Below are 288,358 nucleotides of genomic sequence, written 5' to 3' on the forward strand. Positions count from 1 at the left end.
TTTCAAAAGCACAGCCCAAACACTGTTCTCTGGAAAACAAATAAAATGGAAATCACACTTAAAAAAAAAAAACATGTAAGGAGCTAAGTCCATATGGACTGAAGAAAAATTATTCTCTGGGAAAAAAAAAAAAGGAAATTATACTTAAAAAAAAAGAAAACAGGAGGCGGAGCCAAGATGGCTGCGTGAGTAGAGCAGCAGAAATCTCCTCGCAAAACCACATTTATCTATGAAAATATAACAAAGACAACTCTTCCTAAAATAGAGACCAGAGGACACAGGACAACATCCAGACCACATCCACACCTGCGAGAACCCAGCACCTCGCGAAGGGGATAAGATACAAGCCCCGGCCCGGCGGGACCGAGCGCCCCTCCCCCTGGCTCCCAGCGGGTGGAGAGGAATCAGCAGGGAGGGAGAGGGAGCCCAGGACTGCTGAACACCCAGCCCCAGCCAGCCGGACCAGAGCACAGACACAGTGCATGCACGGGGCCCTGGATACTAGAGAAACAGGGCGGCAGGACTGGTGAGCGGGTGCCTGAGGCCAAGGCTGGAGAACAAAGAAATGGGAATGGCCTTTTTTTCCTTTTTTCTTTTTTTTGGCGAGTGCGCTTTTTGGAAGTCTTAATGGGACAGGGACCCTAATACTAGGGAAACAGGGAAGCAAACAGGGTGCCTGAGACCAGCGCCTGAGGACAAAGAAAATCGTGCGTTTTTCTTTTTTTTTAAATTATTTATTAAATTTTTGTTGTTGTTGTTGTTATTGCTGTTGTTGTTTTGGTTTGCAGAATGCTTTTTGGAAGTCTTAAAAGGGCAGGGCAGGACACTTAGTCCAGAGTCCAGAGGCAGGGAATCTGGGAATCTCTGGGTACTCTAACCCTGTGGGCAGCAGGGAGCACAGAGGCCCCTTACGGAGATAAATAGCCTCCCGGCCGCTCACCCTCCAACGGGGCTCCACCATTTTGGAGCAGCAGCCCGAGCCAGGCCACGCTCAGAGCAACAGCGGAGATAAACTCCATAGCAACCGGGCAGGAAGCAGAAGCCCTGTCTGTGCACAGCTGCCCAGCACAAGCCACTAGAGGTCGCTATTATCCCAGGAGAGGAAGGCCACAAACCAACAAGAAGGAAAGCTCTTCCAGCTGTCACTCGTACCAGCTCTGCAAACTGTCTCTATCACCATGAAAAGGCAAAACTACAGGCAGACAAAAATGACAGAGACAACACCTGAGAAGGAGACAGACCTAACCAGTCTTCCTGAAAAAGAATTCAAAATAAAAATCATGAACATGCTGACAGAGATGCAGAGAAAAATGCAAGAGCAATGGGATGAGATGCAGAGAAAAATGCAAGAGCAATGGGATGAAGTCCGGAAGGAGATCACAGATGTCAGGAAGGAGATCACAGAAGTGAAACAAACCCTGGAAGGATTTATAAGCAGAATGGATAAGATGCAAGAGGCCATTGAAGAAATAGAAACCAGAGAACAGGAACGTATAGAAGCTGACAGAGAGAGAGATAAAAAGATCTCCAGGAACAAAACAATACTAAGAGAACTATGTGACCAATCCAAAAGGAACAATATCCGTATTATAGGGGTACCAGAAGAAGAAGAAAGAGGAAAAGGGATAGAAAGTCTCTTTGAAGAAATAATTGCTGAAAACTTCCCCAAACTGGGGGAGGAAATACTCGAACAAACCATGGAAATACACACAACCCCCAGCAGAAAGGATCCAAGGAGGACAACACCAAGACACATAATAATTAAAATGGCAAGAATCAAGGACAAGGAAAGAGTTTTAAAGGCAGCTAGAGAGAAAAAGGTCACCTATAAAGGAAAACCCATTGGCTAACATCAGACTTCTCGACAGAAACCTATAAGGCCAGAAGAGAATGGCATGATATATTTAATGCAATGAAACAGAAGGGCCTTGAACCAAGGATACTGTACCCAGCACGACTATCATTTAAATATGATGGTGGAATTAAACAATTCCCAGACAAGCAAAAGCTGAAGGAATTTGCTTCCCAGAAACCACCTCTACAGGGCATCTTACAGGGACTGCTCTAGATGGGAGCTCTCCTAAAAAGAGCACAGAACAAAACACACAACATATGAAGAATGGAGGAGGAGGAATAAGAAGGGAGAGAAGAAAAGAATCTCCAGACAGTGTATATAACAGCTTAATAAGCGACCTAAGTTAGGCAGTAAGATACTAAAGAGGCTAACCTTGAACCTTTGGTAACCACGAATCTAAAGCCTGCAATGGCAATAAGTACATATCTTTCAATAGTCACCCTAAATGTAAATGGACTGAATGCACCAATCAAAAGACACAGAGTAATAGAATGGATAAAAAAGCAAGGCCCATCTATATGCTGCTTACAAGAAATTCACCTCAAACCCAAAGATATGTACAGACTCAAAGTCAAGGTATGGAAAAACATATTTCAGGCAAACAACAGCGAGAAGAAAGCAGGGGTTGCAGTACTAATATCAGACAAAATAGACTTCAAAACAAAGAAAGTAACAAGAGATAAAGAAGGACACTACATAATGATAAAGGGCTCAGTCCAACAAGAGGATATAACCATTCTAAATATATATGCACCCAACACAGGAGCACCAGCATATGTGAAAAAAATACTAACAGAACTAAAGAGGGAAATAGACTGCAATGCATTCATTTTAGGAGACTTCAACACACCGCTCACCCCAAAGGATAGATCCACTGGGCAGAAAATAAGTAAGGACACACAGGCACTGAACAACACACTAGAACAAATGGACCTAATAGACATCTATAGAACTCTACATCCAAAAGCAACAGGATATACATTCTTCTCAAGTGCACATGAAACATTCTCCAGAATAGACCACATACTAGCTCACAAAAAGAGCCTCAGTAAATTCCAAAATATTGAAATTCTACCAACCAATTTTTCAGACCACAAAGGTATAAAACTAGAAATAAATTCTACAAAGAAAACAAAAAGGCTCACAAACACATGGAGGCTTAACAACATGCTTCTAAATAATCAATGGATCAATGAACAAATCAAAATAGAGATCAAGGAATATATAGAAACAAATGACAACAACAACACAAAGCCCCAACTTCTGTGGGACGCAGCGAAAGCAGTCTTAAGAGGAAAATATATAGCGATCCAGGCACACTTGAAGAAGGAAGAACAATCCCAAATGAATAGTCTAACATCACAATTCTCGAAACTGGAAAAAGAAAAATAGATAAGCCTCTAGCCAAACTTATTAAGAGAAAAAGAGAATCAACACAAATCAACAGAATGAGAAATGAGAATGGAAAAATCATGACAGACTCCACAGAAATACAAAGAATTATTAAAGACTACTATGAAAACCTATATGCCAACAAGCTGGAAAACCTAGAAGAAATGGACAACTTCCTAGAAAAATACAACCTCCCAAGACTGACCAAGGAAGAAACACAAAAGTTAAACAAACCAATTACGAGCAAAGAAATTGAAACAGTAATCAAAAAACTACCCAAGAACAAAACCCCGGGGCCGGACGGATTTACCTCGGAATTTTATCAGACACACAGAGAAGACATAATACCCATTCTCCTTAAAGTGTTCCAAAAAATAGAAGAGGAAGGGATACTCCCAAACTCATTCTATGAAGCCAACATCACCCTAATACCAAAACCAAGCAAAGACCCCACCAAAAAAGAAAATTACAGACCAATATCCCTGATGAATGTAGATGCAAAAATACTCAATAAAATATTAGCAAACAGAATTCAACAGTATATCAAAAGGATCATACACCATGACCAAGTGGGATTCATCCCAGGGATGCAAGGATGGTACAACATTCGAAAATCCATCAACATCATCCACCACATCAACAAAAAGAAAGACAAAAACCACATGATCATCTCCATAGATGCTGAAAAAGCATTTGACAAAATTCAACATCCATTCATGATAAAAACTCTCAGCAAAATGGGAATAGAGGGCAAGTACCTCAACATAATAATGGCCATATATGATAAACCCACAGCCAACATTATACTGAACAGCGAGAAGCTCAAAGCATTTCCTCTGAGATCGGGAACCAGACAGGGATGCCCACTCTCCCCACTGTTATTTAACATAGTACTGGAGGTCCTAGCCACGGCAATCAGACAAAACAAAGAAATACAAGGAATCCAGATTGGTAAACAAGAAGTTAAACTGTCACTATTTGCAGATGATATGATATTGTACATAAAAAACCCTAAAGACTCCACCCCAAAACTACTAGAACTGATATCGGAATATAGCAAAGTAGCAGGATACAAAATTAACACACAGAAATCTGTAGCTTTCCTATACACTAACAATGAACCAATAGAAAGAGAAATCAGGAAAACAATTCCATTCACCATTGCATCAAAAAGAATAAAATACCTAGGAATAAACCTAACCAAAGAAGTGAAAGACCTATACCCTGAAAACTACATGTCACTCTTAAGAGAAATTAAAGGGGGCACTAACAAATGGAAACTCATCCCATGCTCCTGGCTAGGAAGAATTAATATCGTCAAAATGGCCATCCTGCCCAAAGCAATATACAGATTTGATGCAATCCCTCTCAAATTACCAGCAACATTCTTCAATGAAACTGGAGCAAATAATTCAAAAATTCATATGGAAACACCAAAGACCCCGAATAGCCAAAGCAATCCTGAAAAAGAAGAATAAAGTAGAGGGGATCTCACTCCCCAACTTCAAGCTCTACTACAAAGCCATAGTAATCAAGACAATTTGGTACTGTCACAAGAACAGAGCCACAGACCAGTGGAACAGATTAGAGACTTCAGAAATTAACCCAAACATATATGGTCAATTAATATTTGATAAAGGAGCCATGGACATACAATGGTGAAATGACAGTCTCTTCAACAGATGGTGCTGGCAGAACTGGACAGCTACATGTAGTAGAATGAAATTGGACCATTGTCTAACCCCATACACAAAAGTAAATTCAAAATGGATCAAAGACCTGAATGTAAGTCATGAAACCATAAAACTTGTGGAAAAAAACATAGGCAAAAACCTTTTAGACATAAACATGAGTGACCTCTTCTTGAACATATCTCCCTGGGCAAGGAAAACAATAGCAAAAATGAACAAGTGGGACTATATTAAGCTGAAAAGCTTCTGTACAGCAAAAGACACCATCAATAGAACAAAAAGGAACCCTACAGTATGGGAGAATATATTTGTAAATGACAGATCTGATAAAGGCTTGACGTCCAAAATATATAATGAGCTCACACACCTCAACAAACAAAAAACAAATAATCCAATTTAAAAATGGGCAGAGAAACTGGACAGACAGTTCTCCAAAAAAGAAATACAGATGGCCAACAGACACATGAAAAGATGCTCCACATCACTAATTATCAGAGAAATGCAAATTAAAACTACAATGAGATATCACCTCACACCAGTAAGGATGGCTGCCATCCAAAAGACAAACAACAACAAATGTTGGCGAGGCTGTGGAGAAAGAGTAACCCTCCTGCACTGCTGGTGGGAATGTAAATTAGTTCAACCATTGTGGAAAGCAGTATGGAGGTTCATCAAAATGCTCAAAACAGACCTACCATTTGACCCAGGAATTCCACTCCTAGGAATTTACCCTAAGAATGCAGCAATCAAGTTTGAGAAAGACAGATGCACCCCTATGTTTATCGCAGCACTATTTACAATAGCCAAGAATTGGAAACAACCTAAATGTCCATCAGTAGATGAATGGATAAAGATGTGGTACATATATACAATGGAATACTACTCAGCCATAAGAAGAGGGAAAATCCTACCATTTGCAGCAACATGGATGGAGCTGGAGGGTATTATGCTCAGTGAAATAAGCCAAGCAGAGAAAGAGAAATACCAAATGATTTCACTCATCTGTGGAATATAAGAACAAAGGAAAAACTGAAGGAACAAAACAGTAGCAGAATTACAGAACCCAAACATGGACTAACAGGTACCTAAGGGAAAGGGACTGGGGAGGATGCGTGGGTAGGGAGGGATAAGGGGGGGGAAGAAGAAAGGGGGTATTAAGATTAGCATCCATAGTCGGTGGAGGGAGAAAGGGGAGGGCTGTACAACACAGAGAAAACAAGTAGTGATTCTACAACATTTTGCTATGCTGATGGACAGTGACTGTAAAGTGGTTTATAGGGGGGACCTGGTATAGGGGAGACCCTAGTAAACATAATATTCTTCATGTAAGTGTAGATTAAAGATTAAAAAAAGAAAAAAAAGAAAGAAAAGGGGGATTACTCCTTGATAGGATAAAACTAATGGTAAATCAACGATTAACGCATGCTTTAAATATCCTTAATTTTGATCACTTAAAGGGTGTCAGATGATCGGCTATGGAGGTACACTTTTCTGATAATATTCCTTTCTCTTACAAAAAGAAAAAGCAGTTCCTGTGTGGTGACCTCCAATGAGTTCTACACAATGGTATAAAGGGCATATCAAAGTGTGGGCAAAGGGTCTGTTTGTGTTTATACAGAGGATCAAAGCCTAATTTGGCTACCCAGAAAATGAACTAAGATACGATATGAAGAAGAACTTCCAACATCAGCACTCTCTGGAAGACTCATACCAGAAGATGATCATCAAAAAACCTCAACAAAGATCCAGGCAATGCTGCAGTTGTAGCTGCATCCATCCCACCGTTTCCCTGGACTTGCCATTGGAATGAAGAAGGATATATCTAATCTGGCCTGGGCATACAATAAAACAACAAATTTGACTGGGTCTCTACTGTTGGAACTCAACCAAGAATTAGGAGAAGTGCAAGTTGTAGCGCTCCAAAATCTTACGACTACAGACTATCTACGGTTAAAAGAACATATCGGATGTGAACAGTTCCCAGGAATGGGTTGTTTTAATTTGTCTGATTTCTCTCAGACTGTTCAAGTACAGTTGGACAATATCCATTATATCATAGACAAATTTTCACAAATGCCTAGGGTGCCTAACTGGTTTTCTTGGTTTCACTGGAGATGGCTGGTAATTATAAATCTGCATTGGTTATGTAACTGTATTCCTATTATGGTAATGTGTATACACAATTTAATTAGTAGTTTAAAACCTATACATGCTTAAGTTACTCTACAAGAAGATATGTCAAAGAAATAATCAATCCTCCCATGTTTTCTTCCATCTGCTACCTCTATAGCTTTTCTTCTTCCTTCCTAATTACAACCCTTAAGTAGAATTCGTGCCTCATATCGAATTTACTGAGTATCATAATTCCTCCAAGTGGTAAAGATACCTCAAGACAAATGCTGGGCATAGAAGCCACAGGGCATAAATCTGCAAAGAAGTAAAAAGCTAACCTTTTCAAACAATATGGCTTCTCTCTCACTTACCAACTTTACATCTCCCTGTATGGCCCCGGAAGATGACTGGTTAGCCAGAGACGGGTAAGATTCCTCAAGGGAGGAACAACCTAAGACAGGCACAGTCGCAGGGGGGCCATCAGGTAAGAAATTGGGGATCAACAGTGGTGAAGCTTAGAACCTCACCCCCCCTGTTTTGAGAGAAATCTTCTGCATCCATGGATGTTTTAATGCCCTTGTCTAGCTTGGATTAACACATAGTCTACAGGCACACACCTGATCATCTACAATTGCTCTCTTTCAACACTAAACTATGTTTTCTACCTTTATCTTGCATCTACCTACCATTTCAGCATTTTATTAAAAATAAAAATAATAATAATAATAAAGGGAGAAATGTGGTATCCACATATAAATCAAGTATAAAAATCAAATGAATATTCATATTTGACCTGATTGTTTATAGTTCATAATGCGTGATCAAAACCGAAAGTTTCTGTGATGACTGCCCTTGCACTGTTCACCATGTAAGAACTTATTCACTATGTAAGAATTTGTTCACCATGTAAGAACTTGTTCGTTATGCTTCAGAAGATTGGAGACTGATGAGAATTAGGCTTGAGATGGATTAATGATTGTGCATTGAGCATTGACTCCCGTATAGAGAATTTTATTGTTGTTAACAACCATTTGATCAATAAATATGAGAGATGCCCTCTCAAAAAAAAAAAAAAGAAAACAAAGCCCAGAAAGAACTACAGGCTATTCCCACTTAAAGGTAGAAAGAGGGAAAAATACAATGAGAAAAAAAAGTAATTAATTAATATTCACAATATCAGAGTCAGTAGCCAGGTGAGTTCTCCCAGTGCTGTCTTGCCTGCTTTGATCAGGTCTCTGGGCTCCTCATCAATCTGGCTATTGCTTCCTGCAAAGCCTGTCACTATTTGCTTAGGTCTCAGGGAGAAAGCTACTTAGAGGCCAGATGCTCTCTCAAAACTTCATGGTCTTCCCACAACTCATAGTGAAGATGTTCTGAGGTTAACAAAACTCTATGCAAATATGATATCTCCATTTTCTGAATTCTTGCAACATGTATTGCCTACATCAGTCATTTCTCAATAATCACTGCTGTCTTACGTGGTTTTTCTTTTTATACTCTTGTAAAGCTGCAATTTTACTTTCCTTGTGTCTATGTGTCTATGTCTCCTCTTCCCTAAAAGTCCACAGGCTTCTTAAGGTCAGAATTTGGTCTCATTTCCCCACATGTACAGTGTATAATAAGCACAGGAATTTGTCCATTGAGTACCATACTCACCATAATTGATGAGATGGTCATTCTTTGAGGACTAACTTTTCTGCCTCTGTCCTACCCAGAATCCTTTTCCAGTCAAACCTTTGTTAGTTCCTTCTTGATGAATGCCTTTGGTCTTTCCTCTGCCCCATCTGGGTGTGATGAAAAGACTGAAAGACCACTAAATTCTGGCCAAGCCTCAGTTAAACTCATTTCTAAAATGGGGAAATAATTCTAAGTCACCTTAGGGTTAATGAGATATTATAGCGAGCTCTTCCCTTGGAAAGTGTGTACAGGCAAAATCAATGAAAATCATTCCATTTTCCCATTAGATTAAGGTGATTAAAAGGCTAATAGGTCACTGGGCTTATGGTATTAAGAAGAATGGGGCTCTATTTATTCATATTTAAAAAGTTATTAGACTTTGTGGAATTTCTGCTACATACAAAGCAATAGACGATAAACCCTGTTTCCTAGGAGCACCGAAAATTTTTACTCTAATATAAAAACTTAACCTCTTTAAGTTGTTTCCCCATCTGTGAAATGAAAGTATTTATACCTTTTACGTAAGGTTATATGAAGATAAAATGAGATCGTGCTCGAAAAGTACATAGTATACTGCAAGTGCTCAGTAATGCCAACTGTTATTCCTAGAGCTTGTTGACGATAAAGAAATAAGTTTGCTCTGGGAATCTTGAAGTGATGTGATTTCCCTCATAATGACTTGTAAAATGCAAGGCTTTACAATAGTTCGGACTTAAGGAGGATTATGAATTTGTTCTATGTGCAGAAAACGCTGGAGTCTTACCTGTGAATGAAAAGCCAAGAGATTGTTCTTTCAAAGTCCAATAGGTGGCACAAGGAGCCACTTGTCATGCAGGACAATGTCCAGCAGAGAGCTTTTTATCTTCCCACTTCCAGAGGGCCTTTGTCCTGGAGATGTCTTCCTACTCTGTCACTTGGTCACTGCATAAGCAGCTGGGCATAGTAGACTCTCTAAATATAGATCATGGTTCCATGGTTATTTTGAGTTTTCCTAAAGGAAGAAGAGATACAGCCTTGAAGGCAGTTGAAAGTGAGTCTAGTCTTCCCTAAATATTTTCCCCTAAATATCTCACTCATCTGAAACTAGCTAGTATTAAACTACTTAGATTCCAAATTGGCCTTACATTAAAGTTCAATACCATTGGCTCTAAACACATTTTTATAGAGATACATAGTCCAAAAATCTAGCAGCAGGTCTGCCCTCATGATTGATCGTGGCAGCTCTGTCGTCATCGTGTAACGCGTGTACTCTGGAGCAGCAGGGCACAGGTCAATGAGCTGGGGGAGAGCTGGGTTCCCGATCTGTAGCCATGGCTGATTTCCATTGTTTCCACCGCAGCCAATTTCAAGTACTAAAATGAAGTCACTTTATGCCCAGTGGAGAAGAGATGAGCACTAACTCCTAATCAGGTAATGCCAAAGTGTTATTTTAAAAATAGTTCCATTATCATCAGAACTGCTAGCAAAATATCCATACTGACATTTTGGGACTTCCATTTCTCTTTCCTCTGATTAAAAGGCAGAAATGCAAAATGAGAGAAAGAATGGACTGCTAGGCTAACCCACATACTGGATGATTGGCCTTATAAAGAGGAATTAGCCTACTGGCTCATTTTACCCACCTGAGCACGACACATTACACAGAGTAAGAGCTGTATAGACGTTGCTGTCTGACTTGCTAATAATGTGGTAATATATTAAAAGTAGAATTTCAGGTTGGGAAAGGACAATCCACTCCAACTTTAGACAGTTCTGATTGTTCCTTATGTCATGTCAAAATCTGGTTGCCTTTAACTTAAATTCAACAATTGAGGTTCTGGCCTAGGAAAGGAACACAGAAAATATATGCCATTCACTTCCCTAATGACAGCCCTAGAGCTAATCGTGAGAGGTTTCATCTCCTCTTTGGTTTATTTCTCCGGTATGAATATCACGGGCACCTACAAACTATACTTGCAGTTTCTCATCACTCTTCTTCATGTTCCTCTGGACATGCTCCCGTTTGCCCATATCCCTCTTGAAATAGGCCCGATGAGTGAACACATTGCCAGCTCAGAATAACAGGAAACCGTAACTTGTCTTGTTCTGACCGTCATATGTGTGGCAGTATCGCCCAATATCACACAAGCTTTTTTGGCAGTGTAGTGCCATCCCACTTTTGATGTACATAAATATATAACTGACTAAAATCCTATATCTTTTTAATTGTTATTAAACCTCATATCTCTTATGCTATAATTGCATTTTAAGAAATCCAAGTCCAGAGACTTTACTAAAAACCGTTAAATTGGACTCTTGAAGTCAGTGGGCTGTATGATATGTGAATTGTATCTCAATAAAGCTGTTGAAAAATATCAGTGCAGGGTCACAATATGGGTAGGTCATGGGGAAGGCAGTACAGCATGGAGAATACAAGTAATGAATCTACAGCATCTTACTACCCTGATAGACAGTGACTGCAATGGAGTCTTTCTTCCCTATGGCACAAGGAAGTGTGTCAGGAAGTGGCTAAGAGAGAACATTGTTCAGGAATAATTATGAAGCTATTTCATTCAATTTTATGATCAGCAAAAATGACTTGTATGCACATCTGATTTGGGCAGGCCAGTGTCATGGGACCACCTGGTAGGCATCACCAGGCGGGCCCTGCTTGTGCAGCCAGAATCCCTGACAGCCTCGCTCTCTGCCAGCCCACTCACTTAGCCCAGGCTCCTTGGGTTTCACGGAACAGATACGTCTCAGGCTTGCCTGGGCTAACATGGAGAGTGTACTGGAAATGGGCCAGGACAGGAAGGGCAGCTGGGCCTCAAGGGGTTGGAGCAGAACCCTGAGAGGCCACTGGAACGGTGACAGCTCTTCTCCTGCTGCCTGTTTTTCCCTCAGGAGTGACCTGGTTTCTCATCTCTATTCCCTGACACTGTTTCAGTCTTCTCTCCCTACATCCCAGTTTTTTCTGCCTCCCAGAGCACAGAGTGGAAATGGCCATGCCAGCCCCTGTTATATGCTGTCCTCATTCCAGCTCCAGTAGTGACTGACCAGAGGCCTGTGTCCCAACTCCACATGCCCTGGAGAGAGAATCTGGTGGTCTCAGCTTGGGTCACAAGTGCGTGCTCGTCACTGTGGGCACTTGGGGTGATAGAGACTCCTGGGGCCCACCCCTGGGGAAGGGGTTGGGGGCAGTGCTTAGGAAAAGATGTGTAAGGTGCCTACTTCCTCCAAATGTTGTCACTGCTGCCTTTGGCAAGGCAGCGGGTGGTCGGAGTCCTCCCCTTCAGCCTGCCTCACTGAAACAATAACTGGACGTCATTTGTTAACTGAAAACACCTTCTCCATGAACTTCAGCAAATCGTTGATGAATGGTTACAACAAAAGCATTTTTTTTCATGTAGGATAATCAAATATAGGGACCACATGTTGAGGAGAGAAACCGTTTTAAATTAAAGACATACTTGTACAATGGAATTGAGCCCATTTTTGCAAGGATTCACATTTTCTAACAATGCATGTCAGGCGAATCATGGGAGAGACAGAAATCCTTTAGCCAAAGTGTTCAATAATTCCAGGTGTGTCTTAGCTGGACCAGTGTGACTTCTGGTGAGTCACGCAGAGGAGTCTTTAAGGGAACCATGGAATGTGCACCCTGTGAATAAGAGCACAGCTTTCAAGGAAGGACTGGTTCCTAGACAGGCTTGATCCTTGCTGTATGTCCTTAACGAATGAAGCCTACCCCTTGAAGAAAACACCTCTAACCTGAGCTGTCAGCCAGAAAACCGAGACAGGGACAGTAGGAAGAAGAGCATGGTAGCTATTTGGAAAGGGGTCTCCCCTCAGTGTGACACTTCAGATCTCAAGGATCTTTTCAGAACAGTCCCAGGAATAAATGGATACATCTGTTCGTTGTATTTCGGTTGCAGAAACCAGCCCATCATCTGCCAGTAGCTGGACCCAGTGGATCTTGGTGCTGCCTGCCATCCCGAAATTGGGTATGTGCCCTGATTATTGCTCTGTGCTTCACTCCCATTACTAAACCCTGCTTTCAGTTCAGGTAACACGAGCCCAGCTGTGCCTTTCTGCGCCCCTGAAGTCTGTGGCAGTCTGTGATCAGTGTTTAGAGGCTCAAGCAGCGGAAAGCAGGATGCACTCCAAACTTTGGATGAAATAAGTCTATTGCTCCTTTTCATTTATATATGACTTTACATTACAAAGCCCATCACAGTCATCTTTAATTAAATCTGCCACTTGTTGCCCTCTGAGGTAGGACTGAATTAGTCTGCTTATTTTACAGCTGACAAAACAGATAGAAAGGCTTAGGGATTTTCTGAAGTGAAGTGGTGTTCCATCGAGTAAGCTTGGCCCAAGTCCCTTTCTAGATCATCTTTCTTGCCTGGAAGAGGCCTTCGTAGTGCCTGGCTCTTAACTCCAAGCAGCTTAAGGAAATCAGCTGGAAAGTGGTGCTTGGCAGTGAAACAGCAGCAATCTAGACCACAGCAGTAGTGCGGGGCTTGAATTATTTGAAAACAGCTAAGTCATATTCTTCTGTTTCTTGGTGGATGTTAAACACACACACACACACACACACACACACACACACACACACACACACACACACACACACACACACACACACACACACAGGATTTCTGTCAAGCTAGGGAGCAGGACATTGGGACATAGTTGTAACATTGCTTGGGAGCACTGCTACAGTTGATCTGGTGTCAAAGTGGCCCCCCCACTACTCACACTTCAACCCTCTGTTACCAGGTCCTTTACATTAAAATTTTAAATAAACTCAAAATCAAGCCTATTCCAAAAGCATGCCTCATCCCATAATGGGTGGGGCCTGAGGCAAGAGTAAAAATTGAGGCCCACATATCTTGTGTCTAAATATTTTGAATTATTGCTGCAGACAACAAGCTTCCTGCCTTGACAGACATGTTTATAATGACCTAGAAAATGATTTGGATTTAGACTATTCTGGCTCCACAGAGCTCCACTCCAGAATGTGGTGGTTTGGGTAGAGCAGTCCTGGCCTGAACCAATCCCTTCTTTCCCACTCCCAGGCCTGGCCTGCATCATGATGGGCCTCACACACACACACATGATAAGGATTCCAGCCCATACGTCTGAGCTCTGAACATGTCACCACCCACTTTGGCCATTGCTTGGACCTGTAGTGTCACAACAGTGTCACAGTGTACCCTTGGAAGAACAGATCAGGAGAAGAGGCCCATACTGGTCTTGGAAGCAGGGCCTCTGGCAGGAAATTCTGGGGCCTGGCTATCTGACTATAGACTAAAAGAGGGGCATGGTTCTGAATAAATAAATCTACCTAGCCTGTACATTTCTTGTCCAGTGGGGAGGAGGGAAAAGAAGAGGGCAAGAGTAGGGCCCCCTAAAGAGTGGGCCCCAGGGGAGGGACCCCTCTTGTCAAGACTTCAGAGCAAAGGATATCTGGCTAAACAATAAGCCAGAAGCGAGTTAATACTAGAGTGCACAAAACTGGGTACATAAATAATTGCTACCTCAACTATAAAACATGCACACAGTCATGAGCTATTGCAAGTGTTTTGTCTGCTGCCTGCCACAAATAACTTACTGTGGGCAGTAGACATGGTCTCCAGTAGGCCTATGGGCCAGAAACCAAACAAATAATTTCTGTAATTAAATATTTTACTGGAAAGTTTGACCTCCCATAAAAAGCCAGATTCCAAAGCCCTACATAGTGATCCTAGCATGGGTGACCTTGGTGTTGCCTCCCTGAAGTGGACCAGGTAGGAGGGAGAAGAGAAGCATGACTCCCAGGGCCACCAGGTGTGCACTGCCTCGCCTGTTGCGGAGGGCTCCTTGGGTCAGCCACGGTCGGGAGGAGCTGCAGGATAAAACAGGTCCCTCTGGTCCACATCATCGTTTCCCTCCAGGTCAGGGTCATAATCCAGTCCTGGCTTGACATGCAGAGAAGTTAAAATTACAAGGTTCCTTATTAATTCATACTCAATTTTTAAAAGTCAAATTCATAATTTACAACATTTAATTTTATAGGAGCTATGTCCACAGACTAAGAAGTATTTTATCACCAGTTCTCAAGGCAAAGGTGTAAATAAGGACATGTATAAGATACATACTTTGATGTTAATTTGTTGTGTGTTTCAGTGCTAACAGCACTGAATTCTGGATTGTGGGCTCAGACAAAAGCTTTAGTACAACCTTCTCTGACAGTATTGTTCCTAATAAATGAAGGACATATTTCCTTCATGATCTTTGGATATTGATTATATAAATTAATTCCTTAAAACTTTTTTGCTTTTAAAATAGAGATTAAAAATATAGCCTGGATCAGAATAAAAGAGTCAATTCACACCATCAGGTAGTGATCACTTCTGGGATGTGGCAGACAGTGACCTCCTTCTGCCCCCAAACCTTCTCATCAGGTCCACTATTCATTCAGACAGAGCCCCTCTGCAGAGCCAGGGGACAGTTTGCGTGCCTATCTTTACTGACCCCATTTCTGGTTGTCACTTGACAACTTCGTCTGTTTACTGCTGCGTTGCCTCCCACACAAGTATCCAACTTCCTGAATTGCCCTCAGCCTCCCCACCGCAGTTCAGGTTCCTGCATCATGATTCAGCCTCCTCGCCTGTCCACTCCAAGTGAATTGTATGTCAAAGTGACTTAGTGCTGGTCAGTGACACTTTGCTGGGGTGGGCCTGTCCTACCACCTAATGAGAAGCATGGCTCTCAGACGATGCTGATGACTGCCAGTAAAACCTGATGTGACTGATACTGAGTGATGAAACATACACATACCATTTATCCACAATGGTTAGGGAACAGGGTGTTCTAATACACGGGGTAATCTGCTTAACTATAGGCTACCAGTTTTGAAAGAAAAGTAAACTGATTTTGAAATAACTATAAACCAACATAGTTGCACATTACTGACATATCATTGGCATATCCAATTTATCTAGCATTATAATTATTTATGTGTATGTTCCACCTCTCCTGCAAGACCATAGGCTTCTTAAGGGATGTTCTGTATCAGTTTGTTTGTATTCCCCTTATAGTACCTGGCAAGTTGCTTTATATATTGCAGGTGCTAAAAAAAGTGTTTTGTTATTAAATGAATGAAAATATAGAACACAAACTATAATTTACCAACATCACTTAATTCTTCTTTGACGACTCAAAAGGCCCTCCAGGATCACACATTTTTTCAGGCTCATTATTATGTGTGTTATCTCTGGGGATGTTTAATACAGGCCAATGGGCTGAAAGGGGAATTTTACACTAACTGGAAGATAGGACTTGCTGTCTACTGAAGATAGGACTGTCTCCTGACTCATTACAATCCTAAGTCTATGTGCACGTGTTCAAAAGTAAAATATAGAAGTGATCCCATTTATTATTACCTAAAAGAAACACCATATCACAGTGCAATTGTTTATGACAAAAGAAGATTACAAATAAGAAGTGTTAACTTAGCTTTTGTTTATAAACCCTAACCCAGGTCAAGGAATTTATCTTTGATTTTTCAAAAGGAATGATACTATTAGTATCATTAATACATTATACATAATTTTATTAATATCCAATCATCAGGTAATAATTTACTAATTAATGCAAACATTTGTCACTCTGTGCCTAATATATGTCAAGCCCTGTGTTAGTCATTAGAGATACAATGTGAATATAATTCATGCCTTCAAGAAATTTAAATAATCTTTAAAAACATTTTATTGTGCAGATCATTATACAAAACTTTAGATGTCACTGTAGTAAATTAGCCTGCATGTGATGTGATCTTCTAACACGTACCCTAGAACTCCCTCAAAATACAGAATAATACAAAAGCAAAAACATGAATGTTGGGTTAGTTATTTGACACTAGTTTTTTTTTTTCTGAAAAATGCAGCATCCAGAATATTCATTTAAGAAACTAGCTTTTTTCACTATGAGAATTCTTGGATATATTTGCTTCTGCACATAAGGTGATGATTTTATTGCAGTGTAGTACAATTTCTGCCAGTTCCCCAGGACTTGGAGGCAAAGCAGCACCCCCACCCCTTGGCAGATCTTTCTGTGGTTGTGATGGTGACAGAGGCGGCCTGAGGGAGGCCTCCCCTGGAACCCAGATAAACCTGGGGGCAGGGTCAGGTGTTCTCTGTCCGGTTTGTCAGGAATTCTGGTAATGGATGCTTCCTCCTGTCCAGACAGTTTCCTGTAAACGTGCTGATTTTCATCATGACAGTATTCATAATTTAGATTTTCATATCTAAAACTAAGGTTTTAGATTAAATCAAAATTTCCCAAAATATATTCTGCAGAACGTAGGTCCCATAAAATGCTGCATCAGAAAGGGGCATCTAGGCAGGAGTCTGGGGAAGCGGCACACTGCACCCAGTTGTGGAGCCACCAGGCACTTCAGCCGTAGTGAGGGTTCTGAGAAGGTATAGCACCAAATACTATAGGAGCAGTATTTCCCAAAAGGTTTTGACCATGAAACCCTTTCTTCTAGTTTCATCTACTAATATTTGCTGATTCACTTAGTGTTTTCAGGTATGAACTTTGATAACAAAATAAATGACCTCTGTACTCAGTGGTTTTACAGCATCTTAAAACAGAATCTTAGAAATCAGAGGTCCATGAGGTTAGGATCTCACAGCTAGTCTGTGGCCAACCCAGGTCTCTTTCGCCTGTCAATTTCTTACATTCTATATTATATACCATAACCCCAGTGAATGAAAATTTTACTGTGAGGAGAGCTAGAAAAAGCCTCAGTAATTGAAATCTCCAGATAAATCTCTAAGCTCCAGGTTTTCCACTTTGGTTAAGTTCTTGGTTGGAGTTACTCCTGATTAATCACAACTAATGATGCATACCCATAGGCTAGTGGAGATAGTACTGAGCAGAGAATTGGGCCACAATTCAAGAAGCTAAAGAGGCGGGTGGGCGGGATGGGGAGGAAGGAGAAACAAATGGCATTGATCCAAAGCCCAGGTAATTAGCTCCTGGGTGACTAAGAATAAATTACCCTTTTTTGATACCAAGCTCAAGGAGATCTTTACTTTTTCTTTTTTTTAAGTACTGAGTCACATATTCCTTTGGTGTCAGGATGAAGAAAAGAGAACTGATGTTGCTACACTGACCTTAAGGTCCAGTATTCTGGACAGTGTCTCCTTAATGCCAACTTGAAAAAGTCTCACACATCACTTTACAATGGTCTTTGCTGTGAGTTCAAAGGACAGAGATGATTTTAGGTTTCAGTTTCTTGTCACGCTATTTGTAAAGAAGTCCTTAAGTTGGTGGTTAAGTAAACAATATTCTCCGAGCAGTGAATTGGCAGTCCCACAGTCTAACCCCAAAGTAATTAAAGAACCAAGCAATTTGCATTCTTTTCCTACAAAACTGCTTTTGAGTAGCAGATGGCTAACACAAATGTTTTGCTCTAGAGACATATGGACACCTCTCTATTTCATAAAAGCCTCAATGAATATTAAATGCCAAATGATGCCATTCATTGCAGAAATAAGATGTTTGATAATCCCCCAAACAGGCCTAATTAGTCCATATAGTACTTGAGGTTTAGAAAGTGATATGTGGGAAATTACTCTGTGATTGGGATTTCCTTAGCAGTTTTTTTCTTAATCTGAATATTCATTCAGGCCCAAAGAATCACCTATTCAGTCTTATTTCTTCAGCAGTCCATTAGTTTGTCACCATCATTTATCATTGTAAATCTTAAAAATAAGTAATCAAAGAGTTCTGCTTGATTTCATATCAATTCTTCAGTTCTGTCTGAACAATGAGAACAAGGAATTTCAAGAGAGAGGGTGTTTGATCAGAAGTTCTGGTGCATTTGACATGCTCCCTGATTGATTCTGTTTATAAGCCCTTGCTGCTGTTCAATTAGGGATAAAAAAGTCTATGTTTAAGCTTATTCAGGAATGATTATCCATACTAAGTAGGAATTGGAGGCAGAAATATGATTGGATATGGCTCAAAATACAAAGCAAAAGTTCATTTTTCTCTAAACTATAGATTAGCAGATCATTAAATTGCTGTCAACCCAATAAAATTGCTGTTGCCATCACAGAGAGGATTGACCGAAACTTTGCACTTCTTGGAAAGAGAGAAGTGCTGATAACTGAGTCATAGGGTGAATTGAACACTCTTTAGAACAAGGAACTAGGTGTCTTGGGCTCCTTTCCCAGCACCACGCCCTGCCTGGCAGCCTCCATGGGACCCACTAGGCCTTGCGGCTGTTTATAAATGCCCTTGATTCCTCAGGCTGTTTGGTTGGCCTGGTAGACCAGTTTCTATAAAACCAGAATCCCCAGAGCAGATCCCAGGCAATCTGTTAAGGGAGTTTGAATTTGTCTAAGTTTGTCTCAAACTTTTGAGAAAGTTTGTTGTCCTTATTTAAGGTTACAGAGCAAGTTAGTGGGAGAACTAGGAACAGAACTCAGGTCACCTGATACTTAGTCCTGTTCTCTTTCGGTTACAAAAAAAACAGGACAGACTTGTCAGAAACTGATAGGGAACTTAGAAAGCTCAAGGCTACCAGAAGTGTCTAACCTTAGCTGGTTGCTGAAGTAGGGTAGAAAAGGGACCAGGTGTCTAAGAGCCTTTGTTAATTCTAACTTTGGACCACCTGTCCCCTCCTAAAGGAAACAGTATTTCCTTTGCGTCTTCTTCCTAGTTCAACATCAGTCCATTTGTTTAAGAGAACGACAAGTCAGAATTTTCCTGGATTCAGCTCCAGGACTGCTCCAGAAGTCCCAACATAACCAATCATTTAGCAGTACTCAAATATCAATATACATTTGACCCTGAAACAGGTGGTAGTATTCATTTGTTGTTTCCATAGCCTTATCTGTTCCTGTCTTCTCTTTTTCTAATAGAACCCTGTGATTTAGGGTGAGTTTGAGCCCTCCAATGGCTTAACCTGGTTGGCCTAGGCCATTCCCTTGGACCCTATGATTGGTTCATGTAAGGGCAGTCAGGGCCTATGGAACTCAATTGTAATACATTTATTTGAACTTTTGAGGAAGATGATTCTCTATTTGTTCTTCTGTTTGAATCTGGAAGCAGAGTCCCAGGAGTTTCAGGAAGACATTTTGTAACCACTTAGGTTGGCCTGTTGAAATAAGTGTTACTTTGAGGAAGCATTGCTAGGAAAACACTAGAAACCAGATCCTAGGTATGTCATTTGAGATACTGGATTACTCACCTTTATAGAGATTTGTTAATCAAGCAGACATAGTACTTTGATGTAACAATTTTTTTGTGTTATCATGTCATATTTACTTAACTTTTGCATCCAGTGGTAATATGCAAAATATTAAATAATCAATTTGGCACAAGCATTTGATCAATCACATTGGAAACCTGACCAATTAGACTGTGTGCCCAGTCAAAATGGACACCTAGCCAGTCGGAATGGACACCTGACCCATCAGAAAAACGAAGTGTCTATCAGCCAAATATCTCTTCCCATTCATCATGGGACGTTTCACTTGTGGGTTCTCCCCATCAGTTAGCTGCCAAGCATAAGGAGGGCAGGGATCACATGACAGATCTCTTTGTATCTTCCAGGTGGCCTTGCTGAGTTGGTTTCAGAGTGTGAGCTTAATGGATATTTGTTGGAGTGGACCTTATTCACCCAGGGATTGCTCAGGAAACAACAGTAGGGGGGAAGAGTACAGTCTGTCCCGCTTTGATGAGGATAATTATAGAATTATCCCACTAGAATATCACTAAACAAAAAGCATGTGTTTGGATGACACACAGGTGATAAGAAAAATTGGTATTTTTAAGGGATTATCATTCAATATGATCTTGATAAGCTAGAGAAATAATATGTAATCACACTGGTTTCTTAAACACAATAATGAATAGTATACTTACAGAATGAATAACATAAATACAAGGTAAAATGCCACAAGAAAGATATTTGGTGAGACTAAAAATACCCAGGTCTTATAGCAAATAATAAATGGAAGATGTCCCAGATGTTTTTAAACTACCTAGACAGCTGGCATGATAGTCAGATGTTCATTCACTCATTTGACAACTTCACTGAGTACCTACTAATGTAAGGCATCTTGCTAGGCATGCTGGGGTCACAGTGAGAAATTAGTAATGTCCCTTTCCTCAAAGAGCTCAAGTTTTAAGAGAGAAGACAAAGAGGTACACAAACTACTAGATAACAGAGAGAGAACTTATTCGATGGCTGAGTCATCAGTCAGTGAAAATAATCACCATGAAGGACATCTTTGTAGCCCACCAGGACAGCTGTACTCAATAGATGGCAGAGGACCAGAACCCAAGGGTGTTTGGACAGAAGCAGCAATACTGACAGGTGCAGACTGATAGCCAGAGGCTGCTTTTCTCCTAATTTTTTAGGACCATGTAAGGTGTCTGGATTCTTATAGGATATAATTAAGGGGAAGAAGAGTCCCCAGAATGATTGATACCAGTTTTGCCAGCCCTTGATAAGTTGGGGTCTCAACCAAATTTAATGTCATTTAAGCAGTTAAGAAAGGTGCACTCAAGTGTCATGGAGCAATTTAAACCAGTTAAAGAATGCTTGAATTAATTTGAAAATTTGCCTAGAGAACATATAGATCCTCAAGAATATGTTTGTAGACTCTTGGGGGTCTTTGACCTCCAAGCTGAAAAAACTGTAAGAAGTGAATATGCCCTTGGAATTGTGCAACGTGGCGGTCCTGTTTGCTACCATGAGGAAGGCCAGCCTGAGGACACGGTAAGCATATGAAGGGCAGCAGCAAGAGAACACAGGAAAATGAGCTAGAGCTCTGATGAAACCAGCTCAACTCACAAACCTCACACCAGACAGACCTTATTTCACCATCAACTCCCCAGCTCAGAAAATTCACAAAGAACTCAGATTGATCCAGCTTGATCATATGACCAACTCTGTGGTTGGAGGAGTAAAGTACCGTGATTCATTGCCACAATGTGGGGAGAAGCAGCTTCCCAAAAGCAGGAAGCACAAGTCCTGACCTGACAAGGACCACAGAGGGGAAACGCCCTGGACACCTAGATTTCTGTAAGTCAGGCTGCTACAAACATAACCTTATCAAAAACTTCAGTATGTATTTACAGGACCAAATTGAATGTGCAGCTTTGCATAGTGCACTTAAGTGATATAACATTCAAGGGTGGGTTTGGGCAACCAGCAAAAATATTGATGTGGTCTCTTCAGAGCACAGTAACATGGGTTTTTAGAAAGGGGTTCACCCATCTTGGATAAAGAAAGGCAACCTGTTACCTGTGATACTCCAGTTCTACAAATATACTACTTATTGTCCAGTCCTTTGAGCAAAGTGCCTTGATTCAATAGTACTGTTCCTACCACCAAAATCTGATCTCCAAGTAACATATTGTTGTATAAAATATGAAAATTAATAATGCATAACAAGAAAATATCAGATTCTTTTTGAAGTAGTGCTGACCTGTCACAATGCTCAAATGGTGCTTCAACAGTGGTGCACAGATGTACCAGCTAGAAAGTCCCAATCTTATATATACTTGGTAGTAGAGAAAAACCAGGGAAGTGAAAATAGGAAAGATTATTTTTTAAAATTCCCATTAATTAACAAAATTCCCCTAAGGAAATCTAGGGACTTTAAAATTCCTAACTCTAGCTTCTCTTCTGAACTTAAGTTCTTTACTACATCAGTATGTTCTTATTCATACAGAAAGAGAATGCCAACAGTTGCATGCAGATGGTAGGACTAAAATTTATTTTAATCAGTATACATTTAAAAAAAAAAGATTCTACTGGTCTTTGAAGATTTCTTTTTCTCTTCTCCAGAATGAAGATGAAGGTATAGAATTGAGCTCCCCATACTTGTTCAGTCCTGGCTGAGGCCAAGTGTACAAAATTGTCCAAGAACTGTCTGGAGCGAGGAGGCTCAGCCGTGCCAGACGGCAGACTCCCTCCTCATTAGGGGCAGAAACTGTGACATAGGCCTTCTTAGAGCTTTGTTCCCATCAGGTAGGCTCTAAGAATTAGACATTAGATTAGCAGCAACCATCTGGGTACAGTATGATCAGTAAATGTGAGTTAATGACTTATTTCATCTTCTTTCCACATAGAAGGGAAAAGCCAATACTCAGGCCAAATAAATCTTCTGCCACGAAAGACTAAGAATGGAATATCACTGGCATTGTACATGAAGTCACATGGTACTTGATGTGTTTTAGAAAAGCCTGCTGTTTTGCTCTACTAACTGTCCAAGATTTTTCCTTATTCCACTAATGGTTGAGTCCACTGGTTCCCTTAATAATCTCTAACGTTCCAGAAGGTGTTTCCTCAGATATAAGGTTAATACCTAAGCCAGTAGTTCTCAAATATTTTGGCCTCGGGACCCCTTTATCCTCTTAAAAATTATTGAGGACTCTGAAGAACTTTTGTTTGTGTGGGTCTTTTCTTAGGTATTTGACATATTAGAAATTAAAACTGAGAAAGGAGAAGAGATAAAAGATGGAGAGGCTTGACTGGATAGCGTTTTTAGTCCTACACCTCCTTGAGCTATTTGCTTGCCCTTTGGCTTAACCTGAGCCAGTAAATTCCCCTTTCAGGAGAGCTTGATCTGGTTGGGTTTCTGCCACTAGCAAATGAAAGAGGCCTGAACAATACATGCACAAAACAATTAAAGAATAGTCTGAAACAGTAAACAAAGGTTCAAATTGAGTCTAACGGAATGCTGTTTTCCCCCTTCACTTGTCATCCATTGAGTCTACTAAGGGTTGAAGAAGGTAACCATCACCATTAACATTTCTAAAATGCCTTATGAATTTCAGTGTGTTCACATTCAGTATCTCAGTTTTCCCTACAACCGTATGAAACAGCTGGTTTTATACTCCATTTTGCAGATGAGAAAACTGAGGTGTAGAGAGCCTGTGTGTGTGTGGTTGAGTGGTTGAACCCAGACAAAACCCAAATCTTACTCTCTAGATTCCCACGGTCAGTTCCTGCCACATACGATGCTTGCAGTTTTATAGGGCACAGACCTCTAGCACAAGCCTTCATATTTTGTCCCAAGATTTTTTTATCCATCCTCCTGCGAGGTGGGGGAGGAGGTCTGCATCGCAGATCCTCTGAAAACTCGTCGTATTTGGCTCTTGTGTTGAGTGAAGAAGGGAACATGATTGGGGTTCAAGTTAGAAAAGCAGTCATTCTTTTCGAGCTCTGTAAGAGGGTTTGGAGGTAGTGCTGGACAGGAATTGAAGGAGAAGCCAGGTATTACTCTGGCAGATAATCCACAAGCTGCGCCATCGCAGCGTGAAGAAAAGAAAGTATCTCCGCTCCAGGTCCTGGCGGAAGAGATGTGGGAACCGCGGGACTCAGATTCCGAGGTCCTGGATTTGAAAGGAGCCTGCACACAAAGAAAAGACGAAATTAAGTTGCCTCGGCTCGACGCGTAGATTTGGAACCACGCCTCCCTTCCCAACTCGGGTGGAAACGCCTAGTCCACCCCGTCACCCCGCCCAGAGTGTGTCTTCTTTTATCCGCTGGGGTCGCTCGGACAGCCCGCGCCAGGCACGCCCGAGCCTCATCGACGAAACTACAAGTCCCATGAAGCCCTGGGCCGCGAGTGGTGATGACGAGGCTCGTGAGGATTGGCCTCGCGGGGCGGGGCGCGCAGGGAAGGGGGCGGGGATTGGGGCGGGGCGAGCGGCGGCGGCTCGGCGGGTACGCCCCCTCGCCCGAGGCCCCCTCCTCTTCTCTCTTTGCTGCTGCTCTAGCTCCCTGGTCAGAGGGCCGGAGCGAGAAGATGGCGAAGACGTACGATTATCTGTTCAAGCTGCTACTGATCGGCGACTCGGGAGTGGGCAAGACCTGCCTCCTATTCCGCTTCTCCGAGGACGCCTTCAACACCACCTTCATCTCCACCATCGGTGAGAAAGGGACCGCGGCCAGGGACTGGGAGTGAGAGATGGGGGGCGGCTGTGAGGGGGCCTGGGAGAGGGCGGGGGGCGGACCCCCCGGGGAGGGGACGCCGGGGACTGCACGGAGGCGAGGGCAGTGGGAGAGGGTGAAGGCGTGAGGTAGGGGGGCGGGGGGGGACGTGAGGTTGGGGGGTGAAGGGGGGACTTGGGGGCAGAAGGGGAACCGGAGGAACCTAGGCCAGGGGTAGTGGGGGGAAATGAGAGGGTTGGGGGCGTGACAGGAAAGGTCTTAGAGAGACAAAGTGGGGGGCACAGGAAATCTCATGGTGAGAGAAGGGAACAGTGGGTGTGAAATGGATCAAAAGGCAGGAAGGAGGAAGGAAATGTTAAGGGCGAAATGAAGGGTTGGGGGAATGGGAGGGACGTGAAGGGTCAGAGGACACAAGGGACAGAGGGGCGAGAACCCGGCAGCAGGGAGGGAATTCAGGGGAATGAGTGGTCAGGAGGTGAAGGATGAGGGGCACCGGCCGCATGAGGTCTGGACATCTCTTCACAGGAGGGGGCAGAAGAAAATGACTAGATGGGGAGAAGAGTTCAGGGACCGAAAGGAAGGAATGAGGGTACTTAGTGGAGAAAGTAAAGGATTTCTGGATAAGATAGGAAAAGGGGAAGCAGACTATACCGTAGAGTGGTTGAGCAGAAAAGATGGGAAACGGAGGGGAAATGGAAAGCACTAGGAGCACAGGACTTTCTCCAGGAACTGGGAGTCCGGTTACCATTTTCCCTCTAATTCCTTTGGATCAAGTTCAGGATCAAGAGCAAAAAGTGACTAATGATGGAGTGTCTGTGGAGCATTAAATTGTTCTGTGAGTTTTAAGAGGTGTTAGAGAACCGGTGACTTCGGGGATGGTGTGGTCAGGAAAAAAAATTGTTCACTCTTTCACTACCATCTCCTGAGACGCAACACTTGTCAACTTTTTAACTTCTTGGACTTGTATGTGTAACAGCTTCTCAGCCGGAAACTGATCTTACATTCTGCATGCCTCTCTGTATATTTTGCTTCGGTTCTAATTATTACTTGATAAATGAATCACAACATGCAAAATACCTCCCTAATTACCTTTATTTGATTCAGTTTTTTCCTGATCTTGGCTGGGAGCTGTCTTTCCTTTTGTAGTGGGAGACTTTGTGTTCAGATAACAAGATCTTTTACCATAAACTGAAGAGCAAATCAAAGCTGGTTTTAAGATGCCTGTACAAGTGACCTTAACATCATTTCCCTTGTTTAATAGCTGCACTTAATTAACGCCTTCAAGAATCTTAGCTTTTGGTTGTCTGGGTGATGTTCGTGGATTGTTATAGTAGCTCACTTAAGCATCCTCCAAATGGTTCTTAACAGCATATTCCACCATGAACTTCTGGGATACCAGGGGCCAGTGCTATGGTAATAAGTGCATTTGAATATTTGTATGTTTCAAGAATAATGCATTTAAAAAGAGAATGTTTGGTGATACAATGTTCTTCAAATCAAGTACTAGGAAAGGCTGTGGCTTGTTGGCCTCTTTCATATGAATCGAGTGGTCCGAAACTTCCTTGGTGTCAAAATATCTGGGTTTAGGGAAGTTTGAGTTGCAAGTTCTTGGCAGTCATTCTTGAGTGGGACTTTTTCTTTTCTGAGGAAGCAGATTTTAAATGTCACATCTCAAGTATATTCCTAAGAGATTTGGTGGGAGCTGTTACAGCAACTAAAGGGCGTTAATTTTTGATGTAACTAAAGGGAGTTAATTTTTGATGCTGGTACTACTTTCAAAATCCCAAATAACTCGTTTTCATTGTTAAATGCATCCTGCAATCCAGATGGTAAAGGACAATTTCTAACAAGTTGAGTGGGTAGCCTTTTGTTCAGTCTGTTTGTGACCCTCCCAGAAACATTCTGTGTTGAAAGTAAGTGAATCTCTTTGATGCTCTTTCTGCTAAGTTCCTTGGATGACTGTAATTCATTTATAATAGTTTTATTAGTTTTCTCTTTTTTTGCCTTAATTTTTTCCCCTTACATGGGTATCTGTTTCCTTTTACAATAGTAGCTTCTAACAATTACTTTCATCCTAAAGGATTAAATCTTTCTTGCTTAGATTTTTTTTTAATAATTGAAATTTGGTTCTGTGGAGAGTTGCAGTGTCCTAAAACTGTCTTGAATAGGAGGTAGATGTTAAATGGGGTGAATCTCATGTGTGATCTTGGTCTTTATATATTCTGTGGGGTGGATGTGGTAAAAAGAGGCTCTCAACTGTGTCTTCAGTTGGCATGGAGGAGGGGAAATCCATATCTCTTATTTAGCCTCAGTGCCCTGACAGGAAGTGATATCACACGACCTTCAAACACCAGAATTTATATACCTGAAACCTAAAGCTTTGTAGTTGAAATTAAGCTAGGAAAATAAGGTGAATGTCGACCACCATTTTAGTGAAAAGTTCCACACACTCTTCACTGACTACAACCGTAGAATCGGAGTGTCTGCGTCTCTAGCATCAGTGTTCACCCTCTGAAACCTTCATCCCTGTCCCCTGTGATCTGAAATTGTTGAGGTAAGAGCATGGTTCATCTCCTCCTAATCGTAGCTATTTCTTGAGGTCCCTAGGTGGTTTAAGTTCCTGGGCTTTTCTGACTGAGTTTTGACATGGTCTGTCTCAGCATAGCTGACAAAACTTGATAAGGTCTACTTCACAGGAAAGGTCCATTTCTTAATGTCTGGGGTTTGTGTGTATGTTTTGGTAGATAAGTATGTGTAGCTGTTTCTTCCCACGAAGACACATTTTAAGTCTTAATTTTGCTTTGTCAAAGTTTAAGTAGTTTTAAAAAAAAGGGCCTTTGCTGTCTAGATGCTGTTTCCGTAGCTGCTCTGCCATCATGGAAGGAAGGAGACAATTAGTCACTTGGATTACAGATACAGTTGTCTCACAGATATTTTTTTTTTTTTACTTCTCTAAGGTTCTGCCATTTTCTCAGATACCTCAGTTTCCCTCATTTCCTTTCTGCTTTTTCAGTTGGCTTATTTGGAATCTTCCAGAAAATCAGTCAGATAATATTTATTAACAATTGAATAGGGATATTTTATTCATTTGAAATTACAGCCCAGTGCCTAGGACCAACTAGCCTTCCAGTTCAAGTGTTTGAGAACTAAGAAGAGGTTTTTGATCGGCTCTCCCAAACCCCTTACATGATCATAATTAACATTTAATTAAATGTCTGCAAAATGGAACATCAAGACAACAAGCAAAAGGCAATTATAGGAAATATAATACAGCTAGATATGTATTGTGAATCCAGTGGGATATGGGTTCATTTTAATTTTGATACGAAGGCACGCTGACTTCTTAGGAGGACCTGGACTGAGCCTGGCCATGTCCTCGAACAGGACCATCTAGCTTCTTCCCTTTACTGTCTGCCCTTCTGCCCCACCCCCTCCTTCCTGTTAGGGTATTTCCTGAGTGGTTTTATTATTTTGTGTAGTCATAGTTTGACAGCAGAAAACTTTATCCTTCTGTCCGTTTTGTAAATGAGAAAACTAAGGTTGATAGTGTCAAGATCACACAGCTGGTTGTAGCAGAGTCTAGTGAAACCCCAAATCCAAGTCTGTATCACTTCTCAAACCTGAGCTGCTGCTCTTTCTGATCACTCTGATCAGCTCCCTAAATTCAAGTCACCACCTCTTCCAGGGAAAAATTCGTTTTTGCACGTATGCTTTTATGTAAGGGAAAGTTAAGATGTTCCCGCTTTGATTAGCCAGATCTGTTCAGGGAAATAGTAAATGCTAATACAATGCCTCTGAGTCCTATAGGAATTCATACTTGGATAGCGCAGCATATTCTAGCTCTCCTTTGCCCTTTCTTTCAATGTCTGTAGTTTCAGGGTAGGAGATCAAAGTGCATGCAGCCTGTCATTAAAATTCCTTCCATGTGCAAAACAATTAAGGAAATTATATTAATATCGGTATGCTGGTAATTGTTGCAGCCTAGTCTGATGAGAGCACTTTTAGATGTTTTATTCTATAACATTGCATTTTTTTTTCTTGGATTCACTTTCCTTAAAATCAGGGTTGGCAAGCTAAGGCCCACAGGCCAGATGTGGCCTGCAGTCTGTTTTTTGTGCGGTCCACAGCGAAGAACGGTTTCTAACATTTTTAAAGGGTTTAAAAAAAATAAAACAATACAAAGAACAATATACAACAGAGACCCTATGTGTCCCACAAAACTTAAAAATATTTACTAACTGTTCTTTTATAGATAAAGTTTGCTGACCCCAGTTTAACATTAAAACTGTTCTTGGTTGGTAGAAATTCAAAGCTTTTATCAAGACTTACTGACTGCAAAACAAACTTTGTCATATTTACATTTTTATCCAAGTTGTTAGCAACATTTGGCTGAGTGTGATCCAGATACATAGAGCAAGTTGCTTTTAATTTTCATAGTTGTTTTCCTTGGTTGCAGCTTCTCAAACAAAAATGTGCAAGGAACATGCAACTTTGTATTGAACATTTTGTACATCAACCCTTATTTTAATGTCATTGTGTTCTTCCACAGCTGTCAGTAGGCTTCCCATCTAAGTGATAGCTTTTAGAAAAAGTAAAATTTAAAACTTGATGGTAAAGAGTTCAGCTGTTGTCCTCAGTGTTCTAGTGAATGAGAAAAGCCATTCAAATTAAAGATGGGTGCGGGGAGACTGAGTCTTGGATACAGATATAGACAAGTCTTAAGAATAAGTGCACTTTAACAAAGAACTTCACCAGCTGTTCTTCGTGGCAGCAAGTCAGCAAGGAGGTTCTCTCGGCAACAGCACCACGATTGGATCCACTGAGAAAAGCTAGAGGGAAGTAGGTTTGGATGCTGTGTTAGAGGGAAATAAGTGTAGTCTTTGAGGACAAGGAAAAATTTAGCAGTTGGTTTTTGAAATGAATCCAATAACCAAATCTGAAAAGAACCGCAGAACCAGAAGTGGAAGACCAAGAAGCTGCTGGCATGGTGTGAAGCTGGCTCTGGATTAGGTCTGCTTGCCCTGCACACGCAGCCGTTCTGGGGATCAGCTCTCGTGTGTGTGTTAGATTTGCTACTTGGGGAAGTCTTGTGGGGAAGAGTTCTCATAGCGGGACTGAGAAGAGGGTTGGAGCAGGGATGAGGAAGTGGGTGTTAGTTGGTGAGTAATGTGGAATATAACATACTACAGAGCTTCTGAAATGAGCAGGTGAAGCAGACTGTTTCATGTTTGGAGTTACGGAGGTAGCATGGTGAATTAAGAAGAGCAGTGGGTCTGGGGTCAGATCTGGGGTCATGTTCTGGCATCTGCCGTTCCTAGTTTTCTGGCCTTTAGTGAGTCAATTGTCTTTCTATAGTTCTTTCATCTATGATAGAGTATAATAATACTGTACTAACTTTACAGGGTTGCTATTGCAGTCCCCAGGGCAGGAATCAAGTCTTACTCACCTTTTAAATCTCCAAAGCCTGTATTAAATAACTAACCAACTGGATGAATGAGTGGCTGGATGGATGAATTGTGAAAGCACACCATGGAGCTGTAAAGCATTGCGTGAATTGTAGTTTTTGTTAACTTTCATAATATTATAGATGGATGATGTCTGAGATTAAAAGTGCTGCATTTGACTTCTTAACGCAAGAGTGTATATCCCCCAATATAAAATGCTGTAGATCTTTCTATAATCAATCTTAAAGGGATGTTTAGACTGTGAAAGATATTTCACTTATCTTTCAGCCTCCATAATAAGCTGTTTAACACCCGCTTCCAACACCCCCCCAAATACCAAAGAGAAAATGAATGAAATCAGTGGGTTTGCTTTAGAAGAGCCATTTCAGCTTTGTCTCTGCCCATTAGCTTCAAACAATGCAACAGATGCCTGTTAACAGTTTCATGCCCAGTTTTAATTAGCAGATGGAGCTGTGTTTGTGTCGGTGTTCTGCCCAGCACTTGTTTGAGGGAAGGGTAGTGAGTGGTTTGGAACTGACATTTGAGTTGAATAAAGCCATATTCTATTTTTAAAAAGATGAATATAAACATTTATTACATCGAAATGCTTGTATATCTCACTGGAACTGCATAGTGTCTAGAGTAAAACTAATGCTTTACAATCATGTTTTCTGCTATTAACACCACTTAAAAATTACAAACTGGGGAAATGACCATTTTATGGCTTAAACGGAGGTCCTACTATATAGTCTTGAAACAATCATGAAGTGGTTTCCTCCGAAGATCATTTCAATATTTTGGCATATTTGAAGAATATACAAAGTCGGGATGAAATAGGCTTCAGCATGAATGCCAATACTGAGGGATTGGTAGTGGCCACCTGGAATGCTCTGTTGTGCAGAGTTCTGTGGTGTCTGAGCTCTGTAAGACTGAGGGCTGTATGTATTTCTGCTGTCTGCCATGGCAATGGAGGGAGAGAGTGGGTGGCATTATCCTTCACATTTGCTATTTCCTAAAATGAATAGATAGCTATTTGCTATCCAACATGTTATAGCTAAATTTCAGTATTAAAAATATTATCTGTGAATGATTATTGGGTATTATTGTATCTGGAGATGTGTCCTTTTCCTATGTTCAGTTTTGTGTCTGTGGATTTTTCTTATTTTGAGTTGAACTAAGGAATCTTAAAGGAAGTAGTGCATGATGGTCTTTAGAGGAAGAAATACCTCTGCTTTTTTTTTTTAGTTACTGAGTTATTCATGACTTCCTTGGGAAGCCACATCAAGCAGTGGAAACAGTTTGAAACAGTTCTCAGCAGCAGCCCTGTTATTGGGCTGTGCTCTTTCTGTCTTACCTGAAGCCTTCAGTATCAGTTTAATTAGGCATTTCGGTATTTACCTGTTGCTGAACCTTTGAACATTTTCCAAGGAGCTCTCATCTTCTCAGCCCAGACTTCTAATTTTTGGCTTCCAGGAGAAAGTGCTAAAGCTCTCTGCATGTCCCCACGTTCATCAGATTTAGGTTTGTTAGCATAGGAGAGGCTGATGACAGTGCTACTTGCAGTCCTGTGATAGCCTTGTAGGATTTCAAAGCACTTTGCAAAAGTGGGTTATGTATGGAATCCCAGCCCATTATGTTAACAACCAACCACAAAACTGTTAAGCAATGTGTAGTGTTGCTCAGCTTTCTGCAGGCAGAGCTGAGGCTGACGTGACTTCCCCACAACACATTATAATTTTGCATATTTTGGCAAAGAACTTGGCAGTCTTTATTTTAATAACTTACAGATTTTTTCCTAATGTATGAAGTAGAAGGACAATCTCTAAAATACATGGTCAAGTTTTGACATGGAATACAGGGTGATCTATTAGAAGTTGAATTATAAGAATTTGATCCTTATGACTCTATGCGATATTTATCTGGAATAGGCATTGCAAAATGTTCTAATCTCATACAAATACACAAAGCCCACTACAAAGAAAAAGTTTGCATTATGAGATGTCAGTGACTAACCCCACTGTAATTTGTTTGTTGCTTGTGAATTTGGATGGAGCAGCTGTTTATGGTTTTCAACAAGTAATTTTTTACTTTTTCTCTTCTGAAGTTCTCTGAATAAAATCTGGACTAATGTATTGAGAATTATTATGAGAACTATTCCATTTTTGGAATGATTTGGGCCACTTTGTCATTCCACTCTCCACTGACACCTCACCCCTACCAGGGTTTGGGGAGAGGGAGTTGGATTGGGAAGAGGACAAGAATGAAAACAACATTCTATGCTCCTCCTCTCTTAGTTTCTTTGGCCGCTTCTTCAATCTCTTCTGCTTTTGTTAGCAGTTGGAGTAAATTATTGAGTAAGGAGTTAGAAAGTTCTGCCTGAGATAGTGTGAGAAGTAATGCTGACTTTCGACTACATTGCTCTCTTACACTGTTTAGAACTGGATAATAAAAAATAGGTGCTTGTCTCTGTCCCAGCCAGTAATGAACAGCGACACAGACTGAGGAGGGTATGGTTCACAATGTCAGTGCATTTCCTGTTTTTCCTAAGTATTATTGTTTTGAAAATACCCAGTCTTATATAGCATGAAAAATTGATGGGACAAGCAAAGTAATTTCTTTCACTTCCATTATAATTAAATTTTAAAACACGCATACATAGTATCAGAGGTGTGCCTCTATCTTGGCCCTCCAGCCTTCAACTTTGATAAATACCATTACATGTTAAATTTATGTTGTGATTTCATTATATGATTTACCTCTTCTTTGTTGTTCAAATCATCTAATCATTGCAAAACATACAGTACTCTGAAAAACAATTGGTGTGGGTTTCCAATCAGTCCTTCCACGGAACGTTTAGATTAGGCCTGTTGTCTTATCGTGAAAGGCAAGTGCAGGCTTCCCTGGTCTTCACAGTCTTCTGGCTGCAGTGTTCTGTGAGTCTGTGAAATCAAGAAGTGTCTGTAAAGAAAAAAGGGTTTGTCCTTTTCGTTCTTTAGTTAATGATTGTGGGTGATAGTGTTTTGATGGCTTGGAGACAGGAGGAAGAAGTAGTGACATTAGTTAATTCAAGCAAAGGCTGTGTCGATCTTGTAAATCTTCTTTCATTAGTACAAAGAAATTGCTTCATGAATTTAAATCCTGCCCTTAAAAATGCCTTAGTTTGAATAATAAACCTAATGTCACGAGAGAAATAGGTACGTGAAAGTTGTAAAATATTTCTTTGAGAAGAGGTGTATGAAGTATTTTCGGATCAGTTCATTTTCTTCACATAAAATGTGGTGAGGTAGGTGAAAAATAATCTAGATAATAGGAGCCTTTTGCTGCTTTGGTATGCTGGTGCTAAATTTCCATTTGACAGATGAGGGACTTGAGGCCTAGAGGCCTGGAGATTGCCCTGCGTCACACAGAGCCAGGCTGTGAGCATTAGTTTTCTGATTTCAAGCCTCCTTGCTCTTAAATCTCATCTGCCTTTTCAGTTCTCTTGCTATGAAAAGACACTGATGTTATAGCATACAGTCTGGACGTAGTCTGGAGAAAATTCAGGGATTGAGTTAGGAGATGTAGGGTCCCAGCACATCTCTGCCATTGATTAGCCATTTGATTTTAGCCAAGTCTTTTAGCATCTCATGGCCTTTGTTTTCTTATCAGTAGAAAGGAGAGGCTGGGGTAGGGTGAGTTTGCTTATGAAGTTCAGGGTGGGGGAAACTGCAGAGATCTGTTAGTCAGACACTAAGGCATTTTCATTTTCACTGAATTCACCCATTCAGTCAACAACATTGTTCAGTCCACAACATTTTGAGAGGGGAAAGAGTAACAAGTATCCAGGCAATTTAACACAGTAGATGGACAGGGCTACAAAGGGATAGATATAAGATGTTAGGAAAGCATAGAGAAGTAGAGGGAAGCTTCTGGGAGGAAAATGACACCTGAGCTAAAATCAGAGAAGTTAGCTGGGAAGAACGGTAGTATGAGGAGGCAGGCTCCCCGCTGCAGGTGTGACAGACAGACAGCACAGCCCTCTAGAGAAACTCACGGTATCCTGTTTAGCTGAAGACTGAAATGAAGTCAGGCGTATGACAGGTAAAGATGAAGGGCGATTAGAGAGCAGGTTGTGAAGGGCTTTTAAACCTGTTCGAGAGTCTGAACTTAACCTGAGAGCAGTGGGAAGTCACTGAGGATTTTATGCAGAGACCAATTAGATGAGCAGACGGTATCAGTTCCCCCTCACCTTCACTTGGACCTCTTAGTTTATAAAATACTTTTACCTACATCACAGTTTAAGCTCCTCAAGAATCATATCCATGGGTAGAGATGACTATCTTCTTGTTCTAGACAGGGAAGCTAAGGTTCTGTGGGGGTAATTGACTTGATTGATCAAGACCACACTCAGTCCGCAACAACCCGCTCCTTTCAGAATGGGTCCTAGTGTTTTCCGCGGACTCAGTGTTTTGGGCCTGCAGTAGCGGGCCCTTCCAGTGGTCTCTAAAAACTGTGTAAAATGACCAGCAAACTCTTGTAAGTGTGTTGAGTAGAATGATGAAATCCACCTCTCCCTGGACAAGCCCCAGTAACAGTTTGTGCAGACATGCATCACACTGCCTGCTGGCCATGACCTTACGGTTTTGGGTTGTCTCCTGGCCTCTAACTCAGTGCTGTAAGAAGCGGTCAAATATGCATATAGCAGAATGGGGGCAGGAGGGGACAGAGTTTAATTACGAGTCCACCTCTTTTGTGGAAAGGAAACAAATTATATGGGAAATCTCAGCGCTGCCTCTGTATGGGGCCATGGGTTAGGCTCAGATGTCCTTGGCCTTGGAGAGACTGTGACATGCTAGGAACAGCTACATTGTGAGCTTCCTTCCTTTGACACATTAAGTTTAAACTTCATGCTAGCCCGTCCGTTCTTTTTATTTCCGAGTGAAGTTTTCTACCCTGGGTATTTTTTGTCAATCCCTATCTGGCAGTTTTCCTCAGAATCACAGTGATATTACAGACTAGACTAACACCTCGTTTTTTTGCCAGCCCTGAGTCCAGAATGCTGCTGTAAACCAGGAAGCAGACAGGCCCAAGCAACTAAGCTTGATGAAACAAAGCCCATATGCCTCCTAGGGAAGCCCCTGCCTGGAGTCCTCACTTAGCCTTTGCATTCTTGATTTGTATAGTGGTCATTGGTTTCTGTGAGCCCATAAAAGATCTGGAGCAGGGCTGAGGGCCTCCTAGAGGCAGGGCCATCAGTATTCAAGAGGGCAAGTGGCAGTGTGGTTCTGTGACAGTGGCATTCATTATATGACTTTGGGCAAATCAATAGTAAACTCCCTGGACTTCCATTTCTTCATAAGCAGAAAGGGAAATTTAGTCTAGATACACTCTAGTCCCTTCCAAAACTCTGATCCTAAATGATAACCAAAGGATTTGCTGTCAACATGGAAAAAGTAGACATATGAACTCAAAATAACATGGTATGAATAAAAGAACTTGGGCTGCTGCTCAAGTTTGAATCATGATTCTGTTAATTTCTCTTTGAGAACCTTTGATTATTTAACCATTTTCTTTATTGATAAAGGAAGGATGGCAACTCCCTTGCACGATTTTCATTTCATTTTGAGAATGAAATACATTATTGTATGTATATCTCTGGCACATGGGGGACACACACAGAAAAGTGTGTGTTTGTGAATGTGTGTGAGTGCACGCAGTCTGAATTCACTGAGGGTAGGTCCAGACAGCTATCATAGCCTAGGTAATCCTTGCAGGTTTCACTGTTATTACACCTGCTTTTAATGATAAAAACTAACATTTATTGAATGCTTTTTACATTAGTTAACATTTTTCATGGATTGACTCATTTAAATCTCAGAACAACATCTTAGGTTATTCCCATTTTCCAAGTGGGGTGATTGAGGCACAGAATGGATGAATAACTTCTCAAGGTCACACAACTAGTTAAGGGGTAAAACCAGTCCAGTTCTGAATCAGGCAAGTCTGCTTCCAGAGTCTTTTTTGAACTACTATGCCTTACTATGCCAAGAGTGATTCAGAAATATATTTTCTAAAAAAAGATCAGTTATCTTCAAGGAGGTGATATGGTACCAGGTGAATGTGGCATCACCCCTTTACCAGCCGGGTAATGTCACCAAGTCCTTTAACTTCCTGGGTCTAAGTTTCTTCTGTAGAGGATTGTTGCAAGGTGGTTTAATGGTAGTACTGCAGTAAAACATTTAGCACAGGGTCAAGCATGCAGTCGAGCTCAGAAAATGGTGGGGGGTTTTGTTTTTTTCCACGTAATTTAAGAAGCACTTATATTAGAATAAATTCCATAAAAATTATGAGTGGGAACATTTTGGTTACTTAATGGGGTGTGCTTCCGTTTTCTAGAAAATTAGCTCTTTAAAGTCATGGACCACACGCATTTTACAAAGCTAGAATTAGAAATGTTTTCCTTTAAACTTATTCCCAGAGTGAAGGTGATTATCACTGGCCTCAGTTGGCATTCAGGGGGTGTCCAAGAGCAGCCGTTGACCTTGGGTCCAGCATAGCAGTGTAATGGCAGCAGCAAGTTCTTTGCAGCCTTCTGGCTGCTGCACATTCTCAGGGTAACTTTAATTCTTCCTTTGGGTGAAAACAAAACAAAAAACAGTGTGGAGTGCCCCGTCTAGGAGGGACAAATGTTTCACTTTAAATATTCCAGCTCAATGTCTTCTGTTAGGGCCCTGAATTTTAAGTGCGGCGAGTTTCTGAGTGAAGTCTCCTGAATTTTAATGAGTTTGTTTGCATACATGAATTTGAACAATACATTAAATCTTGAAACACCATAGCTGATTTTAATGAGTAAGTTACCCAACTTGAAAATTAGTTAATAGGTTCTTCTTTACCTAATACTCAAGACGATGATACTTTAATCCCAGAAAAGTAATTAATAACATTTTTACAATATCGATACATGCTATTAATTTCTTTTTAATCATTAAACTGTCATCAAGAGAATTAGGGAAATAAATGTGTCAGTATGAGCATAAAACTTGATATTTCCCCCTTTTAGCACTTTTGCCTTGTGGTGTAATGAATGATTACATGAACCTGGAGGGCGTAGAGCCAAAATTGGGTTTCGTTTTGCACAGTACTTGTTTTGGGCAGGAAGGTGAGATGAGACGCTGTTCCCTAGCTTAAAGTGTTTTTAAACATTAGAACTATATACACAAGGATGGTACAACAGGTGGTATGGACCAGGTCATCAAGAGCCTCAAGAGCCAGTGTAGATTTTGCTCTGACTGTAATTGAAGAGACATATGTGGGGAAGTAACACATTTCATTTACAATTTTTAAAAGGTCCAGTGGTTTTAAGAGTTTATTTTGGGATATTCTGGCACTGAAAAACCATGCTATGGAACTCTCTGGTCCTGTCCATTCCCTAAGTTATGCTGCATCCAGAAAAGTATCTTCCTGTGTTCGGATGGCCAGAGTCTTAAATTCGAATGAAGTATAAAGATTGTGATGGTGGGTTCAGTTAATGCTTCAAACAATGAAATGTGTCAAAATGGTGGAAAGAGCAGAAGTTTTCAGGACATCACATCTTGACTGTGGCCTTCTTGAGGACAGGAACCATACGTTTCAGAGCTCATTTGTCTGGTGCTCAGGCACACAGTATTTGTGGGATAAATTAACAAACACCATACATTTTCTTCTGAGGAATGGCTCTTGGGCTCTTGCAATAGTGGTAACTCATTCGTTAGCACATACATAAGCTTCAAAGGATATGTAATTATCACCTGGTATTGTTTATGGTCTTTTTCTAGATGTGAGAACCATAAAATCAACCTGTTTCTCTTTTACCCAGTTTTCATCTGTAGTAAATGCCTGCTAACTTCATTTATGCCCATGCATAAATACACAGTCTCTGGTGCATGGAAGGCCCTCAGTAAATGTTTGTTGAGTGAATGTACACTTGATAGCTGATAGCAATCTCAAGTCCAACTGTTGATGTCACTCAAATGTCAGCAAATGACTCCCCTCTTCCACTGTTTTCCAGAAAAGACCGCATGACCCCCTAACAAGAGCGTCCTTAGCAATCCTTTTTGCACCATGTCTGCGTATTTTCACCTTCCCTCCTCCCTTTTGCCTTCTCTCCTAGAGCAAGTGCTGACCTATTGGTTGATGTAATACCCACCCACTCTCCTGGGAAGGGCTCTGGCAGTCATAGTTCTCCTCTCTTACATCATCTGTCTTCTCTTTCTCTGCTGGCCCTTTCTTCTCTGCTTTCAGTCCTGTTGAAATCATTCTCACTGTAAAACCCCTTAAATTCACTGATTCTTTTAAGTCACCCATTTCCCATCTCCTTTCCTTTGTTGTTTAACTCCTTGAAAATCTTGTCACCAGCACTTTCCAATGTCTCCTCACTCATTAACCCCTTAAAATCCTGCTCAGCCTGCTTCAGCACTGTGCCCAGCTCATCCTGTCTGCATTGAACAGGCCAGTGGCCTTTTCTCAGCCCTTGTCCTACTTGGTCTCTCAGTTAGCATTTGGCGCAGTTTATTACTTGCTCTTTGAAACCCATTCCTCCACCAGCTTCCAGAAATTGTCTGCTTTAATTTGCTCCCTACTCTTCTAACTGGGCCTTCTGTTGCCATTGGTAGTCTCATTTTGCCTTTTAATTGAAGTCATTTTCCAAGTGTCTGCTCTCTATTTTTTCTTTTTGGAAATTAGGCTCTTTAATACAATTTGTAATCACACCCATCTGTGTGATTACTACTTTACTATCCGTCTTCCCTGCCAGACTCCATGAGTGCAGGTAGCAGATTCTTCATCATCTCCCTAGCACCTAATACAGTGCCTGGCACGAAAAAGGGTTCAGAAATCCCCAGATGATGGAGGTAAACTTGCCCCCCCTTCCAAGCCTTCCATAGATGACTCCCCAACTTTCCATCTCATACCCCCAGTCTTTCCCAGATTCCTGCACTGCATATCCCAGCCCACACGGAATTCATTTCCTCTTATCTAGTACTCTTTTATGAATATTCATGTATCTTAACACTACCATCAGTTTTTTTTTTTTCAAAATCTAGAAGTCATCTTTGATTCTTTCCTTTTTCTCAAATCCTACAGATAATTTGTTGCCAAGTCCTTTCCATTCTTTCTTCTACCCGCCTAATAGAGGCCCTCAGTACCTCCCCAGGATTTTGCAGTATCCCCTGGGGGGCCTGAGCATTTCCAAGCTCACTTGGGCAGCACCCCCTACTCCCAGTTTCGTCCTACACAGTTTGATCAAATTAGTTGTAGAGTATAGGTCTGCTTGTGTACCACATTAATCCCTCCCCCTCCCCTTAAAAGTTTATTTCATTTTGCCTAATTGAATGTAACTTCTTCAGTGTATCATTCCAAACTCCTTCCAGTATGGCTCCAGCTGTATTTCCTTTTGTTCCTGCAGGAGTCTGAGACTCTAACCCAGGTTCTCCTGAACAGGTGTGCGTGGTGGACCATGGCCAGGTTTCCACCTGACCAGTGAGTGTATGGTTACTAACTGCCCTTTCATGAGATGGAATGCTCTGTTTTTAAGTTTCTGAGATGGTATGCTTCCTATATTTTGGGAATTAAAATGTTCTTTTGCTTATAAAATGATGGTGATAATAGATGGTCACTATTTATCTCACTATCATTTACAAAAAAGAACATTGTAACAGAATTCTTGTTGTTTTGTTTCTCAGGGGAAGAAGAGGCTATTTCTAGCCTGTATTCTCCCCACACAAATTTTATGGAATACACAGTTCCTAGCTGAGTACATTCTCTCTTTCAACTTCTTTCATACTCTCCACCACCATCACCTTTGGGATTTTTTTCTGGAAATTTTACTAATTTGTGAAATTAAAAAGCCTAGGAATGACTGCTCTACCCAGAATGGGTGGTTCCATGAACGTCCCTCGCGTCTGCCTGTCGACATCCCACCCTTCCCGATGCTCCACACATGGTACCTGTTTTCTGATGCCGTGCCAGAGCCTTCTCCCTGCCCCACCCCTGCGGAGGGTGCTTCTCTTTCCTCCGTGGTACTATGTACCCTGTAGTTCTTTGGACTGTTGCATGGCATTTCCCACTTTATTCCAGTGTGAAAAGCAGAAGCGACTTCCTTCTCCACTTCCCCAGCTCCCCACTCCCATGATAACCGTCTTTAGGACAGAGACTGGTCTGAACCTTTGTGTTCTCTGCATTGCCACACTGCATACTTGGCACATATTTGGTGCTCAAGAAAAGGGTCATTGACTGAAATTTTAGCAGGATATCGATGAAGTGACTAAAGTAAGGCTCTCATCTTTGGGGGATGGAATCTTGTAAAGGTATTAGTTTGGAATTATGTTTCTGATGATTCTGAAGTCAGAATTACTGTTGCTTACTAAAACATATTAAGAATGTTTGCCCATTTATCTTTTAAAGATTAGATAATTTTAAACCACAACTGTGGTGTCTCAATGTGAGGTTAGGTCTGCTGTGGCTGAGGTGGTTAAATTGAGAAATTACACATTTCATTGACATTATTCTATGAAACCTTTTTTGGAACATTGATTTTGATGTCTGATTTTGTTTTGACAGAGGAGGGCCTGAAAATCTTTCTCCCAGGTCATAAGCTACAATTTCTCTGCCTCTGTTCTTCTCTAGAGTTGTCAGCACACTGTGACCAGATCTAGATAATGAGGCTTTCTCTGTGTCAATGAGAAAGCCATCTTTGAACTTTTTACAGGCCTGTCACTTTCATTCTTCTTTAAAAAAAATTTCTTTAATGACTTTGTTGTTTTCTTTCTGCTTTATCTAATTCTACTTTCACCAAAATCTTTTGTTACTGAGTTGGACTTCGCAAAAGCAAACCTGGATGGGAGATAGGTAGTATGTCAGTAGGCCTCCCAGTATGCGCCTGAGGCAACATTCAACGCCAAGTGCCTCCTGCCTTTGGGTTCTGATCTTCTGTAATGGAGCCATTTTTCAACTCTTTTTCCACTGAAACACTGAGATCTTTTGGACCTGGGGAAATGGAAGGCTTTCTGGCACAGAAGGAGAAGGAAGACTGTGCCACTGCCTCTCCACTCTTGTCTTTTCTACTGAAAAAGTGGTGGGAGGGCAATGTTGGCAGGGGTTGCCGCAGCAGTTGTGGGTGGTGACCAAGGGGCCAGTTCATGGCCTTTTTTTAAACTGCAGGCTGGTTTTGTGTTATGAGTGACTGGTATGTAAATAAAAGATGAGAAATTGAATTGTCTCTTGAAGCAAATGAAAGCTTAACATCAGACGGCAGGCATTTTCTAGCAGCATATTGACACTATGTGGGGTGGTTCTAATTAGCCTTGCAGGGCCAGGCCTTATCTCAGCCTCAGGAGAGTTCTTTTGCCAAAAGATACCACTACACTATGACCAACTGGAGCCCTTGCAATACCAAAAGGTAAAAGCAGGAATAGAGTTTGGGGGAGGATTCTGGTTAAGATGGGTGTCTTATCATCTGCAAAAGCCGGAATGAAAGTGAATGATCAATGCTGCTATCATTGACTTAAGTGTTCTGCCTTAAAATCTCTTTTGGCTTTTCTGGACTAACTTTTCCTTTTTGACAAGGGAACAAATAATAGAATATCCTTTGTAGATCAGAAGTATAGAAATTACTGAGATTATGGGGAAATGTTTCACAGATGTTCCTGACATTACAGCCAACTTGAATGAATTTATGTGGTGGGAGGTTGGGAGATCATTGGCCCCCTTACTGGGATATTAAACTTGTGCTCTACTCCAGGCTATATATACTCAACTATCTTTCTCATGGACAGGCTAATTTAACTATTGTATCTTAATAATGAGGACCATTTGAACAGAGAACAAAATGTAACAAACACTTTAAGAACTTTTTAAAATGTCTTTTGAATAGTTAGAAAGTTTCTTTTATAAAGCTTCTTGGTACTATACTTAGCAAATAATTCCTTTAAATACATCTTATTAAAAGTAAAAGTGAGTGTGATAGAGTTCAAAATTAACCTCCAGTAGATTTTTTTGCCCAGCATATTTTCACTAGTAGTGTCATATATTGACTGATGTGTACATCTCATATGTATCTGATCTGAAGGTGGATGCCCTACCTGATTGCTTAACATCATCTGGAGCCCTGCACGGTGGGCCTGCCTTCTGAGTTAGTATAGAAACATCCTTGGTGCCTGACAAACAGAGCATGCAGAAACAGTTCACAGCAAAAAGCAAACAGTCACAAAAGCTTGATACCCAGGTTGTTGGATAAGTCACTGTGTTTATCATTTTTAAACATTTGAGGTTGTGAGATAAAGTTTTTAAGGCAGGGATTTCACCAGTGTATTTCTGTTTCAGTTCATGTTCAGCTGTGACTCATAGTTATTCTAATCTAACCCCATTTTACTTGGAAACTTTTTGTATTAGAAAATGTCACTTTCAACTAGGAGAGGGGAAATTCTGGTTACATATCAGAAGAGTCAAGATATTGCAGTGATAATTTGGCATGACTTTTGACTCAAGGAAAAAAGAATCCTTACAAAGAAAGGTGTGGTAAAGTACAGAGTGATTCTTGTAAGTAGGTAGGGTAAAGGAAATGTCACCTTTGAGCTTTACTGTGAGAAGAAAGGGGTGTGGGGATCAGGGATATTATTATACAATGTTCATCCATGGTGGGCAGATAGCCTCTGGACTTCCCCACGTTTCCCTATTCACTAAAACAGCTCTAGTGAATTGCCTCAGGATTGGTGTATGAATAGAAAGACTCTAGAACTCCTAAACTTGATCTTGAAAGGCTCATCCTCATGTATAATCATTCACAGATGTCTGTATGTGATTCTATCTTCCCATAGTGAGGGAATGGTAAATGTAAACGAGAATCATGATACAAATTTTGCCTTGCTGGCTTGCACATTTTCGGAATATAATTAAAAGCACATGCCACTATCAGTAGTTAACTGTCAAGTTTGTGTTAGGTTTTGTAAGGCTTTGGCAGAAACCTAAAGCATGTTTTAGTGCCTGAGTCTTCCCTCTCCTCCCTTCGTCCCTCCCTTCTTTTTCTCCTCTTACTCCCCTTGGAATCAAAAGAAAGTTCTCTAAGTTCTAACTAATCTTTTTTAGGACTAGGGACAATTTCAACCTGTACACAGATTAAGTTAATTTTCATTTTTTCCTTCCTAGACAGTACCTGAAATTGTAACTAAATTATACTAGATAATTGCTGACTGATTTCTTTCTTCAAATAAAATCCCATGAGGATAAATGTCGTCTAGGCATTATTTTACTGCCCCAAACAGGTGGATAAGTATGAAGGTGAGATGCTACAAGGGAGGCAGAGGTTAGATGAGGGAGCAGTCATAATATGACTTAGGTTAGTGGTGCTTATTAGTAAAATATGGTCCTCCAAATAGTGCCAAATCAAATGCCCAGAAAAACTATTGTACTGCCTAAAGAATTTCTTGTTCATTTAATCACTCAACTTATGCTTAAAACTATAATGGATGCCTTTTAAATTTAGTAGTCCGTGCGCTTATGACTTACAGATGATGCAGCTTTCATTTGAAAAATAATGCTAACAGCTTAAGTTGTAAATTTAAGTTGTAATATGAACATGAAGAAAACTCGAAAGAACAGTGTTCTTCTGGTTAAGAATTCTTACATGAGTTCTTTGCAACTGCTTTTGTTTATGAGTATTGAAACTTAAAATGAGCAAGTTCTGTCTTCCCAATAACTTCTGTGTTTTCTATTTATTCCTCTGTTATTCACTCTCAGGAACAAAAGTGGCTTCCGTCTCCCTACCAACTCTGTAAAACGTAGAAATTTCCGGTGCTTGAAAATTCAAACTGGTTGTTCCTTTCAAGGTGTTCTAGTGTGGGAGGTAAGGGGTCTGTCTACCGCGGTTATCTCAAGAGCTTGAGCTCAGTTTGAAAAAGAATTCTGCGACGGTGTTGAATTGTCTGGAAATGGCTGTGCTCAGCTTCTGTTGCTTTCCGAAGCTTGTGCTGCTGACAGTGGACGTGACTAAGGCGGTACTTCCTGCGTCCAATTTCAGTGGCAGTTTCTCTCTTCTGACGTAACCCTTAAGATGCGAGTTTGTGCTTTTGAGAGTTCATGTTTCTGGGTTTTTTCTCCAAACTTAAAACCTGCATATAGTAGGGTGTTTTGTCTGTTTTTTCTCGTAAGGAGAGAAGAAAAAAAATTTTCTGTGGAATACATATGTTATTTACATTTATTTTTCTTGTTTGTTAAGGTCTTTAAAAGCAGATAGGCTATCTAGGGCTCTTATGTCCTCGTATCTTCTCATACAGAATCAAGTGTCTGTAGTCTCTACAGGATTCCCAGCTCCTTGCCCAGTCCAAACAAGGAAGATACCTACTCTTGTTTGTTACCAGATACCATGTTTGTCCTAAGCACTACCCGGGGCCCAGGGAATCTGGAAGTTGAAGACTGAGGTCTGTATAACTGAGTCCCAGGGCCTTTCTCCTCTCATACCCAGCTTAGACTTTTGTCTTCCTCCATCTGGACCTCAGTTTCCTCTTGTGTAAAATGAGGATAGTAGCTGCCGTGCAGGCTTGTCATGAGAATAGTGATAACGTATAGTAAGTACCTAGCACAGTGCCTGGCACTAAGTGGGCTCTTGAGAAGTGACAGCTATTTTTATTAATGATAACCTATCCCATTATAGCTGTCAACATCATTATCTGTTGGTGGAGAGGGATTTTAGGGGATTATATCTTGAGGGATATGATTTAATTCCATAAGACAGGGTTATCTAATCTGATGCTCATTTTGTTTGGCTATAATTTGTCATTCTTCAGTACAATTTATGCTGTAGCCATTCTGGGCAGATTTAAACTGGAGTCCTTGGATTTGCAGTTAATTATTCCCTCATTTAAAAGGTATAGTCCCATTTCATTCATTTAGAATAAGGTCATTTACCAAATGGTGCTGAACTCTTGTGCTTTTTGTGGTGGGCCTTTCTCTCTTTTGCTTCTTGGCCTTAGGCAGATAGATCAGAAAGCATCTCAGGTGATGAAGGAAGCAGAACCTCTGGCAATATCATGCTAAAGGGCAACATGCAAAAAACTGGGCATGTTGCCCAAGCAGTATTTCCATTATTGGAATTATTTTTCTCCTTTAAGTCTCAGGACCTCCCCCACCCCTAACCCCATTCCTTTCTATGTTACGTTACCCACAAAACAGAAAAGCACACACACACGCACTCTTTTTATGGCTTCTTAAATTTAACAGATATTTTAATGCTTACTGTTTGCAAGGCCCTGAAGTTGTCTTTTTTTTTTTTTCTCAAGAGGCTCCCTCATTAAAAGATGAAGTTAGTGTGGCTTTTCTTTCTTAGCAATGGATTTTTTAAAAAGGAAGAAAATAATAGAGTATGACCTTTGCTTCACTTCCAGAATGTTCTTTAGGCCAATGTTATACAGTATGGGTTGCAACCTATTATTGGGCCATGAAGTCAGAGTGTGTCCAGAACAACTCTTTTTTTTTTTTCCTTAATGGAGGGGAAGAGAACAGACCAGAACATAACAAAGTAGAAAAGAACGTAGAGTCCATTCATTGCATGTACAATAATAACAGGGGGTAAGGGTCAAGTACTATTTTATGAACCTTTCCTTTCAGTTATGTAATATATATATACATACGTATGTATGTATAATGTGGTATGATACCAAAAGTATTTCTTAATTGTGGGTCAGAAAAGCTAGAAAGCCACTGCTGTGGCTGTGTTTGCCACTGAAGACTTTAAATACAGCCTCCATAGAATTTTTTTTTTTTTATCAGATAAACCCCTTTTCCTTCCATAAAAAAAAACCTGGGCCTTTACCTGTGAAGGAGGGCTACAGCTGTAGCTGTGACCTGCTGTGTTTTCTGTTGGGGTCTTTTGGGCAGTGAGCCTGTTGTCTCTCTCCTTTTTTGGTTTTCTGCGTTCTCTTTTCTCAGTGGACCCTGGAAGCCATTCTGATTGTTGGAGCAATGGCAGAAGTTCCCACACAGCAGAGACACCTGCAACATATGGTTTTCTGATTGTTGCCAAAGTTTTAAGAAAACTACAGGTTCTGAAGAAAGTACTAACTCTCCAACCAACATGAAATATCCAGTCTTTTTTTCCCCTTTGGTGGTAGCACTTACTTTGGTCTTCCTAATTCAGCGACAGAATTGGTATTTATTTCATTGTGTGTGGAATTCCATCAGCTGTACTGTGCTAGATTCTCTGCCTAAATCTAATTGGAAGGGCAAAACTTACTGTATGAAACAACAAGAGCAATTACATTTCATCTGTAATGATATTTATCCTTAATTCTCTAGGAATTTAGGGTGGAGAGTGATCAGAGTCAGCTGGGATATCTGGAGGCAAGTGGAAGTAGAGTTATTGAGTCTTAAACCACCGTCAGGATTCCAGTGGGAAGTATGGGGAATATTCCAGGTAGTGGAGGAATCCTGAAAAATGCTTAGGAGTGGGGAATAGCAGAGTGGAGCATGAAGGAGGCATTTCTGAAGGTGTATTCTGATGAACTGCAAAACGTAGCCTTACATATGCTGGGTGAGACCATGTATTTTCAAGTGGGTAATTACAGTGTTTCGTAAGCTAAAAAGTACCCCCCCATCCTGCAGATGCTTACTGTCTACTTTGGAGAAAGGAGAGATTATAAATAACTAATGAGGTTGCACTGTGAGGTCTGTGATTGAAGTATTATAAGCAGAAAGCTTGGAATCACCATGTCAGTGGCTACCATTGAGCTATATTGGTACACCTCTGGCTTAGGGTTTGGCAACACCGCTGACTCAGCAACATACTTCCTTTTTTGAAGGCCCGGCTCCTGACTTGCCAGCATATGATACTTCTGGTTTCCCAGGTCATCCTGTCCTGAAGTTTCCGGTTGACTGTGAAGTTGTAAGATAGTAATGGCCAGGGCTACTTTCCACCTCCAGCTGGGGATTCTGCTGCATTCCTAGACAGGTACCCAAATATGCTGCTTTTCTAGGACTGGGTCATGGTTGGAGATCTGTACAGGTGCTTGCCCTCTGCCCCAGGCTCACAAATTAATGGTGGAAATGTTTTCCTCAAAGCAATTATTGAAAATAATTATTAACATTATTTCACATTTGATTCTCCATTTATATGATTATTCTGTCTGCTTTTTAATTTACCTACTTGATAATGTTTATGGAGGTATCTGTCAGTCAGCTTTTGCTGCCACACAGCCCTAGAATCTCAGTGGCTTAGAAGAGAAACACACATTTCATTCTTAGAGCTACAGGGTGACCGTATCCTTGGTCAGTTCTCCGTCAGATATCCCTTTGTCTTCCCCTGCCTAGGCCCCTCAGTCAGCTGGCTTCAGGCTGGGGTCAGCCGGCCAGAGACACTGGCAGGAGATGAGGAGGAAGGAGAAAGGGAGTTAGCAGGGTTTTGCTCCTTCTCCCTTTCTGCCTCGGTGGCTTCCTCTGCAGAGCCTGTTTCTCCAGGGCTGCAGCTCCCACTGGGCAGGGCCATCATGGCTCCACGCTCTTGTTGGATGACTCTAGGCCTTCAGCTCCAGTAACACTATCTCCTCCTGTTGTCTCTCTACCTTAAGGGTGGCAATGGCCTTCTGCTGTTGCTGAACCTTTTACCATCTCCTACTTGGCTCTCAGCCTCTTCAAGGCTTGTGTAACCAATTCCCTGTGTTAAATTCCTTCTGTTGTAAGTACTTGAACTGGTTTCTTTTTCCTGATTAGATTCCGACTGATACATTGTTCTAAAAAGCAAGTTTTTCTTTTGACTTTTATGCTTTTTCCCCCTATGGTGTATCCTCAGAAGTATATGTAAAACAACCTATCACCCCACAAAACTTGTCCTAATGAAGCAGAGTGATTTAGTGAAAAGACCTTTGTGTTTAGAGCCTCCATGATATCACAGAATAGTCTAGCAGGTGGTCATATTTTAATTTATTATGAGCATTTGTAGTTATTTCCATCATAGTTTCTTATTGTAAAATCAGATTTGGAAGATGCACCTACAATTAGATAGAGAAAAGTTATTTAAAACACTAATCTTTTGTGGAAGAAATTGTTGTGTATTTAAAAGGTATCCTCCAAATGGTGAAGAAGTGTATTTGTCCACTGATAATAGCCCAGTCATCCCAAACATTTTTGGTTCTTCCTAGCTTTCCTGTAGAACCAAGGGCATGTTCCCTAGGGCAGCATGAGCATCACGTTTCTGTCTTGCAGGGTAACATGGATGGATTTCAGTCATAAGAGCCGCAGGTTGCCTCTTGTCCCTTCTGAATATCCCTTATTTTGGTCCTTGTCCTGGTGAAGAGTCACTATAATTCAAAAAAGACTTGGAATGATGGAGTCTTTCCCAGTTCAAAAGATGCCAGGATGATCAGATCTATTTCAGATTAGTCTAGAATAAGAATTCTTTTTGGAATGGCTGTACTAAGCTTACTCAGAGGATTCAAAGAGCTAATACCTAATATTCAGGTCCACCCAGTATGGATCCATTCTACTTTTGTGATATAGAGATGACCTAGAGCTAGGTTCAGCTTTAGGTGCTCTTTTGAAAACTGGTTCCTGCCAAATCCTTTGTAATCTTACTTAATATGTCTAGGGGGGACTCTGAAAGGTGATTCCCCTGTTAGTGCCACTTGAGTCACAGAATTCTCATCGTTAGCATAGTGGGTGGCCCAATGAAGGAAGCTAGGCAGACATGGTAAATATCCCAGATCTGACACTCCCTAGCTTGTCCTCTTCCACAATTTACTTAATTTTTTTGAGCCTCAGGTTCTTTATTGGTGAAATGAGGGATAATGGTGGCTATTTCCTAGGGTTATACTTGGCACACAGTAGGTACACAAAAAAAATAGCTCTTTAATATACAACTGACCCTTGAACATGGTGGGGTTAGGGGCGCCGACCCTCTGCACAGTCAAAAATCCTCATAGACTTTGTTTCCCCAAAAACTGAACTAATAGCCTACTGTTGAACAGAAGCCTTACCAGCAACATAGTCTATTAACACATATTTTGTATGTATATACTGTATTTTCACAATAAAGTAGGCTAGAGAAAAGAGAATGTTGTTTTCAGTTTGTCGCAAATCTCCGAAAATTTTCCTAATATATTTATTGAAAAAATCCACGTCTAAGCGGACCTGCTCAGTTCAAACGTGTTGTTCAAGGGTCAACTGTAATTTCATCATGCTATCAGATAAAGGACTTTGGAGTCAGGGACTCAAGGCTCTATAGCTGAGCTACACAGGTTTACTGAGCCCCCTAGCCTTTACTAATATAACTTAAAACTGGTAAGAGTTTTTAATATTACCATTCTCTCTAAATATGATGTTTGCTCATGTTTATTTTCAGCTAGCCATCAAAGTTCTTAGAGCTTAGAGAAAATTTCAAACTTGCCCAAGATTATAGTTTATATACTAGAATGCTGGGAGGGAATGTGAAGAGCTGATGGTATAGTGAGTACTTAAACAATTTTTTTTTAACTGTCTTAAACTTTACGCCAAATTGGTTTCTAAGCAGCAGTGAAAAATTGTCATTACCGTCTTTACCATTTGTGGTAGACAAATGCCACTTATTTACCCTAAGCCTTTGGGGAGATAATTACATGCTTCCTTGTGGAAACGACAGAATCAAAGCAGGCAGTTTCACATTTCAGGAAGTCATGTTTTCCATTGGTCTATCATCTGTTGTTAGTTGCTGCTCCTGAAGAGCAACCTTAGAATAATCTCTTTAACCCAAGTCACAAGTATGGTGTAGGATTTTCACATTACGAGATTTTAGTGACTAGTAAGTCACTGGTAGTAGCCTAGGCACTCTGTGAGGCCCATAACTTTTCATTTTGTATTCCTCAGTGCCTAGCATAGCATAGTGTCAGGCTCACGTCAGACTCAGTACTTCTTGACAAATTAATATTAAAATTTGCCCTTTTATCGGTCAACTTGATTTTTGTTAAGTGTGACTTACCTTTAACTAAACCTCATTGTTTGTCATGTGGTCATTTCTTGAAGCCATCTCAGTCAGTTCTCTATCTTGTCATTTGAGTAGTAGATCATACTCACATACCGGCTCAGGAATTGGTTGCAAAGTCTGAAAGGAGCCACGTCTGCCACTTCTGTGCCTTCCATGTCATAATCTCCAAACAGGGACTTCAGCCTTGAGGCCTTGTAAAGGGTTATGCAAAGTAGATTAAATACCAGTTTTTCTGAATGCACAGTTTTTTTTTCCGGCTTTCTTCTGTCACTTTTAGAAACCATGCAAAGAACTGCAGTCCAATGGTTGTGATTTCTTCTGTTCCCAAAACACCCAGTGGCATTTTTCTTCACACTCTTCATTCTGCTGACAGACATTGGGGTTAAAAATACACCGTCAGTGAGTACTGGGTTTCTTCTTTGCATCATTGACATGTGCATTTCCTGACCTAATGACTACCCTGTCCACACTGGGAGCACTAACATTGTGACCACCAGATGTGGAAATCGTGCCCCAGGCCTGCCTGAGGACATCCTTGAAATGACAGTGTGTCTGTAAAATGATCATGTGAGCGGACAGTTCTGTTTTTGTTTTTTGTGTTAGTAACTGAGGGTTACAGTTAGGGCGTTACCAGTGTACTTTTGGATCAGTAAAAAACTGGGTAAATGAATTTAACATTGTAAAATATCACCTTTTCAATTGCAGATGTAACACTTTCAGTTAGATGGTCATGTCTGTTTTATTTAGTTTTTTTCTGAGCTGTTTCTATATGACAATACTCTGGCCCAGTCCATCCCCTCCACACCCAAGAGCCCAGAATTCTCTACCCTCTTACCTCTGAGTGTTCTTTAAAAATAATCTGTATACCTGCTGTTTCTTTTTTTCTAAACTATATTATAATATGAGGCCTCGTGAGTAGAACACTGAGTTAACAATATGCAAAGCAAATTATTCACCAAGGCCACTTTTGCCCTTTGTGTGTGTGGGAATTCACCATGAACCTCAGCTAAGCAGCTTTTCAAGTCCATTGAGCTTACTTTATTAAAGCCTGCACTGTTGCCCTCTCCTGTTTTACAGCTGATTAGATTAATTGAATATGATTAATAAATGATGGTACAGCAAACTCAGAATTAGCTGCGTTAATTAGGGACAGAGAGAGCATGGGAAATGAAATCTGCAGATAATGCCATTCCTCCTGGGTTTGTTTCTGCAAATGCCACGTCATGTGAAACCAAGCTCACATTTCTTTATCCCTTTCTTTGTCTTCCCACACTGTCCCTCACAGGTGACAGCAAATAAACTTCAGTTGAAGGAATTAGGGAAAGAGGGACAAATTTGTCTGGTCTATTTGGTAGTTAATGGTTGCAGTCTTCAGTTAAGACTCCGATGGAACACGAGAATTGGTTATTTCGTGCAATTTCTAATGCTTAGTTCCCATAAAAACAGCATTATAATCAAAAGTAACATTTGCAAGAGCAGTCCCCAAAAGCTTCTTTAATTCAGAATTTGAGGTATAGTTGTAGTAAGTACTGTTTGATCTATAGTATATATAATGTTTTCTTCAAAACTGCTTAATGGTATTGACAGTGAATTTTTAATTTTGCTACTTTTATCACATGTAACACCAATACTTTCCAAGTTTCTGTATAGTCTTCATAATTAATGCTCAGGGATTACTTTTAATAGCTTCAGAATATTCCTTCATGGTGAAAAAGGTGCCAAGCCCTTGAGAGGCTGCTTAGCATTGGGAAGTAATGGGTGAGGATGGGGGGGAGATGCTGTTTTCAAGTAAGTGTGTCTGTAGCTGCCTAAGAGAAGCCACAGCTCTTGGTCACTCACTCCTACAGGTTCTGTTCTAGAATAAGGGTAATTGTCCCCCAGGACTGGAGTTCAGGCTAGAAACTTCCAAATGAGTTTTTTGTTTCTTACGAGCCTATCAGTTGGGGCAACTGCCTAATTATGACCTGTTTAAAAAACCTATTTTTTATTTGTAACTTTGAAAAACTTCCCTGAGAAAGACAGGCACTAATAGACATTTAGTGATCTATAACATGCTACTCCAGGATTTTGACAAAAACAGGTAAGAGGGAAAATCAAGTGAATAATTCTCCTGTAAGACTGAGGGCCAGTTAATAGAAACTGGGCAGTTAGTTTCCTGCTCTAATACCTGAGATGGGGGTTGGGAGGCCTTGAATGGCATGTTTTACTTTGAAGCTGGTTTTATAAAAACAAGCTGATAAAATATAATTTGGAGTAAATTTTTGTCAGTTTTTTATAAGTTATTTTATATGGTACTGGATGATTCTCCAAGCCATTAAATAACAGGATGGCTTTTAAAAAATGGGCTCTTGTCAATATTGTTAGGTTTCTTCCCCACCCCCTACTCCCTCGCAAACACTGGGAATGGGGAGAATAATGACTGAATGGGAAGTCTGCTGCAGCATATTTTGACAACCCACTTATTTTATGCTTTGAATATTACTCATTCTTTGTGTATTTGAAGTTTAAAGTGGCAATTAGCTGGGGGACAAGGGAGACAGGAGAAAATATGATGTGTTCTAGGCCTTCAGTGATGCTGATGGTAGCTGAGACATACATCATGGATTTACCGACGCAGTTGTAACATTATATTCTGTTTTAAAAGCCAAGCCAAGGAAGTAGTAGGTGGCAGAATCCTTTGTCACCCTATAAAGTTAGAAAAATGTCTTAAGTATTGAGAGGTGGATTTCTCTATGAGTTACATATAATGTGGTTGTAGAAGTACTTACTACGTGCATGAAGGTTATAGAGCGTTGGCAACTGTAAACTTTTGTATTATAGGGGAGTGTTTTTATACATCAGTTTGATAAAATCATTGGTAGAAGTTTTCCATTTTTTGATTAGGAAAAGCTATATTCTGTTTGCACCATTTTTATTCCACCCTTTTACGTGTATATACTCCATCTGTTTGTTTTAACCCTACTCATTAGCAGTAGCTTATTATAATTATCCATCTGTCACCCTGGCTGCAGTGAGCTGTAAGTGCTGCTTAATTTTACTATACTTTTGTGCCATTGGTGTTGGTTTTGATCAAGAAAAGACTCAAAGCAAAGCTCTGTGAATTTGCAGTTATGTTTGCTTATTTTTGTAAACTGATCACTTTCCTTTTATCTGGAAAAAAGTCAGTGGGAGAAAAAGATGAGAAGTGGTGAGGTGAGTATTGCAGGAAGGATAGTATTACTTTAGATGATTCTGCTTTTAAGATGCCAGTAATTTGGTACAGAGCCTACCCCATGCCTCCCATAAAAAAAGTTGATTTGTATTAACTGGGTGAGGAAAACTATTAAATGTTACACTTCTTAAATGATTTGGAACTTCTCCGGGAAAATAATAAAACTGTAGTTGAAATTTATTTCAGCCCTTACTTGCAGACTAGTTTCATCAGTAACAGTCTTTTTTGTTTTTCTGCTTTTAAGAACTCATTCATTCTCAAAGAGGAAAAATAATTGGTTTTTAGTTGCACCATGTAATGTTACTTAGTTATATTACTTCATTTTTTTTTCTTTAAATTTCATTTGCCTCCCAATGAATGGAAAATATGATACATGGTGAATACTTGGGAAGATCTAAAGGACCAGTTTCACTGCATTTTTGGTGCAACATCATTGGAATGTAGTTGTAATTTTTTCCAGTGATTTGGCAGTATAGTTTTCCCATAGCAATAGTGTGTAAAATCTGAGATTTGCTTTTTTATCTTCGTCTTTGGAATAATCACAGTATTTCTTCACCCTTAAAATGAAATAGACCTGACCCCTGAGTTGTCAAAATAACAAAGAAGGAAATTCCAGGTTTACAAAAGGGATAGTGACTCATAGTGGAGGGGTTGCCTGTTACAAAGGTACACTTTCTCAGAAACAGTGGATGGAGAGAGGAGATTTAAGTGGTTTTGTTTGAGAGCAGTTCCTTTCTTCAGATGGTAATGAATCACTAATGAAGGGATGGAAATCTCAGAGACTTTCTGAATTTTTATTGTTCAAGGAAGTTTAGTTCATAAATAAGGCTCTTTATAAAAAGAGATTTTATTGACAGTAAAACATCTGTTCATGATGGAAAACCTCTAAAAATCCACATTTTGACAACTTCAAGCACATTGCTATTCCTAATTGAGTAACACTTAAAACACATTTCCTTTTGAAAGTGCAAGATTTGCAAGAGAGACTTGTTCATATGGGCGTTCTCAAACAGTAAGCTAAATGCTGAATAATCTCTGCTGGCTCCTCGATCAGATTTAAAATTCTCAGTCCTTCCAAGGTGTCTCTGCATACTTTTTTTATGCTTTGAATATTACTCATTCTTTGTGTATTTGAAGTTTAAAGTGGCAATTAGCTGGGGGACAAGGGAGACAGGAGAAAATATGTTAGCACACTTCACTATTTCTGCTTTTCCCTTGATATTTTGGTAGTTCTAACGTTAAATACCTTTATTTGTGATTCAACATAACTTGGCGTATAGTGATTTGTTATTTGCCCTTTTAGTTTCCAAAGATATTTTGAGAGTTAGGTAGATCTCTATATTTTAATCTATAAAGCCCTGAGACTCAAATATAGACATTACTGAAAGGTCTTCTTAACTGCGCTGTTTTTGTATCCATCACACATGTTTATGACTCAAAAAGAAATTAGTAAATCCTTACTAATGTGTAAAACTAGTTATGAGTTTATCTTTTGTTGGTGTGATTAGATTTTATAGATATAGTACAGTCTCTTAACTAGAATGCCAAGAATTGAATTGAATTCAACAAGTAGAAAATTCTAAAATAGTGTATAAGATGTGCAACTCTTTCAGCAGGAAGTGGTAATATGTGTCACTGTTGAATTACACCATAAACAAGTTTAATTCACCACTTGCCATTCACAGAGAAGAACCAAAAAAACCTGAAAAGTTCTAGTCTAGCTTCTTTTTAGAGTATCATATGTCCTTTTTATTCGCAGACCACTTGTTAGTCCATGTTAAAAAAAATCTTCCTTTTCCTGTGTTGGATTTAACAAAATTAACATTTGGCTGCTAGTGATCATTTCAAACTGTTGTTAAAATGTCTGCTAAATTTAATTTTAATATTTTTCCTCCTCAACTTTAGATTTTCTAATTTTCAAACAAGAGAACAGATTATAAATTTGAATCAAATAAAACAAGAAATTAAATGTTTCTAAATATATGCAGCAAAATTGGTAGTTGGTGAAAATATGCTTTTATGAGCCTGTAAAATGTGTATTTACCTTGAATTACCTTGAACAATACCTTGAATTCCTAGCTTTCAACCCAAGTATTGTTCTTAACTTTATTCCTATTTTACATGTTTTCTCCAAGTCCTTTCTTTCTTTTGGAAAAAAATTTTTTAAAGCTTCAATCCATGACTCATATTTTTTCCCCACTTCAGTAATGTTCTTCTAATTAGAGATTTTAGCTAATTATCCTAAAGTCAGTGACCATAAAATTTCATTAATCTCCATGTTTAAAAGTCCACCAAAAGAGCATAAGCAAAATATGGTGTCAAAGGTTCAAAATGGCAGTATCCATCTACACTCTATCTTCATCATTAATAACAATCTTGAATAAGGAAGTGAATGTAACGTTTCTTTAAAGTGGATTTCAATACTTGGGAAACTTTTTTTTCTGTTCCTGTAATATCTCTGAAATGTAAATAGACAAACCACATAACCCCTGTTCAGATAGCCTGGGATCACAGATGTTTCCAAATGTACTTCTGAAACAAGGGTACTTTTTTTTTCTTTTTAATTGTATAAGTGCAGTGTTAAACTTCTGCTTCTTAAAGTGGGTCAAAGGGGATAAATAGCCCATGTTTTTTCTCTGTTGATTGTACAGCACCATTAATAAGTAAACCAGCATTAGATTCTGACATTGCTATCATTCCTTGAAAGGCTAAATGTCCCAGAAATCAGAATTTTTACTTTCATAGCACTCTTGACTGCAGCCAAACTGGACTTCAAAAGAACTCCAGTGAGAACCAGGTGTGGAAAACCTCAAACAGCTGAAAGCCCCTGCTGTTTCTCTACTCCTGATTTTCCTGGGTCAGGCAGCCAACTTCCCCAAGTAACACAAGAGAGTTCTGAGATAGAAGAGAAAGCTCTGTGTGTTTTAAGCTACAGCTCCCACAGGGCAAAAATGCATCAAGTCTCCGCTATGCTGAAGATCAGGTCAACTGGTGGTCCTGAGTTAGTTCTGAAGGCCAGGAAAAGATCTTGCTGTTCTTTCCTACACTCCAGCAATGGTATCTGTTCACCTGTGCATAAACCTAGGGCAACCTTCCTATTTTCTTGAAACAAAAAAGGTTATGTTATTAATATCTGTTGGCTGACTGATTTGACTTTAAGCTAAAATAATTTTGTCAATCTGTTCCCTCTTCATGTTAAATTATATTGAATTTATAGAATGACAGGTGACCTGGTACTGCTCATTCCAAGCTCTTTTTCCCTGTTACAGGCCTGTTAACTGTGCTTAGGCCAAGTTCACAGTTTCCTTCCCTTTCTGCTGCTGGCCAAGGCCTCACTCCAGCCATCTCCAGCCACACCTGAGAAATATCTGAGACGCAGTGCTTGCCCCGCATCTCTCCATGGAGCCTTGATGCCGGGTCTCTGCCAGCTCTTGTTCCTGTGCGTCACCCTGGACAGTGCAGAGTCCTCGATATGCCTTTACCTTCTCAGAGAGGTGCAGGGCAGAGCCCTCCTCCCCCAGCCTGAGCGGGAGGGGACTGTCCTCTTCCTTCTCCCCCTGGAATGGAAAATCAGAACACCTTTGATTCTCCTTGGCCCAGATGGAAGCTCCTTGTCCTCCAGGCAGGGAAAGCAATGTCCCTGAACCCCCTGTGTGAAATCTGAATGGCCAGCACTCTTTGCTACCCCAAACCCCTTACTTTCTGAACTTGATCCACTTTTGCTGCTGTCACTCCCTACCTGGTCACCAAGGGCTCACAGGCCCTCTGTATATTAAACAAGGAGAGGAACAGATAGTGCCTGCTTTTCCCCCCTGGAATAAATCTTCTAAGGTACCTTTCATCTCTCAATTTGCTTTGATTTTTCTGCTATCATTAATGAGTGCCTCCATCTGTCATTTGCCAGATTACTACTGTTTTTTTAAAATTATGAACAATTTCAGGCATACAACAGTGTACTTAATACAAAACACTTCTGCATCCATGTACCACCACTCAGTCTTTTTTTTATATCGTTAATGTACAATTACTAGAACTACATTATGGTTACTAGACTCCCCCTATTATCAAGTCTCCCCCACATACCCCATTATAGTCACTGTCCATCAGTGTAGTAAGATGCTATAGAGGCATTACTTGTCTTCTCTGTATATACTGCCTTTCCTGTGTCACCCCCACCCCCTGCTACATTATGTGTACTAATCATAATACCCCATTTACCCCCTTCTCTCTCCCTTCCCACCCATCCTCTCCAGTCCCTTTCCCTTTGGTAACTGTTAGTCCATTCTTGGGTTCTGTGAGTCTTCTGCTGTTTTGTTCCTTCAGTTTTTCTTTGTTCTTATACTCCACAGATGAGTGAAATCATTTGGTACTTGTCTTTCTCTGCCTGGCTTATTTCACTGAGCATAATACCTTCTAGCTCCATCCATGTTGTTGCAAATGATAGGATTTGTTTTCTTCTTATGGCTGCCACCACTCAGTTTTAACAATAATAAATTATAAATGGAGTTGAAGTTCCTATGAGCCCCTCCCTAATGCCTTCTACCCCTCCTCCTCCCCCTGATTTTTCTCCAGAAGTTAACAGCTATCCCAGCTTTGCTGATAATCATTCTCAGGCGTGCTTTTATACTTTCATCACACATGGATGTATATAGAAATGATACATACTATGGCTTTTGGTATTTTTGAAATTTTGCAGAAATGGTTTGTGTAAATTCCTGCAGTTGCTGTTTTTGCACTTCACATGATGTGTTTAGGTTCACTCATGTTGATACACATGGCTCTTATTCACTGCCCCCAAGTAGCCCCATTGATACCGTGTTCTGCTCCTACCGGTGGACATATCCGTTGTTGCTAGTGTTTTGCAGTGACCCTTAAAGAGCAGTCCCCCCACCCCCCGCCCCCACACCGGGAGACGAGGACATTCTTGTGCACATCTCTAGGAGAAGGCCCAATCTCTAAATGCCAAAACTTGACTTTAACCCTTTTTGCATTGGTCTTTGTGAATCTGGGTAAGTTTGTTGCATGTCCCCAGGCCTCAGTTTTCTTTGGCCTGAAAAGAGGACTGGATTAAACCGTCTCTAAGGTATTTCCAAGTCTAGAACTCTGATTCCTTTTGTTTTTCCTACCTTGCGGCCTTATAGTGTATAGTATGTGTCAGTTATAAGCAGCTGTTTAGCATGAGAATCAATTCAGGAAAAAATGTGTGTGTGTGTGTGTGTGTGTGTGTGTGTGTGTACTTCAAAATGAAAATGTCTTTGAGTCTTGGGAATGTTTTCTTACAATTTAGATTTCCTATTTTATTGACTAGATACAAATATTAATGAGAAAACTGGCACTGCTTTAAAGCCATTAAAAAATTAATGTTGGGGCATATCCATTCAAGCAAACATGGACGCAACACTGCACTTTTGTCTTCTGAATGTAGATGCTGGGCTGTGTTGCCAGCTGGGTGGGCTGGATACAGCCTGTCAGGGCTCATGGATTGCTCATGAGTTGGGATGACTCAGGGTCGTCATTTTGAACTTGAGTTACTGTATTATGTTCTGCCAGAAAATGATGTTTTCTGAAAAGCTGTTGCAATGTGGAAGGCTTTTTTATCCTTAACATAATGCCCTGTAGAAGCTATGTTTTTAAGATTGTGTTAACCTTTTAAACCAAAAAGTTCCCTTGCTGCCAGGTTGAGCTGTGGTTTTTGTTGCTGTTGATATAATGACCCCCTCCTTTTTTGCAGTTTCTAATCATCTAGACCTGGAGCACAGCCAGGTCTCAGGGACTCTCCAAGCAGTGAAGATCACAGTTTAGCACAGAGATGCCATGGCAGCTGCGTGGGTTACACATTTTTTTCCTTCATGTTTTCTGTTTGTGGCTGAGCACTAGATAAAATTATCTTAAGAGAAATGCTGTAGTTATCACTAAATATAACAACAGTCATGTCAGAATAATAGGGAGAGCTGTTGACAAATCACAATTTGTTCATTCATATAGCTATGAATATAAAATTTTACTAATTGGTAGATCTGATTGTTATCCTAATGAATGTTATGATTGATTCAGTTGCCTTTCCATCCTCTATGTTTCACAGTCTTTTGGGTCCAGGGAGTAACCCAGCTCCAGAGATAGGCCTTGATTAATCCAATCTTGGTAACTGCCTTGGCCGTGATTGGTTCAGAAACTCAGCGTTAGCCCCTAGAACATGACATTTCTTCCCATGGTTATAAATCCAGAAATGAGACATGAAGGAAAGGTCTCTGGGTCACTGGAGGCTTTGGGGAAACATTTCCTCTCTTTAAGATAGAGGCACACAGGAAGATGATGTCTTTTCTGCTCGGTATTGCTGTTGCGGTCAGAGACTGTTATCAGTCAGGGATGAAATTGATAGTCCCAGGACACAGCCAGCGGAGGTGCAGAGAAATGAGCCGGAACTACCGGACTGAAACATCTCTGAACCCCAGCTCACCGCTGGACTTGTTTTATGAGTCAACAAATTACCTTAAGCTATTTTCATTTGGAATTTGTTATTTGCAGCAGAAAGCATCCTAATTGATATATTAGTATTTTATGACTTGTTATTCTTTTAACCCTGGAGTAGTCTCAGGAAGTTATCTTTTCTTTAAATATTAAAGTGATCTTAATCTACTATCTGTTCTACTGATACTGTTGTCAAACTAACTGTAATGTAAATATCTTCATTTTCTTTCTTGAATAAGATTTCTCAGCATCCTGACTATTGTTACTGCAGTATACTGGAAACCTTTGAACCTCCGAGGTTTTCTTATCTCTCACACTTGGTAGCATTTAACCTTTATTTAATTACATAAGAGTATTTAACCATTTACTTACTGTCTACTATCTACATGTTTCTGTGTACAACCTAACTGGCAAAGAGAATGGAACCCTTGCTTGATTTGGGAGGAATGCAGAGCCGAGGCGGGAAGGAGGGAGAGGACAGCATGTGTGCAGTGGCGCCCTCAAAGGCTGCCTTGAGGTGGCTGTGTACATGCAGAGGGGAGGAGGAGGTGTGGGGCCCCTTGGGAGAAACAGAAGGTCAAAGTTAAAGAGGCCTTGAGAGTTGCAGTGCCAGGAGAAGGGTACATCCGGTGTGAAGAGCAGTACTGCCAGGCACAAGAAGTTGGATCCATTGGCTTCTTAAATAGCAAAGTGGCATTACCATAGGGATTGTTGAAAGTTATTCTTGCAGTGGAATGCAGGAGAATGTAGTCTAGAGAGACAATGGTATAGCATCCTGGGAAGCTATTAGCACAATCCATGCATGAAGTGACAGGAGCTGTTGGATAATAGAATCTGAGTGTGAAAAGCTTACATGTGTATGGAATGTCAGTGTTCCCAAAGCACATGAAAACACATTAACTCATTTATCTAATTAGGTCCTCTCAACCTTTTTTATGGATGAGGTCTAGAGGTTTAGAGCAGTTAAGCAAACTCTAAAAAGTTGTTAATGACAAAACCCAGTCTGCAATCTAGGTCTTTGTACTTCCAGGTCCAGTGCTTTTCAAAAATAGTATAACCAATATTTTTAGTGAAATTCAAGTTGGGCTAATTTGACCGTGTTCTGTATACAGCAATTGACTATCGGTCGGCTCCTGACAGCAGCATAAACGAAAGCTAAAGACCACAGTTCACAACTCCTATAAACATTGAAAACCTCTGAATAGTGAAAAGATGGTTAAGTATCACAGATAATGGTAGAACCTCCTCAAATAACAGAAAGGCAATCCTTCTAACAAACACAAAAAACAAAAGGCTAGGTCAGTAGAAAGTTTCCTAAAATGTTTTAAATGAACAGAGTGTAAGTGAGACTTTAAGGGAGCCTCAGAATGGTTTTGTTGAATGAAGGTGGAAAAGTTGCCATGACTCCCAGCTGCAGGCAAAAACAACCTCCAAAGAACAGGAGTTACCATCTCAATAAGCCAGAGTAAGGAAAGTATCATTTGAGCAGGCATTTTGATATACATCACCTCTTACTTAAATGTGAGCAAACTAGTGAATGATGGAATGTTGGACATTCGCCTTCCAATTGAGAAAGTTATTTTCCAGACATACTGTAGGCATTTTGAAAGTCAGGATTTTTTTTCTTTTTTATTGTGGTAGGAAACACGTGGCATGAAATTTACCATCTCAGCCATTTTTAATCGTATAGTTCAGTAGCGGTAAGTACATGCACATTCTTATAAAACAGGCCTCCAGAACTTTTCATCTGGCAAAACTTAGCTCTCCCCTTCCCTCTACCCGCTGGTAACCACCATTCTACTTGCTATTTCTATGAATTTGAAAAGTTACAGATGCTTCAAAAATGTTAGTGTCAAGAAACACTGAGTGAGTGCCAAGTAGGTGTTGAGTGCTGAGACCAAAAAGAGATAAAGGGGAGAAGAGGGTCCCCAGGGGATCTTTGTTATGCTGGACTTGGAGGTCTATAAAAAGATAAATCACAATGAAAATCAATGTATTTTAAGGCTTAAATGACTGATGGCAACAGTAAATTCTCTGTGATGGTAACAATAATATTCATGCTGTGCTGGCAAATTCTGCTGCCCCACTACAGACCCTGCAATCCCGAGGTACTTAAGGGGTGTGATCCAGATACGCTGGGATACGGGCAGCCAGATTGTATTTGTGAACAATACATGGTTATTAATGAGGGGAAAGATGAGCTTGGGTGGGATTGTTTTAAGATTCGTAAGAGTACCCAATAAGGTTCCCTGGGGGAAAGGTGCCATGCAAAGAAGACGGGGAAGGGGAAACGCACGTGGTTTATGCATGTGGGTTTATATAAAGCTGGAGCTGCCAAGCAGCCGTTCTGGGTGCTCTCTCTGTTTATATTTACAAACGTGGTAGTAACATGGTTGCTGAAGGCTTTTCTCCCCCAAAACAACTGCAGTTAAAGTCAATGTAAAGGATACATAATTGACGTATTTTCTTGTTTTGGAAACCACTTTTAAGGGGTTCTATATAGAAAGCAAAAGAATAGAGAACACTAAAACAAAACTGAGTCGACAGATGAGGATTTAGCAAATTGCAGCTGAGTTGTATTCACTGGTGTAGCGCCTTCAGAAGGAGTAGCAGCTCATTCCTGACAAATGATAAAGCATGCTGGTATTTGTCAAGGGCTGTGTGGTTCTTTGTAGTTGAAATTGCTGAGGAAGTTTTGAGCTACCGTAGTGGGGGGAAATCGGTGAGGGCAGGGTGCCAAATGACTCACATACTACCTGTCATGCCTAGTTGAGTGCTTCTTACAGGTTAGAATCACCTGCAGAGCTTTTAAAATTACTATTGCACGAATCCCAGCCTTGACCAACTGAGGCAGAATCTCAGAATTTGGGAAGGGAAGCAAGCCTTGTCATGAGTATTTTTTTATGGTTCCCCAGATAATTCTAAAGTGCAGCAGGGCTAAAAACCATTCTAGCTATTTCAGCTCCTGCCAGTAAGATGCAGGGGACACTTATTAACATGTATATAGAATACTTGTTAACTATATAAAATAAATATGCAGGCTTTCCTGTCCCTGCCCTCAAGTATGTGTGTGTTTTCTTCTTAGCCAGTTGCAGATCCTAAAGAAAGAATGGGAGCTGCTGGAAGAGGACATTGTAAAGGGGTCTCATGGCCTTCTTTAGGGAAGGATGGGTCATGAGGAGTGGGAAGCATTGTTAATATGTATTTCAGGAAGAAAATATGGCATGTTCTCAGTCCATCTCAGTTATGTACCTTTGAGGGATGTAATTTATTTGTGTCAAAATAATGAGGCACATAATACGTTGCATTTAACATGTGTGGGAATTCTTTGCAAAGTAATTAGCATTCCTTTCTTCAGCCTGTATTCAGAGGAAACATACCATTCACACCCTCTCTGTGTTCACATTTTCCAGTGCGTTGGAGAGCTCTTTTTCAATAGAAATCTTTGTCCCTTTCCTAATAAGACTTGGATCCTATTGAAGAAATTTAGCATGTGTTTGTTTCTTTTTCTGGCAGGAATTGATTTTAAAATCAGAACGATAGAACTAGATGGAAAGAAAATTAAGCTTCAGATATGGTAAGTAAAAAGATATGTATATGCACAGTTTCTTCCTTAATTAGGAGTTAAAAGTGGGGATGTAAATGTAAATTGTGATAAGTTAGAGGTATTCTGTGATAGCTAAAACATCTTTTCCTTATCAGAACCAAGTGGGGAAAGAGTAAGTATTCAAAGGTACCTCCAACCAAGAGTGGAAAGGTAAGGAATGATGTCACTATCTCTTAAAGCCAGAAGCATCTGAGAACTCATTCTTCCAAAATGCTAGTCTTATAGGAGGAAACCAAATTCTAGAATGTACAGTTGACCTTGAACAGTGGGGGGCTTACTGGCACCTACCCTCATGCAGTTGAAAATCCGTGTATAACTTTGATTCCCCCAAAACTTAACTAATAGTCTGCTGTTGACTAGAAGCCTGACTGAGAACATAAACAGTCAGTAAACACATATTTTGTATGTTATGTACTGTATTCTTTAACAATAAAGCAAGCTACAGAAAAGAAAATGTTTTTTTTCAGATAGTCACAAATCTCCAAAAAATGTTCCAGTTAAAAAAATCCATGTATAAGTGGACCGGTGTAGTTTAAACCCATGTTGTTCAAGGGTCAACTGTCTATTACTCTGTTAGTGTAGTTGTTGCAGCTATGAAATCAGATAAGGCCAAGTAGTCAAGTGACAGGAAACCCAAACAGGAAGTGCAGACCTAGGTTCTGGCCATGACTGCCTCTGCACTGAGGACTTGAAGCCAGTTGCTTCCCTTCTAGGGCCTATTTTTCCTCATTTGTAAATTGTTTGGTTAGACTGATTACTTCTGAGTTCCCCCTCAGATCTCATGTTTTATAATTTATTTGCATATTTCTTCTCGTTAAATGAAAACATGAGGAACACTTGACTGGCAAATAAGGGAGAAAAAGTCATGTCCCTTAGGTCTCTGGTTGCAATATGCAAAGCAAAGATCCCCTTAAGATCACCCAACTCTGGCTGGTGAATTCCTAAAGAATTTGTCAGACTACAATGAATAAATATGCTTCTGCCAGATTGCCAGGTTGAAAACTTTTGGCTTGAACTCAGAAACTCTTCGTTTTTTTTTTTAACCTCCTATAAGCTGGTTTAATTTCTTTCATTCCAGAGCTTTACATGGAGCCATGTAGATTTGAATACTTGAGGAAGATTTTTGATGATGTTTACTGGAGTTTACTGATGATGTGTGATGACAGTAGTAGACAAAGCTTAGAAATTTAGTGCAGCATTGACTAAGATGAAAGCAGGGCAGAACAGTAAAGTAATATGTATATCACGTTTTTCCTAGGCTGTGTTTCTGCTTTAAATCTCAGAGCCAGGATAGAGCTGGAACACTATGAAATCCACCAGCCCTTCTTTTACAGAGGAGGAAACTAGGACGTAAAGTGGGTTAAGTGCACCTGACGGCATATGTCTGGGTTAGTGATAAAGCTGGGACTACTACCCAGATCTCCTGGAACATCATGTCAGCTTCATCTATTAGCCTAGTATAGTGGTTCCCAGTATAATGCATTGGGAACTTTGTGAAGGTTACCGCAGGCTGCCCTTTTTATCTTTTGGTGTTTGTAAGAAGCCAAATTGTTTAAAGATGTAAGAAATTTGTTTAAGGGAAAAGCAAAGAGAATTTCTGACTCTGTGCTGTATAGTCTTTGTTATAGCAATAATGAGTGTTTCTAGGAGGCTGTAGGTGATCAGTTACCTGGAACTTGGTACTATTTATCAATACTCTGAGTAACACAAGTCTCTCCATTCAGTCTTTATGACCTACATTCAGTATGGTGCATTTTTTCTTCCATCCTCACCACAGAACTGGTTCTAAATAAAGTAGTCTGTTAGAATCAAAATATGGTTAGTCTGTTCAGAGGTGCTTTCTTGGCTTCGATTTCCCAGTGGATTTTTTGCCATGTAGCAAATGAGGTGCCCTGTGTATCTAATCCTGATTAGAGAGAGAATGGCAGGATAAGATGACTATGCTATGAGGCCTGGCCCTGAACTAAACAGCTGAGAACTGGGATGCTTGAGTCTCATTCAAGAGGATGAGCTTTTTAGTGGCAGAGCTGGGACCACAGCCCACCCAAGCCTGTTTCCTCTTCTGCAGAGTCAGGATGATGGTAATACTACCATCGGCTTTGGTGTGGGTATCATGTGAGCACCATGTGAAAATATTTTATGTGGTATCCATAAAAGTTAAGGTATTTATTGATTTTTATTTATATATATATATAATACATAAATTTATATTATACAAATTATGTAGTATATATGTACTGTATGTAATACATACTATATTTACATTTATTTTACAGATATAAGTGTATATATACATATGTGTGTGTATATCTGCTTGGGCCTGGAATGCATTAGATTTCTAACATATTTCCATAAGCGCCTCTTTCTCCCCTGCAATTAAATTGTACAGTTTAGTTTGTCTTTCTTAGTACCATAGGGAGTGAGTTAATTCTGGTGGTAAGTGGCAAATTTAGGAATATTGATATTTTTCCAGTGTCAAGGAAATTTAACTTTGTTTGTAGGGGTTGCCTTACTAAAATAAGTAAAATAGAAGTTTCTAATTGTAGAAACTTTTATATTTTCCAGAATGTATTTTAATGGTGTGCTACCGGCTAAAAAGCAAGAATATATGAAAGTTGATGTATTTTAAAGTCTTTGGAAACATTGCCAATAATTATGTGTTGGCTCCAGGTTCCCATTTAATCACAGGCTCCGTGGCTGAAAGAGTTCTTGAGGAGATCCGTTTTAGTATGCTCTGCTGAGCAGAATTTACACAGTAGTAAGTCCAGCCCAGTTTCTTGCTTTGAACAGTAATCAGACTTTCAGTCAAGAAAGCAAAATGCATTAATCATTAGGCGTTTAGAAAGAAGGTTTATAACCCTCTAGGAGTCCAAGAATTTAGAACTATTCTCTATTCTCTCCCACATATTTTGACTAACATAATGTGCCGGTTCCTAGCAGGGCCATGCATTGTCCTGTTGCTGCTTTTATCATCAAGGTCCAGGTTTTCCACCCAAGTCATTGTGAGCTCTTGACAGGCTCCCATGGCCACCACCGCCTCCAGCTCAAAGACACACAACAGGCTCCCTTTGTGTCTTGTTCTCCTTTCCTCTGAAACCACTGCATTTGTGAGCAGACCGAAATTATATCTCCTACAGCTTAGAGCCTCTCCTCAGTGATGCTGGTGATGACTTTAAAAACCACTCTCTCTTTTGTTTCAAATTTTAGGGACACAGCAGGTCAGGAAAGATTTCGAACCATCACAACAGCATACTACAGAGGAGCCATGGTGAGTGTGTTTTAGAGTTTTGTAACTGTTCAGGTGAAAGTAAAACATGAATATTCATTTATCAAGTTTATAGGACTCAAGGTAGCATCTACTAGAATGCGGAAAACAGATTTTTTGATGTGAAAACAAAACATTTAAAGGTTTTTTTATGTTCTTTGTGTAGTAACCATATATATACTCTGCCACTGGTCTTGTCTTCATAATATCAATCAGATAATTAGCTTGTAGATGTTCTAGAACTCCTCCACCCATCTTGAGTGATTGTGCATATTTTTGTGACCTTTCCTTTGTATTAATACCTTTGCCAAATCTCAGCAAACCACAAGCTCTGGGACTAAGTGTTCATTTCTTGCACCCTCTCATCATTCAGCCCTGCCATCATCATCCCTTCTCTCACCAGGCCCACAACATCCGTTCCTAATGGCTGATCTCTCCACGGCCTCCTCTACCAGCATTCTGCCAGCTGGCCAGGAAGTAGCTGAATCATCTGTGACTCTTTGAGGCTTAGAATCTGGTCAGTCTTGGCTACCAAGTCCATCTTTGCTACCTCCTAGCCTTACCCTCTTTATCGTAAGCTCATCACAAGCTCATCACTTGGCTGTTTTCCATCCTAAGATGCTTCATCTATACAAGCCATTTTATTGCTTGTTGGCTCAGGGCAAATCCTGTGTGTGTGCTGGGAGTACAGTGGTCAAGAAGACAGCCTAGAAGCAGAGCTGTACTGAGACATGCCTAGAATGTTCGGCCCAGACCAGGGCTTAATCCCTGGCTTTTAGGCCTAAGCCAAACACAAGTTGGAGCTTTGAATGATGATGAAACCCAGTGTGCTCACTGAGTCTTAGAAGGTTGAGCTGTTGAGATCATGAAGCCCAACGTAGTAGACTGTGGGGTATCAGCTTCCATCATACCAGACTCATTGCTTAAAAGATTGTTGTGCTTCTGGGAGTGGTGCCAGGGTGCCAGAACCGTAGGTGATAGCTGTCCCCTTGTCTCCCGGAAGATGTGATCATGATCCCTAGATCCCTTTATTACCATGCTGCCCTCCCTCCCTCCTCCACGGCCACTCACCCTCCCTTATTTGAGTACTGGTAACATCCCCACCAAAAGATTAGGGGTTCCTTTCTAAAGCTAGATCACCTTGGTGCTATATACCACCATGTGTTTTGTATGCTTATGGTTCTCCATATTCTACCCTGTAATACTTGAAAAATTATGACAGGTCATTATTTTAAGAAAAGTGGTTGTCAGCTATTCTGTTTTGCTTAGATTAGAATCAGAGGGAGGGACTTACTTTGTGTGCCAGAAAGAAGTTCCTTTGTTGTTTGTTTCTCCCAGGAAGGATTTTGGGGATAAATAAGAATATCTTAACAGGAATGATTTTGAATAGTTTACAGGTAATTTTGAGTAGGGCATCTTACAAACACAAGTCTTTCTATTGACTGCTTTTTTATTTTCTAGGAATGATGGATTGATTCCACTTGCATGCTTGTTTTCACTAGAGAGGACAGGAACACCTAAGATGTAGAGCAAGTGTTTCCCTTGGATGTCTGGCTCTAGTTCATGGTATGAGGAAAGAGGTTATTGAAATGTGTTATTTAATTTAGATTTGAGGATTGTCTGTCTTTTTCATTCATCTACTTGGCAAGTCTCTCTTCACATTACTTCAAATAATTAGAAATTGTTGGTATTCTAAGGTAGTATTGTCTTTTCCTTTTTGATGGAGGGATTTTTGTCTCCCTTGTTCTGCTGTAATGCCATGCTTGACACATAGTAGGTATTTCATAAATACTTGCTGAAGGGGTGAAGCAGTGGAAAATTTCAGACCTAGATACAACCTTAGATAAATTTCAGAAAGCCCTGCTCTGCTTGAGTCTTGGATCTTGCAGGTCATGTGTTCCAGTGGGACACGGAGCCGTCGTGTTCTCATTTCAGCACGTGGTGGTTCTGGCAGGTGTAGTGTGTAGGTTCAGGTGCGCGACATGCTGAGAAGCACTGTACTGCAGTCTGCCACTCCAGAGTCCTTTGGTCTATTTCAAGCTCTTCAGCAATATACATAGGCGCAGAAGTAAGCCAGATGGACATTGGGCTTTGGGGGAAAAAAGGACTATATCATTGCATTATCAACATTTCTCATAGACCAAGGCTATCTTACGAATGCTAAGGAAGCTGTTATTATAGGGATATACCAGATATATATGAAGTTTTAACTGGAATACTTGAGTTTGTATTTCCAATTTCACGAAATCAGTTAGTTTATAAACATAGGAAATAGATGAAGGGTTTCCACTATTGAAACCAAAGATATTCATTGATAGCTGCCATTTTTTTAGTCCAAGCTATGTCCTGGGTTCTAGGTTAAGTAGTTTACAAATAATATCTCAGTAGATCCTGAAAAGTACCCAGTGTGGAAGATGTGCTCTCCTCATTTTACAAATGAGGAAATGGAGACTGAGAGGGATTCAATAACATCTCCAGGGTCTCCCAGGTGGTAGTACATGGTGGAGCCCAGGCTTGAGTCTCTGGCTCCAGAGCCCGTGACTTCAGACGCTGTGTTATGTTCACACTTCCTGTGCTAACCACCCAGAGGGCCACTTGACAGACGTAAGACAGTGAAGACCAAGATCGCCCATAAGGCTCAAAGGATAGTAGAGCTATTGGTAGTTATTTCATTAACTTTTTTTATTGTAGGCAGCTAAATTCTTTGAATCAGGAATTATTCAGATTCCATTTTGAATTATTTTTTAAATTGTGGTAAAATATACATAACATAAAATTTACAGTTTAGGTGTATGACCCTCAACTTTAATTTTTAAAAACTTATTTACACTGACACATTTGTGAAATCTACTTTACAGTGCAGCCAAAGTGAAACATTTGCATTTGAGGCGGAGAGGAGGGAGGATAGAGGAGAATTTTTTTTGTCATTTAAACAATAATATGCATTTGTATGGTTGTCAAAAAGTTACATGTAGTATAGAAAACTGAAAATTTTAAGAAATCATCCAAAATCTCACCACCCTGAGGGATATAGCTCTGTTAATATTTTGTTAACATTTCCTAGATTCTTTTGTCCATGTGTTTTGTGATTTGTATTTCTATTTTATATTTATTTACAAAGTTGGAAGTCAGACTTGAAGGACTTGGTCTGCCATGCTAAGGAATTTTAACCTATAATTATGAATACAATGGAGAGGTGCTATGGGATTTTAAGCATGAAGTGGTAACTGGTGCCCTTATAGAAAGTAAATTAGAGGAAGCTAAAAATGAAAGCAGGAGACCAATAAAGACTGTGACAGTAATCCAGGTACAGGCTAATTGATGAGAATATGAATAAGGCCACGTGTGTGTGGTGGGTGCAGGGCTCAGAATCTAGAAATACTGCAGTTGCGGGGCCTACAGGACTTAGGGACTGACTGGCTGTGGAGGAGGTTACTCCCAGGGGTCTGCTTGAGCTGGCTGGTGTGGTTGTATTGCCCTTTAACAAAACATGAGTACAAGGAGAAAGAGAAGATTTGGAGGGATCAAGACAGCCTTGTGATTTACTTAGAGTTTTTGGTGACCAGAGGGGACATCTGAGAGCCAGTGTCCAGTCAGTGGTCTCAGAGGTACATCTGACCCTCATCTGTCTCTGCAGTGGCCTCGTGTGCCCTTCTCCCAGTGCTTCTATGCACTTTCGCCAAACTGACTCCGTCACAAAATCCAGTGGGTTCTGGCCTTCTGGTCAGCAAGAGCCCATGTTTCTGCTACATGCCAGGCACCGTGGGCTTCTCTTTACCCCAGCCTCAACCCCTTTGTCCATTTCAAGTCTACTCAGTCTTTAGGCCTTGGCTTTAATATCATTTTCTTAAGGAAGACTTCCCGACCACCCAGCTCCTCAGTCAGATTAGATTTACATTTGTACTCATGGCTTCCAGTGTTTCTTCATAGCAAGTGTCAAGATTATCATTAATTGTATAATTATTGGTTCGTTGTTTTCTTTACTAGCCATCCATGAGAGGAAGGGGCCTTGTCTTTCTTGTTCACTACTGGTAGCACTTAATTTGGTACCAAGTACATAGTAGGTGCTCACTAAATATTTGTTGAATGGATGGACAATGGTTGGATCTCACTTAATACAGAAATGTAGTCTGGTGATAAAGATTTTGGAATAATTAGCATACAGCTTTCACTTGATATATTCAGAAGGTAAACCCTTTAGAAATATCAGACATGGGGTCTTTAAAAATATGACAATGCCTTTCATTAAGCTTGTATAACAAGTGCATATATTTTTAAGTGTCTGTAATGTACTGAGACAGATAGTGACATTTTGATCAACCCACATAGAAGAAATAATTTTTAAGCATTATGCTTATAGTCTTAGTATAAGAGTAAAGAAGCAAGACAATTTCTACTTGGAATAAACCTGTGCACAACAGAAGTGATTACTTCTTACTCTCAGTATTATCTCTGTTTTAACTTAAACAGTCCTTTAGCTCCACTTGGTGCAATTCTTATCATGTAGAAAGAGTGTATCACCTTTACCATAATCACTAATTCATTAAAGTTCAACAGTGAAGATGTTAACAGAGTATTTATTTACTTGAGGAGGCAATGGAAGAATTTATCTTTGCATCTCTGTACTTTAAAATTTTATTATGAATCCCTTTTATAAAGACAAAAGAGAAAAGACAGACACAAGGTTTCTGGAGGAGAGGAGTACATTGGCATCATACTCTGTAACTTTGAATATATATAGTATTAAAGATCTTTTTTTCTCTTGTAGGGAATTATGCTGGTCTATGACATCACAAATGAAAAGTCCTTTGACAATATTAAAAATTGGATAAGAAACATTGAAGAGGTATGTATGGAAAGACAATGATGATGCCAGAGAAGAGTCCTGCTGGGTGCATACAAAGGGCTCTTTCTGTCTTCGGAAGAGGCAGCTGGGCTGCAGGGGCTGGGCAGGCCAGGCCCTCTCACTCTGAGGAGCACCATGGCCTGTGAGAGCGCTGGTGCTGCCATCAGGCTACTGTGCTGCACTGGGGGATGTGGACAGAGGAGCAGTTTCACAGAATTTTAAACTTGACCAAGATCTTGAAAATAATTTAAGCCAAGTCCCCATTTTACACATGAGAAAACTGAGGCCAGAAAGACTTGCCTGTGATCAGAAAGCCTTTAAAAAGGAGAGTCAGAATTAAAACTTCTGACTCCCAGCTTCTGTCTGTTCCACTGTGCTGTTTGCCTAGCAAAACTACATCTTTATTCCAGTAACTTATCATTTTGCCCTTCTGACATTTTCTCCATCTTAGATATTTGAAATTGGGTTTAATCCCAGGTTGATACTAAGATTTTTTAAATGTCTTTGACATTTCCGAGAGAAATATGACTCTGAAACAATTCTGTACACATTTGTATTAACTTATATTAATTTACTTTTTATGTAGCTCACATTCCAGAATACCTTCCCCATTGGCTCACTCAGTTCCAATTTTTTTTTCTCCTTTGACCCAAACTGATGTTTGGAAGCTTTGTTGTTAGATACCCATAAATTGTATTTCTATTTGTTCATGTACAAAAAAAAAGACGTGAGAAGACCGCTGCCTTTGGGAAAAAAGTTTGCACAAGCTCGTATGCTATAGCTTTTCCCTTCCTCTCATCTTTTAAATTTTCCTCTGTGTCAGGCCTTGAGTTGAGTGAAGATTGACTTTATTAAATTCACAGATAAGTTTCTGACAGGTTAGGATTTGTCTGTTGAATAACTGTTTTTCTCAGGCTGTTTTTATAACATACTATTTTCTCCCTGCAGCATGCCTCTTCAGATGTTGAAAGAATGATCCTGGGTAACAAATGTGATATGAATGACAAAAGACAAGTGTCAAAAGAAAGAGGAGAGAAGGTAACTTGAACTGAATGCCCCAATACTGGAATCTGCTTACATTAAGCATTTATTTTCTTAGTATTATTTAATTATTGACTTAAGTCTAAAAAATATCTATATTTTAATCCTTGTAAGACAAAGAGATGTGATCCATACTTGAATGGTATGAATTAGTATTCCAACTCTAGCTCTATATTCTGTGTAGTCATGACTCATTCCTAAAGAATTTGCTGTTTTCTGGGAGATACAGTTTGGTCCTTTTTCAGATTCCTGCAGCTTAGAGTGCAGGGTATTTCTTCCATATCTGTGTGAACACCCAGTTTTGAAATTAAACTAATTCAAAGTAATAGGATAGATGAAGTTTCAACAATAATCATTTTCCAGTTCATTATTTTTTCTTAGACTGTTTTACTGCACATCAGATTTAGGTCATTATGGATAAAACCTTGTAACTCATCAAGCTATGGATGTCATTTATAGGGAATTCTCTATTTTGTGTCCTACAAAGCAGAAGTGTTTATTGTATGTACATATTTACTTGTGTGACATTTTCAAATTGACTTAAAGCCTTCAATTTTTAAGTCTTGGAATTTGGCTGTGGTCTTTTTCTAGTGATGCATGTGAAATATATTTTATTTTTTCTTCAATCTAACTGCAAACCTTTTCCTCGTGAAGACATTTACTTAATCTTAGTGTTATAAATGAACTAGGAACTATTTGGGAGTACATGGAAATATGGAAGAGTTCACAATTTGTCACATCATTACAAACCAAAGCAATGAGTAGAATTTAGTATTTTAAGCTTTTATTCTATTATGACCAATTTGTTTTTTAAAAAATGAACAGTCAATATAGTAACTTGGAGAATTATACTTTGGGAGCAGATAAAAGGAGTAAATTAATCCCAAATTAATGGTAGGTGTGTCTCTCTGATAGTTTTGCTTGTAAGTATATTAGAGAACTAGAAGATAGTGGAAAAAAAGAGAAGTACTTAAATTGTGTTTTGAATGGAAGTGGTGCCATTTTACTTAGGATGATTAAGCTAGATACCTAAATTTTAAACACAATAGAAGAAAAGTTTGAGAACTACAGAAGTTCTGAACTAGATACTCTAACTTTGGGACTTGGAAAAACCTAAAAAATAGAAATGCTTTGTGTATTTAAGCAACTTGCACTGAATTCAAATGTTTCTGTTTGCCTTTCAGTTAGCGATTGACTATGGGATTAAATTTTTGGAGACAAGTGCGAAATCGAGTACAAATGTAGAAGAGGTAAAAAAGAAATGTTTGGTGACTTTTGTTTTGTGCTAACATTTTGCTTAGTTGCCTATTTTCAGGCAACTCTCACGGCCTTGCTGTTTTCTGACTTAGTGAATGCCTTGTGAGCTCCACCGCCATTTTGTGACTTTAGTGCTTTTGACTTTTAATTGGACCTTGGTTGTTGAATTTCTAGCACCCAACCTCCCTATGGGATATATTAAGCTGCTCCTTTAAGATTCACTGAACAGAAGGTAGAAGTTCAGTTTAAGATCAGTTTTGCCCTTGTTTGGGAGGCTGGAAATCCTGCACTGGCCGACCAAGCAGTGTCCTCTGCTTATTTATCATCTTTCCTGTCATCCTGTAATCGCCTGTAGCAGGAGAATCTTAATTACTTTCACGTTTATACTCTCTCAAAAGAATTAAACTGTTAGCTCATGAAACAGATTGTCTTAGTGTACATGTTTGAAATAGAGTAAGCATGTTACATTGTAATGCAGCGGCAGTTAGTAGAAATGTGTGTGAATCAAAGAGTAGTTTTAATAAATTTTCAGTAAGTTAACTATTAAAAAAACCAAATCATCTAAAGTCTTTTAAGAATAGATTTTCTTTACCAAGGGCAGAATTGTTGATAATATTTTCCTTTTTAAAAATATTTTTTAAACTGATCATAAAAATAAGACATGTAATATGTGTTAATACATGTAATTCACTTACAATACATGTAATTCACAGTAATACTGATGGTTTCCTAAAGATTTTGATTTCTTAGTATACTCACTGTTCACCATAATGTCATGGCTAAAAATTGAGACTTAAATGACTAACCAGTAGACACCAATCAGAAGTTTTTCTTTGTTTTAAATAACTACCACTCATTTTTTCAGGCGGGCTAATTGGTATTAGGAAACAGGAAGCCTCAACTGATTTATTTACACATAGATAAGCAGAAAAATGCTTCCTTCTGCTTGCCACAAAAGCATTTCCTTCCATCAGAAAGAAGGGAGCATCTTAAAGTCAGCATTAATGGTTTAGACAGGAGGAAGTTTGCTGAGATAGCCCACATAGGATTGCTTCCCCGGAATGAACTCTGTACCTGGCTTAATGGAGCAGGCTTTGGTCTCCTGTTAGTACCTGCAACCCTGACCACACCTACGGCTTAGAGCATTGAGTTGTGTAAATAAAGAGCTGGGTATCACCCGAGCTGCTTTTTCTGGCCAGGTATTCTACAGAAGTTAGCAATTTTCTCAGAGTATTAACTTGTAGTTAGCCTCACCAAACCTAGGATGGGCTTATTTAGATGCTTTTTAGACTCATAGGTGACCAGTGTGATGGTGAGACACTGACAATGAGTGATACTAGTAACCATATTGTTTCTGCTTGACTTGATTGGAAATAATTGTTTTGCTGAACATTTTTGAGTTATCAGGAATGGTTGGGAACAAAGAGACTGACATAACAGTGACTTTAGCATGGAGAAAACCAGAGAGCTTTTGGAGTCTTGGCTCTAGAGAATCAAAGTGGGGATGATAGGTTTGAAAAATATTTGGTTTGGGTCAAGAGACACTAGGTATAAAATGTCACTGAGGTTAATCAGATTGGTCCTGCTTCTATTCGAACTGACTTCTACGGTGGGGAATTTGGCTGAGCTGTGGAAACTGTCAGGATTTTAGAGTGTTAAGACATGGAAGATTATATATTCTCAGGTATACGAGTGAAAGCAATAGGTTTTAGAGTTACAGAATAATACATAATTATTCATTCATCTAGACCAGGCACCATGCCTGCTCTGGGAGCCACTCCACAGGTGTGGGTGGCTTGGGTAGCGCCTCTGCCCCTCTGGTGTACTAAGGAAGCTATCTGTAATCAACAATTAGGAGCTTGTGCCAGTATGTGCAGAAAATATTTGGTGAATGAATGAGTGAATGACAGTTTAATAACCTTGGAAAACATAACTGTAAGACACAATATTCATGCGTATACTGTGATTACAATTACGTTTTTTCTCAGTTAAAAACATTAATGTATTTATATTTCATAATGAAATATTGAACAAATCCTATACTTTAAAAATATAATAATGAAATTTTTGGTTTATCTTCAGGCATTTTTTATACTTGCACGAGATATAATGACAAAACTCAACAGAAAAATGGTTTGTATCGCAATTTTAATTTTTGTTATGCTATTTTAAAAACTTACTTTCTTATTTATGTTGCCTAAATTTGAAATGATCTCATCGATGAATCATTAGGACAACCCTGAAAGTTTGTTTTAGCCTAAATCCTGAATGTAATCGTGTACCTTGTTTTACTTACTCTTCTTACCTCTATACCAGTATCTTGACATTGTTTCTACCATTACCCTTGAAACTTTACACTCCACTAGCTGTAATTTCTTTGAACTGGAAATAGGGACTTTCTACCTAATATTAATTATTAATATGAAAGGTGCTATCCTAAACACATTTCTCTCGTTTTAATCCACCATTTCCAAAGAAACAGACAATATTGAAGCTTAAGTTAGTTCGCTTTCTAGTAAAATACTCTACTGAATGCACATTTATGGTCTGGTTTGATATTTTAATTTTTTATTTTTTAGGTGATTGGGGTCAAATCATGAAACTTTCATTTCCTTTGTATTTTTTTTTTTGTTTTTTTAGAATGACAGCAACTCATCGGGGGCAGGTGGGCCAGTGAAAATTACAGAAAACAGATCAAAGAAGACCAGTTTCTTCCGTTGTTCACTCCTTTGATGAACTCTTTCTGAGAGACTGCAGCACACTTAGAGGACCCTTTTCTGCTTCTCTGAAAGCACAGGTCCCCCAGCCTCAGAGTCACGGCGCCCGGCTGCTGCTGAGAGCACCACTGAACCCAGACTTCTCAACACTGAATGCCAAGTGGGTTCCAGCCTCATGGCCTAGCAAGATAACAGGCTCCTTTTTTCAAACATGGAAGCAATGAAGTGGAGACTCATGCAGGACCTAACTTGTTTTTTCTTTGTTTTATTGCCTGTTGCAGAAGCTGCTATCTTTCTTTTTCACTTTGCACGTCAATGTTAACCTTTCCCTGTTAATAGCACAATCTTAGACTCATATTTACATGCTTTTGTCTCATTGGGCATTTGCAGATGTTTAAAAAGGTAGAATATTTAAAGCAGAGGTTGATACACTAAAATTAAAGGACATTTGGCCTGGCTCATTTGGCCAAATATTACTGCATCAATAACATTCATTTATAGACTCTGATTTGTGATTTTATAAATAAGAAACATTAAATTCTGATAAAATTTATCTTAAAAATCCATAAAAATGCCCATCTGTTCAGCAGAGACCACAGTTTATTTCTTCAGGTTGTTTAGAGATTGCTTCATTTCTGAACTTTTTGCCACAGAGTCTGGGTAGCTAAATAAATCACTTTTTCAATTGATTACCTCTGCCTAATCTATAGAAACTACATTTGGAAGTCACCTTAATCTCACCTTTTCTAGAGGTGGTATGTGCTATTCTTATGTTTGATTACTAGTTGTAATTACTCAGTTATCTAAAGCATAACATTGTTGTCTGTTTCTGACTGGACTTCTTGAGCTGAAATTTTAAACAGGCAGGGAGAGTGCCTTTTAGGGTTTTCTTTCAGCATCTAATTGTCATTCTGTCACATCAGCATGTGTAATATTTTTTTTCTTAGGTTCATGCCTTTGCTTGCTGGTTTAGCTGTAATACCCAATTCCTGCCACAATCTGTCGGTAAGAGTTCACGAGTTAGATTTAGATTTTAGTTCCCCAAACTCTTATCAAAAGGGAAAGATTAACTTGATACGGTAATGGTGAAAATAATTATTTTTGTTCTGTTTTTATTGGGACTTTTTTAAAAATAAAAAAAATTAGACCTTGTGCAGCCTCTAGGAAAAGTCTTGCCTTTTCATTAGAGAAAATATGAGCAAGGTTTCAATTTTAAAACAGCCATTCTTGAATGTGTAGAACCCAGTTCCATCTGTTCAAGCTTGTTGTTATGGAACTTGGTCCAGTCGTTTGGGCCAAAGCCAACCACAAACTTCTCTGCCTTTCTCACCAAACGGTGGTCCTGGGATACCTTTTGTAGATTAACTGTCACATAAGAAAAAAAAAGGTATTTAATGTTAACTTGTGTGCCAAATTCAAATCATAAAGTCATTGCTGTTATTCTAGCCTTCAGTATCAACACACAGAAGGGAGAAATAAAGAGGTCATTAGGGAAGTAAATTCTGTTAATAATTGTTGTCCCTGTTAGGCCTGTTTTGTTTCACAAAGGTTCCCATTGGGCTTGATAGTTAAGAATGGAAGATGAAAGTGGAAAGGGATTGCTTGTTAGCACAGAGAATTCTGCTTCAAATTAAGATGTATCCAAGGCTTGGACCACTCAACTGTTACTGCCCATTTGAAAACGTACACACAATTCAGTGGTAATAAATACACCAGAGCTATTTTTTATGTATACACTAAACTTACTGTTGATAGATTACAGCCTCCTTGATTTTTTTTTTCTTTCTGCACTTACCTATGGGCTTAAAAGCACCTGTTGGTGTTCCAGTATAACTAGTAGTTCCTTGATTGAAAGTTGGTTGTATGTCTGCCATCTTAAAATTAGGTACATTTCTGGAAAGAAAAAATACTTTCTTAGAAACATTTTCTACTCACTAATTTTCTTAAAAAGATCATAGCAGTTAAGTTTTCTGGATGGTAACAAAGTACTTTCTAAAAGGCAAGTGCTATGACACCATGTATGAATGTAATTCTCTTAGTAATTTACCTCTGACTATTTGGTGTCTTAACACTTTGGTTTATATCTCAGGGGTTGTCTACAAACCAAAACTGACGTATTCTGTGGTTAGCTTTTTTAAAAAACCAATGCTTTGCTTTTGTTTTATTCCTTCTCTCTTCTTTTGTCTTATATGGGTTAATAACTAGTCTCCATGAACTTCCCTTTGAAAGAGCCTGTAAGTTAGATGAGTCCAAAGGTGTTCTTTGAAGTAGCAGCAAATTGGGGGTAAATGCTCTGTTATATAGAAATAAATTGTCCTTGCTATTTTCTTACATTTAGCTTTGCTAAATTGTATATAATTTGAGCTAAGACCATAGGAAATTCACTTTCTGCATGGTAAAATGACCCAATAAATCGCCCACCTTGCTTAACAATGTACATATAGTGCATTATTTTTTCTATTTGTAGATGAATTTAGTGGCAGATAATTGTCTGTTCCCTGCTGAAACTGAAGAAATCTAGTTTTGTGTGAACATTTTTTGTGGTCTTATGGATAAGGTACATGAAGATCTTTGCAGCAGTATTAGTGGTTCGGTGGCTGCACTTTATTATCAGTGTGGTAATTTTTGACAATGATTGGACTAGACCCTTTCAAATAGAGTCTGAGGGTATCAGACAGTGAAAATGTGCTGTAACTAAGTAGCATGTAAAACAGTTGACGTAAAATGTTTCACTGGGAATTTATTTTAGTTATACTTTATTTCTGACAGATTATGGGAAAATAATCCACCTGGGCATCAGTTAGGAGATGCTGCAGGTTTATTACTATTTACACAAACATTTTGTGCAGTCTTTGTTATCAGTTTTCGGAAAACTATATGCTCTTTACTTTGAAGGACTATTTTTTAATTATACCTCATCTAGCTAACTAGTATTCTAATAACTGGTAGAAAAACAGTGAGCCAGCCTTTACGCATCCAATACAATTTAGATTGTATGTTTTGTTTTGAACTAAAGGCATCATTGGGAAAAGTAGGAGGTAGTTTAGAATCAAACATACATGTCATATCTAATAGCTTAAAAAAAGTATTATCTCCCTGTCTTCATTAATAAATTTAGCTGTGCAATATAGATAAATGTTTGCAGAAATTCCTAAATAAGGGACTATAACTCCATTTAACAGGTTCTGAATGCTGAGAATCTGTATTAAGGCTTATAAAGTTTTTTCCTGTGGACAGTAAGTGATACATTTAAGCAGACTTTCTTTTCTAGTTCATGATTTAGATTATTTAAAATAAATTTAATTCTTAATCTTTAAAGATGAGCTTCTAAGCTTAAATATGAAAACAGCATTTCATTATGTTGGTTTACTTATCTCAGATTTTAAGCACTCATTTCTGCTATTGGGCTTCTTAGAATTTTTCTTTTAACAGAAAAACATTCCTTTTTCCTTCTTATTATATCCAAAGACAGGGGGAAAAAGAATGTCTAAAAATGAAATTCCTTGTCCTTAGAGAGACCTAGAGGGACAGGATATACTAATAAAATTTCAAATGCTAGCACAGTTTTATAGTAGAAGCAGTCTTTCTTTTAGACTAATAAAATTAATGGGTGTCATGTTCACTTATGAAAAAAATCTTGATGAAATTTACAGAAATGATAATTAGCAATTATTTTAGGGATATTTTCAAATTTCACTTCAATTTTTGGAATGCTTGTGCCATGTGCAATTGCATTTCTTATTGCCAAGAACTAATAGAACTTCTTGTTTCACTTTCTACCTTTTTTTAAAATGTGAATTATTACACTTCATTCCTATGGCCTTACAGATGGATTTTATTTTATTTGTCTGTAGCTGATGCTGCAGTTCCTTTAATGCAAAATACCACATATTTGACTAAAATAATGTCCCTAATGGGAAATACCTAGTTTTTCCATAGAGTTATCTGACTATATGTGTTTCTGCAATTTTATTTTTGCTCCAACAGCTTAATGTGAAAAGCTCCTGCAGATAAAATGGACCTGTTATGTGGTTAATCTTGTTTAAGCCAATTCATTAACTGTGTACTGATTCTGATGATGCTGTGGGTTTTTTTTAAAAAAAAGGATTTTATTCCAAGTGAACCTTTTTTACAATAATGTTCGTCTAAAATAAAAACTACGTAGTGAAAATATTCATGGCTCTCTGAAATGGATTGCACATTTTAAAATTGTTTCTTCCAGTTTTCTAGGTGTGTGACTCAAACCATGGTAGACTTAAAGTATTTTAGCAAATCTGTGTCTAATTTAGAGTTGTTTAAAGACTTAGAAAAATGGTGAGATCTTTTGCTCTTATTTAGTTCAGAACACACTAAGGTTCTGTTATAGAGCCGCAGCCTTAAATTGATCTTCCTTTCCTTCTTAGTCCTTGAAAATTTAGTTCCTGTTGCTAGTTTTCATTTCTGAATGACACAGTTCAAGGCCCCGTTCTACCATGGTACTTACGCATGTTCCCAGTCACAGCGTTGCCTGTTCATCCCCACGGCCGTTCTGCACCTTCGCTGTTCTCAACCTTCCTACCTCTTTCCTTTGACTCTTGGTGAACAAGCACATCTTTCGTCTCCTGCCTCACAGAGAAGAGCATCAGCCTAAAACCACCCGGCTGCCCCTCCCTCCCCAGCGGGGGGCCTGCCAGGGGCTGGCTGCTCTACTCCTACCCTCATCCTCACCTCCTTCCTCTTGCAGTGGGGGGGGTCCTCCTGCCCCTTGCTTTCCTCTCTGCCTTTTCTGGATTCATCCTCCCACTTCCGTCCTGCTTCTCACGGAGCTTCTGGCTCTTTCTCTGAGATTTTCTCTTATACTCTGCACCTGTGTACGAGTATACCCTAAACTCTTCTGTGGACCCCTGTCCCCTGTGCATCTAAGTGTCCTTAATCCTCCCACTCCTTTACCTCATGCCCCTCTCACCTTTTGCTCTTTTTCCTCCTCTTTCAGTCATAGCTAAGCTTCTTCAAAGAGTTGCCTATAGTTACTATCTTCATCACGTTTTCATTTACTGTTTATTCCTTAACATATTCCAGTTTGGCCTCTGCGCCTACCACTTCCCTGACATCATGCTTACAGTGGCCTCATTGCTAGAGGACAATTTCAGTCCTTATCTTGGTTAACCTCTTGGCAGCATTTGAGGGTTATATCTTCCCCTCCCAGAAATGTTCTCTTCCTCATCTTTCCATGACAGTATTCTTGATTCCCCACTTTTCCAAAATAATGTCACCCTTCATTATAGCTCTTAAACACTCATAACTTCTGTGGTAGGCTGAGTAATGCCTTCAAGGATGTCCAGGTCCTAATTCCAAGAACCTGTGATTATGTCTTTATATAGCAAAAGAGATTTTGTAGATGTGATTAAGTTAAGGATCTTGAGATAGGAGATTATCCTGGATTGTCCACTGGGTTCTATGTAATCCCAAGGGTCTTTATCAGAGAGAAATAGGAGTTGGAACCACACGGAAACAATATGATGATACTGGACATCTCGCCCTGGATCTGCTATGGGTGCATCGAACAACGTGTCTGAAACTCAAACCCAAATCTCCAAACGCCTCTCCCTCTGCCATGCCAGCAATTCCCACAAACAGCCCTTCCCAGGAGGCGAAACCTGTTCTTTTCCTCTTTTCCCTGTCATAATAGATAGCTCCACCATCTACTTAGATCCCCAGTTAATCAACCTCCATGTCTTAAAGGTCCTGAATCCTCAATTTCTTTCTAATTTACCTACTTACCATCCATTATTTCTGCCTCTGTCTTTATTCAGGCTTCATCTTTTACTGGGATTTCTGCAGCTTCTCCTAACTGGTCTCCCAGTCTCTGATCTTATTTTCCTCCAATCCAGTTTTCACTGTGCTGACAGGTTTTAAAAACGGAATCTTATATGTCATTGCCAGATGGAATCCTTCAATGTACCTCATAACCTTGGGATAAAACCTAAACTTTTTAGCCTGGCAAATAAAGTCTTGCCAACCCCACATCTTTCTTTCCAGCCTTAGATCTTGTCACGCCTTAATTCATACTCGTTTTTGAATGTTACGAGTCATTGCAGTTCCTCGAACATTTAGTGCTTTCTCATTCCTTTACTTAGGTTGCCCCTTCTGCTGAATTCCTACCCTTTTTCTGGCTAACTTCTTATCTTTCAAGAATTAGGGTTTCTCTGCATAGACTTCAGCCACAACCCATCTAGGTTAGTAGCCCCTGCCTCTGTACGCCCACAGTATCATTTGCCGCACTGGATTTGAATCACCTGCTTACTTTCCTTTCCTGTGAGACTCTCAAGCTCATAAAGAGCAGGGACAATGTCTGTCTTTGCTTTTTGTATCCACAGTACTCGCAAGGAGCCTGGCACACACTAGGTGTTTAATAAATGTTGAAAGAATCAGTGAACCTCAACAGTCATCAAATTAACATGTTGCTGAAAAAAGCTAAATGTAATTTAGGAGATGTTTTATTCTCCATATACTTTTTAATTTAAAGAAGGATTTCAGGTAAATTAATCAGTGCCTTAGTAAGTATAGCAGTAAAAAGAGAAGAGTCATTATCTGGTTTTTATTCTGACCCTTGCTTTATACTATTTTAATCTTTGCTAAATATCTTTCTTACACTACTTTAATCTTTATTAAATACAGAAGAATTTCCTTTTAATAATATAAACCACCCAGAATACTGCTTACGTATTAATAAATTGAGTAAGCCCTCTCCATTTCTTCCTGTTTCCTACCCTCAAAATTTAGACCCTCCAATATTAGTTCCAGGGGCATATGAGAATGCCCCCATAGCAAATGTAATTAATTAATATATATATATATATATATATATATATATATATACCTTTTAAGAGGCCATCTTCCTTGTGTTTTCCCTCTCCCTTAGGCCCTGTAGCTTATCAGTCATTAAATTCCTAAATCTCTTCAATTTGTCTACTTCTCCCAGACTGCTATTTCCTTGATGAGGCCACTGTCTTCTCATGCCTGCAGTATGCCAAAGATGTCCTATCTGGAGTCCCATTTTCCATATCTTTACAAAGGAGATCTGATAGTGTCACTCCCCTAGATAAACCCATGACTTGAGGTAAACTCTAGGTTGGCTGGTCTTTCCAGTCTGATCTCATGTTCCTCTCCTCATATTCCCAGGACATCCTGAACTACTTTCCGTCCCTCAGAAATACCCTGCTTTTTTCGACTTCTGAGACCTTTCCCTTCTACCCCATTTCTTCCCTACTTCCTAGCTTTACTAACTCCTAAGCTGAGACCTGAGTAAGTGGGTGTTACCTTTTTAGCAAAACCTCTCAAGTTAGGCTTGGGTGCCCTACCCGTGCCCTGTATGTTCTCATAGCATCTATACCTGCCTGCCCGGCTTCCTCACTAGACTGTAGTAAGCTCCGGAGCACATCTGTTTCATTGGTATATTTCTGCTCAGTAGAAAGATAGACAGGAGCAGCCAGGGAAGGGGAAGATAAGGCTCAAGGAGAAACTGCCCAGGTAGGGGTCCCACGTGAAGACAACAAAGGCTTTGCAGGGAGATAACTTTTTGCTTATTGGGACTAGGCCAAACCCATTCTAACCAGTTCCCAACCTCAATGTGGGCGCAATTGAACAAAACTAAGAACTGCCCAAACCACACCACCTCATGATCTTAATAAAATAAAGTTGCAGTTTTGCTCCCATCACACCATGGGTTTTTCTGTGTGCATTCTGGAGAAAGACATGCACACCAAGAGGAACAGGTATCTACAGCTGTCAATCAAATGACCTCACCCTGTCAGTCAACAGAAGTGCCAGCTAGATAGTGATAAGTAGACCCCCCCCCCATAAAAGTTCGGAGCCTTTGTCTATCTTGACTCTGGCCCTCTCCTCCATTGAGTGTACTGACATAAAACTTTTACCTTACTTCACTACTGTGTCTCTGCCTTTCAATTCTTTTTTGCAGCAGGGACAAGAACTGAAAGCAAATGCAACCTGTAACATTCCCAATACCTAGCATTGTCCCTGATACTTAGTAGGCATTCAACATGCTACTAATTTTGAATGAATGAATGCATGGTTGAGTAACTATGAATCTATCAGCACTACCAGAAAACACAGCTCAAGTGAATTCATTAGCATATTGCGGATTACTGTAGGTATGTCAAAGCCTTACTTGAGAGATTGCTGAAATGTGGTATTGCTTTTTGCCTCCCATGCCCGCCCCCAACACACACCCTCAGTTTCAAGGAGTTCTCAGCAGTCTACATCCATATCCTTAGTGTGTGCCTGCCTCCTTCTCCAGTCACCTGTTAGGGACTTAACTCCTAACATCACTTAGTACCTTATGCTTTCATGTCATTGAGGAAGCCTTACAGTATATTCACAAGAACTGAAGGAGTCAATAGCACTGCTACTTAGCTTCAAATTCCACAGTTGTAAATAAAACTGTTGAAATAAATGTAGAAGTCTTTTGAAACAGCAGTGCATTATATAAATGTTAAGGTGTCATTATTCAGAGAAAACTTGAAATAGGTTTTTCTAGTAAATAACCATGAATGCTGAAGTTGACTGTTTTCTTAGTGATTTTGCAGTTTTGTCTCATTGTCTCCTTTTCTATTCCATCAGGTATCTGCACAGATTTTTCATAGATAAGCGGGCAGACTCATCTTATGTTGCATTGCCTTGTCATGTTTTAACTGGACTCGGGGACTAAAATTGGCTGAAATATGGTCAAGAAACAATGAATACAAATTTCCCCAACTTACAGTTTTGCATGGTGGCACTGCCTACTTCTAAAGTATTTGAGGCAGCTTTAAGGAAGACACAGATCTTGGTTAAAACTTGGGCTATCAAATTATTAAAATAGGGATGAAAGATTAAGACAATTTCTGAAGTCGTGGCAGTAATTATAATTTTTTTAAAAGAAGAGGAAGCATAGTCATTATAATAGACTATTAAATGTAGCTCTAAGCTTCCTGAGAGTCAAGATAAAACCTGAATATGATGAGTTAGTGCTCAAGCTGAGCATATGCATTTGTCAGGAGAAACAACACCTTTTTCTAGCCCTGACCTCAAATAGTAAAGCATGGATCTGCTAGAGATATTGAACAATGATAATGAAAGAATTTTATAAAAGATGCCAGAAAAACTGTAAATGGCCATTTCTTGTATAAAAAAAATCTTAATTTACTCCGGGGGCGTGAGTACATTTCTGTGAAGGCATTTCTACATGGAGCTGAAGTAATGGCCTTGCATTTAATAACGGATTCAGAATAGAACCGAAAGAATCTGCCTAATGTTGAGTCACTCTATCACTTTGAACAGGTGTCTCAACCTGAGTTTCAATAGGTGCTAGATGAGATTTCAAAATGTAGTATTCTGTGGAGTAAATGGAAAAAAATTTTAAAGGGGCAAAGGTGACAATTCATCATAAGAATTAAATACCTGTAGTTGTCTCATTGTTGGCTGGCAGCTGCGTCTGGGGAGGTGTCTCCTTGCACACCAGGTGAAACCTCAACCTGGACAGGGGAGGGTTCCTGACTCTGAACAAGAAAGAATTCTCGGAAGAGTGTAGGTAAGGAATTCATTAAAACGAGAGCAGTAGGGGATGGCAGCTGCCTTGTAGGCAGCAGTGAACAGGGAAGGGCAGAGGGAGGAAAGGGAAGTTCACTGAACTCCTGTTTGCATAGGGCAGATCCCTTGCCAACTCCTAAAGCCCGGGCCACCTGGCATCCAGTGTCTCCTTGGATCTGCATGGCATGGAACTAAGTGCCTACCACCCCAGGATTTGGGGGAGCTGCAGAGCGCTGGACGGAGTGAGATTATGTTCTGAGAACTTCTCAAAGGCAAAGAAAGGAGACTTTCAGGCAGGCTATCAAAGAGCATGATTGTACAGCCACAGTCCTGCCCAGGTCACCCAGGGGACGGGAACTTGCAAGCCCAAATCAGATCTCTCAGTAGCCCCTCCCTACTTAGGTGAAGTAGGACAGAGAGAGTGAAGACTTGAGCTTAAGTCTAGAAAATAGAGTGAAAATAGCAAGGTAACAAAGATGTTTACCACTGGAAGAGTACAGAGACACAACGTGAGAAGTTGAGCAGTGAGAAGGCTTTATTTAAAAGGTATACACTCGAAGAAAGGGGAGTGCAGGCAACCTCAGAGAAGGTGCACTTAAGGGTTTATGATTCTGCCTTTTAAGGCTTTCAAGAATGGGGCAAAGGGCAGAGGGTAGGGGAGGTGTAGGCTTGACATATGGTCTCATGCTCACTCACTTTGGTGAGAGACATTATATCACTATCGTCAATCAGTCCTTTAGATAATTCTGTAAGATACACAACACAAAGAATTTATTGATGCTGTTCTTCTCCAAGATAGTGGTTTCCCTCAAGCACTGGGACCATATCAGGACTGCTTGCCCTGCCCTAAGATAGGGTGGGTGATTGTCTGATTACCACAGAATATGTTAGGAATCTTACCTCTTAACTCCCTGATTTTTAAAATGGAATTTTAGCCTTAAGATGGGGTCCCTCCTGTTCTTACTATACTGTCTACTTCTCAGCATTTTTCATCATAGGCAGGAAAAGTTAATCATGATGCTTGTCCCATGTCCCTGCCGTGCCTCTGTGACAGTTTATCATAAGAATCGAATACCTGCAGTTTTGTCTTATTTGAAGGTCCATTTTCAGAGATGAGCCATAAAACATCTTCAGTCCGGTCCCAATTTTTGTCTAGAGTTCTTTGTCTTTACAGTGTTGATTTCCAGGAGCTTTATTCATGATAAACATAAAAGAATGACTAGGAATAATTAACATTTATACAGCATTCACTGTGCAGGCATCATCCTCAAACTATCCCATGAGGTATTATTATTATTCCCACGAAATATGGATAAAAACTCTTAGATATGAATGAACAGATAATTTAACTTTCTGGTTTTAATTTTTAAACTGTTCAGAAATTGTTAATATAAAAACGTTTATAAGTTCCACTTTTAAATTATTTCTTTCATTTGATACTCTGCGAGTACCTTCTAGGTTCTGCAGAAACAACAAAGAACAAAACAAATCCCCTTCCCTCCAAGAGTTCACATGTTAGTGATGGAAAAAAGGACCATGTAAAAACAGCAGGGAAATGTTATCTTACTGTAAGGGTGAATATGGTGATGAGAAAATGTCTTCAAAACAACTTTTAAGAAGACTTTGGTGTTGTGGGGAAGGACAAAACCAGCTCACCAAAACAACCTGGAGAAGGACAGCTTCGACCAATACTATTTCATCCTTTTACTCTTTGTGAGTTATTGCCTGGCTCACCGTTATCCCAGCTTGGATTTTGTTTGTTTTTTTCAATTTAAGTATTGTCGACATACAATTTTATATTGGTTTCAATGTACAACACAGTGGTTCAACAGTTACCCATTATTAAATTATCACCCCCGCTAGTGCAGTAACTATCTATCAAAGTAGAAAGATGTTACAGAATCACTGACTACATTCGCCATCCAGCTTGGGTTTTAAATACGATGGCGCACTAAATTCCCGCAACTGTGCAGGTGGAAAAATGTTTTTAAAAGGACTTTTATTTAGAAATGGAATCCTGCCTCTGTCCTGCGCTAGTTTTCTTTTAGTTGACCTACAGGTTCTGGCTCCAAAGCCGGCTGGGGACCTGCCCTCCTTTTAGCCACATCGCGGACAGCATGGGTGGCCGGACCGATGTGTGTGCGTGGTGGTGGGGAGGAGTAGGGGGACCTGCGGCTCCCGCGCTGCGGAAGCCAGAGAACTCAGTCCCAGGGCTCGGGAACTGCGGCTCGGCCTCGGCTGCCTCCACGCTGGGCGGGGCGGAAAGCCAGGCGATGAGGCCCCACCCCCGCCTCGCCTCACCGCTTCAGCTCCGCCCCCGCTCCCGTCCCCCTAAGCCCCGCCCAAACTCCGCCCCCGCCCCTATACGTGCCCCGCCCCTGCTACCGTCCGGCTGCGTCCCTCCGCCGCGCCCCGCTGCCGCCCGGTCCCGCCCCTCCGCCGCGCCCCCGATCGGTGCCCCCGGCCCTCCCCGCGCTCTGCTCCGTCAGCCCCCGGCACACCTCGCGCCCCCCCCCCCCCCCCCCCGGTCTCCCGGGCCGGCTTCCGCGGTCGCCATGACGGCGGCCGTGTTCTTCGGCTGCGCCTTCATTGCCTTCGGGCCTGCGCTCGCCCTCTATATCTTCACCATCGCCACCGAGCCGTTGCGCGTCATCTTCCTCATCGTCGGGTGAGGCGGTAGCGTCGGGACACCCGGACCCGGGATTCCCCTCCCCCGCCACCTCATCGAAGGGTTCGACCTTGTTGGGCTTTGGAGGGAGAAGGGTTGGAGAGGGGCGAAACGAGACCCGCTGCCTTCGGACTCCTCGCCCTCCCCCGAGGGGCAGCGGGAAAAGAGCGAGTGCCCCGCGACCCCACAGGGTGGGCTCTGGGGAAAGGAGCTGGCACTGTGGGTCTCAGAAAGCCCTGATGCTTGGCTCCTGAGTTTTTGCCTGGGGCCCGTGGGTCGCTAGTTTCCATCTGATTTTCATAGGCATCCGTAACCTTAAAGGAATTAAGAGCCATTTGCACCTGGGGATCAGGTGCTTTAAAACATACTGACGCACAACTTCAGCCCCAGATAAACTGAATCGGAATGTTTAGGTGTTGAGATTCCGGCTGCGGATTTTAGTTTTAAATTAAAGCTCCCCAGCTAATTAAGTTGTGCAGGCAAAGGGTGGCAACCTGTGAAAACACCGAAGCACCTGTCGGTGCATCACCTTGCAGGAGCGTGGTAAACACCGAACTCTGGTGGTTGAATGTGGTCCTAATCCCAGTTTTCACCTGTCTGACAGCTCTTACTGGAGCTTTCCACGTCCGCCTGCACTCTTCAGTCTTAACTTGGCACCCGAGAAACAGCAAGGTTAGGCTAATCATTCACACCTTTTCATAGCTTGTTCGCCTCTCACAACTGTATTGAAGTGCTGCATCACATGTGTCGTTTAATTTAAAAAACAACAGGGATTTGAGCAAAAGGTTTGTAAAACTTGTTATAATCATGAAAATCTACAGGAATGCTGTGAAACCCAGGCTTGGGAGACTGATCTTGATCAGAACACAGGTTTTCAATCTCCGGGTTTTATACCAGTCACTCTGTTAATAGAAATGTAGACTTTTTTCTGGAAAAGACACATATTTGTACATCAATGGGCAAAGCATTAATTAGGAAGAGTAGCAAATAACCAAGTTTCCAGCTAGACAGTCCTGGACAGATAGTTGGCAAATGAACTTACAAATAGTGGGATAGCTGAAAAAGACTGATTGTTAGGGGGAAAAAAATCTAAAATTCCTTTTGGACTACATGTTCATTGCCAGGGAAAATGCATCCTCGATTAACAACAGTTGATCAGTGCATCACTTTATGAAGACTTTTTTCTTCCTTATTAAAGAGTCAGGAAATTTGTCCCTTCTCAAGCAAGTTTTTTTCTCTTTTAAATCATTGTGCGTTTGTAACTTTTTTCCCCTAATTTTCAGAGCTTTCTTCTGGTTGGTGTCTCTGCTGTTTTCCTCCTTTGTTTGGTTCATGGCAGGAACCATTACCAACAACAAAGATGGGCCAGTGCAGAAATACATGCTGATCTTTGGAGTGTTAGTCTCAGTCCTTATTCAAGAAATGTTCCGGTTTGCATATTATAAACTTTTAAAGTAAGTTATATATTTCCTTTACCTTTTTCCTCCAGTTATATTCTAATTATGATTTGGTAGTTTGAAGCATTAATATAGTGTGGTATTTAAGAGTCCATGCCTTCTTACTTAGTTTGAAGCCAAGTGGTTATACATTTTCAGCCTGAAATTATTGAGTAATTTAACTTGTGGGCATTACTTCCTTCAAAAAGTAATTCAAAAATTACTAATTCAAAAAATATTTCTTGAGAATTTACTTAATACCAGGCACTCTCTTAGGCACTGGGGATGCCTCATGATTAAAAGACAGTGTCTGTCCTCATGGAGGTTATATTATAGCAGAAAGAGACACAGACAAGTGCATGAACAAGAAAATACATTGTATATGAGAAGGTAGTAAGTGCCATGGAGAAAAATAGAGAAACGGTCATTGAAACAATAGCAACAAAAACTTCCGTGGGTGATGGTTTCATGAATATAAACACTTGTTTATATTAATTCATTAAGTTGTACACCAGGATTTGTACATTTTATTGTATGTACCTAAAAATAAAGTGCTCCAGGTTAGAATTTATATGTGCTTCATTTTGCCACCACCTAAAATAAGTACTTCACACTGAGATTATGCCTACCAGTATTTTGACTGTATTGGGGGAAATCATCGGTTCTTTTTGGGATATGTCATGGGATTTCATGTCTGTAATTGAAAAGTACATTTTTATAAAAGCCATGAGCACAAGTTCCCTTTTTAGGTCAGAAAGAAGGTCATCTGTAGGATACGTGAGGACCTCACATGAAATCACTGATTTGAAATACAGCTGGAACTTGGAACCATGTTTTCTTTCAGGCAGTCATGAGGTTGGCTTTGATTATGTAGTGAGATTTACTTAGTGGAGTGATAAGTGTGCCATCTCTTCATTTCTGCAAATGAGATAATCAGGGAACTCCAGGAATGTCGTGGATGTAGCTAAGACAGAACCTCAACAACATCTCTTATAATAGGCTTCTGACAATTTATTCTTGCCAATATGGTAGGCCTTCTGTATTTTTTACTTTTTGCTTTCAATAACAGATACTGAAATTTAATAATGAGATTTAATTATAAATAGAAAATCAGGAAGCCATTGTTTAGAAGGAAAAGTTGTATCTTAGAAAAGGTTTAAAAATGAAAATTCCATTAGTTCTTGGAAATACTAAAGAGCAGCAAACAAGTACCAAAGATAACATTAAGTTTCCTCGGGAATGCAATAGCCTTAGCAGATGGACATTCAGCTGTGGTTGAATGTTTCTGGTCTGCGGCAATTACTACCATTCCAAAATTTAATTTTAACTGTAGAATATATTAAGGTAATCAAAATCTCCCTCTTTCTGAACTCTGTCGCACACAGGCAAATGAAATCTCTTAAATGGTTGTCATCTTGTCTCTTTCAAGGCAATTTCCTCATTTCCTCATTTCCTCATTTCTTCACCTGGCCCTCAGAAGACATGGAAGTGGCTTCCATATCTTTTCTGGTCTCTATAGTCAGTATACACACCCCTTTTTGTCAGTGCCTGGAGTTTACCTGTGGTTAGGACCCAGCCCAGAACTCCACTGTGATCAAAGTAATGAAGAGAGCAGACTCTTTACTTAGCCTCAGATTGCACTGGCTTTTCCTGTCAGCAGCATCATTGGCTCATGTTGGTTTTGCATTTTCACTTATGATAGCTCTAATTTTGAAACAAACTTAATTTCCAACAGATTTCACAGTTCAGGACATGGGTTTGGTAGCCCCTTAAGACTTCAGGTTCTAAATCCTGACTTAGTTGGAGTAGCTAAATGGATATTTTTTGTTCTTTACTACCTTGTTTCTTCACAGTTCCCACCTGAAATGAACCTTTGTGAGCATTAACCTATGATTCCCAAGTACTATAAGCTGAATGTGGGTTGGCGTTTTTAATGAGGGCAGTGAGAGAGTAGGGCCACAAACAGAAGGAATTACTGTCAGTCTGCAAGTTCTCAGGCCAGCAAGTTCAGAGGAGCTTCTGTGGCCTCCTGAGGAAAAACCATGTTTGCTCCTCTGAAAGGACCTTTGGAAATTTGCTAATAGCTACTAGGACAAAACTGTATTAATAGGTGCCATTGTTTGCTTTGCAAAATGCATTTTTAACAAGCCTTTGGGAACGTTATACAATATTTTCCTAGCAAATTTTAGAAATGTTGGATGTTATGTAGTTATGTGTTGAAATAAGTTTGAGAATTATTATGATACTTCATTCATGACTAACATTTATATAGATACATGTAAGTTGCTGTCTTATGCTGCACTACATTCAAATTTAGGAACTTTGGTTTAAACAATATTTTAACTTTCTCCACTGTCAAAACAGGTTTTGAACTTTAAATTTCAACTACTGCTCAGTCTAACTTCTGGATCTGAATTTGGTGCCAAGATTAAAATGCAGTCTTTTTGGATATAGAATTGAATCAAAATGTTTATCATTGTAGTCTAATGCAAATTTATTTCATGGGTCAGGCCTTAGGAATAGTACTTCATCTTGAATGAATGAATGAATGAATGAATGAATTCAAACTTTGGCCTAGCAAAGAGCTGGACTGTAAGAAATTGGCATGTGGCCACAAGTAATGGCTCTTTCTATATTAATTAAAAAAAAAACAACTAAAAAACAGATCATGGTCCTATACATTGCCTAAAATATACATTAGAATATTTTTTGGCTTGGATTTAAGTCTGCAATTCAATTTTGTCTTATGCTGATACCAGAATATTTGCTAAGTTTAGAAAATTTTCAATTATAGAAAAAAATGTTAAGATAATCATTGCTGCAATTTCTTAAAAGGCATATGTCTACTTTTTAAAAATTCTAAAATGGTATGTTTACTTTATATGCATGTTCCTTGGTTCTGTCCCTCTCTTACCCATACATACAAAAAAAGAATCAGAACAAACAAGAAATATGGTTATGATTTATTGGTAGTTTTTCAAAGTTTACATTTTAAAAATTGGGCTTTTTCTTTTTGTTCTTGGAAACAATAATAAATGCAAACAAAGAATGTTCCACTTAAGTAAAATGGCCCAATTAAAAACATTGTCCCTTACATCATTAGTTTTGTGTCCTGTCCAACAGGAACATGGAAACTGTTGGTGTTTGTACTTTTTCACTTCATAATGTTAGCATTGAGAACTGTTAGTGCCATAAACCTCTCTTCCCACAAACCTGTAACATAGAATGAGGAAGTTTATTACATTTTTGAATTTATGTGTTTAATATATTTGTGATAGCAGTGACTTGCTGTGCCAAATAGCTAATATCTTTTATTCATTACTGAACAATTTATGTAAAACAAGTCCTCCAAAATTTCTCAAATCAATTATACCATTATATTCATTTGTGGATGGAGATTATTACGATTATATATTTCTCCAAGTTTTAATTAGCCTTTAACAACATTGCCCTGACCGGCAAGTTAATTTTATTTAGGAAAATTAGACATTTTAGGTTGGTTACTGCTCCAGAGAAAGAAGATGAAAGTTAGTTGTTTTGGCTCATGTCTTTGCTACCAAATGGTGAGCATTGTAATGGAAAATTGTTTCTTTTGAGTACAGGAAAGCAAAATACTTTTTTCATTACCCTTATTACTGTTTTGGTCAAATTTTGCATTGTCATAATTTAACATAACCTATGGTATTTATATTTATGTAATAAGTAGGCCAACTACAGCATAGTGAATGTGCATTCCTTGAAATTAACACATTACCCAGAATATAAGTATGTTTTACGTAATTTAATTTTCTACTCCTAGAGCCAACCGAACTCATTTTTGTTACAGCAGTTGCTGAAAAATCATTCTAAAATGTTTGGTTCTTTTATTGCTTTAATAAGTATGCCTTATAGTAAAAATATAATTTGCATATCCTTTGAATCAAGATCATTGTTGCAGAATTTCTAGCCAACAAGGGTTAGTAATAATGACAGTAGTGGAACTGATCGTCCACACCTTGCATTCCTAACACATCTGCATGGGGGGCAGGAACTCATGGTAAGTTTGTGAATTGTCCACAATGGAGGCATGGATATGATCATTCTGGTGATCATTTCTTATTGGGCAGTAGTCTAATGTTTCATTCAGGTATTCTTAATCTCCTTTTAATCTAGTTAACCTCCTTTTATGAGGGCATCATTTTATTCCTGATTATTTCTTCCCTGAAGTCTGGGGACATGAAACAAGTATTTTAGAATCAGACGCCCATATGATTATGTGCTCCTATGAGAGTTCAGATCATTAGTGTTGTAGGATTTAAGAGTAAGGAGACGTGAGTGATCACCAATTGTTGATAAAGCTGGTTTCTTGGAGAAATTGCTGTCTGAGCTAGATTTTGAAGCATGAGTGTAATTTAGGTTCTACAGAGTGGAAGGTAGAAGAGAAAGTGGCAAAACAGTGTAATTCAGGTGGAAGATGTAACAAAGGACCAACAAAAGTGGGATTGAAGATACATGCTTTGGGAAGAGGAAAAAATTCTGAGTGGTAGAGGCCATATGATACTAAATTAGACATTTACTGAGCTCAGAAAGTAGTCAGAAGTGTTACTCTTTTTCTTATTAAACTCATTCCCTGATGGCTTGTTTTCTTACATTTTTCTTATTTTTTTCTTTTCTATGCAAAGGTCAGATAAAGGCAAAAGTTGGTTGGAAATTTTGGTTGATTTTAGTTAATTGAAAATTTGCTTTGTTTTACTTAAATGGATTTTAGAATATAGCCTGATCAGAAGCCTCAGTAAGTATTTGGATTTTGAAATATCTTGTGTATTTGCCTGATACACTACATTTTCATTGAAAAAAAAATCTGTGTGATTTTATTTTAGAAAAGCCAATGAGGGTTTGAAGAGTATAAACCCAGACGAGACCGCACCCTCTATGCGATTGCTGGCCTATGGTAAATTAAAACTGTGTGCTGTCATTAAGAAAAAATTAGACTTGTAGATTTTATACAAGATTTTTCACAAACTTCATAGATTTCTTACAGTATTTTATTAGTTCCTTGGCCTGTTGGTGTACATTATTTCTTTTAGCTTTCCAGGGTACTTTATGATTGCAGGTGTCCCTTATCTGTGTGTCTGTTAAATATTAACCAGGTTTGAAAATTAGATTTTTAATATGTATACACTCTAGTTAACAATTTCTAAGTGATGTTACTGTTACCTTCTCTGGGTGGTTACCATGACTTTAGCTGTACCAGGAGGATCCTTCATCTTAATATAGTTAATACCTCTGCATAATTTTCTTTCAGAATTATGTTTTATTAAAGATGGGATATAAATTCTTGAGCTGAGTTCACCCCAATTTGTCCCAGGGATCAGTCCTTACAGTACTAAGTCACCCCTCAAGTTCAGTTCCAATTTTAAGCCATTAAATGTAATTCGACAAACTGTTAGAAAATAAACCCAAAGTTTCAGCATGATATCCATCTCTGTTCCACCTATTGCTTCTGTGCCTTCCTAGATGGTTTTCTCTCCTTTTAATTTCTCTGCTATGTTCCACTATTTATTTCCTTTCCTCTTCACCTCTTCTCTCTCAGTTCATCATTTAGCCAAGCTCTTGTCTTTTCTGAGCCAGCCACTTATCATGTGTAACTCTTCTCCTTCAACAAAATAGTATCTAGTTCTTGGAAATTTGATTTGAAGAGAAATTGTAGCATGAAAAGGATTTAACAGTGTTTTTCTTCCTCTTTAGTTTCTGGCCTGGGCTTTGGAATCATGAGTGGAGTGTTTTCCTTTGTAAATACTCTGTCTGACTCACTGGGGCCGGGCACGGTGGGCATTCATGGAGACTCTCCCCAGTTCTTCCTGAATTCAGGTATGTACCTGTTGACTGTGAATGTTGAAGCTTCTGGTCGAAATGATCACCCTTAATGGAGTTCCCTAGCTTAGGAATTGCCTTCTTCTAAAGGCAAAATACTGTTAGATACCAGAAGTAAAGGATCTAGAAAGTAAAAATTTTGGTCAAAGTATTTTAGAATTTGAATAGAATTTATCTTGCATAAAATTTACTTTTCTTTTACTGTAGTAATAATGTTGCTCTATAATTGATATATTACAAGTTAATTTTTATAGACTATTTGCTCTTTCTTAATTTTTTTAGTTTACATTTATCTTTAGTATAAGCCCTAATCTTTAATTAATTTATCTTGGCTGTATTTGGGAAAGGCAGGATAATTTAGTCTTGAAATTGAGGGGGAAAAATGTTCTTATTCAATGTGAAATGATGTCTGACATCTAAAAATGTATATTTAAATATATATGTATCATTTTCAAGAATAATAACCCTTTTTCCCTGTTACTGAAGAACTAGAACATTAGCAGAAACTAGAGTTCCTTGTTGCTTATCACTTCTTTACCACCGGTAACTATTGCCCTGATTTTGTGGTAATAATTCCCTAGATTAACCAGGTCAGTTTGGTTTTTAACAATTATACATGCTTTATTTTGAAGGTAAAGCATGAAAGTTTTACTTTCATCTGTATATCTGGAAAAAAAATATTTAGTTTTCTTGCTTTTGAACATTTAAAAATCAATCATACTATATTCTTTAAAAAAAGAAATCAAGAGGAGAAAGTCATGATGGGTGAATTGACCTTTTTAATTCAAAGATACAGTATAAAAGGACCAACTCATTTTGAACAGCTTTTTCATTAGCCAGATAAAGATTGTCATCATGATGCAGTGATCACATATTTGAGAGTTGGTAATTTGCATAATTAACATAAGATTTCTCCTAAATTCCACAAGAAGAATCTTTTAAAAATAGTTTTTAAAAACTCCATTTTATTTTTTTATCTGCACAAGTTATATCATTCAAGTAAGGGATCCCATGCACACATTCTATTAATTAAATATCATTTATTTAACATTTGTGCTAAAGTAATTTCTATCTTCAAGGAGCTTACTTACTCTCTAGTAGGGGGAATAAGACAAAGAAAGTGAATAAGCATTTCAGCAGAGTTTAAGATAATAATAGAAAAGCTATAAGAAGGTATGACCAAATTAAAAAAAAACTGTGGCAGTAGTTTAGAAACATTCTTCATGTTATAGTGAGCCCCAAGCCCAACTGACCCTTGCTCACCGTTTCAGTTTAGGCCTTGGCATCTCCTGTCTAGATTACAACCATCAGCTCCTGACTAGTTGATCTTTCCTCAACATATTACCATGTGAATTTATCCTTTATGCCCCCACTAAACAAATCAGCCCTATACAAAAATGTGCAATGGCTGTCCCAGGTCTCTAGGATAAAGTCAAGGCCCTTTATGTCTGCTGTATGTTAGAGAATGGGTTGTTCTTATTTAGTGGTGCCTCCAGCATAGGGAATTATCTTCCTTTTAAACATTCCATAATTATACCCTCTCTGGCAATTTTTTAATCATTCTGAGTATTAGGTTTTTATTATTACTTATTCATTTATTTATTTTTATTAAGGTGTCATTGATAATACACTCTTATGAAGGTTTCACATGAAAAACAAGTGGTTACTATACATTCCCTCATATTGAGTCCCACCCATAAACTCCACTGAAGTCATTGTCCATCAGTGTAGTAAGATGCCACAGTCACTATTTATCTTCTCTTTCCAACACCTGTCTTCCCAGTGACCTCCCCCACACCATGTGTACTAATCATAATACCCCCAATCCCTTTCTCCCTTCCTCCCCACCCACCCTCTCCCACCCCTCCCCCTCAGTAACCACTAGTCCCTTCTTGGAGTCTGTGATTTTGCCGCTGTTTTGTTCCTTCAGTTTTTCTTCATAGTTATGAGTATTAGGTTTTTAGAACAAATGTATCATTAATAGCTAGAGTCTGTTAGAGTCCAATATAAATTAACAAAACATAATCAGGAGTGGGTATTACTGCTACAGTTTTCTATATTTTCTGAAATTGGTCTGTTAAACCATTACGTAAGCAATTTTCTTCTAGTTGTCAAGTAGCATTCTCCTAATGGAGCTCATTTTTCTGCCAGCTTCTTTCACTAGATGGTGCTAATTCCATTTAGTAAGCTAGGCTATTTTCAGAAGCCTGGCTTAAAATGATTTCTTTGGAAAGAAAAATGGTTTAGCAGTTTGGGGATTTGTAATTTCTATAAGTTCAGGGGAGAATTTAAAGAAAGCAAAGTATTTTAATGTCTTTAGCTAAATTAGGACGGCAGGCTGACCATGCTGTGACTGAAAGAACAGCTATTTATCATGTGCAAGAGTTTCTTATTTGTATAGCATCATTCGTCACAGCATTAACTTTGAATTTACAGTTAAGAAACTACTTTTTATTGCATTTAAAAAGAATAACCCAAATTTGTATGTGTTTGTGTTTATTATATATATAATTTGTAACTGCTGTTGTTACTGTTTATTTAGGCAGTAGCTCATTTTTAGTTTTTCAGTTAAATCTGTAAGTTTTTATGTTAGTTTAACATATGCTATTACAAATGCCTAAGTAATCATTAGAATAAATAAAGAATATGGGGTCACTAATTAGTGTATCTATATTAGTGTAGGACACACACTATATGACACCTGAATGTACATGGGTTTTCATGTTGTAGGTAGGCGTAGTTTATAAATAATACCTATGTATAAGTTAATTGTTCATAGTTGTACAGTAGGCTAGCATTAACATTTACAAATCATTACCATTTCTTGGTAATAGTGTATAGAGCCAAAAGTATCTGAATTAGATTCCTAAATTCAAGTCTTATCCTAGTTTATTAATTTAGTATTTTGGACAAGTCCATTTGATCATTTAATCACTCATTCCATCTTATTATTAAACATTTTTATTCAATAGGCGTTATACCAAGCTATGAAAATATAGCCAAATTAACGCCCATACCTTCCACTCATAGTGAGAAATAAAGACACACAGCTAATTACAGTAAAGTGTGATAAATGTTATGATGAGGAAGAGCCATGACTTCACAAAAGACCACCTCTCACCCATGCTTGGATGGTATTGTGCTTCTCCTTTGTAGTGCTTCCTGTAGTTGTTATTAATTTGTCAACTTCAGTTTTTTGTTTGTGTCTTTCTGTCCAACCGAATGCTAAGCCGTGTAAGTGCAAGGACTGTGTCTGTTTTGTTCACCCCAGCACCTGTGGAGTCCTTTGTTTCTAGATAGACTCATAAATATTTATTGGAATAAATGAAAGCTAGGCACACCTTACGGAGAAAGTGCTATTTGAGTAGATACCTAAAGGATGAATAATAGCAAGGCAGGCAAAGTAAAGGGATTGTCAGCGAAGAATGTCCGGCAGAGAGAAGAGGTCTCTTCCCTGCATGCCTGGAGCTAAGACAGTACTCACTGGGCAGAAGGAGCACTGGACTTCCCGCTAACCTTCATTTTCCTCATCTTTCAGGAAAGGCAAAATAATATCTAACTCAGACATGTGAAGAATTAAATAAAATTAATTTATAGAGTATATAATTTAGTGCTTTATAAACTAATATGGCCCAAGGCTAGAGAATTTGGTTCTTGAAATAAAAAACAGTCTTCAGAGAGGATAATTTCTCTAATTTATGTAGAATCTGGGCTTATCACTCTGAATTGCCTCCCTGTGCTTTAGCAGAAAAATGTCTTTACGCAGTACTCAGGAAGAAGGATAGCTGATATTTTATTTTAAAAACTTCCCCAAACCATTTCATCTATATTATATTTTCTTGGCAGTGCTCTTATCTGGTTAAGGTTTTAAACTTTTTAACCACTAAATCTTTCTCTTGGAGAAATCAGTATGGGCCAGACCACATGGAGTATCACGTTCAGTTCTGGGCATTGTGATTTAACAGGAATACTGAAGAACCAAAATTGGTATAGAAGACTATTGTCAGTATAGTGAAAGATCTAGAAGCTGTGTTCTATAGGGTATGATCGAAGGAAAGAGGAATATTGAGTTTAAAGAAAAATAAAAGACGAATATGGGAATTCCATTTTTGTCCCAATTTGTCGCTTCCTTGTAATAGAATTTGTACATCTGGACCCTTGCATAGCCTCATGGTGGCCAGAATGTACTTCCCTGCCCCTGACTTTGAGCTCAGTCATCATGTGACTTGAATTGGCCAATTAGTGGATGTGCTATAAGTATAAGAGGGTCTGCCCTCCAGGGCTCTGGTCATGCCTTGAGGATATGCCCCACATAGTTAATGCCTACATAGCCTGGACCCCAGAATGAACACATGCAGAGCAGACTTAGGCCCATCCTGCAGTGAGGAGCCAAATCCAGCTGTACCAGCAGCCTGCAGAGCTGCCTCGCTGAACCCAGCCATAATCAGCCAAACCCCTGGACCAGTGAGCGTTAGAATAAATCCTTGTAACACAGTGAGTTTCTTTTTTCATCTGTTCACTCTTTTCCCACAATATTTTAAGTATAATCTCTATAATGCATCAGTTTGTTAAATGTTCAGACTTTAAATGAAAGCTCTTCATAAGCAAGACTGTCTCAAGAAACTACATTACCAATTCCAAAGTGATAGAGAATGTATAACATCCATTAATGATATAGATAAAATTATCAACAATGGGGCTTAATCTGCAATTCTTATCCTTTTATGAATTTATTAGAGTCTTACTTTCTCATAAGTTATCACAACTAACTAGCATTGCTTATAATGTAAGGATACTCCATATGTTGTAATATGTTACCAATTTTGTCATCAAATGTGTATTTTCATCAGATATATTCATATATATGTTTTCATTTTATCAATAGTATAATAGTCTTTCCTCAAGCTGTTCAAATAACCAAGAATGGAAAATTACACTTTGGGAATGTCACTAAACCTTAGCCTATTGTAGACAAGCAGCCTCTGATACATTGTCAAATATGCAGAGCACAGGTGGCTTTCTTCAGCTGTGGGCACAGAGGGAGCTCAGTAGATTGCCCCACAGAGTTCGGCTTAAAGAATGATGCAGGCTGTGGCTCTAGGTCTTGGTGGCTCCTCCAGATATGTTTCAGGCCACCGTCTGAGACTCCGATATCTTGTTCCTCACGTGGCTAAGGGACAGCCATCTCTTGCTGATTGCTGCCTCTGTAGCTCAGGTGGTCTAATGCCTACTGCTTCTTTATTCTCTTCAGGCCTTCTTCTTTTTCATGTGCAAATTGGTCTTTATTTTCTTCACCCACTGCTGCCTTAATTTTTGGTGTTTTTGTGTTTAGTTTCTTACCTTTAGTGAGTCTCCCAGAGATTTTTTTCATAGCTATGATGAGCAGGGTACTATGTAAAAATGATTTGCATGGGGAAAAACAACAGTTTTTGAAAATTATCCAGCAATAGTATCTTCCTTTATTCAGCCCCATTGGAATATATGTTTTATCCACTACACTGAACATTTATAATTTGGAAGAGGGAATGAACCACCCCGTTTTCACCTTTATTGATCGGCCTGGCCTTCCTCAGCAACTTCAGTTTGCTCCTGTGTAAGTCCACGGCCGTGTTGGGAGGATGTGCTGGGGGTCCTGGCATTTACTGGCTTGCTCCATGCTCACTTCTCAGTAAGGATACCTCTCACACCTGGGGTAACTCGCACCAGTCCTCTTCTGCCTTTCCACAGTTCTTCTAAAGGGAATCAGAATGTTCTCTCAGAGCTGCTGCGTTGCACTCTCTTGGGGTGGGAGTGGGGTTGTCCTCATTGTAACGTGTTTCCCTGGTGTACTCTGAGGTTTCCTAACACTATCCCTAGAACAGGTTTTAGTCAAATTTTTTAGAACCAGACTTTTCTTCTTATGTGCATAAATGTTTGGAAATCTTCATGGTTCTTTAAAGGAATTAATCAACCTTGAGGTTTATTTTAAAAGATTGATCTATTGGATTTTATTACCTTTTTCATTCTTTTGTGCTACATATGTAAAGAAGTTGACTTGTGCTTCTCCAAAGAGCCTTCCTAGGATCAACAAGCAGGAGTTGGAGCATGGTTTCTCAGCCTCAGCACTACTGACATTTATGGCCAGATAATTCTTTGTTGGGGATAGGGGCTTTCTTATGTACTGTAGGGTTTTCAACAGCATCCCTAGCCTCTTTCCACTAGATGCCAGAAGCACTCCATCCCCCAGTTTGGCAACCAAAAATGTCTATAGGCACTGACAAATGCCCTCTGGGGGCAAAGTTACCCCACTTGAGAATCACTGAGTTAAAAGGCAGATTTCAGTTCAGTTTGAGAAGGAACTTTTCCACAATGACTTTTAATGGTGTAAGCTTCTAAATTGGAAATATTTGAAGTGGACCCTGTAAGATCTACTTTTCATTGCATAGGGAACTAGATCAACAACTTTTAAGAGGCTTCCCAACATTAACTCTTTACACTGATAAGCTAATATTAGGGGAGAATATTATAATTCTTCAACATTTTCTTGGGGAACTTTAGACATGAAGTCATACCTTTGGCAGTCTGTTCAGCTCATGAACGTACTTGAGGAGCATTTTCATAAGTAGGAAATGACAAATGATACTTAAACACCTGTCATCATTCCATTTGATTTCAGAACAATTCCTTTATGATCTGGTTGGTGTTAAGGGACAGTACTGTACACCTTTTATGGCTATGTAATATGAGATGGGTTTTCAAACAGTCTTTTTTTAATCTTAGAAAATGTTATTTAATTAGTAATATATGTACATCTCTATATATTTTTTTGTTATAATACTGTATATACTTTATTATGTTTCTAACAATTTCTCAGCCTGACCCCAGAGATCTTAAGATTGAGAAATAAAGCACCTATTCAAAGTACTATTATTGAACAAAAGGAACTGAGGCAAATGAAAATGTATTAATTTGTAAGGATGCAAGTAAGACTGTTTTTTTCTGTTGAAACTTTTCTTAATGTGTTCTAACAATAAACAACACTTTGAAACTCTTTCTAAAAATCATCTGATCTTGGTTTCTACACACAGAAATTTCCTAATTCACACTGTGTGTCCATACTCAGTCCACATGGCTTTTCTTCCCTCTCTCTACATATGAAATACCAGGTCCTCTGAAATCTTCTGGCTTCATTACTGTAAGTCATGAAATGCCAAGTAGTCTCCTAAGTTCCAGGCCATCTGGGTCATATATATATATATATTTTCCATTCATTCATTCATCTATCTATCTATTATTTATTCATTCATTCATTCATCTCTTTTATTTATTTATTCATTCATCTATTATTTATTATTTATTTATTATTATTATCTATCTACCTATTTATTTTTATTTTGTTATCATTAATCTACAATTACATGAAGAACATTATGTTTAGTAGGCTTCCCCCTTCACTAAGTCCCCCCCCCACAATCCCCATTACAGTCACTGTCCATCAGCGTAGTAAGATGCTATAGAATCACTACTTGTCTTCTCTGTGTTACACAGCCCTCCCCATACCCTCCCCCACATTATACATGCTAATCATTATGCCCCCTCTCTCTTCCCCCCCCCTTATTCCTCCCTTCCCACCCATCTTCCCCAGTCCCTTTCCCTTTGGTAACTGTTAGTCCATTCTTGGGTTCTTGATCCAGCTGCTGTTTTGTCCCTTCAGTTTTTCTTTGTTCTTATACTCCACATATGAGTGAAATCATTTGGTACTTGTCTTTCTCCGCCTGGCTTATTTCACTGAGCATAATACCCTTTAGCTCCATCCATGTTGTTGCAAATGGCAGGATTTGTTTTCTTCTTATGGCTGAATAATATTCCATTGTGTGTATGTACCACATCTTCTTTATCCATTCATCGACTGATGGATACTTAGGTTGCTTCCATTTCTTGGCTATTGTAAATAGTGCTGTGATAAACATAGGGGTGCATCTGTCTGTTTCAAACTGGGCTGCTGCATTCTTAGGGTAAATTCCTAGAAGTGGAATTCCTGGGTCAAATGGTATTTCTATTTTGAGTTTTTTGAGGAACCTCCATACTGCTTTCCACAATGGTTGAACTGATTTACATTCCCACCAGTAGTATAGGAGGGTTCCCCTTTCTCCACAACCTCGCCAACATTTGTTGTTGTCTTTTGGATGGTGGTGATCCTTACTGGTGTGAGGTGATATCTCATTGTGGTTTTAATTTGCATTTCTCTGATGACTAGCAATGAGGAGCATTTTTTCTATATATCTATATTACAATAAACTAAGTTACAGAATTCTCTTACATTTGTTTTAAAGCAAAAATTTGAAGTAAAATCTCATTTTTCAAAAGCATTAATTTAGTTGGGCTATGTTATTGGAGGTCTCTCAAGAATCCAGGGAGTTTCAGCAGCCAAGAGAGATGGAAGAGTCTCTCCCTCACAGAACTTTGATGCCCCAGGCCTGTCTCTTGGAAAAAGAAGCCAGAAGCCCGTGGGTAACCACATCCTGCCACTGGGTAGCTGAGGCTGACCTTTGGCTTTGGAAAGTCCTCCTTTGCCTATTGTTGCCGCCACCTGGCTCTCTCTGACAGGGCTAGAGATATTCTGCAGTTGTCAGGGGAAGCCAAATGATAGCGATTTCTGTGCTGGGAAGATCCAGTATTAGAATCAATTGCTATCTTAGGTCATTGTCTTTTGCAAGGACAGAAAAGTAGAGATCAGGAATGAGGGAGAGAGTGTGACAAGTGTGGAAATGAGGATATTTATGGATTTGTATGCTAGAGCATTTGCAGTATATTTAGGAGTATAAAAGAACGAAATAGTAATATAGCCTCTTAAAGATAAAACTGATACATTTTGCTTGGAAATAGATTAGACTGAAACATTCTCTACCAAGAGAATTCGACTTAAAAGATTATTAGAAGAGGAAGTCCGTTATCAAACTGGACAGCTACAATTTCACAAACAGATATACAGTACTTGTTTCATTCAAATTTCTGAAAAGTGTTCAAGACATTAGAAATTATGGAAGCTACTTTTATTAATCTGGGTTAGAAACAAATTTTGATATTCTTATTGCCAATGGGTTTCAGCCCTGAGCAAGTTCACTGTGGATTCAATGAAACCGAGGAATGACAATGGAATGTTCTTGGGGTAAAAGGTTTTTTTATCTGGCTTGGTCTCCTAGCAGTAGCTCAGACTCTAGAATTACATCTGCATCCAACAGTCTGCAGGTCTGTAATCCCTCCTTATCTCTGCCTCTGCCCAGAGCACTGGGCAGAGCTCTTTATAGAGTGACTCAGTCAGTAATAGCTTATTGCCTAGGGTGTGGAAGCAGTAGCCTAGCAGCAGGCCAGTTACATCGTCAAGTAGTTTGTTCAGGGGAGGGTCCTGGCATAGGAACTTCAATTTTCCTCACACTTATTAATTTAGATAATTTTTTTTCTCCTTTTAAGACTTTTAGAACCAAGCAAAATGTAGGATTAGATTGACTGAAGGACTTTCAGAATTTTAAACTTAAGAACATGAAATGAAAAACATTTAGTAATTAGAAGATAGTACCCTAAAGATTCTATTAGCAAATCTTCATTTCTGCTGTGGGGTTAATTCCATTTACTAGAGAGAATTATCAAAATATTTTTGTAGCTCCAGCTATATGTATGTGGCACAATAGTTTAGATATCCAGGTCTCAGTTCCTGTTGGGCCTCTAATTGCAGAGGGAATAAAGAATCCGAGCACTCTGAATAGCACATTGTAATAGTAAACGCTTATGATGACCGTGGAAGCCCCCCAGGAACTAGTGCTAGCTGAGTAAATAAGCAGTCGAGTGGGAATATACAGTGTTTTAATAAGTGTCCAAGTGATCCCCTTTAGGTATTTTGTTAATAAAACAGTAAACTGAAAGAATGGGCCCAGTTCCATGAATCTATGTTTTGTGCACCATGATAGCCCTGGTGCCTAGAACAGTGCCTGGCCCATAGTGGGCACTGAATAAATACATGTTGTATTGACTAATGAAAGAGGGGAGGAAGAAAATGAGTGTAAGAGAAAATACAAAGCCAGAGGAAGAAATAATGTAGAAAAGTGAGGAAGAGTGCATTTTAAAACATAGGTACCCAGGAAACTTGGATAAAGGTGGTCACTGTTTGCTGCTTTGCTTCACTGTCCCACCTGATAGTACAGCCCACTAAAGGCTGTGACTTAATTCATCTGTGTATCTGGAGACCATAGCACATAGTAGCTATTATTTATTGAAAAGCTGTTGTTTGCAAAGCTCTGTTCTTCCTGCAAGAACTCTACGGGGTGTGATTATCCCAATCTTAGAAATAAAGGAAACAGAAGCTCAGAGAGCTTAAATAGCTTGCTGAAAACTACAGTATGGGGCTGGGATTCCAACTCAGGATTGTGTGACTCACGAGTTCATATACATAATCTTCAGGCCAAACTATCTAGGTGCTTGTAAATGTGTGTCAAATGTTTAAAAAAAAAATAGTAGTTATCAGAAAGAAGCCACTAAGGAGATGTCTTTGAACTATATCTTAAATAAAAGTAAGATTTGTGGGGAAATGGATAGGGGTGGTGATAAAGGATAGAATGTTCAGGTAAGGGGGTGTCTTGCCAGTGGGTTTCAGCCCTGGGCAAGTTCACTATGGATTCAATGAGACCAAAAAATGACAATGGAACGTTCTTGGGGTGAAAGGGATTATACCCAATTTTATTCCCATGGTGCAGGTCAATCACTAGAATCCCGTCCAGTCAGAGTGTGCATGCAGCAAGCCGGTCTCTGCCTCTGGGCCTCTACCCCCAGAGCTGTCTTAGTGTCTGTACTCAGTGCTGCCACCACTCCAGACTGTGCTGTCCTGCAGCTTGCAGCCATGCCACCGTGTCGCCCACAGCACTGGGCGGAGCTCTTTATATAGAGTCAGTAGGAACATATTGCCCATATGTGTGTAGTGAGCTAGCCGACCAGGGCCAGGGGAGAATCCTGGCCACAGGAGCCTTCACTTTCTCCACAGGGGGTCAATCAGTTAAAAAAAAAAAGTAAAAACACAAAGGCATAAACAGAGTATAAGAGTTCTGGGTTTCTGCCAAGTAGGATATATTTGAAGGTTAGGAAAGGATAGTAATTTGGGTCTAGGTTGTAGAAGTTATTGGATACAATCTGAGATATTTGGACTTTATTTTGCAGACAGGGTCAGTCCATCAAAGATAATATTTAGCAGGAAAGGGCCTTGGAAACAGAAAGAGGGACCTAGAACTTGGAAGGAAGTTCAGGGCTAATGATATCTTGAGACTGCTTGTCCAAAACTCACAGAATAAAGCTTTTCTGAATGAGCATGAACTGAAAATTCCATTAAGTAAGAGCATTTTCCAAGTGGCTGAACTCTAGGGCTTGACCACAGGAGCATGACTGGCTGGTTTCAGTATTCACCGGGACGTATAAAAGAGAAGAGTAAACATGAGCTGACAAACAAATAACATTAATGTGTCCCTTTTTTTTGACATTTGATTGAATCTAGGTTTTAGAAAAACCTTGGAATGTAAACATTTCTGCTTGTGTAGATCATAGTTTCTACCTTGGTTTTTTCTGACATAAACATAACTCCTGGGTGTCTTTAGTGGTCTCAACTCTACATGGTCATATCACCTGGCATCCATCCTCAGGGGGGCTTCCCTGGTTAGGATTGTCACTGGGATTAAAATAAATCACTTTAGGTTAGTCCTCCATCATCCCAAAGTTTCTTTTGAAAAAATCCTACTTTGTACTTGAAAGCATTTACCATCACTTACTGAAATGGCATACTATCACTAGGTGTAACAACTTGCTTTCTTCCAACCACAACAGTTATGTCTTTAATATTGTTTTGTGTGTTTTTGGCTTTGTATAAATGAAATAATATGCATTTTCCCACAAAATGCTTTTCCTTCCTGTCTTGTCTGAGGGTTTCAGCCACCAGCAGGTTCACTATGGATTCACTGAGACCAAGAAATGACAACAGAACATTCTTGGGGTAAAAGGGCTTATACCGGGCTTTATTTTCACAGCAGTAGGTCGAACACTAGAATCATGACTGCATCCCACAGTCTGCAGGTCCGTAATCTACCTCCGTCTCTGCCATTTCTTGGTCTCACTGAATCCATAGTAAACTTGCTGGGGGCTGAAACCCTTGGGCAAGTCACTGAGTTACCATTCAGGCAGATGTGTGTCAAGGTCCTGCTTCTGTCAGATGGTGGTTGAACTCTCTCACAGTGGTGAGGTGTACCCCAGGAGCCTGTGTATCATGACTGGGTGCTCAGTGAGCTTTGGCTTCTGTTGTCTATATAACTGGGCACTAATGGATGACTGTCTTTCAGCTTTCATGACACTGGTTATCATATTGCTGCACATGTTCTGGGGCATTGTATTTTTTGATGGCTGTGAGAAGAGAAAGTGGTATGCCCTTCTTGTAGTTCTTCTGACCCATCTGCTGGTGTCAGCCCTGGTGAGTATTGCCACCCTGCTCAGACTGTTTTTTGGAACTGAAGTCCATATACCTAAAATGGTAGATTCCACTCTAAATGAAATACATGCTTGTGGGAAAATGAGGAAATTCAGAAAAATTGTTTAAAAGAGTGAATGAATGATAAAATCATCAAAGTCTTACTACAGAAAGGCAACAGCTATTAATTTGTTGGTAAATCTCATTAAAGATTTCTTTGTATCTTCCTTTTACTGGGTATAGTCAAACATAAAATAGTCTTGCATTATGCTTATCTTATGTAACACATCTTAAACAATTTCCATATTATTCTATACATATAAATTATAATGGCTTTATATAATTACATAAAAATTATAGTTTGCTTAACTGATCACTTATGTTTCTACTTTTGGTTATTATAATGTTGTTTTGAACATCTTTATACATGAAACTTTTTCAATATGTTGTTTAGTTTCCAGTGAATGGAATTATGAAGTCAAATGATGCAAATATTTTTAAAGCCCTTTATGCAAATTGTTAAAATACTCTCCTCAAGGGTTGTACTGTTTTTACTCATTCTTACCAATACCAAGAGTGCCCATTTCACTACTGACATTATAATAATGACAGTTTTCAAAAGAAAACTTGATATATTTTTTAAGTACTATTTAATGCTTTGGGTCTGACTTTTATTGTAACTTGTCATAAATTTACATCAGAGTAATCCGCACTGCTGCCTTGTCCAGACCCTTGTCATTTCTCACCAAAAGTATCAAAAAAGTTCCTTCTGATGGTACCTGCCTCATGTTCCCCTCCTTTCCATCCATTTAGAGTTTATATCAGGTTTTCTTATATTAGGTTCCTCATCCTCTGATTCATCTAAAGTGCAATATTATTGCCTCCCCTACTTAAAATCTTTCAGTGGTGCAGGATACTAAAGTAACCCTTAATATGACTATTATGGTCTGAGTTCATTCTCCTCGGTTCTTGTCCCGCTGCAACAAAGAATTGAAAGGCAGGGTCACGGTAGCGAAGCAGAGTGAAAGTTTTATGTGAATATACTCCATGGAAGGAGCGGGCCAGAGTCAAGGTAGACAAAGGTACCAAGCTTTTAGGCGGGAGGCCTTTATATTGCATTCTGGCTAGGAGGTGCCTCTTTGGCCGACAAGGTGGGGTTGATTTACAGGTCCAGCTCTCTAGCCATCCCTCTCAGTGAGCACGTCCTTTCCCGGGCTGAGGTGTGGTTCGGGCAGTTCTTAGTTCTGTTCAATTGTGCCCTCATTGGGACCTAGTTGGGAAGGAAGTTTCCTCCCCACAAAGCCTTTGTAGTCTTCCCATGGGACTGGCTACCTGGGCAGAGTTTGGGTGGCTTCTTTGGAGCTTATCTTCCCCTTTCTTAGCTGCTCATGCTGTCTTCCTACCTAACATTCCTACCATGATGGCAACTCTGTAAAGCCAAATCCTCCTGGAAAGGAGACTGGAGAGAGAATACTTTAAAATATTAATAGCATTTATCTCTGGGTGGAGTCTTTTGTTCTTATTTGGCAAGTTCCAAATTTTCTATAGCATACACTTGTGTAATCAGAAACAAAGCTGGAAACATGGAAGTCATTCTTGGCCTCTCTTTCCCTCACGTTCCATCCATCATCAGCAAGTCGTGTCAGTTACCGCCATCCAACTCTCCATCTCAGCCACCACGCTGATCTACGTCACCACCCTGTACTCTCCTCATCCAGCACAAAATCTGCCTAACTCGTCTCCCTGCTTTCACCATAGCCTCCTTTAATCCGTCTCTGTAGTTTTAAACATCTAAATCAAGTCGTTCAGCTTCCCTACCTAAAACCCTTCTGCGACGTGCATTACACTGATAAAAGACCACATGTCTTCCCAACGTGCTGCATAGCTGCCCCCTGCCTCCCACTCTGACCTCCTCTCGTGTGCTGCCCCTCTGTCTATACACATCATTAATATGGACTCTTCTCAGGTTCTCAGCTGCCCTAAGCCTTTTGCCCTCTGATCTTCCACCCGCTCCGACAGTCTACCCAAGGCTGGCTTGCTTCCCCTCCGATGTGTCTTAGTTTAAATGCCACTCCCTCGGCGCCTTCTTTGACCACCCTAAGTAATTCACCTTGTTCTTACCTATCCTAGCACCATCACAGTGATAATTATTCTGTCTTTGCATTCATCAGGGTTTGTAATTGTTCATTTGTTCCTCCATTCTTCCTTACCAGCATGAAAGCTGCATTAGGATGGACAGTTTGGACTTCATTATCATGTAACGTGGTACCTCTTGGCATCCTATTAGTGGTTTTTAAATGAACTTTGGGAACCCATAGTAATAGTGAGCTGAAAAAGAGTTGCTGTTCCCTTGACTACTAAGGATTCCTACTAAGGTGTCTTGGACTTGTCTCACTTTCTTGTAAATTCTAATAGGCTTTTAACACAAATGACTGTACACTAGGCCTAGGTTACATAACATGTGTTTTCTTTTGGGGATTTCGTTAGGTTCTGGCCTCTCATTACCTTCTAGGGTTGTCATCTGGATACAGCAGAACAGACCTGCACACTCATGTCTGTTGGCGAGGTCAGGCCTGTGTGTCTTTGTGGGTCTTGGTGCTCTTCAACACGTGACACGCATTACATGTCTGGTGAAACATACACCCCGGCTGCTATAAGTATTCCATATTTTCCTTTATCTTTGATTACTCCACCTGTTTAATAAGCTTGCTGTTTTTACACAAGCTGATTTATTTTTCCTTTGCAGACCTTCATAAACTCTCATTATGGGACAAATCTGGTGTTAGCGTATATAACCATGGTGCTCATGGGCACCTGGGCATTCTTTGTTGCTGGCGGCAGCTGCCGAAGCCTGAAACTCTGCCTGCTCTGCCAAGACAAGGACTTCCTCCTTCCCGGCCAGCGCTCCAGATAACCTCTGAGAACCAGCACCTATGAAACAGTAAGCTGTGTCTTTAGAGGAAGCGCAACTGTGCCTTTTTCTAAAAATCCCCTTTCCTAGTGGAATTTAGAAAAAAATAAAACTGTCTAGATACAGTATGGCTTTTCTACAACAGTCCTCTGAAAGAGATAACATCAATGGTGTGCATCCTGGCTGCACATTAGCATCACATGGGGAAACAAAGAATTCTCATTTCTGGGCTCCATCCTCCAGATTTAATTGGTCTGGGCATTTGTTAATTTTTGAAAGCTTTCCAAATGACTCCGATGTGCAGCAGGTTGAGAAACATCAGTGTTCAAATGGGAACTTCCTGAGAACATCATCACTGAATAAGAATCAGATGTTTAGCTCTCTTGTGCTGAGCAAGTAAATATCTGTCAAATTCTGGTTAGCCTTTGTCTTTTTAAGTTTTAAGTTTTGAAATCACAAAAGGCTTAAAGGGCTGTCATCTCTGTGAGGTTTTCATTTACCTTACTAGTACCCTATTTTATGAGAATATGGTAAGCTATGCTTCGAAATGCAATGATAAATTGCACTGACTTACTATGATAATTTAGCCAGACCAAGCTATAGATTAATAAACTATTTTTCTGTAGTTTTTACATTCTAGATTTTGGTTTTTGAGGACTTTACATTGTTTTTGAGCATAGATTCAGTTTCTTTAACCAAAAACCAATTATTTTCTGATTTCCTGGGAAGGTATTGTAAAACCAAGAATTTTTATGCAACTTCTATAAGTCTTCCCTGGGCTTAAGAGTTTTCCTGGGCTCTGCCCCAAGGCAGTACCAGCTGAGTGCTAGTTGCTGGGCTAGTTGTTCTCTGAGTATCTCTGCAGTTTGCTGACTGAGGTACCCTGGGGCAGGCCTCACTGGAGCTGGTGGAAGTTTACCCACAGCAGGAGGAAAACAAGCCAGTAGGATGGTGTTGGCGCTTTTAATTTGCTTCTGTGATACTTAACCGGCACTTACCCTCAAAAGGTGTAATGTAAGATGTATGTCTTAAACTGCTCAATTCATGTTTATACTTAATAAGATCCAATAAATAACTCTTATGTTTTGGTCAAGATACAGCATTCCCTTTATAGAAAAACCCAGTTGTTTGTTCAGTTTCTAAATAACCCTTTTTATTTCCTTTATAAAGAGGAAATGCCAGTGAATTGTGCCTTTACTAACTAGAAATTGTTCCCAGTTGATAGCTTTTAGGGAGTTGAGGGTGTGAAATGGAAATTCTCTACACATTAATGTGGTAATCTCTGTGGATCCCGAATGTGCAGTAGAACATCCAAAAGAAATAGGAGCAGCAGTGAGAGGTTCTCAGCAGTGCCGTGAGAGCTGGAAGATGCTGAGCGCATGTGGTGGGGAAAGATAACGAGCATGTTCAAAATGAAAATCTGGCCAGTATTTTGGGCTAGTCACACATCATTCCAGGGGCCAGAACTTTACACATGAACCAGACCTTTATCAATGAAATCCCCTTCCTATGTTTAAATCACTAGAATTTCTAAATCTAGGGATTCAAGGAGTAGAGTTTCCAGAAGGTACTGACAGTCTCATAAGCAATTGAAATTATTCCCCTGAACTTTACTTCAGCACTAATACCCATGCTTCCATTGGGTTTGCAATTTTTCTTCTTTGTACATGGTTTTCCTTAGGCTAGAAGAATCATAGGAAGAGTGGAGGATGTAAAGACCAAACAGTGAAATTTACTGTGCAGAGTTGAGGGAAACAAGATACCCAGTGAACTGGGCTCTATTCCTGTTGGAACATAGTGTTCTTCGATGAGTAGAGTAAGAAAAGTATATACTTGGGTATTACTATTGACTCATGCATCTCTGGAATGAGTGGTCTGATAAAATACTTGCTGATCTATAAAGTGTCAAAAAATCTGAGAATATTAATATTGCTCACACATGAGCTCTGAGGATGTCCTCTGTGCATTAATAGATTAATATTAAGTAAAGAAGTTGGGATATTGTAAAAATCTCTTTTCTAAAAACTCAGGTGAGAAGAAAATTTTCTTTGGTGATGAGACTGTTGTCTTAGTTCAGAAAATTATCAATAATCCTTGATAAACTAAGGAGCTTTCTAACGCTGATTTCTCTTAAAACGTATCGCCATAGTCAGTTAGGCATTACTGTTGAAAACAGCCTTGCTTTACCTGACACCAAGGAAGCCCAGAGGGACAGTTGTTTTTTTTTTTCATCTGTTACCTATAATGAGCTCTCTGAGCCCCCATATTTTGGGGAGGAGGAGGTGGTGGTGTTGATGTTGTGTGCTGTCCTCTGCACACGGCTTTCTCATTTTGAGGGAAATGTGGGTATATTGACTTGGAATGTGTATATTGTTACAGCATTTGAATATGTTGACATGTGAATAATACATTGATTTTGTTACTCTCTAATAAATTTGTATTTATTTTTAATTCATTTGAATTGGTAGTTGTAACAGGAGAACTTTTGTCAACCTCCATCCTGGCCTTCATGACTGGCAATATAGTAACAGCAACCTTCTTGTAGAGCATCTTAATAAAAACATGGCTAAAAGACATAAATGATGATAATTGCAGACTGCATAGAAATTGGCGTGTGTTCCCAGTGGGGAACACATTCTGAAGCACATTTCAGTGTTTCCTGAGGGTGGCAGATTCGCATCACAGATACTAGGTGTTACCCAGAGATTCGGTGCAGTATCGCAGCTGTGACAGAAGCTTTCTGCTACCTGGCAACCCTTCTCACTTGCCTCAAACTAGCCCAGAGACGGATTAGCAGTCAGCACCGGCCTGAGGGCTCTGAAGCCAAGGGGGCAGCCTGTCGTGGGCAGCAGCAGCCTGTTCCCTGGGAAGAGCTTCTTGTATAGTAGTCGCAGCTTTGGTGAGCTGAGTCTTTCCGGTCCTCACCATTCCTTACTCCAGGTGGACAAAGTAAATGTCACAACAAAAAATTTTTAAGTGCTTTGTTTGGAGCACTTTAAGATTGCACTGTTTACATTTCTCATTTACCGACTTTACTTCATTCTCTTGATTTTAGTGTTTAGAGAAGTGGATCTATCTCTTATATATAGTATGTATCATTTTATATGTTATACTGTTATGTCATACATACTGGTGATATCAGGCCTTGCATTCAATACACAATGCAATAAACTCTTCTCAGACCTGTATTTTTTAGTAAACAATAAAAAGATTGTTCGGCATCACTCATTTCCCATGTCTCCTCTTCGTTGGGATAGTGGATCCTTTGGTATCTGTTGTTATAGTTTTTGTCTCTTATAAAACTTGGCTGTACATTCTGTTGTTTATGGCTGGTCAGCTCTGAGACTTTCTTCAAAAAGAAATCTTTGTTATAGGATTTTGAATTCATAAGGCCTATTTCATTTGTGTGTTCAGAAACAGTTTGGTGCAGAGAAGTTCCTTGAGGTGTCTTAAAGGAAGTGGAGGAAAGTCCTCACAGATCCTAAAACATCACCTTGAAAAATCTGCTAAGTAATTGTAGAATAGTGAATTTATAAAACGTAATAGTGGCTAAAGATGAGAGCTCGCTGATGAGGAGAGGACAGTGTAGTTTCTACCCAGTACCCTGAGCAGCCTATAGAGTCCTTTTGGTTTTCCTTCCCTTGGTGAGGAGACAGTGCAGCTAAGGGGTTAGGCTTGGCCTTCACCATTAGCCAGACTACGCAGAGAATTGTTATGGCCTGCAACTCAAAACCATATGATGCCTGGTCACTCTGGTTTGTAATGAAGCTGCTCCAGGTTAATGTTGACCATTTTATTAAGTGAAATACCCTCAGGGATCAAGGGCTCTTTGGTCCTAACTTAACTTGTAAGCCAGTGGAAAAGGTATGCATTCCGCAGCCAACAGCCCAGATTTGCATACAACTTTGTTGGCCCTTCCGCACTGGAACTGTGGCTCTAGTTTAATTGCTATTTGTTTGGTGTCTAGTTGAAACAGGGATTTCTCTGTGACCAGCCTCAACACATAGAAACCTCCAATGGAAAAAAGTGTATTTTTTTTACCTTCACCTCATTGAAAATGCCAAATAGAAGGAACCACTCCCTTCCTTGTGGTGTCAGTCTCAGTAAAAGAATTGGTTGTTTGACACATTCTGAGCTGACCATAATAGATCATGAGCCCCGAGCAGGTCCTGGCTATAAGGCTCAATCATTTGGAGGTGGTACTTGTTGCTTAACTGTGTGGGTCACTGTAAACCCTGCTTCTACCTAGTTATAAAACCATATATTTTTCAGTGCTTGAGCAAAATCAGGGATAGAGTTTACAGTGTTTAATCAGGGTTTATCATGCACAGAATACTGTGTTAGATACTTCTAAAAGAGGAAAAGAACAAGATGGTGATCTTTATTCTCAGGGAACATATAATCTAACTGTCCAGATTAAAACATACTTTAAGGCAACTACAAAATACACTACAAATAATGAAATAGTATAGGATAGCTTGAATACGTAAGATGATACTTATAGTTTTAGCAGTGGATGAAGGACACATGGGTCAAAGAGGAAAAGGTGGGGATGAGGACTGAACCCTGGGGCACTCATTGAGAAATTGGGAAGGGGAGGTGAAGTTGTCCACCCAGGATAGAAGGTGTGGTGTATGGCCTGTGAGCCAGGGGAAGGTATGTCAAATCCTGCTAAGGAATGAGTAAAACGAGGAGTAAGAATGGATCATTGCATATGGAGAGAGGGGGTTTGCTGATGACCTTGATAAAAGGAATTTCAGTGTAGGGCTGAATGCCTAAATTGAGTGGATTATAGAGATGGAGAGGTAAGGAAGTAGGCACAGCATAAAGAGTACAGAAAACCATGATTAGAGCAGGGGAATGGGATTATAGCCTGAGAAGCATGGGGGGCAAGAGCAGGTGTTTTTCTTTTCTTTGTTCCCTATAATACAGCACTATGACAGCACGTTTGTATAAAGATGGGGATGATTCAGTGGAAAGGGGGAAATTGATGATGCAAGAGACCAGGGGGATAGTTGCTGAAGCAGAGTCCCTGCAGAGGAAAGAGAGTGGGGATTTTTGGCATTAAATGCTTACATTAAATAAGGAAAAATGTTTAAATTCAATGACTTAAGCAACTAGGAAAAAAGCAAACTAAAGCTAAATAAACAGAAGACAGAAAGTAATGACAAGAATAGAAATCAAGTAGAAAGCAGAAAAATGGTGGAGAAAATCCAAACAAAAACTTGGTTGAGAAAATCAGTAAAATTGATAAGGCTTTGGCCATATTGTAAAGGGAAAAAAAAGAGGAGACACAAATCATGAATATCAGGAATGAGAGGAAACATCGCTACAGATCTTACATCATTAAACAAAGAGGGAATAGCATGGACGACAATGCAAACAAATGCGAGACTTAGACGAAGTGGATGGATTCCTTTTAAAACAACAAAGCTCGACCAAGAAGAAATAGAAAGCCTGAGTATCCCTATATTTCTTCAGACTTTTTTCCTTAATATGCATTTTAATTATTTACTGAAAGCTGGACATGGTGTATCGGAGAACTGAAGGAAAGAGACTTTTAGTGTACATTTTATGTCACTCTGAGTGAAAGTTGGGCCGCCCTGTTTTTGCCTCTCCTCTTGGCTTTGGGGGCCTCCCGATGTGCTCTCTTCAAAGGACCCCTGTGTCTTAAGGCTCTTTCAGCTGTGATCCACTGTTACTATATTGGAGCCCTGTTGATGTGGCAGTAGGGTGTGGGGGAGGGGATGCGTCCTGTAATCTTGAGATTAAATCTTAGTTTTTTAGTGGGCCTGCATCCCTCAACTGTCTCTTGGCTTATTTTCCACTTAGGTGAGATAGGAAGGCTAAACTGGGGGCTGGAATGGAAGAAATACCCACAAGGTGCAATAAGGCTCTTATAAGGTATTTTTCCATGGAGAGTAGGCCTTTGTTATAGAGAACATTTTAGGGGTATTTTTACCTTGGTACCTTTTCCTTGCCAGAGCCACAGAGGGTTTCACTGTGAAAATCTGGCGAGGTTCCTGGAGGTAAAACCCACCATGGTGTGGGGCTTCTAAGACTTCATGCCAGTCTCAGGAATTTCTCACTCCTAATTCCACACTTAGACTCCAGCAATTTGTCAAAATTGGCATTTAAATGTCCTTACTGGATTATGGCTCCAGTAGCTTCTGCTCCAAGTGGAGTTTATCCCAATACAAGACTGGTTTAACATGCAAATATCTTTGAGGTCACCATCTTAACAAGCAAATCCCAGCTGTGACTCTCTGGAGTCACCTCTGTCTCCAGACTTCAGGGTGATATGATGGCTTACCCTGAAACCTCAGTTCTCTAATGGGTGCAAGAAAAATTATTGATTTTCAGTTTTAGTGTTTTGTTGTTGTAAAAATGGGAGTGACAGCTTCTAAGTTCTTTACATCTTGGTGCGAGCCAGAAATCCCCTGTATCTATCAAAGAAATTGGATTTGTGTTTTTCATAAAGAAAATTCCTAGAAGGCTTCACTGGAGAATTCTACCCAGCATTAAAAAAGAGAAACAATATCAATTCTACCCAAACTCTTATGAAGTGAGGTAATAGAAAATAGAAGTGATGGCACACTTTCCAATTCATTCTGTGAACATGACTAAGCATTACTTAAACAACAAAACCAAAGATACTAGAAAGAAAACAAAACAAAATTACAGTCCAGTATTTGTCATGAATATGCATGTGAAAGTCCTCAACAATATTTTAGTAAATTGAATCCAGTAATATATAAGTGGTGTAATGCACATGACCAAGTGGAGTTTATCCCAGTACAAGACTGGTTTAACCTGCAAATGTCTTTGAGGTCACCATCTTAACAGACTATATTAAATAAGCATGTGATCATATCAACAGATGCAGAAGAAGCTTTTGACAAAAATCTAACACCCGTTTTTGAGTTTAAAAAAACCCCAGTGCTCAGCAAAGTAGGAATCGAATGAAGTATCTCTAACCTAAAAAGGGGACATATATGTAAAACCTGCATTAAGTAAGGCCCTACTTAATGACAAAAGACTGAAAGCTTTCTCCACAAATATTGGAAACAAGGCAGGGATGTCCACACTCACCACTTTTATTCAACATTGTGCTGGAGGTCTTAGCCATACAAAAAGAAAAGGAAAAAATAGTAAGTCATATAGATGGGAAAGCAAGAAAATAAAAGATGGTTTATTTTCATATGGTTGCTGGTGTAGAAAATCCAAAAGAAGCTTCAAAAAGGCGACCAGTGAATTTAGCAAGGTTATAGGATATGAGGTCAACATATAAAAATGAATCAGGTTTCTCTATACAAGCAGCAGGCAGTTGGAAATTGAAACTGGCTGGCTCTCTAGAACTAGTTTGCTTCTCAAACTATCTGTAGTGAAGAGCTATTAAAAAATGTCTAATCCATCACAGGTCAGTATTTTGTAAAATACAAAAATGAATTATTAAAATGTGCTAAAACTCATTCAGGTTACAAAGACAAAATTCTTATCAGAGTCAACATATAAAATTACATTTCAGTGAAAATGGAAAACATTACAAAAATGTACATGTTTATTGATGTGTTTATGGTCAATATAGAGTCACTTATGCTCAAAACTTTGTTCTGTAAAAACTGAACAAAATTTGAGTAAAAAGGTGATTCTCCATATTAAATGCCTATTTAAAACACTAAAAGAATACCCAGTATGTAAATAGATAACATTTTTAATGTGATAAATGAACTTGTATACTGTTTGTTAATTTACCTTATGTAGATTGGATTGGTAACAGTGCTCATTTCAGAAAATAAAATGTATCTAAATGTTTCTGTGTTTACCCCACCAAGTACCAAAATATAATCTACAATGATGTGAATAGAAAGTTCCAGAACAGGTCCATATAGCTGAGAATCTAGTATATAATTGGCATTTTAAATCAATGGGGACAGGATCAGCTATTCAATAAATGGGCTGTTTGATGATCTGTTTATTTTAGGGAGGAAAAAAGTAAAGCTAGGTCCTTACCTCACTTCATAAGAAAAAATCTAGACATATTAAATTTCAAGTGCAAAATATAAAATCATAAAAGAATTAGAAAAAAATTAGAATAGTTTCATAATCTTAAGGTGGATAGAGTATTTCTCAGCACTATACTGATGGCTATAAATCACAAAGGGGAAAAGTGGACAGATTAGACAACATAAAATTTAAAACTGTGGCAAAAGATACCCTAAACAAAGAAGGTAGGGAGCAATATTTTTGGCATATATTACAAAGAGTTGTCACTTACATAAGAAGTTTCTATGATTTACTAAAGGTGATTTAGTAAAGAAGTGATCAAAGGACATACACAGGTCATTCACAGGAAAAAAATGCAACAGCCAATAAACTAAGTAACTCAACCATTAAAGAGATGCGAAACAAGCAAATCATTTTTAGATTGCCCGTCAAAGATGAAAAAGTTTGATAATACCAAGGAATGTTGAGCATATGTTGGAAACAGCGTATGTTGTGAGAAAACAAATTAGTATAACCCTTTTGAGTGGTAATTTAGCAAAATCTATTATATCTATACAATTTTGAGATATACATACTTTGAACCAGCAGTTTTTCTAGGAATTTATCCGTTAGAAATACATCCATGTACACAAGGATCTTGTAATAGTCTTGTAAACATGAGGAATTTGCAACAAATATCTATCAATAAAGCTTTGCCTCAAAGAGCAGAACACTCCACAACCATTAAAAACCATGAGGATATTTTGGAATAAGTTAGAAAAGAAAAGCAGGATAGAGGGCATTCTTCCACTCAGCAAGTATTTGTTACATCAGACATTGTGCCAAACACTGAGAATGCAAGAGTGAATATAAGTATGATCCTGGCCCTTACGGAGCATACAGTATATATCCTATCAGCCCATTTTATTAAACATTAAAAAATGAACATAAAATATGCACACATACTCATAAAGGCTGGAAAGTTAAAACTAAATTGTCAACAGTGACTATTTTAGGAGTTAGGATTATGGGGGATTTTTGGCTTTATACATAATTCAAATATATATTTTTAATGAGCATATATTATTTATGGAACCAGACAAAACCATAATCTAAGCACTTCTATGATTTCTCATTTTCTCTACTAGAAAGTGTGCATCATTTGAGACCTTTCACAATCTGATCCCAACCACTTCTCCTGCCCCCTCCCCCCACTCTGTTCTGTCTTCCCAGATATTCTCAAAGCACATCCATGAGGCCTCTACTTCTGCTGGACTTTCACACCTTCAACCAGAAAACATCCTAATCTTACTTCAATGTCCTGCTCAGATGTCACCCTCTGTGGTATCTTTCTTTAGACTCAGAAAAGCAAGTGGTTTTCTCCGCTGTGATCCCTTAGTATATCTTTTTTTTTAAGCATATCTTTTCTAAATCAAGAAATAATTTACATACAATAAAATAAAATTTGAAGTGTTTTGACAAAGTGTACACCATGTAACCACCACCCTATTTCCTTTTCCCCAGATGGTTCCCTTGTGTACCTTCTAGTCAATCCATCCCACTTTCCACAGAGGCAACCAGTGCTTCCAACTTCAAACACCATAGATTAGTTTTGCTTCTTTTGAACTTCATTATAAATGGAATAACATAAAATGTACTCTCTTGTGTCTGACTTTTTTCACCCAACATAATTTTCTGTTTCATGCATGTTTTTGTGCATATCAATAATTTGCAACTTTTTGCTCAATAGTGTTCCATCTTATGAACATACAATTTGTTTAGCCTTTCTTTTGTTGATGGACACACAGCATTCTTCATACCACTCTTCTATATATTATGATAAGTGGTTTCTGTCTGTCTTCCCAAATGAGATTGTAGTACCAATGATCACTGAATATAGGAACTCTGTTGAAATCATGGTTGGATCCCCATCTCTTAATCTGTGCTTAGCAGACAATAGTTGCTCATTAAATCTTTGCTTTTGAATAAGGAGGTATGAGAAAGAAAGCCAGTTAGAAATTTCTTTGAATGATAGAAGAGAGAGAAAGGAAAATGCCATTTCCTTTACACATAACACTTCGGACACCGTATGTATGGTTTGTCCACAACAAGTAATTCTCCAGTTCTTGGTGGGCACTGACTGACTCTTCTACAATTTAACTCAGTTCTTACTCTGACTGCCAGAAGTTAGTACTGACCTGACAGGTAAAGGGCTCAATCCCACAAGACTGTCCTTCCAACACAATCGCAAGTCCCAGGTTGTCACCTGTACTTATGATCAACCAGTTATAAATTGTGGGTTCCTATGAATCCTTCCCTCAAGTCTAATAATTTGCTAAAACACCTTGCAAAACTCAGAGTAACATTTACTTACATTTACTGTCTTATTATAAAGGACATCACAAAGGATATAGAAGAACAGCCAGATAAAGAGGTACACAGGTAAAGGTATGGGGAAGGGGCACAAAGCTTCCATGCCCTCTTCAGATGTACCTCCCTCCCAGTACCTCAAGGTGTTGTGAACTCTTTGAACCCCATTGTTTAGGGTTGTTACAGTGTTCCATTAGGTAGGCATGATTGATTACATTATTGGCCATTGGTACTCAAACTCAACTCCCAGCCCCACCACCCCCCCGTTGGGGGTCAGGGTGCGGGGCTGAAAGTTCCAGGATCTAATCACATGGTTGGCTCCTCTAGAAACCAGCCCCCTGTCCTCTAAGCAGAGTGGCTTAAAGGGGCTTATTGTGAATAACATTTAGGAGATTTGTGGCAGGAACTGGGGACAAAGACCAAGTATATATTTATTTTCTCATAATATCACCGGAGATTAACCCAGATTTCAGGGAGTAGTGAGCTCTTGACCATGCTTGTTCTGCATAGGAAGGATACACCATGTTCAGGAAAACTTACCAAAAGGTTGTGTACCGGTAGTCGGGACAGAGAGACCGAGATGCACAAGGTCTGTTGTTGGATTCGAGGGGCTTGGGAAACTAGTTCAGCAGATGAACTAGCTGGTTATGTCACCCGCCTGACCAGAGCAGCCTTTGCTTCTCTCGGAGAAGCCAGACGACTCCGACATCACCAACATGGAGTTGTTCTCCAGAGGCCTCATTCTGCCCTTGAACCCCTGGTTCCTGCTTATTGTCTTCAGCGCAGGTAATTAAAAGTTAATTTTTGAAACAAGTGAACTCAAGCAGGAATAATGACTTTGACTTACAGTACCGAGAGGTCATAGCTGGACATGTGAATAGAGATCTCGCCCCTTCCTGGGCCCCTTGCCCACAGCGCAAGTCCCAGGGAGGGGTGCCGTAACGGGTCAGGCTTCTCCTAGATGGGCCCTGAGAGTAAGCCCTGAATGGAAATGCCAGGACGGGGCATGGTGTCATTCGGCCGTGTATGTGTGTGTGTGTGTGTGTGTGTGTGTGTGTGAGGGTTTGAGGGGCATGGAGGTGGGGCTGGGAGGGTTCTTTTACAGCTTTATTGAAGCATAATTGATGTAAGATAAATGGCACATATTTAAAGTGTAGAAACAGTTGTGACAGGTGTAGAGAAACCACAATTGAGATAATGAACATACCTATCACCTCAGTTTTTTGTACCCCTTTGTAATCCCTTCATCCCTCACCTCTTCTCCAGGCACTGATCTGCTTTCTGTCACTATAGTTTAGTCTGCATTTTTTAGATTTCATACAATTGACATTTTATAAATATATATATATATATATAGTATGTGCATGTATTCATCCCTTCTCCCCAGTTCAACCTTACTGAAAGAGAAAGTTCAATCAGTGTGTCGTTGGGAATTTGCTTTGCTGAATTTAGAGACAAGAGTAATGTCCCAGGAGCTGACTTGACTCCTGTGCCTACTCGCAGTTGGCATCCTTGGTTAGACGTTTCCTGAGCAGAGGCCAGGGTTCAGTGTTACCCAGCAGACAGCAGGCAGGAGGTTTTTGACTTCCCATAAATTGTTGGCACAAATGCCTTAGAGCCTTTAGCCTGTGGGATTTTGTGAGGCTGTGGCATGTTTAGGATAAGGAAGGTAAATTCTATTACAAGAAGGTGTTTCCACAGCCCTGGAGCTGTGGAGGATGGACCCCACACTGTCACTGAAGATCCTAGCACAGGGGAAGCTGTGTGATCTTAACTTAACTTAGAGTCAGGACCCTTGTTTAGTGTCCCACTGATAAGATGGGGCAATGCTCCTTCTTTCCCTGGGTTGCTGGACAATAGGGTGAAGCAGACAGGGGTATGCAAGTGGGAGGGAGGCATTGCTGAATCCCTGGGTGACTTGCAGTCATAATGACATGCTGACCTGGTTGCAATAATTTTTTTATGGTGAATACTTGTGTACCACAAAGCATCTCTGCCCAGTCATTTCATAATGAAAGGGCACAGGTGAGGCATGGGGACCCTCTTCTGTGGCATCGTCTGGGCCTCACACCTTCCCCCACACCCTGAGACGGTTGAATTGGAGTCAGAGGACCACGGAGGGCCATGTGCCCGTGTTGGGCTGTGTCCAGCATGGATGTGGATGGCAACCCCAAAACAGTGCCCTCTGCATCGGCGGCACCTCTGGGAGGTCTCATTTCCTCTTGTCAGTGGATTTCAAGACCTGTCCTCACACCATGAAGGAAGGCCACTTGTTCTAACACGAGTGACAGGGCACAACTAGCAGTTCCAGAGACACAGGGTGCAGGTGTTTGCCGCCTCTGGGCTGGCAGCTCTGGAAGTGGGGGAGACGCCTTGTCTGATGTCGGAATATTAGGGCTTCAAGGAGATCAGGAGGGGAGGTGGGGGCAGGAGGGGCAGCCAGCCCCTGGCACCTGGCCAGGATCCTGCAGTGAGGTCGCCCACAGCCGTCCAGGCATCCTCGCGCCCACAGCCCAAGCTCCCACAAAGGCACCAGGACACTCTAGGTAGGCTGGAGTCGCTACTGAGCACCAGGATCCCAGGGCGTGGCAAGGGGCTTGGCCAGCACAGGGAGGGCTGGGGGCCCCCATGGAGTAAGGGGAAGAGGTATGAGGAGAGGAGGAGCCGTGCCTGAGATCTGCCAGTCTCTTCCCCCGCCTGATTTTTCTGTCTGTCCTCTTTTCTTCCATCCTCCATATGCCCCTTTTGCATCCCCCGTTGTCTACCTCCCACCCCTCATCCCTCACCCACAAAGCTTACTGCTGGGACTATTTTTGTGTGAAAGTCCTCTAGGTTTGACCTTCCAAAGGGTATGTCAAAGGCAAAGGTTAGCATTCCATATCTGCACAGTGGCCACATGTAGCTACTGAGCACTTAGAATACAGTGAAACTGAGAACTTTGGTTTACTTTAGTTTATTTTAATAAATTTAAATGTAAAAGCTGATAATTGATTCAGTTATTTGGAAAACTTCAGTTGTCTGGATCAACTCAGGTATGTGAATCTGTTTTTCAACTGCAAATATTATGATATCAAAATACAGATAAAATATTTTCAGTGAAAATTTAGCATCTGAATCAAGATGTGCTGTAAGTGTAAAATACACCAGATTTTAAAGACTTACTACAGGAAAAAGAATGAAAATATATCAAAATATTGATCACATGTTTATATTATAGTATTTTGGATCTCTTGGGTTATATAAAATCTATTATTAAAATGAATGTCACTGGTTTCTTTTACCCCTTTTTATGGTATGGCTACTAGAACTCTAAAATGTTGCATGTCTCACATTGTATTTATTGTATTTCTGTGGGACTGTGCACGCTAAATTGCCCATTTAGCTGGGTTTAGATGAGGAGGTAATGGCCCAGCCCACGGAGGCTCAAGTCGCCTCTGCCGATGCGTGGCTCTCGCCGCCCCACTTCCCTGGTCCTCATCCCAGATGAATCGAGACCAGGGAGCGGGGAGAAAGGCCATGGAGAGACAAGGGGGAGGACCGCTGCTGCTCCGCGCCCCCTCCAGAAAGGGCCCCATTCAGCCCCGCCCCACCCGCAGGGCATTAGGAACAAGTGTGAGGAACCAGGGTTCTGCAGGGACTCTGCGCTGCTCCCCACCTGTCCTCGGCCTGGCAACTGGCTGTGACACCTGGACAGATGCCAGAGGGGGTGAACCGAAGAATCCTTGAGTGCCAGCCGAACAGACCGTCAGGACCTGGAGGGGTTTGTCATAGAAACATTACAAAGCCGGGCCTGCTGCTTTATCACCTCCTGGAGCAAAACCACCCTGGAACTGTTCACCTAGCTTGGTCCTAGGGTAACTGAAGTGAAAATTGGAAGTTTTCCTTAGTAACCCAAACAAACGGTGATGCTTACCTGTAAGCTTTACAGGACTTGCTCCTTTAGCAAGCCAGGATGTGAAATCTGGATGACAAAAGATTTATGGAGGCTGATAGCATGTTTTGCAAAAAGGATCCAAAATAAGGCAACAGTCAGGCAACCAAGAGAGGCTGCCAACCTGCTAGGTACAATACCTGGTAAAGTAAAAAGAGACAGACGTCTTTTCCCTCTGTCCATCTCACTTGGTTAGGAATGTCTCTTTCTTCTCTATCCATCTGTTCAAGTCGGACTTGGTCTCCGGGACGCAGCTCAGATCCCCCTTCCTCCCTGGTTACTCCAGACCTCCCAGCCTCTGTAATCAAGCAGCTGTATGAGCCCGGGGCTGCACACCCCATAGGCCTCCAGCCTCCGTGAAATGACTACGTGCATCTGTATGTTTTCCTCTGGAGCCAGGTTGTAAGACCTGCATGCAAATAACATGATTTGTTCTGATCAGCTACCTACCCCAGAGACAGGGAACTACAAAGTGCTTTTCCAATAGTAATGCTTGACCCTCACCTCCAAAAATCAGTCTGATGTGAAAAACATTTTATTTATAATTTCTCATATTTACAGAATATATCTTTGTTACAATCATTCTTACAATAAATACTAAACATGCTAAATGGACTGTCATCACAGGGGCACATGGTCCGTCAGAGGCACAGGGGCTGAGGGGTGCTGTAGACCCTGGTGCTCCCCGAGGGCCAGGCAGGAGCCTTCTGAGAGGTTAGTGAGTGGCAGACCAATTTAAGGTCTGAACTTGAAATGAAAATAATAGCTGTAATAGCCAAATAATACTACAGCAATCCTAGAATGTCTACTGAGGAAGCAGGTAAAGGTTTTTACTATTTTTACCAGACGATGCTAAAGAAACAGAACAGACTCAAGGTCTCCATTAGTGAGAAGCAAAGAAGCCAGAGCCTTCCCCATGCCCTCCCCCAGCCCGGGCCTCATCTTACCCGCCCCTGCCGCACACCCAGCACAGTGCCCGGGCCCTTCGGGGTGAGGGTGCGGCAGAGGAGGGCACACACCTCAGCCCCAGCGTCCCTTAGGAGGAGATGCTGTCGGCGGAGTGAGTGAGGACCTGAGGAAGAGCTGCTGAATTCCAGAGCTGGGTCCTGAAGAGCCCCATGAAGATCAGCAAGGAGCTGGCAGTGTGGATGCTTAGAGCCTCCTGCCTGCCTCCCTGGTGTTGTCCTGGCTCAGCTGTGAGAGCCAAGCGCCTGAGCTGTGCTGACGGAAAGACGGGCGGGAGAAACGCCATTGTTTTCACCACCTAGTTCGACCCCTTTTTTATAAACAGCCATTGTGCCAGGTAAAATGCGCTCTCTGTTCTCACAAAACTGTCCATCAGAGGTGTAGAACGCTTTTTGGAAGACAGTACTACAGCTCTAGAATAGTTTATGCAGTTTCTGATTGGCAACTTTGGGCCGAGGCCGAGAGCATCGCCTAATTCACCTTGCCTAGTCGTGAACATTGGCCCTGCTGTCATTTGATCAGCACCGGGTGTGCTAACGGCGAGGCCAGGACGCCACCCTAGGCTCCACGGCCACCCGAGTTCTCAGGCCCACACACATGTCCAGACTCCAGGAGGTCCTCTGTAACTCAGCCTCGCATCTCAGCTGTGAAGACATAGGCTTGCCATCACCACAAAGAGCTGTGCCGAGAGAAGGAAGCCGCCTCAGAGGGAGGAGCAGCAAGAAAAAGATGTTATAAAGAAATCTGTGCTTCAGGGGGACAGTCCATGCTGCCGATCTGATGCCGGGAGTTAGGAAGTCCACTGCGAGTGGTGAGGGGCTGGCCGTGGTGGCAGAGGAGGCTCCTTTCCAGCCATGGAGCTAACTGACCTCCACGGGGCTCCTACGTCTGTGGAAGGAGAATGGAGGCCCTAAGGCTTCTCACAGGACTTCTCGTCTTTGTGAGTTGGGAGGAAGACCGTGAAAAATCTTTGTAACATTCCATTATTACTGGGCTTAATACCACAATGCCAGCCCCTGCACAGATAACTTCCTGCTTTTATAGCTTGAAAATATTTGTTCACTCAACCACAACTCGACATCCTCAAAGTCAGAGAAGGAGGTAAGTTCCATCCAGGTTGATGGTAGGGACACCACAAAGGTGGCAGCAGTGAATTTTGGGCAAAAGAGACAAACTTCAATTATTTCGCTTCTGCCCATTTCCTCTAGCTTCAAAAGCAGTTTGGGTCGTCTCAGAACTCATGTCTACTCTAGGAGAGAGAAAGCAACAGTCCATTTTCAAGGAACAGCCTAATTATAAAATCTATGGAGTACAAAACATAACTGCCCCGCTGACCGGACGTTGGGCTCGGATTTAATCTGTCCTTCTCACACATATGGTTTGACACCTTCTGATTCCAATTCTAATTCCAAAGTGAGACTCTCATTCCCTAATGTCCACTCAGTGCATCTGATCCAAAGAACAGGACTTTGAAAAGGCCTGTACTCTATTTAAAAGAATATCTCTTGTTTTTGTTTTGTCCCTGACACTTTGACCCTCCTGTATCAATCTCCCCCGCCCCACTGCCAATCCCAGTTGTTAAGGTCAGACTAAACATTGTTAAGGTTCCTAAGGGCAGACTCCGTTTCCTGATAGCAGAAGGAAATCATAGAAAGACAACCCCCCTTCCCTGAGGAAAGAAACTGTGTATCAAAAGCAAAACCTAAGCAGAGAGTATACATTTTGGTGTGAAAGCTTGGACAAGAGGCAGAATTTCCAGGACACTTGAACCCACAGTCAAGTGAACCCCTGGATGAAAAGGTTTTCCGACCAATGACAGCCCCCAGTGGGTGATATGGCTTGTGCCCCCACAATCCAGACCACCTCATGGCCTCACACAGAGGAAGCTTGGAATTCCTGTCTCACGGAGAGCTCTCCCCCTCCCCGATCACACTGCAGATGGCCATGGCATCAGAATGTGGGGTGCCCAGCTGGAGACCCCACACAAGGGCCTAGGTGTTCTCAGGTTGAGCTCCAGAGAACCCTCAGCAATTTCAAGTGTCCAGGGCCCCACAGTGTGTAGTGTCCAAGGCAAAGTTCTTCCCAGGATGTGCCTAGGAGTGTGGGGGCCTCAGGCATGGGCCTCGGTCTCCATCTTGATGGCAGGTTTGTAAATGACTCCCTTGCTGTCATCTTTTTTGCTGACGGAATAAGAACACAGGAGTCTTGTTAGTCAAAGAGGAGAGAAGCAGAAAGCAGCCTAACTCAGCTACGGAATGAGGCAAGTTGTAGGGGTCAGAGTCCTCTCGGGGGCCTTCCCCTACTTCATTTGGTCTTGGGAGGGAATGGCCCCAAATAAAGCATTAACCACAACGGAACCAGTTCATTTTCCAACTGTTCTCTTTTAACACCTGACAATAGTAGATCTGCATTTTGAAGTTCTCATTACTGCATCTGCTCCAAACCTTTGACCCCATAATAGGGTTCCTGGCAACCTTTTTTTTCATACCAGGAAAAATAAACTAGATTTAGGAAAAACCAAAGGGCATTAATAGCAAATAAGAAATTGAGTTTTCTTTCATTTTCTCTTTTTGGATTCAGAGAAGAAAAACAAGATGTAAAGATCTTAGAAAGACAGCAGCCTTGCTGTTGTATAGAGGCAAATGGGATCCCCTGTCCCTCCAAAATCAAGAGACTTGTCCAAGGTTTTGGCAGTGGCAGCAAGGCCAGCAGACACACTTCCAAGTGTGAGCCTTGAATGACCAGCATCTCCTGCAAAGGAGGCCTGGGGCCGTGGTGTTTGGGAAAGAGCATTCCTAGTGTTGGTCCAGGTGCCAGGGGCTCTTCATTCTGCAGGCTGCCTTCCCAGACAAATAAACCCTCATGGACACATAAGTCCGCACTCACATTTTGAACCAAAACCAACTCACCTCTTCTTCCTTCTGAAAAGCCAAATGGTAACTGCCAGGACAATACAGACACCAAGAATGCCAGCCAGAGCCACTGCAAGGATGATGCCTGGTGAAGAGGCAGGGAATACACAGTACACACATTACGTTACGTCCTTTCCTTTCATCTCATCCCACGGCACATGGGAGGGAAGTCAAGTGACAGCTGCATAATCGTCCACAGAGAAGGGTAATTTCCCCATCTCTGTTCTCGGGTTCTGGCCTTTGGCTTAGCAGGACTGGCTGGAGTACTTAGAGGGGGCCATTTGCGAATTGCAGTGATTCTCCAGCAGGGGTTCTCAAACTCGCATCGGGGTCATCTGAAGAGCTTGTTTAAAATGTAGGCTTTTTTTGAGCCCCACCCACAGAGACTTTTTGAGGCCATCTGGAGTGGGCCCAAGAATCTGCATTTTTCACCAAACACTTCTAGGTGACGCCGATGTATGTGGTCTGTGAACCACACTTTGAGAAACCCTGGGCTACAGAATAAGAACTTACTCCATCTTTGTTTACTGGATTTCAGACCCATTGGAGTGCCTCTTTGTAAGCTTTGCCCCCAAGTTCCATGGCACAGTCCTAAGCAGTGCAAAACAATTGCTAACAACCTCCACATTGGGTTCAGGCACGATTTTGGCAATGGCTTCCCACCATGGCCAGCAGAAGGCCTTAGATAGGCTCTTGGAACGTACACATGCTGTAGAGTGATCAGGTCTTTCATTAGGAGAGCATTTGATTGGCAGTTCATCTCTGAATCAGAGTGACTTGACGGTAAGAACCACAGCAGAGAGAGGGCCAGGAGCCAGAGCGACAGCAAAGAGAAGCAGAAAGGAGGTTTCACAGGCCCAGATCACACTGAGAATCACAGCGATCACCCAGCTGCAGCATGCACGGCCGGCCGGCCACATACCCAGACTCAGTCCTGTGTACGTAAGGTCTTGCCCTTCAGAACGGGGAGGGAAAGATTGGAAATTAACCAAGTTAAACCATGGTGGATTTGACCTGTGTTTTCAGTGAGGCTCTACCTTTTGTTGGTTGGAGGTACGGGGCTTTGATGTAGACTGTCTGCGTGTGTTCGCTTTTGGCTCAGGGGCCTGATGAGGGAGAAGGAACTGCCCACCCAGGGAATTCACACTGTGACCCTCCTTCCAGTGCTCCTTTATCCAGCAGTCACTTTGCTCGGGCAACACTTCAGTTTTTAATGCAGCTTGGCCAAAGCGGAAGGTGAGGAAGGGCAAGAATCAGAGTCTACTTGGGCGGGTTGTTATCTGCTCCTCTGGCACCTACCCCTCTTCCTCCACAAGAACTTCCAGGTTGTGGCTGGCTGGAGCTGGCAGAGCTTTGTTGGAACCTGTCACTAGACTTCTGCCCATCCCAGTCCCGTCTCGTTGTCATGGTTTGGTTCTATTTTTGCTTTGGTCCCATGGACAGACTGGAGAAACCCCTCCACCACACCAGCATTCCTGCTCTGCTCCACGGAACCAGAGGATTATGGCTTCTGTCGGTGAGTTATTGTTGGCAATAAATGGGGGTACAGTAGTGGGGCTGAAATAGCCCCCAGCTATCTATTTTCAGTGAAACCCCATAGTCAGCCTGTAGGGACCTCCCTGGGGGAGGGTCATGGGTAAGTCCACCTTCTTGAGTAAGACAGAGGAGCTCAGTCATGAAGCCCCCTGGGTCACCCCAGCCTGCTGCTTCCACGTTCTCAGAGCTACTCTCCATTCTTCCAATCAGGTCTTCATCTAAAGCAAGTCTCTGTCATACACACTCTCTTTCTGTTATACACACCCTCTCAGGACAAACTTAGCATGTGTGTGAGTGTGTGCGTGCATGTGTGTGTGTGTTGGGGGAGTGCAGTGTTTGTTCCAGTTCACACTGGAAGCCAGTGCTGTACAGATGGCGGTCATCAGACCGCCACTCGGGAGAGCCTGTGCCCACAGAGCCCGCTGTGGTGACAGGGACCCCGGGAGAGCCCTGACCGAGGGTGAGGTGCCAGCAGAGGGCAGGGACTCACCCCTGGAGCACGTGACACTACGAGGAACCAGGCCCGAGACTGCAGGAAGAGGTTTTGCTCACTGCCTTCTCTGTCAGGTGGCCAGAGTCTGGCTGATTTTTGTGGAGCCAGCAGCCCTGTGTCCTTTACCTCCTTGCCCCCTTCCACAGTTTCACAGTGAGTGTGCATCCTCTCAAGTCCACGGCTGGCCCCCAGGAGTCCCTGGCCTGGCTTCCCCAGGTGGCCCTGGGCTGTCGTGAGGATGATCAGGAGCGGCCCACAAAGGCCAGGGTGCCTGTTCTTTCTGTTCTTCATGGCCACCAGCAGCCCATGGCCCCACAAGTGGCAGAGAGAGTGGCTCCCTGGCCTGATTCCCTGCCCCAGGCCCCTTCTTGTACCCCGAACACAAGGACCAGGCTGTGGCTCAGGACGTGAGCCTGCCCCTGGGGAGTGTCAAGTGTTTGTGCAGCACACACTCCCTGCCTGGCCTGTGGTCTCTGCACACTGTAATTTGGTATTTTAGGTTTTTTAAAGGTACCTAGAGGTGACCAAGGCCTTTAGGATCTTAGAAACAACAACACCCAAACAAAACCCCAACTAGTCATGATGTCTTTTCCAGTCCTTTGATGAAATACACTTTTGTCCTTTGTTCCTAAAGCTGCAGATGCTTGTGGTACCAACCACATAAGACTATTCCTAGGAAGCCTAGCCAGTGGCTAAGCTGTCCAAACTGGACAGTTTCTAAAGTGGTTGCTTTCACGGTTGCCTCAGGCATCCCGAGAGCCACACAGCCTGCAGAGAGCTGAGCAGCACCCCTGGGGCTGCAGGAGGCGCCCGCATGCCATGGTCTCAGGGAGCTGAGCGAAGTCTGCAGAAGCAAGGCCCCCCGGGTTGGGACTTTTCTCAAGAGTACACGGCCCAGCTTCGTAGCTTATCTGGAGGAAGAGTACAGCTCCCCTGGTTCGCTAAGCGAGGCCCTTTAAACAACAGCCTAATTTAATCCAGGGCTCTAACCTGGGTTCCTTGGCCCTGGATGACCACTTGTCAGGGCCTACCTAAGTTGCTTGTCCCTGGTAACAAGGACAATGGACCAAGAAACCACGAAAACAAGGAAAGCCCCAGAGTCTGGGACAGACGCTGCTCGGCCAAGACTTTGATGCAGCAAAACAAAGCAGCCTGACTGAGCAAGCAAAGAGCACAAGCCACTGAGAAGAGTGGCAGCAAGGGTGTCACCCCACTAGAAGGCTGCCCCTCAGGAAGCCCCGGGCAGGAAGATGTTGGCATGTCACCCTGCCAGTTGAGACAGCACCGGCCATCGGATGAAGGGCTTCTCTGGGGAGCAGGGGCTGCAGACTGCAGGGCTTGGGGCCCGCTGGGGGCAGATGCCAAGGCACCTGCTACCTGAAGGGAGCAGGGAGGTCAGGGGGATTTCCAGGGCTCAGGAGAGCTGCTGGGGCAACGGGAGAACTAGAGCCCAGAGAGGGAAGCCAGAGCCTGCATCACAGCGGGGCCTCGGGCACGTTGTCAGAACAGGCACCAAACAGGTGCAGGGAGGAGCCAGAGAAACTCGCAGATTAAACAAAGAAAGGGTGTGGCTTTAAAGGCAAATAAGAAAGACACTTCCCCCAGAAGAACAATGGGACAGACAGGAGGAATGGAGACAGGCTGGTTGACAGAGAGGGCCCACGACAGCCACTGATGAGGACACAACGGAAGGGCTCCTGAGCTGGCTGGTAAGAGCATGCACACCGTGCAGACATGGGAGAGCAAGCTGCCTGCTCTCCATAAAGTGCTCCGGTGTGTGTCGCGGTGAGCAGAGACAAGCAGTACAACACACAGAAGGAAATGACGCAGATACAGAACTCGACTGTCACTTGTCTGGCCAGGAAGGTAGCTCTGCAAGCTGCTTGCCGCAAGGGCCTCGCTGCCTGCTCTGGCTGGCTCAGGGGCCGCGTCTTCCTCTGGCATCTTCCTTGACCCAGGGGTGCTTGCTTAACTGCTGCTGCGGTCTGCTGAAGCCTCAAGTGCAAACAGGAAAGCCCAGCGGGAGCAACAAGAGCCTTATTTACACAGCTTGTGGTTCCTGAAACAAGTCTAGCATTTTCTAGGTCTATTTGCAATTCTGTTTATTCAAACAATTTTGAATTAAAAGGGATACAATCTTTTTCCTTTCCAAGTATTAAAGTATGGACTGTTTTGGTAGGTGACATGTTAGTTACATGGTGATTTCATATACATACATATGTGCCTGTGTGTGTGTGTGTGTGTGTGTGTGTATGTATGTAATGTATTTAGCAGTCTCTGGTCTTGTAAAAGAGGGAGGGAGAATGTGGGTTTAGCAGGGATTTGACAGTTTAAATACATAAAATCCAGTGTCAGGTGATCAAAACTCTTATTATTGTACTGAACACAAGTCATAGACTCAAGTAACTGAAATGCTCTGGGAAGAGAAGCAAGAAAGGTGCCCCCAATAAACCACAGGACATAACTATCTTTGGAGGACATATTTAACTGGGGAGTTTTCCTTACTGACATTATGGAACCCCATAAAGAAATAATTTCTACAAATAAATCTGCTGAAAAGATAAAACGAGGGAACTGGTTTTCTATAACCATGCTGGGGACTGTGGCTCTGCGTTCCAGACTGCAGGAAGGCAGCTGTGGAGGAGGAAGCCCCACAGCCGCGAGGGGTCTGCATCCCGGGGCGGCAGGTGTGGGTTCCGGTGCCCACACCGAGTGCCTGCATGCCCAGCTCCCTTCGGAGGCCAGGCTGTCTGTGCTCAAGGGACGATGGTGTGGGACTGGCCCTTTATCCCTGTCAGAAAGCCTGGCAGCATCTCGGGGCAGCTCCCTCCCAGACCTTCAAAACTTGACAGCTAAGTCTGATCTTTAACTTCTCTTAAACAAAAAGATTGATTTTAATGCTGTTGGCAATGGATAACAAAGCAAAATACGACTTAATACAACTAAAATCTGACAACTGGTCAGGCTTAGGTTCAAATCATTCTGCAGAGAAGACACTGGTGAAGGGAGAAGAAGGGAGACAAGTCGGCTACATTCTTTTAAATGTATAATAAGCACCAGGCACAGCAAGTGTGTAAGATGCCCATCATCTCTGTCCTGTAGGGGCTTGTAGTGTGTGGATAGTGGACTATTTTTGGTGACAAATCATTACTCTCCAGTGTGCTAAGAGCCATTAACAGAGATGAGCAAGAGGAACACTTCTGGAAGATGTGATTAGAGGTGGGTCTTGAAAGAATTTTCCAGGTGGAAGAGGTGAGGGGCATCCCAGACAAAAGGGACAGTGTGTGCAAAAGTCAAAAGTGTATGCACGTGAAAGCACCTGCCATGTTAAGAGACGCCGCACAGGGCATGGATGGGTGCCGGGAGAAGAAATGCTGGGAATATCAGCTGGGGCCGCCTCACAAAGGGTGCTTCCAGTGTTCTGCCCAACCCCTTTTCCTGCTGTCTTTCCCAAACATGCTCAGCTTTGTGCCAGAAGCTTGCTGTTAAGAGCAAAATAGCATCCATGTGGGGTTTCTGCTCCCCTGGGGCCTCACGTGGGGTGTGCTCAGGAAACATGTGGTGTGGTGAATTGCATTAGACTCAGATGCGTCTAGGACTTCGTTTAGCTCACTTGGCAATTACTCCTGACTCTTTGGCCCTCTGCAGTCATCGGGAATTTGAAGATGAGAACTCCTCTGGTTTTTCACTTGGATAGTTTGGAAGAATTGATAATTCTTTTCCATCTAATAGATTTTATTTTTAAATAGGAACTTTTAGAAACACAAAGTCCATGACCGCAAAGCATACCTTTTAGTCTCAAAAAATTGGATAATTAGCCATTAGCTTTGTAAGATTTTTTTTCTATCTCTTTTTTTAACAGTTTTATAAAACTGCTCAGATTCTAATCGTGCTGGCCCGCAGATGCACCATGGGAGAAAGCTCTGCCCCCCACTGTCCTGTGCTCAGTGTGCCTTAGCTGGCTCGGCCTCTGCGGCAGGTGACAAGCAGGTGCTCAGAGCAGGCCCGCTGTACACATGATTAGGAAACTTTTTGGCTTCTTCCCATCCCTCCAGTTTCCCTTGGCCTGACATGTTGAAAAGAGGGCTAGATAACATTAGTATTTAGGTCCGATGGGCTCTTGCTTTATTATCAGTCACCATCTGGACTCAGTGTTGGTGTCTTTGGCTAGAAAGAGGTTACCTTGAAGGAACCAAGAGTCGGACCCTGGACTGTACGTCTGCATCTGCCGTCTTTCTCTTTCCTCCCGTAGGGCATCGGACTCCTGTGGGAGCCGGATGGTCCCAGGACGTGTCCCCCTTGCTGGGACCCCACCTTGAGGACTATGAGTCCTGCTTCCCCTCTTCAGCTCAAGTCTTCCACTTGCGCTACAGTAAAGAGGTATTTTTTACGAGCTGAAAAAAGTGCCTGGCGTGACTTTCACCTCTCCACAAAGAGTGAGCATTTTGACCCAAGGCAACAAGAAACAGACATTCAAAGGGAGGGGGGAGAAAGAGGAGGGGATTCTGAAGCAAGTCAGTCCCGGAGGAGCACCCAGACCCCCTCCTGAAGGGACTTGGATCACTTTTCTTACAGGCGATAACTTTCTCTCAACCACGTCTCTTAGTCTTGGACATACCCAATTATATAGAAAGAACATATACAGTTGGCCCTTGACCCACATGGGTATGGGTCCACTTACATGCAGGTTTTTTTCAGTAACTATATTGGAAATTTTTTTATTTGTGACCACCTGAAAAACCATTTTTCTTTTCTCTAGTTTCCCTGTAAGAATACAGTATGTAATACATGTACAAATTATGTGTTAATTGACAGTCTGTGTTTATCAGTAAGGCTTCCTGTCAACGGTGGGCTATTAAAAGTTACGTCTCAGAGGAATCAAAAGTTTATAAGCAGGTTTTGTACTGCTTGGGGGGCCAGTTCCCCTGACCCTTGCATTGTTCAAGCGTCAATTGTGCTCAGATTCTAAAGGAAGACGGAGAACAGGGTTTCTTTTGGGTTTGGTTATTCTACCCAACCTTCTTGTTTCAGGGGTGATCAGATAGAGACTGAAAATTTCATGCTATAATAAAGACCAGGGCATGTGATGTAAACTTTAGAGTCCTGCAATATGAGTGAAAAATATCAGTCCGGGCCTAGCAAAGTCATTGCGCAATCCCTGGGGCAGTGGTTCTCCATTGGGGGCCATTTTGCTCACCCCCCCCCTTCCCCAGAGACATCTGGCAACATCTGGAGGCATTTTGGGCTTTTCCAAGTGGGGGGCCGCTGTGGCATCTAGTGGCAAGAGGCCAAGCATTTTGTTTAGGCTACGGTGCACAGGACAGCTCTGCACCCCAGCAGGAACGACCCAGCCCAAAGTGTCAGTGGTGCCAAGGGTGAGTTGCCCTCGGGTTGTCATAGTCAAACTATCCTCTTCTTAAGAACAGACCAAGTTCCTTATTCCTTTTCTAGGCACAGTTGAGGAGAAAGCAGGGTCAAGTTAGACAGTTCGGTCCCAACTGTTCCAATTGTTCCAAATTGGTTAAACCTCAGATCCTCCTCTCAAAGCCCGTGAGCTTTCTCTCCTAGATGATTTCCTTAACATTACTTTTCTCATGGCAAAATTTTCAAACTCCAGAGTTCCTGCTAACTTCCAGAGAAAACCCTGAATAAACCAGGCCCTAATTACAAACAGGCCTCAGTGGAAAAGCATACACATAATTGAGTCAAAACTGCTTAAGGTTCACGCTGACAAACTTCCCCTCAGAACCAGAAACCCGTGTCACAGTGTGAGGCCGGCCCTGAGTCGGTGTGAGAGGGCCTGGGCGAATGCAGGCGCCCCTCTTAGGGGTGAGGTTTGAGGCTCATTTCTTTGGGGCTGCCTCCTCGTTGGTCCTTGGGAAACAGCCCCATTTGCTACTTGCTTCTTTGGGAAGTGGGATGGAGATGATAATTCTGGCCAAGTTTCCATAATCAGCCTCCACTGAACAGGTTTGCCTTGGACGGCCATGGATTCTCACTCCAGGGAGAGCTGGGGGCTGCCTGTGCTCTTGGACGTAGTAGCTCTGGGTGAACCGTGCAGGAGGGCAATGGCAAAGCTGCATGTGGGCTTGGCTCTGGAGGCCCCAAGCTGGGAGTGAGTCGGGGCTTCTGCTCAGAGGCCCCTCAGGCTCCCGCAGGCAGACTGGGAGGGTCTATGGAAGCGCTCTGCCAAAGCCTGACAGCACTGCCCACTCTATAAGCGCCAACTTAGACCCGAGCTGGTCTAAGAAAATGGTCAGTTATTCCCAGTGCCTCAGCCCATTGTTACAGGTGGGACAACTTTTTGGCTGTCAGACTAAGTTCCTGCATGGATTTTTTCTGATCCTCTGTAACTGCCCTAAAACAGTGTCCTCGCAACGTAAATTCAGGATGGACAGTTGTTAATGTCCACTTAGAATCATAACATGTTAGCACTGAAAATACGTGAGCTAACCTAGTCCAACCTGTCATTTTATGGCCGAGGAATCCAAGCCAAAGAAGGAACATGATTTGCCCGCATCATACAGCCAGGAGGAAACAAAGCAAGGCCTTAAACCTCCTGAGATCTCCTGACTGTAGGGGAGCACCCGTCACCCTATCCCCTGTGACCTCTCTGGCCTGCTCAACTGAACAGAGCTTATTATTCTCCTTGAATTATAAGCAAACTTCTACCTGATTTATGTAGGCAAAGTCCCTTATCTATAGGCAGAGTTTTATGTATTATATTTCATATAAGAGTTGAAGTATTTCCATTTAACCCTTGATTACTACATACTCCATTTTGAAGAACAGGAAAGGAGAGTTATATCCAGAAGAGATCATAAAGTGATAATTCTGGACATTTGAGGCATTTCCTAGAAAAGAAGTTGGTGGTCATCATCCTATACATCCTCAGTTCTTAGGAAGGGTCATTGTTTAGGCTCAGTTTTCAGTTAAGAAAATGAAGAAAAGAGGGAAATTACCTTGAGCAGTAAAATCTGACAAGGAGAACATGAAAGATAAATTTGTGAGCATTTCTTGATTAAGTAACTGACAGAGAAGAACGTAATTCTGGCCATATGTATGTTCAGAAGGGCATTTTTTAAAGCTTCTGACAAAAGCTTTGAAATTCAATCTTCATATGTTCAACAAAGCTTAGTAGGTGACAGTTGTAATCTCAAGCAAAGGAAAGGAACCAAAAAGGTGCACCAAGTGAGATAAGGCGAGCTGATTCTCTGACAGGTGGGTTAATAGGGTCATCTTCTAACATGAACACCTGCCCGGTTTGGTCACACACTTGTGCATGTAAGGGGATAAAGTGGAACTTGCACAGGCCTGCCCTGCTTCTGGCCCCTTGAGATTGCCATATGGGGAGCGGCTCAAGAAACTACAGCGAGAAGGTAAACTAGGACATGTGAAGAAAAGTATGGGCCCCAAGAGAGCGCCCTTACCCATCTCCCTAGACCCCCAGCTTCTAGCAGTACTGACATAGGTACTGAGCAAGTAAAGATGTTCAGTGTCCTTCTGGGGAGTTACGGTTATGGTTTTAAAAGGAAGAACTGAGTTTTCACAAAGTCAGGAATAAACTGAACTATTAAGCTGCATTCAGTGTAGGTCCCGTGTGCCTGAGTTTACGCGCGCTCCAGGGAGACGAGACAAAAAGGCAAAGCACGCAGGCGCTGTCCTGCCTGATAAGCCCCTTAGAACATGAGCTGCTTGGGACCACGGACGTGAGTTATGCCCACTGTCTGAAACCTTGTACAGGAGCTTCCCTGGACATTGGTGGTGCTGATGGCAAAGCCAAGGATGGGTCTTGATGCCAAGAAAGCCTAGGATAAGAAGGCAAGAGTTGCATCTCATGACAAGGGTCCTAAATGTGTCTTAGGAGAAGGGGTAGTTCTCCAAAGTGCAGATGTCCCTTGAACACCCTCTTTCCCCCATCGGTGGGCAGCTCCTGGACTAGGGAGAGCTCTGGTCATGCACCTGCAGGCCCTGGTTGTGCTTCCCTGAAGGGAGACCTCGGCACACCACACACAATAGCTCCTCACATACCCTGGTACCCTTGGCAGCCAGAGTGCTCTTAACCCACCTCCTCAGGGCACTGGAGACAAAGCCCAAGGGCAGGGCACCTAACTTCACACAAAACCCACATCTGGGCACCACACTGCCCATACGCACTGATCGCCTCACCTTGCCGGAAGGAGACATACACCAGCCTCTCATCAAACTTCTGGACCTGCCGAAAGTTGTTGACCATTTCCCTGGGGGACGGGTCATCCATGTGTGTGCAGTACAGAGCTGTCTCCAAAGCCAGCAGCTGCAAGGGGAGGAGCAGAGATGTGCCCCACGGGCTGAGTGACGCTCCCTCAAGGGGCAGAGACTGCCAGCTCTCATGTCCAGGTACTTGGCAGGAGACACATTAGAGAGTAGTGGGGAAGTCAGAGAACTGCTCCCCCTCCCACTGAGTGGGTGCCTGGGTACCGGGGGCCTGGTCTGTCTTCCCACCTCCCAAGGCTCGGGGGTAGGGTCCTGCTTTTAGCTCCTGACTATGCCTGAAATCTACCCTCCAGGGAGGGAAACCTGCGGTGGCAGAGCAGCAGAGAATACATTCCTCTCAGGAACCTGGTTTCAGATGCATCGCTAAATCAGAGGGGTGTGGGTTTATTCTAATAATTTCATCAGGAGGAACAAAAAGATGGAAGCAAGAGTTTCACAGGTCATCTGACTACTAGTTCCCTGGCATTTTTCATACACCCACATAGATTATATAATCTGTTTGCAAGGCAGTTTCTGGGTTAGGATGTTACTGCTTCCCCACACATTTCATCTCTTGATTCATCACATCTTTATTCCTGCCCGCCTACTTGCTGCCATTTATCTAGGTCCCTCGGATCAGTAGCTCAGAGTGAAAATGAAGGAGTAACAGGGAGGGCTATTCTGCACTCATGAAGAGGGGTGGGGGCGCGGGGTGGGCCATGAGCCAGGATGCAGCAGTGCCCCGGCCCTGTCTCCTGCACAGCTGAGGAGCTTAGGGACGGGCGGTGGCCTGGAGCTCAGGTCTGACTTTAGGTCTTAGTTTTGTCACTAGCCAGCGGGGGATCCCACAGGTTTTCTCAACTCTCTGTCACTTTCATCACCTGTAAAATGAGAGGGTTAGAGATGATGGCTAAGGATTCTGTTCCCCAGTTTGTGAGCTTCTTGAGGGCAGGGACCCTCACTTACCCATCGCTGCACTCCCGTCCCCCTGGTTTGTTGAATGACTTAAACTGATCCTTTCTTTATCCTGCCCCTGTGAAGGAACCGTGCTCCCTTCTGCCTGGGAGGCAAGGGCCACCCACTGAGGCATATACTAGGAAATGCAGCCAAGCAACTCTTTAAAGAACTGTGGGGATGAGCTCATTTTCATAGCTTGACTTGATAGCTCCACTTTTGAAGCTCTGCCTGTAATTTCTGCAGTGCTTCCAGCCACCTGTGGTATTTGGAGAGGTTTGGCATAGCTGCCAATGAAGCTGTAAGCGAGGAAACCAAGTTGTTCATTATGACGTGGTGGTGGGAGGGATGGAGGGACCGAGGGACCGCGTGGTCTCTGACTGGAAGGGCACGACTGTTACCTGCTCTTTGGAAATTTGCACAGGGTTCCGGAACACAGTCCAGAGCACAGTGGGGTGGCAGGGAGGTGTGGTCAGAGACCCTTTGTAGCGGTAGTACTCGGCAGGCTTCTCAGGAAGCAGCTCTTCAATGCTAAAACCTGGAATGAGGACTTCTTGGCCTGGAGAGACACGTTGGGGGGATAGTGTCAGCCTTGCTCCCCATGGCAGTGGTGGAGCTGAGCATCTGACTGAGCCTAGAAATGCACAGTAGCCCCTTGCTGGACCATCTGACCCAAGGACCTGTTCACTGGCAGCATCTGCCCCCTGCATTCTTCTTTCTCAGGTCACATGGGGGTGCCTAACTCCTTCCCCAACAGAGCATCCGAGGACCACTCACTCACCTTTGTACTTCACATCTTGAAGATGACTGAAGATATTGTCATAGGATGGACTGAAGGAGCCCATCTGCAACAGAGATGGGGCAGGTTGGACTGCGACAGGAGTTCTGTGGGCTGAGCCGGACTGACAGGTGCTAAAGGGAGGGCCCAGCTGGGGGTGTCTAGTCACACTGCCTAGGTCCTTCCCTAAGGGTGCACTCTACCAGGACAGTTGTGATGGATCACAAGGCTGTTAGGGGCTTGGGCTAATGGTCCTGCCCTCATGTATCTCAGGATGTCATATTTCCAGGTCAAGGCACTGGGGCTTGAGTGTTCCAGGGCAAGGGGCACCTGATTATCTGGCTATGAACCTGAAGGCCACAGCTAGCATGTTCTCTAGCCAGAACTTAAGGAAGCTTGAGTTCATGCAAGCCAAGTCAGGCAAGTGAGTACGCTGAGAAACGAGGTACATGCTGTCTCATTAGAGGGGGAAAAATGCAGGTAAATCAAGAGATAGTCTCCTGTCCTGGGATTAAGGAAAGAACTAATTCTAGTGTCCAGATAAAGGACGGAGCTTGGATACCAGGAGTTTCACCAGGGCTTCAGGCATCTGACACAGAGTGGCACTGAATGGTCCCCACCCCACCACAGGTCCTATCCTACTGGGCAATTCCATGCTTTATGCAATAGGGTTGGAGACTGGAGCTCATTTTTCCAATGTCACAAAGGACATGCCCATTTTTGCTGCCCAGAAACAGAAAGTGCTGCCTCCAGGACAAGAGAGAAGGAACCCTACAGGGGAAAACCTCCTGATCTAGCACAAGACACAGCCACATGGGAGTGAGCCCCGCACATCCAACAGGCAGGGGTGCATAGAACCAAATGCCAAATCAATCATCCCAGCTTCAAATGTCCTGTAAAATCCTTTGAAATGTCTCTTACCTCTATGAGAACAGCGAGGACAGCGAGGCCTTCTGACTTGTTACTGGCAGCGCTGGCATTGGGGTACAGGTCCGAGTTATAATGGACAATATGCAGCTGCAGTGGGAGAGAAGCCACTCATGAGGGGATGTACAACTCACAGGAATGTTTTTATTTTGCAGGAGACTGGAATCCCATGGAGAGGACAGACAGACAGACACACACACACTGGCCGCCCAGCTAGATTAGCCGTCCAACACCTTCCCTTGGTGGCCCCCTCAGTTTACCCTTTTCCATCACTCCTCCAGACTGCCAACTCCACCAGGGCAGACTGTCAATCTATTGACTCATTGTATCCCAGTGTCTGATACAGCGCTCGAAAAGTACCAGGTACACAATAGATGAATGAATGAATGAATGAATGTATGAATGGGTTTTTATCCTTGCCATGAAAAGGCTTGGATAAAAAGCTCTTCTCCCATCTTATTTTTCCTACTTATTCTGGAGCCTGGGCTGAAATGGTCTCACATGGCTTGCCCAACCTCAGCCTGGCCATGCTGCACTTAATCTGGAAGCAGTGGGGACCGGGGTGGGGAACCCCAACTGTAACTTAATCATAATTGTATCCAGAGCAGGACATGTGTTTTCCTTCAGGGGAGAAAAATCACAGCATGGATTTAATAAAGGTTTTCTTAGCCATATTTTAAGAGTCCATGAAACAAGAATGTTACTCCATGCATATAGACTTTCACCTTTACAAAATAAAATTCTAAACTCATTTTTCAAAGCAGAAATTACTTGTCATTATTAAAATGAGGAAAAGAGACGTTTCTGAGAAATCTTGGGTTTTAAAAAGTCTAGGTAAGCATTAAGACATTGTTGTGACAAATTCTGACAATGTTTAAACTTGATTTTTAATCCTAAATGTGGTGTCACCTGTTCTCCAAAAACCTATATTAGTAGGTAGCTCTACATGTGACACATGCATTTTTATTGATTCTTTGCCTCTTGGAAACGTGGCACATTGCGATATTATCTCTCTTTACTCTTTCTTCGTTCATCTCTTTTCCTATCTTTTGTGACTGTAAATAGAATTCAAGCATATTTTATTGACTACAGCTCAGCGTTCCCACTTTTCAAATGGCCCTTTTTAATTAAAAAAAATTGTATCACATTACTTCTTTTAAGTGGTCCTCTATTATAAGGGTTTCTTAGGGGCTCCTTTTTTGCCATCTTTCCCTCAAGGGACGTAACCTGCTGCATTGCCTCACACCATCTTGGCTTAGCACCACCTTGAGAAATGGAGCTGAATTCTGTATGGCTAGGATTTTAAAAAGTGGGTCTGTTTTAGCACTTTCCTCACTGCCTTCAGATTCAAGAAGAGGTGAAGACTAACAAACAAATCCTCCCCGAGGAGGGGATTAAGACAAGTCTTGTCTTACACAGACTCAACCCAGAAGAAATACTACACTTTCAAGGACCCTCCAGAGAGAATCTGCTGCCTCGCAGTCACCTTGATGTATTTTCTCTATTACTGACACTTACGGTCCATCTTCACCAGGACCTTGGTCTGATGATGTGGCTTAATAGCAGAAAATACAACAACTAGGAATATTTCAAAATGCCCAAACCTCCACAGCCTACACTCTAACTCCTCCCTTTATTCCCCTTGGGAAAGTAGAAGCCTCCCCATTGCAATTAGCCTGAACAAAATTGTTCAGAGAGGGGTTCCGAGAGGGGCCTGGTGTGAAATATGCACCTTCAGGAGTGCTATCCCGTTGGGTGGGGATTAGAGCCCCTCCATAGTCATAACTCCACCTATTAGAGGCCTGAGACCTTAAGCAGCTCCGCAGTCCAGAACAGAGGACAATGGCCATGTCAGTATTTACTGTGGTCCCCACTGGCTGATCAGTAGCATCCCTCTCTTTGTATTGCCCTGTAAACATTGAGAACCACACCCCCAAGTTCAGTCCCATGGGAACTGTGAGGAGCGCCCCAAGCACGCCCCAGCCCTTGCCCCCTTGCGGTGCAGGGACAACGCTCTGCCCCTCCTGCCGCTGTCTTTGAGCACTTGGGTCAGCACTGCAGTGCGTAACGCTGCTGGGCGGACATCCCAGGCTATCCTCGGGAGTCTCTGATTGCCACAATGCTCTGCACAATATGATGCCGTTCATCCCTTGATTTGTGGCCAAGTAGAAGAGTGGCCCTGGATCACCAAGTTCCAAGGAGAACTCATGCCCAGGGAAAGGGAAGGTGGGTGGGACAGACCTATGCAAGCATCATTTCGCAGGAAGGAAGACGGAGGGCTTTGGGGGAGCAATTAGCCCAGGTGAATCAGCAGTGGGATGAGTCAGCCAGACAAGCTGGTGGGACCGTAGTCTGTGCAAACAGAAGGTGACAACTAGAAAAGGGGCATGTGCATCCCACCGTGCCACCCTGGGAGCGCAGCCTTCTGAGCAGCAGTAAAAGATACAGAGACACACTCAGCATGTTCAGGTGGGGCAGGGGACCAGGACACTGCAGGTGAACTGGGTGGCGGAAGCAGCTACTTCTTCCTGTGCCGCTGACAGGGCCGGGGTGGGCATGCAGAGCATGAAGGCAGTTCTGATCTTACCTGCACACCAGCCAGGTAAAGGGTGCCAGACCACCCACTGCCAGGCAGCCCCTGCCAGCCTAGCTCCGCTACTCACCTCTGCAGCGAAATGCTTCCCGCCAACAGTGTGCTCAGAGCCGTGGGGGTCGCTCTGGTCCCCCCAGTGCAGGTGCAGCTGCGTGGCGCTGTAGCGGGACTGGAGGCCCCGGATGTGCAGGCCTGGGGGCAGGTTCATCCTCACTGCGGGGAGTGGAGGGGCAGCCTTCAGAGCCTTGGCATCTGTGCTGCCTGAGAGCCAGCAGGTAGGCCACACCTGCCCAGGGCTCAGGCAGCAGGCATGTGGATGCAGCAAGGTGGAGACCAGAGAGGCACGGCCTGTGGCTCAGAAACCTGGGCTCCTTTCCTGAGAACATTCCCATTTGCAGAGACACCAGCACCTTCTTGGTTCTGGTGGAAAATGTGGCAGAAACACTAAAACTAGACCAATGGATGGGTGTTTATTTACATATCCTTGTACTATGTACTATGAAGATACAACCTTTAATGAAATATCTGCCAAGCTGTAGAATTGTATAACAATAATGATAATAATTACCATTTATGAAGCATCTACTCTATTCTAGAGCTCAACATGCATAACCCAGTGGGCATAACAGTACCCACTGACTGCCCACTAGCCAGATGGAAGCCCAGGAGGTAAAAGTTCTTACCCGGAGTCTCATAAGTAGTCATGGCAGGATTCAAACCCAGGTTCATCTGGCTCCGAAGCCTGGCTGTACCCATAATGAACTGTATGGCTCCTTGAATAGTTGGGCCAAGGGGCGCAGGCCTGTCCCTTCTCCCATCCCATCACCTCTTCAAAGAGGTTCTGTCCCAGCAGAACCACCCAAACCCAGGGCCGCCAGCACCACCTGGAGAGAGTGGCTGGGCATCCCTCAAGGGCTCCTCTCTGCCCCTTCCCCCGGGCACCTCAAGGGAGGTCCCTCCATGGCAGATGGAGGGGGACAGGGCAGGGAGCTGAGGGAAGCTCAGACATCTCCTGCAGTCTCAGCAGTCTCCCCTTACCTGAATGGCCATTATTGGTCAGGACAAACTGCTCATGGGCAGACACGTTATAGCCTTGGAACCCAAGGGGCACGAGGCTGGCATCGTACTGGAGGATGCCACTGTGCAGATCTATCGGGGACTGCAGCAGGCCCCCACACGATGGGTACTTCTCAGACCAGCTCTTCTCCCCATCAGGACCTGCAAGGAGAGATTCAAGCCCAAGGTTTCGTCAGTTTTCCACACAAGTGTTTTTCTCACCTTCTAATTCTGTGCTCAATACAATTACTCCTTTTCTCTTCTTTCCTTAATCTCCAGTGGTATATTCTTTAAGGCCCAGAGATCTCAGCCTACAGCCCACTTGCTTTTAAAGTGATTTGGGGAAAGAAAGACTAGAGCAGCCCCATGCCAGAGACCTGGGCCCACCAAGCTCTCCTTTAATTGTACATTGCTCATATTTTGACACAATACACATCCTTTCCATATGAAGACCTGTTGAATTTCAGCAATTTAGCATCTGTTTACTGCACCCCTATTATGAGCAGGAATTGCTCTGGGACTGGGGGCCACCACGTTGAACACAACAATAGGGCCCCTGCTCCCCCAAGCTTGTATTGTAGCTGTGAAGAGTTTGATGAATCCTCTGGGATGCCCCAGCCTGAAAAAACTGGTGTCTGATTGACCACAGCTCCAGGTAGGTTTCTGAGGTTGGTGGATTTACAGGTATGATCTTTCTTATGGGAAACCCTGAGGACATTGACTCTTTTTTTTTTTAATTTTGTTATCATTAATCTACAATTACATGAAGAACATTATGTTTACTAGGCTCTCCCCTATCCCAAGTTCCCCCTACAAACCCCATTACAGTCACTGTCCATCAGCATAGTAAGATGTTGTAGAATCACTACTTGTCTTCTCTGTGACATTGACTCTTGATACCCACATCTAGGTCAGTGCAGAATCCAACCTGATAGGGATGCTTGAAAAATATCAAGTAATTATAGGTCTGGAATCACAGAGCTAAGTGCAAAGTTTGCACTGTGACAATACTACTGATTGTTGCACTATAATTGACAAACTATCAGTGAGGAGGAACAGACTTAAAAAAATAAATTCTCCAGGGCTCAGGTGGCTTGCTAACTACAGGTAATAGTTCTTCCTCTGGAAATAGAAATAAACAATCCAATCCCATTTTCAGATAAACTTTCTTACTCCCACAGGGAAAAATCTTTAAGGAATGTAAAGCTATGTTTAAAAGATTATCTCCCATGGTAATTAAACGGATTTTTCAGGCTGAGGTTTCTCCAGAAAAGCAAATAATTGGCATGTCATGGCTCGTTAGGATAGAAGCATGGTGCCCTGTGGGCTCTCCCGGAGTTGGGAATCACGCTTTGCCATCCAGGGTCTATTCATCCGTGTTACAGCACGAGGAAGAATGTTAACTGGAGCAGAGGGGCCAGGAACACACTTCTGGTGGGAAACCTTCCTAGGTCAGGACACTCACAAACCCTACTCATTTTTCAGGCTGTCAACCTGAATATGGGCCGTCCTGGAAATGTTAGAGCTTGAAGGGATTTCAGAGTCTCTAATTTGGCCTTTCCCTGGACACCAGTTTTCTCACTTGCACACGTCAGTAGGAATCTCTGCTGAGCTATATAGCTTCTATCTCCAAGACTGCAGAGCAGCTCAATTACACCAAGATGGCAACGGAGGGAGAAGGAGGCTAGGGGACACCAAAGCAGTCACCTTAGGGACAAACTGCTGTAGAACAGTTATTCCACCGGGGGAAATCAAATTCCTTAGGGATGGCAGGGAGCAGAGAGGGAGCAATCATTAAGTCTGAAGCCAACACTAAAGGTCAGGGAAGAGGCAGAGATATCTGGTGGCAAGCCTTCCGGAGTGTGGCTACCACTGCTTTCTCTGCCCACAATACCACCTGGGCCCACAGCCGGGGTGGCAGAGCCGCCAGCCAGGATGAATGGAAAGTTCAGGAAGTAAGAGGCACAGCAGTGATATTCGCTCCTTGCACACATGACCAGGGAACTAGGTAGAAGAAGGACTTGCTTTCACTGGAGCAGAGATTCCAAGAGAGCATTTTAGTGATAACGAGACCAGGACTGCTTGGGGGCCGGGACATCCCACTTTCATCTCTGTGAGTTCATGCTGTGATTAGGGTCACACACATAACAGGCATTTAGTAAACATTTTCCACAAGAATGAAAGGCCCCAAAGAACAAAGAGCCTGGGAAAAGGTTATCAGGAGGAATTTTTCTTTTTTCTTTTGCCCTAAATACTCTCTATTGGAAGTTAGGCTGAATTAGGTCTTTGGAGGCAGGAAAGACTAGGGATAGAAAAGGCCACAGTCAGGGGTGGTGAAACCTTCCTATAAAGAGAAGCAGCTCTGCTGGCCCAGGAGAGTCCAGAGAGCAAGACTCTAGCACCAGCTGTTCCGCCACCTCAATGAGTAACCCAGAGCAGGTCACATTTCCTGCCTAAGTCTCCTTTGCCCTTCATACACATGGGAATACGGACACTGTGTTCTAGAAGGTTCCTTCTGGCTTTCAAGCCCCAGGATTTATGAAGGTACTGGGAAGCCTTCACCCTCTGAATTGGGCGAGTTTCAACGAGTTGGTGCGAGTTGCTCAGCCAAGGCAGTTCCTGAGCATGTGACGGGCCCAGTCGGAACCAGCTTGAGGATGAGGGCCCCAGGTGTGGCTGTTCTGGGGCTGCCTGGAGAGGGGGCGGCGCTGCAACAGGGGCCGGCCACGGGGCTTGGCTGCTGTCCACAGTCACAGGCCCTTAGGGCAGCAGGGTTTAAAAAGCCTCTTCTACTCCTGCTTTACTGTTGTTACTGTTTTTATTATTATTATTATTATTTTAGTAGTTTTGGTCCTTACAACTCTACAACCCTACAGAGTCAGCAAGGCAAGAATTGCCCTGTTTTATAGATGAAAAATTGAGATTTAAGTGATTGGCCTGAAGTTAGACTCTGGCTTAGTAAGAGATTTACTTTGCCTAGGTCACAGTTTCGGTATTAATCCAGGAGATTTTGTGCACGCCTGTTTTCTTCCTCTGCCATGCTGTCCTTCATGGCAAGGAGCCTGTCTCATTCATCCCTGCCTTTCCCAGTGCCTGGCACAGAGCAGGCCCTTACATGTTTACTGAGCTGGATTCTCAAGCTAATTTTGTGCCTGTTGCTCTCCAAGGCAGTATGCACCTATATGAACCCCCTAGCCTCCGTATTTCCCCATGTAACTTTTTTTCCCATCAAAAAAGAAAAGGAAAATGATGTTACTTGCTTCAGTTCAAATTGACCCTCCCAGCTTCCTAGTTTACCTGCACGAGGATCTGTTCTGTTTGGGGTCGCTCACTGAAAAAGGATATCTGGTTGCTTCCCTTCATCCTGGGACATGGCCTGCCAAGTAAGGGACTCCACAGCAGTTCACAGGACCCTCCACCAGCATGTGATGGCTGGTGTCCCCCTCTTGGACAGCTGGGGATATTTCAGAGCAGCTCCTGTCTTTGTGGCTTATGTGAGAGACAAGGTGTCGTGTGGGTGGGCAGCAGGACAGCCAGGATCGGGGCGTAAGCAGGGGACTCCTCTCTGCCTCCCCGCCTCTGCCTGGGCAGTGGGCAGCTGTTGCCACAGCAATACGGGCCGCTGGCTGGCAGCTACAGCCCAGGCTGTACTTTTTCAATTCAGTCTCAGCTTTCACGGTCATGCCAAGTGCTCTGCTGCCAGAAAACCCGTCTCGGGACTGACTCTCTCAAAAGAATCATTTATTTCCAGCTACTGTAAAAATCTGACTTTTCTGAACCTTGATTTTGCCTCTCCAGCTGGCTGGATTTCTCCCATGATGGTGATAAAGGAGATCAGGTGTATTTCCCAGTTTGTTTTTCCAAATAAAGTCAAGGCAGTATTTCTTTCCAGTTCATGAATTTTTCTACCTTAGGCAAAACAGAAGCGGGCCAAATTTCTGTTTTGAAATGTGACATGAGATTAACATGGCACAGCTCAAAACGCCTCTCCTGATTTCTGACTTGGCATCGTGAGGTCCAAAGTGAAAACTTGCATCACATGAGGACCAGAACTTTTCCATGGAAAATTTCAAAAATATGCAGTAGTTGAGAGAAGAATAAAGTGAGCCCCTGCGTCCCCTAGCTTTGGCAACCGACAACTCACAGCCAGCCCAGCTTCGTCTACACCACACCAGCAATCCCCTACCCCGGATAACTTCGAAACAGATCCAAATGTATTTCATCTGTACTTACGTACGTGTCTCTAAAACATAAGGACTCTTAACACAAATCCGCAATACCATTACCACACTTAAAAAGTTAACAATTCCTTAGTTTTATCAAAGACAGAATTCAAAATTTTCTAATATCCCATAACGTTTAAATAGTTCGTTTGTACAAGTCAGGATTCAAGTAAGGTCCGCAAACTGCAGGTAGTTGATGTGTTATGACCCAGTCTCAATTTGATGGTGAGACCTCCTCCAAGAACAACTTCCAACCCTCTTCCAAGGCTCAGAATCCCAGAGCCAGGCAGACTCGACCGAGCCTTTGCCCTCAGTAGGTGATGGAGTCACCCCCTCTCCATGAGTTGTTCTCATGGGAGCGCCCTCCCCTGGGGGACCCCTTGCTCTGCTGCACTGCAAAGGCTCCCAGCAGGGCCCCTGTGCCTCAGCCTTCCCTGTTAGCTGTCAGGCTCCTTTCTTGTCGCAACCAGGTCAGCTCTGCTTCTGTGGTGCCATCCCACCGCTCTGCTCCCTTCTGCCACAGCACGACCTGCCCCATGCCAACAGAACAAAGCAGAACCATAGCCATCTTTTATGGCCAAAAATGCCTCAGCCTGTCAAGGCCTTCTGAGGCCCTCAGACCCTCTCCAGTCTGCCCCCAGGGTCAGGCTGGCCCCCCATCCTCAGAACAAGCTATGCCCGCCAACCTTCATGAATGTTCTTATGCTAAAAACATGCTTGAAATACCTTCTTCTTTCCTCTTTCTGAATCCCTTCAGAGCCCAGCTCCAGTCCTGCCAAAGCTGCTCCAGGTTTCCTCCCTGCCCTGAACTCCTCAGCCAGCTACTCTGGGTTTGCACCTAATGTCGCAGTGACTTCAACTGTCATACCTGTCTCACCTGGTGGCCATAATCTCCAGACTAGCACAGAAACCTGTTCCGGATTAGAACTCCATCTACAAGTTTCAAAGACCTTTTGAAGACTAGAACCTTTTGTCACATTCCTTCCCCGTGTCTGAACACACAGTGGCACTTACTAAACACTTAACAAATTGATTTGGAGGTTTTCTTAAGCTCATTTCAGAAATCCAGCCATAAAGGGATTAGAGAAGTACATGTATGTACGTGTGTGTGTGCACGTGTGTGTGGTTATAGGAAGGTGAGGGTGACAAGAAGGGATTCGTTTTGTTTTAATGGAGAAACTTGAAACTTGAGCATACTTCCATGCAGAACAGAAAGGGGCGTGGACAAGGACGGCTGGATCCAGGAGAAAGAGGAGCTCATTAATGAAGTGTGATAAATTAGTCCAGGAATGGAAGCACAGCATAGAGACTAGACTATAACCAATAATATCGTACTATCTTGGTATGGTAGCAGGGGGTAACTACACTTACTGGGGTGAGCATTCAATCATGTGTATAATTATCAAATCACTAGATTGTACGTCTGAAACTGACACACTATTGTATATCAACTATATTTCAATTAAATAAAAGGAGTGTGGCTCTGAGAAGACGGCGGGCGGAGGATCCAGACAGCAGAGGTAGAAATTAACTCTGGGCTGAAGAAGGTTTACTCAATAAATGTTTGCTGAACGGATCAGACCAGAACACTGAAGCCGGCCTGCAAATGAAACCCATGGAGTAAAAACCCCAGTCAGAAACCCTGGAACTCAGCAGGCCTGCAGAGGTGTTCAGAGAGAGGCGCTTGTGGTGGGAAGACAAGCAGTCTCAGTTCCTCTCATTCTGAGATGGATGCCAGAGTCCAGCAAGGAGCCCAAAAAAGTCAACGTAATTTTTTTAAATGAGCTTTTATTTGGCTATTTTCTAGATATAGCTTGTGTCTTGTTTTAAGGTTTAATTATGGATTAATTAATTAATTAATTTCAAAGCAGGCAAAGTAAAGGGTATAGTATACTGGCCCCATGTACCCATCTATTCATGACTAGCTTGGCTGCATCTATCCCCCACCCATCCATTTTCCCTCCACTGGGTTACTTTGAAGAGAATCTATGGATGCTATGCATAAATAAAGATAAGAACTCTTAAAAGGAACCACAATATCATTTCCACATCTAAAACCTGTTAACAATCATTTCTTAATTTCATCAAATATCCCATGAGTGTTTTAATTTCCCCAATGGTCTCATAAATTTATTTAACAATTTATTTGAACCAGGATCCAAATAAAGTCCATGTATTGTGACTGTATAATGGGTCTCTTAATTTTCTTTTTATCTATCCCTTTCCATCCCTTTCCAGCGTGGGTGTATTTACTCTGTATATATATACATATATACATACATGTACAGGTTCATTACTGCCTTAGGCAAATAATTTATGCAAGTAAATGAAGGATCATTTTATTATTTTATGGCCTGTTTACAGACATGGTATAGGGGTAATTAAAAAATGTTATGGGTTGAGTCATTTCCTACATTTATACTCCTGGTACATATGCATTACAGCATATGTAATAAAAGCACATAGAGCTCCTTGGAAAACAAGAACTGTGTAATTACTGCTACGGTGTGATGCCTGTTTCTCACTAATTATTCTTTCTCATTGACTGCATCCTATGTGCTCAAGGATAATACAGATGTTTTAATGGATTTAAATATTGTTTGTAACTTGGATTGTATCTGATCAGTCTGGACAAAACTAAAGTGTGTTCATTGTCATCCCATTTTCTGGACAAAACTAAAGCGTGTTCATTGTCATCCCATTTTGAGAACTGTGTTTTTGGGCCTCTCTGTCCCCCAGGCCTACCTGCTGCCCTGGCATTTCCTGGTGGTGACAGTCTCTGAGGTGTGTGTGCGTGTGTGTGTGTGTGTGTGTGTGAATATGCTCTTGCAGGCAGCTGCCTGGGGAGCCACTCCTGGCCCTGAGCTCCTACTGAAACACAGTAAGATCAAAACTTGTCCCAGTGGATAAAACTATAGCAGCAGGGTGTATACATTCTGGATGTTGACAAGGCCTTTTTTCCAACAACTAGCCAAAATATCAGTGCAATAAAAACTTTCGGTCAGGCCCCTAAGGTTTGTTCTGTAAGGTAAAAATGTACCTAGTCCTGGCATGTACACTTATATGAAAGCGATCACCCATTGTGATTTCAATCAAATTTGAATACACATTTAATGAGATAGATTATATTTGCAATTAAAAAATGAGGATTCAAATGTTGACAGAAGGAGAGAATCACTAAATACTCCTTGGAGTGCTACTTAATTTTGAAGTTAATTTATTCATTTCTCCAACAAATGTGCGTACTTTGTGCCAAGCACTGATTTAGGTGTGAAGAGATGATGAAGAACAAAACAGATGAAAGTAGAGCACATGGAATATAGTCAATGTTCTGTACCATCATTCTGGGTTGACAGATAGTAGCTGTCTGATTACTCTCGAATCACTATGTTGTATACTTGAAACCAATGTAATATTGTATAAATTATGCTTCAATAAAAATAAATAAAATAAAATAAAATATACCCTCTTCCCCCAAAAAAACAAACAAGGGCAAAACAGGTCTGGTCCCTGTCCTCAAGGAGCTTACATTCGAGGGGAAGAGACCAATAATAAGTTACAAATACGGAAATGAGCAAACCAATACAGAAATAAATGAGTACAGTCTGCAGTTGGTGCTACAAGGGAAATAAACAAGGACTATGATGGAGAAAAATGGAGGGGCCGCCACAGACTGGGTGATGCAGGCAGCCTTCTGAGATGGGGGCTGTCACTAAAGTTGAGACTAAAAGGATGGGGATTGAGCCAGCTGTGAGCAAACCCAGAGAGAGGGCACAGCAAGGTCAGAGGTTCTGACACAGCAGAGAGCTTATATGCATTGTGAGTATGTGACGTACTGACTCCGAAAGAATGTGGGATTCATCTGGCTTCCCCTTGCCCAGGCCGAGCATGGCCCTGTGGCAAGGCTGAGTGGGAATCCTTAGCTGCTCAAGTATACCCCTCTGTCTGTGAGATGGGTCCTCCTTTCAGGGGGCTTCCTCCTATCTCTGGGGGTCATGCATCAGGCATAGTCCTGTGGCTGCAGCCACGGAGAACATGGCTAAGCCTCAGGACACTCAGAGGGCAAGGCAGCCTTGGGGTCCCCTCTAAATCCATCTCAAAACCACACATCCTCAGGATGTTGTTGGGATGTGGAAGCCACATTTAAAAAATACACTTAATGTATACTTCAAATCTCCTGTAATTCACTTTTGAAGTTGATTAAAAGATATACAGCCTCTCTACTGCAGTGCAGAGAAGACAAGTAGTGACTCTATAGCGTCTTACTACACTGATGGACAGGGACTATAATGGTGGGGACTTGATAATGGGGGGAATCTAGTAACCACAATATTGCTCATGTGACTATATATTAATGATACCAAAAAAAAAAGTATACAGTTTCTCATAAAAGTCTAGTGGTTTCAGTCTATCAGCAGCATGGAGCTCCCACAGTGTCCACCCTGGTGTGCTCTGGCTGGAGCTCCCACAGTGTCCACCCTGGTGTGCTCTGGCTGGAGCTCCCACAGCGTCCACCCTGGTGTGCCCTGGCTCCCCTGCCGACGGCCACATTCTGCTGATTCTGCCTGTTTTCCTGCCGGTCACGTGGAGAGACATGGCCACAAAGCCCAAGATCCTGCCCAGAGGAGAGGAGGCTGGAAGGGGTGTGGGCTAATGATTGATGGATGAGGTCTTCTGATTTCATGATAAGCGAACGGAGGCCAAGGAATCAAACTGGCATTGAAGCTTGTCCTTTGGTAATGTTACAAGTGAGTCAGAAACAGGGGAGTGACAAGGGTGAGAGAGTCAGGGTCACTTTCTATTTATAAAGCTTAAAGCCAGACTGCCTAAATGGGCCCCTTCTTCTTCCTTGGATTTTATGTTATCGATCAATAAAAACAGAAAACTTTCCTAAAGATGTTTTGATCCACACTATCAAACTTTCTATTATTTCAGTTTTGGCTTGGGTCAGCTTGGGAGGGAAGGTTGAGACTGGGCTGTATAAAGACCCTCTTTGGCATCATTTCTGCTTTGGCCATAGCGCAGGTGAGAAGAGGTGAGCTGTGAGCCTTAAGATGGAGACATGAACTAAACTCTCTGCACGTCCTTGGGAAGGCCCTCCCTTCCCCCTAGCCACTCCTAGAGGGCCCCTGCTGTTGCTGGGGCTGCAGGAGAGGAGGTACAGGGCACCTCTCCCTGTAAGGCAGGACAGGGTGTTCCCCCCACCTCTGTGCTCCTGTACAGGGCTTTGCATTTCTCTTTCCTAGCAGCACCTACACTTACCAAAATCTTCTATCTTTCTACCCCATTAGACCAGTGGTTCTTAAAGTGTGGTCCCTGGACACATACTGTCTTCATCATCATCACCTAGGAACTCGTTAGAAATGCAGATTCTCAGGTCCCACCCCAGACCTACTCAGTAAGACTGTGGTGTGTGTGTGCGGGGGTGTGGCACCCAGCATCTGTCCCTGAACAAGCCTGACGGTGACTGACACTCACTGAAGGCTGAGAACCACAGCGCCAGCCTCTCAGCCTGTCTCACTCCTTCCTGTGTCCCTGACTCCTTCCACAGACCTGCCACCCTGACGTGTCCAACAAGTGGTTTTTGAACAACAACTTAAAACCACTAATAAATTAGACAAGTTGCCAAAGTGGTGACAGCCTAACCCCAATACTGAAGCCTCGCCAGGCACCAGTCACTGGTCAATGCTCAGTATCTGTTATTCTCCTTGATCTTCTCTGACTCATTCACAGAGGAACTGAGGCCGATGTAAAAAAAGTCCACCATTGAGCCAGATGTCCTGCTCTACCCTCCTTAAAAAGGATATTAAAAATATTTTTTCTCTGTGCTCAAGCAAGGACCACTAACCATCTCTAAATAGATGGACTGCAGACACCATCATTTTAACTTACTGTTGTATGTGTAGTTATGGAGACGTAATTATGGTGTTTGTGGTAATTTTGGTTTAGTGTTGACTGTCTTGCCAATGGGTTTCAGTCCCGGACAAGTTCACTATGGATTCAATGAGACTGAAAAGTGACAGTGGAACGTTCTTGGGGTGAAAGGGTTTATACCCAACTTTATTCCCACGGGGGCAGGTTAATCTCTAGAACCTGTCCCTAGAGAGCGAGTCTGCAGGCAGCAAGCCAGTCTCTGCCTCTGGGCCTCTCTGCCCCCACAGCCATCTCAATCTCTGTCCTCGGCACTGCCACCAATCTGGCATCTGCTCTGCTCTCCTGCAGCCTTGCAGCTGTGCCACTGTGTCACCCAGAGCACTGGGCAGAGCTCTTTATATAGAGTCAGTAACAACATACTATGCACACATGTGTAGTGAGCAAGCCAACCAGGGCCAGGTGAGAATCCTGGCCACAGGAATCTTCACTTTCTCCACATTGACCATCAGGAACATAACTTCCATTTGTAAATCTATTTTCATGGGTCATTTCATTTCCTTAATCTTTTTTTTAATGGTGGTAAAATATACGTAACATAAAATTTACTTTTTTAACCATTTTAAAGTGAATTCAGGGTCATTAAATGATTCACACTATCACCACCGGCCACTTCTAGACCTTTTTCCATCATCCCAAAAGTCCATTGCTGGTGGGAATGTAAAAATGGTGTAGCCATTATGGAAAACAGTTTGGTGGTTCCTTAAAAAATTAGACATATCAAATGATATGAATTCATATCAAATCATTAGAATTCTCAAATGATTCTGCAATTCTGTTCCTAGGTATATACTCAAAATAATTGAAAGCAGAGACCCAAACAGATACTTATACACCTATAATCATAGCAGCATTATTCATAATTACCAAAAGGTGGATATAATTCAAATGTTCATGAACAGATGAATAAACACAATGGGGTATATACACAAAATGGACTATTATTTAGTGACAAAAAGGCTCATCTCATTTTAATATACAACTTCTTTTCCTAGAATCTAACCCAATAGGTGTTTGAGGAGAGCTGAGGTAGGTGTCTGTATTTTCACAACCTATCATGGAACCAAACTTACAGTAGGGGCTCAGTAAACACTCACTGGATGAAGAAACTCTCTATAATTTACTGTCTGAGTCTAGACTCAAAACAGTCTAGGCTGCCAAACCTTAGTGTGCTTCAGAATCCCTTGGAGGGCTTCCTAAAAAGCACACAGCTGGGCCCCACCCTCAGAGTTTCTGATTCAGGAATGTTCCAGGGAATCTGCATTTCTAGTAAGTTTCCAGGTGATGCTAGCTAGCACTGCGTGTCGGGGGACCACACTTTGAGAACCACCGCTCTAGGGCAGGATTTCTATTCCTTTTCCTTTTGCATTTTATCCAGTGTTGTTGTTGTTGTTTTTTAATTAAGGTACATATAATAAAATGCACAAATCTTAGTGTACAGCTTGGTGCATTTTGATGGAGCAGCATTTCTTAACCCTGGCTGCACACTGGAATCTTCAGGAACTTCTAAATTGGCCTCAGGCACTGAGATCTAGTTCAGTCGGTCTTAGGTGAGGTCCAGATATAGGAGGGTTTGGAAAGCTGCTCAGGTGATTCTAATGTGTAGCCAAAGCTGAGAAGAGCTGACGGAAAGCCCCCGGCAGGTCAAAGGCCTTGGAGCTGGAACCAGGGCTTCTTTCTCTCCATTGTCAGGATAAGGTTGCCTTTTTAAAAATTAATTATTTTTGATTGTGGTAAAACACATATAACATAAATTTACTAAGTGATATTTAGTATATTCACAATGTTGTGAACCAGCATCACTATTTAGTTCCAGAACATTTTCATCAGCCAAAAGGAAACCCTATTCTCATACCCCACGTCCCCTCATCCCCACCCCCAGCCCCTGGAGCCGCTGATCTCCTTTCTGTCTCTATGGGCTTGTGAACATTTCATATAAATGCAATCATACAACATGTGGCCTTCCGTGTCTGCTTCTTTCATGTAGGATAATGTTTTCCAGGTTCAGCCATGTTCTACCATGTACCAGCACTTTTGTGGCTGAATAATAAGTATCCCACTCTGTGGATATACCATGATTTGTTTATCCATTCATAGGGTTGCTTTTCACTATAGTTTAGATATTTGACTCTGGATAAACTGCTAGTCTATTGGGTAGAATAGTTATTGATGAAATAAAGCATTGGTGTTTCTCCTGCATGGGTTTTATTTAGAAAATGAGCTGTGAATAGAGCTGACATGAAAGGAAGATGGAGAAAATAGAGCCTGGTTTCCTGGAAACAAGGGTCAAGGGGTCAACAAGGCTATTATTTGTAACCAGCTCATGAATGACAAGGGGAAGCTTCAATAATAATGACGACACCAGCTGATGTACCCATGCTCTCTGGTACTAAAAGGAAATTGGTGGGAGAGCAAGTAAAGTGGGCAGAGGCTGCCTTTGCGACAGGCTCCTTCCCTGGCAAATAGAGATTTGAAGGTGTCATGGGCGCTTTTAACAACTGTCTCGTACAGCTACAGTTACGTACGGTACGGCTGTCTCCCCTAGCTGACAAAAAGCTGCTCTGCTGTCCCTGCCTCCCCCATCCACCTTTTCAGCACTCATCTTTGTTACAAAGTATGAGGCTGAGGGTGCAGCCGTGACTCGATTCAGTGGCTAGACAGAGGTGGGCCAGACACAATCCTGGTATCTAAGTTGAATGTGGCCCTGAATTAGTTGTGGAATTGGGATGTCTCCTTACTAGGGCGTGCTCCTCCCCTTTTACTTCTGCTCTGATTCTCACCCCCTCTTCCCAGCCAAGCTTTCAAGCGTCGTCTGAACTGCTCACTCTGCATCTCCACTCCCCATTCGGATGTCACTGCTCGGGGACTCTAATTTCCAGGCACGTGTCCTACTGAACACAAGTAGACTCTTCAGCCCCTCGTTTCTCTCGCAGCGCTTGACCCTGATGGCCTCCCTTGTTTCTGAAACCTCTGTGCTCCAGGTTTCTGGGGGCACTGCTTTGTCCGAGTGGTTCTCTCATTTCCTCCTGTCCCTTCTCGGCTCTGTGTAGCTGCCTGCGCCTTAATGTTAGCTGTCCCCATGGTTTTGTCCATGGTCCTTTCTTCTTCTCTCACATATACCCCTGGGATGAGCCCATCCCCTCCCACAGCTTCAGCACCACCTCTGCCCTGCCCGGGGTTTCCCCCTGAGTGCCAGACCAGTTGCCTACTGGACACCTCCACAGGACACCCCATGGCTTCCTGAAATCAGACATGGCTGCAGGGAAGGTGGACAGGCAAACAAAAATTTAAACAACAAAACTTGCCATCTTCTCTCTCACTGTCTTCCCTTCAAAACGTCCTCCACTCCTTCGAAATTCTCTGTGTCAGCTGCTGGCACCACCCACACACCAAAAGCCCAGAATCACAATCCACTTCTTCCTCGCCTCCCCTTTGGGCACTGTTTCTAGCTGCAGAAACATAACTATTTTATGAAGAGTCTTTAGGTATCTTTTTTAAAAACTTAATAGTTTGAAAAACTTTAAATATACAGAAAATTTATAAAAACAGCACAGTAAATTCCCACATACTCTTCACCTAGAATCGCAGGTTGTCAGCATCTTGCCGTACCTGCTCTATTACTTTCTCTATAGATATTCATGTTATTATTATTACAGATCCTCCTCGGCTTATGATGGAATTATGTCCTGATAAGCTCATTGTAAGCTGAAAATATCATAAGTTGAAATGCATTATTACATCTCACCTACCAAACATCCTAGCTTAGCCCACCCTACCTTAAACACACTCAAACACCTACATTAGCCCACAGTTGGGCAAAATCACCCTAACACAAAGCCTATTTTTCACAAAGAAATGTTGCGTATCTCATGTAATTGCTTAAACATGTCCTGAAGGTGAAGAACAGAATGGTTGTGTGCGGGCAGGATGGCTGTGAGTGTACCATCTGTTCGCCCACCTGATCACAGGGCCACTGGGAGCTGTGGCTCACTGCCACTGCCCAGCACCATGAGAGAGGATTGTCCTGCGTATCACTAGCCCAGGAAGAGATCACAATGCATAATTTGAAGTACAGTTTCGACTGAATGTGTATCACTTTCACACCATTGTAAAGTCAAAAAGTTGTAAGTGGAACCATTGTAAATCAGAGAACATCCATATTTTTGAGCCATTTGAGAGAAAGTTTCAGACATCATGCCCTGTGGTATTTAAACACTTCAGTGCCTATCTCCCAAGAACAAGGATATTTTCTTACATAATCATAATACAATTATCAAAGTCAGGAAATTTCACAATTAGTACAATACTGTTATCTAACATAAAATCAATATTCAAATGTTTACACCCAGACTCAAAGGATCTTCCCACATATCACCTCTAATTTATAAAAGGGAAAATGGTAACATTAAAACAGAGAAAGCCATCAGACATTATCTTAACCATGTGATCAAAATGATTGCTGAAAATGAATGGGCTAACTAAATGCTTCCTGACTCAGTGCCCCGTGAAGGACACATTACTTCTGTGGTATTCAGGCCAAAGTGTACAATCTGGATCTCATGAGAAACCCTGAGACAGACCCAAGCTCAGGGACATTCTACAAGATATCTGGTCCATTTGCTTCATAAATGTCAAGGGCATGAAAGCTCTAAAGAGACATCACAAATCAACACAATGGGTTGTCTGGATTGATTGTGGATCAGAAGGAAAATGCTGTCGCGGACAATACTGAGTTTCTTTTTGAAGCTGGCCTTCATCTGTCCCCACTGGCACAGCCCTTGTTAGGGCCCATAGCTCCCTGTCTGAGGCCCTCATGGGCCTTGGTTCTCCAGGCTTACCTCCCACTCCCCTCTCCCACAATCATACGCACCAGAGCTGGACATTTCTTTGCTGAAAGTTCTTCAGCAGCAACTCAAGCCTTCAGGATTTATCTCAAGGTCTGTATGCAGCCCACAGGACCTCGGGATCCCACCCCCACCTCCAGGCTTTGCTTTCCCCACTACCACCTGTCAAAAATATGGGGAGCTGGGGGCACCCAGACTGACAAGTTAGCCTGCCACAGTTTCATGTATACTGGCAAAGACACAAGACTCCTGAGTCCAAGAAAAGGACAGTTTCATACTCACAGCAGTAGCAGAGTGACATCTGTGCCTGCCTCCAAACCCCAGCTCCCCAGGGTGATAAAGTAAGGTCCATATGACACTGGCACATGCAAAACCGCTCAGCATTATGGCTGAGGAGCTCTGAGAGGAGGAAACCCATCTTTTGAAGGGGGCAGTTAGCAAACCTGCCAACCGTTGGCCCTAACAGAAACGTGATCTTTATTTTACAAAGAGCAAACAAATTTGCTCTCTACCCTGGAGGGAGATGCTATATCATTTTTATAAAATGATTTGCCACATAAACATCCTTGAAAAGATAGCCTGGGACAAAGGCTGCCAATGCCTCTGCTCAGAGACTCACCCCAAACACAAGAGACCTGGGGAGAACTGTCTCCCAACACCACTCCTCTAAACCTAGGCTGTTGCCATCCTGATTCTCCAATTGTGCCACACGCTCTTGCCTGCTTTCCAGACCTCCGTTGCCTGCACAGGAATGCCACCCTCATCCCTAAAATGCACCCCACACAGACACGTAAACCCTCACACTCCCTCCTTGCCCTGATAACTCTTTTGTCTTACAAGAATCAGCCCCTCAGGGGGGCCTGACAGGCACCCCTAGGCCCCAAATTGAGGCTTTTTGTCCTCCCACTGTGTCCACAGCACTGACACACACCATCATAGTGCTCCATTTGCTCCACTGCAGTCACCTGTTGAATGTCCACTTGCCCCTTCACTGTCAGCCCACTGAAGGCACGGGCGCATCATGCTCGTCTCTGCTCTCCAGTGACCAGCCCACAAAGGAATCACTAAGGACGGGTGGGAAGAGTAAGTGAATCTGTGAATAAACTTATTTTAAAGCCGCCAGCAATTTCTTCCTGTACCTAGAGGTGGAGTCAGATGTCTAATGAAGGTGGAAAACTGGCATGGGAGTGGGTGGACAGGTGGGGGGTGCACAAGCATTTTCCACATTCTTGGGGAGGGGCCAGAAATTTGTCCCTGTGGGGGGGCCACGCTGTGCTGTGGGATGAGCCTCTGATAAGCCTGCTCGGTTACACAGATGTGAGGTAATTCACAACCCAGTGTTTCTGTGAACACGGAGCCTGAGCTGCAGCAATTCAAATGCTTGCACTCCAGCAAGAGATGCTGAGCTTTCTGTGCAGTGATCCAGTGAAACAAATGGATGTATCTTTAACAGGTCTGTGCCCTTGCAAAGAACAGTGGTACTAAATAGGAATTCGGTGTCCTGGACTGCAATGTTGTTGCCCCACCTGTGATGTTATTTCAGACTAAGCCTGCAGTTTTCAGCAGGAGTGATTGTGTCCCTCAGGGGACATCTGGCAACATCAGAGACAATTTTGGTGTCACAGCTCAGGGGGATGCTACTGGCCTCTAGTGGGTAGAGGCTGGGGATGCTGCTAAATGTCCCAGAATACAGAAGACAGCCCCCGCAACAAAGAGTTATCCTGCCCAAAATGTCAGTAGTGCAGGTTGAAAAGCTGTAGACTAGACGACTGTGATTGCTTCGCCTGGGCCATGTGGAAGGAAGGACCAGCTCATACATTGCGGTGGATGTTTTTCTTGAAGGAATTGCATGCTCTCACTGTCAATCATCCTGGACAGGAAAGAAGAACAGGGACCTAGCCTTGGGGAAGAGAGAACACAGTCAGGAGGACTCTGGGCCAGGAGAGCAACGCTGGTGCCTACAACATGACGGTAGGGAACCCCTGGGAAAATGGATGACCACTGCTCAAAGTCACACTGCCAGTGAGTAGCAGGGTGGGGCGCTGACCCTGAAAGTTGCCCTGTACCAACGCAGCGGCTTCCCAGCACGCTTTGGAGGATCCAGAGCCTGGGCAGAGGCAGTTATGAGGTGGTGAAAGGTGGCCAGCAGGGAAGCCCTGGCCAATGGTCCGAAGGTAAAGGGGAGAGGCACCAATGAAGGGATTTGTGACCTTGTAAAACTGTCCCTGGGGAGCCAGGAAATAGTGAAAAGAGGGCATTTAAAAAAGACACGAAGCTTCGGCAGTTACCCAGAGTGGAACCTGAACTAATGTGAAGTCTGACTGGCTCCGTCCGAATCATTGACTGTTATTTAAAGCTGCTCCTTCGGTTTTCCTTTTAGTGAGAATCCTTGCTTTTTGATGGTTCTTTTGACATATGAAGACCTTCATTCATTCCACTTCTAAGTGTCTCTCTCCCAGGGAGGTGGGAAGTGCAGCGGGAAGGAGGGTTTGGAGCCATCAGACCAAGCTGCCGATCACAGCTCTGCCTCCTACTAGCTGTGGGACATTGGGCACGTCTCTGATGTCCTGAGCTTTATTTGACAAATGTGCAAAAGTACCTCACAGGGCTGTTGTGAAAACTAAGATCAGTGTCCAGGTGCGATGGACTCCTAAGACATGCTGGTTCCCAGGCCCTTCCGAGCTGAATTGCCTCAATTCTTCCTTTTCTTCTTAAGAACTGTTTTCCAACCTTTTAGAGCAAGTTGTCGTTTCCACCTCACTGGAAAACAGATCTAGGGTTCCCTGTGTTTCTCCTTTGACTTCTAATGAGATATGCATGGTGACGTGGCATTTCATTTCAGACCGATCTGCCTCTGAAACCCTACCATCCCGGCTTAAGTGTCAGCTTCTCCCCGGTGCCTTCCGGGTCTCCCAGAGCCAAAAATAAGGAGAGAAAGAAACCATTCTTTTCTCATTCGCTCAGCAAATGTTTCTTGAGCATTTTTCCTGGGCTGCGCTCTGTGCATCTGCCCGGGCAGCCCTGTGGGGAGGGCTTTGCTCCCCACACCTGTGCAGTTGCATCCTTTTCCTCAGTAACACCCCCTGAGGCTCCCGGCTCACCCTTGAACCTTCAAGGGCCCTAGAATACTTCAGGGCACTGCTTGTAGCAGGGTCGTGCCAAAAAAACACAGTGTGGGAAAAACCACTCCAGTGCTAAGTGGACAAGCTAATCTTCATTAGAAAGCAAGCAGGTGTTACTAACCCAAGAGGTACCTGTGCTTCATGGGGCAGTGATATGAGAGGACAGCATTCAATTCCTGCAGTTCCCATTTTTCCAGGGTGTATCAGGTTCTCTGACCGGGTCTCTTTATACATTCAGTCTTACTCAGTAATGGGATAGTCTCTACTTCATCCTTGCCCGTGGTCAAGTTTAAGCATCACACCAAAAGTTTTATCAGGTGCTGGGACCTCTTGGGGGACTGCCAGACGGAAGCACGGCAGAGTCGCTTTAAGATTTCACCTCCGCATCTCTACAAGCAGTGAGAGCTCACACCTCCCCAGCACAGGTCTGTAACTCAGAAACCAGCTGAGAGGCTTACTCCAAGTTCACTGGGTAAGAGGGGGTGAGTGTGGGTGGGTATAAGACACATCTAAAAACATAGATACACATACGATGTCTCAGTGTGTGTTGGGGGGCGGGCATGCACCTCCTTTCTGAATACCCAGAAGGACTGAGCTCAGCAGCCAGGCATTCCTCTTCACTTCAGCCTGGGCAGCCCAGGCTCTAGTCTTGCAATGTGCTGTGCTCACATGGTATTTGCTCACTTGATGCTACTTCCTGCCCCTGCAGTCCAGCCCTCTCACTTTGATCTGCTTTGCTGGCATGCCGTCTTCACTTATGTGTGTCCTCTACTCCCTGTCCTCCTTCCAAAACTGATCTTTCTGATTCCAGTCATCACATGCCTTCAGCTATTCATCCTTGTCCTCAGAATCCAAAAAGGGTATTGATTCAGGATTGTCCCTAGAGGATCCCCAACTTGTCTCAGCTGTGTGCTGCCAACAGAAATGATGGCTGGAGTCTAATGATTTTTTTCCCTAGCAACCACACTGGTCTTTGATCCCCATATCCCATGAATGTGTCACAAGGAACCATATCAAATGTTTATTTATGTCAACAGGTATTAAGTCTATTGTGTTTTCTTTAACCACTAAGCCTTTTATCCTGATAAGGGGAAGAAAGGCAACTTACTTTGGCATAATTTGTGTCTTGGCAAATCTATATTGTTCACTTTTTTAAAAAGATCACTGCATTTCCTCAATGGCTTTTACACAATGCCATGATGTATAGTGTGGCGCACATTAACACCTGGCACGAAGTAAGCATCCACTAAATGACAGTGCCTGAGATGGGCATCAGGAGACACAATCCTGACTCAGCTCCTCCTGCTGTTTGGGCCACTTGACAACTCTGAGTTTCCCTTGCCTCATTTACAACTGGGGGTGGGGCTTGGCTGCAGAAGTGCTCCCCCGCTGGGGTCCCACCTAGGCAATAACGGCAGACTGGACGCCCAGTACTTCACGAAGTCCAAAAGAAACAGGCACTCATTTCACAACCAGGCTGCATTGTGTCTGCACTTCTGCCAGGTGTCTACATTTCCAGCTGAATTATACCAACAGTCAGGGACCCCATTGCACCTCCCCTGTTCCAGACCCCCGACCCCTCTCCCACATCCTCTGCTTTCCCTTCCTTCAGTAATTCACATTAACGCTCTCCTTCTGCAGCCAGGATGATCCTTCTAATATGCTTATCCGATCATTTCGATTTTCTACTTAGAATGTTCCAACAGTCCCCCGCTGCCTCCAGGATGCTGGCCCACGAGCCCCTCACATTCTGACCCCTGCCTGTCTCCCCAGCCAGGTCTTCAGTAGTCTGAGGAACATACCAACCTAGATGATCACTGCATGGTTTGTTCCTTTGCCCCAAATGCCCTTTCATCCCCTGCCTTTTGTGTGGCCAGCTCTTTTGTGTCCTCCAAGTCTCAGCTCAGACATCACCTCCTCCAGGAAGCCTTCTCTATTCCCCAAACACTAGATGAGGTCTCTCTCTTCTGTGCTTCATCCCTCTGTATTGTAAGGTCCTGTCTAATTCACTGTCTCCTCCCAGATTCTCAGTCCCATAATGGCAGGGACCATAGCTTATTCATCATTTCTTTAGCTTCAAGTCTAGTACTTGGCATTTAGTATTTACTCAAAAAATAACTGTGGAATGGTTGTGAACCAATTGTTTTGCGTTAACTGAAAGTTTTGCCTTTAATATCCATCTTTGATGAATAACAAATGGGAAAAATTAACTATTTCATTAATCTATCAATGTGTTAAAGCAGATCTTTGAAACAATGGAATCCGTGGAAGCGGGCAGAATAGAAGAGTGATGAAAATGTATGGTCTCATACTCGAAGGTCCCTTCTAGCTAAATATTCCAGAAATCTGTTATAGAATTTTGGTTCCGGATCAGGAGAAATACCTATAAACTAGAAGGACACTACAGAGGAGCCTCTTCTGATCTGCAGATCATAGGAGAATACAGTTACCCAAGATGGAGCCACCAGTTTGCCTCTGGGCTTCCTAGTGGCCAAAGCCGAAGCAGGAAACAGTCAGATGCATGACTGCCTCAGACTTCCTACTAAACATCTTTGTTCTACAACCTTCAGAGTTACCTTTGTCCTTTCTCCACGTCTCATGCAGTTCCCAGACATTGGAGCACCAAGGAAGGGATGCCCTACAAAAGTAACAGGCAACATGCTGATGTCATGGCTCCCCACCATGAGTGAACCTCACTCTAATCATAACCCAAGAGACTTTTCTGAGCCATCTGCCCCAGAAAGGGGGTGGGGGTCAGCACGAGCCATTTGCCCTCACTGCCCTCTTAAGTCCCCTGGCCCCCTTAGGAGACCTGGATGGGTGTCATTCAGTTCACCCAGAAGCCACACAGCTGACCTAGTCACAAGTTAATGATTGAAAAAAATCATTAAAAAAGTTAAGTTGAGCTAAACAAACTATTTTATTTAGAGGTGTACTAGTTCTGAGTCAACATTTATGGACACAAGGAGGGGGCAGCTAGTATTTGTTCCTTCCTGGTTGGCATAAATCAAATGAACGTCAGGGAATTGGAAAGCTTGCACCTTAAAGGAATACTTCTGTAAACTAAAAAAACGGTGTTTAAATTACTTTGTTTATAAATACTTGTAATACTGATCGAACAGCAGCAAAAATGAACTGTGAGCTGGCTGAAAATTGGAAAAAGTTATAGTCGAAAATCTAATATGATACCCCACCATTCCTATATGCTGTGTTGGAAGCAGACACACTAGTTTTTATTTTTATACCTTTTTGCCCCCACTGTTTTCACTATTTAATTGTTGAAATCCCTCATTTCAGCTCCCTTCTTCATGTCATTATCCCCTCACAGCATGCTTCTCAGTGAGGAATGCATTGCATTGTTCCTAGATGCCATTAATGATTAGACATATTTGGATTTCAGAGATGCTGAAAGGGTGCCTCCCCACCCCTCCCTCTCGGCTGCTCTCGGGTGCAGGGGAAGCCAGTCACGGCTCAGGAAGGCGAGCCCTTGCTCCCTGTGAGGAGACTGTGGGATCCTGCTGGAACCATCTCTGATCCATTCTCTTCCTCATGGGAAACCAGACTTTCTGGTCCCTGCCTGGAGTCGCCTGCACACACCTGCTTTGAATCCAGCCTTTTTGCTTTAAATCTTTCTTTTAAGCTGATTTACCCCGTGGGCTCCTGTGTAGGGGATGGGCCACCAAGGGCTTCACCTGGCTCCTGGAGGACCACGCCCTGCCCTCTCACCTGAATGCCTGGGACACAGCGGAAGAGGCAAGTTCCAGCACAGCCAGCGGCCTGGCAGGGCACCTGCACCGACCGGCTCCTAGCTCCCGTGAGCCAGCTCTCGCCAGGCAGCTCCCACCCTGCTGTTCCAAGGCCTGACTGCTCCAGGTGGGTGAGGGTCCCTGCATGGCGCTGGGAGCCCCAGAAGCCAAGCTCCGGATTTCTTCCCAGGTTCAGGCCTCTATCTCTACCTCTCAGCCCTAAATAAAAGATCAGCCCTGAGGCTCAGGTATGTGTTGGTGGCACAGACCCCCAATGTCCCTAGTGGGCAGGGAGGCAGAGGACACTGCCTGCTTGCCTGCCAACAGCTTCAACTGCCTGGCTGACGAGACCACGGCTATGGAACCAGATATTGGGTCCCTAGAGGCCAGAAAAGCACCAAGGAGGTGAGGTCTGATTTCATCCTGGTCTGAAGGACAAGGCTAGAAAGAACATTCCGGACTGTGAGGCCCTTGTGTTTTTTGCTCAATCCCTTTCTTTCTCACGAAGGAAATGCCCTTTGTTCGGATTGTAAAAGCCATATCTCTTCACTGGAACACGCAAACCGCAGTTCTGCAACTCAGGAAAGATGAGAAATCATTACAAGTGGGTGGACCACACCACATCCACACACACCCTGGATGTCACAACTTCAATTAGAAGTAACTGGAACTATGGCGCAGATTTAATAAGTCACAGCGGGTTGGATTCCTGGCCTCCAGGGAAATCCCCAAGACACAGGAATAGGGATTTAGTTTCCCCGTATGAACTGAAGAACGTGTTTGGGCTTTTTCTTGCTCTCCTAAGACCGCTTTGTGCCTCTCCTCATCCATCCTTAGGACGGCAGCTGGGGCCGGGAGAAGCGCCGGGGGCTTCGGCTTTCCTCTGCCTCTCCCCTTTGGCAAAGGCAGGAGCTATCCGTGACTGCATCGGCCTCGTGATCGCACACGCTACCCAACTGCCCTCCTGCGTTCTGCCTCTAGCCCTGACTTCCCTGCTTTTCATACCGCATTTGGGTGTGAGGTCACACAGGGCTTATCCCTACTAAAGAATAAGAAGTAAAGAACTTTTCTTCCTAGTCTTCTTCCAGGGGTTCCATGTCCAGTTCTAGTTAGGGAAGGGCTTGGGGAGGATGTTTCAAGCCAGGGGAAGTTCCTTTACAGCACTTCATATCCCAGCAGGTTTAGGACAGAAGGTGGGTGGAGGTGGGAGCCTGGAGAACCAAGGAGCTTTGCCCCAGTGGAGGATCCCTTCCTGATTCCCAATGGAGTAAATGACTTAAGAAAGAGAAGCTACTGTCTGGGAGAAAGGAGAGCCGGGCAGGGCAGAGAATGGCAGTTCCTGGGTCACACAGGTCCTGCCAGCGGCTGAGGGCTGTCCAGGCATGGTGAAAAGCTGGGCAGAAGGGCCTTCCCAGGGCTGTAGTCTATTGCCTGCCCCCCACCCCACCCCACCCCAGGCCAAGCCACTATCCTTCCAGAATCCCCGCACCAGATGGAGGGGTGGTGGATGCCCGCAGGGCCCTGAGCCAGGGAGGAAAGCTTGGCTTCCATGTTCCCTGTCTATCCCCATCTCCTTTGAAGGTTAACTTCTCCAGAATGTCTGGAAAACAGTGGTATTTGCCTATTTCTGAACTAACTCACATCTGAGAGCATCAGACCAATGTCTGGTATGCTCAGGGAGGGAGCATGGCACCCTTTCTCTGCTCACATGACACGTTCTTAGGTCATTCATTCCAATACTGTCATTCTTTCTGGTTGCTCTGTTGTTTTGAATACATGACGGGTTTTTTTGGTTTCCTTGGGGGAGGGCTAAAAAAAACTATCAGGGTAAGAATGACTTTTCCAGCCAGCTGGAATTTGTTAACTCTTTTACTGAATATGAGAAAAGTACATGTATCATAAATGAACAGCTCGATGGATTTTTGCAGACCAAGGGCCTAAACATGACCAGCACCTCCCTCGTGCCTCCTTCCATCACCTGCCTGCCGAGGGCACCTGCTATCCTGACTTCTAATGGCACAGATTCGCCTTAGCAGGTTGGGCTTTATCCTCAGCCCACAGGGCAACCTCAGGGGCAGCTGCCCTCCAGTTCAGAGTTGGTGGAGCTGAAAGAGCTGCAGGACTGATTTGGGACCCATTTCCAGGAGGGAGGGACTACTCAGCAATTCTAAACGCAGCACACATCCAGCGGCAGCTTCAGCCATGGAGGAAGAACGCCAGGGGTAGAGGTGTCCCACCATGGCTGTCAGATGGTTCTGTCTCCAGGGGTCCATCTGGGAGGTGGCCTGGTGACTCATCGTGGAGGGGAATGGGGATAGAGCTCTCTTTCTGCGTGCTTCTAGAATTCCTCTCGTGGGGCCCAGGCAGCAGGAGGCGCGGGAGTGGGATGACTCAGCAGCATCTCCGTGCAAAGTAGCTGAGGTCTGCGCCCTGGGACCAGCCGTGGTGTTCGGTCAGACTTGTCCAGGGCAGTGCAGTCCTGACTGTTTGGAAACCAACCACTACCCACAGGCACCTGTGCCAGGCCCTCTGTTCATGTGTGTGACTCTGAACATGGGTGCCGGCTGCCAGCCTGGACCTGTTTGCCTCCTCAGCTGTCCTCTGACCCCACATCATGTGTGCTCGTTCCACTCATAAAATGCCAGATGTGCCTCTGTGCTCACTCCATGCATTTCATGCATCACTAGACTGCCCTCTGCTTCCTCAGCAAAAAGCTGCTGGAATTATGCAGGGCGGGAGGGCTGGAGGGCTGGCTTGGGCTAGCAGTCAGGAAGAAATGCTTTCTCTGGACTGGTCAATATGGCCGGACAGGGAAGCCCTCCCTTGGGGAACAGCATGCCACATGGCACTAGGATTTTCGAACCGTGCCTTGACACAGGGTCTCTCTGTTCCCTGTGACCATCTCACTCTGCCCAGGAGGGGTGTCACACAGAGGCAGGGAATCTGGTGAGACTCGATTTGTTTTTCCGCCTTACCTGGCCTGTAGGTGAGGCGGCTAAGTCACTCCTGACTCAGGCTTGAAGGCACTTGGGAACCAGCTGGTCAGTGTTTCTCTAAGCGAGTGTGGGTAAGAATCACTTGGGAAGTGCGTGAAATAGACAAGTTTTTCAGATATCCCGGGTCCAGGCCAAGGCCCGGAAATCTCAGTATTTGGGGAGCATTCCAGGTGATGCTGATGTAGGTGACCCCAAGCCCCAGTGTGAGGATCACTGGTCTAGACAGCCCCCTCCCCAGGTTACGGATGGAGAGGCAGCGAGACCCAGAGAGGTCCAAGGGCTCACTCAGGGTGCCGTGGAGTCAGGCCCAGAGGCCGAGTCCCCCCTCTTTCATGCCGGCACTGCTCCTGCCACCCTGCACACTGATGCTGCCCGAGGAGCCCTGAGGCCTGCATTTTGCCCCTTGCCCTTCCCTTTCCTGCCCTCTTGCTACTGCGGTCGTGGGAGACGGGGCGTTGAGACACAGAAGGAGATTTCTACAAAGGTCAAACACCTTCCTGCCTCCCCTCCCATCCCTCCCCCCTCTACTTCCTACCACCATGTTACTCTCCCTAAAACACAGATGGCTCCCTGCTCCTCCACGTAAAAAAGCCGGATAAAGTGGGAAGGGCCTGGCCCGCTCTCCTGTCTCCCCTGTTTGACCCAACCTGTCTTTCTGACCATAGAGTCCAACACTCCCCTGTAACTCTTCTACATATTTTCCCTCAAACACCATCTTGCTCTTTCTTGCCTCTGCTCCTATGATACCATCCACCTTGGTCCACAGCACTTCCTCCCTGCCACAATGAGTCCTTCCCATCTCCCAAGTTCCAGGTGAAAGGCTTCCTCCTCCAGGAAGTCTTCCTTGACCATCCAGCCCTAGCACTCTCATCTTACTCTGAACCATCAGAGCACTGAATCACTTGCTTATTATGTTATTATTATCTATTCTGCTTTGAATTGTGAGCTTTAAGTAATTCCCAGCTACAGACCACATCCTACCCTCCTAATTACCCACCCACTTAGCAACACGTCTTGGATATAGTAAGTACATAAGGAATCTTAGTGCAATGCTAGAGCCAGGAGACCTTGGCCTATAGGTAGCTGATTGACTAGTTCAGTGACTTTTTTTAGGCTTCCTGGGCTAACAAATACCCAAAGGCTAACTTTTACAAATCTTTGTGAGATGTTTCTCTGGATTCTGTTTCCACTATAGTAATCAACTTCCCTGCCTGTCGCCACCCCTCCTGTGCCAATGAAGCCAGTTCCACTCTCCTACTCACCATAACAATCTATCTTGCACATTCCTTGTGATCTGTCCTTAACAAGACCTTATTAATAACATCCCTGCACTTCCCAGTGGACCTGGGTGGTTGGCTGTCCATTCCCACTCCAGTTAAGGACCAAAGTCCCAGTTCACTGCAACACACCAAGGTGATTTGGAGCTACTTACCTTGCAGGCCTGCCAGAAATGGCTGATGTCATTCTTGACCCACTCCCATGGAAACCCTGTCATACACTTGATAACCCTCTCTCTCCCTATTAAGACAGGCACCCCTCTTTCACTAAGGACTGACCATTCACCAGTTCATTCATTGCTTGCTTACAAACATGGCAATAAGAAGTTAATTCTAGACACACTGACAGCTTAAATTCTGGGGCCTGAGCCAAATTTTCAGAAAGAAGCCCATTATTCTTTGTTTATTGTAGGATAAATGTCACGCCAAGGAGAAAGGCTCTCTCCTGCCCAAGGCCCTTGCAGTCTAGAGGTGACCTGGGCATCTTCACCTGGGAGGTTTGGTTGAATTCCTTGGAGGAAGCTGGGAGCCTTCACACTATGACTCAGTTCCAGTGCATGAAGCGGGATCATCTGCTGCAAGAAAGTGCTGTGGGCAGCCTGTGCTCTTTAGAGAAGCCTTTGTACTCTTTCTTTTCCACAATAACCATTCTTCTCAACACCCGCCCCCCCCCCCCCACAATAATCTCCACAGATCATGTGGCTTTCTGGTGAAACACAGCCATCTCCTCAAAAAAGTATTTAAGGTCTCTACTTACCAAAGTAGGTCCACTTGGATCCTGCAAAGAACAAAACAAAGCAAGTAAGTACGACTGCGCTTGAACCGATTGGAGAAAACACTACCGATTTGATTTTGAAATGGGTGAGAAAGGGAGGTGAATGCCCAGAACTGAAACTTTTTCAGAGTCTGCATCAGAGAAACTGCTTCTCGGAGCAACTGTGCTCCAGAGGGAAGCACGAGGCCGAGAAGAGTCCGTGCAGGCGCCTACGGAGGAGGGAGAAGGAGGGGCTTCTTCATTGGAAGCCTCCCAGGCATCTCAGGCCAAGTTTACTCCAATAGGTAGTGAATTCACAAGGCTCTAAACCTAAAAGCTGCCAGAGGGTCACAGTGAAAGCTCTCGCTCCCACCGCTCCCCCTGCCTTCATCAGAGACGAGCAGTTTTATCAGCTGATGTGAGCCCTTCTGCAGTATTAATACACACACATATGCACTTGTATTCTTTTTGCACACAAATGGTAGCATCCTAGAAACACTTATACACCTGGCGTTTTTCTACTTAACCGCATATCCTGGAGAATAGTTCATATCAGCAGTTCCCAGAGAAGAGAAGACCACTCTCAAAAGGAAAGCTTTTCTTTGAGGAAGCTGCCACGCTCACCTCCGTTAGAATTCCAGGGGTGGTAGGAGTGTGTAAGAGAAGTTCTGCCAAGAATATAAAGAAAGTCACCTACCACCTCCCACTCCACACCCCTGACACAGAAAAGTCCTTCGTTCCTACATCAAAACACATTTTTCAAAAGTCATTGCAGAGCTGCACTCCCATTACCCACCCCGACAGCTCCTTCTACCCATCCAGAGGCAGGGACCCTGAATGGAGACTTAGGGTGTCTCTGGGGACACACCACAGTGAGAGGACTGTTTAACTCCCAATCCCTCCCTCCTAGGGTCCCCCAGTGCCTCCGCGCCCACAGCCGGAGGAGGGAGACTCTCACGTCCTCTTTCTCCCTTGGGAATCGATTTGCAGTGAAACTTAACTGATGAGCAATCTGGTCACGTCATAACTGAGCATTTCCTACTCAAGCCAAAAGTGATTTGTAAAAGCTGAAAGAGGATTTTGGTTTTTTTCAGCTGGTTTAAGCTTGTACTTTTTTGTTATTGCTCTGTTTCATTTCTTTGCCTCATTGTTTTTAGTTAATTTTGTTTTTAGTTTTCAAAATTAATTGGGTAATTTTATTGAATGAATCTGTATGTGGTTTAAAGAGTCAGATGGTTCTACAAGGTCATTTTTTTTTTTTTACTAAAAATAACAGTCCCGTGACACCCCCTAGCCATTTTCCTGCTCCCCAGGGCAACTACTTTGAATCCTTTTAAAGCAATTCTTTTGTATTCTCTCCACACCTCTATAAAACGTTCCTATATATTGCTCCTTCATGATTAGTTAAGGTTTCGGCATTATTTACTGATAGCCCACCTGGAAGAGAGGATCGGGGTCTCTGTCACACATCTACAACCCATCAGCTGCTTCATAGGTGAGGAAATGAAAGCCCACTGGGGTGGAGTGGAAGATCACTGCCTGCTTCAGTGTCTCTTCACCTTTACCATTCATTATTTTCTGTGAACTTGGGGGATCTTTAAATCTCCTTCTCAATCCTCAGGAGGGGAGTCCAGACCCCTCAGAATATCTGATGACTACTATGGACCTCTTTCCCATAGAAATGCCCACAAGTTCAGCCACACAAAAGTTCCCGTATAATTAACCTCAGGAGGTCTGCAGAAGCCCTGAAACCTGCTGTGGACTCCATGAGGGTTAACGGTCCCACTATGAAGCACCCCGAATTAGCAATTAGATGAGGACATTCAGAAGCATGAGGAAACACATCAGCTGCCTCTGAGCAATCTTGCCTTGGACAAAAGTTTTAATTGCACCTGCCCCACAATCAGATCACAGCCTGAATATCCTGCATCTTCTGCTAGCCTCCCCACAGCTTGCTCAGCTGAGGCCTTCCCTATGACTGCAGCTCTCATCCGCAGATGAGCATAGGGATAATACTCCGGAAAGCTCAGGAACTGATATTACAGAGTGGACATCTGGGACCCTAAGACCTCGGGTGGTGACAGAGGACCAGGAATTGATCTTTGAAAGCAACAGCATCCAGAGCAGAACTTCCTGCTCTCCTTTCTCTGAACAGACCTGCTTGGTCCCTAACACTAGGAGCTTTGGGTATACATGGCCATATCTGGAGGGGCTCAGGAGTTAGAGGCAGGGAAGAACTAGCCCTGGAAAATGAAGGGGAGGGTGGTCTGAGTTAGGGGGTTCATCGCATGAAGGTGAGGACCCTTTCTGGTTCATTGTCAGCTCAGAACCAATCTCAGGAATTCTTTCTAAAGAAATATGTGTCCTGTGTGTGGGTGTGCATGCATGCGCGCGTGCCCACTTCCGCTCTATTTGGAAATGGCTCCTCCTGGTCCCCTGCCTCTAGGCAGGAGTCTTTTAACAAGGCTAAACTGACCCCACAAGTCAGACCAGGCCAAGGCCCCTGCGGCTACACCTTGGGGGCTTCCTGAAGGAGCAAGCCCTTCTAGGAGGGGAACGGTTCCCTCCCTGAGAAAGTCATCTGTTCTCTCTGGGAGACTGGGAGGCCACCCTGGATGCTCTAGAACCTGCAGACCCAGTTTGTACTGGGCAGGGAGAAGGCCCTGGGTACTCTGGTGTCAATACCTGGGGAGGTGGTATTTACAAAGATCTGGGTCGCGGTTCAGGACCTTGCCTGCTTTCGGGGCTGGGTGCTAGAACCTTCTGGGAGTAACTGTCATTGCGGCAGCCCGAGACTGTCCAACTCTCTACATCAGGTTCAGGCAGAGAAATCTCCGCAGAATTTATTGAAATGCTCCCCTTAACATTAACTGAAATGTTCCTGCATAGCAACTCAGAATTCCACGGTTTTCTTGGGAAGACACTTTACTTCACCTTATTATGCGCCCTCCTTCCCAAAACCCAGTCACTTTTCCCACACATTCACCGGTGTCAACCACTGGAAATTTAAATGTTGCAGGCAGAGGGCAGACTGCACTCTGACCCCATTATCCAGCTTAACCCATTCCACCCCCAAACGTGGGTTAATACTGACACTCTGCGTCTCAGTGATTTTTGCTTTGACCTTGTCCCCTGAAGCAGTTAAAAAGCCAAGAAGTCTGCATGAGGAGTAGCAATAAAAACTATGTTCTTAGAATGATAGGGGTAGGCAGAGGGGTGACTCCGTGTGGGGTGAAAATGGGATTTTTACTGCATGTTCCCCACCCTCACAGAGAAATGGGACGGGAAGTCGGGGAAGGAGAGGGTGAGGAGGGCAAGGGAGTGGAGAGGAGGGAGAAAGGAGGGGGGCTGCCCCAGCGTGAGGGGAGTAACAGGCTTTCAGAAAGGAAGCCAGGGAATGGCTGTTCCTTTCTGTCCTGGAGCAGCTTGGAACTAAGGAGAGATTTCTAATGAAGCTACAGGTCTGAGTTCAGCTTTCTTGAGGGGGAACACATGTCAAAATCTGCAGTTTTAAAAATTAATTTTCACTTTTGTGTCAGTCCTTTCTCCCACCTACCTTCTCTTTCTCCCAACTACATGACAGATAATATCAAGCATAGCCACCAGGCAGCAGACTTGACATGCATTAAACCCCCAGCTTCCTCCTGCCGTGCCTCAGGGGCACAATGGCCTCCAAGAGAGAAAGAAAAGGAGGCTCTGCACTTTCCTGCTGCTGAGCAGGACCAATTTCCCACCACGACTACCTAGCCAGGGAGGATTGATTTCTAGCCATTACAGTCACTTTTGGCCCTTCTATAAATGTTTCGACCTGACCTGGGTCCAGGAATCATAGCACCAATAAATGTCACTCTACAACTTGGGGCAAGCTCTGTCAAGGGCAAGGGGCCACCATCAGTTAGCTATTAAGGAAGTTTCCACAAGAGTCGCCATCTATCCCCAGAAAGGTGCTTACCCAGCTGTTGGCGAGCAGGCCAACTTGGCATTCTCATCTTGTTCCAAATGATTAACTAACCTGACCTCGGCCGCTCACTGCAACTCACTGCTGGACCTGAGCCTACACTTCTAGTCCCCCCACCGCCTCTTGCCACCCCACTGGGCACCCTCCATCTCTAGGCCTTTGGGGTTAAGGGCCTAATTATACTCAGAAATAAGGTGTGTATGCTCTTCTGAGTGCACACACACATACTTCCAGGAGAGTAGAGTTCTTCTGCAGAAAAACAGTGATTAAGGATGGGATACATCATCCCTTTGACTTGGAGGTAAAACTTAATGGTAAAGAGTCTCTCCTCCAAAGAAAAGCACCCACCACCATGGGAGGGCTCTGCAGCTAGGCTAGTGCGAACCTCTCCCTGTAATGATGCCGCTCAGAATGCCACTTTTCTACTATCTGCACGTGGAAGGGGCACAGTATTTTAAACCCTCATTTCTTTTCTCCTCCTCATTTAGCAAGTTTCCGGGGCACCCCTCCAGAGCTGGGGGTGCTCAAAGAACACACATATTTTAATACAAAGACAACGTGCTTCCCCCAACCACAGCAGACCGTGCGTTCCAAAGGAACACGGAGTATCCCTTCTAAAAACTGTGCTGTTGGGTACTAGACATAATATTCTGGGCCTCTCCGAAATGATCTTCGCCATTATGATTTTATCGTTAGAGAGTCCCGCAGGGAATCCTTCTGTCCAGCTGTGGCCGAGAGCTCAGAACCGGCAGGAAAGAAGAGGCAGAAACTTTACCGTTGAGTGGCGCTGGGCTGGAAGGCTGCTCCTTTAAGAGCAGCAGCAGGAGGACGGCCGCCGCGTGCAGGCTGCGGTGGGGCATCTTCGGCGGCTCCTGCGGGGCGGCGCGGGCTGCCGGCGGCCGCGCTCCTTCAGCTCTGCTCGCGGCGCTCTGGTCGGCGGGGCGCGCACTGGGATCGCGGGCGCGCAGCTCGGGCGCCGTGGCCAGCACGTCTGTTCTTTGGGTCCTTGGCTCCCCGCGGGCTGCTTTTATGGAGCGACTCAGCCCCGGCCACGTGATGTCATCGTGCGCAGGGGAGAGCGCCCTGCCTACGGGAGGTCTGGCGCCCCGGTCCCAGGCGAGCGGCAGCCCTGGCTTCAGCCGCACTCCGCGGGGCAGTGCCGGGGCGCTCCTCGGGGCCGGGGCACCCAGTTCTCCGCGGGAGCAGTGGGCAGGCGTGGGTGAGATCCTCCCGCCTTGGCCCCACCGGGAAGGGCGCGTCTAGGGACTCGCTTCAGTGAGCGTGTGTGTCGCTGCCCTTCCTGAGAAGCCCCCTAAAATGCCATATGCCCAGGAGCCTCCAAGGCCCCAGTCATGTGCCTGCCTGGACTGGGCACACGCACCTGTCAGGGACTGGGTACGACAACAGAGGGGCTGCATTCAAATTCGGAATTTCTGCAGATGGTACAGTGTATCCTTATAAGGTCTTATCTTTGAAATTTACAGTCAGAAGAATTATTAAAACTAGCACATGGGGTACCTAATGAACAGCTTTACTAAGCAATTAGACTTCAGCCTAGTAACAGGTGAGAAGACAAGGTTCACGGTCATTACTATCAACCCATTCTCTAGGAAACTGGGGCGGTGAGGGGTATGGGTGTCCCTTCTTTGGGGTAGCAGTAGAAGAAAGGGACCTACATTATTTACTGAGCACCTACTATGTGTCAGGCATTTTGCATCTTGGTCTAGATCCGTGTCTGAGTTCTGTTACCAGTGCATATTATCATCACCTGTGGCTCATTTCTGCCCATTTCCTCACATATCTATATTCTTTTAAATATGTGTATACATGCATCTAGCGCATGGGGTACCTAATATATTTTTTTTCTGATCCTTTTTGTATTTAGTCCTTGTTCAGTTGTTAAGTCACAGGTCTTACAAACCTGCTGCCCCCAGTACTCGCCTAACCTTCCTGCTGTCACTGCCACCTGCTGTTCCCAGCACCCTTATCACGTGTGCTTCTGGCTTCCCTGGGCCCTCTGAATGTCTCTGCACTGCTCCCCCAGCCGAGCTTGCTCTCCTGCCTGCTCGGTGACCCTGCCTTTTCTCTTGGCGCCCTGCTGCCTACAGACATTGCTCAGACCACATGTCTGCTGCAGGGTGCCCTCCTCCCCCCAGCCCTGGTACGTGACCCCTGGCTTTGTGGCTGGACCCATCCCGTCCTCCTCTTGGCCACAGCAGCCTGATCAGGTCTGGACTGACGCTCACCTACCTGTCCACGGTGGTTTGGGGGGGATGGAGCAGCTTCTCTGCTGAGAGCCACTAGGAAGCACATGCCACCCACATTTCAAGGGGTGTTCCTGTTCTGTCCCTGTCAGCTCAGCTACTGTTTGGGTTAATAAAGGGCTTTGAAGTCTTTTTAAGGAAATAGTTACAAAAGTAATTTTTTTACTAGCACTTCCAGACCAGGAGGCTTAAGGATGAACTTGTCTACCTGCAGCTCCTGATAGCCTTGAGCAAACTCTGTGTTGGTGCGCCTTTCACCTGTGGTTCTTAAGACATCTGTGTCTCTGATTTGTCACCAAGGGCTTTAGGGGATGGAATGTACTAGGGGAACACAAGGGGTTGGGGAGGAGCACCAGGGGTTCTGAGCTGCGTGTAATGAACCCATGGAGGTGAAATCACCCGCCCACCACCTCACAACCGGTTAAAGATAAACTGGGCCATGCACACACATTTTGTCACTCCCACTCCAGGTGTTTTCCCTATGTCTGGCTAATAATTAAGTTCAGTTTCTCGTTGAACATGTACCTCTAGGTGTACTCCAGGGATCCTCAGAGATGGAGAGGTTAAACTGGAGGGGTGGGGGGATGGATTTAATAGAACCACAAGGCAAGAGAGGGGACTAGAATTGCTGGAGAGAGAGAGAGGAGGGTTGGGATTACTGCATGTCTAGATCAGAGATCTTGTTAATTAATAAAGAATGGCTAGCAATTAAAAAGGAATTGAGAATATTAACTGAGACCCCAATTGCTTTAAATGCTTTGAGTGAAATTTTTTTTAATCTTAGGGGAGCAGAGTGGGTAAAAACAAACAGAAATGGATGGAATGACGGAACTTCTGAAGTACTGAAGCTGAATGACAACCCCTCTACCCCCAACAGCACAAACCTAACCAGCTTAAATCCTCAACTCTGGGAAACTTTCCTGCCGGAGGCTTCCAGGGAGGAGGGCCTGTGTAGCTGACCATGTACGGACCTGCTTTGCCTTCAGTCAGATAGGGCTGCTGTCAGCCAATAAATAACCAACCACTCCACAGGGGTACAGTGCACTCAAAATGTGGCAACTGGCCACCAAATGACACACCCAGATGGAAGGCTTCTAGGGAGCAAAGCTCATCTCAAGTGTCACCATCTATATCGGCACGGGGGCGAGTCTGGAGAGTCAAAGGGCAGAGGAGCATGGAGGAAAGGCAGGTGGGATTTGGTGTCATGAGGTCAGGGCTGAGATGCCTGCCACGCCACTTAATGGATGGTCTTGGCAGTGGTGCAATCTCTCTGAACTTCATTTTCTGCATCTGTAAAGTGCAGGTTGTAATCCCAGCCCCTGGGTCACTAACAGAATTGATGCACAGCTGGAATGAAGTAGGGCAAGTGGCAACCGTTCTGTTCATTCATTCCTCCACCCTCTCTGTGCCCAGCACTGTGCCAGGCTTGATTCTTGCTCTTGGAGAGTAGGTAAACATAAAACAAACTCATAAATAACTATGTCATGGTGATTATGATTGCAGTAAGTGTGACAGAAGATTGGTGTATAACCAAGAGGGACCCACTCTGTCCTGGAGTGGTCAGGGAAGACATAGTGAGCATAAGGATTGGCTTCTGGGACTTCATAACACCTTTGAAATGCACAGCTAATAGCAGGTTCTTTCTCCAAACTGGCACCATTAGGTGGGCTTTGTCCTTTACACAAGCTAATTGTTGGCCTTTCAGGCAGAAGGGTTAGAGTATAGAGAATTGTATTTCTTAAGGTAAGAATTAATTCTTCAAAGAGCGTCACTCAATTGGGAATGCGCCTTCATAGGGGGCTAATGAAAGGACTGGTGGGGGCAGAACTAGCATTTTTAGTGAGTGCCTACCTTGGCACTGTGGTTGGCATGTTTGTTATTCCTGATTACCCTTGGGGATAGCGTTAGGTTGGCCATTTTACACATGAGGAATCTGGGGCTTGGAAAAGGTCAGTCCTTTCTGTGCACAAGTTCATGAGGCTTTTGAGTGGCAGAGACTGAATCCTCAACCAGATGATCCTCTGTCTCCAAGACTCAGGCAGGCTCTTTCCACAGCTATCCTCACAAATGCCTCAAACGGGGATGTTTTGTTTCGGGATTCATCTGAGATCTGGGTTCTCTAGCTTTCTAGATGCTGTGATCACTGATCTGTTCATGATGGGCACAGGATGCCAATTCTGGCAATTTAATAGTGTTCAGCACAGGCCATGGCTGTGTGCCCTTCCCCAAGCCCCAGGGAGTTACTGAGGGACCCTGCACTCCGATCAACGCATGAGCATCTGCCAGAATGTGGTATGAGGAGCCTGAGACCACAGAGCTTTGACTTGACAGTTCTCCAGCAAAGGAGAATATGAGCCTGACCACATAGCTCCCTGTTGTATGTTAATATTAATATAACACTATATTAGATATTAGAGCTTTGCTTTGACCAAGAAAAGGGGATCTGGAGGGCAGCAGAGAGAGGGAGAGGCAGGGAAGAAGGGAGGGAGGGGACTGGGCAGTGGCTGAGGGAACCTCTAGGCCAAGACCTCCGTGGACCTACTGATCCCAGCGCCAATGTCCAGGTCTTCGAGAATACAGTGACTTTTGTAGCTTTATTCACATCTGCTTCTTTACTTCTGTGGCTCGGAGTCATAACCTCTGTGTGAACCCTGGCTCCCCTGCTCAGTTTCAGGCAGGATCAGTTGGAGGACAATGTGACCCGCAGTAAAGAGCACCGGACTCATGGCTCTGCCAGGAACCAGCTCTGAGCCCTTAGCAAGGCTTTTGCTCAGTATATGCCTCAGTTTTCTGATCCTTAAGTTGAAATAAGAATGTCTAAGCCCACACAGGGTTGTGGGCATGGGGTGAGACCGTGTATGTGGAAGTAACTTTGAAAACAAAAGTACTTGACATGCACAAGACATTCCCGATTGGGCTTAAAACAAAAGAAAGGAAGTTGTTTTGATCTCAGCTTTGGTTTACTAATCTAAGAAAATGGAAATTGGATTCCGACTAGGGACTGTAAATTCTTACCCAGCAGTCCCTGCCACCAGGTACCATGGTAACTGGTGATCTGGGCTAATTAGTTGTCATTGACTCCTTCAGCTGCTGCTTCTGTTGTGATGAATACTGGCTTGTCACTAGGACTTTTTATAAAGCATTCTGCATAATTAATAAATGACAATAATTCAAAATTCTATGCACAGAGCAAGTTAGCATTGTAAGTGAAAATAAACCCTGGTGCAATATGTTTTACTTCTTTACTGGTACATTATTCTGGACACTATGTTTAGCTGACACCAGGGCTGCTTAGGAGATACAACTGGACTATGTAGCTTAGGGTTTCTCACACCCATCTTACCTTTCACACCTGCTGGTTTCATACACTCTCCTTTAACCTTGGGGTTTGGTCCAGGTCCTGTTCTTGTTCTCCATCTGAGGCACTGTCCTTTCTCACCCCTGTCTTTTAAACCAAAGTACATTCACAGACAGCCTCCCTAACTCTGCAGAACTCATAGACATTCTAAGCTCACAGGTGGCAGCCTAAATGGAACAGTTCTAATACCAATTCTGATAACTTCTGACAGAGTTAGGGAGGCTGAATGGTACAGGGCCACATGAACCTGAGTTTTGAAACTCAGCTCTACCACTCACTGCCTGTGTGATCTTGGGCAAGTTACTTAACCTCTCTGAGTCTCAGTTTCCTATTTTTTAAAGAGATGAGGACTGTTGAGTAAGTATACCCCAAAGAGCAATAGGGAGGAATAAATAGAATAATCTAGGCATATAAAGCACAGTGGCATATAATAAGCATTATGCAAATGATAGTTCTCTGCTGTAGAAAGGTCTGGACTGCCTGAAGGGAGATGATTTCATCCCATAGTTCCTAGATGGGGCAACCCCACCAACTTCCCTAGTTTGAGCAACCACAGCAAACTCCATGGACCCAAAGAAGAAAGGAAGATTTCCAGGTATCTCTTTACCCCATAACATCAGCCCCTCAAAGAATGTAGCTTTAGTCACAACAAACCAGTCTTCTACTGAAGCAGTGATGCATTCTAAATAAGCAGACTCAGAATCACTGCACCACAGGAAATGTCTGGTCAGTGGAATTATGGAGAAGGGAGGGGTCCTGAGCACAGAGATGACACAGGCTACTGGATAAAGCTGTTCATTTCCTCTTGTTTGGTTATTCTAGTTCTCTACAATTGCAGGAATTTTTGAGCAGATCCCTCATTTCAGCTCCTTTACAGAAAACTGGCAAGCAAGTCCTGTTGTCTCTGTTGGTTAGAGAGTATTAGGAACACGCAGTGTGACTCCACTGCTTCTCAGCCAGCTGGAGTTACACCCTGAGCTGGGCCACCTTGTTTTAGCTCTAGCACCTGACAGAGAGCTCGGCAGGCTGGAAGCCTGGTGCAGTTAACGCTGCTGGCAGCAGGGCATGGGCAGGAGAAGGCAAATGGGCTTCCTGACAGACTGTTGAAGCTGAGCTGCCTCTCTGGCCAGCAGCCAGCTCTGGCAAGGATCCAGTTTCCCCTCAAGCCCTGAGAAAGGGCTCAGGTATACCAGATGGCCAGGCAGAAGCAAGGCATCAGAGTCCTCTCAGCGGAGACATCACAGCCAGCAAACTACAGGTACTTCCCTCAGGGGAGGCCGTGCATGGCGAGCCCACGGAGATGAGTAAAGAAATCTTATCTATGCAGCTCACTTCCTAATGTCCCCCAACTTCCCATCCTTGTAGTAAGAGTTTGGGGCTCACTTTGTAGTCTCCGTCTCAGTTTTTAACACAGATATGCAAAATTTATGTTTCTACATACTTTTTTACGTATCCTATTACATATCTCTGTTTACTCGACAAGGTTTTGGAAGTGGTAGAAATGATGGCAAGGTGCAATGAGAGTCCTTAGAGAGTGTGCAGAGAGCTCAAGACATTAGAACCCAGAAACCCGAGCTCTCTCTTCAAATTCTGTTTCCTCTGGGGAGAATGGGAAGGGGAAATACCTTAAATACCTTCATCATTCCATTTTTGTAACACAGACTGTGCCACTTAATTTCAGTGAGATTTGAAAAATTCTTTTGAGACATTTAGGAAGGACCCCATACTCTGTAGTCACAAAGTGTGTTGATGCTTGGAACCGCAGAGCTGTTTGCTTGTTTGTAGTGGAGGCATCAGATCTGTCTGTGATATGAAGTATCCCTGGGCTCATTACATCTCTGAGAGGAAAAACGTGTTAACGCAGGCCCAGTTCATAGGAAACAAATCAATCCAGAGATAGCGAATAAGAGAAATCCCGTCACAGTGGGTGTCATGTAACTAGCTGCCATCAGAAGGGATGTGGTGAGTACTAGGCATGAGGGCAGCAGAAGTCATGAAGGAAAGTGCTAACTTGTACCGTCCAGACAAAAGGGGAGGCACAGGGAAGTGAGAGGTAATTCTGAGGTCTTCCCTCTGGGAGGTGAGCGGCATGGTGATTTTGTGAAGGTTCAACACGGAGTCTGGTGCTGGATGAAACACGCCTGGCCAAGACTGAAAACAGGACTTTAAGCCTTCAACTTAAACGGGGCAACATCTCAGCCAACTGATTCCTCATACACATAGTTTTTGACAGAGAATTCGTAAAAGAGAAAAATTGCCTGCTAATCCATCCTACCTGACAGTAACTTCATTCTTCTGAGTTCCATCCTGTCTGTGTTGACAAAAAATTTTATCCAGTTACTGTTGAGTAAATATACCATTTTTTGTATACTTCTTTTTTAAAAAAAGCTGATGAATGGGTCATAAACACTTTCCCACATTTCTAGTGTTATAATTTTAATATGAACAACATTTAAGACAAGTTTTGAGAAGTCATGAAGCCTGGGAAGATTAGTGATTTAAAATGAGGAGTCAAGTTTCTTGAGTGACTTCCTTAAGGAGGTCAGGAAACTCCTAGAACAGCAACAAAGACACAATTTGATGGATTCAGATAAATATAACAGGTGGATTGTCAGAAAATCGGTAGCTTGATGGCTTTGGGGACAAGAGAAAGTGAGTGCACATGCTGTGCTGGTGCATGAGGGACGTGAGCCTGCCGGGATGGGTCCAAGTTCACAGTCCAGGGCAGAGGTGGCTGGGGTGTACGACAATGAGGCTTCCTTCTCAGTCCACATGCTGAACAGCATCTCATCAATAGGCCCTCTCAAGAAGCTTCTGGGCCTCAGAGTGCCTAAAAGAGCCCATGACTGAGAAACAAGGGCACTCAGGGAAGGGGAGTCATCAGATCTGCACATGCACGGGGACACTTCATTCCTGGTCCCACGTGCAGGCAGCTGCCAGCCGTCCTCATACTTGCTCTGCTTCTGATTTGCTCTCTTCTTTATTTCACTAACTTCTTGCCCTTGAACTTCCTCCATCTTTAAGACTGAAGACTCAATGGGCTGCGGTCTTCCAGTTCCAAAAATTAAGTGCTGTCCCTGCAGACGGACTGATTAGCTACAGCACTAGGAAGTAAACTATAAAGATAGTGTCCCAGGAAACAAGGTGACAGTTCTACTTGTTACACATCTTTACTGCTTGGGGTTTTTAAACAGCAAATCTGGTACAGATTAAAACAGTTGCACAAGTTAAAGTTTTTTTTAATTGAAGTAAACAACTGTTTCTTTCTTGAGAGAAAGGGAAGAGAGACAGACTACCTAAGGAGAGGAGGGTGTTAAGAGGACCAACAAAAGCAGCAAAGATCACAAACGGTGAGGACAGAGGAAGGTTTTACACAATCCCTATTGCTTCCAAGAAATCTGGTTCTGTAGAGTGAGCGCTGAAAAAGCTGAGAGTGTTATTTTGTGTCATTTCTGTTTTTAAACCTACCTACCACATTTACTTATCCATTCCCCTAGCCAACACCTTCAGCTCCCTGCTACCAGTACTACAGGGAGATGAAGGTCTTTGTTCACGACCCTTTAGGACTCCTGTGAGAGTTTCTCTGAAGCAAATGCCCATGAGTGGAGTTGCTGAGTCATAATATCTATGCAAATTTACTTTTACAAAGTACTGCCCGGCTATGCCTGAGAAGCTCAAAAGTCTCAGCAAATAAAGACTGTCCAAACTCCTGCACTTAGAGACTTGATCAACCTCTAGCCTGGAATCTAGCAGCGTAAAGTTATCCCCTAGGATGATCCCTTAAAATGCCTGCCTGGAAGCTTAGGCTGCCAGGAAAATTTATTGTTCTTTCTACCCCAAACTTAGTGATAGGTAGATGGGTCCTTGAATCCCCTCTTAGAACAGTTACTTTAGAAAGCTTGAATTACAAATCCTTTCTCTGCCCTTTGAAATATAAATTACCACCAAAACTGTTTCCTGAATGCTCCAAGAGAGCTGTCTCTTTGAAATGCAAATGTTCAGGGAGATAACTCTCCTCTCCTCCCACTCGCTATGGGAGGTTAAGAACCTAACTTGGGTGGGCACCTTGCTCCAGCCTGTACCCCTGCTTCCTGTCATAAGGATGGGAGAAGTTTGTTTCTCCTCTGGATAAGCACTAATTAACAAATCCACATGCCCTAGCCACGTGGACCAACCCCTCTTATCATCCCTCTTAACACCCTTGGCACCTTGCCCTTAGCACATCCTTTAAAGGTCTCTGTGCTTTAAAAATATCTGCAGACTTTTGTTTTAGGAAAATTGAGTTCAGTTCACTCTGGACTCGTTTTCCCTATTGCATCAGTTACTGAATAAAACCTATTCTCACTGTTTTAACTAGTCCAACTTTGTTTATCTTTGACATGCCCTAGAATAATTCTACAAGTTTACTTTCCCAGCAGATGAGCAGAAGAGTTTCTGCTTTCTCTACAGCCTTGCTAGAATTTAGTATTATCCACTCTCCTCATTTTTGCCAACCTCATAGTTAAAAATAGATATCCTTCTATTGTTTTAGTTTTCATTTATCTAACGACTAATGAAGTTGAATATTCATCTAATAACTAGCAAGGTTGAGCAAAACTAGTGGATTTTCTTGTGTGAGTTGCATATTCATACCCTTGGTCCATTTTTCTATTGGGTTCTCTGTCTCTGTTGATTTATAGGACTTTGTTATATATTCTGGATAATAATCCCTTGCTGGTTTTACAAGTCATGATTTATTTTTCTCAGTCTATCATGGACGATTAATTTTGACAATGCTATCCATCATTATCATTATCATTAATTTTGACATAGTGAAATACCTCAATTATGGCAGCACTTTTTATGTCCTTTTTTAAAAAAAACCCTTCTTTACTTTTAAGATCATAAATATACCCTCCTATATTTATTTCTATTTATTTGTTTTGTAGAGTTGACTTTCACGTTCATATATTTAGTGCATCTGAAGTTCACCTTTGTTTATGGTGTTAGGGATCCGACTTAATTGTTCTCTATGTAGTGAAGTCCAGTTTTCCCTGAACTGTGTCCTAAGCAAGCTATCCTGCCCCCACTGATTTGTGGTGCCCTCTTCCACAAATCAGGCACTCACACCCAAAAACATAAGCACACCAGATACATTTCTGAGTCCTTTTCTGAACCTTGATGTATTTGCTTGTTTCTGCACCAGTACCATGGTGTTTTATTGTGTAATGTTTTGTTATATAGTGTTTTATTGTACAGCATTGTAGTATTGGGCAAGTCCTTTATATTTGCTCTTTTCTCAGAATTGACTCAACTAACTGGACTCTGGTTATTCTCCCGTGTAAATTTTTGAATATGCTTTTTCATTCCCTAAAAAATTTGTTCAGAATATATTAAAATCCCTTGAATTTTAAATTAACTTTGGGAGAATTGATATCTTCGTATGTTAAGGAATCTTGTCCACAAGTATGGCCTATCTCTTTGCTTATTCAAGTCTTATATTATGTCCTTTAATAGATTTACAGTTTCCCCATAGTTTATTTTGAACTTTTCATTAATTTTTACATACTTTATATCTTTGTCACCCTTGTGAAATGTATCTTATTTTCTATTATACTTTCTGGTTGAATACTGATGATATAAAATAATACTACCAATTTTTGTAAGCAGATCTTATTCCTGACATCCATTCTGAATATAAGTATTAGTTGTTAATTTTTTTCTATTAATACTGTGAGTTTTTCTATGTAAAAATCAGATCACCTGTAAATAATGAGAGTTTTGTTACTTCCTTTCAAATCCTTATACCTATTACTTCTTTTTCATGTCATATCACGTTGGCCAAGACCTCCAGTACTCTGAATAGTAGCAGTTCCTGTTTTTAGATGGACTGTGGATCTATCTGTACCTGTTATCTCCTTCCTATCCCCAGAGGTTAAGCCTGCCTTAATGTAGCCACAAACACCATTTCCTAGTGCAGAACTGATGATTCAGTTTTACCTTATAGTAGACAGGAGGTGGGCCATAATCTGTCCACAGAAATATGGGGGAGAAAAAGAGCCCAAGTAAAAGCTTCCCCATTTGTGGTACCTTTTCTTCTTTCCTGTAGACTACAGTCCTACACACATACCCAGGTTCTCAGCTATTTGCTGTCCCTGTAGAGGCTTCTTACAGTCATTACATTAGATCTTCAGTTCCACCAACTGCCCCATTTCTGAGGCACTCCCAGGGCTGAGTTGAGGGAGATAGCCAGTAGCCTAAAATGGATTGCCTTTTATGTCAGGACCCAGAAGCCAAGTGACATTTCTAAAACAATTACGATCATGAGAATGCCTTAATCATAGGCTGTTAAAGCCCTCATTGTAAGCTCTTTAATAAAAGCATTCCAGGTGTTAACAAGCTTGCCTCACCTCCTTTTCCACTTACATACTCCATACGCAAACCACCCTGGATGATCTTTTCCTGAACACGTATACTTTAAATCTCATCTGTTTACCATACATTTCCTTCTCCATGGAATTCTCTTACCTTCTCTCCACACTGAGAAATGCTATTCATTCCTCAAGGCTCAGAAAAGTTGTCATTCTTATGAAGTCTTCTCAAAATTCATCCAATTGATGTAAGTCATTCCTCTCTCCATGCTCCCCATAGCACTTATCTGTCAGATTTGCCTTTTAGTTATAGACTGTTGTTAGTTACCTTACTGTCCAATTAGATAGTGACCTCCAGGAGGGCAAGGACTGTGTTTTATTCATCTCTCTCTGTAGCAGTTCTTCACACATATTAGATGCTGAATAAATGTTTACTCATCAAATTAAATGATGGAGATCACAAATTATAGGAAAAAGAAATCATTTGTAAGGATGAAGTAATGCTCTTGTTTAATCTTGGTTCTAGTAGGATTGAGTGTGAATTTTCAGAGGTGTTGTTTTCTTCCGTAATACTCAGCAACATGCAAATAGGAATGATAACAGAATAAACTGCTAGTCATTCTCTTTATTATCTAATAAATCCTTTGAGTGCTATAGTAACAGGTGTTCAACCTGTGCCATGCTGAGCAACTATTTAGAACAAAATGTATCTGCAAAGTCTAACATATAGGGGCAATTGTGGAGTTAGCATGTTACCAGATATTCTTGGGTCTCTGCTCCTGAGTACTTACACTACTGGGTGGATGTTCCTACAAACAGCCCTTGAAGTGGACTTATTTACAGGGAAAGATTATGAGACCAGTGGAAATTTCTTTTGAAAATAATTTCTTGTTATAGGAATTTCCAGTAAGTGAAATCGACTAGTCTTGTGGAGGATACATGAAAAAAGTAAATGAAGAAACTAAAGTAAAATTAATTATGCTTATATTTTCCCTTTTCTTTGAATGAAAAATAGAAGTTTCTTTTGTGTGTTTATTCTTTTTGCATCCTTGACCAATGGACAAAGAAGGTAATATTATCATTTTGGTAAAAACTGAGATTAAGAGGGATTAAAATAATTTCCTTCAATAGATTGTTGGGTAGATGGCCCTCAATGTGTTCATACCTCCCTGTACCCACATCCTTGGGTAATACCTTTCACCCTGACTCCAGGCTTGGCCACGTAACTTGCTTTGGCCAAGGAGACAAGAACAAATATGACACAGCAGAAATGTGAGTGCTCGTATATTAGAGCTTGCCCTCTCTTACTGCTCTTTGGTATCCTGAGACCACCGTAATGAGACCACTGTGAAGCCTGGGTTAACCCGCAGGAGGATGAGAGATCACATGGAGCTGAGACAAACCATCCCAGCTGAGTCCTTAAGAAACCAGCCTATTAATCTCCAGGTATGTGAGGGAGGCCAGCCAACCCCAGATGAGCCGCCTGCAGACCTCAGAAATCTGCCCCACCAACTTAGATCTGTTCTAGTTCCTAGGAGAAATGTCCAAATGACTCACAGAATCATGAGAAATAATACATATTTGTTATTTTAATCCACTCATTTTAAGTTTCAAGGTGGTTTGTGACATAGCAAAACTTGACTGGTATATTCCCCCCAAAAGCCTGCTTGGGTTAGAATCTTGATGTCCTGGTTCCTAGGCTCATGTTCATTTGCTGCTACTCCTCTTTCAGTCAAAGGTCACATTGAGATATGCGAAACGTAAGGATATAACTATGTATCTTAAGTGTGATCAAGCCTCTTTTTGAATTCATCAAGGGCAAACGCCATGGCTTTATTTTTCCAGCTGGCTTAGTACATTGATTGCTTTATTCATAAAATATGTTCAGTGAGGGGTATTACTTCTTTGAAAGGAAGTTGAGTTTTACGGAGATGGAAGATAAAGCTACATGTGGTGTGTATTACTCTCAAAATCTGTATAGGGCATAGACAGTTTTAGTTACAAAGGTTTGATTGGTTCTAGTAGGATTGAATGTGAATTTTCAGAGGTGTTGTTTTCTTCAGTAATAACATGCAAATAGGAATGATAACAGAATAAACTGCTAGTCATTCTCTTTATTATCTAATAAATCCTTTGAGTGCTATAGTAACAAGTGTTCAACCTGTGCCATGCAATCTTTAGATTAGCAATTTTTCCTAAGAAGAAGAGAGGAAGGAAAAAGCAGAGACTGTGTTTGTCCCCATGGCCCAGACTAGAGTCTTGCAGAGACACTGGGCTGAATAAGTTCCAGGGGCACCATTCACACTGAGGTCTTTGTGCACAGTGCCGCCCTGGAGCTGTGAGGTGTACAACTTACGCAGCTTCACATGAGGCCCCTGCCCCGCACATACTACGGTTGACCTAAAGCCTTATCAATAACATAAACAGTCAATTAACAAATATTTGGTATGCTACATGCATTATATACTGTAGTCTTACAACAAAGTAAGCTAGAGAAAAGAAAATGTTTTTACAAATTGTCTTGCCAATCTCCAAAAAAATTTCTAATATATTTACTGAAAACAGCCATGCATAAGTGGACCCACACAGTTCAAACCCATGTTGTTCAAGGGTTAACTGTAAATGTTTAATGGATAAGCGAGCAAGCGTGTGTGTATGGATACACATCGTATTTGTGGCATTTAGCAAAGTTTTAACTGGAAGAAAACCAAATTAGAACGAGCATCCCTGTTCCATGGGTCCCCAAAGCACAAACCCCTTTGCTTTTGGTGTGACCAAGTGAGCAGAAAGCCAAATAAATTGTGTAGAGCTGATGTGGATTCAAATAAGAAACGTTCACCAGTCCTTCCAGGTTGTAAATAAATAAATAAATGCTCATTTTGCTTAGTGGTGACACCTAGTGGTGTGTGAAAACCGCGGCCTATTTGTTTCACACACGAGGGTGGAGGAATCCTTGGGCTCTTGGACCCCTGCTCCCTGCAGCGACCAGACAGCTAAGGCCCTCATGCCTCTCAAGGTCGGCACGGTGGGATGGCGCTCCAGAATCTAGCCCCAGGGGCCACCCCAGGGCTGCTGTCGCAGAAACCTCAGAATAAATGCCAGAGGCGCTGGGAAGCCCCCAGCCAGCGGAACAGAGTCACTGGCCCTTAAGACAGTTGTTCCCGGCTGTCTGTGCCTTTCCGCTTGCAGCTCCCTTGCTTCCCATCTCCCCTGACTTCTTCTATTCATGTCTTTCGCTCTCTCCCCTTCTCCTTCTTTGTCGAAGCCTGAAGGCTTCTCTTTCTTCTCACTCCGCCCCCTCCTTGCCTTTGTTTCCCTTCAGCTTTGACTCCCGCATTTGTTTTCTTCCCCCACTTTCATTCCTCTCTCTGCTCACTGATGCCTCCCAAAGGTGTTGCAAACAACGGTCCAGTGTGGTAACTACTAATCCATGTCTCTCTTCAAATCCAAATGAATTAAAATTAAATGAAATGAAAGCTTCAACCCTTTCGTCACACGGGTCACATTTCAAGGGATCAACAGCATTAGTGGCCACCACATTGGACTGCACAGAACACGACCGATTCCGTTGGGCGGAAAACCCCGCAGGAAGACAGCGGCCTGCAGGTGGGTCCGCCTACCTTTCCCGTCCTTCCCATCTTTTCCTTCTCAGCACCTCCTCTCTAAGGGGTACTTCTTGAGACTGTCTGTTCTGCTCCGCCACCTGCCTCCCTGCTGCTGCCAGTATATTTGGTGGCTTTCATGTTTTCTGTGTATTATTATGTAAACTCTTTACGGTGACCTTGCCGAGTGAACACAAAATGTATAATTATTTTGGACAGTTTATCAGGACTGTCGGTGATTCACAGCATCTCATTTTCCTTGCATTGGAACACATCAGAATATTTTAAAACTCAACACACCATTTAAAATTATACCCTAGCTACCCCAGCCTTTTTTTTCTTTTTAAATCCACAGGCTTCTACCTTTCTATCTTGTTTTGAGCTAAAGTACCTTTAAAATTAAACAGTACATCTTTTTTTTTAATGCCCGAGAAAAACATCTTATGCATACAAAAGCTTTGAAATAATACACAGGAAACTGGCTACAGATTGGTGTTGGCTAGGATGGAATGGACATTTACTTTTTGTTGAATACCCTTATATAGCATTTGAATTTTTGCCATATTTTTATGTGCATGTGTGTGTCTGTATATGTGTGTGTGTGATTTTTTTAATTAAATTCTTAAATTACTTTTGAAATTTAAAATAATATCTGAAAATAAATGTTACAACCTTGAAAAGATCCAACCAAAGACTCCCCAGGAAAATGAGCTCTCAGAGAGACAGGAACGTCTGAATGAGCCTGCAAGGTTTGGGTGCTGGTGTATCTCTTTAAAGAGATGACGCAGGGGGTTGTAGCATTACATTAACTTTAGGTTTATGTCCAATGACAATTTGCCAAGAATCAGACTACCCTGCCAAGTGGCCCCTCCAGACTGTTGACAGAGATTTACTTTCAAACGAGTCTTCCTTTTCCTCCCCACCCATAATTAAGGAGAGATTAATGAGAGATTAAAGGTCACCCTCTGGGGTGTAAACTCTTTAAGGTGACCTTGCCGAGTTGGGGATCTTGGAAACAGCTGATCACACTCATCCACCTGTCTTTCAATAAAGGCTTTATGAACAAAAGGGAAGTTACCATTTCTCTTCCTTTCCTGGGCTGCATAGTCCTGGCTGCATGTCCTCAGTACCCCTGGATTTCAAGGAAGAAAAGGTGATACCTGAGATCTCACCTGACTTCAAAGCTGGTTTCAGCCCAAAGGTACCTCAAAACTTGCATTTATGTAGCATTTACAGGAAAGGTTCATGTTTCATTAAAAAGGGATTGATTTAGGTACCAGGATATAACCATCATACCTACAAACTAAGAGTGATAACGTCAACCTGAGAAAAAGGGAAGTTGAGGCAGGACACAGTAAATTTGGTATGAGTTGGGATTCTTATCCAGTGCTTCTGACTTCCCGTATGGCCACCTGGTAGTGGAACCATATAATCACATGCCCAGACTGAACTGTAGCATCTCTGTGTGGATTCATCTAAATAAAGCACGTCTGGACCATGCCACCCAGGGGAGTTGGTTTGTGGTTGTTTCTGACTGTGGGCTTCTATTATGCCAGCCTGGCCTTGGGCAGAGGGCAGAACATGGTCCTCCGAAAAGAAAGAAGTTTATGCTTAGGCTCTGGGGGACACGCAGGCATCCCTTCCTAATGAAAGCTTCTCTGGTGCTCTATGTTGGGAAGACAAACAACAAGGGACCAGCCACAGTCCTTATCCCAAGGCAGATGGGCCGTGGGAAGTAGAAAGCACAGGATCGTCAATGCTACAAGGGCCTTTAAAATGCTTCTAGTCGTCACTCACATTTTATAGTGAGGGAAACTGAGACCCAAGAAGGTTAGGGGGTCATGTGACCTTCCTAAGATTATATAAAAGGTTGTATGGTGATGGGGGAAATCTAGTAAACATAATGTTCCTCATGTAATTATAGATCAATGATATCAAAATAATGAAAAAAAAAAAGGATTGTAGAGCTGGAGCCTCCTGCCAGGCTTCCCCAACCAGTTGTTGCTACTTCCCAATGCCATCCTGCACCCTGAAGACCCTGGGGCAGAGACTTCCTCTGGCCTCATGGAAAGATACAAAGACCCTCATAGTGTTCCTCCATTAATATGATGACTGACACACCAAGGAGGATTCAGTATGTATTTTCAGGTGAGATTTTAAACATACACCTAAGCTGAAACAGTAGCTAATAGCTGCATGATAATATTTGAGATATGTTAGGTTTAAATGTATTATTAAAATTAATTCACCTGCTTTTTTTTTTTACTTTTCAAAATGTGACTACTAGAAGATTTTTCAATGACACGTGGCTCACATTACATTTTTATCTGACAGAGCTGAGAGATACAATATAGACCTCCTGCCTTACGCTTTGCAATCGAAGACATCTGTAACTCTGGGGGGAAATTACTTTCCCAGAAAAATACCTTTGAAACCGAAATCAGTCAAAGGGAGAAATAAAGTGGGAGAAACCCGTTTATTGCTTACAAGCCGTCTACTTCTGCCCTCCCTTGTCTCTCGGGACCTGGCTGCAAAAAGGGATGCCACCCAACCCTTGGGGCCATATGCGCCCTCACTCCCCCTTGTAATTGTACTGATATGGAGGTAGACTACCTCTCTCCACTCCTTGGAAACACCTGTTGATATGGAGATGCACAAAGGCCAGGCAAGAGATTCTGGAAATATTGCAATTTTACCCACAACATCATATTACAGTGGAATCACCTTGTGTACACACATTTAACATACTTGCACTGGAGGGAAGCAGGAAGGGAGGGGGAGATGGACAGAGGAAAAGAGGTGAGTGATCTGGGCCAATGACTTTGTGTGCACCCTGAGTGTGAAATAGGACATAAAAGATTCCACTGTGCCTTCACGTGGTCCCAATTCCTGTGCTTGACTGCCACAGCATGAGCATCTTCAACTTACACAGTGTTTTTACCCCTGGCACCAACATGGATACACCTCAAAATCCTGACATTGAACAAAAAGCAAGACGTAGATGCATACAGATAGTTCACTTTACATAAAATTGTAAAACTGCAAAGCTATATAATAAATATAGACAAGCATGGAAATGATAAACACCAATTAGGGACAGTGTATCCCTCAAGAGAGGGAGGGAGGAAAATGTGATTGGGGAGGGGCTTTCATCAAATCTATGATATCCTTCCTTCAGCCGGGTGGTGGTATACATGATTCGCTACTTATTTTCTATCCTTTGTGTAGACCAGAAAAGTTTTATATTGAAAGTGATGCCGGGGTTCTTGTTCACAAAGCCAAAGAATGAGCTTCACAAACACTCAAGGTAGGAGAGCAAGGTGCAGGCTTTTATTTAGAGATGAAGTGAGAGGACAGAGCTCCCGGCTCACGCCAGGAGGGGACAAGAGAGTCCGTGGTTGGCTCATTGTCTAGGGGTTTTATGTGCGGTTGAGAATTTTCAGGAATGAGAGTAAAGGGTTAGGGGTGCAGACTTGTAAGACCGCCTGCCCTGCCCCCAAGGTGGGCTGGGTTGTTGTCTGTTTGCTTGGGTTGTTTGTAGTTGAGATTGCTTACCAAAGCAGTCTTTTGCTTAGGTTGCAGATTACTTGATGACGATTAGAGAAGGGAAAATAGCACATAGTTACAATTAACATAAACTGGGCCTTTTAGCAGGATAAGGTAAATTTTACATTGTCAGAATGTAATTAATACAATAAAGTGATGGTTTATGCTGAGATACTTCTCTTTATCTGCAGAACACTCAAACATTCCAGTCCAAGTTGCTCCTGGCCTTTGAGCGTTAAGCGATTTCACTGAAGAATGTCTATATTCCTAGTCATGTATACAAATCTTTACTCTAGAGAATTAGTGTGACTCTGACTTTGCATAATGCTTAACAGAGTTTCCATAGGGACTTCTTTGCATTTTGTTACATTGTTCTGACTGTAATTATCTTGCTCTGCTTTTTCTCTGGAGGCCCTCACCCTACTCTGCCTAATCCCATGGTCCCTGTCTCAAAAGTCCTTTAAGATGCATACTTTTCACAGACTAATTAGGTGCTGGAAGAGGCAGTATGTATTTGTGGTGTGTGTGTGTGTTTTATCTGCCTAATATTGCTAGTGCAAATCCCTATTGTGTCCACTATTTATCCCTTAAAAAGAGCATTTCTAAATATGGGAAACAACCCAAGAAAGCAATTGCCTTTAAAGTCTAAGCAACTATTTTCCTTTAAAATGCATATATATGGATTTTACACACACACACAGTGACTTGGTGATGCCACACTGTTTCACTTACCTATATACATACAGATACAAAAGAAGCCACTCCCAGAAGTTAGTGGGCTTAAAACAAAATGATTTATCCTTTCTCCCAATATCATGGGCTGGCTGGGTGGTGGTTCCACTGGTCTCACACCGGCTTGTGCATGCAGCTATTGGGGAGGGCATTGTGTATTTCCCTTGGTCCTTGTCCCCACCTGACAAAGAATTGAAGGGCAGAGACACAGTAGTGAAGCAGAGTAAAAGTTTTATTTAAAGGTACTTAGAGAAAAAGTGCAAGGTTGGGGGTTTCCCCTTTTAAGGATTCTTTAGGAATGTGACTATGGGGGTACAGACTTGTTAAGTGGTCTTTGAATACTTAGAATTAACTTAACACAAAGAACTTCCTGCTCTGATTTCTCCCTGGGATACTGATGCATCTTGGTCTGGGAGCATATCAAACAAGACTGCCTGCCCAGCCCCCAAGGTGGGCTGAGTTATTGTCTGTTAGCTAAAGAGTAAGTTAAGAATCTTACTTCTTAACTTCCTGCCCTTTACTATGTTGTTTACAACTGGGCCTGCATGCTAAATTTGTTGCCTAGGTTGCAAACTACTTGATTAGGGCCGAAGGAGAAAAAAACAGCATATAGATAAAATTAAAAAAATAAGCTGGGCCTGCATGATTAACACAATAAAGACATGGGCTAGGCTAAGGTACCCTCCTTTATCTGGGGGAATATTCAAACATTCCAGGCCAAGTTGCTCCTGGCTTTTTGAGCTTTAACTGATTAACTCGGCAGTCTTTTTAGCAGGTTTTCCTGGCCTTTTTCTCTTCCCACCCTGCTCATATCTATTTTCTTACCTAACATAGCTACTTTCAACTGGAGCTCAGCTAAGCTGGAAGGTCCAAAATGGCCTCACTCATGTCTGGCAGTTAGTGCTGGACTCTCCTCAGGCAACCTCTGATCTTCCAGTAGTGTAGCCTGGCTTCCTTATATAGTGGTCTCAGGACAACATTCCAAGTGACAAGGGCAGAACCTGCCCCCTCCCTTGAGGTCCAGGTCCCTGAACTTACAGAATGCCAGTTAAACCACCTATTATTGGTCAAAGCAAGTCACAAGGCCAGCCCAGATTCAAAGGGTAGGAAAGTAGGCCACCTCTTAGTGGGAGGAGCTGCAAAGAATCTGTGGTTGGATTTCCCCTGCCATGCACATATATTAAAATATTCATTTAATATTTGAGATATATCTAATACACTGCAAACCCAGAAAACATAATCTCAATTTCTACAATTTCCTTTAAAACAATAAAAAAAGGGCATCCTATCACTGAACTATCCTTCCAAGCAGAAATTTTTATTCTATTTAAATTGAGATAATGTTCCTTTTTTAATGGAAGAATAAAAGAGGGGGGAATCAACCATTGTTAGAGGGAATGATGAAATACAGGCCTGGAAATTGAGTCTCCAGCAGAGAGCATCTGCTACCACTTAATGTTTCACCATGTGAGACCCAGACAATGAAAAAGGTTGGTTGGAATTTTGTAGTTTTGGACTTCATAGACACCACCTATTTTCTAAACTAAGTTTGAGTTAATGTGGAATCGTGTGTTTTAGAAAGACAATTTGAAAGGCACAAAATAAAGCTAAGAGGAATGTAAGTGGACAAAAAGGGACACAGCTCTAACAGGACAGGAGGTGGAGGGGTCCTGCTTCTGCCTGAGGGTAGTTGGGTATTAATTAGATGTTACTCTTACATTAAGAGATACTGGGGGGCGGGGGGAGTCAGCTTTGCATCACAGACAAAAAAATGCATGGAAGAAAAAGAGGAAAGCAGATGCAGCAAAAATAGAATATTCAATGTTAAAAAGTGCAATTTGTGAAAAAGCTTTACTTCTGAGAAAAAAGAAAATTAGTGTAATTTTGGACAAAAGTGTTCTGGAATAACTGCTATTTTAATCCCTAAACCCTATGCTCAATATGTGTGACTGTATTCAGTTAAAGAAAACATGTCCTAAAATGATTTATATACTCAGGCATCAAGAAATGTCATGATAAAAAAGAATGTGTGATTTTCTTGAGGAGAAAATGACTGATGAAAGAGCATGGAGTCAAATCAAGGGCTGCTGAGTCAGGCTGGAGACAAGAGGGAAAAACGTAAGCCAGGTGAAAATAGTCTGAGTAGCAGGCTGCGAGAAAGGGAGACACCTGTGTGTGAAAGAATCTACTCAGTCCCTCCCCACCAGTATCTTAGGAAATGTTAACTGGCTTTCTGAAAAAGAGAAAAGGAAAAGAAAGACCCTGAGTCTTCACTGGGGTTGTTCAGAGTGAGCTGCAAGGCATGCTGGGTAGGGAAGGTTACACACCTGTGGCAGCTTTAGGGTCCTGACCTGCCCCTCAGTTAGCTATTTGACCTTGGGTGAGTAATACAGTATTTCAGAGCTTCAGGTTTTTATTTGTAAAATGAGAGCCTAGAGGAATGTGAATAACGTGCCTGGCATGCAATAAAGACTAGGTACTTAAACATTGCTCTGCAGCAAATTCCCATTATTCTCTTTGGGAGGGATAAACTCCTGGCGTTGTGTCACATTTCCTTTTTCTTCACCAGCCCTGACATTTAAGCGCAAACAAGACAGGCCCTGACTTAGGCACAGCAGCTCTGGGGCTCCCAGTAGGAGTGGTGATTATTTTTCCTCTGGCTGGGATCCAGTGGGCCCCAAGTTGAAAATGTCAGCATGCTTCAATCTTAAACCATCTTGTTGCTTTAACAGGCAAAGGTAAATGCTTTCCAAGAGCTTCAGTAGATTTCCAAGTGTTGCCTCTGTTTCACGTAAAATGCTAACTTTTTAAATGTGGACTCTCTTTCCTAGGAAGCCTTCAAAAATAATAAGATATCTATTTACCTGAGTGCCACGAGATAAAAGAATGGAGAGAATGATCTGTCTAGTTTTACTTTTAAACATAGTATAATCCTTAGCAATGGTTGAATTCATTTAATAAATATTTATTGAACATTTACTATGTGCCAGGAAATACAAGTGCTCAGGTGAGACCAAAGTAAAACAGTTCTTGCCCTTGAAGAGTTTATGGTCCAAAGCGGGCTAAAACTAGTACACAAATAATTATACTCAAGGAATAATATAAGGACCACAAACCAGGTAGGAACAAGATGTCAGCTGAAGGAAGCTGAGCATTTTCTCTAGATTTTTGTTACATCAACAACATTCTAACAAAAATAATGCCCTAATAAGTAGTGACTTTCCTTTCTCTGTGTTCCCTTACACATCCTGATTCATACATTTATGAGATTTTTATAGTCTAGTCACCATACAATTCCGTGCTCTCCTAAACGTTATGTTATAGGCACTTATTTTTGCTAAATAGTATTCATCCTAATTTCCATCTGTTGGTGAATGTAGTAATTTCCTTCACAGTCCCCTGTTGTGGGATAGCTGAGCTATTTCCAGTTTTTTTCACAGGTAAAAATGATGATGTGAGAGGTATCTTTCTGCACACTGCTTTTTCCTTCTTCAGTTTTTCACCATTTTCTTTAGCTCTGCAAAGTAGGATTGATGGGGGTCCAAGGATATGAACATTTCTATCTCTCCTGAAAAATATGGCTCCATTGTTTCCCCCAAAATGTTGGACCCATTTACAGCTTCACCAGCAATAGATGCACCTGTTTCACCAAAACAGTGTCAGCACTGGGTGATTTTTGCTTTTTGGTTTTTTAATCTGCCGATTCCATAGCTATGCCAGGATGCCTCATTGTTGCTGTAACTCACATTTCTCTGATAACTATGTTTCCATACCCTTCCTGGTTGCACCTCTTACATGACTTACATGTTCGGGTCAGATGAGTAGGGTTTCTACAGGCAGGGGGTGGCTGAAGGGCCCCTGGGGAGAGCAAACGGCTTAGTCAGGCGTAGAGGTAGGAGGTGCCTTATGTGGAGGCAAGCTCAGCCTTTTTGGCTGGGGGGTAAGGTAAGACAAAAAGGGAATTAGGGAGGAGAGGCTAGAAAGGCAAGTGGAGGCAGTGTGGAAACGTTTGCTTTGACTCCTAAAGGGCTTTTAGTTTGAGTTGTACAATATGCCTCCCGGGAGTCCACAGTTGGGATGGTGTGCGTCAAGTTTGATGAATCCATGGGACCAGAAACCAGGGGCACCTAGCCACATGCGCCCATCGTCTAGCCAGACTAACTCCTTCCCCCTCACTTTTTTTCTACCTGGGCCTGCTGATTCCCAGGGCTCCTGCCCACCTGCCTCACACCCCCAACGGTCAGTTTCCCACCCCTGGGCCTCTGGCCCCTCCTCGCCTCGGTTGCCACTCCACACTCTCTCTCAGTCTACTTCCCATGTGGGCTCCATCGCCTGGCCCAGCCCAGGACCCAGCATCAGCCTGGCCATTGGCATACCCTGTTCTGCACTCCTCCTGGGCCCATGCTGGCCCCCTTCGGGAGGTATTCCCTCTGTCTTCTAAGAGGGTTAAAAAAAAAAACAAAAAAACCAGGCCTGGGAAGGAGCATCCACAGAATCAGAGCAATTGTTTATCCTCTTCTACCAGAAAAACTGGGCGGCCTGAAACAGACCACAGAGGAAAGGAGTGTGTGTCCCTGGAAAGAACGTCCAGGCCTCCGTTCCTGGCAGAGAATCGGAGAGTCGTATTATATGTCATATTACATGTCTTACAGTATGTCCCCAGCTGAAAGAGATAAAAGCTGACAAGCAGCACCAGGCGCTGTCCCAGGCTCAGGCTTGGTAACCACAGAGAAGCCTCCAGAAGGTGCAGAGAAGGCCAGGAAGACCAGACTGTGGGAATGAGTATGCCAAGCGGCACTGTGCCTGCAGGACCTTGAAGGTGAGGCCTGACAGTTGTCACAGACTGAGTTTTGTAGAATCTTCTGTGATAGTGTTTGCAAATAGGAAAATCCCAGGTGTGAAATAAGGCTCAGTAGACAATGCCCTTGGAGCACCCTCTGACCCCAGTGTTGCAATTCTGACTTTCTATAAGCCGACTTTTTGAAAGAAAACCCTTGGTTCCGCAACTTCCATTTCACTTTTCTTATCAGCGACATGGGAATAATAAAAGCAATGCAAGGTGTTGTGAGCATTAAATGAGATGATGTATTCAGAGGACTTAGCACCTGGGGGCCCTCCATAAATGGGAGTTGTGATCATTTGGGTTGATCTGGTTGGCTGTGGGGCCTCTGGGCTACTCCTGGGTGCACCAGCCTGAACACCCATGATGAGATCATTGGGCATCTGGCCCCAAGCCCTCAGATGCCCCACATGCCCAGAGCCATTCCCTCCATCCAGAGCTGGAGATGTGAGCTCCCTTTCAGACATTTGTGGCTCAAAACATGGATCTCCTGATGCCCACCCATGTTATGAGCATGAATCCTTCAGAGCGGTCAGAGGAGAGACAAAACCTGGTTTCCAGGGGCACAAGTACAACAGCTTCCCCATTGGCTGGTCCCGGGTGGGTGTTTGCCTGAAGGTATCATGGCTTCCACACTGGTTAAGGGTCTTGCAGAGGGTGGCAGAGTGGAATCTCAGGACTACTGATGGGCTATGTACTGAGCCCACAGTGCTCCGCCCGAACCACAAAGCCAATGTCATTCTCTCCAAATGGGAGTTTGGGGAATGCTGAGGGTCTGTCCCCAGGTGATCTATGGAGATAGGCCCCCTCTGTCTCCACAGGAGGATGGTGTGAAATCATGTCTGTGGCAGCCCCGTAGAAAAAAAAGAACATTACACCAGTCTAAGGGATGGCAACTGTGACTTTTGACTTGAGCCACATCCTTCGCACCTTCACTGGCCTTTGAAAACTGTGGGCAGGTAGTGTGCTTTGATATTTAGGCAGGTAGCATAGCTCATCAGCATGGTTTTCAGCTCTTCCTTTCTTTTCAGTTAAGATGGATTAAATCATACCCTCATCAAATGGATAGATGCTCCCAGCTGGGGTCTGGCATGAGCAGTGATGATGACATCATTCAGGTTCTAAGCTTGCCCCCACACTTACCTGGTGCACACCCCTAAGGGAATTCTGGCAGCTCTCTAAAGTAGAAAAACAATTGCTTTTGATCCTGCTCTACAGTTGGCTCTCATATTGTGGAAGAGCAATTATTAACTTGCCATAACTTGACACTGAAAAACAACCCAGTATCTTATTTTTATTAACTGTATCCCACCAGACAGTGTGAAACAAATGAAGGAATTGGTAATGCTTTGAGCATTGTCTTAGGGACCAGCTGGAGGGAAATAAAAAAGGAATCATCATCTAGTGTGTATTAAGTGCTTCCCTCCACTAGATATTCCCTTTACTCTCCTTTTATCTGCACCAGAACAAAGAAAACTATTATTGCCATTTTTTTAAAACAAACAATTGCAGCTATTGGAATAACCAATATTATATCGAGTTAAAATGAAAAATAAATTGAGCTTTATGTCCAGGTTTATCAATGCAATGGGGACACTTTTCTCCCTGCACCAAAACAGGAGTTCTGGTAAATGTGTTGGTTTCATGATTCTTGTATTTTCTCTGGACATTTCCCATCTGTTCTTCCCTGGGCAGGCTCACTACTAATACTTGCAGGGGCCAAGGTAAGAATTTAAATGGGGTGTCCCTGGCCCACAGCTCACACTACTCCTTTATGCACCCCTAGTTCTGTGCTCACTGCAGAAGGCCTCACGTACATATGTGCAAATAACTCTGTCTGAACTTCACTTGCCCGCTCCTGCTGGAGTGCCCCTTGGCCACTTCTTGGGTCTCTGGGCATGGACATCAGTCTCTCTGCCCACCTTGGAAGGATGGATTTGGGGAAGAGTTCATCAAGTGCCCTTCAAGAGGGTGTGGGGTCATTTCAGCAGAGAATTCCAGAGCCCCAGGTACCCAGGGCCTGATCTGGAAGGAGCTTCTTGTCCTTGGCTCCCCTTGGCAGCTTGACCTCCCTCCTCTCTCCGTGGGGAGGAGCCCAGCCAGAGGAAAGCCTGGTATGTCCTTTGGGGCAGCAGATGGGAGGCTTCTACCTCTGAAGGCGGGGTCTGAAGCAGCTAAGCAATCCAAGTCCAGGTGTTTGTGACCAGATATGTGACTGATAAATAATCCCAAAGGCTCACTTTCAGCCAAGGCATGTGGGAGCAGTGACAGCTGATGGCTGACACAAGGTGTCTGTTTCTGAGCTGTTGTTCTCTTGTAGGCCCCAAACCTCAGTCAGGTCTAGTCCACCTGCTGGCCTTGGAAGTGTAGTACTTTGGAATCAAGGGAGAGGCCTGAGTCTTCCCTTGTGAGGGGCCAGGCGAGGATCCCAGAGAAGGGGCTCCCAAGTGGCCAGTGGTGGCCAATGGAGAGAGAGCAAGCCATCCCCTGTCAAACAAGCTAAACATCACCTGGAAAACAAAAACTGCCCCCAGGACCCTGAGAAATACTGGAGATGGAGACAGAGCTGCAGGAGCCAGGTAAGACGGGAGTACAAGTGTATTGAGCCATTAGCAGATATGGTCCCTGTTACAAACTGCAAAACAAGGGGCCCTTCTGAGCTATGAATTACAAAAAGGCTGATCTCAGCCTCCTTGTCACCTTGCTTAGGTGTCTGTGCATTGCACAACCTGCACTTACATAATGGCACTGGTTGCATGTTAAAGGGAAGTTGACTCTCGAAATTGGAGACCTTGTAAACACTTGAGCTGTAAAAATACCATTTCTCCAAATTTTCCAGTAAAATCGTGGATCTAAATCAGGGGGTTGGCAAGGTACAGCCTGTGGACTAAATCCAGCTTAGCACCTCTTTTGCAAATAAAGTGTTGGAACACAGCCACACTCATTCATTTAGATATTGCCACAACTGATTTTGCAATACAATTCCCAAGTTGAGTAGTTGCTACAGACACTATAGAGCCCACAAAGCCTACTTGCTATTTGGTCCTTTAACAAAGTATTTGCTGTGCCCTGCTCTAGAGAGATGCCACATGTTTCATGTGGATTTTGCTCACCTGTTGGCACACTGCTGAATACTGCTACAAAATGACTGTAGCTCAGTTTGAAAGGCTGGGAATCTATTTATCATTGAGTTTAGAGTTGATAAAGGGAACACTGAATCCACATCTATAAACCTCACTCTTCCAAATAAATAATTGATGAATAAGACAATGAGTAAAGAAATGTGTTTGCTTTACTGGGTTTTGCCAGGAACTGTTAAATTCCGGTCTTTTATCTTGTACCCTCCCCAGCCCCAATATTACAAAGCATTCAGAAGTGTCTTCCCCACCCACCCCTTTCATTCAATTCCCCATCAGCCAGTTTCAGGCCTTAGCACTGCTCATCCCTGGACCATTTTCACAGCCTCCTAATGAGTTTCCCTGCCTCCGGTCTTCCTCCCCTCCTCCCACAATCTTCCTAAGGTGGGAAGATTGCTCCCTTTCTTTGATAACTGTTCACTGTCTACAGCAAGAATTTCAACCTATCATGCATCAAAATGGTCTATTAAAAGTTATATGTTCAGACCCCAACCCCATAAAATCCAGTTCTGTAGAACTTTCCTTGGACCTCAGCCTTTGTGTTTTTAAAAGCTTGGTTATAGGGGTTTTCTTTTCATGTAGATATAATGAACATACAGTGTTGTATTCGTTTTAGTTGTACAACATGACTTGATATTTGTACACATTGTAAAACGATCACCACAATAAGTTTAGTTAACTCCATCACCAGTTAAAAAATTTTTCTTGTGATGAGATCTTTTAAGATCTATTCTCTTAGCAACTTTAAAATATGTAACACAGTATTACTAATTATAGTCACCATGCTGTACATTACATCCCCAGAACTTATTTATCTTGTAAATGGAAGTTTGTACCTTTTACCCATTTCACCCACGCCTCTCATTGCCTCTGGTAACCACCAAAAAGTTCTCTATGTCTATGAGCTCGGCTGGTTTTTTTCTAGATCCCCATAGGTGTGAGAACATACAGTAGTATTTAGCTTTCTTTGACTTATTTCACTTAGCATAATGCCCTCAGGGTCCATCCATATTGTCACAAATGGAAGGACTTCCTTCTTTTTTATTGTTGAATAATATTCCATTGTGTACATATACATTTTCGTTTTCCATTCATCCATCAGTGAATGCTTAAGTTGTTTCCATGTTGTCCTGGCTATTGTAAATACTGCTGCAGTGAATGTGGGGGTGCTTGTATCTTTTCAAGCTGGTGTTTTTGTTTTCTTTCGATATATACCCAAAAAGTAGAGTTGCTGGATCTTAAGATATTTGTATTTTTAATTTTTTGAGGAACCATCATACTGATTTCCATAGTGGCAGCACCAATTTACATTCCCACCAACGGTGCACGAGGGTTTTCTCCACAGCTTCACCAATACTTGTTATTCTTGTCTTTTTTATGCTGCTATTCTGCCTGGTGTAAGGAGATATCTCATTGAGGCTTTGATTTGCATTTATTTAATGATCAGTGATGTTGAGCACCTTTTCATATATCTGTCAGCCATTTGTATGTATTTTTTGGGAGAATATGTATTCAGATCCTCTGCCTATTTTTCAATCAGATTCGTTGTTTTTTTAAAATTGAGTTGTATGAGTTCTTTATACTTTTTGCATTTTAGCCCCTTTTCAGATAGATGATTTTCTCTCTCCCGTTCGACAGATTGCCTTTTCATTTTGTGATGTAGATGATTCCGAGGCACAGACAAGGTTGAAAACTACTGGTCTACAGCATACAGTTTAATCTCCTTGGCCAGGCCTCAACCCACTTCTCCCAATTTATTCCCAGCGTGTTTCCAGTTAAGGATTAACTTCCTTCCCCCAGTAAAAGGGTCTAGGACAGAAGCATCTACTGCAGGAGGCTTTACCCAGAGGCCCCACAAACACACAGAATCAAAAAAGCAGAGTGACCAGAGAGAAGATCAGCTCAAAGACAAGACAGGACAGACAGGGAAATGGGTGCCTGGCCCTTGCTTCCGTTCCTACGTATAGCACCTGGAAAAAGGTGTTTAGAGACCTAGGCTTTAGTGGATAAAGGAATCATGCAGGGGCAGGACTGCAAACCCTCCACTTAAGTCACTTAATTCTGAGTCTCAGTTTCTCCACTCTAAAATGAAAGGACATCTCCTCACAAGGATATTGTGAGGCTTACATGGCAGGATTAGAATGAAAACATGCAATAAAGTGCTTCATAAACTGAAGGGACTGTTACTGGGAAATCTGGAGGTCTGTTCAGGTCACTCTTTAAAAGTAATTTATCCATTTTAAGTGTACAATTCAGTGACTAAAAAAAAAATTAACAGTTATGCAACCCTCACTGTAATCCAGTTTTAGAACATTTCCATCACCCAAAAGAGATCATGCCCAGTTGCTATCAATCCCCATTCCCATCCAGCCCAAGACAACCACCGATCTGGTTTCTTTATCTTTAGATTTGTGCTCTTTGGCCATTTCATATCAGTGGAGTCATACAATATTTAGTCTTTTACAATCAAGTTCCTTTTAACGGCTCTTTATGTTTCTTTACCTTATCCACTCTGTAGTTCTTTTTTTTTTTTTTAGGATTTAATTCTTAAAGGTCATTTCTTGAATTGGTCTTTGAACCTCAATTACACTTTTCAGTAGAAGTAATGTTACAAATCATAGCTAAGTTCCCAGGCCAACTCCCAACACCTATTTAACCCCAAACAGAGTTGAACTAGAGTATGAATACTTCCAACCTGAATCAGGGTCCTGAGAGGCAGAGGCCACAGGATACAAAAGGGACAAGGTAGGAATAGGGTTTCCTCTTTCATTCCTCTGTACAGGACACTCCTTGTAACGTCTTTGAGATGGCAAAACTTTCCACGCACTTCTTTATAGATCAAAGTGTGATCCTTGGATTACCTGCTTAGAATTCAGTCACTTATTCAACAGGCAGATATTGAGAGCTGCTATGGGCTAAGCATCTATTCTGGGCCCATCTTATATTTGCAAATAGAATAATCCCTGGGGGTGGACCCCAGGAATCTATAATATTTTACAAACTCTCCAAGAAATCAGTACAAGAAAGTCTGGGATTTGTGTGCTGGACTGGCTTACCCAGGACTCAGAATGCCCAAAGCCAGCCACAAAGTATTACCTACTGCCCCTCCAACAGCAAGATCCCTTCCCCTCACTGTAGCACTTGTCCTCTAGAAAATAAAAGGAACACACAACATCCCACATGGCCCCTGCACTTCTCTGCATTTTCCAGACTTTCTTATTTAGTAGTTTAAAATTAAAAAGAGGGAAAATATAAATAGTAACATAGACCAGCTGGATTCTATAACCTTCTGGACTTCCCTGCTCAGGGCTCTTTGTAACTGCACTTCACAGCTTGATTATTGACTCTCCCCGTCTTGCTAGGGCAGAAGGCCCTGGAGACTGGGCTGCCTGTATCTGCTCTATTTCCAGTGCCTTGCACAGTGGCTGGCATATACTAGGTGCTTAATAAGAATCTGCTGAAGATTGTAAAAGGTAACAGAAATCTGATTGAACAACTCAGTACCTGAGGATTAATATTCCCAGACACTTGCAGGTAGGTAAATTTTTCAGAGGCTGCCTTTAAGCCCCAGTGGATGCCTGATGATTCCCTGCAACTTCTGACAGAGAAATTAAGAGAAAATAAGAGTCCAGGCCATCTGAAGGATGATGATTTGGGGCCCAGCGGCCTCCACATGGTAGGCTGGCCCTGGAAACAACACCTCCACAGGCTCCTGCTTTTCACTGCCCCTTCTCAGTTTGTGGTACTTTGTTTGGGCAGCCCTGAGAAATGAATACACTGCCTCACCTCACTTCCATTTTTCCTTCCATCTTGCTGTGCCCTGGGATTGTGCCCCCACCCATAAAGTGTTAGCACATAGCCTTTGCCTTTGGCTCTGGTGTCTAAGGCAGTTAAAAGAGGTTTGATATATATGTATACACATACACATTTATGTATATCCATGAATATGTGAATAATATACATACATTTGTGTATATATAAGTATATATATTTGTGTTATATATATTTCATATATTTGTGTGTGTACATATGTGTATATATATACATATGGTGAACTTTGATCAATGAGAGATAGCAGATGATTGTGTGTGTGTGTGTATATATGCTTGTAAATGCACAAATCACTTTAGAAAGAACACATAAGAAACTGGTAAAAAATGGATTCTGTGTATGGAATATTATTCAGCCATAAGAAGAAAACAAATCCTACCATTTGCAACAATATGGATGGAGCTAGAGGGTATTATGTTCAGTGAAGTAAGCCAGGTGGAGAAAGACAAGTACAAAATGATTTCACTCATATGTGGAATATAAGAACAAAGCAAAAACTGAAAGAGCAAAACAGCAGCAGAATCACAGAACCCAGGAATGGACTAACAGTTACCAAAAGGAAAGGAACTGGGGAGGATGGGTGGGAAGGGAGGGAGAAGGGAGGAAGAAGAAAGGGGGCCTTGCCATTAGCATGTATAAGTGGGAGGGAGCACGGGGAGGGCTGTGCAACGCAGAGAAGACAAGTAGTGATTTTACAGCATCTTACTACGCTGATGGACAGTGACTAATGGGGTATGTGGGGGGAACTTGATGAAGGGGGAGTCTAGTAAATATAATGTTCCTCATGTAATTGTAGATTAATGATACCAAAAAAAATGGATTCTGTGTGATTAAATAGCAACAATATTCCTGTGGCAAAAACATATAGACTTATTTATACAAAAATAGAAAGGATAACTGAAACTGTGGGGCCTGGAAATCTTCTGACCCAGTTATGGTTAGTGATAGGAGAGTGTCATGTTTGCCAAACCCTTATTTTCCCTTGGGCCCCAGAGTTACTGAATTCTTCTTCCCTGTTTCATTTTTGGTTTAAGATCTGCCCTCCAGGATAGCTAATTCATTTCCCCTCACTCCTTCCTGCATTTTCTATTCCAGTTAAACTATACCTTGTTCTCATTGTCTACTTGTTCTAACAGTTATTGAGAAAGAGGTTTATAATCTCAAACAATCATTGCAGCTTTGTCAAGGACTCCTTGCAGTTCTATCAGTGTTTGCTTCATGTGTTTCTAAGCTCTGTTATGAAGCCCACAAATAGTTAGGATTATTATGTCATCTTGATGAATTGATCCCTCTGTCACTATTACATTACCCTCATTATCTCTGGTAGTATTTTTTCTCTGAAATCTACTTGGTCTGATATTTTAATATAACCACTCCAGTTTTCTTTTGGCTAGTGTTACCATGGTATATTTTTTCCATCCTTTTACTTTTAACCTACTTTTGTTTTTAAAGTGGGTCTCTTGTAGAAAACATATCGCTGACTCTACTTTCTTATCCAATACGAAAATCTTTGTTTCAGTTTGAATATTTAGCCAATTTACATTTATTGTGATTGTGGATAAGTTTGGCTTTAATTCCATCAACTTGTTATTTGGTTTCTTTCTTTCCCATCTACTTTTTGTTCATTTTTCCCTCTTGTTTTTCTGCCTTTTGGGGATTAACTGTATATTTTTCATGATTCCATTTTGATCTCCTTTGTTGACTTATTAGCTATTTGTTGTACTACTTTAATGGCTGCTTTAGGATTTATAGCGTACTTCTTATCACAGTTTAACCTTAAGAGATATTATACCACTTCATGTATAATATAAGAACCTTATAACAGAAAGGTTCTACTTCCACTTCTCCCCTCCTGGCCTTTGGGTTATTTTTTGTCATATACTTATTTCTACGTAATGGCATTATCATTTTTGTTTTAAACAGTCAATTATCTTTTAAAGAGATTTAGCTAAGAAAAAAATGTTTAAATTATCTAAGTAATTGTCATTTCTGATGCTCTTTATTCTTTTATGTAGATCCAGGTTTCCCTGTGGTATCATTTTCCTTCTGCTTGTAAGACTTCCAGTAACATTTCTTGTAGAATAAGTCTGCTAGTGATGGATTCTTTTAGCTTTTGTATATCTATAAAAGTATTTCACCTTTTTTCTCTCTTATAGTTCTTTTTAAAAAGATTTATTATTTTTTAGAACAGTTTTAGGTTCATAGCAAAATCGAGAGGAAGGCACAGAGATTTCCCTTATACTTCCTGCCTCAGTACGTGTATAGTCTCCACCATGACGGACATCCTCCATCAGAATGGTATGTTCGTTGCAACTGACAAGTGTTTACTGACACATCTTAATCCCCAAAGTCCACAGTTTATCTTAGGTTTCACCCTTGGTGTTGTACATTCTATGGGTTTGGACAAATGTATAATGACATGTACCCACTATTATAGTGTCATACAGAGTATTTGCACTACCCTAAAACTTTCTGTGCTCCCCCTATTCATCTTTCTCACCATTCTAACCCTGGAAATCATCTTTATCGTTTTGCCTTTTCCATAATTCCATTTAGTTGGAGTCACACAGTATGTAGCCTTTTCAGGTCAACTTCTTTCACTTTCAGATTGACTTCTTTCATAATATGCCTGTCTTTTCATGGCTTGATAGCTTATTTCTTTTTAGCATTGAATAATATTTCATCATCTGGATGTATGTATGCATATATATATTATACACAATTTATCCAGTCATCTATTGAAGGACATCTTGTTCTGACAGTTATGAATAAAGCTGCTATAAATAACCATGTGCAGGTTTTTGTGAACATATTTTCAACTGCTTTGGGTAAATGCCAAGGAGTATAATTGCTGGATTGTATGGCAAGAGGATACTTAGTGTTATAAGAAACTGCCAAACTGTCTTCTAAAATGGTTCTACCACTTTGCATTCACATTAGCAATGAATGAAAGTTCCTGCTGCTTCACATCCTCAACAGTAGTTGGTGTTGTCTGTGTTCCAGATTTCGGCCTTTCTAACATATGCTTAATGGTATCTCATTGTATTGACCTGCATTTCCCTGAGGACCTATAATGTGTAGCATTATTTGCTTATTTGCCACCTGCATATCTTCTTTGGTGAGGTGTCTATTAAGGTTTTGGCCCATCTTTTATTTGGATTGATTGTTTTCTCATTGTTGAGAACTTATAAGAGTTCTTTGTATATTTTGGATAACAATCCATCTGTTGTGTCTTTTGCAAATATTTTCTCCCAGTCTGTGGCCTGTCTTTGCATTCTCTCAGTCATCTTCATTTTTGAAAGATATTTTTGTTGGGTATAGGATTCTATTTTGACAGGTTTTTATTTCCTGTACTTTAAAGATATAATTCTACTGTCTTCCACCTTGCTTTGTTTCTGACAAGAAATCTGTCATCTTTATTTTTGCTTCTCTGTAATATTATGTCTTTCTTCTCAGCTGCTTTCAATATTCTGTTTATCACTGACTTTGAGCAATTTGATTATGACTTGTCTTGGTGTTGTTCTCTTCATATTTTTGTGCTTTGGGTTTGGATCTGCGAGGGTATAGTTTTCATCAAATTTAGAACATTTTTTGACCATTACTTCCTCAAATATTATTTTTGACCCCCCTGATCCCCCATTTCAGGGACTTCAATCTCTAAATTACACATGTGTTGGGCCAGTTATAGTTATCCCATGGTTCACTGATGTTCTAAACTTTTTTAGTCTTTTTTCTAAGTTTCATTTTGGATAATTTCTGCTGCTGGGTCTTCCAGCTCATTCCTCTTTTTTTTCTGCAATGCATTATCTGCAAGGGCAGTTTTCATCTTAGGCATTGTAGTTCCCATCTCTAAAAGTTCAATTTGAGCCTATTTTATATCTTCCATGTCTCTACTTATCATGTTCAGTTTTTCATAGCCTCTTGGAATATGGAATATATAATAATAACATTAAAAATGTTGTTATATGAATGCTGTCATCTATATTCTTTCTGGTTCAGTTTTAAGTGATTGACTCTTCTCCTTATTCTGGATTGTATTTTTTGCATGCCTGGTGCTTTTTGTTGGGATGCCAAACGTGGTAAATTTTACCTTGTTGGATGTTGAATATTTTTGTATTCACATAAATATTCTTGAGCTTTGTTCTGGAATGCAGGTAAATTACTTGGAAATATTTTGATCATTTCAGGTCTTATTTTAAAACTCTGTTAGGATGCATCTGAGGTATATTTAATTGAGAGTTAAAATTTTTCTTCCCTGAGAGACATACCAGAGAAGATGATCATCAAAAAACCTCAACAAAGATCCAGGCGATGCTGCAGTTGTAGCTGCATTCATCCCACCAGTTCCTGGACTTGCCATTGGAATGAAGAAGGAGATATCTAAGCTGGCCTGTGCAGACAGTAAAACAACAAATCTGACTGGATCTATACTGTCGGAACTCAACCAAGAACTAAGAGAAGTGCAAGTTGCAGCGCTCCAAAATCTTACAACTACAGACTATCTACTGTTAAAAGAACATATGGGATGTGAACAGTTTCCAGGAATGGGTTGTTTTAATTTGTCTGATTTCTCTCAGACTGTTCAAGTACAGTTGGACAATATCCACTATATCATAGACAAATTTTCACAAATGCCTAGGGTGCCTAACTGGTTTTCTTGGCTTCACTGGAGATGGCTGGTAATTATAGATCTGCATTGGTTATGTAACTGTATTCCTATTATGTTAATGTGTATACACAATTTAATTAGTAGTTTAAAACCTATACATACTTAAGTTACTCTACAAGAAGATACGTCAAAGAAATAATCAATCTTCCCATGTTTTCTTCTGCTACCTCTATAGCTTTTCTTCTTCCTTCCTAATTACAACCCTTAAATAGAATTCGTGCCTCATATCGAATTTACCGAGCATCATAATTCCTCCAAGTGGTAAAGATACCTCGAGACAAGTGCTGGGCATAGAAGCCACAGGGCATAAATCTGCGAAGAAGTAAAAAGCTAACCTTTTCAAACAATATGGCTTCTCTCTTACTTACCAACTTTACATCTCCCTGTATGGCCCCGGAAGATGACTGTTAGCCAGAGACAGGTAAGATTCCTCAAGGGAGGAACAACCTAAGACAGGCACAGTCGCAGGGGGGCCATCAGGTGAGAAATTGGGGATCAACAGTGGTGAGGCTTAGAACCTCACCCCCCCTGTTTTGATAGAAATCTTCTGTATCCATGGATATTTTAATGCCCTTGTCTAGTTTGGATTAGCACATAGTCTACAGGCACACACCTGATCATCTACATTTGCTCTCTTACAACACTAAACTATGTTTTCTACCTTTATCTTGCATCTACATACCACTTCAGCATTTTATTAAAAATAATAATAATAAAGAGAGAAATGTGGTATCCACATATAAATCAAGTATAAAAATCAAACAAATATTCATATTTGAACTGACTGTTTATAGTTCATAATGCGTGATCAAAACCGAAAGTTTCTGTGATGACTGCCCCTGTACTGTTCACCATGTAAGAACTTATTCACTATGTAAGAATTTGTTCTCCATGTAAGAACTTGTTCGTTATGCTTCAGAAGATTGGAGACTGATGAGGATTAGGCTGGGGGTGGATTAATGATTGTGCATTGAGCATTGACTCCCCTATACAGAATTTTATTGTTAACAACCATTTGATCAATAAATATGAGAGATGCCCTCTCAAAAAAAAATTTTTTTTTCTTCCCTGATACTCCAATCAGTTCTTCCTGAATTATAAGGCTTTCTGCTTTGGCTGATGGGAAGATATTATTTCTGGTCCTGTGAGAGCTCTGAGAACTGTTCCCTCAAATCCTTTGGGGTGACTCTCCCTGCTCTCAGCAAGATTCTTTACACGCATGGACTGACCAGTACTCAAATGAATACTTCAGGGGAACCCTCTGCTACTCTTCAGAATTCTCTCTCTCTGCAGCTCTCTCCTTTCTCCTCTCTGCTTCTCTGCCCTGAGCAATAGCTGCCTTGGCTTTGCTGGACCCCATCCCTGTTTGCTTAACGCAGAGAGTCTCCTGGGCTCTGACTAGGCTCTCCTTCCATATGCTACAGCCTGAAAACTTCCTCCAGGCAGGGAGCTAGGTAATTGTACGGCTTACCTCATTTGTTCCCCATCTCATTTGTTGACACTGTTTCAAATATTTTGTTTTTTTGTTTTTTTTACTTGATTTGCATGGGATGGTAAATTTAATCCTTGTTACTCCATCTTGAATAGAAAAGAAAGTCCTTTAACTGATATTCAATATCCCTCTGCACTTATGAGAATGAACAGAGGACCTTTCCATGCGGCTGGTCCATGGATGTGAGTGCTTAAAGCAGCCCAGCAGGTCTACCCACTTGGGGACTCAAGTACTGACACACCTGACCTGGGGACTCCTCGGAGGCAAATGTTATAGCATCCTCAAACTGACAGCCGAGCAGTGTGTCTAGAACAACAACAAAAGAGGTGAAAAACCATTTGACATACAAGAAGACAGGTCTGTATTCCTGTAAGGCCACTCAGGCCTGCATCTTTCCCCATGACAACAGAGAGAAGTAACCTGAAATTGACACTGTCCCCCAAATCCAGCTGTCCAGCAGTGGTAAATCCTTAGATCCTTAGTAACATAATATCCCATACCTTCTAGTACCCTAATAGTTTAGCCCACAGGCCATTCCCTTTTCACCCTACTTTTTTGGCAATGCTCAAAGAATAGTGGAGCATTTACTTTGATATTCTAGTAGTTGCCTAATAAGACTCATTCTCTAGAGCCTGCTACTTAATGTGAGGTCCAAGGAGCCTCAGAAGCTAACTGAAAGCTAAGAAGTGCAGAATTTCAGGTCCCAGCCTAGTGTTATTAGATTGAAATCAGCAATTTAACCAGATCCTCTGGCAGATTTGTACTCACATTTAAAGCTTGAGATGCTCTGCTCTTTAGAGAAAGGATGCTGAGGGCTATGATGAAGTCCACCTGACACAAAACCTTTTCAGTATGAACCAGTGCCCCCAGTATATCCATACCCTCAATCTTGACCTCAGCTACAGGGCCTTGGTCCAACCCCTAGTAAATATGAAAGCATACACTCCCTGTAACCCAAGAACTCTGCCTCTAAGTATTTACCTTAAAATTCCCACAATATGTACACAGGAAACTTGCACAAAAGGGTTCACTGCAACATAGTTTGCAGCAGTAAAAAGTTGGAAACAACTTGGATGTCCTTTAACAGGTGAATGGATAAATACATTGAGTTATATTCACTGTCTTAGTTTGAGTTCCTCCAAAAGCAGACCCTGAGACAAAGAAAGAAATACAAGTAGTTATGTGGGAGGTGAGCCCAAAAAGGAGTGGACATGGCCATGATACCCAGAGCCCACTTCAGGGTTGGCGTCATCAGGTGGCCACCCACTGTCAGCTCCTGCAGGGCCTGCCTCAGCTTCCTAGAGTGGCCTCATGTGAGGTCATGCCTTACCCAGGTAGTCCCTAGCCAGGGACTGAGTGAGGTGGGGATATAAGGACTCAGCCATATTGGTCCACCATAAACACTCTAAAGGCCACTACTCACTCCCTGGGGGTTGGCCTATGCTTTGTCAGGCCTGCATGGCAGCTCTATTTCTCTCTCCGCCCGATCTGGTTTCTCCCTCTTTGCTTTGCATGTGTTGATTGCTAATAGAAACCTTGTGCCCCAAGTTCTGGTTTAGCATATGCTTCTGGAGAAGCCAGCTCGACATGGTTATCAAGCAAGTCAACACTGTAGGCAACAAACCTGAGCTTAATCCCCCTGGGAAAACTCTGAGACAGTGAAGAGCATGTGCCTCAGAATTATCCTGCCTGAGGAGTAAAGGAGCTGGGGAATTTACCAAACAACTCCCTTCAGCCTAGGGTGAGGGCTGCTCCAGGGGCTTGTTAAATCCCAACCCTCTGCGCCTACACAAGTGGCAGTGGAACAGGTTCCAGGCAGTCAGAGAAAGGCCTTAGGCAATGATGTGGGACACTGGCAGCAGGGAGTGAGGCCTGTGTGCTGGAAAATGGTGAGTGTTGAGAGGATATAGGCCAGTGAGAGTCCTAGGGACTGTTAAACTCATACAAAGGAATATTAAACAACAGCAAAAATGAATGGACTATTGTATCAACATGGATAGATCTCACAAAAACAATTTGGATGGAACCACAAAAGATCCCGAATAGCCAAAGCAATCCTGAGAAGGAAGAATAAAGCAGGGGGAATTATGCTCCCTGACTTCAAGCTCTACTACAAAGCCACAGTAATTAAGACAATTTGGTACTGGCACAAGAACAGACCCATAGACCAATAGAAAAGACTAGAGAGCCCAGATATAAACCCAAGCATATATGGTCTATTAATATACGATAAAGGAGCCATGGATATACAATGGGGAAATGACAGCCTCTTCAACAGCTGGTGTTGGCAAAACTGGACAGCTACATGCAAGAGAATGAAACTGGACTATTGTCTAACCCCATACACAAAAGTAAACTCAAAATGGATCAAAGACCTGAATGTATGTCATGAAACCATAAAACTCTTAGAAAAAAATATAGGCAAAAATCTCTTGAACATAAACATGAACAATTTCTTCATGAACATATCTCCCCGGGCAAGGGAAACAAAAGCAAAAATGAACAAGTGGGACTATAGCAAACTAAAAAGCTTCTGTACAGCAAAGGACACCATCAGTAGAACAAAAAGACATCCTAAGTATGGGAGAATATATTCATAAATGACATATCTGTTAAGGGATTGATATCCAAATTATATAAAGAGCTCATGCACCTCAACAAACAAAAAGCAAATATGCCAATTAAAAAATGGGCAGAGGAAGGCGGAGAAAGACAAGTACCAAATGATTTCACTCATATGTGGAGTATAAGAACAAAAGAAAACTGATGGAACAAAACAGCAGCAGAAGCACAGAACCCAAGAATGGACTAATAGTTACCAAAGGGAAAAGGACTGGAAAGGACGGGTGGGAAGGGAGGGATAAGGGCATGAAGAAAAGAAAGGGGGCATTACAATTAGCATGTATAGTGTTGCAGGGGCACGGGGAGGGCTGTGCAACACAGAGAAGACAAGTAGTGATTTTACAGCATCTTACTATGTTGAAGGACAGTGACTGTGAACTTGGTGACAAGTAGTGATTTTACAGCATCTTACTATTTTGATGGACAGTGACTGTGAATGGGGCTGTGGGGGGGACTTGGTGAAGGGGGGGCCTAGTAAACATAATGTCCTTCATGTAATTGTAGATTAATGATACCAAAATAAAAAATAATAATAATAAAAATAATAAATTTAAAAAATGAGCAGAGGAACTGAACAGACAGTTCTCCAAAGAAGAAATTCAGATGGCCAACAGGCACATGAAATGATGCTCCACATCACTAATCATCAGAGAAATGCAAATTAAAACCACAATGAGATATCACCTCACACCAGTTAGGATGGTCAACGTCCAAAAGACAAACAACAACAAATGCTGGTGAGGATGTGGAGAAAGGGGAACCCTCCTTCACTGCTAGTGGGAATGTAAAATAGTTCAACCATTGTGGAAAGCAGTATGGAGGTTCCTCAAAAAACTAAAAATAGAAATACCATCTGACCCAGGAATTCCACTTCTAGGAATTTACCCTAAGAATGCAGCAGCCCAGCTTGAAAAAGACAGATGCACTCCTATGTTTATCACAGCACTATATACAATAGCCAAGAAATGGAAACTTAAGTGTCCATCAGTAGATGAATGGATAAAAAAGAGGTGGTACATATACACAAAGGAATATTATTCAGCCATAAGAAGTAAACAAATCCTACCATTTGCAACAACATGGATGGAGCTAGAGGGTATTCTGCTCAGTGAAATAAGCCAGGTGGAGAAAGACAAGTATCAAATAATTTCACTCATCTGTGGAGTATAAGAACAAAGAAAAAAACGGAAGGAACAAAACAGCAGCAGACTCACAGAACCCAAGAATGGACTGACAGTTACCAAAGGGAAAGGGACTGGGGAGGATGGGTGGGAAGGGAGGGATAAGGGGGAAAAAGGGTCATTACATTTAGCACATATAATGTGTGTGTGGGGACACGGGGAAGGCCGTACAACACAGAGAAGACAAGTAGTGATTCTACAGCATCTTACTAAGCTGACATACAGTGACAGTAATGGGGATTGTGGGGGGGACTTGATAATAGGGGGAGTCTAGTAACCATAATGTTGTTCATGTAATTATACATTAATGATAGCAAACAACAACAACAACAACAACAAAAACAATTTGGAGTGAAACAAGCAAGATACAGAAGGCAAATAATTTATGGAAAAGTTTAAAACAAGCAAAAGAGGAGCAAATATTTTTGAGAGCTATACGTACATAGTAAAAATAGAAAAATATGGTGAACAACAAAATCAGGAGAGTTATGACCACTGACAGGGCAGCAGGGAAGGATGAGATTAGGGGGTGTAATACAGAAAACTGTATTTTAAATGTTTTGTTTTCTATGCTGGGCAGTAGGTACACATATGACCATTACATTGTATTATACATTTTTTATGTCTGAAATTTTTCTAATTAAAAAAGGTAATAAAAAAGGAAAATCTTTTTAAAAGAATCCAAATGGCCTGAAAAAAAAAATACTGGCCATAGTGGAAAAAATGACTTGTTTTGCTTTGTTTATAACTAAAAATAGCATTAAACATCTTGTAAAATTTAACAATGCATCCATGAAAAGGGCAGAGGAAATCTAATAGGAACTACGACTGGAAAGTAGAAATATTTCCAGCTGCAACCTTCTTTATTGTTGGAATTTTTTCCTAAATGTGAGCAGAAACTGCTAAAAAACTAGAAGCCCCTGTGATTTCACTGACCTAACACCTCTGTTTTCATTTACATTAGTCCCTTTCCAGAATTGCCCGTGCACACATACCATGCTCAGTTGCAATCATACTGCACATGTATTTTATATTTTCTACTTTTTCCACTTATCCTATATGGTATGACCAGAAATATTTCTCTATTTCTATGTAGCCTAAATAATCATTGTATTAATGGCTGCATAATGTTCAGTCATGTTGATATGTAATCCTTCACAACCAGTTTCTTATTTTGGACACTTGTGTTGCTTCTAAGTTTTAGATATTGAAATAACTCTATGATAAATATACTCATGGAGGTTTTTGTTTATGTTAAATATAACCTTAGCAGAATCCCAGGGGTACAATTACTAAGTCAAGGGGTGTGACTGTCCGCATGGAATTTTGCCATGTAACACATAATGCTTTCCCTTTGACAATGACTATTTACTTAAAGCCCTGGGCCCTCCCAAATGCCTAGGAATCTTCATTTAAAAAAATAATCTATTTTTTTTTGTTTTGTTTTGTTTTACTGGGTTTTAGGGAGGCCAAAGAAGACAACTGGGAGGAGGTGGGCAAACCCTAGCTTGCCCCCCAAAATGTCTATTTTCTAAGAGGCATGAAGAATTTAGAGTAAGGCAGGGAGTAAGGCAGATCTGACTGCTACTGGTGAGTAGTGTGGCCTTAGGAATGTGACTGGTCCCCTCTAAGATTCAGTTTCCTCATCTGTAAAATAGAGATATCAGCTGTATCTACCTTATGGGTCTGTTTGGTGGATGAAGTGAGAAAATGTACCAAAATGCTGGATGCAGCGCTTGGCCCCTCCTAAGAGCTTTGCAGATATGAGCTGATTCTAAGATCAGCAAGAATGCATTTCCTGTGGACCTGTGCATCAAGGGCAGAGCCCAGCCCTGCTGAGGGAAAGGGTGTCAAAGCTGGACCCACAAAGCATCCTGGTGATAACCTAGATTCCTGGACCAGGAGCTGATAGTTCTCAATGGCTTTGATGTTGGAGAAATGAAATGACTGAAGGAAAGGAAGGGATGGGATGGAAAGAATCTTCTCTGGACTTGTGAGCCTGTATTATGTTTTAGCTCCCAAGTGAGAAGAGGCTGGTGTTCATTGAGCAGCTATTATGTCCCGGGTGTTGCACATGCCCTTGCTCCCCAAGGCCACCCTTCCATGCTGAGAACATTGGAGTCACCTGGGTAACCTGTGTTTGCATCCTAGTCCTGGGTGGGAACAGTCTTGCACTGTGTGTAATGCTTCTTAGTGTGGAAATGAGGACGATTGTCATGCTGGGAAGAAACCGTCTCTATTCTATAAAGTGCCTGGCACATAGTAGGCATCCAGTGGTAGCTATAATTGGAAACCTGTCCCAGGTCACTCAGCTAGAAAGTGGCAGTGCTGAGCTCGGGGCTGGGTCTCCTGCCCCCAAAGCCCACATTCTCTCTACCACATCACATTTTCTCTGTGCAAATACCATGTTCTGTGTGATACAGAATATATGAGAAATACTCTGGTGGTGTTCAAATAAAGGATTCTTTGAGATGTTTTGTATTATGTCTGGAATGTTTTAGAACCATGAAACTCATCTCTCCAATCAGTTCTGAAAGTTTCCCTTCCTATTCAGGAGCTTAAAAAGGATGGAGACCCCAAAATGTAGAAAGATTTACCCTAGATCAGAGCAGCCAGCCAGGAACAGAACCCCTAATGCCCTTACCTGGAACTCTCCTGGCCTCTCCTTGAATAGCAATTTTCTTGGAATAATTGGACTTCACACAAGGGAAGCAAGTTCAGAGAAAAGCAAAACCTCACTTTAGAGCCTCAGGTGTTCACTCTACCTGGTTGAACCTGTTTGGCTAACAGATAAGGAAACAGGCCCAGTCGGTCACATTGACTGCTCCACGCTTTTGTGTCTAAAACAAAATCACTCATCACCCTTGTGTTTCTGGCAAACAGTGTTTGAGGTCTAGCAGAAATAGGAGCGATTGTATATGAGAACATTTCTGGCTGTGCAGTTAAATTACCACCTTTCTAAAGTAACCTCCACCTGAAGTAGGTTGTGGCTGGAGTAGGTTATTGCATCAGAAAGACCAGGGGGCTCCACAGGCGTGCAGATTCTCTATCAGGAGAAAGATGCTCCCTCCACTTGTCAAGATGGAGGAAACTTCATGCGTTTCATCTGCCTGATGCAGACTCAGTACAGGGTCAGATTCTACCAAATAATTCCCCTCTGCAGTGGTCTTTATGTGAAGGGTTTGATCCACCACACTAGGTTATTTTCAGTTTGCTGGTGCAGAGGAGAGGCTGCTGAATAGAGGAAGACAAGGCTCTGTAGGTACCGCTCTTTGTTGTTCTTAGCCTCACTTTCCTTACCTAGAGGATGGGTATGGTAATATTTACTGAATCCAGTCCTGTGGTTTTAAATAGTCTATGGTTGATGCTTCCAAATTCAAATCTCCAACCCCAGTCTCTCCTGAGCTCTAGATTCATATATACAACTGCCCGCTGGACCTCTGCTCTTGGACGTCCAATAATCAACGTGCCCCAAATGAAACATTCCATTTCCTGCCCCTCCAAACCTGCTCTTCTCCTTGTCTGCCTCCTCTTTATAATAAAATCAGTTTTCATCCACCTGCTCAGGCCCAAGACCCAGGACTCCTAACCCCTCTTCTTCCCCATTTCACACTTAAGCCATCAGCTGGTTCTGCTAGCTTGATGCAAATACCTGCAAAAGACATCTAGAACCTGACCATTTCTCACCACATACTATTTCCACCTAGTCCCCTGTATCAGAATAATGTTCATAAATACAAAAAACAAAGTACTGAGGATTACAAAGGAAACCAATCATGCTGAAATATTATCAAAATATTTTACAGAACAAATTTAGGATACATTAATAAATTATGTATCAATATATATGTATTACCACAGTAAATGAAAAAATCTAGGGTCAAGTCCAATAACTGTCATAAGTCCAAGGTAGTGATGAATATAAACAATATTTCTAGATATCTGCAGGAACTGTTTGCAATGTGATATAAAAACATTAGAGATTTCTAGTGGTAGCAAAGTCACAGGCACTGCTCATATTAATGGAATTTGTTGCCTACATTTATGATTGAAAGGAATGCTAAAATGTAGGTAGAGGCTAATGAGAATGAAGAGATATATGTTGTGCACAACTACCACCACCCCCAATCTAAGTGTATGAACGCCCTTTAATGGCCTCCCACATCTTCAAACAAACAAAAGCAATAACCAAACTTAAATCTGATTCGCCAGATTTGGTTCCCAATTCCCTTCCCAGGGTCCTCAGGAACCAGAGCTGGGAGGAGTGGTTGGGTGGGGCAGGCCCTGGGCCAACTGGCTAATACCAATAGGGAGCTAAAAGTCAGGGTCTGGGATGAAGCTGGAGTCTTCTAACAGGGCCAGGCTGAGAGGAAAACACGAGGCCAGAACAGCAGGCCTGCCCCGGCTCAGGCAACCTTGACATGTATAGGGTGAGAGTACAAACAGAGGCCACAGACTATATGCCTCAGTATTTATATAAATTATAAATCAAGGTAACAAAACGTAAAATATGCTCTATCCTCCTGCCTTGACAAATATACTATCATAATAAGATGGAATGCCAGGTTCAGATTTAGAATTTTCACGCTCCTCAAAGTTCCAAGTCCAAATACGGTAGCAGGGGACGGTCCCCAGCCCCCAGTCTGTAGGCCCCCCACCCAACGCACACCTCAGAAACATGCAGAGCAGCTCTCAGCTCCCCCTCTGCCAAGGGTACGCACAGCAGCAGTGCCAACCCAGGAAGAGGTCATATTGGCCTTGAAACTGGATTTGGAGTCGCTTGGGCAGGAAATGTGGGCATTCCTGTTACCCTGAGGATGGTCTAGCAGGGGGGCACAGGCTCCCAGGGGGGCGCAGCTCTGGGCCCCATGAACCCCTCACCCACGGGAAGGGCAGGGCCAGGGCAGGACTCCACAACACAGCTACACAGGCAGACAGAGGAGAGTATTAGGGAGCGGAGCCTAGAGCGCTTGCCAGAGGCGGGAAAAGGAAGTGAAAGTCTGTTTCAGAGGGTGCTAAGGACAGAGGGGTTAAAGTTTCCGGCAAGGCCAACTCATGTTTGGCTGTGTCTAAGCGTCTCGCCTTAGACTGTGCTCTCACTGAAGATCTAAAAAGAACTCTCTGCAAAGAGTTTCAAAATACTCGACCGTAAAAATTCAAGTACGTTTTGTGAGAGATAAGCTTTCTTGCTCACGGTTTCACTATTCATAAAACATCTCTCCATCCAATTTAAAAAGCAGAACAGAGTATTTAAATCTCTTCTAATAAAACAGGCAAGAACAATGAACCTTGAGTTATTTTTACCTTGCTTTCTAATTATGACCATTTTAAGGGAGAAATACCAGGTGAAGGAGTAAAAAGGCAGAGTAATTTTTTAAATTAAAGAAAGAAAGTATAGGAAGAAACAGAGATGTCAGCACAGATAATGAGAAAGAGGAATAAAACACCTACCTAACATACATGAATATTCTCACACTATTCTCAAACTGATGCCTTTGAAGACGCTGTTGCTAAAGATTTTTAGACCATGTTGCATTTTTACAACCATAGGCACCGACAGCTATACCACCTCCGAGTACTTACCTGTGAGTTGTATGGACTTGTGTGACAGACTTCCAGTTTCTCAACCCTTTCTAGAACTGTTTGGACATGGACCTCCAGCCCAGATCATGGAGGTGGTTCATCTTATTTCATGGTCACATAAAAGCATTAAGCAGGTGGCAGGGGTCAGGCATCCCAATCAGCAGGTCTCACTTTTGTCCCTGTAACTATCTGTCATCCATAGTAACTAATTTTTAGATAGGCCTGGAACTTTTGAGCCGGTGACATCATATGGTCTCTAGCGGTCCTCCCTATATCCCTAGACTCTGTACCATTGTTGAGGCACAGATAAAAAAACTGAACGCTCTTGCCTGGGTTCTGTGAGCAAGTTAGTCCCTGGCAGGTACAGGAGAGGAGCCAGGAAGGCCCAGGTCTCCCGTCTCCTGGTGCTGCTGCGTGCTCACCGCTCTGCCCCACCTCCCCCCATTCACTGTCAGTGGAGAAGAGCTTGGGCCTCTGTGCACCCAAGAGCCACATAACTGGGTGCAGATGCCTGACAATGACCACAGGGGAGCACCATTCTGGGCCTTTCTGTTGAGGGAGTGTGGAGGTAACCAGTCGTAGGTAGCAGGGGGCAACCCGAAAGGCAGCTCTGGGAGGACTTGTTCCTAAGAAGCAGAGAAAAAACAGGGTCCAAGGGTGCCTTGAAATTAAATGCATGGCATCCAGGTGGGCTGAATATGGAAACAAAATACTAGCTGTGCTTTGGGACATCACCATCCTTGCCACTTCTGAGGACACTGGCCCAGATTAAAAGGGAAGGAGGGTCGGGAGGGGCAAGCCAAGGTGGCCTGGCCGCCGCTCTGAGCCGGGCCTGCTGCCCAGAGAGGCGCCAGGGCTGTTCTTAGCTGCGGCTGGGACCGCCGGGTGAGCCGCGAGTAACTCTCATGAGGTGGCCTAGAGTCAGGGCTTAATGACTATGTGTGGGATGAAAGGATGGTCACGCGGATGGACTGACGGACAGACGGATGGCAGGAGCAGCCCAGGGGTCAGGCTTTGCCTCCAGTGTTTCCTCAGGCAGAAGTTTGGTGGTATTTGCTCCTCTGTACGTCTAGAACTGTTTTCAGGTTGGAATATTGGATTCTGCCTCTAACCAAGTATTTTAATTCATATTTTTAAATTGAAGTGGGAATTTAATAAGAGCCGTTGAACTCTAGTGAAGAAACCCCCTCAACAGAGCAGGCTGGAAGAATCCATCTTCCCCCTCATCTCCTCGCTCCCCACCCTCCTACCTACCAGCAGCCTAGAGAGTCATCTTTGGGGAAACTTTATTATCCCTCTGAGGTCATCTTTATAGAACTGCTGTGCAGGAAATAGATATAAGTGGGGAGGAAAGAGAATAAGGCCAGGAAAACCTGCTAAAAAGACTCAAGAGTTCATCAGTGAAAGCTCAAAAAGCCAGGAGCAACTTGGCCTGGAACATTTGAATATTCCCCAGATAAAGGAGGGTACCTCTTTATTGTGTTAATCATGCAGGCCCAGCTTATTTTTTAACTTTACCTATATACTGTTTTTTTCCCTCCATCAGCCCTAATCAAATAGATTGCAACCTAGGCAACTAATTTAGCATGCAGGTCCAGCTGTAAACAACACAGTAAAGGGCAGGAAGGATTCCATCTTTAAGATAAGATTGCATTTTAATACCCAGGGAGTTAAGAAGTAAGATTCTTAACTTACTCTTTAGCAAAAAGATAATAACGCAGCCTACCTTGGGGGCTGGGCAGGCAGTCTTGTTAGATATGCTCCCAGACCAAGATGCATGAGTATCCCAGGGAGAAATCAGAGCAGGAAGTTCCTTGTATTAAGTTAATTCTAAATATTCAGAGACCACTTAACAAGTCTGTACCCCCAGCCCTTAGTCACATTCCTAAAAATTCCTTAAAAGGGGGGACCCCCATCCTTTTGGGGTGCTCCTCTCTCTGAGGTCCCCCACACTTTCTAAGTGCATAAACTTCTAACTTTAAACTCTCTCTTTTCAACCTTTCAGGGTACTCCTCTCTCTGAGGTCACCTGCAGTTTTTCTCAAAGTAACTTTAGATAAAACTTTTATTCTGCTCCACTACTGTGTCTCTGCCCTTTAGTTCTTTGTTGCGGCGGGGACGAGGACCGAGGAAAATACACAATGCTCCCCCAACAGAACCTTTGTTACCTGGTAAGGCATAGCTGACTTTGCAGCCCTGCAAAGCTGCAAACATCAGGGTAGGGGGCCACCACTCAAAAGCCACACATTTGCTTGGTTTTATCTAGCCCTTGGCAAGAATTTATCAAAACATTGACCAATGACTCAACTGTAATGGACTTTTGTTGTTTAGTTTTAAGAGTACTTTTGTCCATATAGCAGAGAATAATGGAAGAGCCCTGAGTCAGAGAATCTGTGCTGTCTTCTTAGGTGAGACAGTTCTTCTGTTTGAATCTGAGTTTCCTTATTCATAAAATGGATATGATTCTCTGCCTCTCCCACATTGTTGTAGGAATCAAATGCAAATTTGTTGATATATCTGAGCATTTTCTCTACAAATGTAAGCTATTAGTTATAATAATATTTTTGAGTGCTTTCTTGATGCCAGGCATTGCTCTAAATTCTTTACATGAATCCACTCATTTAACTTTCATAACGGCACTGCGAGGGTGGGTACTGCTATTACCCTTATTTCTAGATGAGGGAACTGAGATGCCAGCCCAAGACCACTCAGCCAAGAAGGGGGAGCCCTGAGATATAAGCCAAAGAGTACAGCTGTAGAGCCTGCACTGCAAGTACCACCCACAAACCTGTGAGTCTCATTCCACCACCATTGTCTGACTGTAACAGTCAAGCCTACAGTGTTGGAGTGGATGGTTAGGTAGTATTAGCCTTGACATTGTGACCAGAGGCTGATTTCAAAACTTATACAAAGTCCACCATGATTGCTTGTATTTGTGTGAAGTCATTGATAGAAATGTTTCTGTAGACTGAGGGCTCATGATGTCACAGAAAAGAAAACAGAGGATCGAAGAGGTGAAGAGGTCACGCAGCCAGGAAGCAGCAGGGGTGGGGTTTGAACCAAGTCCCCAAAACCTACATGTCTGCACTCACGCAGGCCACCTCTTCTTGCGTGTGCGCCTCGTTTAGATCCTGAGATCAGGAAGGCTGGACACTGGGACAAAGGGAGGAACACATTTTTCTCCTGCCACTGGGGATTCTACATGAATAAAAAGCAATTGCTTAATGAGGTGGTTACGTCAAGGCAAAGAGACCGCTTCGGAGCACAGGGTTCTATCTAGGAAAGGAAGACATGGGCAGAACTGAACAGTGGGGCTGGGGTAGGGGTTGTGCCTGGCTCAGATGGCAGCACAGGCCACCAGAGGCAAACTCGCCCTGTTTCACAATCTCCTCTTAGGCCCACCTGGTGTAGAAAAGAGGTTTGAAATGAACATGTTTACCCACCATAGCCCTGCCACGTGGCCCCTTTCCCCAAGGGAGTGTGGCTCTGATGCCCACAGCACACGTGTTTCTCCAGGTGAGGTCTGGTCTCTGGGCTCACCTTGGTATGCCTGCAAGGTCCATACCCTCTGTTTTGGAAGCTAGAAACACACTTCCCTTTGAATGGGCAAGTCCACCTCCCAGCCATGCTATTTAAAAATAAAAGTGCGCAGAACAACAACTGGGCTCCTAGACACCAGGGTTTTTCAATCTGGCCCCAAAATTCAGGGAGATTTTGATTTCCAAAAGCTCTTTCAGTTGCCTAAACATGGTACCCATCCCATACCATCTAAAGACATTGTTCAGAATAGTCCCAGACAGGAGCCTGAGCATTTTGAGCAACTTGGGAGCCCAACTGAGTCACCGCTTTGACTTTTTTTAAGTTCAAGACTATTCATCTAAATAAGGCACAAGAGAAGCTGGTGTTTTAAGCTGTTGGGACAAGATGAAAATAGCCCCCCCAGCCTCTCTCTCCCGAGCTTTTCTGCTTCCAGCACCTGACACAGAAGTCAGTGGGCCTTCGGCCAGGAATCCGTAATCCAAACTGTAGTGAACAGAAGAACCACCAAAGAGGCTCCTCTGCTAGCTTTGGGTCAACAAGTGAGGATGGGCCTCTGGCCACTGGGCGGATGCGACCCACAGACCTCAAATGTCTGAGACCTGAAAGATGGCACGTTCAGGGCTCTAGTCACTGGCTGTGTGAGGGTGCCAGCTGGCCAGACTGAATGGTGTGCCACAAGCCATGGGCTTGGAGGAGGCCTGTGTCTGGCTGATGAGCAAAGGCAGCTGCCTTTCCTGGAGCATGTACCCAGTAAAGATTTACATCAGACACTCACTACTAAGGTCAGGTCGGAAAGAACAACCACCCTGGGCAGAGGAACAAATTGGGGGTGGAGAGTGACTCCTGGTCAAGCTCATTAAACTGTGGGCTTCGTGAAGACAGCACCGTGTCCTCCCATTCACCATCATCCCTCCTAATACTCAAACAGTGCCTGGCCCTGGTGAGCAATAAATAGGTAGTAGCTATAAATAATGAGTAAATAGTTACCGAGGGGACTCAGTCTCTCCTCTCGTGGCTACTGGAATCTGTGTGCTTTCTTGGAAATATCAAACATTTCAGCCCCAGTTCTGTCGGGTAACTTTAGCCCCCAGTTTCTTTATCTGTAACATGGGTAGAAGGCTCCCCTGCATTTCTCCCAAGGTTACTGCAATGAATATGAGACATTCTTTGAAACTAAAACATCTTATAAATGTAAGGGATTCTAACTATTGCTGATGAGGGATCTCTTCTCCTCAACTCTATCATGCCAACTTTGGGTCAGATCTGAAAATGTGTTGAAGATTCTAGTTGTTTCTTTCTATCATGAAAGATGGCATCTTAAAGGACTTTCCATTATGACACTGAAATGTGGCCACACCTGTAAGGATAAGGTTGGCTCAACGTCCACCAGAGGGACACCAATTATCATTGTAAGTGACTATGAACTCAGTTTTCACATCTGAGCAGTTAAAAGTGGAGAAGTGGGAATTCTCCACCTTTCCTATGCACGTTAAAAAAGAACTGACCAATACAGTATCCTCTTTAAAACTAAATTGAGTCTTTTGTATTGTAATAAAGGACCTGGCAAGTCAGTGAGTACAAACATTAGCAAGTATTCAGTGTGTACCTTTCCCATAGGCAGGCACTGGGCCAAGAGTTAGACCAACACAATTTCATTTACTCCTCTCTTCAATGCCATGAGATGAGGAAATTGAAGCCCAGAGACAGTACATAACCTGCCCAAGATCACACCAGCAAACACCTGGATTTCTCGAGTGGCAAAGACGAAGGGGCAAAGCCAGTGTGCTTAGGGCCAATGACCACAATGACAGCCAGCCCATTCTGTTTTGCTATGGACCGTTTCTTGCTTCCTTTGCCACCCTACGGCAGGAGCAGCTGGAGCCATCTGTAAACTGCCACCCGGGACTGTTCAACCATGGTGCAGGGGCTGGCTGCACCCGAACCAAATCAGACCAGTGAAACAACCCAGCCATGCCCCACTGTTGAGGGCAAACTGGAATGACAAGGCAGTTAGGTTTATTTGGAGCAATTATCTAGAAACCCAGCTCTGCAAACCACTGTTGTCCCTTTCAAAGTCAGCACCCTGGGAGACTCCACTTACCCCACCAGGGGGTCACAGCCTGGTTCACCAGAATCACCTGGGGAGCTTTAATGTGCTGATGGCAGCTGACCTCTCGAGGTTCTGACTGAATCAGGCAGGTGGAGCCAGGAGAGCTCTTGCCAGGTGATTCTAAGATGCAGAAGCGTTGATGATGGCTGCCCCAAGCCTTCTGGGAGCTCTTCCTGTAAAACACCTTCGAAGTCTGTGGCACTTGCCTTTGACTCTTGTAAATGGTAACCAAACGTCTTCCTTTAAAGACAGATTGGCTTTTTGAAAAACAACTAATGTCAGTGCCTTGCCAATGGATTCAGCTCCGGGCAAGTAAACTATGGATTCAATGTGACCAAAGAAATTGACAGCAAAACGTTCTTGGGGTGAAAAGGTTATACCCAACTTTATTTCCAGGTGGCAGGTCAGTCACTAGAATCCCATTCACTCAGAGCGAGTCTGCACGCAGCAAGCCAGTCTCTGCCTCTGGACCCCTCTGTCCTCGGTGCTGCCACCACTCCAGCCTCTGCTCTGCTCTCCTGCAGCCATGCAGCTGTGCAACCGTATGGTGCCCAGAGCACTGGGTGGAGCTCTTTATATAGAGTCAACAGCCATGTATTGCCCACAGGTGTGCAGTGAGCTAGTCAACCAGGGCCAGGTGAGAATCCTGGCCACAGGAACCCTCATTTTACCCACAGTCAGTCAGAATTTAATCTGCAAAATAAGGGTAAGGTATCATTCTTAGTCCCAAACAGGATGAGAAACCTCAAAAATACACCTGGGCTCCTGGCTCCCCAGGTAGTTTCAAAGGCAATACTCACTGAACACCTGCCATACCCCAGGGGCTATGCTGGGGCCAAAGCTCTCAAGGACATCAGAGCTGGTTCTTGGGACAAGTGGGGACAAGGACACGGGCCTGAATTCTTCTGCCACTGGGGCTTCCTCACACTGGCACCTGTTTGAGGGACTTTGCTAAATGCCCTATACCCCTCCTGCCCCATGGAGTTGTGGCCTCATGTTCCTGGTTTCTGAGGCAAAGATGCTCAATGACCAGCATCTTACCAGGCTGCAGTCAATCCCAAGCTGTGGCTGGGATTTGAGGGTGAGTGACCTCCTGTCCCCTCCCATGTGCCCACCCACAGGGGCCACAGTCCTGCCCACCTTGCCTCATCTCTTGATGGAGGGTTTCCAGAAGTAGGCTTTAGAAAAGGAATCAAAGTGTCAGAGAGGAACAAAACTCTGGGACAGACTCTGACAAAGGGAAAGGGAGCCCATGACTTACCCTTTCTTTCTAATACTCAGTTCTGACTGCAGATATCATAGTGTAACCTTGGCAGATGTCTAAGCAGCTCTAGATCTCTGTTCCCCCTTCTATAAATAAATGTCGAGTCTTTAAGATCCTTTCCAGCTTTAAAATGCTCTAAGTGTAAGATTCTACGGACCTGAATTTTAAAAATCAGGACTAGATTTTAAGAAAAATTCATTACAACTCTGCCTTCTGCTGCCCCGGGGGGACCAGAAATGATGGGCACAAAAGCAGAGTAACAACACTGAGTGAAAACCAGAGACCAGTCTTGGTGGCTAGTGGTATGTTCTAGATGTGTCCATACAATGAGCTTCCCAGAGAAAGCTAGGAGCAGTCCCCTGCTGCTAGAGTGAGAGAAATGCCTTTCCTTGCTGCCTGTTAAATAATATTTGTCATATTTCTGTGGTGGTGGTCATAGAGGTGAGAGGAAATCATTCTGAAATGACAGTAGGACTTCTACAAATATTACCTCTCAGCTTGATTATTTGTGGAGAGGCACGACTTGCTTATGAACCCCCATATTTCTGTAAGCCAGAAGAGGTGGTGGAGCTAAGACCTTGGGCCTCATGGAATAGTGTAGCTTAACTTCTAGAATGGAGTCCATCAGTCAGCCCTGGTTACCAGTCTTGATCTTGCCATTTACTGTGTAACTTTGGGAACTTAATTCATCTCTCTGAGCTTTGGTTTTATCACTGGAAAATAAGTAGGGTTAATATCCACCTTGCAGGGTGTAGGTGTCTTGCCAATGGGTTTTAGCCTCAGGCAAGTTCGCCATGGATTCAGTGTGACCAAAGAAATTGACAGCAAAACGTTCTAGGGGTGAAAGGGTTATACCCAACTTTATTCTCACAGTGGCAGGTCAGTCACTAGAATCCCATCACTCAGGGTGAGTCTGCATGCAGCAAGCAGGTCTCTGCCTGCACAGCCATCCCACGCAGCCATCCTCTGGGCCTCTCTGCACAGTCATCCCACATAGCCGTCTTCTGGGCCTCTCTGCACAGCCGTCGCACACAGCCGTCCTCTGGGCCTCTGTCCTTGGCGCCACCACCACTCCAGCCTCTGCTCTGCTCCTGCAGCCTTGTAGCCCTGCCACCGTGTCATGCCCACAGCACTAGGTGGAGCTCTTTAATAGAGTCAACAGCCATGTATTGCCCATAGATGTGCAGTGAGCTAGTCAACCACAGCCAGGTGAGAATCCTGGCCACAGGAACTCTCATTTTATCCACAGTAGGGCTAATTAAATACAACACACATAAAGCCCCTGGCACATAGTAGGTGATCAATACCCAGTAGCCAAACGAATGCCACTAGAGCTAGACAATTTGACAGCCACCTGTACTATGTATTGTATGATCTACCCAGCAGACCTCATCACAGGTGGAACCAGGCATGTATCCTGTAAAGGGATAGAGCTCCAGGAAGCAAACACATCTGCTCACACAAGGATTCTCACCTGGCCCTGGTCGGCTAGCTCACTGCACACCTGTGGGCAACAGGTCGCCATTGACTCTATATAAGGAGCTCTGCCCAGTGCTATGAGTGACACGGTGGCAGGGCTGCATGGCTAGAGGAGAGCAGAGGCTGGAGTGGTGGCAGTGCCGAGGACAGAGACTGAGACGGCTGTGGGGGCAGAGAGGCCCAGAGGCAGAGACGGGCTTGCTGCCTGCAGACTCGCTCTGAGTGGACAGGATTCTAGTGACTGACCTGCCACTGTGGGAATAACGTTGGGTATAACCCTTTCACCCCAAGGACATTCTTCTGTCATTTCTTTGGTCTCATTGAAAGCATAGAGAACTTGCCTGGGGCTGAAGCCCGCTGGCAGGACACCAAGCCTCCTGGATCTTGCCCTTGCTCTTCCTGCCACCCCTTTGACAAAGCGAGGGGACACTGCCCTCCACCTTGGGAGTAGAGGCACTAAATTATTCCCGCCCCAAAATGCATTAGCAAGATAATACAAACTCAAACCTTCATTATAATTCCCAAGCCCAAATTATTCAGTTGTGGACCAGAGACCAGTCCAGTGGGTGGGGGCTGGGGGGGGTCCTGGCTGAAGGGTGCCCACATGGCCTCCCAGAAACCTCACCCTGACAGCACATGTGGTCAATTCTCTGTCTAACCTCAGGCTAAATGTGCAATGTGCTTACTACACATTTAAATATATTGATGTTTTGAACAGGCAGCTTCAACAACACTTCAGTATATAACTATCATTAAAGACAGTGTTTAAAAATTAGGTCCTTTGTGCTCGGAGAGGGGACAGTGCTGGAGGGAGGCAAGGGCACTATGCTGCAATCTTCCCTTACAGCCCTCAAAGGGGGTCACTTAACAGCTTCGACCTAAATACACTCAGGAAGCAGGCAGCCCCGGTGCACAGCTGCTTACGTTTGAGGGAATCTGCAAGGCTGGCCCCTTCTGAAGGGCCCCTCCACCACCTTGCTCCCGGGCACAGGATTCCCACCCTGTTAGCTGCTCTTGTGGGTCATGATCCAAGGAGAAATGAGAAGCCAATCCCAGGAGTTAGGTTTATTAGCTCACTGAACATTAGAATCACCTGGGAAGCTTTATAAACCAGTGGTGCCTGGGCTCATCTGGGGAATCTGATATAATTGACCTGGAGTGCAGCCTGGGCACTGGCACTTTTCAAAGCTCTCCATGTACCACCAAGTACATGTACCACCAAGACTGAGAATGATCACTGCCCCCACACCCTCTTCCCCTGCACTCAACCCCCTCCTCCTTTACTCCTCCCACTTTAGCCCTGCTTGGCCCAGCAGACACCCGGTAACAAACTACACAGTAGGTATTGTGATTCCATCTTACGGATGAAGAAATTGAGACCCAGACAGGCTGGTTACATGCTTTGCCCAAGGTCACACAAGGAATTAATGGAAGACTGAATCTCTCTGGCTTCAAAGTGATTCCCGGTTCACCAGGCTGCCTTGATAACTTGGGAGCATTAACTCATTAAGTTATTAAAACATCCGAGTATTTAGTTTATAATAATAATGTCTCTTACATTGTTATGGATGTGTTATGGTTCACAAAGCACTTTCATTTTAATGTATCTTATGGTATTAAAGATTATTCCTCCATTTTAAAGATGAGGAAACCGAGGCCCCAAAACATTGACTTCCAGTCACACAGGTAGAGAGCTAGAGTTTGAGTCCAAATCTTCTTATTCCTGTTTCCAAGGAATGGAAAATATTGGAAAATGGGCCAGGGGGAAGGTGGGAGGTGAATTTTTGGATGTAGGGAAGGTTGGGAAGTTCCACAGCAGGACAAGCTGTCAGGTTCACCCAAGGGGAACCCAAGGGACTGCAATTCCCAGGAGGCAGCAGAAGAGAGCAGGAGGCCATGAAAAGATAGGCCATCATTTTTGCGGTTGAGCTTTCTCCAGCCAGCGGGGCTCAAGGAAGCAAGTGCTGGTGGGTGCGAGGACCCTAAGGCCTGAGAGCCCTACCTGGGAAAGACAAGGAGGGAGGGAGAAGGCCTGGAGCTCCCTGGCCAGCTGCCTGCACACCACCTGCTCAGTGCTACGGTATTTTTCTAAAATACATTCTCTACCACTGCAGCACCCAAATCTTGGTTTCTAAAAGCTATTCTCCACAATGCATATAAAGCAACACTGGTTCCTTTAAGAAATGGTGGACTCCAGGGCCACAGCAGGAAATGCAAGTTGAGCCTAGAACATTCTGTGGGGCCAGAAAATGAGGGAGTTTTTAAAAAGTTTAATTCATAGAAAATACCTCAATTAATTTTTTAAAACTGATAGACATAAAACAAAACCAGGAGCCACAGTAAAAGGGTTACTACTGGACAAATCAGGGCAATGTGGGCATCAGAATGAATGGTAACTGTAAAAGATTATAACGTTGACTTTCCAAAGAACCTATCAGCTCACATTGATACTTATAAATACACACATAATTACAAATAAGTAAATAAGAGATAAGAAAGAGGGAAAAGAAAGCTCTTCTTCATGTCAACAAGTGTAGAAGAAATGATAGGGAAGAAAAATCACCATTTTGTAACTATTATACTAATAAATGATTTTGGCAAAAAAATCCTCAGCAGATGCTAAAATCATCAGGTGAAATTTTGTTGGGAAGCAGGATAGTTATACAGTCTCAAGTCCTTCCCTGTCAGTTATTTATTAATTACAAAAAGAAAAGGATCCCTTTATAGTTGAGAGATCTGGAAATACCTTAACTAAATGATCAAAGTTAATATCACCAATAATGAGACAACTGACATCATGTGCTCCCCATATGGTGCACCGAGAAGAATGCACTATTTCTGTGGTATTTCTGAACAGAATTCATAAACTGCATCTAATCAGGAGAAAGCAGTTACACTAATCCAAACTGAGGGACATGTTACAAAACCCTGGCCTGTAAACTTCAAAAACGTCAGAGTCATGAAAACAAACCTGAGGAACACTTGCAGAGTAAAAGGAATTAAAGAAAATGAAAAGTAAGTAAGATGTGTGATCTTGAATTGGATACAGGATTGAGAAAAAGAAAGCTTACTTTAGAGGATATCAGAGCAATTGCTAAACTTTTATTAAAGAATATGAATTATTGTATTACATTAATATTAAATTTTCTGAATTTAATCATTATTGTAGTTACATAAAAGAATATCATTGTTCTTAAGAGTTATATGCTGAAGTATTTGGGGATGAAGAGTTATGATATCCAGAACTTACTCGCAAATGGTTCAAAAAAATATTTAGACATGTATGTATGCATATGTAGGTGAGCATATATATAGAGAATGTGCTGGAAGTTTAACAGTCAGTGACTCTCACTGAAGGTTATACAAGTATTTGTTGTATCATCTTTGCAACTTTTCTGTAGACTTGAATTTTCCAAGTAAGAAGTAAAAAGAAGAAAGGAGAGGAAGTACAGGTAGTTTTAGAAATAGCCAAATAATATTTAAGGGAGCTGTTAAGAAATACTTCATTCAGGGAAAATACTTTCATTCTGAAACTCGTCTACTATTTCTACTTGGCTACTATTTCTAAATGCATAAAAGTCACTGAATTATTTGCCTGTGTCACTGCAGAGGTGGGAAAACACTATATGTCCAGCAAGCATAGGTGCATGTCAGTAGTTACTGGGTGAAGCTCTTCAAAATAAAGAAATTTTTCCATAATATATAAAGAACTCACATGCCCCAACACCCAAAAAGCAAATAACCTGCTTTAAAAATGTGCAGAGGATCTGAAAAGACACTTCTCCAAAGAAGAAATTCAGATGGGCCAACAGGCACATGAAAAGATGCTCCACATCACTAATCATCAGGGAAAAATGCAAACGAAAACCACAATGAGATATCACCTCACACCAGTTAGGATGGCCAGCACCAAAAAGACTAAGAACAACGAATGCTGGTGAGGATGCGGAGAAAGGGGAACCCTCCTACACTGCTGGTGGGAATGTAAGCTAGTTCAACCATTGAGAAAAGCAATATGGAGGTTCCTCAAGAAACTAAATACAGAAATGCCATTTGATCCAGGAATTCCACTCCTAGGAATTTACCCAAAGAATATAATTTCTCAGTTTCAAAAAGACAGATGCACCCCTATGTTTATTGCAGCACTATTTGCAATAGCCAAGAAATGGAAGCAACCTAAGAGGCCATCAGTAGATGAATGGATAAACAAGAGGTGCTACATATACACAATGGAATACTATTCAGCCATAAGAAAGAAACAAATCCTACCATTTGCAACAACATGGATGGAGCTGGAGGACATTATGCTCAGTGAAATAAGCCAGGCGGAGAATGACAAGTACCAAATGATTTCCCTCATTTGTGGGGTATAACAACAAAGCAAAACTGAAGGAACAAAACAGCAACGGACTTACAGATTCCAAGCAGGGACTAGTGGTAACCAAGGGGAGGAGTGAGGAAGGGTGGGTGGGAATGGGGGAAAAGGGGATTGAGCGGTATTATGATTGGCACACATGGCATAGGGGGGATCATGAAGAAGACAGCTGAGCACAGAGAAGACAAGTAGTGACTCTGTGGCATCTTACTACACTGATGGGCAGTGACTGCAATGGGGTACATGGGGGACACGATAATATGGGTGAATGTAATAACCACATTGTTTTATCACGTGAAACCTTTAAAAGAGTGTATATCAATAATACCTTAACAAAAAAATTAAAAACCTCTCAATGGCAAGTTTGGCAGAAATTGTTCACCAAGAAGGTTTAATATTGCCTTTATGAGCCAAAGAGACAATAAATAATATGAGAGGGGAAAGTATTCTATGCATAATTTCCAGTAGGGAAAAAAATTCATGATAGAAACTTGAGCCTCATAAGGGCAGGGGAAAAAGAAAGGGGGCATTACAATTAGTATGAATAATATGTGTGGGGAGCATGGGGACGGCTATACAACACAGAGAAGACAAGTAGTGATTCTACAGCTTCTTACTAAGCTGATGGACAATGACAGTAATGGGGATTGTGGGGGGGACATGGTGAATGGGGGAGCCTAGTAAACATAATGTTCTGCATGTAATTATAGATTAATGGTAACAAAATAAAAACAAACAAACAAAAAAGATAAGCAAGTGTGCATTGAGGTTCCAGGAAATAAAGGAACGAATAAATTGTGAAAAAAAAAAAACCTTGAGCCTCCATTCCAAATGGAAACATAATAGCGGCAAAACATTTATTGTCTCTCGTCTTTATTTTCCTCACATGTAAAATTAAAAGCTGATATATTAAAAGACATCCAAAAATGGTAAAAATATAAATACATATCTGACAGTTTGGTTGTATCTAAAAAATGTAATGACTATATAAATCTATTCTTTGAAGTCCTTCTACTTGGGGGAAGGGTGGGGGAATAGCCTGAATGCTCATCACAGGTAAACATTTGTTGAATACCTCTTGTAGGCTGAGTTGTGTCCCACTAAAATTCCTATACTGCAGTCCTCATTCCTAGTACCTCAGAATGTGACTGTATTTGGAGATAAGGTCTTTAAAGAGGTAATTAATTTAAAATGAGGTCATGAAGGAGGGCCCTAATCCTCTATGACGGTGTCATTTTTTTTTCGTTTGATTTTTATACTTGATTTATATGTGAATCCCACATTTCTCCCTTATTATTATTATTATTATTATTTTAATAAAATGCTGAAGTGGTAGGTAGATGCAAGATAAAGGTAGAAAACATAATTTAGTGCTGTAAGAGGGCAAATGTAGATGATCAGGTCTGTGCCTATAGACTAAGCATTGATCCAAGCTAGACAAGGGCAACAAAACATCCACGGATGCAGAAGATTTCTCTCAAAACAGTGGGGTGAGGTTCTAAGCCTCACCTCTGTTGATCCCCAATTTCTATGACGGTGTCATTTTAAGAAGAGGAAATAAGGACACAGACCCACACAGGGACGCCTCGTGAGGACACAGGGGAGAACACGGCCATCTGCAAGCCAAGGAAAGGGGCCTCAGGGTAAACCAGCTTTGCCAGCACCTTGCCTCATAGCCTCCAAAACTGTAAGGAAATAAACTTCTGTTGTTTAAGCCACCCAGTGTGTAGCACTTTGTTACAGCAGCCTTAGAACATTAACACAGGGCACTCTCCTGGCACTCCAGGGGAGACAGGTATGTACACAGACAAACAGGTGAGAAGGCTGTGGAGGGGCAAATTATGAAGATTATCAACTTAGCAGAATTTCGTGTGCTGATTGAAATGATATATGGTATGTAAAAACCTGGAAAATGTTTATGAAAAATATTAAGTGAGAAGGCAAACAACAGTATTATCTATTCTATGATAACTACAAAAGATGGTTTGTCAATAGGAAAAATAGAAGAAAACTTGTAAAAATACAGGGTTTTGCTGAGGTTAGATTCTTGTTGAGTTTTCATTTTTTAAATAATTTATGCTATTATAACAGCAATACAATGAATTATAAAAGAAAATACATACACATTTAGCCAGTTCAAACTACCATAGTTGTTTATTGGATATTAAATAATGGCAGAAGGAACTAATGGTACATTCCTTATTTTTCTTAACATTTCAGTCCACTTCAAATTTCTGCTTTTGAGAAAGCTATTCTGAGTATTTTAAAAGGGAATTCAAAGAGGTTTTATGAGCCTAAAGATTGCACAAAAATAGTAACTAAAAATAAGTAAGGACATAAGGAAAATCATGTATTTGATTCTGTATTCAAAAAACAGTGATCTACAATGACGTTCTAGAGTCTTGCGTAGTTATGAGCCTCAAAACCAGGCTCATCTATAAACATACACAAGCAGAATCTGCGGAAGTGCAACGACAGGTGAGTCAGCAGGAAGGGCCTGGGCCCAGGCAGCCGTGTCCAGGGCTCAGGCACCTGGCCTGCCCCCTCACAGCAGCAGGGAGAGGGCCAGGCAAACAGATACTGAGTGCCCAGCCTGGAAGACGAGGGGATGTTTTCACAACAGACTGCCATGCCAAGGCCGGAGTTCGCAGCCACAATGCAGCAGCACAGTCTGATGTGTCTCAGTGACTCTTCTGCACAGAGCCCAGCACGGCTTGAAAATGTTACAAGGTGAAAACAGCTGCTCTAATGCTGCACTGGGTGTTAATCAAGCCACCTCTCGAATAGCAGCAGTGCTTACATCAAGGACCTTTATTTGCCCCCAAGGCCCTGTTTCTACCTTGACTTAGCAATTTTCACTAATAGCAGTCTGTTGTCCTCGCCCCTACAAGGTCCCAAGCTTTGGGGTTCTGTAGCCCCTACAGATTTTCCTTTGGTAGCCCCTCCAGGAGAAAAGCTCCCCAGGAAGGAGACAGAGCTTTATTTTTATCCCAGTGAAAGTCCCTATCCAATCCATTAGTAGCTACGATAACCTTGGTCCAGGGCATTTCCTGGAAAAGCTATATAATGAACTCTCACTACCATTAAATCCTGGGAGAGGCAATTGGCTTGAATTGCTACTTAATTACTCTTCTGTGTACAGCTTCATAAAGGGAGACGGTAATGGGGGTCAGCAGAGGCCGTTAATTGTACAAATAGTTTGTTAGAAACTACAGTATGTTAAGAAGTCACTCTGGTCCACAAATCAACTCAATACAGTCCTGAAGTAGAGATTCAAAACTTCCCAGGTTTCCTTGACTTATGTGAAAAGTTACAAATTGTACAGAAGGTGGCCAAAGTGTACAGACTCATGTATGCAGGAACACATTCTTTACATAGTGCAATTGATTTTATCTTCCCCTCTCCCTGCTCTGACTGCAGTTGGCAGAAAATACAATGGGGCCAACTCGAGATATCATGGACTTTTCCCAGTTAAAAATCTCTATGGGCAATTTCTCAGTATTTTGGACAGATTCTCCCTCTCCAGAGTTCTCTTTTTCCCCAGAATAGTGGCAGCTGCAGGAAAAGCTATGTATCCTCAAAGCAGCAAAGGAGGAGCTTTGCGTCCTCACGCCTCCTCCTGGTGCCCTGGGCCTGCTGGCCCTTCGGCTGCGTGCTGGTCCATGCTTCTGGTGGCCATGGGCCTTGTCTGCTACTGCCCTTGGCCGTGAGGCCTGAGGATTCTGTCTTCACCTCAGCAGAACCTAAGGTTTCCTTCCCATTGATTAGGCCTCTTGACACATCTACACCACACTTCTGGGTCTGGCAATGCTCAGTGCGTTCTCTCCACCACCCTATTTAAAACTTCAATTCCCTCCCACATAAACAGGACTCACTGAATTTCTCTCACCCCCTTCACCTATGTTTCTTCATAGCATTCTTCTTTTTCATCATACCAAATAAAATAAATGTACTCATTTATTGCGTTGTGCTATCCCTCCTGCCCTCACATGCACACCCTGTAATGTAAACTCCGTGATGGCAGGTGTTTGGGCTGTTCTGTTCACTCTGTCTCCCTCATGCTTAGAACAGTGCCTGGCATCCATAAGCGCTCTTCTGATGTTTCAGTGTGTGTCAGATGAATGAGCGGTTATGGGATCAGACTGATGCCTTAGGACCCAGGTTCCCATAGCCACACTCGGGCAGAGAGGAAGCTCAATCTGCGAGAAAAATAAAACACAGGGACTACCCCTTCATACTACCCAGGAATCACAACCACTGAACTGACTACCACCAAACTCGGCCATCCATCTAGCCTTGGAACTCTGCATGAATGACCATTGTCACCCACCCCACTGTGACATGTTGCCCCACCCATCCTATGTCAGTAGCAGAGTCCTGACCCTTTGGAAGGTTCTGACACTCTACTGGTTGGTTCCAGTGGGGAAGGATTAGACTTCAGAAGCTGAGCGACTAAGGTAGAATCAGGAAGCCATTTACAGAAGGGGGACAGAGTTTACTGATGAATTGGAGAAAAAAGGAATCTAAGGTACAGAATGAACCAAATTATCTACTTCTGCTTGGTTTTTCTGAGCCCTATTTAATACTAAAGATCTTAAAATCTGAAGATTCTTACAGAGTCCCGGCTAGAGGTCAGAAAGATTACTTTTCAGGGCGGTCATGCACCTACACTCATGCCCATGGGGCCTTAAGGAAAGCAGCTGGGCACAGAGCAAAAAGGGACTTAAGAGGAAGGGATGACCTTTATTGATTCTAATTACCTGGAGCAAAGTTTGAAAGGGTTCTTGTTCTAGAGAACCATCTCCGCATGTACCCACTAGAAGGACACATACTGAATTTTCCAGCATTATCCCTGTATCCTCACTGTATCCTTACCTGAGGTACAGTCAGATCAGGGACAGAAGAATCAAAGGGCTGGGTTTTGTCATGGCCAAAGCCTGTGGGGTTGGTGGGAGGAAATCACTTGACTTAATTTTGTCCCTATCCTTTGGGACTCTTGGCTAGTTACTCTGTGTTTCACAAATGGACACATATCCCCAATTCATCCAATGCATCTCTGCTGGTATTTTAGGGAATCTACATTGGAAGAACCCGAGGAGGATCAGCTAGATCACGAGTAAGTATCACGATTATGCAAAGCTACATCCAAGGACCAAGGTGTGAAGCAGGTCTACTCTGCATGACTTCCCTCATCTCCCCCCTCCCTTCCTCCTACACACCCATCTATCCAACCCCCGGCTGTCACCCACCCCACTGTGACATGCTGCCCCACCCATCCTATGTCAGTAGCAGAGTCCTGACCCTTTGGAAGGTTCTGACACTCTACTGGTTGGTTCCAGTGGGGAAGGATTAGACTTCAGAAACTGAGCGACTAAGGTAGAATCAGGAAGCCATTTACAGAAGGGGGACAGAGTTTACTGAAGAATTGGAGATAAAAAGGGAACTAAGGTACAGAAGGAAACAAATTATCTATTTCTGCTTGGTTTTTCTGAGCTCTATTTAATACTGAAGATCTTAATATCTGACGATCCTTACAGAGTCCTGGCTAGAGGCCAGAAAGATCACTTTTCAGGGCGGTCATGCACCTACACTCATGTCGATGGGGCCTTAAGGAAAGCAGCTGGGCACAGAGCAAAAAGGGACTTAAGAGGAATGGATGACCTTTATTGATTCTAATTACCTGGAGCAAAGTTAGAAAGGGCCTTTGTTCTAGAGAACCATCTCCTCATATACCCACATAGCCTTGGAACTCTGCATGAATGACCATTGTGACCCCCTCCACTGTGACATGTTGCCCCACCCATCCTATGTCAATAGCAGAGTCCTGACCCTTTGGAAGGGTCTGACACTCTACTGGTTGGTTCCAGTGGGGAAGGATTAGACTACAGAAGCTGAGCGACTAAGGTAGAATCAGGAAGCCATTTACAGAAGGGGGACAGAGTTTACTGAAGAATTGGAGATAAAAAGGGAACTAAGGTACAGAATGAAACAAATTATCTATTTCTGCTTGGTTTTTCTGAGCTCTATTTAATACTGAAGATCTTAATATCTGACGATCCTTACAGAGTCCTGGCTAGAGGCCAGAAAGATCACTTTTCAGGGCGGTCATGCACCTACACTCATGCCCAGGGGGCCTTAAGGAAAGCAGCTGGGAATGGATGACCACAGAGCAAAAAGGGACTTAAGACGAAATGACCATTGGATGACCTTTATTGATTCTAATTACCTGGAGCAAAGTTTGAAAGGGCTCTTGTTCTAGAGAACCATCTCTTCTGCATGTACCCACTAGAAGGACACACAGAGTCCCGGCTGAATTTTCCAGCATTCATCCCTGTATCCTCACTGTATCCTTATGTACTGAGGACACATACTACAGTCAGATCCTTACCTGAGGGACAGAAGAATCAAAGGGCTGGGTTTTGTCATGGCCAAAACCTGGGGGGTTGGAGGGAGGAAATCACTTGACTTAATTTTGTCCATATACTTAGGGACTCTTGGCTAGTTACTCTGTGTTTCACAAATGGACACATTTCCCCAATTCATCCAATGCATCTCTGCTGGTATTTCAGGGAATCTACAATGGAAGAACCCGAGGAGGATCAGCTAGATAACGAGTAAGTATCATGATTATTGAAAGCCACATCCAAGGACCAAGGTGTGAAGCAGGTCTGCTCTGCATGACTTCCCTCATCTCCCCCCCCAACCCCATCCCCACTCCCTCCTACGCTCCTGTCTATCCAACCCCCTGCTGACACCACCCCAAGCACTCCATGTCCTCCTGAAGTGACAACTGTTATAAATCCTGCATCCACTCAGCCCTTCCAAGGAAGGACTTACTTTGCCAAAATCATCCCTCATTCCCACTCAAAACAAAACACCTCTCCCTCACACTTTATCCCCAGTTTATAGTTTCAAAGAGAAACCAATTAACTGACACACAACAAAAAGGAAAAGTTACTGAGAGCTTCCCATTTGCCAGGTACCCTTTCTAAACCACTGAGGTGTTACCATTATTACATTCACATTTACTTCAAAAAAGATGTTTGTATTCTTGAAAGTGAATGCCTGGATCATATCTGTGTGTACTCAGTGGAGTGACTCCCATGGTAGATTCTCAAGCTTTGTAGCAGACAATGGAGAAGTTTTGAGATGGGAGGAGGGAGGGAGAAACAGAAGCCCCATCTGCTCGTGGAGAGCTCTTGCGGCATAAGGCAGGAACCAACTCTAAGTGATGTGCCAGGTGCCTGGATGAAAATACTCAATGGAAGTGTATTTCATGAGCAGATTTTGTGCACCATATGCCTGAGAAACCATTCTCTCCAATACAAGAGGCTATTAAGGAAACAATCTTCTCCTGGAACCAGGGAGGAGGTGCACTATTACACTGAGCACTTTGATCAAGAAAGCCTGGGAAAATCCTCTTGCTCACGGAGTTCAGAATTACTGAAACAAACTGTAAGGGCATGATTAAGAAATACAATTTCCTATGAAAAAGGAAAGGTGTGCTCCCAGAAACAGCCAGGTTGCTGAATCACAGGTCTCCTAGATACCCATTCTGGCCCAAAGATCCCTGACCCTGAGATAACTGGCCCTTGTTCCTTTCGTGGGCTGAATCTATAGGTCAGAGGAGCTGGAGATCTTAAGACTGACCCAGTCAAATAGGAACCTAGAAAGTCTGAACACAGACCTTGAAAGAGACCTGCAAATCACAGATGAGGCAAATCAGGAACTTCTTCTCCAAATCCACAAGAAAGAAGAAGAAATACAGAGGTGAGTGCTGGGTTTTCTTGAGGGAAGTTCCCAATCCAAGGGATGGGATAGAGGAGAAGAGACAAACCTGAATTTTCCCACTTGCTCTAGAGACCTCTATCTTATGCAGCAGTTCCTTCTTCATTCTTTGGCATTTTCTGTGGCTCAAACCCGGAATTACAGCAAGTTTCAAAGAGATTCTTAAAAGACTGGATGATATTCACCTGAGCTGAAAGAACACTAGGGTGTTTGACTCAGGACTCAGGTCAAACGTTGAAGTGATTTTTTTTGCTGCCTTTGAAGTGATTATGATGGTAAGGACCCAGGAAAAATGGGCTTCCAACTTGAGAGCCATATTTACTGACCCTGAAGGAACCCTTAAAACTGATAGATGTGTTTTTCCAGTTCTGAAGCTGTCTGTTCCTCACACTATGTGCTTGTGTCATTCAGGCTGGAAAGTGAGATCACTCAGACTGAAGACCTGAAAGATGATGAGTGGGAGAAGGAGAACAGTACCACCGTGGAAAGGGAAAGAACTTTGCAAGAACAGGAAGATGAAATCGCCAGACTTGTAAGCAAGGAGCTGGGAAGAGCCATCTGATAGGTTTTATTCCTCAGCTTGTCTCTCATTAGTCATCAGATAAGCTAGTCGTCTCTTTTCTACATGCAAAGAATAGTCAAAAGTCATGGTAAAATATGTGTCAGTGGCACAGTATCTTTGGTAATATTCAATATTGGGAAGCCCTGCATGTGGGCATGTCTATCCTGGTGAGTTGGTATACACATACATATGTGGAAATCAAACCACAGGTCCTCTACCTGACAGTAGCAGTGAGGTAGAGTTACTGCAGGGAAACAGCACCAGGTGAAAGGGAGAACAATCAGCTGAATAAAGGTGGGTGGCAGCAGGGAGCTCCGCACCTATGCTCTGCTTCTTTCTCTCAACAGGAAAGGAAAAATGAGACTCTGGTGCACGGTATAAGAGACCTTCAAAAAAAGGTGGGTTGGGGCTCTAGTTTTCCCCACGTTCCCCGCAGCGGCTCCAGCTGTCAAAGACACAAGGGAGGGAAAATGATCATAGAGGATCCCACGTGTCAGAAAAGTTTGTGCTGGGGGGCGGGTTCTACCCCTGCCCCACTCTCCTGAGGCTGAGCCTCGTACCTGAATGCCATGGACTTCCCCTGCAAGCATGAGGTGAAGGCAGTGGGTGCGACATTTGGGCTATTTGGTGATCCCATGGGTTTTTCATTCTATCACAAGAAAATGGAATCCACTGACACTTTGTCGGAAGGTGAAAGGTTAATTTTATTTTCAACAGACTTTTAAAAATACTTAAATCCCAAGGGCTTCCCCTTTCCTTATCCAGGCATTCACTCTACCTCAACTCCTGCTCAAAATACAGCAGGTTTCCTATGATCGCCCTACTTTCTGACCCCTGCCTGCAGCCCTCTGTAGCCTGGAATGGCACAGGGTTCAGGGAAGTCCTCCTGCTTGTGCAGACCCTAGCTTTGGTGGCCGACACTAGTGAGAAGAAGACGGAGGTAGAATAAAGATGATTCCAAGGGCACCAAGTATCCATTAAGGGACAATCTCCTGGCAGCTTTACCAAGGCCATGTTATTGGTTCTACACACCAAACAGTGTGCTTGTCTTCTAGAATTTTTTATTTGATGTATTTTTATTTGAAATATGTATTTATTTAAAATCATAGCTTACAAGGAAATCGCAAAAGGAAACCAAGTGTGAACAAGGCCATCTAAAGGGACCACTAGAAGACTCAAAGGTAAACGAAAAAGCAATCTTGAGTGGGTTTGGGTTACATAACCAGGAAGCAAGCTTTTAGGTGGAAACAACTATCAAAACTGGGATAAATTCTTTGTAGTTTTAGCCCATGTCAGACTTAAGCCTAGACTACTGAGTACTGAATTCTTTTCTGCCCTTGGTAAGGAATTTCACTCTGAAGCCATATATTTTGTTTCTCTTCCTTTAGGAAGAGCAGAACACAATTGCACAATGCATATATAACACTGAAGTCCCTAGTTTATATCCTGGTCCCAGCACTTAGTGAGGTATATGAAGTTGGGCAATTTAATCAGCCCCTTCCAGCCTCAGTTTGAAAAACTGAATGAAATTGTGCATTTTTAACTCTCCTTTTTTTGAAGAGTAAAACCTTGAAATGTCACATATTTAACGTGATTATTTAAAAGTCTAGCTGAGGCAAATGTATGAATTCATAGAGCAGAGCTAGGATTTGTCAAATCTACTGTGTGCTAGGTAATTTACACACTCTATCACTGACTCCCATCCAGAAAAGGATTCATTCAATTTATCACCCTAATATTTAGTGACCTCTACCTGCTGAGTGCATCATCATACATTGCTTAGCATTTCTCTAATTGTGTTCCAAAGATAAAAACCTGGGCACAACCACAATCCATCTGATCAAAGATGCAAAAAGGTGGACTTATTTTTTTATTCAGAAAGCAGGTACAATTCTTACTTGATATTTTCTGTAGAATCCCATCTTCCCCTGCCTTATTTCTCTTTAGCTTCTTAAGCTCACACTTAAGCCCATACTACGTCTGTGGAGGCCCTGCAGATATGGACACACTGAAAATAGAAATACAAAGTGAAAAATAGAGAATTCCCTATTTCCTGTCAGCCAAGTTAGTACTGATGGCCACAAAAAAAACACACACAAAACAGGAAGTCCAAAGCCACCCAAACAGCTTGCTTGGCCATGCCTGCCCAGGAAATGTATCTGGAAAGGAAGAAATGTGGAGCCTGCATGTGCTTCAGGATAAACTTGGGGCTCTGGTTAGAAAGGCTTATGAAGCCCCTTGACTAGCCTTGCCGTATAACTAAGTGCATTGGCTTCCTTCTGCTCAAAACAAGTTTTCTTGACAGCAGCCCAGCAGAGCCCATGGCAAGGCTTTAAGTCTGGTGATGCTGTGTCACCTCAGCTGAGCAGGAAGACTATAGGTAGTTCCAGGTATTGTCACAACAATGGCCATTATTTTCCCAGAAGCTATTAGCCCACCTCCAAAGAACTCTAAAGCATTACTGACCCTTTAGATTACTCCCATTTGCCTACATGCGCTGTAGAATTCTCAAGTGATTTCTCTAATTCTATGAAATCCATAGCATCTCTTGCTTCTGTTCTTACATCCTGGCAATCAGCTCATCAGTTTAATGGTAGGCCTGCTGCGCCTCTTTGTGTCTCAGACCACCGTCCTCAAGATACAGCCCTTAGCACATCTGGCTCTCTGGCCCTGGGTATAATTGACTGAAGAGGAAAGGAACTGTTAGAAGTCTTCAGATGTGAAACAATGGTACTAGATCAAAGTGGGAACAGTAGAGCTAAAAGTGGAAGGAAGGAAAAACGCAGGCTTGTCTGCTCTAACGAGGGAATATCCCCCGAGCACATCTATTCCTCGGCTACATTACCCTTCTGCAAGCCACCATCAGCCCTTGCCTGGATGCCAAATCAGCCTCTTGGTCTTCCTGCTTCTGCTCTTACCCTTAGTCTACTTTTCACACATAGAAAAGACTTATTCTTTAAAAACACAAATCAGATTATGTCCTTACTACTTCGAGTTCACACCTGGCTTCTCACTGCAATTAAAATACGGAACCAAACTCTAGAAGCCACAAGGCCCTACATAATCTCACCCAGGTCAACCTTTCCCCACCTCATCTTCTCCTTCCCAGGTGTGTCCCCATGCTCCAGCCACATAACTTCCACATACACACTAAATATGTGCTCTTTCACAGTCTTGGCTCTTGCTGCAACCCTGCATGGGGCGTATTTCTTCCAGATCTCCATTTGGCTAATATTTACCATTTAGATTTCAACCCAGTATCATCTCATCAGACAGGACTTCAGCTATGATAGCTCTCATGCCATCGCTATCACTACATTTCTCTGTTTGTATTTCTTTCATAGCATTTATCATTATCATGTTGACTTATCTGTTCATGTCCCCAACTAGAATGTCAGCTCTGAGAGGCAGAGACTCTGACTCTCAATCCTGTTCACCGCTGTACCCTTTCTACTCTCGTGGCCTTCTGCCCATCACTCCAACGTAGTGACCAATATAGCATAGGATTTCATCAAATAAGGAAGGAAAAGAAGGAACAGGGAATATGGGGAGCAAAAAAGGAGTGAGCAGTAAGCATATAAAAGGAAAAAGAAGAGTGAAGTTTTTCAAGATCGATGTTTTCCCTAAGAGAAATAGCTAAGAAGGAAGGAAGCTAAGAATTGTAGTTTAAGCGTGAGTGGAGCCCTGATGAATGCTAAGGGCTTGGGAGTGTAGAAGGGCAGGTTCACCAGAAGGACGCTGCATGGTTGGACTCTCCCCCATTAAAAAGACATCTGACATCATACCTGATGCATGTCAACCACCTGTCAGGTAACCTTTGAGACAGCATTTCAGAATGGAATCCTGCTTGCACCTTGAGTTATCCATCTCCTTCCCTTTCTGTAGGTTAAGTTACAACAGCTGGAAGCTTCCTGTGCCGACCAAGAGAAGGAACTGGCCAAGGTGATGGTAGTAATTTCAGTATTACTTCTCCCAGAGGAAGGAAAAGTTGATGTTCAGTTAGACGATGCAATACATTCTGCAAATGACTGAGTTACACATAATAAGGCTCCAGATCCAGAACCATTATGGGGTTGGGGAGGGGATGAAGGAAAGGAAGATGAATGCAGTCTCCTAGGTTTCCTTCTCTTCAATAATTTTTACAGGATATGTTCCATATCAGTATATTCAACAAATTAGTATCTATTCTTCTCCCAACTGTCCCAAAATAAAATCCCCCCCAAAATAAAGCTTATCTATCCTAAAAAAAAAAACGAGTTCATATATACAGCAAAAACATATTTAGAACAATTAGAAAACTACATTTAGGGTCTGGGATTTAGGAGGAAACAAGTATACTCTTGTTCTTAGAGAAATTTCCTGAAAGAAATTTAAGACTGAATTTTGGTTTCCCAGATAATGGAAGACTATGCACATGTGGCCCAGCTCTGCAAAGATCAGGTCTTCTGCATTAAGGTACAGTTTCTCGGTAATGGGACACAAAAGGGTTTGTAAGGTACAGACAGGATAATATGAAACCAGGCTTTTCCAAGAACACTTTCTAGGACAAGATTAACTCTTCAAAGTGGCATTACAAAGAGACTTTGGGTCCCTGACAACCCACCACCAATATCATTCCGTTACAGCCCTGGTCTCCTGACCTCTGTGCTCTTAAATTCATAATGAGCACTTTTCCTTTCATGACGCCAAATACCCAGGGACCTGCCGGGAAGGTAGGAAGTACAGCGAGTGACCAGGAGTGGTGGTGGGTGTCGGGGCTGGAGAAGGAGACCAAGCATTCATATTACCACGTAATAATACATGCTTCTTATGATTAGAAGAAGTGTAAGGCTTCTAATTAGTAACTGCGGCTTCTTTTATTTCTCTGGGAAGAAGTACCAGGAAACTTGGAGGAAAACAGAAGAAGAAGCAGAGATGCGGCTCCTTGAGAGAGAAGTGTGAGTTTTGACAAAAAAAGGAACTTCTTGGTTTTAGTGGTAACTCCAGCTCAGCCTCGGTCAGAGCAAACATTCCTCTGACCAATTCCTACGTGGGACTGAGTGAGCCCCAACACCACATCTCTCTCCCTTCTGTTAGCGATTGTTTGACTCCCACTAAACCACACCAACATCAAAAAGGAGGTCCTTGTTCCATCCTTCTTAAAAAACCATAGAAACATATCTCCCTTCATGCTTCTATCACATGTTCAATTATTCAGGTTTATATTAAGGGCAGGAACATCTGATTTTAAAAGGGCTGGTGGTCAGGCACTCTGATGAGTAGGACATTCCTACTTTCACAGAAAAGCCCTTTAAACTAATACCACCCTCATTTCCCCAAAAACATAGAGACTAAGCCATATAAGATAGGTATGAAACTAACCTCTAGACACACGAAGGCCATCATATTACAAAACTCAAACTGTACGCTATATTAACTACTAAACTGTGACCATTAGAGGTTAGAAATGGTAAGACAAAAGCCCCTCCTTTCTGAGTTTGTCTAGAATTGAAATGGTGAGAAAACAAAGTAAAAAATCTCACTCCCATTTCTTGGCCCCTTTTTAGAAGTTACATCTTAACTTAGTCAAGAAGTACTTATATTTATTAAATATTTTAGAATCTTGGGATCGAGGTAAAGAGACCCAAACTTCATAGCGCCTCTAAACAGCCCTGGTATGCATTGCGGCCTGGGAGGGCCACAGGGTACCTGCTCTTGGAATTCTGAAGTATGGCTTCAGTGCTAAGCTCAGTTTCTAGAACAGAGCTGCCCAGTAAAACTTTGTGCCATCCAATAGTAGCCAGTTGCCACCTACTGAGTACCTGAAACATGGTAGTGTGACTGAGGAACTGATTTTTTTTTTTATTTTAATTAATTTTAATGTTCACAGGTACATGTAGCCACTGACTTCCATAGTGGACAGCACAGCTTTAGAATGTAAAACTTTTTAAATAATCATTATGTAGTATGAATATTTGAGTGTACTTTATTCAACCCCTATCTCATTCATTTCCCCCTAGATCAAAAGTCTTGAGCATGAGCTCTGCAAAAAAATACAACAGCCAAAATAATAAGGTGAGTGTTCCACCCTGTGTCCTCTCACTCAGTGCCACTGCCTGTCAGAGTTTTCAAAACACTATAAGCCACGAAACATACACAAATCTTCCCATGTGCATTTTCTAAGATGAGTACTAGATGTAATTTCAAAGCATTCCAACCTAAAACCTGAAACAAAGAAAACATGTAAATGACATATCCTCGTAGAAACTAGTCTAAGACCTCAGAAGGTTCAGAATGCAAGCAAGAAGGAACATTAACTGAGGGTATAATACTCTACAGAGAAGAGGCTAATATATGACACATATACCACACCGCCCACCTCCTGCAATCACAGAACTCTTTCCAGGTGATCCCAACATGGTCCCGAATCTTTCAAACACAAAGCACCAGGGTTATCTGTCACTATCTGATCAGAGATGCCCCATGAGTTAACATAAGAAGTCATCACTTCTTTATGACAAAGCTCCAAGACTACTCATATTTAACATCGTGATGTCACCAGCACATATGTAAAGGTCAGAAGGACATCGAATTGGATGCAGAGCATCACGGCTCTTTGCCTGTTTTGCATTTTTGCGGAGCAAGTTCACAGGACTAAAAGATAAACTTTTATTTAACTTTATTTTTGTAATGCATATTGGTTTAAGAGGCAAGGTTGACTGACATTCACCAGAAATTTTTTGGCATGAAATATATGGTCTTGATAACCTCAGAAAAAAAAGAAGTCTTCTTTTCCCAAAAAGCAAACATTAATAATACACCATTGTCCCTGGGGTCATCTAGATGTTCGGGTATATGTCACACATGCCCACAGTGACCATGACTCCAATGGTCCTGAGCAAGTTATTCTGGCCCCTCTCTTGCATATTCCACTCAGCAAAAAAATTAACTGGACCCTGAAATTAACTGGACCCCCCCTCTCTAGGACGAGGCTTAGCATACTTTCTGATATGTCCCCTCATCTACCCCCAATGGTTCATCAAAGTATTCATCTGACTACCCATCAGAGGAAAAACAGAGCGTGTTCATCAGGGTTACCAGAGTCCCATGATGGTCCCGAGCCCTGAGTCTGAGCCGTCCCTTACAGAGATGCTCCCTGAGCGCTGATCAGAGGGCGCTTCACCTCATCGGACTCAAGCTATAGAACCAAATGTGTAAAACACACAGTTTCTCCTGATTCCAATTCTATGAGCCTTATTTACACAATTTTAAAATAGGATCTTAATTCCTCCATCTTTTTATCTCCCAAGGAAGTTAAAAGGAAAATGAAATAACTAAGGAAATATTTTGTAAAAGAAATGTCACAGAAATTCAGGATATATCTTCACCTTTCCATTTTTATACATTCTAAAACTTATCTCAGAATATATTTCTGTGGTGTCCATAGCTTGTTCATTCCTCTAAGGGTTGCTGGCTGAGCTGAAGGTAAGCAAAGAGTTATGAGAGCCCAGAATGTGGATTCGCAGAGGTCCAGGCTTCAGGCCCGGCCCTATCACTTACTAGCTGTATAACCTTGGGCAACAGACGTTACGTTTCTATGCCTTCCTTTACTCCTATCAGTATATATAAGGAGGTGATACAAAAGTATATAGAAATATCTAAGTGTGTGTATATATATATATATATATGTGTGTGTGTGTGTGTGTGTGTGTGTGTGTATGTATATATAAATAATGCACATACATATATATGAATATATATGTATATACACTGTCTTTGAAAATTTCATCTGTTTATGTTTATGAAAAAAATTTGTATGGTATCTAAACATAACATATAACTAATGGCTCACTGAATATTACTTGACAGTGATGAAACTGCTTATTTATCAATGTCCTTTCTTCTTCTCCCAGGACAATTCTCTCCAAAAGAAGGGAATATGGCTCTGTAAAAGGCAAGTAAATATCTTTGAGCAAACTTCCTGAACACTGGGAGATCTACTAGCCATCCTGCAGACGACAAGGAGAACCTTGTATACACATTCACACATTCTCACACACACACACACACACACACACACACACACACACACACACACACACACACACACACACACACAGAGTCAACAAACTAGTGTCATCAGTGACCACATTTCTCAGTTCTAATGCTATGACTTCTTGCCGAAAGGCAATTACTAATCTCATTTTCCAGTATTAGCAGCCAACAGCCGAGCAGTAATCACAAATGGGAATGTTATCACCTAAAAGACATGAGGCAAATCTCACATTTCCTCCCTCTTCCCTTAACAATCAGAATTCATTTGATGTGTCTGGATCCCCAGTAGAATCAGTAGATTAGAAATGGGGTTCATAAGCATAGTGATTGGGTTTTCACCCTATTGTATGACACATGCCTCCCTCAAACCTTGTTACAATGTCAACTCTTTACCACTGAGATGAAAAATATATACATACATAGGGAGAGAACTTCTAAATGCAATATACTGCTGCCTAATAACAGATAAAAGAGAAAATGATTGTGAAAAAAAGATAAAGCACCTAACAGTATCCAGCACATCATAATTGCTCAAAAATATTTGTTAGCCTAAGAACTCAAGATTCAAACAACTGAGTGCATATTAGTTCTGAAGGAATCACTGTGACAGCAAAGATCTGTTTTCATGAAGTCCTTGCATTTTCAAGAAAAGGTCAAATTATGTTCAATATAATCTGTTTAAGAAGGCATAGAGAAACATATATTCAAAGTGGTATAAAATATGATTTAGAAAGAGTTCCATCAAAATGATTAACATAAAATTATTGGTGTTTAAAGGTAATTTCCAATGGTCTAGAATATTGGCTTAAGGGGGATATCCCTTCATACAAGGTAAATGAAGTACTACATATTTTGGTGTCCCTAAATATAGTGTTCTGGAACAACTAGTAGAATTTTTCCTAGAAATCCTACAACTGCCTTCACCTATACTTTTAACACCAGTGCCCAGCATGGATTCGCCCATGTGGACTCCCAAGGGCTGTCTGCCTTCAGTTGGTAATCTGGAGGAGAATGTACAAGTTTAGATCACCAAACTACAAACACCTTTCCTCTTGTTTTACTCGACCATTCTGTGAGGCACGGGTAGGCTGGTTGTTAACTCAAGAGATTAAAAAGTTGGTTATTCCTAAGATTTTCCCTGGGAATGTCACCCACAACCTCCTTATGAATATTGTATCCAGCTTCAAGGAGATTTGTAGGAAGGAGGAAGGAGGTTTGTAAAGGGCTTCTGATTCTAATTCTAAGATACTTGACTAGAATGGATCCTGGATCCGGGCTCTAAGATCAACTCTAGAGAAAAACTTCAGAGAACTGGTGGGGAAGGGGTTCTCTCTGACTACTGAGTGCAAGTGGTAATGAATTTGTCCTGGGGCTGGAGGCAGCCCAGAACAGCCGGATAAGGTTAATGTAGGAAGGAAACAGTGGAGGTTTGCTCGTGCATATCATAGTAACACAACAAGGGCAAAAAAATTCATCATTTAAAGAAGAAATCAAGACCACCATAGGGAAATTTAGAGAAATGTATTAAGAAATATTAAAAGTATCATGAATGAAAGAACAGAAATACCATGATCATGGATAGGAAGCCTTAATACCAGAAATATATCAGTTGTCTCCAGTGGAGAAATAGTCAATTCAATTCCAATCAAACTCCCCAAAAGATGTTTCATGCAATTGAATGAAATGATTCTAAAATATACTATATTTGGAGGAGTAAAGGGTCAGAGATAACCTGGAAATTTTAAAGAAAAGTAAGAGGTGGGGAATATGCCATTTCAGATATCAGAACTTACTATGAAGCTACAATAATTATGATAGTGTGCTATTGGGACCAGACTAGGAAAACTGAACAATGAAATGGAACAAAAAAAAAGCTTAGAAACAGTGCACATTTAGACCTTTGATATGTAACAATAATTATATGTCATAGGGGAAAGGAAGAATTGTTCAAAAATATGGTAGGGACAAACGTTATCCAAATAAGACAAAAAATGGTATCAGATCACTAACATTCAGCATATATAGAAAGCAAGCCCAATGTGTTAAAGACTTAAATGTCCACAAAAAGAAAGAAAGGAATCTTTAAAATTCAGCATGAGTTATCTATTCCCACCTAACAAATTACCCAAAAACTTACTAGTTTCAAGTAATAAACATCCATCATCCCATAGTTTCTGTGAGTCAGGAATCTTGGAGTCATTTAGCTGGGTACTTCTAGCTCAGGGTCTGTTGTGAGGCTACAGATAAGATGTTGGCCAAAGTTACAGTAATTAGAAGGCTTGGCTGGTGCTACAGGACCTATTTCACACTGGCTTTTTTGCTGGATTTTGGCAGAGATCTCTCAGTTCCTCATCACATGGACGTCTCCACAGGGCTGGTTGTGAAGCCTCCCAATATGACAGCTGGTTTTCTCCTGAGAATAAGGAAGAAGCTGTAGTGTCTTTAGTACCTAGTCTAGGAAGTCACACACTGTCACGTCACTTCCACAATATTGTATTCTTTAGAAATGAGCCATTAAGTCCAGTCCACATCCCAATGAAGGGAAATCTCATAATGAGAGGAGTATCAAAGAATTTGTGAACATATTTTTTAAATGCTACAAACTCTCAATGAAGATAGAAGTATCTTTCAGACCTTGGTATGGGGCATGGATTTTTAACACGACATAAAAAGGATTGATTCTAACTAAAGGAAAGGTTGATAAACTAGCCTTGATTAAAAATTGTTAACTTTTCAATTGAGCAAGTGAGAGTTAGAAAGTAGAGGGAAGTTACTCAAAGTACACATGGAAAAGGATTCATATCAAGAACATATAAAGAATTTTTACCATTTAGTAAGAAAAGCTCAAACAACCTAGTAGATAAATGGGCAAAAGGAACACAGAAGACCAATAAACCTATGCACAGATATTCAGCATCACTGTTCCTCAGGGAAATACAAATCAAGTCCATAAGGAGAAATTACTTTACACCCATTTGATTAGTGAAACTTTAAAAATCTGACGGTAAGTGTTGGAGAGGGTGTAGACCCACAGAAATGTATACTCTGCTAGTGGGGTATAAATCAGTGTGACTACTTCACAAGATAATTTCAGATAATGATAAATACTAAAAGAAAATAAAACACAGTGATGGAAGACAGTAACTAGCAAGCCAGCACTAGGGAAGGACCACATTTACAAGGGGTTGCTGGGAACGGAGACAAGATTTAGTGGGAGACATTTGAATATCAAGAAGGAACCAGGTGTGCATTTAGGTATGACTTACTGGTCTGTTCCTGGTTGTCTAACATCTGGCTAACAGTTTCTTGGCTTTCTCTTTTCAGGATTTTTCTATTTCTCTTTTTCATAACCCTATTTTTCATCACACTGCTGGGCTACCTGTTTTTCCACATAAGCTTCATAAATCCAGATCTCCTCATCGACATACTACCCAGGATACTGAGCAGGAGCACCTTGTGGAGGCTAAGGAGCTTCCTCTCTGCGTCCCTCACACTTCGGACTGAGGACTTGTTGCCCCACTAACCCCCAAACATCCTTGGAAAAAGAAGGCAAGTGGTACGTGACTGTGTGCACTAGGAGATGGTGGAACTTGTAGAGGGAAGATGTTTTCTTCAGTTTTTCCCTTGAGGTTTGCCTACGGATTACCTTTCCTCCCATGTTGCCTTTCCAAGATCAACCTTGCCCAGTCAACAGCTCTGTCAATAGATTTCAGTGGCTATAGGATAAGCTAAATAGTATGAAATAGTAAACAAAGTAGACCATTTTCAGAATAATGTCACCGATGCTAAACAAAGTTAGAGTCCATCAATACTTCTAGTTAATCTTAAAAATGTAAGAGACTGGACCTCTGCAATGCAGATGGCTCACTACTGATAATTAGAACTCTACAGCGGCAAGTGACCTTAACTTAAACTAACTTCCAAATTACAGCAAAATTAAAAAAAAGATATTGCCTATGGAACTAAAAATATGAGGTTTCAGGCATGGCTGAATCCAGAAGTTTCACCAGTGTCCTCAGGGCTTCATCTCTCTCCCTCCTTTCCCTGAATGGGCATTGCTCCTTTAAGTGGCAATCTTCTGCCAATAACCTAAATCCTATACTACCAGATTAGCAACTTCAGCACAATCACTCTTTTCCAATAGCTACAGCAGGAAATACCAAAGAGTCTGTATTGGCTGAGGTCAATTGCCTATCCCTGTCCCATAATAGGCTGATCATGTGTCAGCAAAGTCATCCTTTAATGAAAGGCTTAAAGGCAGCTTGGGACCACAGATAAATATTTCAAACAGAAGGAACCAAATGGAAAAAAAAAATTAAGCAACTTTCTTAGTCTGGTAAATTGCCAAGAATGAGTAAATTCTTTCTTCACCTCAGGCCTCAGAGAAAACAAAATCCTTTTCTCCTGGCAATTACTAGAGTAATGTGCAAATAAGCATTGTCTGACCGTACAAGTCACTGAGTTTTTACCTGGCACCCTAAATGGAAACACCCTCCACCACCTCAAAGAGCAGCACTGCTCGCGTGGCTTATTCCCACACTGAGTGGCAGAGGCCTTCTAGGGTCCTGTAGAATCTGGCAGTTTCTGCCCAGTAGGTGTGGCCTTAGTAGGTGCTTCATTAAACCAGATTTCGTTCTTGGCACAAGGGGAGGATAAGGTATGGCCAGCTCCCATGTACCACTGTCCTGCCACATGATAGAGCAAGAAATCCACTCCTCTGCCCTCATGAATTGGAGACTTAGAATTATGAAAGAAAAAGTATTTTTACACATTTTGATTTCAGATCACTGAAGGAAACAAAAAAATTTTTCCTTTCATGCATCGTTTATTGTTCATCACTATGTTTTCTCTGCTCTAGCTAAGTGAAATAATGCTGAGAAAACAGTTCAAAAGTTATTAGGAAGGACACATATCCCTAATAACATCTTGAGGTCCATAACTGCCCTTGTTGTTGGTTAAAGTAAAGGTAAATGTTGACTATATCATTCAGGGTCACACCCAGAATACAAAACTGAGAATAAGAATTCAGAGAGTGGAGAGAACCAGCAAAAACAGTTGTTCCCAGAATGTAAAGTGAGTTAGCAAAAAAACCATTTTCCTCTATGTGACATTATTCCCGTAGACGGACATTCTGGCAACTTTACATGGTTTCATTAAAAAGATGATGATGATGGAGGGGGGAGCAGGGAAGGGAGGAAGGAAGGAAGGAAGGAAGGAAGGAAAAAAAGGAAGGAAACGAGGCTGATCCGACAGTGAACTGCTGTTCTCTTCTACATGACTACTTCACTGCAGCCATTGACTGTGCTTCCTTTAATTTTATAATACTGAGAAGCAGAAGTTATTCTAAAGGTCAGCCTCAATGGTTAAAATCACTGTTGTAAAAATTCCTTCTGCTAAGGAGCAAAACTAATGGAGGCTCTTCTGTATTTGCAGCGAAAAATAGAAAAAGAGCATTCACATGCAGTGTGGGATTAGAGCCTGGGAACAGATGTAGGGGAGGTCAGCTGCTGTGGCTGGGCTGTCTTGATTCTCCTGCTGAATATTTACAGTGGGGACTGGCTGCAGGTGCCAGGAGTTGGCTTCCCAGTATCTTGACCATTGCAAACAAGGAGCAGCTTGCTTTGTCTCTGAGCAGTGCACTCTTCCCTCATGATTTGACTACGGCTGAATGGCTCCCTCAGAAACAGCGGAGGGCACTGTTCCATGGCAAATGCAGGCTCTCCTCAGAAGCTGTTTCTTTACCATAGGTATATACTGTACCCCTGCAAAGTGCCGACCAGATGGGGGCAGGTCTGTGGTAACAGCAAAACTGTCCCATTTTTCACAGGGTCATCGGCCAGATCTGGGTTTGAACATCAAGAGCACGGATGATAAAGTCTCCTACCCCAGGTGCTGAGTCACTACCTACAATGATCATCTGCCTAATACCTTCAGAATATGCGTTCTAAGTGGAAGGATTTCCTCACACGGTCCTCTGCCCTTATACGTATGCCCACCATGGTGCAGAATTCCACAGCTTAATAAATTCCAAAAAGAGATATCACTCCACAGTGCTATTTATGTTAAGTTTTATAAATAAATAAATTTAAGATTCATGGAGACAGAAAAAGGATGTATGTTGCTATTTGCTGTACAGAAATGGACAACGACCTAGAAAAATACAGCCTTCCAAGACTGACCAAGGAAGAAACACAAAATCTAAACAAATCAATTATCAGCAAAGAAATTGAAACAGTAATCAAAACACTACCTAAGAACAAAACCCGCGGGCCAGATGGATTTACCTCAGAATTTTATCAGACACACAGAGAAGATATAATTCCCATTCTCCTAAAAGTTTTCAAAAAAATAGAATAGGAGGGGAATACTCCCAAACTCATTCTAAGAACCCAACATTACCCTAATACCAAAACCAAGCACAGACCCCACCAAAAAAGAAAATTACAGACCCATATCCCTGATGAATGTAGATGCAAAAATACTCAACAAAATATTAGCAAACCGAATTCAAAAACACATCAAAAGGATCACACACCATGAGCAAGTGGGATTCATCCCAGGGATGCAAGGATGGTACAACATGTGAAAATCCACCAACATCATCCACCACATCAACAAAAAGGAGGACAAAAACCACATGATCATCTCCATAGGTGCTGAAAAAGCATTTAACAAAATTCAACATCCATTCATGATAAAAACTCTCAACAGAATGGGTATAGAGGGCAGGTACTTCAACATAATAAAGACCATATATGATACACCCACAGCCAACATAATATTGAACAGCGAGAGGCTGAAAGCTTTTCCTCTGAGATCGGGAACAAGACAGGGATGCCCACTCTCCCCACTGTTATTCAACGTGGTACTGGAGGTCCCAGACACGGCAATCAGAGAAAACAAAGAAACACAAGGAATCCAGATTGGTAAAGAAGAAGTCAAACTGTCACTATTTGCAGATGACATGATATTGTACATAAAAAACCCTAAAGACTCCACTCCAAAAATACTAGAACTGATATCGGAATACAGCAAAGTTGCAGGATACAAAATTAACACACAGAAATCTGTGGCTTTCCTATACACTAACAATGAACTAATAGAAAGAGAAATCAGGAAAACAATTCCATTCAAAATGGCACCAAAAGAATAAAATACCTAGGAATAAACTTAACCAAGGAAGTGAATGACCTATACCCTGAAAACTACAAGACACTCTCAAGAGAAATTAAAAGGTCACTAACAAATGGAAACTCATCCCATGCTCCTGGCTAGGAAGAATTAATACAGTCAAAACGGCCATCTGCCCACATCAGTATACAGATTCGATGCAATCCCTATCAAATTATGAACAGCATTCTTCAATGAACTGGAACAAATAGTTCAAAAATTCATATGGAACCACGAAAGACCCCAAATAGCCAGAGCAATCCTGAGAAGGAAGAATAAAGTGGCGGTGATCTTGCTCCCCAACTTCAAGATCTACTACAAAGTCACAGTAATGAAGACAATTTGGTATGGGCACAAGAACAGAGCCACAGACCAGTGGAACAGAATAGAGACTCCAGACATTAACCCAAACATATATGGCCAATTAATATATGATAAAGGAGCCATGGACATACAATGGGGAAATGACAGTCTCTTCAACAGATGGTGCTGGCAAAACTGGACAGCTACATGTAAGAGAATGAAACTGGATCACTGTCTTACCACATACACGAAAGTAAATTCAAAATGGATCAAAGACCTGAATGTAAGTCATGAAACCATGAAACTCTTAGAAGAAAACATAGGCAAAAATCTCTTGAATATAAACATGAGCAACTTTTTCCTAAACGCATCTCCTCAGGCAAGGGAGACAAAATAAAAAATGAACAAATAGGACTACATCATACTAAAAACCTTCTGTACAGCAAAGGACAACATCAGCAGAACAAAAAGGCATCCTACAGTATGAGAGAATATATTTGTAAATGACATATCCGACAAGGGGTTAACATCCAAAATGCCTAAAGAACTCACACGCCTCAACACCCAAAATGAAAATAACCCTATTAAAAAATGTGTGGTGGATATGAACAGACACTTCTCCAAAGAAGAAATTCAGGTGGCCAACAGGCATATGAAAAGATGCTCCACATCACTAATCATCAGGGAAAAATGCAAACGAAAACCACAATGAGATATCGCCTCACACCAGTTAGGATGGCCAGCACCAAAAAGACTAAGAACAACGAATGCTGGTGAGGATGCGGAGAAAGGGGAACCCTCCTACACTGCTGGTGGGAATGTAAGCTAGTTCAACCATTGAGGAAAGCAATAGGGAGGTTCCTCAAAAAACTAAATACAGAAGTACCATTTGATCCAGGAATTCCACCCCTAGGAATTTACCCAAAGAATATAATTTCTCAGTTTCAAAAAGACATATGCACCCCTATGCTTATTGCAGCACTATTTGCAATAGCCAAGAAATGGAAGCAACCTAAGAGGCCATCAGTAGATGAATGGGTAAACAAGAGGTGCTACATATACACAATGGAATACTATTCAGCCATAAGAAAGAAACAAATCCTACCATTTGCAACAACATCGATGGAGCTGGAGGACATTATGCTCAGTGAAATAAGCCAGGCGGAGAATGACAAGTACCAAATGATTTCCCTCATTTGTGGGGTATAACAACAAAGCAAAACTGAAGGAACAAAACAGCAACAGACTTACAGACTCCAAGCAGGGACTAGTGGTAACCAAGGGGAGGAGTGAGGAAGGGTGGGTGGGAATGGGGGAAAAGGGGATTGAGCGGTATCATGATTGGCACACATGGTATAGGGGGGATCATGAAGAAGACAGCTGAGCACAGAGAAGACAAGTAGTGACTCTGTGGCATCTTACTACACTGATGGGCAGTGACTGCAATGGGGTACATGGGGGACACGATAATATGGGTGAATGTAATAACCACATTGTTTTATCATGTGAAACCTTTAAAAGAGTGTATATCAATAATACCTTAATAAAAAAATTAAAAACCTCTCAATGGCAAGTTTGGCAGAAATTGTTCACCAAGAAGGTTTAATATTGCCTTTATGAGCCAAAGAGACAATAAATAATATGAGAGGGGAAAGTATTCTATGCATAATTTCCAGTAGGGAAAAAAATTCATGATAGAAACTTGAGCCTCATAAGGGCAGGGGAAAAAGAAAGGGGGCATTACAATTAGTATGAATAATATGTGTGGGGAGCATGGGGACGGCTATACAACACAGAGAAGACAAGTAGTGATTCTACAGCTTCTTACTAAGCTGATGGACAATGACAGTAATGGGGATTGTGGGGGGGACATGGTGAATGGGGGAGCCTAGTAAACATAATGTTCTGCATGTAATTATAGATTAATGGTAACAAAATAAAACCAAACAAACAAAAAAGATAAGCAAGTGTGCATTGAGGTTCCAGGAAATAAAGGAACGAATAAATTGTGAAAAAAAAAAAACCTTGAGCCTCCATTCCAAATGGAAACATAATAGCGGCAAAACATTTATTGTCTCTCGTCTTTATTTTCCTCACATGTAAAATTAAAAGCTGATATATTAAAAGACATCCAAAAATGGTAAAAATATAAATACATATCTGACAGTTTGGTTGTATCTAAAAAATGTAATGACTATATAAATCTATTCTTTGAAGTCCTTCTACTTGGGGGAAGGGTGGGGGAATAGCCTGAATGCTCATCACAGGTAAACATTTGTTGAATACCTCTTGTAGGCTGAGTTGTGTCCCACTAAAATTCCTATACTGCAGTCCTCATTCCTAGTACCTCAGAATGTGACTGTATTTGGAGATAAGGTCTTTAAAGAGGTAATTAATTTAAAATGAGGTCATGAAGGAGGGCCCTAATCCTCTATGACGGTGTCATTTTTTTTTCGTTTGATTTTTATACTTGATTTATATGTGAATCCCACATTTCTCCCTTATTATTATTATTATTATTATTATTATTATTATTATTATTGTAATAAAATGCTGAAGTGGTAGGTAGATGCAAGATAAAGGTAGAAAACATAATTTAGTGCTGTAAGAGGGCAAATGTAGATGATCAGGTCTGTGCCTATAGACTAAGCATTGATCCAAGCTAGACAAGGGCAACAAAACATCCACGGATGCAGAAGATTTCTCTCAAAACAGTGGGGTGAGGTTCTAAGCCTCACCTCTGTTGATCCCCAATGTCTATGACGGTGTCACTTTAAGACGAGGAAATAAGGACACAGACCCACACAGGGGACGCCTCGTGAGGACACAGGGGAGAACACGGCCATCTGCAAGCCAAGGAAAGGGGCCTCAGGGGAAAACCAGCTTTGCCAGCACCTTGCCTCATAGCCTCCAAAACTGTAAGGAAATAAACTTCTGTTGTTTAAGCCACCCAGTGTGCAGCACTTTGTTACAGCAGCCTTAGAACATTAACACAGGGCACTCTCCTGGCACTCCAGGGGAGACAGGTATGTACACAGACAAACAGGTGAGAAGGGTGTGGAGGGGCAAATTATGAAGATTATCAACTTAGCAGAATTTCGTGTGCTGATTGAAATGATATATGGCATGTAAAAACCTGGAAAATGTTTATGAAAAATATTAAGTGAGAAGGCAAACAACAGTATTATCTATTCTATGATAACTACAAAAGATGGTTTGTCAATAGGAAAAATAGAAGAAAACTTGTAAAAATATAGGGTTTTGCTGAGATTAGATCCTTGATGAGTTTTCATTTTTTAAATAATTTATGCTATTATAACAGCAATACAATGAATTATAAAAGAAAATACATACACATTTTGCCAGTTCAAACTACCATAGTTGTTTATTGGCTATTAAATAATGGCAGAAGGAACTAATGGTACATTCCTTATTTTTCTTAACATTTCAGTCCACTTCAAATTTCTGCTTTTGAGAAAGCTATTCTGAGTATTTTAAAAGGGAATTCAAAGAGGTTTTATGAGCCTAAAGATTGCACAAAAATAGTAACTAAAAATAAGTAAGGACATAAGGAAAATCATGTATTTGATTCTGTATTCAAAAAACAATGATCTACAATGACGTTCTAGAGTCTTGCGCAGTTATAAGCCTCAAAACCAGGCTCATCTAGAAACATACACAAGCAGAATCTGCGGAAGTGAAACGACAGGTGAGTCAGCAGGAAGGGCCTGGGCCCAGGCAGCCGTGCCCAGGGCTTGGGCACCTGGCCTGCCCCCCTCACAGCAGCAGGGAGAGGGCCAGGCAAACAGATACTGAGTGCCCAGCCTGGAAGACGAGGGGATGTTTTCACAACAGACTGCCATGCCAAGGCCGGAGTTCGCAGCCACAATGCAGCAGCACAGTCTGATGTGTCTCAGTGACTCTTCTGCACAGGGCCCAGCACGGCTTGAAAATGTTACAAGGTGAAAACAGCTGCTCTAATGCTGCACTGGGTGTTAATCAAGCCACCTCTCCAATAGCAGCAGTGCTTACATCAAGGACCTTCATTTGCCCCCAAGGCCCTGTTTCTACCTTGATTTAGCAATTCTCACTAATAGCAGTCTCTTGTCCTCGTCCCACACAAGGTCCCAAGCTTTGGGGTTCTGCGGACCCAACAGGTTTGCCCTTGGTAGCCCCTCCAGGAGAAAAGCTCCCCAGAAAGGAGACAGAGCTTTATTTTTATCCCAGTGAAAGTCCCTATCCAATCCATTAGTAGCTACGATAACCATGGTGTAGGGCATTTCCTGGAAAAGCTATATAACCAGCTGGTGAACTCTCCCTACCATTAAATCCTGGGAGAGGCCATTGGCCTGAATTGTTACTAAATTACTCTTCTGTGTACGGCTTTATAAAGGGAGACGGTAATGGGGGTCATCAGAGGCCGTTAATTGTACAAATAGTTTGTTAGAAACTACAGTATGTTAAGAAGTCACTCTGATCCACAAATCAACTCAATACAGTCCTGAAGTAGAGATTCAAAACTTCCCAGGTTTCCTTGACTTATGCGAAAAGATACAAATTGTACAGAAGGTGGCCAAAGTGTACAGACTCATGTATGCAGGAACACATTCTTTACATAGTGCAATTGATTTTATCTTCCCCTCTCCCTGCTCTGACTGCAGTTGGCAGAAAATACAATGGGGCCAACTCGAGATATCATGGACTTTTCCCAGTTAAAAATCTCTATGGGCAATTTCTCAGTATTTTGGACAGATTCTCCCTCTCCAGAGTTCTCTTTTTCCCCAGAATAGTGGCAGCTGCAGGAAAAGCTACGTATCCTCAAAGCAGCAAAGGAGGAGCTTTGCGTCCTCACGCCTCCTCCTGGTGCCCTGGGCCTGCTGGCCCTTCGGCTGCGTGCTGGTCCATGCTTCTGGTGGCCATGGGCCTTGTCTGCTACTGCCCTTGGCCGTGAGGCCTGAGGATTCTGTGTTCACCTCAGCACAACCTAAGGTTTCCTTCCCATTGATTAGGCCTCTTGACACATCTACACCACACTTCTGGGTCTGGCAATGCTCAGTGCGTTCTCTGCACCACCCTATTTAAAACTTCAATTCCTTCCCACGTAAACAGGACTCACTGAATTTCTCTCACCCCCTTCACCTATGTTTCTTCATAGCATTCTTCTTTTTTATCATACCAAATAAAATAAATGTACTCATTTATTGCGTTGTGCTACCCCTTCCGTCCTCACATGCACACCCTGTAATGTAAACTCCGTGATGGCAGGTGTTTGGGCTGTTCTGTTCACTCTGTCTCCCTCATGCTTAGAACAGTGCCTGGCATCCATAAGCGCTCTTCTGATGTTTCAGTGTGTGTCAGATGAATGAGCGGTTATGGGATCAGACTGATGCCTTAGGACCCAGGTTCCCATAGCCACACTCGGGCAGAGAGGAAGCTCAATCTGCGAGAAAAATAAAACACAGGGACTACCCCTTCATACTACCCAGGAATCACAACCACTGAACTGACTACCACCAAACTCGGCCATCCATCTAGCCTTGGAACTCTGCATGAATGACCATTGTCACCCACCCCACTGTGACATGTTGCCCCACCCATCCTATGTCAGTAGCAGAGTCCTGACCCTTTGGAAGGTTCTGACACTCTACTGGTTGGTTCCAGTGGGGAAGGACTAGACTTCAGAAGCTGAGCGACTAAGGTAGAATCAGGAAGCCATTTACAGAAGGGGGACAGAGTTTACTGAAGAATTGGATAAAAAAAGGAATCTAAGGTACAGAATGAACCAAATTATCTACTTCTGCTTGGTTTTTCTGAGCCCCATTTAATACTAAAGATCTTAAAATCTGAAGATCCTTACAGAGTCCCGGCTAGAGGTCAGAAAAATTACTTTTCAGGGCGGTCATGCACCTACACTCATGCCCAGGGGGCCTTAAGGAAAGCAGCTGGGCACGGAGCAAAAAGGGACTTCAGAGGAAGGGATGACCTTTATTGATTCTAATTACCTGGAGCATAGTTTGAAAGGGTTCTTGTTCTAGAGAACCATCTCCGCATGTACCCACTAGAAGGACACACACTGAATTTTCCAGCATTATCCCTGTATCCTCACTGTATCCTTACCTGAGGTACAGTCAGATCAGGGACAGAAGAATCAAAGGGCTGGGTTTTGTCATGGCCAAAACCTGGGGGGTTGGAGGGAGGAAATCAGTTGACTTAATTTTGTCCCTATACTCTGGGACTCCTGGCTAGTTACTCTGTGTTTCACAAATGGACACATTTCCCCAATGCATCCAATGCATCTCTGCTGGTATTTCAGGGAATCTACATTGGAAGAACCCGAGGAGGATCAGCTAGATCACGAGTAAGTATCACGATTATGCAAAGCCACATCCAAGGACCAAGGTGTGAAGCAGGTCTGCTCTGCATGACTTCCCTCATCTCCCCCCTCCCTTCCTCCTACACACCCGTCTATCCAACCCCCGGCTGTCACCCACCCCACTGTGACATGCTGCCCCACCCATCCTATGTCAGTAGCAGAGTCCTGACCCTTTGGAAGGTTCTGACACTCTACTGGTTGGTTCCAGTGGGGAAAGATTAGACTTCAGAAGCTGAGAGACTAAGGTAGAATCAGGAAGCCATTTACAGAAGGGGGACAGAGTTTATAGAAGAATTGGAGATAAAAAGGGAACTAAGGTACAGAATGAAACAAATTATCTACTTCTGCTTGGTTTTTGTGAGCCCTATTTAATACTGAAGATCTTAATATCTGACGATCCTTACAGAGTCCTGGCTAGAGGCCAGAAAGATAACTTTTCAGGGTGGTCATGCACCTACACTCATGTCCATGGGGCCTTAAGGAAAGCAGCTGGGCACGGAGCAAAAAGGGACTTCAGAGGAAGGGATGACCTTTATTGATTCTAATTACCTGGAGCAAAGTTAGAAAGGGCTCTTGTTCTAGAGAACCATCTCCTCATATACCCACATAGCCTTGGAACTCTGCATGAATGACCATTGTGACCCACCCCACTATGACATGCTGCCCCACCCATCCTATGTCAATAGCAGAGTCCTGACCCTTTGGAAGGGTCTGACACTCTACTGGTTGGTTCCAGTGGGGAAGGACTAGACTTCAGAAGCTGAGCGACTAAGGTAGAATCAGGAAGCCATTTACAGAAGGGGGACAGAGTTTATTGAAGAATTGGAGATAAAAAGGGAACTAAGGTACAGAATGAACCAAATTATCTACTTCTGCTTGGTTTTTCTGAGCCCTATTTAATACTAAAGATCTTAATATCTGACGATCCTTACAGAGTCCTGGCTAGAGGCCAGAAAGATCACTTTTCAGGGCGGTCATGCACCTACACTCATGCCCAGGGGGCCTTAAGGAAAGCAACTGGCCACGGAGCAAAAAGGGACTTAAGACGAAGGGATGACCTTTATTGATTCTAATTACCTGGAGCAAAGTTTGAAAGGGTTCTTGTTCTAGAGAACCATCTCCGCATGTACCCACTAGAAGGACATACACTGAATTTTCCAGCATTATCCCTGTATCCTCACTGTATCCTTATCTGAGTTACAGTCAGATGAGGGACAGAAGAATCAAAGGGCTGGGTTTTGTCATGGCCAAAACCTGGGGGGTTGGAGGGAGGAAATCACTTGACTTAATTTTGTCCATATACTTAGGGACTCTTGGCTAGTTACTCTGTGTTTCACAAATGGACACATTTCCCCAATTCATCCAATGCATCTCTGCTGGTATTTCAGGGAATCTACAATGGAAGAACCCGAGGACGATCAGCTAGATCACGAGTAAGTATCACGATTATGCAAAGCCACATCCAAGGACCAAGGTGTGAAGCAGGTCTACTCTGCATGACTTCCCTCATCTCCCCCCCCACCCACTCCCTCCTACGCTCCTGTCTATCCAACCCCCTGCTGACACCACCCCAAGCACTCCATGTCCTCCTGAAGTGACAACTCTTATAAATCCTGCATCCACTCAGCCCTTCCAAGGAAGGACTTACTTTACCAAAATCGTCCCTCATTCCCACTCAAAACAAAACACCTCTCCCTCACACTTTATCCCCAGTTTATAGTTTCAAAGAGAAACCAATTAACTGACACACAACAACAAAAAAAAGTTACTGAGAGCTTCCCATTTGCCAGGTACCCTTTCTAAACCACTGAGATATTACCATTATTACAATCAAATTTATTTCAAAAAAGATGTTTGTATTCTTGAAAGTGAATGCCTGGATCATATCTGTGTGTACTCAGTGGAGTGACTCCCATGGTAGATTCTCAAGCTTTGTAGCAGACAATGGAGAAGTTTTGAGATGGGAGGAGGGAGGGAGAAACAGAAGCCCCATCTGCTCGTGGAGAGCTCTTGCGGCATAAGGCAGAAACCAACTCTAAGTGATGTGCCAGGTGCCTGGATGAAAATACTCAATGGAAGTGTATTTCATGAGCAGATTTTGTGCACCATTTTCCTGAGAAACCATTCTCTCCAATACAAGAGGCTATTAAGGAAACAATCTTCTCCTGGAACCAGGGAGGAGGTGCACTATTACACTGAGCACTTTGATCAAGAAAGCCTGGGAAAATCCTCTTGCTCACGGAGTTCAGAATTACTGAAACAAACTGTAAGGGCATGATTAAGAAATACAATTTCCTATGAAAAAGGAAAGGTGTGCTCCCAGAAACAGCCAGGTTGCTGAATCACAGGTCTCCTAGATATCCCTTCTGGCCCAAAGATCCCTGACCCTGAGATAACTGGCCCTTGTTCCTTTCGTGGGCTGAATCTATAGGTCAGAGGAGTTGGAGATCTTAAGACTGACCCAGTCAAATAGGAACCTAGAAAGTCTGAACACAGACCTTGAAAGAGACTTGCAAATCACAGATGAGGCAAATCAGGAACTTCTTCTCCAAATCCACAAGAAAGAAGAAGAAATACAGAGGTGAGTGCTGGGTTTTCTTGAGGGAAGTTCCCAATCCAAGGGATGGGATAGAGGAGAAGAGACAAACCTGAATTTTCCCACTTGCTCTAGAGACCTCTATCTTATGCAGCAGTTCCTTCTTCATTCTTTGGCATTTTCTGTGGCTCAAACCCGGAATTACAGCAAGTTTCAAAGAGATTCTTAAAAGACTGGATGATATTCACCTGAGCTGAAAGAACACTAGGGTGTTTGACTCAGGACTCAGGTCAAACGTTGAAGTGATTTCTTTTCCTGCCTTTGAAGTGATTATGATGGTAAGGACCCAGGAAAAATGGGCTTCCAACTTGAGAGCCATATTTACTGACCCTGAAGGAACCCTTAAAACTGATAGATGTGTTTTTCCAGTTCTGAAGCTGTCTGTTCCTCACACTATGTGCTTGTGTCATTCAGGCTGGAAAGTGAGATCACTCAGACTCAAGACCTGAAAGATGATGAGTGGGAGAAGGAGAACAGTACCACCGTGGAAAGGGAAAGAACTTTGCAAGACCGGGAAGAAGAAATCGCCAGACTTGTAAGCAAGGAGCTGGGAAGAGCCATCTGATAGGTTTTATTCCTCAGCTTGTCTCTCATTAGTCATCAGATAAGCTAGTCGTCTCTTTTTTACATGCAAAGAATAGTCAAAAGTCATGGTAAAGTATGTGTCAGTGGCACAGTATCTTTGGTAATATTCAATATTGGGAAGCCCTGCATGTGGGCATGTCTATCCTGGTGAGTTGGTATACACATACATATGTGGAAATCAAACCACAGGTCCTCTACCTGACAGTAGCAGCGAGGTAGAGTTACTGCAGGGAAACAGCACCAGGTGAAAGGGAGAACAATCAGCTGAATAAAGGTGGGTGGCAGCAGGGAGCTCCGCACCTATGCTCTGCTTCTTTCTCTCAACAGGAAAGGAAAAATGAGACTCTGGTGCACAGTATAAGAGACCTTCAAAAAAAGGTGGGTTGGGGCTCTAGTTTTCCCCACGTTCCCCGCAGCGGCTCCAGCTGTCAAAGACACAAGGGAGGGAAAATGATCATAGAGGATCCCACGTGTCAGAAAAGTTTGTGCTGGGGGCGGGTTCTACCCCTGCCCCACTCTCCTGAGGCTGAGCCTCGTACCTGAATGCCATGGACTTCCCCTGCAAGCATGAGGTGAAGGCAGTGGGTGCGACATTTGGGCTATTTGGTGATCCCATGGGTTTTTCATTCTATCATAAGAAACTGGAATCCACTGACAGTTTGTCGGAAGGTGAAAGGTTAATTTTATTTTCAACAGACCTTTTAAAATACTTAAATCCCAAGGGCTTCCCCTTTCCTTATCCAGGCATTCACTCTACCTCAACTCCTGCTCAAAATACAGCAGGTTTCCTATGATCGCCCTACTTTCTGACCCCCGCCTGCAGCCCTCTGTAGCCTGGAATGGCACAGGGTTCAGGGAAGTCCTCCTGCTTGTGCAGACCCTAGCTTTGGTGGCCGACACTAGTGAGAAGAAGACGGAGGTAGAATAAAGATGTTTCCAAGGGCACCAAGTATCCATTAAGGGACAATCTCCTGGCAGCTTTACCAAGGCCATGTTATTGGTTCTACACACCAAACAGTGTGCTTGTCTTCTAGAATTTTTTATTTGATGTATTTTTATTTGAAATATGTATTTATTTAAAATCATAGCTTACAAGGAAATCGCAAAAGGAAACCAAGTGTGAAGAAGGCCATCTAAAGGGACCACTAGAAGACTCAAAGGTAAACGAAAAAGCAATCTTGAGTGGGTTTGGGTTACATAACCAGGAAGCAAGCTTTTAGGTGGAAACAACTATCAAAACTGGGATAAATTAGCCCATGTCAGACTTAAGCCTAGACTACTGAGTACTGAATTCTTTTCTGCCCTTGGTAAGGAATTTCACTCTGAAGCCATATATTTTGTGTCTCTTCCTTTAGGAAGAGCAGAACACAATTGCACAATGCATATATAACACTGAAGTCCCTAGTTTATATCCTGGTCCCAGCACTTAGTGAGGTGTATGAAGTTGGGCAATTTAATCAGCCCCTTCCAGCCTCAGTTTGAAAAACTGAATGAAATTGTGTATTTTTAAACTCTTTCCTTTTTTTGAAGAGTAAAACGTTGAAACATCACATATTTAATGTGATTATTTAAAAGTCTAGCTGAGGCAAATGTATGAATTCATAGAGCAGAGCTAGGATTTGTCAATCTACTGTGTGCTAGGTAATTTACACACTCTATCACTGACTCCCATCCAGAAAAGGATTCATTCAATTTATCACTAATATTTAGTGACCTCTACCTGGTGAGTGCATCATCATACATTGCTTAGCATTTCTCTAATTGTGTTCCAAAGATAAAAACCTGGGCACAACCACAGTCCATCTGATCAAAGATGCAAAAAGGTGGACTTATTTTTTTATTCAGAAAGCAGGTACAATTCTTACTTGTTATTTTCTGTAGAATTCCATCTTCCCCTGCCTTATTTCTCTTTAGCTTCTTAAGCTCACACTTAAGCCCATACTACGTCTGTGGAGGCCCTGCAGATATGGACACACTGAAAATAGAAATACAAAGTGAAAAATAGAGAATTCCCTATTTCCTGTCAGCCAAGTTAGTACTGATGGCCACAAAAAAAAAACAAAACACAAAACAGGAAGTCCAAAGCCACCCAAACAGCTTGCTTGGCCATGCCTGTCCAGGAAATGTATCTGGAAAGGAAGAAATGTGGAGCCTGCATGTGCTTCAGGATAAACTTGGGGCTCCGGTTAGAAAGGCTTATGAAGCCCCTTGACTAGCCTTGCCGTATAACTAAGTGCATTGGCTTCCTTCTGCTCAAAACAAGTTTTCTTGACAGCAGCCCAGCAGAGCCCATGGCAAGGCTTTAAGTCTGGTGATGCTGTGTCACCTCAGCTGAGCAGGAAGACTATAGGTAGTTCCAGGTATTGTCACAACAATGGCCATTATTTTCCCAGAAGCTATTAGCCCACCTCCAAAGAACTCTAAAGCATTACTGACCCTTTAGATTACTCCCATTTGCCTACATGTGCTGTAGAATTCTCAAGTGATTTCTCTAATCCTATGAAATCCATAGCATCTCTTGCTTCTGTTCTTACATCCTGGCAATCAGCTCATCAGTTTAATGGTAGGCCTGCTGCGCCTCTTTGTGTCTCAGACCACCGTCCTCAAGATACAGCCCTTAGCACATCTGGCTCTCTGGCCCTGGGTATAACTGACTGAAGAGGAAAGGAACTGTTAGAAGTCTTCAGATGTGAAACAATGGTACTAGATCAAAGAGGGAACAGTAGAGCTAAAAGTGGAAGGAAGGAAAAACGCAGGCTTGTCTGCTCTAACGAGGGAATATCCCCCGAGCACATCTATTCCTCGGCTACATTACCCTTCTGCAAGCCACCATCAGCCCTTGCCTGGATGCCAAATCAGCCTCTTGGTCTTCCTGCTTCTGCTCTTACCCTTAGTCTACTTTTCACACATAGAAAAGACTTATTCTTTAAAAACACAAATCAGATTATGTCCTTACTACTTCGAGTTCACACCTGGCTTCTCACTGCAATTAAAATACGGAACCAAACTCTAGAAGCCACAAGGCCCTACATAATCTCACCCAGGTCAACCTTTCCCCACCTCAATCTTCTCCTTCCCAGGTGTGTCCCCATGCTCCAGCCACATAACTTCCACATACACACTAAATATGTGCTCTTTCACAGTCTTGGCTCTTGCTGCAACCCTGCATGGGGCGTATTTCTTCCAGATCTCCATTTGGCTAATATTTACCATTTAGATTTCAACCCAGTATCATCTCATCAGACAGGACTTCAGCTATGATAGCTCTCATGCCATCGCTATCACTACATTTCTCTGTTTGTATTTCTTTCATAGCATTTATCATTATCATGTTGACTTATCTGTTCATGTCCCCAACTAGAATGTCAGCTCTGAGAGGCAGAGACTCTGACTCTCAATCCTGTTCACCACTGTACCCTTTCTACTCTCATGGCCTTCTGCCCATCACTCCAACGTAGTGACCAATATAGCATAGGATTTCATCAAATAAGGAAGGAAAAGAAGGAACAGGGAATATGGGGAGCAAAAAAGGAGTGAGCAGTAAGCATATAAAAGGAAAAAGAAGAGTGAAGTTTTTCAAGATCGATGTTTTCCCTAAGAGAAATAGCTAGGAAGGAAAGAAGCTAAGAATTGTAGTTTAAGCGTGAGTGGAGCCCTGATGAATGCTAAGGGCTTGGGAGTGTAGAAGGGCAGGTTCACCAGAAGGACGCTGCATGGTTGGACTCTCCCCCATTAAAAAGACATCTGACATCATACCTGATGCATGTCAACCACCTGTCAGGTAACCTTTGAGACAGCATTTCAGAATGGAATCCTGCTTGCACCTTGAGTTATCCATCTCCTTCCCTTTCTGTAGGTTAAGTTACAACAGCTGGAAGCTTCCTGTGCCGACCAAGAGAAGGAACTGGCCAAGGTGATGGTAGTAATTTCAGTATTACTTCTCCCAGAGGAAGGAAAAGTTGATGTTCAGTTAGACGATGCAATACATTCTGCAAATGATTGAGTTACACATAATAAGGCTCCAGATCCAGAACCATTATGGGGTTGGGGAGGGGATGAAGGAAAGGAAGATGAATGCAGTCTCCTAGGTTTCCTTCTCTTCAATAATTTTTACAGGATATGTTCCATATCTGTATCTATTCTTCTCCCAACTGTCCCAAAATAAAATCCCCCCCAAAATAAAGCTTATCTATCCTAAAAAAAAAAAACGAGTTCATATATACAGCAAAAACATATTTAGAACAATTAGAAAACTACATTTAGGGTCTGGGATTTAGGAAGAAACAAGTATACTCTTGTTCTTAGAGAAATTTCCTGAAAGAAATTTGACTGAATTTTGGTTTCCCAGATAATGGAAGACAATGCACATGTGGCCCAGCTGTGCAAAGATCAGGTCTTCTGCATTAAGGTATGTTTCTCGGTAATGGGACAGAAAAGGGTTTGTAAGGTACAGGATAATATGAAACCAGGCTTTTCAAAGAACACTTTCTAGGACAAGATTAACTCTTCAAAGTGGCATTACAAAGGGACTTAGGGTCCCTGACAACCCACCACCAATATCATTCCGTTACAGCCCTGGTCTCCTGACCTCTGTGCTCTTAAATTCATAATGAGCACTTTTCCTTTCATTATGCCAATTACCCAGGGACCTGCCGGGAAGGTAGGAAGTGCAGCGAGTGACCAGGAGTGGTGGTGGGTGTCGGGGCTGGAGAAGGAGACCAAGCATTCATGTTACCACGTAATAACACATGCTTCTTATGATTAGAAAAAGTGTAAGGCTTCTAATTAGTAACTGTGGTTTCTTTTATTTCTCTTGGAAGAAGTACCAGGAAACTTGGAGGAAAACAGAAGAAGAAGCAGAGACGCGGCTCCTTGAGAGAGAAGTGTGAGTTTTGGCAAAAAAAGGAACTTCCTGGTTTTAGTGGTAACTCCAGCTCAGCCTGGGTCAGAGCAAACATTCCTCTGACCAATTCCTACGTGGGACTGAGTGAGCCCCAACACCACATCTCTCTCCCTTCTGTTAGTGATTGTTTGACCGCCACTAAACCACATCAACTTTAAAATGCAGTTCCTTCGTCCATCCTTCTTAAAAAAACCACAGAAACGCGTCCCCCCTCCTGCTTTTATCACATTTTCAATTATTGAGGTTTATATTAAGGGCAGGAACATCTGATTTTAAAAGGGCTGGTGGTCAGGCACTCTGATGAGTAGGACATTCCTACTTTCACAGAAAAGCCCTTTAAACTAATACCACCCTCATTTCCCCAAAAACATAGAGACTAAGCCATATAAGACAGGCATGAAACTAACCTCTAGACACACGAAGGGCATCATATTACAAAACTCAAACTGTAAGCTATATTAACTACTAAACTGTGACAATTAAAGGTTAGAAATGGTAAGACAAAAGCCCCTCCTTTCTGAGTTTGTCTAGAATTGAATGGTGAGAAAACAAAGTCAAAAATCTCACTCCCATTTCTTGGCCCCTTTTTAGAAGTTACATCTTAACTTAGTCAAGAAGTACTTATATTTATTAAATATTTTAGAATCTTGGGATTGAGGTAAAGAGACCCAAACTTCATACCGCCTCTAAACAGCCCTGGTATGCATTGCGGCCTGGGAGGGCCTCAGGGTACCTGCTCTTGGAATTCTGAAGTATGGCTTCAGTGCTAAGCTCAGTTTCTAGAACTGAGCTGCCCAATAAAACTTTGTGCCATCCAATAAGTAGCCAATGGCCACCTACTGAGTATCTGAAACATGGTTAGTGTGACTGAGGAACTGATTTTTTTAAATTTTAATTAATTTTAATGTTCATAGGTACATGTAGCCACTGGCTTCCATAGTGGACAGCACAGCTTTAGAATATAAAACTTTTTAAATAATCATTATGTAGTATGAATATTTGAGTGTACTTTATTCAATCCCTATCTTGGTTCATTTCCCCCTAGATCAAAAGCCTTCAGCATGAGCTCTGCAAAAAAATATAACAGCCAAAATAATAAGGTGAGTGTTCCACCCTGTGTCCTCTTACTCAGTGCCAATGCCTGTCAGTTTCCAAAACACTATAAGCCACGAAACATACACAAATCTTCCCATGTGCATTTTCCAAGAACCGTACTAGACGTAATTTCAAAGCATTCCAACCTGAAACAAAGAAGACAACTGTCTTCCCTCTCTTACAGCCATGTAAACGACATGCCCTCCTAGAAACTTGTCTAAGACCTCAGAAGGTTCAGAATGCAAGCAAGAAGGAACATTAACTGAGGGTATAATACTCTACAGAGAAGAGGCTAATATATGACACATACACCACACCGCCCACCTCCTGCAATCACAGGACTCTTTCCAGATGATCAAAACATGGTCCCGAATCTTTAAAACACAAAGCACCAGGGTTATCTGTCACTATCTGATCAGAGATGCCCCATGAGTTAACATAAGAAGTCATCACTTCTTTATGACAAAGCTCCAAGACTGTTCCTATTTAACATCGTGATGTCACCAGCACATATGCAAAGGTCAGAAGGACATAGAATTGGATGCAGAGCATCACAGCTCTTTGCCTGTTTGGCATTTTGGGGCAGCAAGTTCACAGGACTAAAAGATAAACTTTTATTTAACTTTATTTTTGTAATGCATATTGGTTTAAGAGGCAAGGTTGACTGACATTCACCAGAAATTTTTTGGCATGAAATATATGGTCTTGATAACCTCAGAAAAAAAAGAAGTCTTCTTTTCCCAAAAAGCAAACATTAATAATACACCATTGTCCCTGGGGTCATCTAGATGTTCGGGTATATGTCACACATGCCCACAGTGACCATGACTCCAATGGTCCTGAGCAAGTTATTCTGGCCCCTCTCTTGCATATTCCACTCAGCAAAAAAATTAACTGGACCCTGAAATTAACTGGACTCCCCCTCTCTAGGACGAGGCTTAGCATACTTTCTGATATGTCCCCTCATCTACCCCCAATGGTTCATCAAAGTATTCATCTGACTACCCATCAGAGGAAAAACAGAGCGTGTTCATCAGGGTTACCAGAGTCCCATGACGGTCCCGAGCCCTGAGTCTGAGCCGTCCTTACAGAGATGCTCCCTGAGCGCTGATCAGAGGGCACTTACCCTCATCGGACTCAAGCTATAGAACCAAATGTGTAAAACACACAGTTTCTCATGATTCCAATTCTGTGAGCCTTATTTACACAATTTTAAAATGGGATCTTAATTCCTCCATCTTTTTATCTCCCAAGGAAGTTAAAAGGAAAATGAAATAACTAAGGAAATATTTTGCAAAAGAAATGTCACAGAAATTCAGGATATATCTTCATCTTTCCATTTTTATACCTTCTAAAACTTATCTCAGAATATATTTCTATGGTGTCCATAGCTTGTTCATTCCTCTAAGGGTTGCTGGCTGAGCTGAAGGTAAGCAAAGAGTGATGAGAGCCCAGAATGTGGATTCACAGAGGTCCAGGCTTCAGGCCCGGCCTACCACTTACTAGCTGTATAACCTTGGGCAACAGACGTTACATTTCTATGCCTTCCTTTACTCCTATCAGTATATAAGGAGGTGATACAAAATTATATAGAAATATGTAAGTGTATATATATATATATATATATATGTGTGTGTGTGTGTGTGTGTGTGTGTGTATGTATATATAAATAATGCACATACATATATATGAATATATATGTATATACATTGTCTTTGAAAATTTCATCTGTTTATGCTTATGAAAAAAATTTGTATGGTATCTAAACATAACATATAACTAATGGCTCACTGAATATTACTTCACAGTGATGAAATTGCTTATTTATCAATGTCCTTTCTTCTTCTCCCAGGACAATTCTCTCCAAAAGAAGGGAATATGGCTCTGTAAAAGGCAAGTAAATATCTTTGAGCAAACTTCCTGAACACTGGGAGATCTACTAGGCATCCTGCAGACGACAAGGAGAACCTTGTATACACATTCACACATTCTCTCACACACACACACACACACACACACAGAGTCAACAAACTAGTGTCATCAGTGACCACATTTCTCAGTTCTAATGCTATGACTTCTTGCCGAAAGGCAATTACTGATCTCATTTTCCAGTATTAGTAGCCAACAGCCTAGTAGTAATCAGAAACGGGAATCTCATCACCTAAAAGAGATGTGGCAAATCTCATACTTACTCCCTCTTCCCTTAACAATCTGAATTCATTTGATGTATCTGGATCCCCAGTAGAATCAGTAGATTAGAAATGGGGTTCATAAGCATAGTGATTGGGTTTTCACCCTATTGTATGAGACATGCCTCCCTCAAACCTTGTTACAATGTCAGCTCTTTACCCCCGACATGAAAAATATATACATACCTAGGGAGAGAACTTCTAAATGCAATATACTGCTGCCTAATAACAGATAAAAGAGGAAATGATTGTGAAAAAGAGATAAAGCACCTATCAGTATCCAGCACATCATAATTGCTCAAAAATCTTTGTTAATCTGAGTAAGAACTCAAGATTCAAACAACTGAGTGCATATTAGTTCTGAAGGAATCACTGTGACAGCAAAGATCTGTATTCATGAAGTCCTTGCATTTTCAAGAAAAGGTCAAATTATGTTCAATAGAATATGTTTAAGAAGGCATAGAGAAACATATATTCAAAGTGGTATAAAATATGATTTAGAAAGAGTTCTATCAAAATGATTAACATAACATTATTGGTGTTTAAAGGTAATTTCCAATTGTCTAGAATATTGGCTTAAGGGGGATATCCTTTCATACAAGGTAAATGAAGTACTACATATTTTGGTGTCCCTAAATATAGTGTTCTGGAACAACTAGTAGAATTTTTTCTAGAAATCCTAGAACTGCCTTCACCTATACTTTTAACACCAGTGCCCAGCATGGAATCACCCATGCGGACTCCCAAGGGCTGTCTGCCTTCAGTTGGTAATCTGGAGGAGAATGTCAAGTTTAGATCACCAAACTACAAACACCTTTCCTCTTGTTTTACTCGACCATTCTGTGAGGCACTGGTAGGCTGGTCGTTAACTCAAGAGATTAAAAAGTTGGTTATTCCTAACATTTTCCCTGGGAATGTCACCCACAACCTCCTTATGAATATTGTATCCAGCTTCAAGGAGATTTGTAGGAAGGAGGAGGGAGGTTTGTAAAGGGCTTCTGATTCTAATTCTAAGATACTTTACTAGAATGGATCCTGGATCCGGGCTCTAAGATCAACTCTAGAGAAAAACTTTAGAGAACTGGTGGGGAAGGGGTTCTCTCTGACTACTGAGTGCAGGTGGTAATGAATTTGTCCTGGGACTGGAGGCAGCCCAGAACAGCCGGATAAGGTTAATGTAGGAAGGAAACAGTGGAGGTTTGCTCGTGCAAATCATAGTAACACAACAAGGGCAAAAAAATTCATCATTTAAAGAAGAAATCAAGACCACTATAGGGAAATTTAGAGAAATGTATTAAGAAATATTAAAAGTATCATGAATGAAAGAAGAGAAATACCATGATCATGGATAGGAAGCCTTAATACCAGAAATATATCAGTTGTCTCCAGTGGAGAAATAGTCAATTCAATTCCAATCAAACTCCCCAAAAGATGTTTCATGCAATTGAATGAAATGATTCTAAAATGTACTATATTTGGAGGAGTAGAGGGTCAGAGATAACCTGGAAATTTTAAAGAAAAGCAAGAGGTGGGGAATATGCCATTTCAGATATCAGAACTTACTATGAAGCTACAATAATTATGATAGTGTGCTATTGGGACCAGAGTAGGAAAACTGAACAATGAAATGGAACAAAAAAAGAGCTTAGAAACAGTACACATTTAGACCTTTGATATGTAACAATAATTATATGTCATACGGGAAAGGAAGAATTGTTCAAAAATATGGTAGGGACAAACGTTATCCAAATAAGACAAAAAAAGGTATCAGATCACTAACATTCAGCATATATAAAAAGCAAGCCCAATGTGTTAAAGACCTAAATGTCCACAAAAACAAAGAAAGGAATCTTTAAAATTCAGCATGAGTTATCTCTTCCCACCTAACAAATTACCCGAAAACTAACTAGTTTCAAATAATAAACATTCATCATCCCATAGTTTCTGTGAGTCAGGAATCTTTGAGTCATTTAGCTGGGTACTTCTAGCTCAGGGTCTGTTGTGAGGCTACAGATAAGATGTTGGCCAAAGTTACAGTAATTAGAAGGCTTGGCTGGTGCTACAGGACCTATTTCACACTGGCTTTTTTGCTGGATTTTGGCAAGAGATCTCAGTTCCTCATCACATGGACGTCTCCACAGGGCTGGTTGTGAAGCCTCCCAATATGACAGCTGGTTTTCTCCTGAGAATAAGGAAGAAGCTGTAGTGTCTTTAGTACCTAGTCTAGGAAGTCACACACTGTCACGTCACTTCCACAATATTGTATTCTTTAGAAATGAGCCATTAAGTCCAGTCCACATCCCAATGAAGGGAAATCTCATAATGAGAGGAGTATCAAAGAATTTGTGAACATATTTTTTAAATGCTACAAACTCTCAATGAAGATAGAAGTATCTTTCAGACCTTGGTATAGGGCATGGATTTTTAACACGACATAAAAAGGATTGATTCTAATTAAAGGAAAGGTTGATAGACTAGACTTGATTAAAAATTGTTAACTTTTGCTCTTCAACACTTCGAGCAAGTGAGAGTTAGAAAGTAGAGGGAAGTTACTCAAAGTACACATGGAAAAGGATTCATGTCAAGAACATATAAAGAATTTTTACCATTTAGTAAGAAAAGCTCAAACAACCTAGTAGATAAATGGGCAAAAGGAACACAGAAGACCAATAAACCTCTGCACAGATATTCAGCATCACTGTTCTTCAGGGAAATACAAATCAAGACCATAATGAGAAATTACTTTACACCCATTTGATTAGTGAAACTTTAAAAATCTGACGGTAAGTGTTGGAGAGGGTGTAGACCCACAGAAATGTGTACTCTGCTAGTGGGGTATAAATCAGTGTGACTACTTCACAAGATAATTTCAGATAATGATAAATACTAAAAGAAAATAAAGCACAGTGATGGAAGACAGTAACTAGCAAGCCAGCACTAGGGAAGGACCACATTTACAAGGGCTTGCTGGGAACAGAGACAAGATTTAGTGGGAGACATTTGAATATCAAGAAGGAACCAGGTGTGCATTTAGGTATGACTTACTGGTCTGTTCCTGGTTGTCTAACATCTGGCTAACAGTTTCTTGGCTTTCTCTTTTCAGGATTTTTCTATTTCTCTTTTTCATCACCCTATTTTTCATCACACTGCTGGGCTACCTGCTTTTCCACATAAGCTTCATAAATCCAGATCTCCTCATCGACATACTACCCAGGATACTGAGCAGGAGCACCTTGTGGAGGCTAAGGAGCTTCCTCTCTGCGTCTCTCACACTTCGGACTGAGGACTTGTTGCCCCACTAACCCCCAAACATCCTTGGAAAAAGAAGGCAAGTGGTACGTGACTGTGTGCACTAGGAGATGGTGGAACTTGTAGAGGGAAGATGTTTTCTTCAGTTTTTCCCTTGAGGTTTGCCTATGGATTACCTTTCCTCCCATGTTGCCTTTCCAAGATCAATCTTGCCCAGTAAACAGCTCTGTCTATAGATTTCAGTGGCTATAGGATAAGCTAAATAGTATGAAATAGTAAACAAAGTAGACCATTTTCAGAATAATGTCACCGATGCTAAACAAAGTTAGAGTCCATCAATACTTCTAGTTAATCTTAAAAATGTAAGAGACTGGACCTCTGCAATGCAGATGGTTCACTACTGATAATTAGAACTCTATAGCAGCAAGTGACCTTAACTTAAACTAACTTCCAAATTACAGCAAAATTAAAAAAAAGATACTGTCTTATGGAACTAAAAATCTGAGGTTTCAGGCATGGCTGAATCCAGAAGTTTAACCAGTGTCCTCAGGGCAGCACTAATATCAGACAAAATAGACTTCAAAACAAAGAAAGGAACAAGAGATAAAGAAGGACACTACATAATGATAAAGGGCTCAGTCCAACAAGAGGATATAACCATTCTAAATATATATGCACCCAACACAGGAGCACCAGCATATGTGAAACAAATACTAACAGAACTAAAAGGGGAAATAGACTGCAATGCATTCATTCTAGGAGACTTCAACATACCACTCACTCCAAAGGACAGATCCACCAGACAAAAAATAAGTAAGGAGACAGAGGCACTAAAACAACACACTAGAACAAAAGGACCTAATAGACATCTACAGAACTCTACATCCAAAAGCAACAGCATACACATTCTTCTCAAGTGCACATGGAACATTCTCCAGAAGAGACCACATACTAGGCCACAAAAAGAGCCTCAGTAAATTCCAAAAGATTGAAATCCTACCAACCAACTTTTCAGACCACAAAGGCATAAAACTAGAAATAAACTGTACAAAGAAAGCAAAAAGGCTCACAAACACATGGAGGCTTAACAACACACTCCTAAATAATCAATGGATCAATGACCAAATCAAAATGGAGATCCAGCAATATATGGAAACAAATGACAAGAACAACACAAAGCCCCAACTACTGTGGGACACAGCCAAAGCAGTCTTAAGAGGAAAGTAAATAGCAATCCAAGCATATTTAAAAAAGGAAGAACAATCCCAAATGAATGGTCTAATGTCACAATTACCAAATTGGAAAAAGAAGAACAAATGAGGCCTAAGGTCAGCAGAAGGAGGGACATAATAAAGATCAGAGAAGAAATAAATAAAATTGAGAAGAATAAAACAATAGCAAAAATCAATGAAACCAAGAGCTGGTTCTTTGAGAAAATAAACAAAATAGATAAGCCTCTAGCCAGACTTATTAAGAGGAAAAGAGAGTCAACACAAATCAAAAGAATCAGAAACGAGAAAGGAAAAATCACGACAGACCCCACAGAAATACAAAGAATTATTAGAGAGTACTATGAAAACCTATATGCTAACAAGCTGGGAAACCTAGGAGAAATGGACAACTTCCTAGAAAAATACAACCTTCCAAGACTGACCCAGAAAGAAACAGAAAATCTAAACAGACCAATTACCAGCAACGAAATTGAAGCAGTAATTAAAAAACTACCAAGGAACAAAACCCCCGGGCCAGATGGATTCACCTCGGAATTTTATCAGACATACAGGGAAGACATAATACTCATTCTCCTTAAAGTTTTCCAAAAAAATAAAAGGGGAGGGGATACTTCCAAATTCATTCTATGAAGCTAACATCACCCTAATACCAAAACCAGGCAAAGACCCCACCAAAAAAGAAAACTACAGACCAATATCCCTGATGAATGTAGATGCAAAAATACTCAAGAAAATATTAGCAAACCGAATTCAAAAATACATCAAAAGAATCGTACACCATGACCAAGTGGGATTCATCCCAGGGATGCAAGGATGGTACAACATTTGAAAGTCCATCAACATCATCCACCACATCAACAAAAAGAAAGACAAAAACCACATGATCATCTCCATAGATGCTGAAAAAGCATTTGACAAAGTTCAACATCCATTCATGATAAAAACTCTCAGCAAAATGGGAATAGAGGGCAAGTACCTCAACATAATAAAGGCCATTTATGATAAACCCACAGCCAACATTATACTGAACAGCAAGAAGCTGAAAGCTTTTCCTCTGAGATTGGGAAATAGACAGGGATGCCCACTCTCCCCACTGTTATTTAACATAGTACTGGAGGCCCTAGCCACGGCAATCAGACAAAACAAAAAAATACAAGGAATCCAGACTGGTAAAGAAGAAGTTAAACTGTCACTATTTGCAGATGACATGATACTGTACATAAAAAACCCTAAGGACTCCACCCCAAAACTACTAGAATTAATATCAGAATACAGCAAAGTTGCAGGATACAAAATTAACACACAGAAATCTGTGGCTTTCCTATACACTAACAATGAACCAACAGAAAGAGAAATCAGGAAAACAACTCCATTCACAATTGCATCAAAAAAATAAAATACCTAGGAATAAACCTAACCAAAGAAGTGAAAGACTTATACGCTGAAAACTACAAGTCACTCTTAAGGGAAATTAAAGGGGACACTAACAAATGGAAACTCATCCCATGCTCTTGGCTAAGAAGAATTAATATCATCAAAATGGCCATCCTACCCAAAGCAATATTCAGATTTGATGCAATCCCTATGAAACTACCAGCAACATTCTTCAATGAACTGGAACAAATAATTCAAAAATTCATATGGAAACACCAAAGACCCGAATAGCCAAAGCAATCCTGAGAAAGAAGAAAAAAGCAGGGGGGATCTCACTCCCCAACTTCAAGCTCTACTATAAAGCCATAGTAATCAAGACAATTTGGTACTGGCACAAGAACAGAGCCACAGACCAGTGGAACAGAATAGAGACTCCAGACATTAACCCAGACATATATGGTCAATTAATATTTGATAAAGGAGCCATGGACATACAATGGCGAAATGACAGTCTCTTCAACAGATGGTGCTGGCAAAACTGGACAGCTACATGTAGGAGAATGAAACTGGACCATTGTCTAACCCCATATGCAAAAGTAAACTCAAAATGGATCAAAGACCTGAATGTAAGTCATGAAACCATTAAACTCTTGGAAAAAAACATAGGCAAAAACCTCTTAGACATAAACATGAGTGACCTTTTCTTGAACATATCTCCCCAGGCAAGGAAAACAACAGTAAAAATGAACAAGTGGGAGTATAATAAGCTGAAAAGCTTCTGTACAGCAAAAGACACCATCAATAGAACAAAAAAGGAACCCTACAGTATGGGAGAATATATTTGTAAATGACAGATCCGATAAAGGCTTGACATCCAAAATATATAAAGAGCTCACACACCTCAACAAACAAAAATCAAATAATCCAATTAAAAAATAGGCAGAGGAACTGAACAGACAGTTCTCCAAAAAAGAAATACAGATGGCCAACAGACACATGAAAAGATGCTCCACATCACTAATTATCAGAGAAATGCAAATTAAAACTACAATGAGGTATCACCTCACACCACTAAGGATGGCTGCCATCCAAAAGACAAACAACAACAAATGTTGGCGAGGCTGTGGAGAAAGGGGAACCCTCCTACACTGCTGGCGGGAATGTAAATTAGTTCAACCATTGTGGAAAGCAGTATGGAGGTTCATCAAAATGCTCAAAACAGACTTACATTTGACCCAGGAATTCCACTCCTAGGAATTTACCCTAAGAACACAGCAATCAAGTTTGAGAAAGACAGATGCACCCCTATGTTTATCGCAGCACTATTTACAATAGCCAAGAATTGGAAGCAACCTAAATGTCCATCGGTAGATGAATGGGTAAAGAAGATGTGGTACATATACACAATGGAATACTACTCAGCCATAAGAAGAGGGTAAATCCTACCATTTACAGCAACATGGATGGACCTGGAGGGTATTATGCTCAGTGAAATAAGCCAAGTGGAGAAAGAGAAATACCAAATGATTTCACTCATCTGTGGAGTATAAGAACAAAGGAAAAACTGAAGGAACCAAACAGCAGCGGAATCACAGAACCCAAGAATGGACTAACAGGTACCAAAGGGAAAGGGACTGGGGAGGATGGGTGGGAAGGGAGGGATAAGGGGGGGAAGAAGAAGAGGGGTATTAAGAATAGCATGCATGGGGGGGTGGGAGAAAGGGGAGGGCTGTACAAGACAGAGAAGACAAGTAGTGATTCTACAACATTCTGCTATGCTGATGGACAGTGACTGTAAAGGGGTTTATAGGGGGGACCTGGTATAGGGGAGAGCCTAGTAAACATAATATTCTTCATGTAAGTGTAGATTAAAGATAACAAAAAAAAAAAAAAAAAGAAAGAAAGAGAAGGGGGATTACTCCCTGATAGGATAAAACTAACTGTAAATCAATGATTAATGCATGCTTTAAATATCCTTAATTTTTATCACTTAAAGGGTGTCAGATGATCGGCTATGGATGTACACTTTTCTGATAATATTCCTTTCTTTAAAAAAAAAAGCAGTTCCTGTGTGGTGACCTCCAATGAGTTCTACACAATGGTATAAAGGGCATATCAAAGTGTGGGCAAAGGGTCTGTTTGTGTTTATACAGAGGAACAAAGCCTAATTTGGCTACCCAGAAAATGAGCTAAGATAGGCTATGAAGAAGAACTTCCAACGTCAGCAGTCTCTGGAAGAGACATACCAGAAGATGATCATCAAAAAACCTCAACCAAGATCCAGGCGATGCTGCAGTTGTAGCTGCGTTCATCCTACTGGTTCCTGGACTTGCCATTGGAATGAAGAAGGAGATATCTAAGCTGGCCTGTGCATACAGTAAAACAACAAATCTGACTGGATCTATACTGTTGGAACTCAACCAAGAATTAGGAGAAGTGCAAGTTGTAGCACTCCAAAATCTTACAACTACAGACTATCTACTTAAAAAAACATATGGGATGTGAACAGTTCCCAGGAATGGGTTGTTTTAATTTGTCTGATTTCTCTCAGACTGTTCAAGTACAGTTGGACTCATTTTGGTTTCACCAGTTTCATAGGGGATTCGTCCAGGGTCAGGAACAACATTCCCCCTGGAGCAACAGATGGATAGATAGATACATACTTTATATGAAAGATAATAAATTAGGAGGAGAGGACTGAAAGTAAATTTAAAGTACTTAGATGGTTTGCTGACCAGCCCTATGCCTTGTGACTTTTTCAAAAAATCAGTATTTATAATTTCTACTTACTATGAAAATGTGTGCTTTCCAAATATTTCCTCTTTCTAGAGAAAATGTATTTTTAAAAGCCCAATTTGGGCTATAATGAAAGTCAGCTGTGTGAGCAGGTGAGTCCACAGGCAACATGGTGATACAATATAAATGGATTACTTTTTACCTCTCAGAGAAAAAACAGCAGTCCACCACACTGCATACACATACACATTCAGAAGTAAAATACAAATGTAGTTGCATTGTTAAAAATGGCCTCAATATCTTAACCCAAAGAGACAGCTAAGCAGTGGGAATTTGGGTTATGGTGGCAGACTTGAAGGAGAGGCCATGGTTAGCAAGTGGGTATGAGGCATAGTAAAGACAACCCCAAACCTGAACTCAGATACAACTAGGAGTGAGACCCTTCTCTGGAGTTTACCAACTGTGCAACCCAGGGCAAGTCAATTTATTTCTTACCTACAAAATTCCTTCTAGAAATTTACCCAAAGAAGACAAAATCCCTCATTCAAAAAGATATATACACCCCTGTATTTATTGCCACATCATTTAGAATAGCCAAGTAATGGAAGCAACCAAAGTGTCCATCAATAGATGGATGGATAAAGAAGATGTGGTACATACACACAATGGAATATTATTTAGCCATAAAAAAAGAATCCTGCCATTTGTGCCAACATGGATGGACCCAGAGGGCATTATGCTCGGTGACATAAGCCAGGTGGATAAAGACAAATACCATGATTTCACTTATTTGTGGAATCTAAATACAAAACAAAATGAACAAAATAGCAGTAGACTCATAGACACTGACAACTGACTGGTGGTTACCATGGAGCAGGGGAAGGGAATAAGAGGGAATAAAAATTCTCAATCATAATATAAATTGGTCACAGAGATGGTAGTACAGCATGGACACTATAACCAATGATTCTGTAACAGCTTCCTATGTTGACAATAACTGCACTAATTGGGGTGAGGATTTAATAACGTGGCTAACTGGTGAACCACTGTATATTATACATGATAGCAATATAAGATTGTATATCAATGATACTTCAATGAAAATAAAAAGAGGGAGTGTGTTAAGCAGGATGCTTACAACTGCAAAGAAGAGAAAGCCCACCTCCAAACAGTGGAAACAATAAGGAGTCTTGTTATAACATAAT

The 288,358-nt window shown here is 42.3% G+C and overlaps 5 protein-coding genes, 1 non-coding gene and 1 pseudogene across 14 annotated transcripts; 6 read left to right on the plus strand and 1 right to left on the minus strand.

Moving 5' to 3' along the window:
* Positions 1-24,416: 24,416 nt before the first annotated feature.
* Positions 24,417-80,665, plus strand: RAB8B (RAB8B, member RAS oncogene family). The gene is made up of 8 exons (XM_037004222.2): positions 24,417-24,657; positions 63,276-63,336; positions 66,574-66,634; positions 71,400-71,477; positions 72,426-72,515; positions 73,703-73,768; positions 75,858-75,908; positions 76,416-80,665. The coding sequence occupies exons 1-8, from the start codon at positions 24,534-24,536 to the stop codon at positions 76,506-76,508; spliced, it is 624 nt and encodes a 207-aa protein (XP_036860117.1). The 5' UTR covers positions 24,417-24,533; the 3' UTR covers positions 76,509-80,665.
* Positions 80,666-88,545: 7,880 nt separating this feature from the next.
* Positions 88,546-143,637, plus strand: APH1B (aph-1 homolog B, gamma-secretase subunit). 8 transcript variants are annotated; one of them, XM_037004198.2, is made up of 8 exons: positions 88,548-88,727; positions 90,011-90,181; positions 95,023-95,093; positions 95,891-96,013; positions 108,367-108,494; positions 111,004-111,148; positions 111,238-111,432; positions 120,622-122,790. In XM_037004198.2, exons 1-7 carry the CDS (start codon positions 88,615-88,617, stop codon positions 111,426-111,428), a joined length of 942 nt encoding a protein of 313 aa, XP_036860093.2. In that variant the 5' UTR covers positions 88,548-88,614; the 3' UTR covers positions 111,429-111,432; positions 120,622-122,790. The 8 variants fall into 8 exon arrangements, 6 of the variants coding, with proteins under 6 accessions (XP_036860093.2, XP_036860092.2, XP_036860100.2 ...); XM_037004197.2 differs by lacking the exon at positions 120,622-122,790 and adding an exon at positions 113,871-114,626; XR_012120734.1 differs by lacking the exons at positions 108,367-108,494; positions 111,004-111,148; positions 111,238-111,432; positions 120,622-122,790 and adding exons at positions 135,849-135,976; positions 141,509-141,694; positions 142,646-143,637 and having other exon boundaries at positions 88,546-88,727.
* On the minus strand, positions 126,209-178,126 carry CA12 (carbonic anhydrase 12). 2 transcript variants are annotated; one of them, XM_017666040.3, is made up of 11 exons: positions 177,766-178,122; positions 173,036-173,056; positions 146,122-146,301; positions 145,154-145,296; positions 142,485-142,580; positions 141,567-141,630; positions 141,187-141,344; positions 139,766-139,892; positions 130,490-130,522; positions 129,565-129,652; positions 126,209-128,835 (listed from the first exon to the last, which is right to left on the minus strand). In XM_017666040.3, exons 1-11 carry the CDS (start codon positions 177,848-177,850, stop codon positions 128,766-128,768), a joined length of 1,065 nt encoding a protein of 354 aa, XP_017521529.3. In that variant the 5' UTR covers positions 177,851-178,122; the 3' UTR covers positions 126,209-128,765. The 2 variants fall into 2 exon arrangements, with proteins under 2 accessions (XP_017521529.3, XP_036860090.2); XM_037004195.2 differs by lacking the exon at positions 130,490-130,522 and having other exon boundaries at positions 177,766-178,126.
* Positions 178,127-243,543: 65,417 nt separating this feature from the next.
* Positions 243,544-257,608, plus strand: LOC140850659 (transmembrane and coiled-coil domain-containing protein 5A-like). The gene is made up of 11 exons (XM_073241712.1): positions 243,544-243,578; positions 244,585-244,734; positions 245,164-245,284; positions 245,662-245,712; positions 246,424-246,495; positions 249,200-249,256; positions 249,710-249,769; positions 250,187-250,251; positions 251,314-251,368; positions 253,207-253,247; positions 256,673-257,608. Exons 1-11 carry the CDS (start codon positions 243,544-243,546, stop codon positions 256,869-256,871), a joined length of 906 nt encoding a protein of 301 aa, XP_073097813.1. The 3' UTR covers positions 256,872-257,608.
* Positions 253,639-253,751, plus strand: LOC118972485 (small nucleolar RNA U13; annotated as a pseudogene).
* A 10,984-nt stretch (positions 257,609-268,592) lies between the features above and the next one.
* LOC140850660 (transmembrane and coiled-coil domain-containing protein 5A-like) lies at positions 268,593-278,485 on the plus strand. Its single transcript, XM_073241713.1, has 10 exons — positions 268,593-268,627; positions 269,626-269,775; positions 270,205-270,325; positions 270,703-270,753; positions 271,464-271,535; positions 274,232-274,288; positions 274,724-274,783; positions 275,196-275,260; positions 276,324-276,378; positions 278,226-278,485. The coding sequence occupies exons 1-10, from the start codon at positions 268,593-268,595 to the stop codon at positions 278,295-278,297; spliced, it is 738 nt and encodes a 245-aa protein (XP_073097814.1). The 3' UTR covers positions 278,298-278,485.
* Positions 278,486-278,619: 134 nt separating this feature from the next.
* LOC140843307 (small nucleolar RNA U13) lies at positions 278,620-278,730 on the plus strand. Its single transcript, XR_012120933.1, has one exon. It is a non-coding gene; the product is annotated as a small nucleolar RNA U13 (small nucleolar RNA).
* The last annotated feature ends 9,628 nt before the right edge of the window (positions 278,731-288,358 follow it).

This window comes from Manis javanica, chromosome 8 (genome assembly GCF_040802235.1).
Source record: "Manis javanica isolate MJ-LG chromosome 8, MJ_LKY, whole genome shotgun sequence".
Taxonomy (NCBI): domain Eukaryota; kingdom Metazoa; phylum Chordata; class Mammalia; order Pholidota; family Manidae; genus Manis; species Manis javanica.

What these genes read in the sequence shown, in the direction of transcription:
- RAB8B (XM_037004222.2), top strand. Translation starts at nt 24,534, where the DNA reads ATGGCGAAGACGTACGATTATCTGTTCAAGCTGCTACTGATCGGCGAC. An exon ending in CATACTACAGAGGAGCCATG is followed by an intron (nt 66,635 to 71,399) that starts GTGAGTGTGTTT and finishes TTTCTCTTGTAG; the next exon opens with GGAATTATGCTGGTCTATGA. An exon ending in CGAGTACAAATGTAGAAGAG is followed by an intron (nt 73,769 to 75,857) that starts GTAAAAAAGAAA and finishes GTTTATCTTCAG; the next exon opens with GCATTTTTTATACTTGCACG.
- APH1B (XM_037004198.2), top strand. Translation starts at nt 88,615, where the DNA reads ATGACGGCGGCCGTGTTCTTCGGCTGCGCCTTCATTGCCTTCGGGCCT. An exon ending in ATCTGCTGGTGTCAGCCCTG is followed by an intron (nt 108,495 to 111,003) that starts GTGAGTATTGCC and finishes ATTACCTTCTAG; the next exon opens with GGTTGTCATCTGGATACAGC. An exon ending in ATACACCCCGGCTGCTATAA is followed by an intron (nt 111,149 to 111,237) that starts GTATTCCATATT and finishes TTTCCTTTGCAG; the next exon opens with ACCTTCATAAACTCTCATTA.
- CA12 (XM_017666040.3), bottom strand. Translation starts at nt 177,850, where the DNA reads ATGCCCCACCGCAGCCTGCACGCGGCGGCCGTCCTCCTGCTGCTGCTC. An exon ending in GGAAGCATTTCGCTGCAGAG is followed by an intron (nt 142,581 to 145,153) that starts GTGAGTAGCGGA and finishes CTCCCACTGCAG; the next exon opens with CTGCATATTGTCCATTATAA. An exon ending in TCCTCGCTGTTCTCATAGAG is followed by an intron (nt 141,631 to 142,484) that starts GTAAGAGACATT and finishes TCTCTGTTGCAG; the next exon opens with ATGGGCTCCTTCAGTCCATC.
- LOC140850659 (XM_073241712.1), top strand. Translation starts at nt 243,544, where the DNA reads ATGGAAGAACCCGAGGAGGATCAGCTAGATAACGA. An exon ending in GACCACTAGAAGACTCAAAG is followed by an intron (nt 246,496 to 249,199) that starts GTAAACGAAAAA and finishes CCCTTTCTGTAG; the next exon opens with GTTAAGTTACAACAGCTGGA. An exon ending in GGAATATGGCTCTGTAAAAG is followed by an intron (nt 253,248 to 256,672) that starts GCAAGTAAATAT and finishes TTCTCTTTTCAG; the next exon opens with GATTTTTCTATTTCTCTTTT.
- LOC140850660 (XM_073241713.1), top strand. Translation starts at nt 268,593, where the DNA reads ATGGAAGAACCCGAGGACGATCAGCTAGATCACGA. An exon ending in GACGATCAGCTAGATCACGA is followed by an intron (nt 268,628 to 269,625) that starts GTAAGTATCACG and finishes CTGAATCTATAG; the next exon opens with GTCAGAGGAGTTGGAGATCT. An exon ending in AAAGAAGAAGAAATACAGAG is followed by an intron (nt 269,776 to 270,204) that starts GTGAGTGCTGGG and finishes TGTGTCATTCAG; the next exon opens with GCTGGAAAGTGAGATCACTC.